A 243,793-nucleotide genomic window follows, 5' to 3' on the forward strand; every position below is an offset into this window, starting at 1 on the left:
TTAACAAAGTTACTGAGTGCCTTCTGTGTGCCAATCACCATGCTATATACTGGAGAGAGAAACAAAGGTATCAGTCATTTCCTGCCCCCAAGAAGCTCTTGATTTCATGGGGGAAGACAATACACTAAAAAGAAAACTATAAATGAAAGGCAAGATAAAGTCCTGTAATCAGGGCAGGAAATAATCTGAAGTTGTGTGAGTTTCAGAGCCGATGTTTTTAGAGATCACGAAATCTGGGAGGTTAGCAGGATGGGGAACAGTGAGGTGAATTTCCCAAGTTTCCTCCTTAAATACTCTCTACATCTCCTGGAATATTGACAGTTTTCAGTTTGGGGGGACATCTTTGCCAATTTTCAGAGTGTGGCATGAAATATCAAAGTTGTTTTACTTTGCATTTCTCTTTTAATTAGTTTAATTAGTTATTTAGAGTATCATTTCATGTGACTTTAGCAGTTAGCAATTCTTTTAAAACCTGTTAATATCCATTTACATTTATAGAGTTTTGGGATTAGACTTTTATCAGTGATATAAAGATTTTCCCCACTAGAAATTTTTTTTCTGTCTTCATTAATCTTTTTTTTCTTTTTCTTTTTCTTTTTTAATTTGGTCATTTCCAAACATTATTCATTGGAAACAAAGATCATTTTCTTTTCTTCCCTCCCCTCCCTCCCACCATCTCTCCCACAGCCAACGCGCAATTCCACTGGGTATCACATGTGTTCTTGATTCAAACCCATTTCCATGTTGTTGGTATTTGCATTTATTAGAGGGTTCATTCAGAGTCTCTCCTCAGTCATATCCCCTCCACCCCTGTATTCAAGCAGTTGCTTTTCATCGGTGTTTTTACTCCCACAGTTTATCCTCTGCTTGTGGATAGTGTTTTTTAGATCCCTGCAGATTGTTCAGGGACATTGCATTGCCACTAATGGAGAAGTCCATTACCTTCGATTGTACCACAATGTATCAGTCTCTGTGTACAATGTTTTCCTGGTTCTGCTCCTTTTGCTCTGCATCACTTCCTGGAGGTTGTTCCAGTCTCCATGGAATTCCTCCACTTTATTATTCCTTTTAGCACAATAGTATTCCATCACCAACATATACCACAATTTGTTCAGCCATTCCCCAATTGAAGGGCATCCCCTCATTTTCCAATTTTTGGCCACCACAAAGAGTGCAGCTATGAATATTCTCGTACAAGTCTTTTTCCTTATTATCTCTTTGGGGTACAAGCCCAGTAGTGCTATGGCTGGATCAAAGGGCAGACAGTCTTTTATCGCCCTTTGGGCATAGTTCCAAATTGCCCTCCAGAATGGTTGGATCCATTCACAACTCCACCAGCAATGAATTAGTGTCCCTACTTTGCCACATCCCCTCCAGCATTCATTACTTTCCATAGCTGTTATATTAGCCAATCTGCTAGGTGTGAGGTGATACCTCAGAGTTGTTTTGATTTGCATCTTTCTGATTATAAGAGATGCAGAACACTTTTTCATGTGCTTATTAATAGTTTTGATTTCTTTGGCTGAGAACTGCCTGTTCATGTCCCTTGCCCATTTATCAATTGGAGAATGGCTTGATTTTTTGTACAATTGATTTAGCTCTTTGTAAATTTGAGTAATTAAACCTTTGTCAGAGGTTTTTATGAAGATTGTTTCCCAATTTGTTGCTACCCTTCTGATTTTAGTTACATTGGTTTTGTTTGTATAAACACTTTTTAATTTGATGTAGTCAAAATTATTTATTTTATATTTTGTGACTCTTTCTAAGTCTTGCTTGGTTTTAAAATCTTTCCCTTCCCAAAGGTCTGACATGTATACTATTCTGTGTTCACCTAATTTACTTATAGTTTCCTTCTTTATGTTCAAGTCATTCACCCATTCTGAATTTATCTTGGTGTAGGGTGTGAGGTGTTGATCCAAACCTAATCTCTCCCACACTGTCTTCCAATTTTCCCAGCAGTTTTTATCAAATAATGGATTTTTGTCCCAAAAGCTGGGGTCTTTGGGTTTGTCATAAACTGTCTTGCTGAGATCATTTATGCCAAGTCTATTCCACTGATCCTCCTTTCTGTCTCTTAGCCAGTACCAAATTGTTTTGATAACCACTGCTTTATAGTAGAGTTTGAGATCTGGAACTGCAAGTCCTCCTTCCTTTGCATTTTTTTTCATGATTTCCCTGGATATCCTTGATCTTTTGTTTTTCCAAATGAACTTAGTTATGTTTTTTTTTTAATTCAGTAAAGAAGTTTTTTGGTAGTTCAATGGGTATGGCACTAAATAAGTAAATTAATTTGGGTAGGATTGTCATTTTTATTATGTTAGCTCGTCCCACCCATGAGCAATCAATATTTTTCCCATTGTTTAGATCTAGTTTTAGCTGTGTGGAAAGTGTTTTGTAGTTGTGTTCATATAGTTCCTGTGTTTGCCTCGGCAGATAGATTCCTAAGTATTTTATATTGTCTAGGGTGATTTTGAATGGTATTTCACTCTCTAATTCTTGCTGCTGAAATGGGTTAGAGATATATAGAAATGCTGATGACTTATGTGGGTTTATTTTGTATCCTGCAACTTTGCTAAAGTTGTTGATTATTTTGAGTAACTTTTTGGTTGATTCTCTAGGATTCCTTAAGTAAACCATCATATCATCTGCAAAGAGTGATAGCTTGGTCTCCTCATTGCCAATTTTAATACCTTCAATTTCTTTTTCTTCTCTAATTGCTACTGCTAGTGTTTCTAGTACAATGTTAAATAATAGAGGTGATAATGGGCATCCTTGTTTTACTCCTGATCTTATTGGAAAGGCTTCTAGTTTATCCCCATTGCAGATGATGTTTGCTGATGGTTTTAGATATATATACTGTTTATTATTTTTAAGAAAGGCCCTTCTATTCCTATACTTTCTAGTGTTTTCAATAGGAATGGGTGTTGTATTTTATCAAAGGCTTTTTCTGCATCTATTGAGATAATCATGTGATTTTTGTCAGTTTGCTTGTTAATATGGTCAATTATGTGGATGGTTTTCCTAATATTGAACCATCCTTGCATTCCTGGTATGAATCCTACCTGGTCATAGTGGATGACCCTTGTGATGACTTGCTGGAGTCTTTTTGCTAGTATCCTATTTAGGATTTTTGCGTCTATATTCATTAGGGAGATTGGTCTATAGTTTTCTTTCTCTGTTTTTGACCTGCCTGGCTTTGGGATCAGTACCATGTTTGTGTCATAGAATGAATTTGGTAGAACTCCTTCTTGGCCTATTCTGTCAAATAGTTTGTATAATATTGGGATTAGTTGTTCTTTGAATGTTTGATAGAATTCATTTGTGAATCCATCTGGACCTGGGGATTTTTTCTTAGGGAGTTCTTTGATGGCTTGTTCAATTTCTTTTTCTGAAATGGAGTTGTTAAGGTAATTTATTTTTTCCTCTTTTAGTCTAGGTAATTTATATTTTTGTAAGTATTCATCCATATCACCTAGATTGCCATATTTGTTGCCATATAATTGGGCATAGTAGTTTTTAATGATTGCCTTAATTTCTTCTTCATTAGACGTGAGGTCTCCTTTTTCATCTTGGATACTGTCAATTTGGTTTATTTCTTTCCTTTTTTTAATTAGACTGACTAGTACTTTGTCTATTTTATTTGTTTTTTCAAAGTACCAGCTTCTAGTCTTATTTATTAAATCAATAGTTCTTTGACTTTCAATTTTATTAATTTCTCCTTTGAGTTTTAGGATCTCTAATTTAGTCTTCTTCTGAGGATTTTTAATTTGTTCACTTTCTAATTTTTTAATTTGCATGCCCAATTCATTGACCTCTGCCCTTCTTAATTTGTTAATATATGAACTCAAGGATATAAATTTCCCCCTGAGTACTGCTTTGGCTGCATCCCATAGGTTTTGAAAGGATGTCTCACCATTGTCATTTTCTTCAATGAAGTTATTAATTGTTTCTATGATTTGTTCTTTAACTGGTTTTGGAGAATCGCATTGTTTAATTTCCAATTAATTTTCGATTTACCTCTCCATGTTCCCTTACTAATTATTATTTTCATTGCATTGTGATCTGAGAAAGTTGCATTTATCATTTCTGCTCTTTTGCACTTGTTTGCAATGTTTTTATGCCCTAATACATGGTCAATTTTTGTAAATGTATCATGTGCTGCAGAAATGAAGGTATATTCCTTTTTGTCCCTATTTATTTTTCTCCACATGTCTACTAACTCTAATTTTTCTAAGATTTTATTCACTTCTCTTACCTCTTTCTTATTTATTCTTTGGTTTGATTTATCTAGTTCGGATAGAGGAAGGTTCAGATCTCCCACTAGTATGGTTTTTCTATCTATTTCGTCCTTGAGTTCCTCTAGTTTCTCCTTTAGAAATTTGGATGCTATGCCATTTGGTGCATACATGTTGAGTACAGATATTTCCTCACTGTCTATGCTGCCTTTTATCAGGATGTAATTACCTTCCCTATCTCTTTTAACTAGATTTATTTTTACTTTGGCTTTGTTGGATATCATGATTGGGATTCCTGCCTTCTTTTTGTCAGTTGATGCCCAATAGATTTGGCTCCACCCTCTTACTTTCACCCTATGTGTATCTACCTTTCTCATATGTGTTTCTTGTAGACAGCATATGGTAGGGTTTTGGACTCTAATCCACTCTGCTATTCGCTTGCGTTTTATGGGTGAGTTCATTCCATTCACATTCAGAGTTATGATTACTAGCTGTGTATTTCCCAGCATTTTGATTTCTATTCCTGGTCCTTCCTTTTCTTCTTTCACTATTTCCTTCTACACCAATGTTTGCTTTTGAACAGTCCCCCTTGTTCCCACCCTTATTTTACTTCCCTTTCTACCCCCCTCCCTATTTATCACCCACCTTATTTTCCCTGTAGTCTTTCTAAAATTAACTCCCCGCTCCCTCCCTCTCTTGTACTGCTTCCCTCCCCACCAGACCATTTGTTACCCTTCTACTCCCCTATAGGGTGCAAATGTATTCTCTGCCCCCAATGGATTGGATTGTTTTTCCCTCTTTGAGTCACTTTCAAAGCACGTAAAAGTTGAGTATTTCCTCTCTCTGACCTTTTTACCCTTCCAGTGTATTGATGTTCTCTCCCCTCCCACCATGAGCTTCTTTATGACATATAAATTTACCCCCATTTGTTTCTTTTCCCATTTTTACAATATTAACCTATTTTTAAGCTCTAGTTATATATATATATATGCATACTCATGCATATGTATTTTTGCATGCATATATCTATATACCTATTTATGTCTTGTCCTTTCATCCTATACAGTTTGTTGCTGTTCCCTCTAAGTATACTTCTTTTTGCTTCCCAGCTAATAACAACAGTTTTTAAGAGTTACCAATGACCTCTTTTCTTATAGGGATACATATCATTTTAACTTATTGAGTCTCTTAAAAAAATTTTTTTTGGGTTTTTCTTTTTTCCCCTCTTTTTAAACTACCTTTTGATGATTCTCTTGAGTTCTGTGCTTGGACATCAAATTTTCTGTTCAGGTCTGGTCTTTTCTTTACGAATTCTTGAAATTCTTCTATTTTGTTGAATGACCATGCTTTCCCCTGTAAGAATATAGTCAGTTTTGCTGGGTAGTTGATTCTTGGTGGTAGACCTAGTTCCCTTGCTTTCCGGAATATCGTATTCCATGCCTTTCTTTTTTTCAGTGTGGATGCAGTCAGATCCTGAGTTATCCTCACTGTGGTTCCTTGGTATCTGAATGACTTCTTCTTGGCATCTTGTAATATCTTTTCTTTGGTCTGATAGTTCTTGAATTTGGCTATAACATTCCTGGGTGTTGCCAGTTGGGAATTAAATACAGGAGGTGATCTGTGGATTCTATCAATCTCCACTTTTCCCTCTTGTTCAAGGATTTCGGGGCAGTTTTCTTTAATAATTTCCTGTAATATAAAGTCCAGCCTTTTTCTTTTGTCACGGTCTTCTGGTAGGCCAATAATTCTTAAATTATCTCTCCTTGAACGATTTTCTAAATCCTCTGTTTTGTGAATGAGATGCTTCATATTTTCTTCAAGTTTTTCTTCTTTTGGTTTTGTTTTATAGTATCTTGCTGCCTTGTGAGGTCGCTCCATTCAAGTTGTTGTATTCTGGTTCTTAAAGCCTGGATTTCATCCTTAGTTTTTTGGTTGTTCTTTTCCTTTTGGTCGGATTTTCTTTGGAGGTCATCTTTCATCTTCTTCACCTCATCTTTCATCTGCTTTGCCTCATCTTTCATCTCCTTTGCCTCATTTTCCAGCTGGTTGATTTTGGCTTTCAAGACACTATTTTCTGTTTCCAGATGACTTATCTTAATTTTTAAGTTCTTTTCCCCATTGTCTTCAGCCTCTCTTAATTGTGTTTTGAATTGCATTTTGAGTTCTTCCAAAGCCTGTATCCAATTCGCTGGGATTTCTGATTTTTCCTTTGCTGGGTCTTCCCCCTCTGTTTCATTCGCTCTTTCCTCATTACCTGTGCAGAAGCTGTCTATTGTAATTTCTTTCTTCTTTTTCTGTTGTTTGCTCGAGTTTATCCCTTCTTTGCTCCCTGTATTTGGCTGTGCTCTTGCTCCTCTCATTTTGTTTTGGTTTTGGGGCTGTCAGTCTCCCCTCTTGGAGCTTTGTCAGATCTCTTGGTACAGTCTCTAGGGGAGGAATGTTAGCTTCCTTGTCCTCTGGAGGCTTTTGATTGGATTGAGTTCAATTGGGTTGAGCTGTATATGGTATGAAGCACTGAGGCTCTGAAGACTCCTGGAAGGCTGGGCTGCCCAAGCTCTCTCCAGTTCTCTCCAGCTGCTTCTCTGCTGGCCGCAAGTGCCTTTGCCCACCTCCCTAAACTCTGAGAAGTTCTGATGGGATTAGTTCAACTGGATTGGTCTGGATGTGCCCGAGGCAAGGGTGAGACTGGAGCCCAATGGAGGGACCCAGCCACTGCCCGTTTCTCCCTGGCTTCCTCCCCGCTGTCCAAGCTGGATGCTCCGAGCCTGGCGCCCCGCTGCTCACAAGGTAGACCCTGCAAACCAGCACCTTTGCTCACTCAGAGGTTTCCCCTGCTGCTGGGGGCTCAGCCCTCTGGGTTGTGGGGGAGGGGTCCTGGGACCTTCGCTCTGTCCTTCCCCTTAGCCCTGAGTATTCTCGGATTCAGGCTTTTTGGGGGGCATACCTTTTGATTTGAGTCCAGAAAGAGGGTTCCCCGCTTCTGTCCTGTTGTTCAGCTTGGATTTCGATGCCCTAGGAGCATTCAGTCTGTATCGGTAAGGAAGGGTCTTCCACGAGTTCTGAACTTTTGCTGCTTGCTAAGCTGCCATCTTGACTCCGCCCTATCTTCATTAATCTTGCTCATGCTTTGAAATTTTATCTAGTTGAAATTGTTTATATTGTCTTTTATGATTGCCTCTCTCTCTTGTTTGGTTAAGATTTCTCCCCCTAGCCATAGTTGTGAAAAGCAGCTCCTTCCATTACCCTCTAATTTTTTTTATGATGTAACCATTTACATTCAGGTCACATATCTGGTTAGAGCTTATTATGGTATGTTTTGTAAGATACTGATTCAAGCTGCTTTCCAGTTTTCCCTATTGAATAAAGAGTTCTTTCATCCATCCATCAATCAACAAACATTTATTAAGTATCTACTATATTTCAAGAACTGTGATCAGCCCTGCGGATATAAAGAAAAAAAGTAGAAACAATTCCTATTCTCAAAGATCTTATGATCTACTTGGGGGTGACATTGTGTGCACGTATTTATGGTTTTTGTTCAGCCATTATGTCTAACTCTCCCTGACCCTATTTGGGGTTTTCTTGGCAAAGCTACTGGAATGGTTTACCATGTCCTTCTTCTTCAGTTCATTTTATAGATGAGGAAACAGATACAAAAAGATTAAGTGATTTGTCCAGGGTCACCCAGCTAGTATCTGAGGTCAGATTTGAACTTGGGTCTCCCTGACTCCAGGCCTAGCACTCCTAGAATATATAGATATATACAAAATAAAGAACACTGTAATTTGAGAGGAAAGGTATTAGCAGCTGGGCTTCATGTAAAAGGTGATGACTGAGCTTAATCTTAAAGGAAACAAAGGATTTTGAAGGATGTTGGTGAGTAGAAAATATATTCCTGGTCTGTGAGACAATTAGCACATGGCACTGAGGTGAGTGATGGAGAACCTGTTTGGTAGGACTTGCAGCACTCATAGGATGACAGTTATGTGTAATAAGTTTAGAAAGGTAGTTTAAGGTCAGGCGAGGAAGGGCTTTAAGTACCAGACAGAATATTTTATATTTGATCCTAGAGGCAATGAAGAACCAAAGATGGCACAGTTAGGTGGCTCATTGGATAGAGATGTATCTGGATGCCTGGAGATGTAAGATTCTGGGTACAAATCTGATCTCATAAACTTCCACGTGACCATGGCAAGTTACTTAACTTCAATTGTCTAGGCCCTTACCACTCCTCTGCCTTGGAACCAATACACTGCATTGATTCTAAGATGGAAGGTAAGGGCTTAAAAAACAAAAAAAGAACCAATGGAGTTAATTAAATGGGGAAATAATATGATCAGATTCATGCTTTAGGAATATTACTTTCATAGCTGTATACAGATTGGATTCGAGTGGGGAGAAACTTGAGGCAAGGACACCAGTTAGAAGTCTATTACAAATCAAAGCTATCAATAATCATGTGAAAAAATATGCTAAATTACTCTGAGATGCTATCTCACACCTATCAGATTGGCTAATATGGCAGAAAAGGAAAGTGATAATTGTTGGTGGGGATGTGGCAAAATTGAGACACTAATACATTGTTGGAGTTGTGAACTGATCCAACCATTCTGGAGGGCAATTTAAGGACTATAAAGCTATTCATGTTCTTTGATTCAGTAATACCACTCAACTACCAGAACTGTATCCCAAAGAGATTTTTTTTAAAGGAGGAAAGGACCTATTTGTACAAAAATATTTATAGCAGCCCTTTTTGTGGTGGCAAAGAATTGGAAATTGAGATGTCCATCACTTGGGGAATGGCTGAACAAGTTGCAGTATATGATGGTGATGGAATACTATTGTGCTGTAAGAAATGATGAGCACGATGATTTCAGAAAGAAATGGAAAAACATGAAGTAACACAGAGTGAAACAAACAGAACCAGGAAAACATTGTACATAGTAATAAACAATTTACGTGGCATGGTCAGCTGTGAAAGACTTAGTTACTCTCAGCAATATAATGATCTTACAAAGGATTTATGACAAAGAATCCTATCCATCTCCAGAAAAAAAAAACTGTTGGAGTCAGAATGCAGATCAAAGCAGATTTTTCACTTTAGTTTATTTGGGTTTTTATTTTAAGGTTTTGGTTTTATATGAATATTCTCTTACAATCATGACCAATATGGAAGTAAGTTTTCCAAGATAATATACACATATGTATTATATATATATATATATATATATATATATATATATATATATAAAATGCAGATCAAATTGCTTTCTATATCCAGGAAGAGGTGGGGGAAGGAGGGAGGGAGACAATTTGGACCACACAACATCAGAAAACTTCCCAATACTTGGAGCAATCAAGGATGATATAAATGTTGATACCTTTCTTTAGTGATTTATATTCGTGGGTTTATCAAACATGGGCTACTTAAAAAACAAACAAACCCAAACTGCCATTCTTGTTTATTTAGTCTGTTCCCTGATAAAATAATTTACAATCAGTCCAGTCTTCAGTATTCTCTCATTTCATTACAGCTCCTCTGGCCTCATTTTCCTGAGTGGTATAGATGATTAGATCTGTTTTAGGCATAATGAAATTGAACTACTTATGGGACATTCAGGAGAAGATGTCTAGCAGGCTCCTAAGCACAGAGTACTAGGGCTTTGGAGAAAGGAAAGGTCCTGATAACATCTTTGAAAATGATATGCCTACAGTTGATAGTCTAACCCTACAGAATCTGATGAGATCACTAAGAAAGAAGGTATAGGAGAAGAGAAGAGAAGGAAAGAAAGAAGGAGAAGGAAGAGTACAGATAGAGAAGGAAAGAGAAGGGAAGGGAGGAAGAAAGGTCAAGGACTGAGCATTAGGAAATAACCACAGTTAGGAGTCAAGAACTGAATAATGATCCCAAAAAGGAGATTGAAGTATGGTCATAGGTAGGAGGAGAATCAAAAGAGAGAAAGCTTTCCAGTTTAAGAATGAAGAGATGGGGGGCAGCTGGGTGGCTCAGTGGATTGAGAGCCAGGCCTAGAGATGGGAGGTCCTAGGTTCAAATTTGGCCTCAGACACTTCCCAGCTGTGTGACCTTGGGCAAGTCACTTGATCCCCATTGCCTAGATTTTACCACTCTTCTTCCTTGGAGCCAATACACAGCATTGACTCCAAGATGGAAGGTAAGGGTTTAAAAAAAAAAGAATGAAGAGATCATTGATAACCAAGAAGAGATGGTTTCACTTGAATTGTGGAATTTCAACCTAGTTGCAAAAATTTGAGAAGTTAGCTAAGAGGTGAAGAACTATAGGCATTGAGTGTAAATAACTTTTTTCTAAGAATTTGGCTATGAAAAGGAGAAGAGATATGGAACCATGGCTCAAAGGACAAGAGTGAGGCAAGGATTTGTTATTGCTGTCATTATTGTTTTGTGGTCTGGGTGATCTGAACATGTTTCCAGATAGCAGAGAAGGAGTCAGTAGATATAAAGGAAACTGAAGATGAGAGAGAGGGAGAAGATGGTCAAAGGGACAAACTCCCAGTAGACATAGAAGGGGAGAGGACTGAAAACTTGGGTCTGGCCTTGGCAAAGAGAAGAGCTACTTCTTTGTTAGAGACTAGAGCAAAGGAGGAAAAAGTAGAGAGGGGTAACATAGAAAGGTTTTGTCCTAAGATCCTTTTCATAATCACTCTGATATCCATGAGTATTCCAATCCTCCCTGGCTACCCCTCTTCTATTTGAGTTGCCTTCCTTTATTCAAATGTAAGTAGGAATTGTTTTTTGTATTTATATCCCAGTGTGGATTATTCATTCATTTATCTATCCATTCATAACATGCTAGAGATGACAGACATACAATAAATAGTAAAAAATTATAGTAACCTTATATCTGACAAAAGCATAGATCCAGGTTTTGGGAATAAGAAATCATTGTATGGTAAAAAAATTGATGGACCAACTGGAAAGTAGTTTGGCAGAAACTAAGTATAGACCAATATCATATATCATTCACTAAGATGAGCTAAAAATGGACATAAAAGAAGATATCCTAAGCAAATTAGAACAGGGAACATGTTGGCCATCAGATTTATGGATAGGAGAGAAATTTACAAGTCAACAAGAGATGGAGAGCACTATGAGATGTAAAATGTATAATTCGGAGTATATTAAATTTAAAAGCTTTTGTACAAATACAACAAACATTGCCAAGATTGAAAGAAAAATAGAAAATTAGAGGAAAGTTTTTATAGATAGCCTTTCAGATAGAGGTCTCACATCTAAAATGTATAGAGGACTTTATCAAATTTATAAGAATAAGAGCCACCCCCCAATTGAAAAATGGGCAAAAGATATAAACAGAAAATTTTCCAAGGAAGAAATTAAAGTCACATATATAGGCATATAAAATGCTTTAAATAATTACTAATTAGAGAAATGCAAATCAAAACAATTCTGAGATATCTCACACCCATCAGACTGGCTAAAATGACAAAAGGGAAAAATGACAAATGTTGGAGGGGATATGGGAAAATGGGGATATAATACACTATTGGTCGAACTGTGAACTGATCCAACCATTTTGGAGAGCAATGTAGAATTATACCTAGAGGGCTATTAAACTATATATAACTTTTCCCAAAGAGATCCAGGAAAAAGGGGGAAAAACCTATATGTTCCAAAATATTTATAGCAGCTCTTTTTGTGGTGGCAAAGAACTGGAAATTGAGGGGATGCCCATAAATAGGGGAACAGTTAAACAAGTTGTCATATATGGTTGAGATGGTATACTACAGTATCATATGAAATGATGAGCAAGCTAATTTTTTTTAAAACTTAGAAAGAACTACATGGGATAATAAGTGGCAAAATGAGTAGAACCAAGATAAGATTATATACAGCTACTGATTTAATACTTGAATAACTTGTGAATATCACCTCTAGAGAATGACTGAAAATATATTAAAAAATCTATATATAATATTTGTCTTCCAGATGATGTTTTCTATGATACAGGGAGGGAATGGAGGGACTGAGACACTTAAAAATAAATTATTTTAATTAAAAATTTTAAATAAAAAACAAAATAAAATATACCACTGAAAAAATAAAATAAAATAAAATAAAATAGCAGAGATGAACGACTTCATAACAAATTTTATTTTCTTAGGAAAGTAGGGGAGCAATTCTTCTCCTAGGAGGGAATGGAAAGGAGATAGTATAAGAAAATTGACAGATAAAATGTTTAAATTGACCTTGTGGGGAATGTGATTCATTCTTTATCATGGATGAATAAAAGGATTGCCTTACAAGAGCAAGGGCCCATTTGAATTTAATTAATAAATTCATAGTGGGGAGCTGGATAACACAGTGGATAGATGCCAGGCTTGGAGTTGGGAGCACAAGGGTTCAAATCTGGTCTCAGAAACTTCCTGGTTGTGTGAACCTGGATAAGTCACTTAGCCCCAGTTGCCTAGCCCTTACCAATCTCCTGCCTTAAAAACAATACTTAATATCAATTTTAAGACAGAAGGTAAAAGTTAAATAAAATAAAATAAATTCATAGTGAAACCAGTCTTTCTCATGTGGAGTTCAGTAGTCCCTGAATAGGAATGGAGAAGAAATACCATGGGCGTAACAAGATATTCTGCTAAATGTTTAACAACTAGCTTTCTAGAGGAAAAATATGTGCATGATATATTTTTATGTTTAATCTGCATTATTAAGATTTTCTCCATCACCTTCTTAAGTCTTGACAATTAAAAAATTGTAAATCAAGTGCCAGTTTGACAATTTTGCTGATTTCTGTGGTGTAAATGTTGAGATTCAAAGTTTAAGGAGAGTCACAACCAGCTGGTTCCAGCATACTACCAAGAGAGTAACATAATGTTAGGATTTGGAAAGGCCTGATCAAAGAGAGAAAAAGGGGACAACAACAATAATAATAGTAACAACCAACATACAGAGCACACTGGACTTTAAGGTTTGCAGAGGGCTTTCCATACATTTAAGCCTTGCAATTTGGATGTAGGTGCTATAGTTATTATTAGGAAACAGTGTGAGAGTAAGTACTTGCCCTTTGTTTCCTAGCTAGTACATGTTAGAGGTAGGTTTTGAGCCCCTATCCTCCTGAATTCTTCCTCTTTACTATATCATGTTGCTGAGAGGAGAGCAGCTCTACTTGAACTCTAAATCCCCATTAGCATGCCCAATAGGCATCTTAAATTCACACACACAACCCATCAGAAAACAAAACAAAAAGTGGTATCTTTCTTCCCCAATTTCTTATTTCTATTAAAGGTACAACCATTAGTCTAATCATTCAAGTTTTATTCATTTTACCCACCTCGACATCTTTTGCATTTGTTTCCTTCTTCCTTCCCACATAGCCACTCATAAAACTCTCATCATGTCTTATATGATCTATTGTAATAGCCCTTTAATTGTTCCCACTTTCATTCTCTCTTCTCCAATTTATCTTCCACACAGCTGATAAAATAATCTTTCTTCCTTATATGCAGCTCTAACCGTGGCACTCCCCTGTTCAAGAATTGTCAGTGGCTCCCTATTCCTTCTAGAAAAAAATAAAAATTCTTTCACTTGGAATTTAAAACTACTCATAGTCTGATCCATACCTTCTTTTCCAGATTTATTTCATATTCTTTCCTTTCTTACCTTATATCTTGGAATCCACACTAAGTACTAGTTCCATGGCAGAAAAGCAGTTAGGGCTAGGCATTTGGGGTGAAGTAACTTGTTCAGGGTCACACAGCTAAGGAGTATCTGAGATCAGATTTGAGCCCAGAATCTCCTTTGTCTAGACTTGGCTCTTTCCACTGAGTCACATTCATTTACAAAGGTTTGAGAACTGACTGGCATCCCAGGACTTGGAGTACCAGCAACAGATATCCTTTGCAACCTTCAGAAAGAGTTATGAGTACAATGATCTTTGAGCCAGAAGGCAGGCTTGAGTGACACTCAGGAGTCCTTAAAGGGACACACAGTTGGTAGGAGTAGACTAGGAGCAGGAATTAAAAGAGCTAAGAAGTAAAAACAACTATGGGAAGATTTCCCAGCCCCAACCTGGACTTAATGAGATGAGACAGAAAGAATCAGGCACTTGGGCAATATGTGTAAAGAAATGCTGAGAAGAGGTCGAGACTGAGCAGAGAATGGAAAGATTTAAGTTGGCCATCAGGTCCTACAAGTATCTGAGGATATTGGACTCGAATTGAAACTGCTGGATATACTCACCTCTTCAAGGGTAATGGTAGCATCCTGTAAAGGTCTTCTCCTTATCCAAAATGCCCCTCACATTGCTTGTCTAATATAAGACACTGCAATGTTCTCCACTTGTTTGTTTGCTTTTTTAACCCTACTTTCTGTCTTAGAATCAATACTGTGCATTGGTTCCAAGGCAGAAGAGTGGTAAGGGCTAGGCAATGGGGGTTAAGTGACTTGCCCAGATAGCTAGGAAGTGTCTGAGTCCAGATTTGAACCCAGGACCTCTCATCTCTGGGGCCTGCCTCTCAATCCATTGAGCCATCTAGCTGCTCTCAATTCCCTCCCCCTAAAAATTTCCATACTTTCATATTTGTTTTGAATAGAGGCTACAGTTTAGTTAGAGACACATAAAAATTTTAATTAGTGGAGAGAGCTAAATTATTGTCTGTTAGGAATTTTCCTAAAGGAGACTCCCAGATATTGTGATTTTATTAAAATTTTTTCATCTGATAACTCTATACAATAAAGGACCATAAACCTGAAGGTCATTTTGTGGCCTCTAAGTTAAAAAGAAAACTCATTGTTGTAACAGGAATGTCATAGATGAAATCTTTAGAAACAAAAGGGATAGGAAATAGTAGTAATCAGAGAAAAGATAATGATTTAAGGAAAAGCTTGGAAAAGCTTTATCTTGGCCCCTATTCAGCAGGGAGGAGGAACCAGAAAGGATAGGGTGCTAACCAGCCAACTCTACTTTCCATAGTGATGTCTAGCCAGTCTTCTACCCTCTACCAATCAAAGTGTGTGCTGTGCCCCAAGTTTGTCTCATTTTCTTCCTTCAGCTTTTGCATAGGCCCATGATGGCGAACCTGACATGTGTGTCAGCACTGACATGTGTAGATATTTTTGATGACACATGGCCTCATATGGTGGCATACAGAGAAGTATGGGGCCGCATGCCAAAAAGGACATTTTTTTCCTCTAACACCACTGGACACACCACTGGAGTTATGCTCGTTTTTTTTGGTGAATTTTGGCACACCAAGCTCAAAAGGTTGCTCATCATTGGCATAGGCTGAGTCCCATGTTTATAAGGCATTTTAAGGGGGATCAATCAGAAGAGTTTTCTGATGAACTTTATGAGGCTATAAGAAAGTTAGCTTTTGCTCAGAACCTCTGATGGTCCATACTTGTCCTTGTAGAAGATGTGGTCATGCCTATTAGCATCTTTAGATGATAACAGGCAACTCTTAATTAAGTCTTGGTGGCTAGGGTGGCCCTACATGGAAGTGATTGGTTTGGGTCCACTTTGTGCCTCCTAGAGGGTGGGTTTCAGTGGCTGGTGTTGCCCTTGAGATGAACAGGTTGGCTCCTGTTCTTGGGAATATGGACTCTGTTAGGATCTAACAGAACTCAGTTCTCTGGGCCTTCTAAATGTAGAGAGAAGGATGGAAGATGGAGAAAGGTTCCTCTAGGAGCTACTCAATGACTGCCTTTGAGCAGAAAGCACACAGAATCTGTATGTTTCCACTCACATCTCGAGAATAGAAATTTCTAAACACCTTTTGCCTTTCTTAAAACATCAGACACCAGAGACACGAGGGTGGATTTCTCCTGGCCAAGAGATGGAAGCAGCCTGGGCAGTATGGTAATATCCTAGAGAAGCAAACAATTATTACAAGTATTGGGTCTCATCGTCCAAGGGAAGATCATGGACAGGATTTTTCTGGGAAGCAGACTCAGTTGTGGTACTGCTGGGACAAAGGGCATCCATAGGTTTATGATTCTTTAGGTGAAATGCCTCTTTTTTTCTCAGATGTTATGTCTCTCTTACTGTAGCCCACCACTGCATTAGCTTTTGGTCATTATGGTGACTCAGTCTAAGTCCTTAAAATCATGAAGAAAATGTTCACACCCACAGCTGCCTGACTCTGTCTCTCCTAGTCTATACTTGTGATGTTGATTTTTGGAGCACAAGTTTACATTTATCCTCAAAGAATTTCATCTTTCTAGATTTAGCTCATTCCCTAGCATCTAGCCTGTCAAAATGCTCAAGCTTGCCTCCATCATTCAGTGCACTAATCAGCCTTCTCAGCTTTATGTCACCTGCAGATTTCATGCTCATGTCATCTAAGTCATTTAGAGTAGTGTGAAACAGGCAGGGTCAGGCACAGAACCCTGGGGCACTTCACCGGAGACTTCCTAGCAAATTGTCATTGAATGATTAACAACTACTCCTTGAGCCGGACTATTCAGCCAGTCCCAAATCCAGCTGAGGGTATTACCGCCTAATCTCTACATAATCATCTTTCATATGGGGATATATAATTATGAGATATTTTATCAAATATGACCAAATTTTCTAAGATCTAGGTAAACTACATCTGTAGCATGTTTGTTCCCCTAATCTGCTGATTTAGTATCTAAAGACCAAAATCAAGCTAATTTGTCTCGAACTGTCCTTGATGAGCCACACTGGATAGTGAAATCATTACCTCTCTTGCTAGGTAGTCACTAATCAAGCTCTATAATGATCTAGAATTTTCTCAGGAACTCTGTCATAGTGGATAGGACCCTGGAATTAGAGTCAGAGAGAGCTGGATTCAAATTCTAACTCAGACACTAATTAACTGTGTGCCCCCTGGCAAGTAACCTAAGTAAAGTAAACCTTTACTTTAACCTAAACCTAAAACCTAAAAAAAAAGTAAACCAAGTAAACCTCTTTGGGCTTCAGTTTCCTCATCTGTAAAATGAAGGGGTTGGAGTTGTTAGCCTCAGAAATCTTCTGGCTCTAAAGTATCCATGACTTTACTACCTCTAGCTCAGCAACTGGGAAACTTTCCATAAGGAAAGTAGAATTGTGGGTTGGGCGGGTGGCAGCTGGGTGGCTCAGTGGATTGAGAGCCAGGCCTAGAGACACGAAGTCCTGGGTTAAAATTTGAGCTCAGAGATTCCTAGCTGGGTGACCCTGGGCAAGTCACTTAACCCCCATTGCCTAACCCATACCATTCTTCTGCCTTAGAACCAATATGTAGTACTGATTCGAAGATGGAAGGTAAGCATTAAAAAAAATGGAAAGCAGAATGGTATGGTAGAAAGAATATCAGAAAGAGACTATGAGACCTGGGTTCTTCTACACTAATCATTGTGATTTTAGCCATCCTCTGGGTACTTTTGTTTTTTCCTCCTATATAAAAGAAAAATAAATTATACTGGAATCCCTCTGGGATTCCATCTAGTTCTGGCATTTATGATTCTAACTTTCTGAGTCTCCTAACTTTAATATTCAAACATTCTAGAGTCCTTTCCAGCTTTGATATTCTAACATTCTTAGTTAGAACTTCCTTTACTACTTGAGACCTCCTCAGGGTGGAATATTCAGCAAGTTCTGTAGCTTTTTTCAACCTGGAGCCTCCCAGTAAGATCTGCCCCTTCTTCCACTGGTGAGTTCCTCCCAAAGGATCAATTTTGTGGAGGAACTTAGGCCAATCTTCATTCCACTCCTGACCCTGCTCTTGTGGTTCTTCCTTTGCCTTGCCTTGCACTCCCTTCTCTTCCTTTCTTTTCCTTTCCCTTACTAATGTTCTAACATCCGGGGTCCAGTGCATCTCTTGCCTTCTATGATTTTGACTGGTAGAGTTTTCTTCTTCTTCTTCCAATTCTAAGGACCAACATTCTGTTTCTGTGGACCATAACCCAGCAATTTCCTTCTTAATCAGCTCACACCAACACTGGACTGATGATGACTCAGCAGAGAAAGGCATAGCTAAAAGAAAATAATATAGCACAGTCTGGGTATTAAAGTTCTTTTCCTTTTTCCCTGACTGAAATTTTTTTCTTCCTACAGAATTTGTTGCCTCTTTTTATGAAACTGCTTAGGAGAGCAGAGACAGGGAACCATGCAGGAAGCAGAGAATATCAATTGGACACGGGTTGAAAGCATCCTAGATGGGTATTGGACCTTATATGGAGGCATCTCTCAGGAAGCCTGTTCTGCATATCAATGTGGCCTCCAGATGTTGTCCCCAAAGCCTGTCTAATCCATCTCCCTGTGGCATCTCCCTGTTCTTGGCTGAGGCATTGACTTTACTAAGAAATGACAGTGCAGTCTGGCTTGTGCCTCAGTTATGCAAAAATGAGATGCCTTCTCCAAGAGCTAAAAAGAAAGCAAAGACAGAAGCAGTGATGGTTGGGGGTTTTGCCCACCAGAAAATTGAACTGATGTGTATTTTACAACGAGAGTACAAAATACAAATAGAACTTATGGAATTCACACTTGGCGGAAGCCATCTATTGACTTCCAATAGATGGAAATCAAAGACTTCCATACTATGACTGGATGATTATAACTTACTCTCCAGTTCCCAGCTTCTGGTCTGAGATACAGTTCTGGGGTACAGTTTCTTCAGCTGAATGGCATTCAAAAACAATTCTCTTCTGAGAAAACACATTCCCTTTTTATTATATATAAGGCCATGCTTGGAGCTGATGGGGGGGGGAACCCTTTATTTTTTCCCCTGAATCATTAAAAAAATTACTACATTGTATGCTTTTGAGTCAGTCCCTTTCGTTCTCTAGGCCTCTGTTTTTATCCCTGTAAAATAAGGAAGCTAGACTGCAAAGTTATGAAGGTCCATTCTTGTGAAGCAGTCAGCGATGATAATATAAAAGAACGAAGGGGGAAGATCAACATGGTTCTGGGTGGTGGTGTGATAGACTACAGGTATTGGATGAAACATCTTTTTTTCAGACATGATCTACATAGCCAGCACGTAACACAGTGCCTGGCACACAGTGGGTACTTAATAAATGTTTGTTAATTGATATATTGATTTATTTTGTCTGATTACACTTATTTTTGTGAGGTAGCCTAGCTTAGTAGATAGGTCACTGTACTTGGAGTTAGGAAGACTTGGGTTCAACCCTCACCTCAAATACTTGCCCATTGACTCTGGTCATCCCTTAACTCAGTTTTCTCTTTTTTCAAATGAGGGAGTTGGACTCAATAGCCTCTAAGGTCGCTTTTAGCTCACTCTATGATTTTATGGATATGGTTTTAAGGGAGAGTTCTACTGGGTGGTGATTATTAGTGGAGAGTCTTTAGGAAGTGAAGATGAGGTTTTTTAAAAGCATCAATTAAACATTCAAAAAAGAAAACCAAAGGGGCAGATAAATCAAAACACATAATAAAAATAAACATTGGTCCCCCTCTCCTTTAAGAAAATGGCATCTATTTGACTTTGCACTGTACAATTTTGTTTCTAGTTTAATTTAAAAAAAAAAACTCTCCTCCTAATTATGTTTTGTTTAGCCTGAGCTCAAAATTAGCTCGTATTCCCTGAGTACATACAAACTGTCAGCAGGTGTTGGTGACAGGGGAGTAACAATTTCATCATCACTATCAGTCAGAGGCTGCAGTGCTAAGGGCTGTTGGACACACAGAATTAAATAGAATTGTATAAAACAGAACAATATGTGGAATATTGTCCTAAGCTGAGCATCTCCCTAATGAAGTAAGGTGTTGATTAGAGCAATCATGGATTAATATGATGGTGATCAGGAGGATGAGGAGATTGAAGACATTGTTATATGAGGACCAGTCAAAATACTGGGTTTGTTTAGCCTAATGAAGATTTGGGGTAAGGGAAAGGAAAACTAGGGTCACTTTTTCAAGGTATTTGGTGGGGCATATCTTCTAAGTGGCTCAGTGAATTGAAAGTCAGACTTAAAGATGGGAGGTCCTGGGTTCAAATCTATCCTCAGACACTTCCTAGCTGTGTCAATTAAGTCATTTAATTCTCATTGCCTAGTCGTTACTGCTTTTCTGCCTTGGAACCAATATAATTCTAAGATGGAATGTAAGGGTTTAAAAAATATCTTGGGGGGATGGCATGTGGAGGAAAGAAATAGACTTAGTTTGCTTAACCCAAAGGGACAGAACTGGGTAGGCAGAAGCTATTAGGGGCAGATTTTTGGCTGAATAAAAGGACAATTTTCCTTAAAATTAAGAGATGTCTAAAAATGGAATGGGCTGCTCTGAGGGAATTAATTATTTTCCATCACTAGATGTCCTTAGCAGAAGCAGGGTGATCTACCTGACATGTTTTAGAGGCAATTTCTGTTCAAGTAGGAGCTAGATGAGAAGAACTCTGAGGTTCTTTCTAACTCTACTATGGCTAGACCTTCCTCTTTGACATCTAGAGTTAGATCCTCTGCTAGCCTTCCTGACATTCCCTGAGTTAGAAGATGACGCTATACCTCATCATGATGTGGGAGGGATACAAGTTTTCCTGTGCTATGCCAGTGGAACCTAAGCTCTGGGAAGTCCTAACAAATTGGGTTGTCTGAGTACAAATGTGGACCCAGCAATAATTCTTGACTTAGGGCGACCTAAAAAGATATATAATTGACCAGAAGATTGGCCTTCAAATGACGGGTTTACATTTTTTATTTTTTAGCAATGGCAACCTATGAAATGGTCCAGTAAGTCACTGAGGGAGCATAGTTCATATCTATGGGAAAAGAACCCACATCAAAATCACTAAATATAAATCTATTAGAACTGGAAGAGATCTAAGAAACCATTTAGCTCAGCTTTCTTCTTCCCTTCTCCAACTCCGTCCCAATTTCAATTTTACAGATGAAAAAACTGAGACCTCAGAGAGTAAACAGGAGGCTAAGAATGAAAACTTTGACTTTTTTAAAAAGAAATATTGTAGAAACTTTGTCCCAAACTTGGCTGCTGTTTGTAAATAGGTCTGGATAAGAACTAGCCCCAAATGAGTTATCAAGTGAGTAAATATATGAAGATAAATGAGACTTCATCACATTTGGTACTTTAGGTAGGATACAGACTCAATTCAACAAGCATTTACTAAGTTTCTGCTCTGTCTAAGATATTACATTAGATGCTAGGAATCGAAGGACATTCATTCAGTAAGCATTTCTTAGGTGCCTACTGTGTGCAAGATGTTATTTTAGATGCCAGAGATACAAGGACAAAATGACATTCACTTAATATGCATCATCAATACCTTCTATATGTGATGCATTGTGCTAGAACTCTGGGAGATAGAAAACAAAAATCATCCACAACCCTAGACAGTTCTTGCCTTTATGGAACTTATATCTACTGGGAGTCGGTTTTATACAGATAAACATAAAATAATATTGAGAATGATGGGAGTAAAGGTGAATCTAGATAGAGAATGCTCTAGAAAAATCTGAGAAGGGAGAGAGAGATAGATGACTTTTGACTAGAGGGACTGCTTGAAGCGAACCAGGAGGAGAAGAGCTTTGTCAAAGGGAAGGCTTTTGCAAGGTAGAAATGAAAAAGGAACACATTTCAGGGATGAGGAATGGCGTGTATGAGTGCATGGAAGGAAGAGATAGCATGTTTGGTCCAGGAAACTGCTGTAATATCCTAACCCACAATACACCAGGGTTTAGCCCAGCATTTAGTTGCTCTCACCCTCGGGATGGTTTTGCAATAGTCCAATAAGTAAGTATTGTAGATATAGTCTGGGTTGTGCCCTCAGATGGTTATGGGAACTAAATTAAATATGTAAAAGAGATTGGAGTCAAAGAAGGGATTAAAAAAGAGAGAGGGAGACTAGAAAAATGAAAGGGCCCTGAGATAGCTTATTAAAATATTAAAATTGATTTTAAATGAGGTTTTCCCTCCCCCCAAAGTCTCTTGCTTAGTTGAATTTGAAAACAGTGTTTACTTTTAGATATTGCAGCTGCCAGACGGGCCTAGCTCTGCTGCCTTTGAAAGTAATATTCCCTGAAATATGGACTGAAATAGGAGAACTGGGCTTTGAGGCAGGAGAAGGGAAGCTGGGGGAATTGGGGGGCTGCTGGTTTTTCACGGCCGTGCTTAAACGTCACCAAAATGGATATGGCTTTGATCTGAAAAGATCAGGGGAGAGGTCGGTATCAAGAACACTCAGCTTGGTGAACATGGCACTTGGGCAGATATTGATGGGTGCTTTGGAAGGACCAGGGATCTGAATTGAAACCAGCAAGGTCAGTAACAGCTACTTCATACTCTTTTTTTTTTTTTAGAAGTTCAGACCTTGTTCCTTTAAAAATGTAGGTACCAAAATTCAGCAGGGGGTGGGGGTAAGGGGCAAGGAGTTAGGTAGCACAGTGGACAGAATGCCAGGCCTGGAGTCTAGAAGACCTGGATTCAAATCTAGCCTCAGACACTTCCTAGCTCTATGATCCTAGGCAAATCACTTAACCCTGTTTGCCTAGCCCTTGCCATTCTTGTGTCTTAGAACTGATACTAAGACAGAAAGTAAGGGTTAAAAAAAATACAGAAAGGAAATCTCATTAGATCACTCTTCTTACCTCCTCTATCTTTTGGGCCACTAGGGCCACTCCTCCTTTTCTCCATTATATACATTTTCGGAGCTGATGCAGTCTAATTTTTTTTTTTATACAGTCCAATTTTAAGTGCCATTCATTCTTGAGGGCATTCATTCAATAAACATTTATTAAGCATCTGGTTTCAAATCCGGGGCAAACTTTGTTCTATCCCTGGATGCTGGTGGCAAACAGGTCTGGATAAGAACTAATCTGAAACAAATTACCAAATAGGCAATATATATGAAGATAAATGAGAATTTATTACATTTGGTAAATTTCTCTAGGCCTTAGTTTCCTCATTTGTAAAGTGAGAATGTTAGATAGCATCTAAGATCCCTTTCAGCTTTAACTTTATGATCCTATGACCTTTTTGTGCATGGCACTGTCCTGGGCACCAAGTTCAATGAATTACCTTTCTTGCCCCGGTCCCACCTTGGGGGGAGGCTTCTCTTTACTAGTTTCTCTATAGAATAACTTGTAAATCAGCTGAATCATTCTCCTCATACTTCCAGCCTCCAGCTTCCAGGGAGAGAAGACTGTGATCTCTCACCCAGAAAGGAGCTTGGAGGAAGGAAAAGTAGGGCTGGAGGATTTGCTGGAACTGATTATGGACAGAGTGGGATGAGGGTCTTATTTATGCCTTCTCTCCTAGCTAAAATGTCAGACAAAAGACAGAAGGCTGCTGTTAGGCAATGTGCTTCTCTTGTTTTCTAGTTGGAGCGAAATGGGCAGACTCCAGGTCTGACTCGGTGTCTAGTGAGTGCTTGTGTGTTGTTGATACACAGCAAATATTATGATTATGGCTGTGCTTGTTAACCATGAGTAACCATGCTACCATTTTCTCTTTTGGGGGAGTAATTGAACAATATATGTCATTCCCAACAGTTTCAGGTAGCATTTCACATGCATTTTTTTTTAAAGAAAAGTGGAGAAAAAGAGATAAAACATTGAATAAAGAGCAGCAGTTTTCTCTTATTTATGGTATTATTTAGAATTTTCCCCCTTCACTTAATTCGTTTCGGTCCATTTGGCCTGCTGATACTTGGTGTTCCATCTCCTGCTCCTTGCTTTTGCACAAGTTGGTCCCCTATATCTCCCTACCACATCTGTATTATATTTCTTCCTCATCTCTTCCTTCTAGAACCCCTAACTTCCTTCAAAACCTTAGATCAGATCATGGGAGGCCCTTCCTTATCCCTTTGGCTATTAGTTCTGCCTTTCCCTCTTTCTTTAAAAAAAATCAAAGCATTAGATTGGGTACCAAGTCCCATGGGAGGTCTTTTCTTGTCCTGTTGGTTATTAGCACTCTCCCTCTTTATTTAAAAAAAATGTACAGATGTCTTTTATTTTACATCTAAAGTAATGTCAAGATTTATTCCTCTTTTCACTCTTGAAAAAATTTTGTATTTACTTGTCTTTGTATAGATTGTATTCTACCAGTGAAATGTAAGCTCACTGAGGTCACAAACCCTTTGTGTGTGTGTGTGTGTGTGTGTGTGTGTGTGTGTGTGTGTGTCTTTGTATTCCTAGCACTTAGCATATCTAGAACAGAGCAAATACTTATTACATTTTAATTAACTTGTATTAAATTAGTTTGAGTATAATGGAGCTGGCTTCATCCAGCCCAATGGTTAAAATTTCAGGGTGAACCTTTATGGTATAGAAATTGCAAATACTATAAATTAAGGCTTGATTTTTGTTTTGGTTTGTTTTGTTGATTGTCTAGGAAAGTCATGGAGAAAATGTTCATAAAAAAGTTTAGACTAAACTTAAAAGTGTGTTGTGTATATATGGGTTTTTTTTTCCTGGAGAGTTGGTTGTTAAATATTTGTCAGCACACTGCTGGCAAGACACAGATTAATCAATCAATCAACAAGCATTTATTAAACATTTGTTACGTGCCAGGCATTGTGCTAGGCACATGGAATATAAAGAAAGCAAAAACACAATAACAGTCCTTGCCAACCCTGGCCACCCTAGACATTAGTCACAAATATCTTAAGTTCTCCTTTCTTGGTCCATCATTAACTGTCTTGAATTAAATCCACATGACAAGGATCACTGGGCTACTTTGAGTGTTTTAATATAAAAAATTATTAAATTTATGTTTCTCCCAGATTGTACTGTATACTGATTTATAAAATGAGCCAAATTTGGCATTATTTTAGACCAATCTAGGAATGGATGCTGATTTTTATAGGACTTTCGATGGCTAGAATTCCCAGGCTCCATTGTGTGGCTGCAGGTGGCAATTTCTCTCTCCCTGCCCCGTCCCCCCAAATTGGCCAAGTTCACTTAAATGGGTGGCTATTGATCATAAATAGTCAGTTTAGAGGATGTGGACTGACTTAGTCCAGCCTCACTATTGAAGATATGACTTAAAAACCTGTGGCCTATGCATAGTAGGTTTGTAATGCCATTTACATGCTCTCAACAATCAACTATTTGTTGCTCACAATGTACTGAGGGGAAGGATGCCAAAATAAAGAAGGCACAATCTCTACTCTCAAAGAATGTGGAGTCTAATAGGGGTGAAAAGACAGGACCCAAATGGTTATGTAGATTTGAGCATGGAAAGCAAGGACAAGTATTTTTTTTTAAACACTTACATTCTGTCTTGGAATCAATACTGTGTATTGGTTCCAAGGCAGAAGAGTGATAAGTGATAAAGGCTGGGCAATGGGGGTTAAGTGACTTGCCCAAGGTCACACAGCTGGGAAGTGTCTGAAGCCATATTGGAACCTAGGACCTCTCATCTCTGGGCCTGGCTCTCAATCCACTGAGCCACTCAACTGCCCCCCCCCCCCAAGTATTTGGTTTTGAAGATAACAGATTAAGAAGGTAGTTCTGGGCTGTGGTCATTAACCCACTGTGAAGACAAATTTAATTTTAGGGGAAAGTTCAGTTGGGAAGACTGTCTCTGTCCTCACAAAGGATTCAATGACTCACTAACAGAAGGGAGAGAACTGCAAAATTAGATGTTGTCTAATTTTGAGACTAGTAATTTTGTCACAACATAAAGTAATTTCAAGAGGGGGAAGGAGAGTCTATCCAGAAATGACTTTTAATGTTTAAAAAGAAGACATTAATAAAAGCTATTTTTAAACAAGAGAGAGAATGGTAACAACTAGGGAGATCAGAGAAGGTCTCACATAGGAGATGGCATCCAAGCTTTTTTCTAAGAGAGCTAAGGGTCCGAGGAGGCAGCAGGGAAGAGGGAATGAATTTCAACTATGGGGGATTCCTATGTACAAAAGATGATACCTAACTTTTGTAGTTCTATCCCTTCCATCTCTTTCTCTCTTGGCTCAGTGCATAGAACACCAGGCCTAGAGTCAGGAAGACTCAGTTTCATGAGTTCGAAAATGGGACCTCAGATACTTTCTAGCTGTGTGATCCTGGGCATCTGTTGGCCTCAGTTTCCTCATCTGTAAAATGAGCTGGAGAAGGAAATGGCAAACAATTCCAATAACTCTGTCAAGAAAACCCTAAATGGAGTCATGAAGAGTTAGATATGACTGAAAATAACTGAACAACAGCATAGAATTCAGAATAAAAACAGAGACAAGTCATAGCTCTGGGATGGGAAGGGATCTTAGAGGCTATCTAGTTCAACCCCCTCATGTTACAACTGAAGAAACTGAGGTCTGGATAATTTAAGAGGTTTGTTCAAGGCTACCTAGGTAGTAAGTATCAGAGCTGATATTTGAACCCATGTTCTTTATCTGTGATCTTTTCACTGTATCCCAGAAGCTCTTCCACCTGTTCTTTTGCCTAAAATTGAGTAGGTCTTTGGGCTCTTGAAACCACTAAACTTCCCCAGGCCTCACCATCACACAGAAGATGCAATTGTTCTGTTTTCTTAGAAATAGACTTCAAGGCAAAACCAATTCCCCCAGCAATACTTGCTCAAAGTCAGTCCTTTCCCCTATGGGGCTTGTCAAGTCAAACCATAACGGTGCACCAGTCCGTGAAATTAACATTTTAAAAATACCCTTAAAGACAAACTCCACGAATCTAAACTAACTTGGCCCTTGGTAATCACTGATGTTTGATGTCATCTCAGGAGAGATGACAGGCATGCAGAAGGCATGCCAAAGATCAAGTCGTAGGTGGCCATGACTCAGCTTTCTCATACTCAGATTCTTACTGATGTTCTGGACTTCTTAGATAGTTTAACAAAATGCAAAGGAAATCAGTTATATTAAAACCAGTTATTAAAATGTCTATTTAAAAAACCAAGTCCAATGGACTCTACATTAAGAATCTCTATGAACTAAAGGATGAGGAGAGATCCAGTGAAAAATTGATTCATAAGTACTTATTGTGCTTAATTATCCTTCTTCACAAGTACACATTTCCCACCTCTGTACTTTTGTTTCGACTATTCCCTAGTCTAGAATGCTCTTCCACTTTTTGTATTGAATATTCCCCTGCCTAAAACCCTTACCTTCTGTCTTAGAATGAATACTGTATATTGGTTCCAAAGTAGAATAGCAGTCAGAGGTAGGCAATGGGGGTTATATGACTTGCCTAGGGTCACACAGGTAGGAAGTGTCTGAGGCCAGATTTGAACCTAGTAACTCCCATCTCTAGGCCTGGCTCTCTATCCACTGAACCACCTACCTGCCCCCTCTGTTGAATTTTTAATGCTTTGACCAATCATACTCCACTTCTCAAACACTTTTCCACCTATGTATAATCCTCTTTATTATTTCAACTCACATAACATTTTAGTCACATCACTCCCTAATGCACTTCCCTCTAATATTTTATTTTTCTGATTACATATAAAATAATTTTTAACATTCATTTTCTAAAATTTTGAATTCCAAATTCCCTCTCCCTCTCCCTCTTCCTCTCTTTGTCTCTCTGTCTGTCTCTCTCCCCCACTTTTCCTCCTCCCCCTTTCCCTTTACTTTCTTCTACTTGAGATAGTAAGCAATTTGATATAGGTTATATGTTTATAGTCACACAAAATAGATTTCCATATTAGTCATATTATGAAAGAAGACACACATTTGTCCTGGATCATTGTATAGCTGAGACTGGCTAAGTCATTCACAGATGATCATTTTCCAGTATTTCCATTGCTATTACAATGTTTTCTTGGTTCTCCCCACTTCATTTTGCATCGTAAGTCTTCCTGGTCATTTCTTCTAGCACAGAGTCTTAAGCACTTTAATTTGATATGTATTATATAGTTATCTCTGCCTTCTTTCCTTCCTGCGCTGTGAGCTCCATGATGGCAGGGACTGTGTCTTATCTACATTTTGTGTCTCCCTCCCACCCCAACCCTGCCCTAGCCTAGCATGGTATAGTCACTGATGTTTAAAGTCATCTTGTGCTTAATAAATAATCATTATAATGTTGGTATTTGTGGTCTTGTTCTCCTGATTGGTACAGAGGAGGAATAAATATAACACATTTATATACAATATAATTATTATATTCTCTTTCTATAATAGAATAGAAAAATATCTAATAGAGTATGTATAGAATATAGAAATATGTAATAGAATAAATATTAAAAAGTTATGGTGTCATGAAACTCGAGTCGGAAGTAACCCTTCATATTACTCAAGCTGGTCTCTATTTTGCAGGTGATCCCTGCCCTTCAGACGTCTATAATTGAAGTAAGAAGACAAGACTAATCTACTCAAAATGAAAAACAATGTATACTTAATAGATATGTGATCACATGAGTACAACACATCCAGGAGTAGCAAAAGACTCCAACCCAACAATGTTTTTAATTTTATGTGATAGACATTTATTAATTATAGCATTTGGAAAGTACTTTCAGGTTGGCAAAGTTCTTTCTTTATGAATTGATCATCACAACCTGGGGAGGTACATATTAGTGGTACTTCCATTTAACAGATGAGGAGAGTGAGGCTGAGAGAGGTTAAGTGACTTACTCAGGGCCATACAGCTAAGTGTTTATGGTACGCTTTGAACTCAGACTTAAAAAGTCAGCTAGCCCTCTACCACTGTTTCCCCCTAGTTGCTTTAGTGAATATTTGCTTTGTTAGTTACTTTGTCACTTTTATTCTCAGTGCTTGGTGATACAAAGACAAAAAGGAAAACAGTTTCTTTTCTCAAGGAACTTGCATTTGATTCTATATACCAATATATAAACTAGAGAGTTGATATAAAATATATAACAAGTCAATATAGTAATGGGGAAGGGGTAAAGGAATACTAACAACAGGAGGGATAAGGGAAAGTCACCTTTAAAAAATATTTGTTTAATCCTAAATTTAACAAGCATAAAAACAAACACCCCAAACCCAACTCCAATATTTCCATATAAAAAGTAGAACAGAAAAAGTAGTTTATCTGTGAGATCATGAGTCTCTGTTAGATATAACTTGTTTTTCCAAAAAGATTATGTAATAAATTCAACATATTACTCTCAAAGCAGTTGTACTAGTCTGCATTTCCTGTTAAACTTCCTCTGTTCTTTTGTAAGCATTAAAAACGGTTTCAGGGGAAGCTAGGTAGCTCAGTGGATTGAGAAGTAGGCCTAGAGATAGGAGGTCCTGGGTTCAAATTTAACTTAAGACACTTCCCAGCTGTGTGACCCTGGGCAAGTCATATAACCTCTCTCAGCCTCAGTCTCCTCATCTGTAAAGTGGAAATAACAATAATAACCTTCACTGCCTAGCCTTTACTGCTCTTTTGCCTCAGAACCAAAAATAATATTGGTTCTAAAACGGAAGATAAGGATTTTTAAAAATTGCTTCAATGATCCTTTTTTCTTTCTTTCCCCCTCTCTCCTCCAAAACAAACAAACAAAAAAAACCACTGGTTTTTTTTTATTTTATCAGATAAACACAGTAAAATTCCCAGTCTCATTCTGCATTGTGCAAGTCTGTAATCACCTCTTGGAGGTGGGTAGCAAGCTTCCTTCTCAGGCTGATGGATTCATGGCTGGCCACTGCCCTGAGCAAAGAAAGGCCTCTGGAAAGCTGATAGAATTAGTAAGGGGGGGGAAGGGAGAGAGTGAGCAAGAGGGGGGGGATGGAGGGAGGGAGAGAGGGAAGGAGGAGAGAGGGGGAGGGAAAGAGGGAAGGAAGAGAGGGGGTTATGCTATAGGATTAGAGAAGGAAGTGAGATTGATGAGGACTGGAGTGGTCAAGGAAGACTTCATGAAGGGGATAGGGTTTCTAAGGTAGATTCTGAATAGGTAGGGGGAACAAGTGAGATTTCAGGGGTAAGATGGGAATTAGTGCTGTGGGTTGGGGCAGCTTGATGGTTAAGTGGATAGAGCTAGATCTGGAGGCAGGAAGAACTGAGTTCAAGTTTGAATTCTTATTGGGAAAATCCTTTAAACCTGTTTGCTTCAGTTCCTCATCTATAAAATGAGTTGGAGAAAGAAATGGTGAATCACTCCAGTATCTTTGCCAAGAAAACCCCAAATGGGGTTGCAAAGAGTCAAATATAACTGAAATGACTGAGCAACAACTGTGTGTTGACCCAGGACAGTAAGATGGTCTGACTAGGAGGGAAACTGAATTGTGGGAGCTCCTGATGTCTAATATCAGCCACTCAGATATGACAGTTTGTAAGTTCACACACTTAGAGCTGGAAAAGACTCAGAGGCCAGCCTTACATCTTTTATTTGATCCTCAGTGTGTCCTTAGAGGTTAGTGCTACTATTTCCCCCATTTTAAAGATAGGGAAATAGATGGAAAAATGTTAATGACTTGCCCAATGTCACAAAGCTAGTGTTTAAGACAAGATTTAAACCCATGCCTTCCCTTTCCAAGTCTAGAACTACTTTGTCTACTATGTCATGCTACTTCCCATATAATCTAACCTCTCATTTTGCAGGCAAGGAAACTAAGGCCTAAAGAATTGATTTTCCCAAGATCCCACAAGTAGTAAGTGGCAAAGCTAAGAATTGAACTCCCATTCTTTGATTTCAGATTCAGTATATTTTCCTTTGTAGCATAACTGTCTTTTAATTGTCAAAACTCTTACTTTCTGTCTTAGAGACAGAAGAGCATCAAAGGCTGGGCAAATAGGGTTAAGTGACTTGCCCAGGGTCACACAGTTAGGAAGTATCCGAGAACAGATTTGAACCCAGGACCTTTTGACTCCAGGCCTGGTGCTCTATCCAGTGTCCCACCTAGTTGCCACCAGAATTATCTTACCACAGTGTGAATTTGTACTCTAAAGGTCAGAAGTCAGAAAGCCTTACCTCAGGGACCCAGGAATGAATAGGTCAAACCTTTCCTGGGCCTGGCTAATGGGGAAGCAAGTGGGAAACAGATTGTGAGGGCCTCAAGCTTTAGAAGCAATAGCATGCGGTAGTGAATACATAATAATTATAGTGCTTTAGTGCAGTGTGTCTACTTCTAGAGTATAATAGGGCTTGAAAGGAAATAGGAACGATTATAATCTGAAATCGTAGCAGCCAGTTCTGAATCAAAGAGCATATCCCTACCTGACCTTTTACTATGTCCTAAGATATGGAGAACTGAAGTTCAAGATCAAAGGAGGAAATGAAGAAGAAAGGGTTGGAGACCAAGAACATATATATATATATATATATATATATATATATATATATATATATATATATATATATATATATATATATATATATATATATAAACATACATACATACATATAATGGAGACAGAGGCGCAGAGATGGAGATATGTTCTGAATAAAGTTGTCTGGAGACTGTATCTTAATTTAAAATTATTTGTTAAGTAATAAAATATGGACCAGAGAAAGAGAAAGCACCAGCCACATGTGGCTAGCCATCTCTCCTTTTATTATTATTTTTTATTTTTTGAAAAATTTATTTAGTCAATTTAGAATATTTTTCCATGGTTACAAGAATCATGTTCTTTCCCTCCTCTCCCCCTCCCCCTCCTGTAGCCAATATGTAATTCCACTGGGTTTTACATGTGTCATTGATCAAGACCTAGTTCCATATTATTAATATTTGCACTAGGGTGATTGTTTAGAGTCTACATCCCCAATCCTATTCCCATTGACCCATGTGATCAAGCAGTTGTTTTTCTTCTGTGTGTCTACTCCCATAGTTCTTTCTCTGGCTGTGGATAGCATTCTTATAAGTCCCTCAGAATTGTCCTGGGTCATTGCATTGCTACTAATAGAGAGGTACATTACATTCGATTGTACCACAGTGTATCAGTCTCTGTGTACATTGTTCTCCTGGTTCTGCTCCTTTCACTCTGCATCAATTCCTGGAGGTCATTGCAGTTCACATGGAATTCCTCCAGTTCGTTATTCCTTTGAGCACAATAGTATTCCATCACCATCTCCCCTTTTGAGAACTGGGACCACATGTCTACTCACTCTGGATTCCCAGGAAAAAAAGCACCCACTTCCTGTCTGTATTCCAGTTTATGCTCTGACATCCCTTTCCCAATCCTCTTTGTTTGGAGTACTCTGATCTCACTCTAGACAAGAGGCGAGCCTTTGAGATACAAAAAGTTGGGTTAGGTGGGCAAGAGAAAGGGGTCTTTCGGATGCCAGGAGTCAAGAGACCTTCAGACTGGCCACATAGAGTTCATGTCCACTTTTCTCTGCTACACTATCTTAGGGGGCTTGTTTACAGATAAAAAGAACTTTGTTTCTACCCTTATTCAGCAAAGGGATGGGGAAGAAGTACATTGTAGCTTCAAACTTAAGATAAGACTATTTTTCCCTTTAAAATCCAAAGGTTGTCTTGGGGTGCCAAAAAAGGGTATAGGCTAGTGTTAAATTTTCACTGCCAGAGATAGATTATCCAAAATTAGGGTGCTTAGGCAAAAGTTATATATAACTTTTGCTTAAGTTCTTCCAAAGAAGCCCCAAAAGTATAAGTAAGCAGTTTCCTGGTCTAGCCATTCAAGGATATTTAAGAGAGAATGAAATCAATCCAGTCTAGTTTAATTCTCTCTGATGATGTCCATGCACCATTATAGTCAATTAAAGAGGGGTAGAGAATGAAAAGCATTTAGCCTGGGGCAAAGTATTGGGGGGGTCATCGTGATAATTAAATTTCCCAGCAGGCAAATGTAATTACAAGACTTGTCTCCTCCCTTCCCCTGTTAGGACTAAGGCATAAATGACCATTGAGAACCAGAGTTTGTGCACCAGAGTCATGCAAGCCACTGGCAGATACCACAAGAGAACGTGCTGTCCCAGCTTCAAACTCCGAGAGGTGGTATCCATGTATTGCACCATGGTGGCCATGTTCTTCATCATCCTCTTGATGGCTCTGAAAGGCACAGTTCCCCGAGAAAATCATTTCCCTTACAAGATCCCCCTGGACCCTGAGAGCATCTTGGAATTGTCCTGGAATATCAGCTATACAGAGGAGGTGATTTATTTCCAACTTCTGGTCAAGGAGCTAAAATACGGGGTGATTTTGGGGATGTCTGATCGGGGTGAGTTCTACAATGCTGATCTGGCCGTGCTCTGGAATGATGGCGACAATTCCTATTTTGGGGTAAGTCTTGTCATTCTATGCTTTTCCCCTTTTAGGTGTCTAGTGGCCCCTCTCTTCCTCCTTTTAGTCTCCGCTTCACTGTATATAGTTGTGTTGAAAGCAATAGAATGATTTACTCTCAGCCCTTCTTTTAGCTTCTCAAGTTAGCCTGGTGAGAAAGTTCTTCTCTTTGCTTTGAGGGTAGCTATTTTTACAGACATTGGCTCATCAGCAGAATGGTGATGGAGGAACAAATGAGAACACACACCTAATGATAACTTCCTGTTAATTCAGGGGCAACACATACACATACACATTGGATCTAAAAATGAGCTCAAATGGGTAGTATGGGAATTATGATTCCCAAAATGTAGATGAGGAAACTAAGACTTGAAGAGTCAAAGTGGCTTGTCCAGTGGTGGTCCAACAATTTCATGTGAGGATCAGCTGAAAGGGATGTTTAGCTTGAAAAATAGGGAATGTAGATAGGATAGAAAGATGGCCAAAACTATCTTCAAGAATGTGAATGGCTGCTGTGTACAAGGGATTCGTCTTGTCTGCTTGACCCCAAAGGGAAAGGTCAGATTTTATCTTGGTAGGAAAAAAAGCTGCCTAAATGTTAGAACTCCCCAAAAGCAATATGGGCTGCCTTGAAAGGTAATGGATTTCCCTTTGCTATAGTTCTTCAAATATAGGCTAACTGATCCCTTGCCAGGAATGCTATCATGAGAATCCTTTTGCCAAGTATGACTTGGACAGGAGAGCTCCTGAATTTCCTTTTGTGGCTGAAATTCTTTCAATACATACAACATCAAGCACCCCAAACACAACAAATTCAAACATACATATAGACACACCCAATGAACGATACACCCTAAACCCAACGCAGATCAACAATCTGTAGTCTCCCAGATGAGCACATGTATATCCAATATGTAACATGTCCCAACTCCAACACACCTAAATAAAAAAGGTCATATGTATCTAATCCATATGAATACACCCATACATAATATATCTCTATATCTGTAGAATCCACAATAACTCATAATTACCATAGTAGTTCTAATAGAATACATCTTTAATTAGGGCCAGGGAGACAATGTTCATAGGCAACCACACAAAGAAATACTCTGGGAGCACTGTCTCAGGAAAGACACAAATAATGGGAATTTTCACTACCCTGTAGAACTTGCAGACATATATGTGTATGTATGTATATATATGAGTCCTATATATATATATATATATATATATATATATATATATATATATATATATATAGGACTATAAGAAAGAAAGGACTATTGGACATAAAAGCTCCAGGAAAAGGATGTAGCCAGAGACTAGGGTGCCTGGCCTAGATACAACAGGAGAAAGAAACTAAGAAGACAAAAAGGATGCTAAAGATTTGATTATATCCCATAATCCTTTCTAGGATGATCAGGGGGGTACTTGAGGGTTTATTATTCAGTCTGGAACAAGGGTTAGTCAGGGGATTTCTTGAAGACAGGTAATCAGGGAACAAGGATCAATTTGGGGTTTCATAAAATAAGACTGTCTCTCTGAGTGTCTGTATGTATTTTACATATTAAAAATACAAACATACAGAGACAACCTTATTTTATGAAATATTCACACATATAGTCAGGTTTATGGTGCATTGTTCATTGTGTGTGTCTATATGTATCTTTGAATCCATTTGTGTTTGGGGTGCTTTATGTTGTATGTATTGAAAGAATTTCAGCCACAGGAGGAAATTCAGGGGTTCTTCTGTCCCATATATATTCAGACAGAGATAGACACAGACACACATACTTGGAGTCCAGAAAGACCTGAGTTCAAATCCTGGGCCAGCTACTAGTTGTATGATCCTGGGCAAGCCCTTTACCCTTTCTTAGCCTCAGTTTCCTCATCTGCAAAATGGAGATAATAATAGCACCTACCCACTGGTTTGTTGTAAGAATCAAATGACATAACAAATAAAAACATTTGTAAACCCCGAATAATGTATAAAAGCTAGTTTTTATTATACATGTATACAAAATAAAAAACACATTCCAAACTCGCCACAGGATATATACAGTGAATACTGTGCATTGAGGTATACAATGTGTGTGTCTCAAAGACAACTGGGGCCTAAAGATCATCCCTACTCTTGCCACTTCTGTTATCAACAACGGGCATGGGCAGAGTGAACCAGGTCCAACCCAGATCAGGAAGATTTGAAAGTTGTCCAAATGTGAGTTAAAGAACAGAGACCAATGAAGAAATTCCTCTCCAAGGGAGCCATCCCTTCACCAAGACCTATCAAAGTCCCAGGAAGCTTCCATAGGTCACCTGCCCCATTTAACTATTCTGTGGCTCCATCTAAATATTTCCAGCTACCTACCAGGCTAGTGAATATGCAAACATAGTGGCTTTTCGTGGCTTTAAAACCATCTCTTTCCATGAAAACAGATACCAGGGGAGCTTTAAAACAAACCAAAGACAACTTTCCTTAGGAGTGAGCCGAGGATAACTTTGTCAGTAGCCATTTTTCTAATGACTGTTTGGAAGAGAAGATTTCAAACCTTGGGTCAGAGCAGGACAGGGCAGGGTGGGGCAGCAGTAGAGAAAAGCCAAGTGGCTGGTGCAGGTGGATACTGATGCCACCCTACAACCACCACCATAAAAAAGGAAGAAGAAGAAGAAGCAGGGACCCTGACTGTCTCTCAGTCTGATGTTCTTTCAAATGACTCTGTAGGGATGTGACAAAATATGACAAGATTCTTGTTCCCTTCCTGGCAGCTTTCCCTCTGCTCATCTCTTTCCTCTACTGTTAAAGGAGCCAAATCCACTTAACCTTTCTGCATACTCCAAGATTAATTTGCACAACAATTTCCTATTAAAACAAATGTCAGACCTTTTATTTCCACCTTTAACAATAAATTCAGTAGAAGCATTCTAGATTTTTTTAAGCTAAAATCTCTAAAGGCTTTTGGGGGGGCTTTATTTAAAGTTAATCCTTTTGCAGATCAGCAACATGGCCTCCAGTGAAATTTTGCATACCACAAAAAAAGTTTTGTTTCCCTCTTTAAAAACAAGAAAATATGTTTTGGCTTTTGGATATGTGATTTAAAAGCAAAATTGAAAGGCTGGGCCTGTGTTATTCCTAGATGGGGTTGATTGCCTCCAAAAGTGAAGGGCTCTGGTTTCTGTCATGGGATCTTCATACTCCTCTTTCCCTGCACTCTGAGGCATTTTCCTACTCTGTGAAGGGGGAGGTAATAGCAACTGCCAACACAATGATGGGGGCCTTGGCTCATTATTTATGCTAGAACTAGGGATGCATAGAAAGTGGTCCCTGCTATTACTCTAAATGAATATTAGAAATCATTGGAAAAATAAAATCATGGTTGAGCACAGTAGTATCTTAACTTCAAGAATGAACAAAACAGGAATACTCTTAAAGAAAGCTCCCTGACTTTGGCCCTTATAATTCTGTTCCTATCACCAAGGCCAGATCTCATCAGGAACAGCCTCATATTTGCCTGCCACTTTATAGACAGTATCTATTTCCCTTCTTCTCTCAGACTACATACCCCAAATTCTAGCTTCTAGCTGAACTGCACCACCCTCATTTTCATACTCTTGCCCTCTCTCATCTCTTAGTCTTTGTTCACTTCATCCCCATCCAAGTTGACGTGCCTCCCTTCCTTCAAGGTCTAAACAACCAAGTTGCCATCTCCTTTACGAAGCCTTCCGTTTTGAATGGGGAGATGCCCTTCCAGGCTCAAATTGCTCATAGTCTTTTGCTTGGGTCTTTCTCTCTCTACTTCCCCCCATGCCTCATGCCCATTCCACCTCATCCTAAATAGAATGTGAGCTTCTTGGAAACTGTGTCATATCTAACTTTGCATCTCCTTCATGCTGTCTTGCAAATGGTAGGATCATTAATGTAAAGCTGAAAGGACTCTTAAAGGACACTAGTCAGAGGTTCAAACTGGGAATTTGTTTTGTTTCTGGGTTCAACTAGATAATTACTGGGTCCCCTTCCAACTCTCAAATTCTGTTCATTTCCAATCCTGTTTTAGGATTCTATCCACTTTTTATAATTCAATTCTCTTGTTTTACAGACGAGGAAAGGGAAGCCCAGGGAGATTATGTGTTTTGCTCAAGTTCACACAGGCAGTAAGTGTAAGTGGTAGGCTTTGAACACAGGTCCCCTGACTCTAGAGAAACATATCTGTAAATGCTAGTTTATTGAGAAGAAATGAAACTGACAGCAAAAGTCTCTTTAATGAATGAGTGCCAGACATTATGATAGGATTTAAGGAGATATTTTCAGACAAGGAGAGATTTCAGGTTTCCCTCAGATAATATTATATAGGAAACCCTCTTAATAATCATGGGAATAAGGGGCAGCTAGGTGGCTCAGTGGATTGAGAGTCAGGCCCAGAGACAGAAGGTCCTGGGTTCAAATCTGACCTCAAGACACTTCCTAGCTATGTGACCCTGGGAAAGTCACTTATCCCCATTGCCTAGCCCTTACCACTCCTCTGCCTTGGAACCAATAAACAGTATTGATTCCAAGACAGAAGGTAAGGGTTTAAAAAATAATAATAATCAAAGGAATAGAGACTTAAGACTTTTTGTAATAGGAACTCCCAGAGGAGAAAATGCCTTCTATCTATGCAGGTCAGTTCTGTCTCTATATTATATAATTGTAAGAGAACTATGGAGAAAAAAAAGTGCAGCTTGAATTCCCAGTGCAGTTTGAATCACATGAAAAATGTAATTAGGAAATATTTGCCAAAATAAATAAAAATGTAATAAAATATAGATGATAATAACATGTGGTTTTCTTTTGTTATATTTTATTTTATCAATTACATGTAAAAATAATTTTAACACTTCTTTTAATATTTAGAGTTCCAAATTATTTTCCTCTTTCCTTCCCCATCCTCCTCATTGAGAAAGCAAGTAATTTGATATAGATTATATATGTGCTACCATGCAAAACCATATTAAGCATGTTTTGAAAGAAAACACACACACAAAACCCAAGAAGAAATAAAGTAAAAAATAGTGTTCTTCGATCTGCTTTCATACTCCACCAGTTCTTTTTCTGGAGGTGGATCACTTTTTAAAATCATGTCTTTTGGAATTATCTTGGCTAAGTCATTTGCAGCTGATCATCATGCAATATTACTTACTGTTACTGTGTACAATGTTCACCTGGTTCTGCTCATTTCATTCTGCAACAGTTCATGAAAGTCTTTCTAGGTTTTTCTGAAAGCATCCTGCTCATCATTTCTTAATCCATAATAGTATTCCATCACTATCACATGCCATGACTTGTTTAGCCATTCCCCAATTGATGGGTATTTTCTCAATCTCCAGTTCTTTTCCTCCATGAAAAGAGCTGCTATAAATATTTTTTGGACATATAGGTCTTTTTCCTTTTTTAAAATTTATTTAAACTCTTTAAGATACAGACCTTTTGCTGAGTCAAAGGCTGGTCCAGCTTTATAGCCCTTTGGGCATACTTCCAAATTGCTCTCCAGAATGGTTGCATCAGACAACAATTCCACCAAGAGTGAAATAGTGTCCCAATTTTCTCACATCTCTGACATTTGTCATTTTCCTTTGCTGTCATATTAGTCAATCTGTTAGGTGTGAGGTGGTACTTCAGAGTTGTCTTAATTTGCATTTCTCTAATTAATAGTGATTTAGAGAACTTTTTCATGTGACTATAGATAACTTTGATTTCTTCATCCAAAAACTATCTGTTTATATTTTTTGACTATCAATTGGGAAATGACTCATAGTCTTATAAATTTGAGTCAGTTCTCTATATATTTGAAAAATGAGATCTTTATTAGAGAAACTTACTGTAAATTCCCTCCATACCCCCACTCCCAGTTTTCTGCTTTCCTTCTAATCTTGGTTACATTAGAAATGTTTGTGCAAAACCTTTTAAATTTAATATAATAAAATTTGTTCATTTTATGTACTGTAGTGCCCTTTATTTCTTGTCTGGTCATAAATTCTTCTTTTATCCATATATATGACAAGTAAATTATTTTGTGCTCCCTTAATTTTCTCATGATATCATTCTTTATGTCTAAATCATGTACCCATTCTGACTTAAGTTGGTATGTGATATTGGTCTGTATCTAGTTTCTGCCAAACCACTTTCCAGTTTTTCCAGAAGTTTTTATAAAATAGTGAGTTACTGTCACCTAAACTGGGAATTTTTTGTGAAACAGATTACTATGGTCATTGCCAATTGTCTATTGTGTAGTTAATCTATTCCACTGATCCACCACTCTATCTCTTAGTGAGTACCGGGTTGTTTTGATAATTACCACTTTGTTACAGTTTGAGGTATGGTGAGGCTACCTCACCTTTTCCCACACTTTTCCTCCCATTAATTTCATTGATATTCTTGATCTTTTGTTTTTCCAGATTAATTGTTATTTTTCTAGTCCTATAAAGTGATTTTTTGGAATTGTTTGATTGATATGACCCTGAATATATAAATTAATTTAGGTGAAATTGTTGTTAAGTTGTTCAGATATGACTTTTGTGGGAAAAAAGTATTTTATAAATGTGTTTTATATATTGCCAGGATTTTTCTGGGAAGATAGACTTCTAAGTATTTTATATTGTCTGCAGTTATTATAAATGGAATTTCTCTTTTGATTTCTTGCTTTTGGACTATTTGGTAATATATAAAATGCTAATGATTTGTGTGGTTTTATTTTATATCTTGCAACTTTGCTAAAGTTCTTAACTATTTCAACTAGTTTTTTAGTTTATTCACTAAGACCTCCAAGTACATCATTGTATTATCTTCAAAGAGTGATAATTTCATTTCCTCATTGCCTATTCTAATTTCTTCGATTTCTTTTTCTCCTTTTATTGCTCTAACTAGCATTTCTAGTACAATATTGAATAGTGGTGATAATGGAAATCCTTGTTCTAATCTTCTTAGGAAAGCCTCTAGTTTATCCCTATTACAGATAAAGCTTGCTGGTGGTTTTAGATAAATATTATTTCTCCTTTTAAACAAAGCTCCATTTGTTCCTTTACTTTCTAAGATTTTAATGGGAATAAGTGTTATATTTTATCAACCAAAAGCATTTTCTGCATATATTGAGTTAATTATATGATTTCTATTAGTTTTGTTATTGATATGGTCATAATCTATGATCTTTATGATGTGTTGCTGTAAGTTTCCTCACTAGTATTTAAAGTTTTTTAAAAAATAAATATTCAGTAGGGAAATTAATCTATAATTTTCTTTCTCTGTTTTTGTTCTTTCAGGTTTAGGTATCAGTACCATATTTATGTCATAGAAGAAATTTGACAGGACTTTATCTTTGCCTATTTCCCCAATGGCTTATATAGTATTGAAGTTAATCATTCTTTCAAGATTTCATAGAATTTGTTGGGAATCCATCTGGATATGGGAATTTTTTCTTAGGGAGCTCATTGATAGTTTTTTTTCCATTTCTTTTTCTAAGATGGGGTTATTTAAGTATTTTACTTTCTCACCTGTTAATCTAAGTAATTTGTATTTTTGTAAATATTTATCCATTCCTAGGATTGACAGATTTATTGGCATATAATAGGGTAAAATAATTCTTAACAATTGCATTAATTTCCTCTTCCTTGATGGTAAATACTCTTTATTTTTGATACTAGTAATTTTGTTTTCTTTAAAAAAAATCAAATTTGCCAATGACACTTATTTAATGGATATTTTTATAAAACCAGAGTCCTAGTTTTATTTATTAGTGCAATGGTTTTCTTACTTTCAATTCTATTAATCTCTCTTTGATTTTAAAGACTTCTAATTTGTTGTTTAATTGGGCATTTCAATTTATTTTCTTTTTCTAGTTTTTTTTAAGTTGCATGCCCAATTCATTGATTTGCTCTTTCTTTATTTTATTGAAATGTTTAGAGGTATAGATTTCCTCTTAAGTGCTGCTTTGGTTGCATCACATACATTTTGGTTCATTGTCTCATTGTCGCCTTTTGAACGGAGGTCCTCTGGACTCTAGGCTTGGTGTTCATCCATTGTGCTACCTAGCTGCCCCCCGATCCCCGCCCCCACCCATTCTTGATTATTTCTATGATTTGTTCCTTGCCCCACTCTTTCTATAGGATTAGATTATTTAGTTTCTAATTAATTTTTAATCTATGCTTTCGTGATCCCTTATTGAATGTGATTTTTATTGCCTTATGATCTGAAAAGGATACATTTAATATGTCTGTTTTTTCTGCATTTGATTAGGAGATTTTTATGCCCTAATAGTCAATTTTTGTGTAGGTGTCATATGTCATTCAGAAAAAGGTATGTTCTTTTCTATTCCAATTCAGTTTTCTCCAGAGTTCTATTATATCTAATGTTTCTAAAATTCTATTAATCTCCTTAACTTCTTTCTTATTTATTTTTTGTTTAGATTTATCTAGTTCTGAGAGGGGTAAATTGAGATCCCCAACTAGTATTAAAAAATTAAACCTTTGCCTTCCACCTTAGAATTCATAATGTGTATTGGTTTTAAGGCATAAGATCAATAAGGGCCAGGCAGTGGGGGTTAAGTGGCTTGTCCATGGTCACACTAGTATTGTTTTGCAGTCTATTTCTTCCTATAATTCATTTAACTTTTCTTTTAAAAATTTAGATACTATATCATTTGGTGCATATGAATTTAGTATTGCTATTATTTCATTGTCTATGGTGCCTTTTAACAAGATATTGTTTCCTTGCTTATGTCTTTAATTAGATGTATTTTTGTTTTTGCTTTGTCTGAGAGCATGATTGTCGCCCTTGCCTTTTTTTTTAATTTTAGCAGAAGCATAATAGATTCTTCTCCAACCCCTTACTTTTATTTTATGTGTATCTCTCTGCTTCAAGTATATTTCTTATAAACAACATATTTTAGAGTTCTGGTTTTTCAATTCATTTTATTATTTGCTTCCATTTTATAAGTTCATTCCATTCACATTCACAGTTAAGATTACTGTGTATTTCCCTCCATTCTATTCCCTCCCACCTTCTCCTTTTACTCTGGTCCTCCTCAAAAGTTTTTTACTTCTGTCTACCACTTCCATCAACCCATCTTCCCTTTCCCTTCTATCACTCCCCACTCCTTTTCCTCTCCTTTCCCCCTCCCATTCCCCTGTAGGGTGAGAGATATTTCTATATCCACCTGAGTGTGTATGTTATTCCCTCTGAGTCAATTATTATGAGAATAATGTTCAAGTACTATCCCAAGGGGCATTTCCCCACTCTTTAGGTTTTCCAAACTACTGTTTTCAAAACAAATACTGGGGACGATCTAATAACTGTGGACATTGCTCTCCTGGTCTGTGCTCTGATATGTGAGTGACCACAAATATTTTTCCCTGGAACTATGGCCAGGGTCTCTGTTCCCTGAAGTTACACATTCTAGGATGCTAGTGCATTCTAATTCCTCAACATGGGACAGAAATCTGGGCCTGTGATCCAGATCCTCATATGGGCAATGCAACAGAATCCTATACCCAATGCTAGCAAAGTGCCCCCTGTAATCTCTTTCTGACCCATTGTCCAGCCCCTTGGACTGTCGGTGGGCTGAGAGATCCAGAAGTTTCTGCCACTGTTTCAGTTGCCCCCAGGCCTACCCCAGCTTGCTGGAGCACAGCCTGTGCTGAACTGAACTTCACTGTCGACACAGTGAGAAAGATCTTTTCTGTTGACCGGATTCTAGTTTGTCTTGGGCTCAAAAATTGCTTTGCCCCATCCTTTTGCTGATTCTGCTGCTCCAGAATTCATTTTGAGGCATTATTTCTAAATGTTTTGGAAGGGAATTTGGGAGAGCTCAGGCTAGCCACTGTCTCATTTACTCTACCATCTTGAGTTCACCCAACATGTGGTTTTCTAAATCACTCTGCAGCCCCCGGGGATCCTTATGTTCTGTTTAGTGGTTTCCATTTCTATTTGAATTTGACACCACTGACCTAGAGTGCCAAGAGGTTCTATGACTTCTCCAGAGTCACATAACCAATATATGTCAGAAGCAGAGCTTGAACCTTGGTCTTCCTGCCTCCAAGGTCAGCTCTTTATCTACTATTTCAAATTGTTCTTCAGTAATAATAATGACAATAACATATATATATAAATGCATTTATATATCATATATTAATAACAATAACCTCTTGAGGTAGGTATCACAACCCCATTTTATGGATGAGAAAACTGTTGCTCAGAACTGTTAAATGACTTATCTACAGCCCCAGAAATATTCAGTATCAGGGTGGAGAACAATTTTGCTGGCTTCAGATCTAGCCTTCCATTCACTCTTAACACGTTCCTCTGCTGAGGATGCAGGAGTGCAAAAGACAGTGAACCTCAAGACATGGAGGGTCTAGCCCTGTCTCTGTAGCAAACTCCCTCTGTGGGACCTTAGACGGATATGTCACTTCTCTCTGGTCTCAGTTTCTTTGCCCATAAAACAGAGGAGCTGAATCTGATGACATCTAAGGCCCTGGAAATATTAAAATTGTCTGGCTCTATACTTGTGAAACCTACTAGTGAAACAATCACGACAGCTCTGGAAAGTTTTCACTTTTACAAATATTGTCTCATTTGATCCTTACAACAGCCCTTGGAGGTAGTTGCTATTTTCATGCCCATTTTTTGGTTTAGGAAACTGAGATAGAACAGAGGTCAAATGACTTGCCCAGAGACACTCAGCTGGCAAGTATCTGATGCTGGATTTGAACTCAGGAATTCCTACATCTAGACCCATCATTCTATTTACTGAGCCACTTAGCTGCCTCTTATTTTCAAGAGGGTCTCTGTTTTTCTGACTGTGTTTCTCTTGGCAGGATGCATGGAGTGATGCAAAAGGGAAGATCCATTTGGATTCCCATCAGGATTACCAGCTTTTGCAAGCTCAGAATACTTCTGCAGGACTCTCTCTTCTTTTGAAGAGACCTTTCAGTACCTGTGACCCTAGAGATTATCGCATTGAGGTGAGCTATGGTCTTTCTCTGCAGAGGAAAGATATGGTTCGGGATGAAAATCTGAATTCAGTCTATATTTCTGCCTTTGCCTCAGTGTGATGAATGGGCTTATCTGCCTATTCAAAGAACTGCTGCTATTGGAGTTTTCATGATTCTTCTTAGGCAGGTAAGAAGTTGATGGCAAATTTGAGGAAACCTCCTCGGAAACCCCTGGTGGGAAGATGGCAGCTCAGAGGCAGGGGAAGGGTTGAGAGGTGGCCCACAAGGAGGATCATCAATTCAATAGTGTTAGAGGGCATTATTCTTGGATAAAATAACTCATATATTGACTCAGGACCTGGCAAAGAAGCACCTTAGCAGGGGATCTTTGAAACTGAGTCTGTGTAACGAATGATGCTTCCAGAGCAAGATGCTAGCCCCTTTGTTTGCTCTTCAAGTCCTTCCCTGAGCTGTCAAAGCCCTACTTTTTAGCTATATATCTTTCTCCTGCCCTCCAGATATTCTGTTCTCCAATCACACTGTTCTATGTTCTGTCCCCATGAATACTACCCTCAGCTTTCTTGCCAATGTTCCACATACCTGGAATGCTTTCCCTCTCCCCTTTTAATGGTTAAACACCCTTCCTTTAAAGTTCAATTCCAAGGTTACCTCCTTCACAAAGTCTTTCTTACTCGCTGGGTTGATAACAGCCTTCTCCTGGACCTCGCCTAGTACATGCACTCCTTTCCCTCAGTTATCTGGTAATACTGGCTATTACAATCATCTGAGTTTCTGTCTTAGCTCTGTACCTAGACTATACATTTCATGAGGTCAGGGATCTTGTTTTCTTGAAATTTCATACTTAAAGTATGTGGACTGGGGGGCGGGATTTATATCCCTGAGTGTTTATATCAATAAAATAGAGAAAAAACAGATAAATGAATTGGGTACTTAAAAAAAACAAATAGAAAAAAGAACAAATAAAAAATCCTCATTTAAAGGTTAAATTGGAAATCCTAAAAATCAAAAGAAAAATGAATAAAAGTGAAAGAACCATAGGACTAATAAATAAGGCTAGGAGTTGACTCTAAGAAAAAACAAATAAAATAGATAATTGGTTAATTTTATTTTAAAAAGGAAAGAAGAGAATCAAGTTAGTAGTATCAAAAATGAAAACAGTGAATTCACCTCCAATGAAGAAGAAATTAAAGCAATCATTAGGTACTATTTTGACCAATTATATGACAATAAATTTAACAATATAGGTGAAATGAATATTTACAAAAATGTAAGTTGCCTATATTAACAAAAGAGGAAATAGAAAACCTAAATAATCCCATGTCAGAAAAAGAAACTGAACAAGTCATCAATGAACTCCCTAAGAAAAAATCCTCGGGGCCAGATGGATTCACAAGTGGATTTTATCAAACACTTAAAGAATAACTAATCCCAAAACTATATGACCTATTTGGCAAAATAAGTGAAGGAGCCCTACCAAATTCTTTTTATGACACAAATATAGTGCTGATACCTAAGCCAGGAAGACCAAAAAGAGAGAAAAAAAATTATAGGTGAATTTCCTTAATGAACATTGTTGCAAAAATCTTAAATAAAATATTAGCAAAGAAACTACAGCAATCTATGACAAGGATTATTTACAACAATTAGGTGGGATTTATACCAAGAATGAAGGGCTGGTTTAATAGTAAGAAAACTATCAGCATAATTGACCATGTCAATAACAAAACTAACAGAAATTACATGATTATCATAATAGACACAAAAAAAGCCTTTGGCAAAATAAATTTCATACTTAATCCAATGCCCATTCCAGTGCTCTGCACATAGTGCAGACTTAACAAATGTTCATTGAAAGAATATGTGCAATTACCAGTCCTCCCCTCTGTCTCCTTCTGTTCCCCCCCCCCAATCTTTAATATGAGGTAAGAAAATGCCCTATTTTGTTTTCATTGGCTATTAGGATGATGGATTTGAAGCTGGAAGGGACTTTAGAGGTTTTCTAATACAGCCTTCTCAATTTGCAAATGTGGAAATTGAGGCCTTGAGAGGTTGTAACTTAACCAAAGATACCAGTAACAGAAGCAGGATTGGAACCCAAGTCCTTTGGCTCCAAATCCAGTGTTATTTCCACTATCTCATATTTTAATTCAATATTATGCTCCATCTCTGATACTCAGAGTGGGAAATGATCTTTTTTCTTCTCCTTTCATTTCCTTTAAAATACTAGCTACCTCTTTAAGCTCTGTTCTATTCTATTCTATCCCATCCCATCCTATCCAATTCTACTTTATTCTATCCTAATCTATCCTGCTCCAACCTATTCCATCCCATTGCATCCCATCCCATCCCATCTCATCCTATTTTATCCTAACCTATCATATACTTTTCTATATTATTATTACTTTCTATACCATAGGCAGAAACATGGTGGCTAGAGAGGATAAAGACTTGGAATCAGGAATTCATTTCAATAGGCACTTATTAAGTACCTACAGTATGCCTAGGCAAAAGACATAAAGATTAAAAAACAACCAAGTTCCTGTCCTTAAGGAGCTTAAGAATTCTACTAGGGAGAACAACAGATAATTAAATGCAAAATATATAAGGTGTAAAAACAAATTAATGATAGGGGAGAGGAAGAGCGAGGTTCAAATTCTGCCTCTGACACATATTGGTTATATGTCAACCATGTGAACTCAAACATCTCTCTATGTCAGCCTCTAAATCACTAATAGGCTCTGCTCTATATTGCTGGAAGGAACTTTCCACAGTGATCCATCAATTGAAATTTATTAAACACCAACTGTATGCCAGGCACAATATGAGATGCTGGGGATATAAGAGGAATAAAATAATCCTTCCTTGAAATGAACTTATCTTCTCTTGATAATTAAATCACTAATACTTGGATATTTACATATACTCTATATTACTTTCTAATCCTTGTATGTGTACTGCCATCTGCCTCTGGGTAGATTGAAAGAGCCATGGTGACAAAGATTGCATTTGTTTTTTCTTTTTTTTTTTAAACCCTTACCTTCCATCTTAGAAATAATACTGTGTATTAGCTTCAAAGCAGAAGAGTGGTAATGGCTAGGCAGTGGGGGTTAAGTGACTTGCTCAGGGTCACACAGCTAGGAAGGGTCTGAACCTGGATCTAAATCAGGACTTTTCATCTCCAGGTCTGGCTCTATATACACTGAACCACCTAATTGCCCTTTTTATTAGTTGTTCTCATAAATGGAGTAAAAAAAAAGAATCTGTAAATAATAGGCATTGAATAAGTGATTGTTGAATAAATGAATGAGTGCCTATGGATTCTATGACAGGGACAAAGAAGGAAATAAGACATGGTCTCTGATTTCAAGACCCTTCCATTTAGAGAGTCTGGGTTCAAATGGCACCTCTGATGCTCATAGGAGATAAGAAACATACCCCCAATGACAAGGCTATAAAGTAATATATGAAGAAGTGGGAATATATAGGAGAAGTGTGAGAAAAATATCATGGAAGCTCAGAGAAAGGAGATATCAGTTCCAGTTAGTGAGGGATCATGGAGAGGAGGATGGAAACTTCATGGAAAAAGCTATATGAACCAGCACTTGAAGGATATATAGGATCTGAATAGGTGGAGACTGACTGAGTGGGTAGAGTAGGCACTTTCATTATAGGAAATAATGTGAGCCAAGCCCCTTGCTCATCCTTTCAGTCACATCTGACTGTGACCCCGTTTGGGTTTTGGGGGTCTTTTTTTGGCAAAGATACTAGAGTAGTTTGTCACTTCCTTCTCCAGCTCATTTTACTGATGATGAAACTGATAAGTGTGTGAGGTCAGATTTAAACTCAGGAAGGTAAGTCTTATTGCTGTCACTCGATCCACTATACCGTCTAGCTGCCTCCAGCTAAACTATGTGGTAGACAAAAGGTAGAATGAGTTCAGGGAACTGTGATTAGTTCATTTTTCTTAGAGACTAAGGTAGATGAAAGGAATAATGGGAGATCTAGTAGGCATAAACACAGAATTAATTGAAATATATTGATATATTTTTAAGTATTGCCTTAAATACAATAGCTCTGCTTTTAATACACTCAGCAAGCAAGATGATAAAAATTGATCTTCAATTTTCACTCTGGCTAAGTGCCAGTGTCTGTCTGTCTCTTCCTACCTCTCTGCAATTGTCTCTATGTTTCTCTTTTTTCCCTCCCACCTTAGCAGCTCAGATAATTGCTCAAAGGCTATAAAAGCAAGAAATTAAAGACTTAAAATATCAAGATACCAGATTTGGGGGCAATTAGGTGGCACAGTAGATATCCAGACTTGGAGTCATGAGGATCTTGGTTCAAATTTGGTTTCAGATATGTCCTAGCTGTGTGACTCTGGTGTATTAGAGTTATTACTAAGAAAGAAAGTAAGGATTAAAAAAAAAGACACAAGATTTCATACAATCATCAATCTCGAGCCAAAAAGGACCTTGGAATTTGCTGAGTCCAACCTTCTTCATCTTATAGATGATGAAACTGAGGGCTAAGGAGGTCTAATGACTTGCCCAAAGTCATACAAGTAATGAGCCATCAGAGATATAATTTGAACCCAGACCCTCTCGATCTAGGACCAGTTCTCTAACAAATGTACTTTCAATTTCAATGAAATATTTTTTGCATTTTTACAATATGCTATAATACCCAGACACATGAGAAAATGAAAAGACTCAGTCACTGCCCTTAGGGAGATTGCCAGTCAGTAACTCACTCTGGGATCTATTCCTTTCCCTTCTTGCTTTGTTGTTTCCCATAATATAAAAAGAGAAGGATCTTATTAAGTGATCTGTAAGGTCTCATCTATTTCATTCAGTGAGATAATATAGTTGGGGAGATTAGATTTACTCACATAAAGCAATTGGAGGCCAGCTGGAAGACAGATCAAACCATATATTTGACATTGACAGCGTTAGAGGAAAGTTGCGTCAAGACTACTGTCACCCCAAGCCTTGCTCATGACAGACCATTCAGATTGGCGTCTACTTCTTTAGAAAGCCAGGAACCATGAAAGTTCCAAGTTGGTCATTCTTGGGGTTGTGAGATGGTTATGGTTGGAGAAAGCAGTAAACATGACCTAGTCACACAGGTTTGACAGGATATCCAATGAAGATCATATGAGTCAGTCAATAAACATTTATTAAATAAACATATATTAAGTGTTTACTATGTTCCAGACACTGTATTAAGTGATGGAAATATAAATACAAAAAAGAGAGTGCTTACCCTCAAGGAACTTACAATATAATAGGGAAAGACAATACATAAAAGGCAGCTAAAAAAGGAGGGGAATGGGTGAGGGAGAGGAAGGGGGAAAGAGCATGATGGAGACTTCTGAAGGAGTGCAGTGGGTTGAGAAATGAAGGATGCCTTGATTAAAAGAGGGTTCTGTCAGGAGCTCTCCATTCTCCTCAAATCAGAGGAAAGGACTCCAAGGACAGGGTACTGAGGAGGTGTGAGCTCCAGAGTTGAAGTGGTGAGTGTATCTGTATCACTGTTCCATGGCAGGATGGCACCATACACTTGGTCTATGGGTTTCTGGATGAGCCGTGCCTCTCCCTGGAGGCCATCAACACATCTGCCATTCAGAAAGGATTTCAACGAGTACAACTTTTGAAGCCTAACATCTCCATCCCTGAAATGCCTTCTGATCTGATCAAAATGGAAATAAGGGCTCCAAATGTCACAATTCCCAATGAAGAAACAACATACTGGTGCTACATGAAAAAACTCCCAGATGACTTTAGTCAACATCATATTATCAAGGTAAGGAAGGAAAGAGGAATGATGCCCTCAGCAAGTGTCTATTGGTTTCTAAGTTAGGTATCTCCGGTCCTTGGTCTAGATTTGCACTCCCACTCCATGGTCTACGCAAAGGGGACAGCCAACTTGGCTTGTCTCCCTAAACTCAGATTTCTGGTTTATTAATCACAAAGAATAACTTTCTCTTGTTTTACTATTTCTCTTGTTATGTATTGAAAGAACGTAGATGTAGGCGGTCAAAGCCCATCTACAAGGGAACAATGGTTCCTTTTCTTAACAAAGAGAAGCTTAGAGCACATTGGACTTTGAATGATATAGTCAGTCAGTAAACATTTATGCAATGCCAACTATGACCCTGGCACTGTGTTGAATGTTGGGGATCCAAGAAAGGCAAAAAGCAGTTCCTGCTCTCAAGGAATTCACAATCCAATGGAGGAGATAATGTGAAAATAACTATTTACAAACAAGTCATAAACAGGATAAATTAGAGATTTAGTATTATATATAATGTTTTATGTAATAACATACTATAATAATTTATATATTACATATATTATAATAGATAATTATATGCAATCCATGTTAAATATAATGCTATATAATATGGAACAATAATATATAATATATAATTATTAGAGATTTAGAGATAGGCAAGAAGGCACTAAAATCAAAGGGGGTCAGGAAAAGTTTCTCATAGAAGATGGGATTTTAGTATGGCATATGTTAACCTGGAGATGGGTAATAAACTAAGATGTTTCTGGCTAAAACTTTCAGGGCAATCAGCCCAAGGTCCTGAACCCACAGGGCTAAAAGATGCCCTGATCAGGTTGGACGATATAGTTCTGCTTGTAGCCATACCTATAATGATCCCTTGGAAAGAAGAAAATGATTCCCTGCCCACTCCTTCACCCTCATGCAAGAGGGTCAGAGCTCACCTTGGCTGTGGAAGGCTCTTGAACATCCAATGTATGCTCTAGGGTAGTGATGGCGAACCCTTTAGAGATGGAGTGCTGGACCCCATCCCCATCCCACCCCCCAGACCACGTGTCATTCCCCTCCCTGCCATGACTGCTGGGTGTGCCTTGCTGTTACCCCACACAGGGGAGGGAGAAAGCCCTTTCAGTTTGGTACTCTCATAGTGCTCCTCAGAGTGACTTTTCCTGGGCTAGGTGAAGGAAGAAGCAGCCATGCCAGAGGTGACATATCTAAGAGTCCTTTATTCTTCAGGAAAGATAAAACTAGTCTCAAAGAAAGGGGTTCAGGTCAAGGTGGAGGGGTTACTCTGTGTAGTGAGGTCACTGTCACTCATTGTGTCTGTCCTCTGAGTGATCTCTGCAGTATGAGCCCATCATTACCAAGGGCAATGAAGCCCTAGTCCATCACATGGAGGTCTTCCAGTGCGCTGTGGAGTTTGAGCCATACCCGGAGTTCAGCGGGCCCTGTGATGCAAAGATGAAATCTGATCGGCTGAATTACTGCAGACACGTGCTGGCTGCCTGGGCCTTAGGAGCCAAGGTGTGTAAAGAAATTGATTATAATAATGAGTCATTCTTTTTTGATCCTAAGGTTTTCTTCCTCAATTTTCTCATCAATAATCATCATAACAATAACAACAACAAAATGATGATAACTTACATTTATATAACACTTTAAGATTTGTGAAACTGCATATATATCACCTGATTTGATCTTTACAGTGTTGTTGTGAAGAAGATATTACAAAGATTTTTTTATTGTTATTCCTATGAATAAATGGATGAAAGTCTTCAGTGAGTATTTGCCATATGCAATATACCATGTTAAATACTTAAGCATAAAATGTTTTTTCTTTTTAATTTTCTTCTTAATACTTTATTTTTCCATAATTACATGTAAAAACAATTTTTAACATTCATTTTTAAAAATTTGAGTTTTAAATTCTCTCCCTCCTTCTCTTCCCCCGTTCCCTGAGAAGTAAGCAATCTGATAAAGATTTTACATGTGCAATCATGATAGTCATTAAATTTTTTTTATTCCTTCACTCATTTTATAGATGAAGAATTAGAGACACCTATAGTACCCTAGGATAGAACTAAAACCTAGGAAGTAATTTAGGTCAGCCCTCTCATTTAATTGATAGAAAAATCCCAGAGAGCTTTAGTGGTTTTCCTAAGGTGACCCAAGTAGCAGAAGACAATGGTATAACTTGAACCCAAATCTATGAACTCCAAATCCAATGACTTACTCATAGTCAATCCACTACTAAGAAGTGGAGGCAGAATTTCAATTTGAGTCTTTAAAATTTTCAAGTAAGCAAGAGGGTAGGTCCAACAAAGTAGAGGGAGGGCAAGTGGTAATGGGCAGTATCAATCAAAATGCATTTCTTAGATGCCTACACTATTTTGGGTATTTTGCTAGGAGCTGGGAATGCAAATACAAAGAATGAAACAATCTCTACTCTCAAGGAGATTACATTCTAGGGGAAGAAGAGAAGAAAGATCTTGGAAAGTTCTCTTCTCCTCAAATATCGGTTTCACTGATTTGTCTGTGAGCCTCTAATGTCACCATTCCTTTGGGTCATGGAACTCTTGGTCTTCAAGGGTCCCTTAAAAATGCAGTTTTTCTTTCTCCTTTAAAAAAATTAATGTTACTGTTTCAAGGGTTTTAGTCTTGCCTCCTCAACATGGGGTCAGGTATTCTGTTTTCTATGTGTTTGTGTCCCACTTTAAACCCTAGTACAGTGAAAGCTAAGCATGTGGTTGGTACTGGCTGGCAGAATTAATGGGAGAAACAGATAGGCTATGGGCCTATGCCTTCCTCTTCATTTCCCCCATAGTGCAGTGGATCACAGTGCCTGGTAGGCCAGCCATACATGTGAGCCTATATGGGGAAAGTAATGGCTAAGGCTGCCCTGCAGAGGGGTTTAGGAGGATAGAAACTTAGGGAGGGAATATTCATTATGGTCCTCAAATTCCTGTGTCTAAGTTTCAGTCTATGCAAGGAATGGGCAACAGAGCTGTCACTCAATGTGGGTAGAAATCACCCCATTTTCAGATGACTCCCTCAACTCTGACCTCCTCCTGTGCCTGTGGGTTCCATAGACTTCCGAAACTAAATTGAATGGGACGGCTCCTGAACCAGATTTGAGGGACTCTTTGCAGTGACGTATGACTCTGTTTTGCTCATCATTTGGTGCTATATTCATCCTCCCTCTGTCCTCTCCATCTTACAGGCATTTTACTACCCAAAAGAAGCTGGTCTTCCTTTTGGAGGCCCAGGATCTTCCAAATATCTCCGCCTGGAGGTTCATTATCACAACCCTCTCAAGATAAAAGGTCAGTATTTGGGACTATGCCATTTACAGAACCAGTGCCTTTCCAGGATCCAGTGTTCTTATTTTTTAATGGAATTCTTTAACCTCCTTTTTTCAGTTATGTGGAATCAGTAAATTTTCTCCCTCATTTTCTCTCCACGATGGGGAAAATCAGAGCAGCTTAGGAACTGGCATTTCAACTCAATCTCAGGACTTACTTGCGCCCTCAAAAGTTTAATCCACACTAAAAAACAAAGTCAGCCTCCAGTGCTCCCCCACCTTTACTTTATGGTGTCAGCCAGAACTCTAAGCTATCTTTAGGCTGTTATTTGTAAAGAAGTTCAAAAATGCCCAGAAAGGCACCAAACATCTGTGATACAAGAGGATTGCAATATAAACTGTCAACACTAGAAGACTAGTTTTGAAGTGGGATGCTAGTCCTAACAGTACAGTGGACTTCAGCAGCACCAACTGTGTTTTCCTATAAACGCCCACCTGCTATATCTCAATTATCCCCATATATAGATGATGGAGAAATGTGGTGCACTCAGAGATGATGTAATACTAGGGCCAGACAATGGGCACAGCCAACAGCAGAATGTGTGCAATCCCTGCTGAGTCTCTTGCTCTAACCATCAGAAACAAAACCTTCAAATCTGGCATCCATGCTTTTGGAAAAAAGTTAACAAGTTTTCCCTAATCTCCAAATGCTTCTGTATGCGATCTCTTCTCCTCATCCATAGACTCAAAGGATGTTGGAGTGGGAAGGGACATTTAGTCCAATGCTCTTGTTTTCCAGGTGTTTGGAAATTCAGCTCCAATCTATCTTGAGTACAGATCATGTTACTCCCTTGCTCAAAGACCTTCAATGACTTCCCATTGCTGACAGGATAAAATTCAAACTGTCAAACTGACATTAAGGCCCTCTACAATCTGACTCTTATTATTTTTCCAGCCTAATATGCCACTTTGAATTACTAAGTTATCTTTTGTTATTTCCCTGTTTGGACTCCCAGCCAAACCCAGCTATTGATTGTTCCTCATACATACTGCATGCTTCCTACCTCCACGTTTTTGCTGGTCATATCCCTTCTGCTTAGAATTCTTTCCCTCTTCCTCTGCATCTGATTACTCATTTTTTCAAGGACCAGCTTAAATGACCACTTCTCCCTGAAGCCTCCACTGATCTGCCCTGCCTCCCTCTATAACTGAGTGAGATTTCTCTCTCTATCATACTTTGTGTCTTTCTTATGGCATTCAGCACAATTGGCCTTGTATTATAGTTATTTTTGTATGCCTATCATCCCTCTACTGGACTCTAAGCTCTTTAAGGACAGTGGCTGATTTATTTATCTCTGTATCCCTCCCCAATCTTTGTGTTCCAACTGAATTCAATAAATGCTTATTAAATACCCATTATGTGCTAGGCACTGAGCTTAGTTCTGGGAAAACAAGATTAAAAAACAATCCTCGGTTTCAAGGAGGAAGATATGATACAAATGTATATGAAAAGGATAAAAGGGGGAAGCTAGGTGGCTCAGGTGGTAGAGAGCCAAGCCTAGAGATGGGAGGTTCTGGGTTCAAATCTGACCTCAGACAGTTCCTAGCTGTGTGTCCCTGGACAGGTCACTTAACTCTAATTTCCTGACCCTTTCTGCTCTTTTGCCTTGGAACCAATACACAGTATTAATTCTAAGATGGAAGGAAAGATTTTTGGTTTTTTTTTAAGGAGAAGGCAAGGAAGAATGTGACAGGACAAAGAAGAGATTCATAAAGGTACCTGTACTAAAGAAATCTCCCTAAGGACCTAGCTGAAACCACCAACCTTGGTAGATGATGCAACCTTTAAGTTCTCTTCTAGAGCTATCTATATTATAATAGTGAAGACTGGGTGACTAAAAAGCCTTCAAGGTCTAAAGCAATCAAATTGCTAAAGGTGACAATTTTATGCAGTTAAGCAGTGGATGAAATAACAAAATCAGGAAGGGAACTTAGACTAGTGGACATCAAGTCTGCAATGTTCATAAAATGTTGGAGGTAGAAGAGTCCCTAGAACAATGCATGAAAGGGTTAAAAAGGATCATAGGACATAGAATATCAGCTTTAGAAAGTTCTAGGTATCATTCAGCTCAGCACATTCATTTTTTAAACCCTTATCTTCTGTCTTGTTACCAATTTTAAGCCAGAAGAGAAGTAAGGGCTAGGCAATTAGGGTTAAGTGATTTGCCCAGGGTCACACAGCTAGGAAGTATCTGAGGTCTGATCTGAACTCAGGTAGCCCCGAGTCTAGGCTTGGTACTCTATCCACTGTATTACCTAGTTGCCCTTCAGCCCATTCATTTTACAGAGAAGAAAACTAAAACCAAGAGAGACAAACTATTTGTCTAATATAACACAGGAATTAAATAGCAGAGCTGTGATTCAAAGAATGGTTCTTTTTGTGCTGATTTAGTGTTAACTTCCTGTTCATTCTGGACCTGTCAATGTTTGTGTTGTCTTCTTCAGGTTATAAGCACCTTGGCTGTGGAACTTGTTTTGTTGGGAGGTGGGACATGGGTAATTATGGGGGTCTGAAGTCTTTCTTTCTCTCCTATTCCATCCATTCTCTATGGCACACAATTCTAAGTAACAGAGAACTTGGGAAGATAAATATGAATAAGAAATGGTCCCTGTCCTCCATGAGCCCCAAAAGGAAGAGAGGACAAGAGTATTCATTACTGATACAAGGTTAATTACATGAATATAATGGCCCCCAACATCTTTTTCTATCTATCTTTTCTTGACATTAATCATAATCTTACATCCCACAAGTAGACTAGGAGCCAACTTGGCCAATAAAGTGATACTGTGCATCTTGTTCAATTAAATTAAAAAAGAAAGATGCTTTTTGAAAAATTCCCAGTTTCTTAGGTTTACAAGAAAGCCTGCTTCTTCATGATATCTGAGTGTATTTATGGATTCATTGCCACATATAGGGAAGATCATGTCATTTCGCAAATCTCAAAATGTGCTACATTGCTATAAATATCAAGATCTAACAATTATTTCATTATTTAATCCCCTTCTGAATTTTAACCAATTATATCTTTTTTTATTATTATCCATCTGATGCAATCAGCATGGAGATACTGGAGATGGTTGAATTTAGACTCTTTTTTTTTAAGGGGTTTGAGTGAGTGAAGGGAAGGGAGGAAAGTGTGAGTTTATTTCTCTCTCTAAGATGCAGCTAGAGAAGTGATGGCGAACCTTTTAGAGACCACATGCTGTGCCCCACCTGCCTCCCCTCTTACCCCACACAGGGGAGGGAGAAGGCACTCCCATTGGGTTGCTGTGTGGAAGAGTGGGTGAAGTGAGGGATATCCCCAGTAAGTGTAGAGAGGGGGAGGGGAGTGGCCCAAGCACTCTGCTCCTCTCCAGCTCTGCTGCCTGTGAGATGTCCACTTTACCCTCTATGTGCTCCCATTGGGCTTCTGGGCATAGGGGTGGAGGATGTGAGAAAATATCATCAGGCATGGTGGAGAGGGGGGAGGGGAACATCTCCACCCGAGTCCCTTTGCCTTTCTAGTAATGAACTCTGGGGGTGTGAGGGAGGGAGATGCATGGGCCTACAGAGAGTCCTCTGTGTGCCATCTTTGGCAACTGTGCCATAGGTTCACCATCACTGACCTAGAGTTTGTCCTAGAAATAGCATGGGAGTGTGGTTTGGTGGAGAGCACAAAATGAGGACATTCCCCCTCCAACATAGCTAACCCTTTCCCATTTTAGCAAACCAGTAAGGATAAGTTAAACAGATTAGCTAGCTGTCACTTTGGTCCGTAAGGGGGATAAAATACAATTTCAGCCAATTATTCAACCTTGGACTTCAATTTGTTCCTCCTAAAATAAGTACATTGGATGATTGGATCTCTATGGTCCTTTTAAGCTTTAAAATGCTCTGCTTTTACTTTAGTTATGGGCAGATGGACTAGGGACAGCATTAGCATCAGCAGCTGTATATTTGCCTTCACTACCATCATCTACCACCTTTCCAATCCTCAGGTTTCTTTCTAGTTCATGTAGATTACATTTTTTAAAATTATTGATATCTCTTGGCTTTCCATTGCCTTTGCTTCTGAATATACCCCTCCTTCCTTGGGTATTCATCCTTGTAACAGAGAATGAAAGAGAAAGAGAATAAATAAAGCAGTTTTAGCAAAGCTAAGCAATACATCAATTCAGTTTAATGGTATATGGAATGTTCTATGCCCAGAATCCTCTTCTTCTGCAAAGAAGGAAAGTTGGTAGCTTAGTCAGTTCATTACATACTCAAATGGATCTGTGATTCCATTGATATTTATAGACATGGATGAATCTTAAATAGGCCCAGGGGATGTAACAATTGTGACTTCTTGACTTTTGTCTCATATCTCTGCCTGGGTACTGGAATATACTTAGAGGGCAAGGAAGATAGCGTCTCTCCTGGGTACTTAGTACTATAGTGCAATGCAGTGGGAAGAACTCTGGGCTTGGAATCAAAAGAGACCCGAGTTAGAAACCCAACTTTGATATTAATTGTGTGATTTGGGACCAGTCAGTCAGCCTCTTTAAGCCTCATATTCCACATTTGTGAAATGGAGATGATAATATTCATCATCCTTATTTTATAGGGTTGTTTCAAGGTTCAAATGAGATAATATTTAAAGAACTCTGGAAATCTTAAAGTACTATAAAATACTATACACATGCTAGTTAATGATATCCCGTGGGGGCCCAGCTCAAGTCTCACAATCCTCTTATGGATTTGTCTCAAGGAAGACCCAAAATTATCATACAAAACCCAACTTTTAGTTAAAAAAAGATGAACTTTCTCTGCATTTTTTATTTTGTTGACCTTGTTCCAGACCTAGAAATATTGTGCAGTTTATAAATTTTGGTTTTGGAGAGTCCAGGCTCCATGTTGAGCCAGTGCCCCCTTTCCCCAGAGAGAAAGGGGGGGGGAATAAACATTTATTAAACACTTACTGTATTGAAGTATTGTGCTAAGCACTTTAAAATATTATCTCATTAGATATCCAGGTACATTGTGCTTTCAGACTGTACCTAGCAGCAGACTTGGAACTAGGGCAAGAGGCAGGAAAAGCACTTTTAATTGAGTAGGGGGTTGGGTCTGGGAGGCAGAGAAACAGAAACCTTGGACACTGGTGAGTGAGAGACTGAGGAATTGGGGGAGGAAGCAACTTAACCCAGTGGAACATCTGACTATCTATTAGTTTTCTAATTTTGCTAATGATTTTGCTTGTGGATTGCCAGAACTGTGATCAATATCCTTGGAGGAATCTTCCCGAATTGATGAGATCACAGGTCCATTAGAGAATTTGGCTTTTCTTAAGTAGGTGTTAGGGAAGTTACCTAAGACCCATCCAGGGATCCTAGGAATGACAGGGAAAGTCTGATGTCCTCCTCTACTCACTCGTCTCTTTCCTTTACTCCTGCTGGCCTGGTCTCTGGACATCTCTTTCCCCCTCTATATATTGATGACCAGTGAAGTTTTGCCCTAGACAGGAGTAGAGATCCAGGACCCTCCAGCAGAGCTTGGCAGTGGGAGCTTATTGAAATGTCCCTGAACCCCCAAGGTGGATATATGCTCCTTCATGGTCTTAAACTGACCATGTGAATGGGGGAGGGAGCAATTTGTTACTGGACTACAAGTGGTAGAGGTAGGGAAGGGATGTGAATCCTCAAAGCCCTTTGTGACCCTAATGGGATGGGATGGGATGGGAGAGTGGAGTTATACTGATATGGGTGAATTTTTCAGATAGAGAACATCGGAGCCAAGGTAAGAAGAGGCACTGAGCAAAGGTCCAGTTAAATAGGACTAAACTGAGATCTTGTGAACTGTGCCTAGGATAGAGCAACTAGGGTTATTCCCCAAGATGTTGAGTTGAGAGAGCACCAAATTTAGAAGGCTTAGGCCAAATGGCAATTCCCTACTGAGCACTGAGTGGGAGTAGCTAGGAGTTCATACCTTGTGACAGAATGAAGAGAGACTAGAGCTCCAACATTATCTCCAAACCTGGACATAAAATCCTTTTCCACACCCTGAGCCAATGTGCCCAGGAATGGGGACTGCTTTGGCAAATGTAGTCCACCTGCCTTCCACTCAGAGCTGAGGGAGTCAGAAGCATATATGTCCTCTTTTTTTAGGCCTACCCCCATATCAATACCTGGACCATGGAGTTGAGAAAAGCATATGGCTCTGAAATCTTTAAATTTCTATTCAGGAGACATTGGTTCCTGAGAAGAAAGGGCATATAGCTGGCCATGAGGGTACATCATTGCTGTAGACCCTTAGCCCAACTCAGGAGGGTCCCAGTCCTCTCCTTTGTGGCCAGGACTCCCTAAAGAAAAGAAAGAAACAAGAGTCTAGGGCTCACTATTAGATAATATAACTATATTTCCACAGATCCCATTGGGAGATCATATCTTAAAACCACTTGAGTGATCATTTGAAGTCGTTTATAACCTAACTCTAAGCTACCTTTCCCACTATATTTCTGAACCCTCTTCTCCAACCAGGCTGAATTTTTCACCATCCCTTTTCAATTCCTGCCTTTGTTCTCTCTATTCCTCATTTCTTAGCATCCCCCATAAAACCTGGAATGCTTTTCTCCACCCCCACAAACATTACAGTCCTACCCATTTATTATAGCTCAAGCCTTATATCCTCTATAAAGCCTTTCCTGACTGCTGAGATCTCCATGCACCAACTATTTTGTACCACTTGCTTAGCCCTTGGCCTTAACTCTCTTAGGACCTTTCCACTCAAAAATCTTCATGATCCAAATGTCTTCAGATCCTTGAAAATAAGCCTGAAGCTCACAGCCATTTACTTCTGTTTTTTACAGCTGGGGAATATAAGTGGATTTAGAAGTAATAAAATGTGCATGGAAAAGAAAAACTCAATCAACAAGCAAATAAAAAAATGGAAATGCTTCCTTGCCATGAAGAGCTAAAGAACTTATTTTTTTAATGTCTTCCCCTTCTCTGTATGATTTTCCTTATGCTGAAATGTAAAAAGAAAAAAAAAAGATGTGGTTCCCTCCCCATTTTAGATCGGATTGACAACTCGGGTCTCCGCTTGCATTACACGGACAAACTGAGGCCATTTGATGCTGGGATCATGGAGCTGGGCTTAGTATACACACCTGTGATGGCCATCCCACCCAAAGAGACTGACTTCATCTTGACTGGCTATTGCACTGATAAATGTACTCAACTGGTGAGTATTTTTGGTTCTCACAGAACCAGTTCAGACAAGATATGATGAAAAATGTTTAGCTTGAGTTTGAATCTTGTAAAGTTTCATCACTGATGATGGCAACATTTAATCAGCTCAACTAAATGGAAGACAGAATATACACCAGTTCATCTAGAACATAAAGTTTTGATAAGGTAGGATGGAGTCAAATTGTGAAGGGATATACATGCAAAATAGAGTTTTCATTTTATTTGGTAGGTAATACGGGAACTACTGAAGTATCTTAAGTAGGGGAGTTATATGGTCTAAGTTATGCTTTAATAATACCAGTTTGGTTTCTCTGTGGTGCCTGGATGGTAAAGGGCAGAGAATATAGTTGGAAGGTTATTTCAATAGCCCCAGCAAAAGATGATGGGCCCTAGAGTAGGGGATGGTTGTGATATGAGCGGAGAAAAGGAGAAGATGGCTATGAGAGATGATAAAGAAGTAAAATAGACAAAGTTTGGCAAAGGATTGAAATGGGGCAGAAGGTAGATCCAGATAGGGATGTCTAGAAGATAATTGGAGTATGTGGGCATAAAGCTCAGGAGAGAAATGAGAACTAGATATGCAAGTTTGAGAATAATTTTCATGGAAGCTAAGATCCCACAGAGAGATATAGAATGAGAAGAAAAGAGAATCCAGGATGGGGTCCTAGGTTATATCTATACATACATAGAGGGAGAGAGAGAAGGAGAGAAGTACTAGGAAAACCCAGGGTGGACAGAGTATCCAGAAGGAGAAAGTGATGAACTGTGTTGATTAAGGGGCAAGGAAACAAATTAACAAATGGTAGAAGGCAGGAGGTTTAGGATAGAGATTCTCAAGTTTTTTGGTTTACATACTACAAACTTTTCCCTTATTTATTATGAAAGGAAATAAATTTTAGAGTTTTATATAATTATTTATCAAATATTCCTTAAACCCCCTGTTAAATTTAATTGTGGTTGGACTTGAATATTATAATTGGTAGTCATCAGGGATTTAATTTCTAAATCCCAAAATGAATTACTAAATTAAATGGAATTTAGTATGGTTTATTTACAATAGAGAGACGATATTAAGGAATGAGAGAGAGAGAGAGAGAGAGAGAAAGAGAGAGAGAGAGAGAGAGAGAGAGAGAGAGAGAGAGAGAGAGAGAGAGAGAGAGAGAGAGAGAGAGAGAGAAAACTCCAGCTTCCTCTGAGCCAGGTAGAAATTCTAAGGCCCTAATCAGGGAAAAGAGTTTCAAGATGATGGGCCTTTCTCAGAGGTTTTCACCTCCAGAAAGGCAGGGTCACTAAGTCAGCCTTTCACTCACCAACAGTAACTGTTTATAAGGAAAGCAGTCTGAGGTCTCTTCATTATTTCCTTCCTTCCTTCCTTCCTTTCTTCCTTTCTTTCTTAGTTCCTTCCTTCCTTCCTTCCTTCCTTCCTTCCTTCCTTCCTTCCTTCCTTTCTTTCTTAGTTCCTTCCTTCCTTCCTTCCTTCCTTCCTTCCTTCCTTCCTTCCTTCCTTCCTTTCTTTCTTTCTTAGTTCCTTCCTTCCTTCCTTCCTTCCTTCCTTCCTTCCTTCCTTCCTTCCTTCCTTCCTTCCTTCCTTCCTTCCTTCCTTCCTTCCTTCCTTCCTTCTTTCCTTCCCTCCTTCCCTCCTTCCCTCCTTCCCTCCTTCCCTCCTTCCCTCTTCCCCTCCTTCCCTCTTCCCCTCCTTCCCTCCCTCCCTCCCTCCCTCCTTCCTTCCTTCCTTCCTTCCTTCCTTCCTTCCTTCCTTCCTTCCTTAGTGACTTGCTTCCTAAGTGACTTACCCAGGATCACACTCAGAAAGATTCTTCCTGACTCTAGGCCTAGTACTCTTCTATCCACTGTACCACTTAACTTCCCAGATCTATGCATTTCTGATTAAATTACAGTTGCCTGTGGAAACTGGGCTTTTTAGAAGAACAGGCTAATGAATGCAGTTTTGATCCCCTCAGAAGAGTAAAGACCCCAAAATATTATTACCTAAGTTTTCCAATCAAATAACAGTTTGCAAATTCTGATCCTCTTTATGGCTCCCTGACCTCTCCTTTTGCAAAAAACAAACAAACAAACAAAACAAACAAACAAATAAAAAAAACCAACAACCAGAAAGCCACTCTAGGAACAAACTAGTATTTGTCTTGCTTTTAAAGACCTTAGCAGAGAAAATTCTACAACTACTGACACTATTGAAAAGTCCTTCCTTGAATCCAAACCGTGCAAAGGTTTCTCACCAAAAAATGAGATCAATTTCCTTTTCAAACTTGACCATGATCCACTGTGAGTGCAAGCAAATGGTTTTTCACAAAGTAACAGTATTTATAAAGAACAATACTATAACAGGTAATGCACATTCAAAAAGTATCAAAATCCACAAAGTTATATAGCCCATTTAATGACAATAGCAAAAAAACCCTCTATCATTAGAATTCACATTAGTCTGCTGTGTGACATTTAAAACTAATGGGTACTTATCTCAAGTTTTTCAGGTATAGCAATGTTTCAACCTTGGCTTAGATTTTTTTAAATCTATTACTGCCATCATTACAAAAATGTGGCAGAAGAGTCTAGAAAAAAACAAACCTCTATACTGTTTATGTTGGGTCTAAAAATATCACCAAGAATATAAATCATTCTGTGGAAGGGTAGACTGAGTCAAAGAGTTACAAATGAGATATACTCCCTCTTGGGAGCCATCCAGGGGTACCATGCATTGGGATCAACTTCCCAGCTCCTTTAGTATTAGACTGTTATGTCCCATCCATTCACATTTTTACAAATGTGGGATGTGGGGATTATAATTGTACTTCACTTCAGCTACTAAAATGGACCCTTTACCTCTTGTTACAAATAATTCAGAGGCAGGCAAAATGATTAGAGTTGTTGAAAAAAATCTAAAATTCATCCTTAAAATCAATTTGAGATATTAAGCTCATTAAATTCTCTAATGGTTGTTAACCAGATTGACGGAGTCCATCATCACCTATGTGATAATTTAACAAAGCCAAAATGGAAGAAAAGGCTGCTTATGGGCTTTTACAATATTTTACAATATTTTTTTCAGTAGTTATAGGGGTAAAGTAACAGATTATATCTAATAGTTAAAACACAGTAGATTTAACTGATTCAGTGTAACAGAATAGTATTGAATACATTAATATATGAACTTAAAACAACAAAATTAAATCTTAAAGCAGACAATCAGCAAAATACAATAAAATACAAAGACTTTCATAAAATAATGTAGTCTGAAAAGGATTAAAATTTTTTACCTCCAGTCTCCTTAAAGTTCCTTTCTCTATCCATCCAGATTCCTTTTGTCAGATTTTTTTTTTGGCTTTACCCTAGTGAGGGAGAATTCCTCACTGAACATGGTAAGGAGGAATCCCAAATTGGATGAATCTTAGAGACTAGGAAGGCCCAAATGGAAAAGGATTGTTAGGAGATGAGTTTTCTCCCCTGAATCTTTGGCAAGATAAGTGAAAGAATTAGTGCACTCATAAAAAAACATCCTAAAGCTGGAAGCTATTTGAAATAGGTAATGCATTGCATTGTTCTTCATAGAATGAGCCATGCTTGTAATTTACTTTCTGTTGGAAGAGTAACTTCCTTCTTCCCTTCCCCCCTGAGATAAAATACTAGTTTCCCCAGCCATGTGGAGAGGGTGTTAGGAGGATAATTGTTGCCTAAGGAAAATACACCCCAGCTTTTACCAGCTTCTCTGAGAGTGGGTCCAAGGATTCCTAGCTTCTCAGCAGCAGCTACCAGCAGCCAAGCAGGAACACAATAGTAGTTGGGATTGGGGCCAGAGATCAGGAGGAGAATTCATGAGTAGGAGCAAGCAGTATCAGGAAGAGAAGCAGGCCACTGGGATTTAGCAGCAGGAGCAAGTGGAATCAGGAGCAGCAATGCCAGGGGCAGCAGTGAAGAACTGAGGAACATGGGCTCAAGCAGATGGACAAGAAAAGTGGCTTATCTCTTCTCTGGCAAGTGTCCCGGGCTAAGTTCCTCAAACTAGTAGAAGCCAGTAGGGAGGGAAACCAGCAAAAAACAAGGAAAGGAAAAAAACCCAACAAACAAACTGGCAGAAGCAGGGCAGCAGCTCAGGTAGAGAGTTCCCAGTTCTCTGGGAGTTTGAGAGGCTGGTGGAGTAGAGGTGGGGTGGCGAATAGCCTTGGCAAGAGAAATGTGGCTTAAAAAAATGAATCTAGACTATCTTTTTTAAAAATTGAGAATTTTTCTCATCCCTTCTGGTTGCTAGAAACTATAAAAATTAAAATTAAACGTCAGTAATAAAAAAAATTATATATTTTTGGAGATTTATTAATGATCATTAGAAATCAAGGAATAAAGAGGATACAAAATAAAGACCACATGCCCATGGCTGATCAACTAGTTCAAATGCCTTAACACCACCAAACTCAGGACAGGAAGTAAAGAGGCGGAATCTTCCATGTCCCCACCTAATATCTCCTGTCTACAGGAAGTACATAATGACAGGAAGTCAGTGGGCTGCCGGGAAATGTAGTTCTTTTTTAGGGTAACAGATTTTCAATTATACACCTGAATGTGGTCGCTTAGAGGTTCTAATCTCCATCTTGTAGATAGGCAAGTAAATGGAAAGTTTTCATTATACATGAAAGAGGAGTATTTTATAACAGAGGTGTCAAACATGTAGCCTTTGGGCAGCGTTGGTACTTGCAACCCTCCTGAGTGTGGCTGAATCAGATTAAAGTGAAATTGGGAAATATCTAACAAAGTAAATAAAAAATACAATAGAATGTAGATAGTGTTAATATCTGGTTTTCTCATTCAATGTGGTTCCCAGGAACCCAGGGGCCACAATTTCATTTAGTTTGGGCCTCAATTTCCTTTACAGATCTTCTTTAGAATAGGGTTTCTGTTTGAATTTGACACTACTTATATAAAATACTCTGGTCAAAATCTCCTTCAGTTAGCTAATCAGACCCCACTGACTGAGACCACCAGTATGATATTATTGAAAAGTCCTAGAATCACAGCATATTAGAACTAGAAGGAATCTTAGAGCATAGAACACAGTATCAAAGTCAGAAGGAATTTTAGAACTCAGTAGAGTTTGTCAGTTGTGGAAAGGACCTTAGATATAGAACACAGAATGTAAGGTACTTGAGAAACCACCGATTCCTAAATCCTCATTTTATTTTTATTTATTTTAATTTTAATTGAAATTTTAATTTAATTAATTAATTTAGAATATTTTTCCATTGTTACATGATTCATGTTCTTTCCCTCACCTCTTCCCCTCACCCCCTGTAGCCAATGCACAATTCCACTGGGTTTTACTTGTGTCATTGATCAAGACCTATTATTATTGATAATTGTACTGGGGTGATCATTTAGAGTCTACATCCCCAGTCATTTCCCCATCAACCCATGTGATCAAGCAGTTGTTTTTCTTCTGCATTTCAACTCCCACAGTTTTTTCTCTGGATGTGGATGGTGTTCTTTTTCACAAGTCCCTCAGAATTGTCCTGGATCACTGCATTAATGCTAGAAGAGAAGTAAATCCTCATTTTAAAGATGGGAAAATGAGGCACAATCAGCTGAAGGTCACAGAGCAGACTGGTATCAGAGGCAGGACTAGAACCAAGATTTCCTAGTTCTTTGTCTAAGTCTTTCCTTTAAAAGAGTAAGCTTCAGTTATCTGGAACATTCACTTGTGGGGCACAGAGCACCTCCCAATGATGCTGGACAAATAGGATATGATCATACACCCTGAGAATAAGTCTCTTGCTGATCTCTGTAGAGTACCCTATTATTATAAGAGGCGCCTGTGTGAGCTGAGTAAGAAAGGGCCTCCTTAGAGGACCTGCCAGCAGCACCACTGAGGGAAGGGGAAAAAAAAAACACAACTGTATCATCCCATCTGGGACAGAAATAGAAAACAAATTGTATTTCCTGGATGTTCTGGAAAATGCTGCACCCATTGGGGAGCCAATTCCCTTTGCTACTCATCTGCCTGATCTACTGCCTTGAAATGCCTTTCACCATCCGCCTGTATGAAACTGCTGCCACCATTCTCATGCCAAACTCTTAAAATAAATGTGAGCTGCCTTTTAGCAGCATAGTAACAATGAGGATCGAATTTATTCTTATTTCCCATTCAAGCAAGGAATTATTATTAAAAATGATAATTATGTAGCATGTGTGTTCTCCAAGGTCCCCACAAAGTCTGGCCACTTCCATTTAAAAGCCCACTAAGTGGGGCAACTGGGTAGCCTAGAGATGGGAGGTCCTAGGTTCACATCTGGACTCAGACACTTCCTAGTTGTGTGCCCCTGGGCAAGTCACTTAACTCCCAACCCTTATTACTCTTCTGCCTTAGAATCAGCATTGATTCTAAGGCAGAAGGTAAGGGTTTAAAAAAAAAAAGCCCACTAAGTGCTACAAAAAATAATATTAACAAGGTTTTCTTGTTATAAATGTTCTTGATGAAACAAAGGAGAAGAATGTTCACTATTTTGAGGCCAAGAACAACAGCACTCTACTTAACTATATGTCAGGGTTCCAAGAACCCTTTAGAACCTAGTTCTGAACCAACAACAACTTAGGGCACTTTGAGGTTTAAAAATTGTGATCTCCACATAGTTCGATGGGGATATGATTGGGGATGTAGACTATAAATGATCACTCTAGTGCAAATATTGATAATATGGAAATATGTCTTGATCAATGACACATATAAAACTCAATTGAATTGCTTGTTGGCTATGGGAGCAGGGAGGGGAGGGAAAGAACATGAATCATGTAACCATGGGAAAAATTCAAAATTAATAAAGTAAGTATACTTATAAATAAATAAAATTGTGATCTCCCCAGCTGAACCCTTTTCTCTTCCTATCATGATGTTCTAGGCTCTGCCACATTCTGGAATCCACATCTTTGCCTCCCAGCTCCACACTCACCTCACAGGGAGGAAAGTGATCACGGTCATAGTCCGAGAAGGAAATGTGACAGAGATTGTGAATAGGGATGACCACTACAGCCCTCATTTCCAGGTAGGAATGGTTGGCCCAAACCCTGGCCTACTCAGGATTGGCAAAGTCATAAAACAAGGTGAAGTACTGGTTGGTTGCTTTCTCAGTCTTCTAACAAGGCATCCATGATCAATATTCTGTCATTTTGGGTTTCCCCTCTCCTTGATGGAATACTCCCTTATGCCCACCCCTGATACTTGGGGTTTTCTGTTGCTCATTATCCTCTTTTCCTACCATTGAGATCCCACTATTCTATGGTCTGTCCTGAATACTCAAGATTACTTGACAAATTCATTCAGCAAACATTTAAGTGCTTGTCATATAAAAAATCCCTCTGTCAAGTGCTGGTGATCCTTGCCCTCAAGGATCTTTCATCCTACAAGGTGTTCAAATAGGAGAGGCCTAGAGGCAACATGCATGTTAGAATAAAAGGCTTCTAGAAGCGACATCCCAGTTCTTATTGCCTAAACCCAAGAAGTGGTGGGAATTTCAGCTTGTGTTGGGCTGGTGAGGTAGGGGACGGGAGGGGGAGATATTTTTTGTAAAAGGATATGAGGTGGAGACAAGCACCTGCTGACACACACTTCTTAGTTTGGGCTCCAGCTTCCTCTATAAACTCTCTTCCTTAGAATAAAGACTATATTTTTTCTCTTTCCTTCCTGATGTAGGAATATTGCCAGGTCTCTGACTCAATCAGTCAGTATCAATCAGTCAGTCAGTCAATCAATCCACAAGTATTAATATTAAGCACCTACAGTATACCAGGCTTTATGCTAAACACTGGGTATGCAAAGAAAAGCAAAAGCCAATCACTGATGTCCAGGACCTCACAGCCTAATGGGGAGACACCATAAAAAACAACTGTGCACAAACAAGATAAAGATAGGATCAATGGAGGGAAGGCATGAGCAGAAGGTCTCTTTTAGAGGAATTAAAAAAGAAATAAAACTAATAAGGAAAAGAAGACATTGATTCATCTTGTCCATGTCCATCTCATCCCTCCCTCTAGCCCCCAAATGGCCCTAAAATGGAATTTGAGAGCCTTTGTAATTTAAGGTATAGGGTTTTCTTTCTTTCTTACTTTAACATTGATTTTTTAAACTTTGACTTCTAAATGTTCTCCCTCCCCAATCTAATCAGAAAGAAAATATATCAATTATACATGTGAAGTCATGCAAAACATATTTTCATATTTACCATGTTGCCAAAAATAAAGATAAGAAAAATAAAGTGGCTGGAAAAAAACTATGCTTCAATCTGTACTCAGAATTCACTAGTTTTCTCTCTGGAAGTAGATAGCATTTTTCATCATGAGTCCTTTGGACTTATCTTAGATCATTGTATTGGTTAGAGTAGCTAAGTCTTTCACATTTGATCATTATTATAATATTGCTGTTACTCTGCACAATGTACTGTTTCTGCTCACTTTACTTTGTATCAGTTCATATAAGTCTTCCTAGGTTTTTCAAAAACGATTCCTCACATTATTTCTTAAGCATAACAGTATTCCATCACAATCGTATACCTCAACTTGTTCAGTCATTCCCCATTTCATGGGTATCCCCTCAATTTCCAATTCTTTATGCCACCATAAAAGGCTGCTATAAATATTTTTGTATATAAAGATCTTTTTCCTTTTTCTTTGATGTTTTTGGTATATGGCCTAGTAGTGGCATTGCTGGGTCAAAGGGCATACACAATTTAATCTTTTGGGTATAGTTCCAAATTGTCTCCAGAATGGCGGCCCAGGACTTTTTAGAATAGCTTCTTTCAAAATTGCCCCCTTCCTTTTCTTCTAGGAGATACGAATGTTAAAGAAAATTGTTACTGTTCTCCCGGTGAGTATCACATAAGAGAACTAGCAAATAACAGCACGGCCCAGCTAAATCAAGTAAGATCTTGCTTTTCCTCACAGTACAATTTTTGTCTCATTTCCATACCTTAATCATGCAAGTAGGTATGAGTGACAGATCTTTGAATGGAAGGAGAAGGGGGTGGGGTGGGGAAGTGACAGAGGGCAGCCAGAGTTGGCAGTCTCATCAAATTTCTTTCTCAGAGATTGAAAAGGGGAAAATCAAAATACATAACCAACTCTAAGGAATACTGCAGTTTGACCTCAATGCCATCTTCAGGATTATCTGATAGTTACCTTCAAATGGGACACTCTGGCTTTACTCTGTAAAGATCTTTCACTTGCAACCTCATCTGTGAAGTGATAGGATATGCAATCACACAGTATCGTGGATTTTTATAGCTGTCAAGAGACTTTAGAACAAAGAATGTCACACAGGAGAATTTTTGAGACGGAAGAGACTTTAGCAAACAAAATGTTCAACCAACAAAGATAGAATGTTAGATCAGTCAAGATTTTAGAATTCAAGAATGTCAGACTATCAAACATGGAATGTTAGGGTTGGAAAAAGACCTTGAAACATTGCAGATTAAAACATCATTTTATCCTTTATAGAATGAGGGAGTTGGACTAGATGGTGTCTCGGGTCCCCTCCAGCTCTAAGATTCTCCAGTCCCCGACTGGGGAAATAATTTGTCTGAAGTTATACAATGAGGCAGTGGCAGAATTGGGAGTGTAACCCAGGTCCCCTGACTCAGCCCAGCGCTCTATTCACCACACCATTTGTTGGTGGGTGCCCATTATTTTTAGATTACTGAGGGAGTTCTGTTCATCACATTCTCTCCATATGCATCAGCCTCGGACACACATGTTAATAAGTGTGACTGTTTGGTTACACAGGGCGATGTGCTCGTTACTTCTTGTACATACAACACAGAATCCAGAGAGCTGGCAACTGTGGTGAGTCAACATGGATTTCTCTCCATTCTCCCCTTTTCTGTCTCTGTTTTCTTCTCTGTCTGTCTGTCCCCAAGTTTGGAAACCACCGTGTTCAATAAAGTACGTGATGACATAAAGTCTTGACTAATTCTCTGATTGTTTCATATGTCTCAGTCTAGTCTCCCCAACTAGACTCTGAGTCGCTTGAGGGAAGAATTCTGTTTTCTTCCCATCACGTATCCCTTTCAGAATGTCTGGCAAGAGGCAGGGAATACGTGTTGCTCTGAAAACTTCATGTCCTAAAGGCTAGTCTGAGCCATAGAACCACTGACCATTAGGGATGCAAGTGACCTTAATGGCCATTTCACCCAATATTACCTTCCTGTAAATAAGATTTCTCATTTGTAAAGTTGGATAAAAATACCTAATCTGTACCTTATGGAACTGTTTCGAAGACCAAATGAAATAACATTTGTGAAATTGCTTTGAAAATCTAAGATTACCAGGCACACAAATGGGCTTATAATTATTAGTCTATTTTTTTAACCTTTCAGGGTGGACTTAGCATCACAAAAGAAATGTGTGTGAATTATATACACTACTACCCGCTGACACAGTTGGAATTATGTAAGAGTTATATGGACCCTGGCTATTTACAAATATATTTTCGCTTTGTTAACAGGTAACTCTTCTTCCTCCATCCCCACCCCCTATCCCAAGGAGAATGCTCATAACATATTAGAATGCATTCTACGTTGTCTGAATTCACAATACTGTGATAGCTAGCAAATCTTCATTGACTCCAGCGGTAGAAATGGAAATATTCCAACACATACATACACACAGTCTGCCCATTTTACAGATGCAGAAAAATGAAAAAGGCAGGACAGGTGACTAGGTGAAAGAGCAGAGTGAGTTGTCAAAAACAAACAAAAATGCTTGATCAAGCTGGCAATTGGTGGTCATGGTGGTTGAGATGGGGGTACACATATCTCCCCTCTTTGATGTCATCTGTTAACACTAGATAAGTGATACTATCTCAGGGAGGGGGGAGAGGAAGGGAGGGAAGGTCAGAAGAAGGGGGAGAATTTGGAGCTCAAACTTAAAAAAAAGAATGTTAAAAATTGTTTTTACAAGTTATATGGGGAAAAAGAAAATATTATATACATAATTCTGTTCAAGTTTGGAGAGGTTTAAAGTGACAATCAGGGGAAGTACTTTCACACACATAATTTCCCTTTGTCCTCACAATACCTTTGTGAGGGAATCAGAACAGGATATTCCCACCTCCATCTCTCCTTATTTCAAATCATACAACTAGTAAGTAGCATCACTGGGACTCAAAACCAGCTCCACTGACTCCTATCTTCCTGCTAAACCATTGTCTCTGGAGATAATAAAAAATTATGCCCTATTTTGTGGGAGCTACTTCCTGAGAAAGGATTCCGTGTTGTTGTTATTCAGTCACTTCCAAGATTTTGAGATACCATTTGGGGTTTTCTTGGCAAAGATATTACAGTGGTTTGCCATTTCCTTGTCCAGATCATTTTACAGATGAGGAGACTGAGGCAAACATGGTTAAGTGACTTGTCCAGAGTCACACACCTAGTCAGTGTCTGTGGCTAGATTTGAACTCAGATCTTCCTGACTCCAGAGCCAGCACTTTTATCTACTTTGTTACCTAGCTGCCCTAGGATTCAGTGTAGATGACAGCTATTTCTAAGTCATCTCTGATTTTGAGGAAAGACACATGAGAAAGTCCTACTCCCCATTCTCAATGACTATTCTACAGGGCAAGATTAGGTGGCTATTTCCTTGTTTCCCTGTAGTGAGGAGGAATCCAAATGTTGTAATGTATTCTTCAGTGATTTCTCCCTCCCCAGGTTTAACAATGAGGAAATCTATACCTGTCACAATACTTCTGTCGAAGAGCAGTTTGCTTTAGTCCCTTGGAATTCCTTGAGCCGGACTATGCTCAAGGCCCTGTATAACTTTGCCCCAATCTCCATGCATTGCAACAAGTCTTCAGCAGTCCGCTTTCCAGTAAGTATGAAGGAGGATGGGATGGGGTCCAAATGGAGCAACTTCACAAGAGCCCCTTCCTGAACTTGATCTCCAATCCAAGAGCAAGAAAAGGCATTGCTCTGTCCAATCATCTGGGAAATGATTCTCAAGAGAAACAGACAAAGTAGGTTAAAAGGCATATGAGCTCTCCATTCCCCACCCCAACCCTAGGGAATGGCAGGTGTGGGAGCCGGGTTCTGATCTGAGGAGGCTGGGTCAGGGATCATGCACAGTTTGAAGAGGACGGTATGTTAGGAATAATAGCCATGGCGAGACTCCGAAAGATAGGTAGGGAGAAGGAATACCTGCGTCCTAAAATCCTGGCACTAACTGATAGACAAGTCCTCTGGTAAGCCTCCCTCCTTTCCATTCCCACAAAGCTAAGGCCTCCCCAAGGACTTGCCTTAGGTACTTGGTATAGGTCTCTGAGGCTATGTTCAATACTCACTAGCCAATGTGTACTCTACAAATAGTCCAATATTCCTTTATGAGTGTTGTTGTTGAGCACTTTCTGTCCAGTGTTATAAGAAGCACATTAGGGGAAACTAGGTGGCACAGTGAATAGACTGCCAGGTCTGGTGTTGGGAAGACCTGGGCTCAAATCTGGTCTCAGACATTCCCTGGGTATGTGACCTTGGATAAGTCATTTACCTCACCAAGCCCTTGCCCTTCTGGCTTAGAGTTGTTACTAAGACAGAAAGTGAGGGTTTAATTTTTTTAAGTATTTAGTCTTAAAATTTTAGTCTGAGGCAGGATAGTAGAGTAGAGAGAGACATGGAGTCAAGGAGACCTGGGTTGAAGTCTTGCCTCTGACACATTCTGGCAGGGAAACACTTGCCAAGTCATCTAACTTCCTAGTGTCCCTGGGCAATTCTCTAGAATTTTTAAGTTATAGAGCTGGTGCCAATCTTCACTGGTAGAGGGAATTGCTTCATTGGGAATTCCTTTTGCCAATAAAAATACAAGTCTAGTTAAAAAACAAACAAACTTGTTCTAGATTCATACGCTAATAGAAAGTGGAAAAGGTACTAGAGCTGATCTAGTCTAGCTCTTCTGTTTGACAAATGAGGAGAGAGGCCAAGAGAAGAACCTCCTATACACAATTCTCTTTGCCTAGGATGTCCCCCATCCCTGGAATGTACTCTCTCTTCACTTCTAGGAACCCATAACTTCCTTAAAGAATTGGCTTGACTGTCACCTCCTATGCAAGGTTCATCCTGGTCTCCTCGGATTGCTAGTGCCCCTCACCCAGAAATTACTTTGTATTTTGCTGTTCCTTGTCTGTGTTTGTGTTGTTCCCGCAGTAGAATGGGGATTGTCTTGTCATTATCTTGTAACCCCAGGATACTAGAGAACAGTGCCTGGAACGCAGGAAATGCTTACCAAATGCTTGTTGAATTGGACAAATAATTTGCCCAAGGTCATACAAGAAGGTCATGGCCCAAGTGCTATCTAGAACCTTCTTTTGGGAAGATTTAAGTCTAACCCAGTAGACCAAACATAACCTAGTTTTTCCAACTCTTGGTTGATAGCACCTGTGTCATCTCCAGGGATTCTGAGGATCTCATGATTCTGAGCCATTGTTCTCCATTTACATTTTATCAAGATAAAAGGAGCAGGTTGCTAAGTGAGTAGAGATCCAGGCCCAGAGACAAGCGGTCCTAGGTTCAAATCTGGCCTGCTGTGTGACCCAGGGCAAGTCACTTAACTCCCATTGCCCAGTCCTTACCACTCTTCTGCCTTGGAGCCAATACATAGTATCAATTCTAAAACAGAAGGTAAGGGTTAAAAAAAAAGATAAAAGTGGGGATTAGAGGCACAGAGGTTACTGTCTGATGGCTGACAATGAAGGAGCAAGAAATTCTGATCCCATATTTCTTGGTAAAACGAAGCCACACAATTTCAAGGACTGTGTGTAGACTAGCTCACTCCTCTTTAAGGGGGGGTACATCCTTTAGCTATTGTTTCCAGTTCATATTGACAAGTATTTATTGGGTGCCTACTCTACTTTGAACCTGTCCAATGATGATCACTGAGGAATACTCCACAAGAGGGTAAGATGTGGGTCCTGTGATAACCCAGATAAAACAATAAGAAAGTTGTCATTTAGATGAATCTAATTAAACCCAAAAGGGTGTACTACAGAGGAATGGAAGGGAAGCTTAGCATCATCCCTAAAATAGGAGATGCTACAATCTCTCTTGTTCATATTTTCCCGTTTCTCACAACCCACAACTCAAAACCATCCCTAGTTCCTAAGAAACTCATGTGGTATGAGCTGAGCTCCTCCAAAACTAAAAATAAGAATGGGGAGTGAGGTGGGGAGGGAGAAGGAAGAAGGAAAAACTCTTCTGAAAGTGTATGCCTCAGTTTGCCCCCCCCCTCCTCTGGAGACCAAATGAGATTTAGAGACATTTAATGCGTTCACCAGCCAAATCCCAATCTAGCCTGTCAAGAAAACAGAGTTTAGTTCTTATTAGTCACATAGATTTTTATAGCCTGGTGATTCTAAAGCCTGCTACTTTCCCTGAAGCATTCTGTGAGCTCAGCTCTTTAATGCTAAATCCAAAGTTTCCAGCTTGGAGGGATTGCTTTTGTGCTGGCCAGCCTCAGGTGACCTGTGCTGATGTCACATGTTGTGGAGGATGAGGAACTTAATGTCAGGGTGGGGGAGGCTGCTAAAAAAGGGACATGTTTACAATGGGTGAGCTTATTCAAAATATTGCTGGCTGATCTGGTGTGCTGTAGTGAAAAGCATCCTGGGAGATGGGGAGTCCAGGCTTGGACCCGAAGGGGCTTTGTAAGCTTGCATCTCCCTCTCTGGACTTTGTCTTGCCATGAAAGAGAAGATGGGAATTTGGTTTAATTTGACACCTATTTTACACATTCTTAAGATGGAAGGAGGTTGATGCCAGCTAGAGACAAAGACCATGAGGTTGCTTGAAGAGAGCCCTTGGAGATTTGCAGAAATTAAAAAATGGAAGGAGAAAATGCCAGAGTTGGAAGAGACCTTAGAACACAGAAAGGCACAAAAAGAAGGGGTCATAAAGTGCAGAATGTGAGAGGTGGAAGGGACCTTTGAGATCATCTAACCCACATCTATCCATTTTGCAGAGGAGGAAACTGAGACCAATAAAGACAAAGTGAATTAGTTTTCTCTATATACTTCTTTTTTTATCCCTTACTTTTTGCCTTAGTATCTAAATATCTGCCTTACATTAAATATTGGTTCCAAGGCAAAAAAAGAGTAGTAAGGCCAAGGCAGTTGGGGTTAAGTCACTTGCCCAGGGTCACACAGCTAGAAAGTTTCTGAGGTCAGATTTGAACTCAGGACCTCCCAACTGCAGTAATGGCTCTATCCATTGTACCACCTATCTGCTTCCACAATATATTCTTTCTCAAATCTAATCCCAAGATTCATGGGGGAATTTTTCAAGAGCATCTCAGAAAATCCACTGACCTAAATGAACCAAAGAGAGAATATGCTACCAACTTCCTTCTCTGGGTCTCATTTTTTTTCTCTTTCTCTCCAGGGTGAATGGGAAAGGCAGCTTTTACCAACAATCAAGACTAGACTGGAAGAGGTTACTCCACAATGCCAGGACACGCCAAGACTGTCACCTTCTGCCTCTACACTGGTCAACATTGATGGGAAAATAGGCTAAAGGAGAACCCTAACTCCTTTGGTCTGGTCCAACCCTTTCCTGAACTTTTTATCTCTGAGCCAGAGAAAATGCAGATCCTGCCCTCTTTGGTTACCCTTGCCCACCCTTGCTTTATGGCCTAATGCTGATCTTATGACTAGTTTCCTCCCCTAGCTCAGGATGGAACTGAGAACTTTCCAGAGATATATTCCATACAGTAAGATGCTCCCTGAGGTGTGGGAAACAGCTGCTTTCTGCATGTAAAATTCTCCATTGGCCGATGTAACCATGGGCCAAAATGGAAATACTTCCAAATGATGCTGAATGTATATGGAGCATCTACAAGCCAGTGCTCCATGGCTCTCTGATTTCTAGAGTTTTCGTCAGGACAAGAGACAGATTACTCCCAAGTCCTTTAGATTTTGTTCTGATCCCCAAATATGCGAGACCCTTGGTCCCAGGTGCCTCTGATGTTTATACATCAGAGTGCCCCAGAGGGTAAGGCCTAGTGCTAACTTATCCCCTAAGAAAGCAATCTTCCCTCCTCCTTCCACTGGCTGTGATCTGTGTTGGTGTGTCTTAATGTCAAGAGATGGATACAAGCATTACTTAAACATTTTCTCTGAATGGCTGATTTATGGTAGTAGGTGTTTTCATTCCCAACAAAAGCAGGACAAAGCATTTAACCACTTAGAGATTTCCCATGCAAAATTACTCTGATGCAAAGATAATTACACATTTTCACCCAGTTCAGAAAGAAACCCTAACACCACCACCCACCAGAAGCTCAAATGGAAAGACCCAATATCAAAACTAAAAGCAAACTGTTAGAGGGAAATGATGAATGTTGGCTTCCTTCCCTCCTTCCATATTCTAGAATCAGCTTCCAAACAGTGGGGGAAAGTGAGGGAAAAATAAAGGTTTTGGTTAGAAGGAGGTTATTTGTGCCCGAGGTGGTAATAGGAACAGGAAGACCTTTCCCCTTTCCCTGATGGGAGGTGAACTGACCTTCTGCTGATAAAGCTCCTATTATAAATTCAGAAGAAAAAAAACCACTGAGCAAATCCCATAGGAGCATATTCCAGGTTTTCATGAACACCGGGTTTCTTTGTCTCCTTTCATCCCTACATATACTGATAGGGATAGGAACTAAACCAGTGATTCCAATGGTATAAGGAATATTAAATGGGAAACTCATTCTACCAATGCAGGTCAAAACCTAAGGAGCTGCATAGAGAATTGAGATATTGAATGGTTTGCCTGGAGTCACATAGCCAATAGGCATCCGAGACAGGATTTGAACTCAGATCTTGCTCTCTATCCATGCTCCCTCGTGGATGTAATAAAAAAATGATCCCTGAATTCCATTTGGAAAAGGAACCAGTGGTTAGGCAACAGTCCCCCAGATCCCAGGAAACAAAGATGCCAGACCTGAGTCCAGGTAACTCTGAGGACCCAAAAGGTAAAACAAGTCCATTTGTCCTGAGGTATGGTCCTGTGAACAGTTCCTCACAGCAGCAGGAAGGGTCTCAGAGCCTCGGAATATCTCCCTCCCTTCAACACAACAGCCTCCTCCCCCAAATGTGGATTAGTGTTACTCTTGAGCAGATAATGTGCTCTGTCAGAGGACTGACATTGTTTTGTTTGTTGTTTGTTGTTTACACATCCTTGCTAAAGGAAAAGTGGTCTATCTGGTGATGCCAGAGGATTACCACTTAGCTGGCAGGGCTGAGGTTGCGGGTTTGGGAGGATGGGGCTGGGGAGGAGGTTTTTGGCTTGGGGTAGGGGCTCCTTAAGGGACTGGCCCTGGCACCTTTGTGCAGGATCCCTTTGAAACCAGTGTATAGCGATTTCAGCGGGAGAGAACATCCAGCTCAGTCAGGCCAGGGCTAAAGAACGCCCTGTCACTGCACAGGGAGTGAGTTGGTGATGGATAGAGCCTCGACAAAGCCTCACGAGCCTGCCAAACATCTCTGCCTCAGTGCCACACTTCATTACAGACCGGGTGGGAGACAATCTGCATTGCCGCTTTATAAATCAGGGCTCCACACAGCTCGTAGATCACAGGGAATCATTGCTGGAAAATGCCAAACCCCAGCACAGAGACAGAAGGCAGGCTTTGCTCTTAGATCATCTTTACAGCAGTGGGATGACATACAGAGCTGGACCATGCAAGGCAAGTTCGGGCACTCAGTCCTTAGGCAAAAGCCAGCCACTGACCAGGCTGAAAGCTCAGCTCATTCCCTTGAAAGAGACGGTATAGTCAGGCTTTCTTAAGTGCCCTTACCCATTTACTCTAGGTTTCTTCAGTTCCTGTCACCACCACCCCCCCATTACAAAAAAAGAAAAGAGCCAATGGGCTCTTTTTTGAGTCTCAAACAGGATTCTGTTTAGCCAGGTAGGAAAATCGGTGCCTTGAGAATACTCTCTAGAAGGACTCAAACACGAGAGCAAATGAAGATTTACTGAACCTCCATTTCTCAAGGAGGCTGCGGATGGAGGGAGTCCTGGCTTCAAGCAAGCTTAGACTAAATGATCTTTGAGATCTCTTTCCACCTGGAGTTTCTGTGAAAATTCACCATAGAGAACCCAGCTCACCCGTTGCTGATTGCCTCGGGATCAATCCTTTGTCTTAGAGAGCCCCTCTATGTACCCTTGTCTGATCATCTCCAAAATACATTCTTGACCTCTGACTTCTAACTGTTCTCCTCAGAAGTCAGGCCCCTGCTGGGCCAGCTTCCACACCAATATCACAGTTAGGTCTTTCATACTCTTTACTTCAGACTGTCTTTCCTATGTCTTCCCCATTTATGCCTATTTAAGACCCCCAAGAAATCATTCCATAGGTCCCCTTAAGGCATGACCAATATGGACCTGGCCAAAGGCTAGATAGTGCTAGCCATAGTCCAAGTGTTCCTGACTAAACTCATGGGGGGAGCTAAGAATGGAAGTATGAAATATCATTGTTCCCCAGCTTCAGGAGTTTTGAGGTCTAAGCCCTGTCATGTCTGAGAACCCTATCCTGATTTGCTGAATTCACAGTAAGTCATTCTTGCCTCACTTACAATCACCCGAGGTACCCTGTACATCAGGTCTGCTTCTTCCTTATGTCACAACTAGAGAAAGCTTTAGAATCTTCTATTAGAGCATCATTTGACTTTTGGAGGAGCGTGGGTATTCAAGGAAGTCTAGCACCTCTGGTGTGAGGGCTTGCTGAGCACTTTCCAGGGATATTTCACTACTTTGGGCACCCACCTTTCACCCAGCTCTCATTCATGGCTCCAAGAAGTTGTTGCATTCCCAGTGGCCACACACTAGTAAACCATCTTGGCAAATGGGCTAAACCAGGTTGAGGGTAACTGATAGCCACGAACCTGTCAGTGGTTAGGAGGCTGTCTACCCTAAACATGTGAAGGCTTCCCTTGGTGGAAAGGGTGGATGAAAACAATTTGTTTTAATGGCCATAAAGGTGGTTGAAGTAGGTGCCATGGGGTGTGTTTAGAGCTTCATCAGATATCAAAGAGGACAATGCCATCCACTGCATCCTGTGCCATTGCCAGTTATCCTTCCTTTTGACTTGCTACTGAACTTCAATAACTCTGGAAGGCAGAATGAGACTGTAGATTTTGTGCAGCTCTGCCCGACTTAAACCCAATTCATGCTCAAGTCAAGATATTATCCCATGATGTCATTGGTCCTTTTCGAAAACAAAGCACAAACAACATTTGCCTTTTATCTTTTTATAATTGCATTTGTTTTAGGTGGAAATCCCATGCTAAGCCATAGATGTACTGTCTTTGACACATCGCTTTTTACAATTTTTTATTTTTATTGTCATGCAAAGCACACTTCCATATTGGTCACAGTTAATAAGAGCAAACTCCTATATAACCCAAACCCCAAAATAAAACCATAAAATGCACTGATGTAAAAGATGACTCCAACAGTTCTGTCTCTGGAGGTGGCTAGCATTTCCCATCATAAGTCAGGTTTGTCCCAGATCACTGCATTGCTGAGAGTAGTCAAGACGTCAAAGACAAGCATCTTCCAGTATTGCTGTTACTGTATACAATTATTCTCCCAGTTTTGCTTATTTCCTGAAGATCTTTCCAGCTTTTTCTGAAGTCATCTCACTTATTTCTTATAGCACAATAGAATTCCATCACCAACATGTACCACATTTTGTTCAGCCATTCCCTAATTCCCCATAATTTCCAATTCTTTGCTACCACAAAAAGAGCTGCTATAAACATTTTTGTAGAAGTAGGTCCTTTTCCCTTTTTTATTATCTCTTTGGGACACAGACCCAGTAGTGGTATTACTGGATCACAGGGTACACACGTTTTATAGCCCTTTGGGCATAGTTCCACATTGCCTTCCAGTTCATAACTCCACCAACAATGCATTAGTGCCCCAATTCTGCCACATTCCCTCCAAAATTTACCACTTTTCCTTACTGCCATATTGGCTAATCTAATAGGTTTGGGGTGGTACCTCAGTGTTGTTTTAATTTGCATTTCTGTAGGAGGGCAAAGCAAGGCTTGACACATTTCTCTATTCAAGAGGGATTTAGAACATTTTTTCATATGATTATTGATGCCTTTGATTTCTTCATCTGAAAATTGCTTGTTCATAACCTTTGACATTTGACACATCACTTTTCACATGCTCTATGGCCACATTGGGGTCAATGTCTGTTAAATGGGCTGTCTTTGCCCATGGCTTCCAAGTCATAAATATACCAGCAACTCATCCATTCCTCTTGCTATAGTGTGGTTGAGAGATCCAGGGGTCTGGAGGAGCTCAATTCTAATACTAAAACCATCACTAATTCCCTCAGTGACCCCAGGCAAATTGTCCCAACTCTCTGGGCCCCAGCTTCCTTATCTGCTCAATAACAATACTGCTTAGCTGTGCAGTGGGGGCAGACACCATAGTTCCTGCTAAACATTTCCCTTCTGCTTGTCCCATTTCCCAGGAAGCATTAAGGGCTGATGCTGCAAATGGTTTTGAGTTTGGATGAGTTCTGCATGAAGAAGACAGTAGACAGTCACTTCTCAGCATTTTGAGCTATAAGCTGCTGTCAATTCCTCTTTGAAAGCAAGAATGCCATTATCTTAGCAGGCACGCAGTTAATCTTTGGCTCTGGACTGAAACTGTATAGACAGGACAGCAGCGTGCACGTCAATCAGTCTTCCCATTTATAACAGCAGAGAAGAAGGTTCATTGCTAAATAGAGGGTGGATCTGAGATGTAAATGATGAAAAGGGCAGATTCTCATCGAGTCATAGATTTAAGAGGTAGAAGAGGTCTCAGCGATTGAGTCTAATACCCTTATTTAACAGATGAGGTAACTGGGGCCATTAGAGGTTAAGTGACTTGCTCAGGGTCACACAGCTAACAAGTGCCTGAGACCAGATTCAAAGTCAAGACTTCCTGACTCAAGACTGGTGCTCTAACCACTGGGCAATGCTACCTCTCCAGAAATGAGGAACAAGACTGTAAGGGGTGAGAAGGAAGGGGGGAAACTGAGACAGAGGGCAGAGAAATTTCCTTTTTTGTGCCTTCTATAAATACTTTGAGCAGAGCTGTTCCTGTTTCCCCTAAACCTTGGGGTTTAACTTTTTGTTGCTCCATTAGGATGGGGACAATCGGTTTAGAACCAGATTTGCCTGTGGTCAGTTGTACAGATGTTAAGTGTCTGAGGCAGAGTTCAAGATCAGGTCCCCAAATCCAAAGGCATGATTCCAATCTATGATTCCCAAAGAAGAATCGTAGGATTTAGTTGGAGTTGGCCAACATCCAGTCCAGTGCCCTCTTTTTACAGTTGAGAATATTGACACCCAGAGAAAGTAACTTGTTCACATTCTCACAGGTAGTAGATTAAAAACAGGCAAGGCAGGGTGGGGATTTGAACCCAGATCCTCTTACTCCAGATTTAATGCTGTTGCCACCACACTAATACTGCTCAAAGGGGAATTACATAGACATGGCGACTGCACCCCAAAGGTGTCTGTGGACTGTAACCTAGGAAGGTCTTTAAGAATGGGGCAAACACCCTCATTACAAGTTTAGTTGCATCATAGCCCTGTGTAAAGGTCTTTTCTGGTCAGAGATTCAGTCATTAGTCACTTAAATAATTCCATTTCTGTAGCTCTGACTTTGGTTCTCATTACAATCTTTCCTTCCCTGAATTGATGCTGATATTCTTTAGAACTGAATATATCAATCAATAAGTACAGAAAAGTAATCATTAGAATCCTGGCCAGCCCAAAGATCCCAAGAGACCAACTACATCTTGCCTATCCAGTCCACAAACTAATAAATGGCATCTATGTTAAAAAAGAAAAGCAATCAATAAATCCTTACTATGTACCAGGCACTGTGCTAAGCACTGGAAATACAAAAAGCAACAAGACAGCCCTTGCCCTCAAGGAGCTTACAATCTAATAAGGAAGGCAATATTCACATAAACATACCCAGATAAGATATATACAGAAGAAATGGAAAATAATTAACACATGGAAGACACTAGAATTAAGAGGGGTTGGAGAAGGCTTCCTGTAGAAGGTAGACTTTTAATTGGGACCTAAAGGAAGCCATGGAGCTCAGAAGTTGGAATAGAGGAAAGAGATTGTTCCAGGCATGAGAGGCAACCAGAGAAAAACCCTGAAGTCAAATGATAGAATATCTTGTCTGTGGAGCAGAGGCCACTTTGATCTGTGGATCAAAGGATATGATTTTTTTAAACCTTACCTTCCATCTTAGAATCCATACTCTGTATTGTTTCTAAGGCAGAAGAGTGGTAATGGATAGGAAATGGGGTTAAGTGACTTGCCCAGGGTCACACAACTGGGAAATGTCTGAGGTCAGATTTGAACCCAGGACCTCCTGTCTCTAGGCCTGGCTCTCAATCCATTGAATCACCCAGCTGCCCCCAAAAGGCTATAATTTGAGAAGTAAGGTATAAGACTGGGAAGGTAGGAGGGGACTCGTTTATGAAGGGTTTTGAATGCCAAACAGAGCATTTTGTATTTGATTCTAAAGGCAAAAGTAAAACCACTGGATTTTATCGAGGAGGAGAATGGCATGATTGGACCTGCACTTTAAGAAAATCACTTTAATGGTTGGAGGATGATTGGAGTGGGGAGAGATGTGAGGCAGGCAGACCCAACAGCAGGCACTAAAGGCAGCCCCTATGGCATTAATCCAGGCATGAGGTGATGAGGACTCAAACCAGTGGTAGCAATATCAGAGGAGAGGAAGGGGGCATATTTGAGAGGTCTACAAAGGCCTTGGCAACAGATTGGATATGGGGGACAGTGGTGAGGCATAGTGAGGAACCCGGGATGATTCCTAGTTTTTGAACCTAGGTTGCAAGAATACACTTTATGATTACAAAGTGAAGGTATTTTAATTTTTTCTCTTTAATTTTCCTCTCTCTTTGCCTTTATCCTTTGAAACAAAAGGAACCAGTTCCTTTCAGAGGAGATGTAGAGTTATTTAGGTCTGAGCAGTTGCTAGGAAATCTATTCCAGGCAATCACCACTGGAGGAAAAGAGCCCCCAACTTTATTCCAGAAAGAACTGTTTTCAAAATGTGTGGAGAGAGGCAATTACCATCATAAACGCTGGGCACCAGGAATCTAAACTGCTAGCGAGGCTGGGGGGAGTGCTCCGGCATCTTCAGAGAAGGATGGGATGAGGGAGCCAAAGGATTATACGACTGCAGGAGAAAGAGCATTTTAAAACCTTAATTTGGGGGAACATTTAAGAATAAAGCTGAAAGGGGGACAAAGAAGATTTGGTCAGAAATCGCTGAGCCCCAGTGGCAGCAGAGGAGCGTGACAGGAGCTCCTCCTGGGAGGACAATTAGGCCAGACACAGAAATTAGCAGGGCCTGAAGGGAATCAGACCGAATCCAAAGAAATTAGGCAGTGAGCCAAGTGAGATTTGCAGTGGCCGATGAAGAAAAGCTAAGCCAGAGCTGATGCTATCTCTTTCTCATCTGTCGTATAACACCTGTCATCTGGACCTCCCCTGGGAGCAGGTGGCAGACACAGGATCTGGGGAGCCTGGGATCGTGGTGAAGAAAGGATTTTAGAAATAGCCTTCATTTTGCCTAGGAGGAAGTGAAATATCTTGCCCCAGATCATGGGATTCGAGCTTGTGCTAGGGGGCAGTTTATTATACTTCAAGGATCATACATCTTGGAGTCACAAGACCTGAGTTCAAATCCTGTATACTACCTGTGTGACCTTCTTTGAAATGAGGAGATTTGATTAGATGGCCTCTGAGCTCCCTTCTGATCTTAAATCTATAATCACAGGAAACCAGTTCTTCTGATGCCCAAGCTCATGTTCTACCTACTATTCCACACAGGAATTTTGAGCTGGAAGAGACCTTAAAATTTATCCAACCCTCTGATCTTATACATAAGGAACTGAAGGCTCCCAGGAGTGATTTGTGACTTGTCTAAAGTCACACAGCCAATAAATAGCAAAACTAGGAGTCAAATACAGGTCTCTTGTCTTTTTCACTTTCTTATACTGCTGTCTGTGACCATCTCCTCCAAACCCTTAACCAATGATTCATTCTGCCATAGCCTGAACATTTAAAAAAAGTTCTGTCAGTCTGAGTGAATATAGTATCTTCAAGAACTCTCTGTTAAAATATCTCTCAGGAGGCAGCCATGTTGCTCAGTGGATAGAGCACCAGGCTTGGAGATGAGAGGTTCTGGGTTCAAATCAAATCTCAGATTCTTCCTAGGTATGTGACCCTGGGCAAGTCACTTAACCCCTACTGTCTAACCCTTACCTCTCATCTGCCTTAGAATCAAACAGTATTGATTCTAAGGCAGAAGATAAGGATAGATAGATAGATAGATAGATAGATAGATAGATAGATAGATAGATGAACAAGACAGATAGATGGATAGGATAGGATAGGGCACCAGTCCTGGAGTTGCGAGGATCTGGGCTCAAATATGCCCTCAGATACTTCCTGACTGTGTGACCTTGGGCAAGTCATATACAATAGGAATACACCATGGAATTTTAGGGTGGACAGGAACCTTAAAAATCACCTTGCTTTCCACATTGAAAGTGGAAAAACAAAAGTGGCTTGCCTCAAGTCAGTGGGAAGGTGGGGGGCTAGACACGGAATAAGATGCCTTTTATATATACCTTGGAGCACAGAAGTCTCACTTTCTGGGTGTTCCACTCTCCAGGTGCTTTCCATTTGCCAAGTGCTTCCTCTGTTCTTTCGGGTTACTTCAAAGCGACCCAGCATCATGGGAGAGAAGTGGAATCTCAGTGACTGAGAGAGGGCAGGAATGGATGCACAATCTTTATGTCTACTGCCTGGTCTCTCTGTTAATTATCTAGCAGCCTGGCTCCTCATTTTGGCTGGACTCTTGCTCATATATCAAGGGAAGGCCACATCGATGAGATTTGTTTAATTAGGTCCGTGGCAGCTGTGATATTACAAATTCCTCTGCTTCGATATGGCAGGCAACTGCAGGCAACTTTATTTATAACAGGCAGGAAGTGCTGAGAGCTGACGTGGGGATTTGTTGGGGGCTGCAGTGGCTGAGAAAGGGAGCAGCTTTGGGATTAGGTGGGTGGTGTCTTTCAGAAGAGGGGCAGCCCCTCCTCCCATCACATTTGGCTCCAACCAGGCTCGCTTCTAGAAGGCTTTGTGTTGGCATCACTGAAGGAGGCGGCACAGCTGTGGTCTCTTGTGCCCAATGGACTGGAGTAGATTAGCAGGCACCTGTTGCATTGGCTTGGCTTGAATTCCCAGGTGTCCTGTGGGAATCTGTGGAAGGGCTAAAAAGGGATGTCTTGGTCCAGCATTTAGGAACGCTCCAGGGGTATCCTCCCATTGGACCCTTGACAGGACAAAAGAGAATGAACTCGAGGAAACTGTTATCTGACTAAAATTGAAACAAATTGACCTGCCTGCCTATCAGATCCCTAGAGGCAGTTAGGTAGTATAGGCGACATAGCTCTTGGCCTGGAGTCAGGAAAACCTGAGTTCGAATATAACTTCAAACACTTAATAGCTGTATGATTTTGCTCAAGTCATTTAGCCTTGGTTTCCTCAATTTTAAAATAGACAATAATAATAACACGTATCTCCCAGGGTTATTAGGAGGACTAAATGAGGTAGTATTTGTAAAGCTCTTAGCCTAAGTTATTTAATAAATGTGCATTTCCTTACTTCTTGTTTTCACTGAAGAGTAAATCCAATAAAATTGCCAAAAATTTTGAAAAAATGGAGCTGGTAAGCACTCTTTGAGTTATCAGAGGGGCTCAGGGAGATTTATTTTTTCTAGAAATAAAAATGAATGGAGTGACCCTGGGCAACTTTATCCCTATTGCCTAGCCTTTAGTGCTTCTCTGCTTTAGAACCAATACCCAGTATTGATTCTAAGATGGAAGGTAAATTTTTTTGTGTGTTTTTTAAAACAAATGCAACTATACCTATTGATGTAAGGAACTTTTAAAAAATACTTTCCTTCTATCTTAGAAACAATACTGTGTATTGGTGCCAAAGCAGAAGAGTGGTAAGGGCTAGGCAGTGAGGATTAAGTGACTTGCCCAGGGTCACACAGTTAGGAAGTGTTTGTGGTCAGATTTGGACCTAAGACCTCCTATCTCTGGACCTGGCTATCTATTGAGCCACCTAGCTGCTCTCAGTAACTTTTTTTTTATTTAGAAAATTAAATTAAATTAATTAATTTAAAATATTTTTAAATGGTTACATGATTCATATTCTTTCTCTCCTTCCACCCCCTTCAATAGCCAACGCACAAGTCTACTGGGTTTTACATGTGTCATTGATCAAGACCTATTTCCATATTAGAGATATTTGTACCAGGGTGATCGTTTAGAGTCTACATCCCCAATCATGTCCCCATCAACCCATGTGACCAAGCGGTTGTTTTTCTTCTGTGTTTCTACTCCCACAGTTCTTCCTCTGAATGTGGATAGTGTTCTTTCTCATAAACCCCTCAGAATTGTCCTGGATCATTGCATTGCTGCTAGTAGAGAAGTCCATTACATTCAATTGTGCCATAGTGTATCAGTCTCTGTGTATAATGTTCTCTCCCAGGAACTTCTGCTGAGGATACTTTATCTGCCTATGCTGATCTATGCCTTCTCAGCAATTTATAGTCTTGGAGAATTACCTTGCAAACTGAGAAATTGGTGACATCCTGCTCAGTCACTATGTACCAGAGGTTGGACTTGAATTTAGGACTTCCTGCCTCTAGTTCTTTAGTCACCACATTATATTCCTTACTAGGTGATATTTGAGAGCCAAACCTAGAGACAGGAGGTCCTGGCTTCAAAGCTGACCTTGGACACTTCCTAACTTCCTAACCCTGGGCAAGTCACTTAATCCCCATTGCCTAGCCCTTACTGCTCTTCTGCCTTAGAACCAATACTTAGTATCAGTTCTAAGACAGAAAGTAAGGAGAGGTGTGTGGAGAGACAGACAGACAGAGAGACAGAGACAGAGAGATAGACAGAGAGAGGAAAGAGAGAGACATAAACAGACAGAGAAAGACAGAGAGAAATAGAGAGACAGAAAGAGACACAGAGACAGAGACAGACAGTGACAGAGAGACAAAAAGACAGAAAGAGAGAGAGAGAGAGAGAGATTGAGAGAGAGAGAGATTGAGAGAGAGAGAGAGAGAGAGAGAGAGAGAGAGAGAGAGAGAGAGAGAGAGAGAGAGTAGGGTTACTGCCATACCACAACAAAGCAGCTCAGAAGGACTCTGTCTTTTTAGGCTGAGTTCATGAAAACAGCAGAATGGCCCAGATGAAGGGGGTAATAGTGTCCTGATCCTTAAGAAAACACAGAAATTGAGCCATCCAGTCCAACCCACATAAGAAAAGAATCCTCTACAACAAAACTGATAAATGTTTCAGGTCTGATTACAGACCTCCATGGTGGTGGGGATCCACTTCTTAAGGAAGTTGCTTCCACTTTTGGACAACTCTAATTGTTAGAATTTCCTTCTGACATAAGGCCTAAAATGATGGCTTCCCAATTTCTTCTCCTTACTCTAGTTTCTCTACTCTCATGCTGAAAGAACCTGTCTAATATCTCCTCCACTTGACAGCCCTTCAAAGACTTGAAGACATCCATCATTTCCTATCCTGAGTCTTCTCCTTTAGACTAAAAACACTTCTTTGGACCTGTCTTTCTATGACATGGGCTTAAGGCCCTTCCTCATCCTGGTTGCTCTCCTTTGGACACCCTCCAGCTTATCCCTCTCCCTTTTATATTGGGACACCTAGGACTGAACACAACATTTGACAGGGGCAGAATGTAGTGGAATGATCACCTCTATTCCTGGAATTCTCAATTCTATCCTCATTTATCCCAAGGCTGCCATATCATATTGCTGACTCATATGGAACTTGTAGGCTTTAACAAGCCCCAAATCTTTTTGTTTATTCAAAACTGCTCCTCTTGACTGTGTCACCTTCATCTTAGCCTCATGATGTTGACTTTTATACACAAGATAAGACTTTACAAGTTTTTTCCTTTTGACTTTAATCTTAACTAGATTTAGCCCAGTGCTCTAGCCTATCAAATTCCTTAGTTATGATCTCCCTGTTTCTTTCATGTAAACTTAAATTTCACTTTTAAAAATCCCTTACCTTTTCTTAGAATTGATGCTGTGTATTGGTTCCAAGGAAGAAGAGTGGTAAAGGCCAGGCAATTGGGGCTAAATGACTTGCCCAGAGTCACGCAGCTGGGAAGTGTCTGAGGTCAAATTTGAGTCCTGGACCTCCTGTCTCTAAGCCTGACCCTATTCATCGAGTCACCCAGCTGCCCCTAAATCTCACTTTCTAAAAAGAGACTTTTTCCAGTCTCCACTGGACCCCACTTCTCATGTCCTGACTTTCGACTTACCTTCTATCTACTCTGTATACGATATTTCAGAATATGCATAGTTGTTCACATGTTGTTCGAATATGAGATGCTCTCATGAGAATACGGCAGGGATCTTTGTTTTTTCTGTATTCCCAGTCCTTAGCACAGGGTATAACTTACATTTAGTACTTAACAAATGATGTATTGATCAGCTCTCACTCCTAGCTTTGCGCCATCTGCAAATGTGATGATTGTGCTATCTATCCAAATCACCAAGGAAAATGTTAAACAGCAGGAGGAAACGACTACTTCATTGTAATGTTGACATGGAACCATTAACAATCATTCTTTGAATCTAGCCATACAACCAGATCTGTTTTCACTTATTTTTTAAACCTTTATCTTCTGTTTTAGAATCTATACTAAGTTTCCATTCCAAGGCAGAAGAGTACTAAGGGTCAAGCAATTGGGGTTGAGATACTTGTCCAGGGTCACACAGCTTGGACATGGCTGAGGCTAAATTTGAACCCAGGTCCTCTAGATTCTAAGTCTGGTACTATAGTCTGTTTTTACTTTTAACTGACATTTCTCCATATCCATACAAGAATAGTGTGAATATAATGGAATTACTGTGCTATAAGAAAGAGTGAATATGATGAAAACAGTGAAGCATGGGAAGACTTACATGAACTTATATGAAGTAAGCAGAGTCAAGAAAATGATATGCACAATGGCCACAATATAAATGGAAAGAACAATTTCCATAAAACGGGTAAAATTGAGCATTGCAAAATTACAAAGAACAAGCATGACCCCCAAAAAGAGATGGAAGAGAGCAGCTAAGTGACTCAGTAGATAGAGAGCCAAGCCTGGAGATGGGAGGTCCTGGTTTCACATCTGGCCTCAGACACTTCCTAGCTGTGTGACCCTGGGCAAGTCACTTAACCCTATTTGCTTAGCCCTTGCCCTTCTATCTTAGAGTTGTTGCTAAGAGAAAGGAGGGGTTTTTTTTTCAAAAGAAGAGATAAGATATTACCTCTTCTCACACCTTTACACAAGTGGGAGATCCATGGGTATAGAACATTGTATATGTTTTCAACTTTTTGGATATATCGTTTAGTTTTGCTATTTATTTTTTCTCTTCCTCTTTTCTTTTAAAATATTCTTTGTTAAATGATATGGCTTCCTGGGAGGGGTACAGGAAACTGGGAAAAATTTAGGTGATATAAAAGCAAAAGATATTGATGAAAATTTATTTTAGAAAAGAAAAGTAAGATAAGTATAAAATGCTTTGCTAAAATTTGGGTAAACTTTATTCATAGCATTTCTGTCATCTACTATTTTAAAAATAATCTTTTTAAAATTTAATTTTAACAATCCAAAATTTAATATAAATTTAACTTAATAATCCAAAAACTGAAATGAGCTTAGCCTAACATGACCCGTTCTTCATGAAACCATGCTGGCTCTTTGTAATCATCTTATTTAGAGGTTCATGAACCATCTCCTTAATGATTCATTTCAGAGTTTTTCCAGGATTTGAAGTAGAACTCACTGGCCTCTAGTTTACTAACTTTGTTCACTTTTCCTTTCTGAAAAGTGCGATAGCATTTGTCCTCCAATCTCATATCTCTCCTATTTTCCATTTTTCATGCATCATTGACAGATATTCAATGGTCAAGTCTCCCAATCCTTTCCCCATCTCTGAGGACCTTATCCTGAGGACCCTGAAGTCAGGTGACTTGAATTCATCCATCTCATTTTCTACCTCCATTTTTCATTTTTTGCTTTGTCATCTTTGATACGAGTCCTTCTCTGCAGAAAAGATAGAAGCAACATTTCAATTTAACATCTTCGCTTTCCTCTGGTCAGATAGTGTAGTCATCTCATCTACCCCATGCAAAAGTTCTATCCCTTCTTTGATCCTCATTTTTCTCCTCCCCCAAGTAAAAAACAAATAAAAAATGTCCCATTCTTTTTGTTGTTTTAACAGTCAAGGACAACATTATCCTCCCAGTCCCTAAGGCTCAAAACCTAGGTATCACCCTCAACTCATTATTTCTCACCTTCCCCACACTCCCCTGCCATATCCTATCTGGGACCAATGTCTGTCAATTCCACCTTTGCAACATTTCTTGAATATACCTCCTTTTCTTCTTTTTAATGCTACCACCCTCATACAGACCTCATGCCTGGAATTTTACAATAGTCTGCTAGTGGGTCAGCCTGCTTCAAGGCTCCCTCCTTTCTAATCCATTCTCCATTCAGCCACCAAAGTTTTTCCTAAAGTTCAGGTCTGACCATGTCATACCCAGATCCCAAGTCATTTACTATTCAATAAACTCCATTGGCTCCCTATTGCCTCCAGGATAAAATACAAAATCCTTTTATAATCTAATTCCCCCTTCTTTACCCATGCTTCACTTTCAATATTCTTGTACTTTTTTTCTTTTAAAATTCTTATCTCCTCTCTTAGAATTAATACTGTGCATTAGTTCCAAGGCAGAAGAGTGGTAAGGGCTAGGCCAGGGGTCCCCAAACTGTGCCCCCAGAGGCCATTTATCTGGCCTCCACCACACCTCCAGAAGGGGCACCTCTTTCATTGGTGGTCAGTGAGAGGAGCACTGTATGTGGTGACTCCACAAAGTGTGGCATCACTCACGTACAGTACTACTTCTGGTGACATAATCCTTTGTGTGGCACCTTGTTCTGAGAGTAACTGAAGGAGAACGAGGCGCTGCACAAAGGATAATGTGGCTGAACAGTGGAAGACGTCAGCATGGTGAGTGGTGATCTGGGGGAGGGGATTCCGCACTGTGTATACTGCTGCCCGGTATAGTGGTGGCAGTGATGGGCCTGTGCAAGGTGTGACAGGCCCATCCCAGCCAGCTCTGCAGCCTCTGCTATCCCAGACAGCCGTATACAGATTTGTTCATAGTTTCTTTTTTGGTTTTTGTTTTTTATTTTTTATTGTCCAGCCCTCCAACACTCTGAGGGACAGTGAACTGGCTCCCTGTGTAAAAAGTTTGGGGACCCCTGGGCTAAGCAATGGGGATTAGGTGACTTGCTCAGGGTCACACAGTTAGGAAGTGTCTGAGGTCAGATTTGAACCCAAGACCTCCCGTCTCTGGGCCTAGATTTCAATCCACTGAGCCACCTGCCTTGTATTTTTTAATCTAGTGACCCAGACCTCCTTGCTATTCTATGAACAAGATCCATTATCTCTCAACTCCAGCCATCTTCTGGGGCTGTCTCCCTTGCCTGGAATTCTTTCCTTCCTCATCTCTACTTTCTGACTTCCTTGGATTCCTTCAAGTCCCAACTAAAATCCTGTCTTCTACAGGAAACTTTTCCCAGCTCCTCTTAATTCTAATACCTTCCTTCTCCTGAATATTTCCCATTAATCCTGCATATAGCTTATTTGTACATATTTATTTGCTTGTTGTGTCCCCCATTAGATTATGAGCTCCTTTAGGGCAGGGACTATCTTATGTCTCTTTTAATTTCCCCTGTGTTTATAGCACAGAACCTGGCATATAGTAGACACTTAATAAATGTTTACTGACTCAAACTGCTGTTCCATTGCCCTACATGAATCAGAAAAAGAAAGAGTCAAATTTCCCATCATTGTTCATATGTATTTTGAGAAAACCAGCTCCTCATATATTCAAGGATGATGACACAGTTCCGTGTGTCTCTGGCACTGAAGTGTCTCCCCCAGAGAGAAGATAATCACCTAACTAGAGACAGGTTTATTCCTAGTATTATGTAAATTATCCCAACCATATCCCTATATCCTAGCAAGAAATGACTGACTGAAATGAATTAAATGAAAAGGTTAAGAAATGAAATGCATAGATATTATTGTCACATTTTGACAAATATTTATTGAACGTGTGTTGTTATCTGCATTCTGCTGTCTACCTCCTAAGAGTGACTGATACAAACACATAATTTGAACCTTCCCTCAAGGGTCTTCAGATCAACCTTGGAGACAAGACGTAGGCATAAAATGAATTTTGTTGAAATGATAGAGAATATAAAATAAGAAGGAAAATTCCATTAATCAGAAATCTTCTAGAAGGCTGCCAAAGAACAACGGGTCCCATGGTAAATGAAAATCTTTTGGAGAAGCACAGACTTATAACTGAGAGAGCTGTTTTCAGAGACTGTTCAATTGTAAAACAGAATCATACTTAGAAGAGCTTTCAATGAACTGGGCCTTTGGCATAAGGACTAAGGTCTTGCTTTAATCTCCCCTGAGTTTTCCCTGGGAGCAGGTCAGTAGTCTGAGCACTGACTGTGTTTCAATTTTAGATTAATTGATTCTTTTCAGTTCAATTGTTTAAAGTATTTACTAAATGTCTTCCATGGGACCCTCACCATCATAGGTCCCTCTGAAGGATATAAAGAATAGTCCCACCCCTAAAAAAAGGTTAGAGTGGTTGATGGAACAAACTTTTCAAATGGGGGCCAATTGGAAAGTGTCATTTGAGGATATTTTGATTTTTTTTAAATTTTTTGCTATGTTTTTGAGGAATTTTGTTATCTGAGGAATTAGTATTTCCCACTATTCTAATTTTGATCTGAAAGTTTCCTCTATGATATGGCCAGAAAGCAGCTGCTTCAATAGCCTGGGCTTCATTCTGAGAAGAGCAAGGGGACCCAGGGACGATGCCAGGGCTCAGATAAGGCGAGGCATGGAATGTGTAGAAGTCAGCTGTTGGGGGAGCTTGGTCCTTGACTGATTAGGAATGATTGCTGGTTTGTTCCCATCCTCCTTTCATCAGTTCCTGGTACTTCCGCTTCCCAGGCAGCCAACACCAGAGACTTGTGGAGTTAGTATATTCCCTTCACTCTCTTGTTGTCTGGATCGAATGGAGACTTCACATGAGCTTGGGCAGGGTAGGTCACTCCCATCCTCTCAAGGGCATAGTCGCCACTCTTCACAAACTCCAGGGATGCCTGCCAAGTAGAAAAGGAAGAAGGCAATAAGACATATATCTTCCTCTGCCTCTAAATCTATGATCTGATGAGTTTTTAAGTAGCAGGTTGCCCTAACAATAAGAAGAATTTGCAACTTCATGGTGTTTTAACATTTAAGAAAGAATTTTCTTCATAACAACTCTATGAGTTAGGATAACAAAAGTATGATTGGCTAAATGCAATGGACTTCTCTACTAGCAGCAATGCAATGATCCAGGACAACTTTGAGGGACTCATGAGAAAGAACACTATTCACATACAGAGAAAGAACTGTGGGAGTAGAAAAACAGCTCCTGATCACATGGGTCAATAGGGATATGATTGGGGGTGAAGACTAAACCATTACCCTAGAGCAATTATCAATACTATGGAAATAGGCCTTGATCAATGACACAAGTAAAACCCAGTGGAACTGCGTGTGTAGACTATGGGGTGGGGGGGCGGGGGGGTGGGGGGAGGAAGGGAGGAGGGTAAGGAAAGAACATGAATCCTGTAACCATGGCAAAATGTTCTAAATTAATTAATTAAATAAAAATTTTCAATTAAAAAAAGTATGATTGACTCTATTTTACAGGTGAAAAAACAGATAGATACTCAGAGAAGGTTAAGGGCATTACCCAGAGTCCCACACCTGGAAGGACCCTTAAACCTCATCTAGTCCAACTCCCTCCTAGTTTGATGGCTGAGGAAACTGAAGACCATTTTGAATCATAGGATTTAGAGTCAGAAGGGACCTTAGAGACCAGTTAGTCAAACCACCTCATTTTACAGATGGGGAAGCAGAGTCCTAGAGAGTTGAAGTGATTTGCTCATAGTGACAAGAGGTTCAACCCTAACTCTCCTGTCTCTACATCTAATGATCACTTCCCCTCAGGTCTTCTGAAGCCAGGAGTATGTAAGTTCAGTAATCTCTCCATCACTTTATCATGTTGCTCCTGGGGAAAGGTTGAGTTTTATATTGCTAAAGCCAACTCCCTTGGATTTTGGCCTTCACATCTTTGGGACCTAGAGGTATCAAGACCAGACAAAAGTCAAACAACCTATTTCTCTTCTCTCCCTTCTTGCTCCCCAATAAATCCGGGCCCTTGAGAAAACAGCAGGAAGAAGTTTTTAGAAGGATGGTTTCAGCTGAACATAGGCAGGCTCTTGAGTTTCTCTGAGAGCAGCTGTGGTCACAGACAAGCTGAGAACCCAAAGTCAAATTGAGTTCATGTCCTGGAGGGGCGGAACAAACACAGCCAAAGCTAACTCAAATCACTTCCCAGACACCCTGGCCTTTTGCTCTCTCCTCACCGGCTATAAGCTCTACCTGGCTCTGCTATGGGAGAATTGGAGAGTCCAACCTGTTCCAGAAAGAGTCAGTTCTCATAGAGAAGTAAATGAGTGTCATGTCCAGCCCAGTATGGCTGATGAGATGTGACAGCTGGGCTGGCTGCATTTGCTGTATCAGCGAGCCGAACTGTTTGGACCTATTAGAAATGTGTGTTCTCTCTGTACAGCAATTAAACCCAGGGCTAGAACCACTGGAAGAGTGTTCTTAACTCTGCAACGTAAAGAAACAACTCTAATTTCTGGCAGTCCTAGTCTTAGCTGAGAAAAACAGATCTTCCCGGAATACAAACTTGCTAAATGAGTGGGACCAGTATACCATGAATTCATGGACGATTGTATGAGGGGTAGAGCTATCTACATATAATCACTAGATATGCAGTCACATACCAGCAAACTACAATTAGCTTCTGGGTAATACCAGATGTGTCAGGCAGATAGGTGGCAGAGTGGACAGGGCTTGGAATCAGGAAGAGCCATCTTCTTCGCCTGTTCAAATCTGACCTTAGACAATTACTAGTTATGTGACCTAAGGCAAGTCACTTTCACCTTGTTTGCCTTAGTTCCTCATCTATAAAATGAGCTGGAGAAAGAAATGGCAACCATTCCAGTATCTTTGCCAAGAAAACCCCAAAAGGGGTCATAAAATGTTGGACAGAATTGAACAACATAATACCAAAATGTGGAGAGCTTTGTCTTAGAAAAAGGACTGTCCTTTTAACAGGATTCAGCATCTTATTGAGCATCTCCTAATCTCTTGTCTTGGAGATGTTTATCACCCAATAATGACTCTACTTTGGTTTCTGGCCCAAATGAATTCATTATCGACTTACAAAATAAATGTTTTATTAATGAACTTTGTTTTTACATTGCAGGAATTTCTAGGAAGAAAAACCTCCTCTCCTTCCTCCAAATTAAACCCTCCCTCATGACAAGAGAATAGCAATAAAGCAAAAAGCATCTCCTATGGTATGCAATCTTGTTGTTCAGTCCTTTCAGTCACGCCCAGATGAAGAACTGCACTGTTCTCTGATTGCTGGCTCAAAATGAGTCAGGAAAAAAAGAAAACTCAAATGAGTCACAAAGACTCATTTTCTTGAGTTCAAATCTGAGCTCAGACACTTAATAGCTGTGTAACTCTGGGCAAACCCTGTTTGCTGTCCTTATATTAATTCAGATGAATTTCTTGGTGTTTTTAGTTTTGTAAAAGCACATGGGGGAAGGGAAGAAGGTGACATGGTGAACCACAGTACCAAAGAATGATCAAACTAGAAGGGATCCTCCTCAAAAATCTGCCCTTAGTCCTTTTTCTTCCTTGAAATTATCTGAATAGTAGAAGCCCTCCTATGTGGGGACTTGTGCTGGGCCTTGTACTAACTATGATTTTTATCAATGATGTGGGCAAGGTCAAGGATGGCATGCTCATCAAAGAAACATATAACATATGACATAATAGCTGGAGAAATAACTAGAACGTTGAATGATGGAGGAAAGATTGAAAAAAAGTCTTCAATGAGAATAATGGGCAGGACCAAATGAGATGAAATTACACAGAAGTAAAGAGAGTCATTCATTTGGGTTCCAAAAAGCAACTTCACTATTACTTGATGAAGAAGGTATGTCCAGATAGCAGTTTGTCTAAAACAGATCTGAGGATTTGGAGGAATAATAATAATAATAATAAACAACTAGCACTTATATGATGCTTTAAAGTTTGCAAGGCGATTTACATATGTTAATTAATTCAATTTTCACAACTCTTTTGCTCTTATTACCATCACCATATCTCAAGCTAGTTGATGATCTTTCCTCTTAAACACGCTCCTTCCATTTCACTCTGAGTATGGCACTGCCATCTGCAAGGTCTCCCAAATTCATTATCTGACATCTAGATTCTCTTCTCTTCTCTTGTACAGAATTGACCACCACATTCTGTTATTATGTCTCTGTAACATCTGGTGGTCTCTACTCCCTCTTCCTTTCTTCTCCCCCATAGCTACCAACCAAATATGGGCCTTCCTTGCCATTTGGACCATCACATCACCCTTTTAATAGGCCTTTAAACCTTTTGGTTCTTCTACTTCAAACCACTCTTCGCATACTGCTAGGATCTATCATCTCACTTCTCATACATTATGTCTGGTCATGCACTCCTCCACTCAAAACCCTTAAACATCTCCTGAGTGCCTACCACGCAGTCCAAATTCCTTAGCTTGCCACTCAATGCTTTCCACAATCTAGAGCCACCCCACTTTTGGGATCTTATTTAATATTACTACCCTGTACATATCACAACAAAACTGGACTACAAGTCTTACTTTGCATATATATACCACCTGATCTCCTACCTCCATACTTTTACTCAGGCTAGGAAGGAAGGAAAGAAGGAAGGAAGGAAGGAAGGAAGGAAGGAAGAAAGAAAGAAAGAAAGAAAGAAAGAAAGAAAGAAAGAAAGAAAGAAAGAAAGAAAGAAAGAAAGAAAGAAAGAAAGAAAGAAAGAAAGAAAGAAAGAAAGGAAGGAAGAAAGAAAGAAAGAAAGAAAGAAAGAAAGAAAGAAAGGAAGGAAGGAAGGAAGGAAGGAAGGAAGGAAGGAAGAAAGAAAGAAAGAAAGGAAGGAAGGAAGGAAGGAAGGAACTAAGAAAGAAAGAAAAAAGAAAAAAAGAAAGAAAGAAAGAAAGAAAGAAAGAAAGAAAGGAATGAAGGCAGGAAGGAAGGAAGGAACTAAGAAAGAAAGAAAGAAAGAAAGAAAGAAAGAAAGAAAGAAAGAAAGAAAGAAAGAAAGAAAGAAAGAAGGAAGGAAAGAAAGAAAGAAAGAAAGAAAGAAAGAAAGAAAGAAAGAAAGAAAGAAAGAAAGAAAGAAAGAAAGAAAGAAAGAAAGAAAAAAAGGAAGAAAGAAAGGAAGGAAGGAAGGAAGGAAGGAAGGAAGGAAGGAAGGAAGGAAGGAAGGAAGGAAGGAAGGAAGGAAGGAAATAAAAGAAAAATTTGGTAGGTTGAAACAAATGTGGACATAGAATACTAAAACTGAAAGGGATTTCAGAGATCTCCAGTTGGAGATTTGTTCCAAGCCCTTTGTTTTGTAGGTAAGGTAACTGAGGTGAGAGATGGGAAATTTCCTGCTGAAGGTCACACTGTATGTCAGTGACAGGGCTGGATCCAGGTCTAATGCCTTTTCTATCACACCATGACTCTGCTGGGGTTATCCATACTGATTAAATGTAGGGTCCTGCTCTATCTCCATACTCCACCCCCCAACCCAAATTTTCAAATTGGGAATTACATACTACTCAGAACTCACAGATTTCCTAGTTCTGGAACCCTTCTCAAGTTGTTGAAATAAATTTTCCCAAACATGGCTTTCCTCCAAGATTGACTTTATCCATGGGTAAAGTAGGCATTTAGCTGTGTGGAAAGAATTATGGCGGGGGGGGGGGGGGGGCGACAAAAAGTCATCAAGCCTGACTTCGGAGTCAAAAAAAAATTGTACCTGAAATTTCACCCTTACTGATTTATTCTGAGAGGTCAAGTGGTATAGAGGAGAGATACATGGTTTTAAAAGTCAGGAGGACCTGGGGTCAAGTCAATGTGACTCTGGACAACTCCCAGCTTCTCTGTGTCTCCAAGCAAGGCTCTAAGAATTTTTAAGTTGCAGGCCAATTGCCTACCTGTATTGGTAAAGGGAATTTGCCTCTTGGGAAGTTCCCCCTCTCATGAAATGACAGGTCTAGGCAAGAAGAAAAATATTCCTTTGGGGTAATATGGAAATGCTGATGATAACAACAAATTATATTGACAAAGCACATTAAGGTTTAAGAAGCATTTCTCCCACAACAACCTTGTGAAGTAAGCAGGGATCATCCCAATTTTACAGATGAGAAAACTGAGTCTCTGAGGGGTAAATTCCTTTGTCCAAAGTCTTGTAGCTAGTAAGTGTTGAAACTGAGATGTAAATCATTTCTTAATGCTCTTTTTTCCCTGTACCATTTTGCTGTTTTCTCTCCTTGGGGCCCTCTTTTATAAGATAATTCCCTCTAGAAGGGAAAATACATTATGAGTTCATTAAAACCTCAGTGAGAATCTGATTATTATTTTTTTCCAGAGCACCTGAGAGCATCGGGGGCCTAGAGGTGGAAACAGAAGTGGGGAGAGGTGAATTAGAGAAGAGAGAAGCGAGGCATTAGGAAACAAACTCCCTTTTAACTTCACGCAGTGTCAGGGGGCAAATTCTGTCCCTCTCCTCAAGTCCTGGGGACTTGAGTTGGGAACTTCCCTCTGGTTTCTGTCTGAAAAATCTGAATTACTGTCCACCTCTCCACCCCCCACTCTCTCCACATGCCCTTTCTCTCATTTGTTTCCCTTATTCAGACTGCAATTAGCATATAAATCAGGCTGGAAGTTATCACACCCAACTGAGAGATTAATGTCTCCCATTAATGTCTGCTTAATGAACACTGCCTTTCGGCAGGAAACATTCTGCACGTCCATGGATAAGGAAGCCTGTGCAAAGGGAGGGGAGATTATAAGAGGGCCACCCACTCCATTGCCTCTCTTCACTCTCAATTTGCACAGTTTTCAATTGGGCCTTAACCAGCCCTGGGTGGAAGGCCAATGACAGAGGGAAAATCTCTCACATACTTTTCCTGAAGGACTTCAGGGCTGGCAACCTTTCAGACTTATCTATATTTCAGCTAGAAAGCACGACCAGACAGGAATGTATTTGTTTCAGGGTGAGTCGGACTGTCCTTGTAACCTTTGTTCCTGCTGTCTCATTCCTTTCCAAGGTTCTCTCCCTTCCCAACCTTCAAGGCCTGGTTCAAGTCCCTTCAGGACTTCCCTGATTATTCCAGCCCTCACTGATGTCCCCCTCTTCTGAGCTCCAATGGCACTTCAGCTCGATGAAAGACCATTTAACTCTTAATTATATATTGTAAGAGATGGCAGCATTTAGAATTGGGCAAGACCTTAGATGAACTATTAAATATGCTTAAGTATGATATAACCTTAAGCAAGTACCAGTCTCTTTGGGTTGCAGAGAGGCCTCATCTGTAAAATGTGAATGAGAAATTAGATCGATGGTGTCAAATTTAAGTAGAAACAGCTGCCTATAGGCTGCATATTAACTTAGGAAACTACAAATTAATCTGTTGTATTTGGGGGCAGCTAGGTGGTATGGTAGATAGAATGCCAGGTCTGGAGCTAGGAAGACTCCTCTTCCTGAGTTCAAATCTGGTCTCAGATACTTTCTAGCTGTGTATCCCAGAGCAAGCCACCCAATCCTGTTGGCCTCAGTTTCCTCATCTATAAAATGAGCTAGAGAAGGAAATGGCAAACTACTCTAGTATCTTTGTTAAGAAAACCCCAAATAGGGTCACAAAGAGTTGGATATGATTGAACTATAACAATAAATGTTGTATCTTATTTTTATTTATTTTGTGAAATACTTTCTAATTATATTTTTATCTGGCATCACTATCTTGACACCTCTGGACAAGATAACATCTGAGAATCCTTAGATCCCTTAATCTATGGCAAAAGATAAGGAATTATTTTACAGATGAGGAAACTAAAGCCCAAAAGGCTAATAACTTGCCCAGCATCACATCTGTAGCTAGTCATAGAGCTAAGATTTAAACCATTAAAACCCAATGTTCTTCCCACCAAATCATGTCCCAGGTCCTGGGGAAGTTAATTAATTTGTCTTTGAAACTTCTGTCTTAGGGATTAATTATTCTCATCTGGATGACTCAATGAGTGAAACCTCACTCACTTGGGCAGTCACGCTATCATCTCCTGGGCTCCAAATTTCAGACTATATGCTTCACCTTCATACAATATACAGCCATCCTCACAGGTCATCTTGTCATCTACCTGCCTATACCCTGTAACCTTTTTCTAGAAAGGCCATGTCAGTTGGCCATCCTGCCCATAAACCCACTTCCTTTATTACTACTGTCAACTCCCTAGGACTCTTCTCTTGAACTCACTCCATGAATGCAATTTGTTGGCAAATCTTGTCATTTCTACCTTCACAAACATTATTCATATACATCCTCTTATTTCCAGATCCATGACCATCACTCTGGTATAGGCTCTCTTCATTGAATATCTTAGATAATCCATTCCCTAACTTTTGGTCTCAGGCCCCCTTTAGACTCTTAAAAAGTATTAAGAATTCTAAAAAGCTTTTGTTTATGAGAAATTAAAACTGATGAAATTCTAAAATATTTATTAATTCATTAAACTAAATATAATAACTCTCAAACTTAGTATAAATAACATTTTGATGAAAATAACTATATTTTCTAAAAACAAAAAAGTGATGTGCCATTGTTTTATATATTTTCACAAATCTCTTTCATTCTTAGCTTAACATAAGAACGCTGGCCTCTTATATCTGCTTCTGCATTTAATCTATTGAATATGTTTTAGTTGAAGTTTATGAAGAAAATCTGCCCTCAAATAAATATTGGAAATTGGAAAATTGGAAAAAAAAAGTTGGAAAAGGAAGGAGTATTTTAATAGGTAAATGATGTCTTAGTATTATTATAAAAACAGTTTTAGCCTTGTGGAGCCTGAAAAAGTCTTTAGGACCCCCAGAACCACATTTTGAAAACCACAGCCTGGACTATGGCAATAGCTTTCTCAGTAGTGTCCCCTGCCTCTATTCTTTCTTCACTTCATTCCAGTTTCCACTAAGGAGCCATACTGAAGCACAGATCTGGCCATGTCACTACCCCTTCCTCACCCCTACTCAATCAACTCCAGTGGCTCTCTATTACTCCCCCAATCAACTTTAATAAGCTCAATTTAGGATTTAAAGCCCTTTTCCAATATTGCTCTTTTTATATTTCTAGTCTTCTATTTTACTCTCTTCTAAGTATACTCCTATACTCCAGCAATAACAGGCTCTGCACCCCTCCAAAGTTTATGCCTTTTCTCTGGCTATCTGTGCCTAGAATACTCTCCCTCCTTCCCTCTGCCTACTATTTCCTCTGGTTTACTTCCAGACTCAGCTCAAAACCCCCCTTCTGCATGAGGCTTTTTTGAGTCCTCTCTACTCTATAGCTGATACTTTTCCTCTGAAATTACCTCACATTGACTCTTGTGAGAGTTAAAATTAATATACAATAACTCATGTATTATATTTATAAGATTTATTAAAACAAAAAAACCCGAGAGTTAAAAGGGAGTTAACTTAACTCCAGCCCTGGTCTCGATAAAGAAGAGGAATGAGGGAGGAGTTACAGAAAACTTATACAAAAATGACCAAGCAACATGGTGGAGGAATTCTGGGAAATACTAAAGGACTTCTGGGAGATGACATCCAAGGTAGAAAATTTCCACTTATACATTCTGTATATATCAGGTAGCTAAATAGTTTTTTTGTTTGTTTGTTTGTTTTTATGTTGTCTCACTGTTAGAATGTGAGCTCCTTGAAGGCAGGGAGAATTTTTGCTTTTCATTGTACCTCCAGCATTTAGCATGGTGCCTGGCACATGTTATTTGGTTGTTTTTCTGTTGCATCTGACTCTTCATAACCCCTTCTGGGTTTTCTTGGCAGAGATACTGGAGTGGTTTGCTATTTCCTTCTCCAGCTCATTTGACAGATGAGGGAACTAAGGCCAACAGGGTTAAGTGACTTGCCCAGGGTTACATAGCTAATAAATATCTGAGGCCAGATTTGAACTCAGGGAGAGGAGTCTTCCTGATTCCAGAAGCAGCACTCTATCCATTTGCACTACCTAGCTGCCTGTACCTAGCATGGGGGTAAGTGGGGCTTTCCCCAGGTTGCTGATATCTAGTAGGACACATTTAGATTATACATTTTAGGGCTGGGAGGGACTTTAGCAGGGCAGCTAGTTCAACCTTCACATTTGAAAGGACCTTCCCTTTCTCTTATTACTAGAGCTATAACTTGTAAGGAGATAAATAAGGCTTTTCCCAGGGTGCTGACTTCAAGCAGGGCACATTTCTTGTCTGGTAAGGCTTGCTTTCTTCCTGCAATTACTACCTACTCTATAATTTCCTTTGTGATGAATAAGGAAGTGTATCCCCTTAGCTGCTGCCCTCTAGCTCCTCTAGCATGGTTCTCCTACCCCAAGGCTCATTTTACTTCCCCAAACTCAAAGGGATAAGACCCAGGACTCTCACTGGGACTGAGTATTGCCTCCTGGTGCACCTGCATCTGTCCTCTGCACTGCCTTCCCTTCTCCCTCTCTCAATCAGACTCAGAGTTGAACTATCCTCTGGGCTGTTTAATCCCAACTTAGTTTGATCTACCCATATTCTCTTCCCCACAACACTCAGCCTAGAACTGAGAAGACAGTATACATTTAAAGAATACTTTGTTGATTAACTAATTGATTCTCATTAGGTTTCTTCCTTTGGTCTTCTTACTTCTACCCCACCAGCCAGGGCAGAGATGGCTTAAGATTATATATCAAACTCTAGGTTTAAGGAAAGACTTGTATAGGGATATGAAGTACCTTAATTGGATATTCTGTCCCCAGAGTCTAATACAGTGCTTAGCACAGGTCAATTGACTGATAATGATCCCTTCAAGAATTTAGAACTTCTCAGACCTTCACACCTATACCTTCATTTGACCATTACCTAGTGTTTATTAAATACCTGTTCTGTGATGACTGTCCATTACAAGACTAAAAGCCCTTTTAAGGCCTGCTTGAGCTCCTTGTATCTTACACACATTGGTCCCTTATTGAATGATTGTTCCTTCATTGAGAGAGACAGTGGAAGGGAAGGGGTGGTGAAAAGAATTCTAGACTTGGAACCACAAGAGATCTGGGTTAATAACGAATCCTGGCCATTGATTAATCTGATCATAATCATTTTGCTTAGCTTCTTTTGAACTTAGTTTCTTTATCTGTAAAATGGGCATAATAATAATTAAATAACTTATCCCAGGAGGTTGTTGTAAGAAATAAATGAAACTAAGTGAATCAAGTGCTAGGTAAATCTTATGGCATAACATATATTATTGTTGTTGGCAAGGTATCTGAGGATAATAAAGAGAGGGCTGGCCTCAGAGTCAGAAGAATGAGCAAATATATATATATATACATACATACACACATACATATATATATATGTATGTATATATATATATATATATATATAAGCACTCCAAGTTGCCCCCAAGGAAATCTCTAAGATTGTAGATTACAAACGAAATGCCAATCTACACTAGTGAAGGAAATTTCCTCAATGGAGTTCTCACAGGGTGTTTCTCTGAGGGAAGTTAAAATGTAGACCCAAACAAAATAAGTTGCAAATTTTCATTATTATTATTATTATTATTATTATTATTAAGCAATAGCATAGTGGATTGAAAAGGAATTTCAGAACTAGAAAAACATGAGTTCAAGTCTTGCCCCTGACACTCTGCCAATGTAAATTTATCTAAGACACTTCACTTAACCTCTCAGTGCATTAGGTAAATCTCTAAAATTCTATATTATAGAATAAGGGTCAACCTACATTTGTAGAGGTAGATTCCTTACTTGGGAGTTCCCTGTAAAATGAAAACTTAGGTCTAGTTTCCATTCTTGTCTTATTGAGTTAAGACACTTTGAAGCACTTGTCAGGGAATTAATTTACCTTTTCAGAATTTAGAAGGACATTTACTAACCAACAGCTTCCCATCTTGTCTTAGTTGCATTGACTTTGTTTGTGTGGAAGGGCTTGGGGGCATAATTTGGAAGGGCCATTTTTCTCTCCCAAAAAGTTTGAGCTAAAAAAAGGGAAAAGAACCCCTTTTGTACAAAAATATTTATTGCAGCTTTTTTTTGTGGGAGCAAAGAATTGGAAACTGGGGGCGTTATTGATCAATTGGGGAATAGATGAACAAAGTTGTGATGGAATATCATTGTACCAAAAAAATTTGAGCTGAAAGCTTGTCCTTCAATATATTTTCCTACAGAAAACCCAGGTATTGAAGATCATTCCATTGGCCTCAGAGCCTTTTCAAAGCACTGTAATCGGTGTTCAAGGTATTTGTTATTAATGAGGAGGATAATGATAGTGTTTCTCACCCTGAAAATCATTTTCAAAGGATAGGACAGACCTACTTTTCTCCCTTTTTATTTCTCTAACTATATAGATTTAGACATCCCTTTAAGTGCAAGTTTCCTTGAGAATGTGACACCAAATGTGGCCCTTAGTCATACCTGACCTTTAGGATGATTAATTTGGCAACTCTGTGGAAGAAGAATTGAAGAAGGAAGACTGCAAACCTGGAGACTAAGGAGGAAGATGTTGCAACAGAGATAATGAGGGTCTGAACTAGAATGGTGACTGTTTATATGGAGAGAAGGGAGCAGGTGGTAGAGATGTATGGTGGTAAATATGACAAGACTCAGAAACTGATTTCCTTGGGTGGGTGGGGAAGAGGAATGAGTCAAGTATAACTCAAGTTTGAACCTGAGTGATTAGGAGAATTGTGGTGCCTTTGACAAAAAGAGACAGGTTTGGAGAAGGGGCAGGTTCAAGGAGGAGGGTATTGAGTTTTGTTTTGAACATGCCAACTTGGTGATTTTTACAGTATGTATAGGAAGAGATGTTTAACAGGTGGTAGACGATATAGGCCTGGAATACAAGAGAATTTAAGGTTGGACATATACAGATTGGAGAGATGTTTGCATAGCAATAATATTTAAACCCATGGGAGCAGATGAAATCACTGAGGAAGAGACCATAGGACTGAAAAGGAATCAGGATAGAATCCTGGAGGATACGTTAAGTGGGCATGAGATGGATGAAGATCCATGGAAAGGGACTCACAAGAAACAGTCACACAGGGAGAAGGAGAACCAAAATATATTCCCTTCATGGATGCCAAGGAAGGAAAGCAGTGATCAACTATATTAAAAGGTACAGATAGATCAAAGAGGCTGAGAACTGAGAAACAGTCATTATATTTAGAAGTTAAGAGATCCTTGTTAACCTTGGAAGGGGAAGTTTCAGTAAACAATGGGGTCCAAAGCTAGAGGTTAAGTGAGTCGCTGAAGAAATGAACTGTAGGTAATAATTCTACGATTCTAACTGCATACTAACTATAGATGATCCTTTCTAGGAATTTAGCAGTGAAAAGAAGACAAGATGTGGCATGAGTTTGAAGGGACAGCAAGATTAAGTGACTGATTGTCTGAGGATGGAATATGTTTGCAGACAATTAAGAACAACCAGTAGATAAGAAGAGATTAAAAATGAGAGGGAGTGGCAGATGGGACAAACTCTTAGAAAAAAAGAGGAGGATAAAGAAAAGGGAGGTAGAAGGAAGGCCTTGGCCACCTGTTCCTCAGACATAGGAGTAAATGAAGGTCTTTTTTTTTTTAATTTATTTATTTTTTTAACTTTTTTTTTTATTTTAACATTGTTTTATTTGGTCATTTCCAAACATTATTCATTGGAAACAAAGATCATTTTCTTTTCTTCCCTCCCCCCCCCCCCACCTCTCCCATAGCCGATGTGTGATTTCATTGGGTATCACATGTATTCTTGATTCATGAAACTCTTTTTTGAGGATGTAAAAGAGTGCTGAAGAGTGGAGTAAGAGAGTTAAAGGAGTTCATGATGAACAACCTTCATTTTCTTTTTAAAAAACCCTTATCTTCCATCTTAGAATCAATATTGTGTATTGGTTCCAAAGCAGAAGAGTAGTAAGGACTTGGCAATGGAGATCAAGTGACTTGCCCAGAGTCACATAGCTAGGAAGTGTCTGAGGCCAGATTTGATGAACCCAGGACCTCCCATCTCTAAGATTTGAACCTAGGACCTCCCATATCTAAAATTGGATCTCAATCCACTGAGCTATTTAGTTGCCCACACCCCAACCCCATTTTCTTAGTAACATAGGAAGTAAGGCTATTTTCTGATGGTGGGAGAAAGCTTGTGAAGAGAAGAAACTTTTGAGGAATACCCATTAAGAGAAACAGAATAGAGAAGAATGTTTCATATGCAGCAGTGAGGGCTCAGTTCAGATTAGAGAATATAAATTTATAGAAGAACTAGTTGGAACTTAGAAATTTAATGGATGGCAGGAGTAATCTAGAGTGGAGAATTGGCTTGGTGTGAATGGTAGCAGGCCAATAGACAAGAGAATCAAAGGCAAAACTTGAACTGTTTGATTATAGGGTAAAAAAAAACATGAAAGGAGGAATATAAAGTTAGAACAGTGTTAATTGATGAAAAGAACAGAGAAGTATACAAAGATATGATGACTAATGGAAATTGAAATGCTTCTGCACAAACAAAATCAATGCATCTAGGATAAGGAAGGAAGCACCTGAATGGGGAAAACATCATTATATCAAATTTCCCAAATAAAGATTTGGTGGAATCACAAGCCATTTCTCCAAAAGATGAGGGATCAGATGACTTGAACAAACAGCTCTCAAAAGAACTGCAAACTCTTAACAACCATATGGAATAAAGCATAACAGAAATTCAATTCAAAATGACCCTGATCATTTTTTTTGGTCTTAATTTTTTGGTCTTTGGTTTTTGGTCTTAATATTTTGTTCAATTGAAAGAGCATTCATTCATTCAACCAATCAACTAAGCTCTTAGCTAACCAACATTTGTTAAAGGTCTATATGTTCAGACCACAGAGAAGAGAACTCCTCTCTCTCTCTCTCTCTCTCTCTCTCTCTCTCTCTCTCTCTCTCTCTCTCTCTCTCTCTCTCTCTCTCTCTCTCTCTCTCTCTCTCTCTCTCTCTCTTTTCTGGTGTAGTGAGGATTCTTAAAGCATTTAAAGTGATTGAGGGAAAAGACATTTATAGAACAGAGGGTAGGAGCAGTGGATGAGATTTGAAGGAACAGAGTTTGGATCACTGGTTGCCCTGGTCTTATCCTTTGACTATAAAGACTGGGATGGCATTTCAAGATATCGTTCTTTCTGAATTAGGAAAGAAGAGCTGTTATTCTCTGTCTCTGTCCTCAATTCTGACTGACTAATACAAATCCCATGCTTACAAAGTCAGTCTCTTAAAAGGAAAATTAAAAAAAAAAAACCAACTGCCAACTCAGCCCAGAGATAGAGTTTACATGAGTCATTCATGTCACTGCACCAGCTTTCCATCTTGATTTGCCTCTCCTTTTCTCTCCCTTCCTCCTTCCAGAAGAGGCCTCTGCTCAGGGCCTTATCCATCATCACACCCTGTCAGAATTGTCTTTCTCCCTACCCCCTAGCTTTTCCATAGCTAGAGCCCAGGCCCTCTGGGGAGCTGGTGGTATGGAATAGAGTGCCAGAGATTGAATGGGTATGGGAGGACTTCCAGCTCTTTCCTTCTGTGCCTTCCCTGTAGGTCTCATAGCCCTCTCTGGCTTATAATAGAAGAAGACTTAGAGGAAAAACAATTCATCTTTTCATTATCTTCCTGAGACTGAACTGTTCTTGACATCATTCTGCATGTCTCTCAGAAAGAATCTGGATTCTCAGTTTCTTAAGTTGAGCTACCCCTCAAGCACTCACCGGACCTCCCTCTGGGTTCTGGATGTACCCATAGGCAATGGTTTTATTGATGGTGAAACCAAAGTCTGCTCTCCGAATGTGGCCAACTACTTTTTCATTTCTCCAGATGGCTTCCAGACCAAACATGGGCACCTTTCTGTAAAAAAAAAAAACAAAAAAAAATATGAATTACATATTCAACAAAAATATATTGATTACTATTGTCCAATGAGCCAAGGTAGATTACAAATGTCAATAAGACCTGTTCCCTTCCCCCAGGGACTGTGTCATTCTAAAGATCTGACAATCAAGTTGTACCCAACTGTAACCCAGAGCAAAGTATTTGTAAAAGGCTATGAGAATTCAGAAGAGGATGAGAATGTCTGACAGGGGGAATTCAGGAAGGAGAGTTTCAAGGAGTAGTGGTGGCACTTGAACTGACTTTTGAAGAATGGCTGGGATTCCAACAGACAGAGATGAAGGGAAGAAGAAGCTAGAAACATCATCTATCAAAGCACAAACGAGCCTTTATTAAGTGCCCACAATGTGCCAAGCACTGTGCTAGGTGATGGTGACACAAAGAAAAAGGGAACAGTTCCTGCCCTTAGGGAACTTACTTTCTGTTAGGGGAGAGAATGTATACATCAATAAGTGTGTGGAAAACATATCTAAAATTGAATACAAAGCCAATTTGGGGGAAGACAGTGGCCACTGGGATTATCACAAAAGACTCTTCCTGAACGGTATTGTTTTGGCAGAGTTTTGAAGGCAAAAAGAAATTTTAGAGGGAAAAAGGAGATAGAACCACATTCCAGGAATGGCAGGTGGCCAGTACAAAGGTGTGGAGATGGAGTCTCATGTGTGAGGAACAGCAAGAAGTCTAGTTAGACTGCATGTGTATATATATAAAAATAAACTTTTTATAAAAATAAAAATTTCTTCTTATATGTATATATGCACACATAGGTATATCGATTCACACACAAATGCAGGCAGCTGGGTTGTGCAGTGGATAGAGATCTGGACCTGAAGTCTTCCTGAGTTCAATCTAGTCTCGGATAATTGCTAGCCATGTGACCCTAGGCAAGTCACTTAACCCTATCTGCCTTAGTTTCTTTATCTGCAAAATGAGCTGGAGGAGGAAATGGCAAACCACACCAGTATCTGTGCCAAGAAAACCCCAAAATAGAATCACAAAGAGTCAGACATGACCAAAAAATTATTTGATAATAAAACATACATATGCATACGTGTACGTAAAAATATGTGTGTGTATAAAGCTAAGAAGTGTCTGAGGCCAGATTTGAGCCTAGGTCCTCCTGACTCTAGGCCTGGTACTCATAGGTGTTCCATTTAATCTTAAAGACAATAGGAGGGGGCAGCTGGGTAGCTCAGTGAATGGATTGAGAGCCAGGCCCAGAGATGGGAGGTCCTGGGTTCAAATTTGACCTCAGAAGCTTCCTAACTGTGTGACCCTGGGCAAGTCACTTAACCCCCATTGCTTAGCCCTTACCACTCCTCTGCCTTAGAACCAATACACAGTATTGATCCCAAGATGGAAGGTAATGGGTTAAAATAAAAGGCCAATAGGAAATCATCAGAATTTATCCAGCAAGGGTGTGATATGGTCTGATTTGCACATTAGGAAAATTACTGACTTAGATGTGCTCAAAATTTTAAACTATTCTTAGGGAACATCAATTCTGATTAAAGGTTTGGTTAAATGAAGGGGAACAGATTAAAATAAGGTTAGAAAGCAAGTAAAGGAGTAGTTTGTGGGAAGTCATTTGACAATAGGGAGCCATTGAAAGTTTTTGAGCAGTGAAGTGACATAATGAGAGGATTAATCTTACAGAACAGACAGGATAAATTGGAGGGAGGGAAATGATAGAAGTAGGAAGAATAGTTAGGAGATCTATAGAGGAAAGCTTGACCATTCTGGGATGTGAAGGTATAGGTGGAAAGCAAGTTCCAAAACCGAAATTATGTTCATGCCCTCCCACCTCAGCACCCAAACCTCAGAGAAGATAGCAATGAAATAAGGCAGTGATTCTAGAAAAAACAAAAGCTCAGTAACTATGAGACAGAAAGCCTAGATTCTAGCCTGTTATTTCCAGGGTTCCCTCATTCAGGAGCCCAGACATTTTCCAAGTTCCTTTCTCTGTCTTCATAGTACTGGTGAGAGCTATCCTTTGGATACAGTGAATCTGTATCCCACCCAAGGACCCTGTCTGGTTCTAGCCCTTGCTGTGCCTCTAAGTTACCCTATAACCTTGAGGGCCTCATAGTATTGGGGTCTCAGTTTTCCATCTGAAGACTAGAGATAATAGGCCCTAACTTCCCTAACTCAAATAGCGAATAGACATTGAAAGGTATTAAAGCTAAATAAAAATTGAAAGCATTCTTTTCTTTTTGGTAACCCTGTACTGAAAGTCAAGGGAAAACAATGCCCCAATGGGAGCTTGTCTTATCTTTTTAAGATCAAGGGCCTTGGGAAAAAAAATACCCCTGGGCACAAAGCTGCTGTCCTTTCTGGTTTCCAAGTGGATTTCTGGGTGTAGAGGGTGAAGATCACCTGTCCCTCTCCTTATCAGCCTTGTACTTGTCTGAGATCTTGTTCTTGTTAAGGAGGAGGGGGTGGAGGAGGAGAGGGAAGAGAAAGAGGAAGAGGAAAGGGAGGAGGGGGCAGCTGGGTGGTTTGGTAGATTGAGAGCCAGGCTGAGAGTCTCAGGTTCAAATTTGACTTCAAATACTTCCTAGATGTGTGACCCTGGGCAAGTCACTTAATCCCCATTGTTTAGTCTTTCAGCAATTCTGCCTTGAAATCAATGTACAGTATTGAGTCTATGACGGAAGAAAAGGATTTAAAAAGAAAAAAAGGAGGAGGAGGAAGAGAAGATGGAGGAGGAGGAGGAGGTCAGGCTGAAGGACATACAAACAAGAAGGAACCTAGAGAAATTGTGGGGAAAGATAACAAATCACAGATTCTCCCTCTCTCTCCCTTCCCCCCCCTCCCTCTTTTCCTCTCCCTCTCCTTCTCTCCCCCCCTCTCTCTCCCTCTCGCTCTTCCTTTCTGTCTGTTTCTCACCCCCTCTCCCTCCCACCCTCTCTCCCTCTCTCTGTCTGTCTCTCTCCTCATCAAATTTGACACATCTTTTGAAAGGCTTCATAAAATACTGCCAGGAATCTGACCACATATGACACAGCTCTCTGGCTGTTAGTGATCCTAGGCCCACATCAGTGAAGCCCTGTAATTGCAGTAATGATGTTTTGCCTTTCTGCTTTTATTAGTATGCAAAGCCTTAGGAGAATAATCAACAGGGGCATTTGTACTATTTGTACAAGTACGAATGCTGCTAACAGCCCTCTCTTTCATGTCGATTTCTAGGTCCTATCCTCAACAGTGGCCCCAATATCCCTACTAAGGCACAGCTTGGACCATTTCTTCCTCTGCTCATAAACCTTCATTGGCTTCCACATTAACTATGGGATAAAATACCAACTCTTTAACCTTTGGTAGTTCTTGGCATTTAGAACCTCCCCCAATTTAGCTCCAAACCATGTCCAGCCTTATTTCCTATTGCCTTATAGTGTCAGAGGACCTAAGTAAGATTCATACCGGACCTCAGAAATCATCTAGGCTCACCAGTTTCTGACCAATGATACCTTCTACCACACTCTTGAGACAGGTGGGCATCTGGCCCTTGCCTGCAGACTTCCAAAGGGGCAGAAATGACTATGTCATCTAAGGTAGGTTGTAACACCTTTTGATGGTTCAGATTGTTAGGAGATTTCTCCTTAAATCTGGCTGAGATTTGCATTTCCCAGAAAAAATGCTGCTCTTAGTTTTGTCCTCTGGGACCAAACACCAATAATAGCAAGCACTGAGTCCTTTAGGGTTTATAAAGCACTTTGTGTATATCATCTTTGCATTTGATCTTCCCAACTACCCCATGAAATAAATGCTATTATTAGACCCATTAAGGATGTCCAACCAAATAGAGGCTGAGAGACTTTAGGTGATTCACGCAGCTAATAAGTATCTCAAGCAAAAACTGAACTTGGGCCTTCCTGACTCCAAATCACTCTGGCATCTAGCTACCTTAACAAATCTCCATTCTTTCATCCCTTCCAATGGTTACAGGCAGCTGTTATATCTCTTCTAAATATTCTCTACCTTCAGAATAACAGCTACAGTCCTTTCAAAGGATCCCCATGTGGCACATTCTTTTTTTTTTTTAAATCTTATCATCCATTTTAGGATTGATACAAAGTATTGGATCCAAGGAGAAGAGCGGTTAGGGCTATATGATTAGAATTAAATGACTTGTCCAGGGTCACCCAGCTTAAGTGTCTGAAGCCAGATTTGAACCCAAGGACCTCTTATATCCAGGCCTGGCACTCTATCTACTGAGCCACCTAGCTGCCCTTCTCTCATCTTATTTGTAGGGACTGCTGTCTCATCATAGATAGCTCTCCCAGAGACAGACAGAAAGAGGGCTGTGTGAATTAAGAAACATCTGAAGCCAAAGAGAAACACTTTTCCCCTCTTCTTGTTCTTAGCCTTAGCCTTCCCTTGGAGAAGAGTAGCAGTTATATAAGGAGTAAGTGGAACATCTTAGTTTTCCAAATCAAGATTGCCTGGAAGTATTAGTCTAGTTTTGAAAACATTGATTAAAATGATGCCAATCTGTTGCCACCCACAAAGGTGGAAAGAAAAACAAACAGAACCAAAATACATTTTATTCTCTTGGCAAAAATTATTATTTGCCCAGGGTAGGTTGTCACTATAATTCAAATCAATTCAATACAACACATAGTTATAAAGCATCTTGGGTATGTGAGATCCAGAGTTTTGGTAAGACATGACCTTACATGTCCTCCCAGAGTCTAATAAAAGGGTAGAATATATTTACTCTGCCAAAAGCTATAATATAAAATAATACACAATAAATATATTAAAAACTGGAAAACAAAGTACTATGTGAGGTTCAAGAGGTAGAAGGTCTTAATCCACTGGGAGTATTCACAGAAGGCTTCAGGAAGGAGTGGCATTTGAATTGAGTTTTAGAGTATGAGTAGAAATTCAAAGGATATAGAATGATGGGACAGTTCATTCAGACATAAAAAATAAGCTTGAGTAAAGGCGTGGAGGTGGGATAGTACAGGGAACTTTGTGAATAGTGCTGTTTAGCTTGAATAGGGTCAATATAGTGGAATAGACCCAAAAGAGTATGGAATACAAAATGGAATGTAGGAAATAAGGGGGTTCCAAACTGAAGAGGGTCTAAAATACTAGTATTATTGCATTAAAAATGTTTTATTCGGGACTTCCGGTTAAGATGGCGGCTTAGAGAAAGCTAAAGTTCAGATCTCCGGAAAACCCTTTCCGACCGATCTCAAACTATAAGCTCCTAAGGCGCCGAAATTCGAAACGATCAACAGCACAGACCCTGGGAACCCTCCTCCTGGACCTGGACCCGGATCAAAAGGTACAGCTCCCCTCAAAAGCCAGAACCCGAGATCACTCGGACCTCAGGGGTAGGAGCGCAGAGTCCAAGGCTCCCGGAAGCCGCAGCCCGGCCGGCTCAGAGAGCAGGGTCCTCGGAACAACAACCCTCAGGGCCTTCTACCGGAGTCCCGGTGAAAGTTACTGCCTGGGGCTTCCGCTGCAGAGAGCTGGTCGAAACAACAGCAACCCTCAGGGCGGGCAAGACAGCCTCATGGGCTGGATCCTGCTATCCAAGTCTCAGTGAAAGTCCTTGCCCTCGGAGCTTGGGGAAGCTGCAGCCCATCCCCCCCCCCGCAGGCCAACGAAACAGCCTCACGGCCAGCGATTCTGAAGGCAACTTCCGGAAAGCGAGCCGGGGGAGAGTGTGGCCTCATGGTCCGACCCTTCCATTCCAGTTCCAGTGAGGCATATTCAGTTTAACCCAGGGAAAGCTCATAGAACCAACATCTGCCCAGGACTAAAGCCTCTGATCACCAGACAGAGATAAGAAAAGCTAATCCTCCACATTCAGAGATGACAAACTCCACAGAAGCACAGAAGCCCCAAAATACCAAAAAAAATAAGAAGAAAGGGGTGACTTTGGACACATTCTATGGAGCCAAAATACAAAATACAGAGCAGATAGAAGATATACAAGAAAATTCTCCAAAATCTTCCAAAGGAAATAGAAACTCTCCACAAACCCATGAAGAATTTGAATCAGAAAGGACCAAAAAGATGGAAACCCTCTGGGAGGAAAAGTGGGAAATAATGCAAAAGAAATTCATGCATCTACAAAACCAGTTTGACCAAACTGTAAAAGAAAACCAGGTTTTAAAGCAAGAACTAATAAAGCAAAGCCAAAACACCAAGAAATTAGAAGAGAACATAAAATATCTCACCGACAAGGTGATAGATCTGGAAAATAGAGGGAGAAGATAAAATTTAAGAATAATTGGACTCCCAGAAAAGCCAGAAATAAACACCAAACTGGACATGGTGATACAAGATATAATCAAAGAAAATTTCCCAGAGATTCTAGAACAAGGGGGCAATACAGCCACTGACAGAGCTCACAGAACACCTTCTACACTAAACCCCCAAAAGACAACTCCCAGGAATGTAATTGCCAAATTCCAAAGCTATCAAACAAAAGAAAAAATCCTACAGGAAGCCAGAAAAAGACAATTTAGATATAAAGGAATACCAATCAGGGTCACACAAGACCTTGCAAGTTCTACTCTGAATGATCGTAAGGCATGGAACATGATCTTCAGAAAGGCCAGAGAGCTGGGTCTCCAACCAAGAATCAGCTACCCAGCAAAACTGACTATATACTTCCAAGGGAAAGTATGGGCATTCAACAAAATAGAAGACTTCCAACTTTTTGCAAAGAAAAGACCAGAGCTCTATGGAAAGTTTGATACCGAAAATCAAAGAGCAAGGAATACCTGAAAAGGTAAATATTAAGGAAAGGGGAAAAATGTTATCTTCTTCTTTTACTCAAACTCTCTTCTATAAGGACTACATTTATATCAATCTATGTATACTAACATGTGGGGAAAATGTAATGTATAAATAGGGGGTAAAGAAAGACCAAATAGAATAATGGTTCTCACACAAAGATTCACATGGGAAGGGGAGGGGAAGAAAACTCCTATAAGAAGGAGAGGAAGAGAGGGGGGGGAGTTACTTAAACCTCAATCTCAGGGAAATCAACTCTGAGAGGGAAAAACATCCAGATCCATTGGGATCTTGAATTCTATCTTACCCAACAAGGGTAAGGAGAAGGGAAAACCAAGGGGGGGGGAGAGGGAGAACAAAAAGGGAGGGAAAGAGAGGGGGGAGGGGGAGGGAAGAAAAAGGGAGGGACTAAAAAGGGAAACATCAAGGGAGGGGACAAGGGGCACTGATTCAAAGTAAATCACTGGACTAAAAGGTAGAGCCGAAGAAGAAAAGGTTAGAATTAGGGAAGGCAATCAAAATGCCAGGGAGTCCACAAATGACAATCATAACTTTGAACGTGAATGGGATGAACTCACCCATAAAACGTAGACGAATAGCAGAATGGATTAGAATCCAAAACCCTACCATATGTTGTCTTCAAGAAACACACATGAGGCGGGTTGACACCCACAAGGTCAGAATTAAAGGATGGAGTAAGACCTTCTGGGCCTCAACTGATAGAAAGAAGGCAGGAGTGGTAATCATGATATCTGATAAAGCCAATGCAAAAATAGACCTGATCAAAAGGGATAGGGAAGGTAATTATATTTTGTTAAAAGGGACTCTAGACAACGAGGAAATATCATTAATCAATATGTATGCACCAAATAATATAGCACCCAAATTTCTAATGGAGAAACTAGGCGAATTGAAGGAAGAAATAGACAATAAAACCATACTTGTGGGAGACTTAAACCAACCATTATCAAATTTAGATAAATCAAATCAAAAAATAAATAAGAAAGAGGTAAAAGAAGTGAATGAAATCTTAGAAAAATTAGAATTAATAGACATATGGAGAAAAATAAATAGGGATAAAAAGGAATACACCTTCTTCTCAGCACCACATGGCACATTCACAAAAATTGACCATACATTAGGTCACAGAAACATAGCACACAAATGCAGAAAAGCAGAAATAATGAATGCAGCCTTCTCAGATCACAAGGCAATAAAAATAATGATTAGTAATGGTACATGGAAAACCAAATCTAAAACCAATTGGAAATTAAACAATATGATACTCCAAAACCGTTTAGTTAAAGAAGAAATCATAGAAACAATTAATAATTTCATCAAGGAAAATGACAATGGCGAAACATCCTTTCAAACCTTTTGGGATGCAGCCAAAGCGGTAATCAGAGGCAAATTCATATCCCTGAAAGCTTATATTAACAAACAAGGGAGAGCAGAGATCAATCAATTGGAAATGCAATTGAAAAAACTCGAAAGCGATCAAATTAAAAACCCCCAGCAGAAAACCAAATTAGAAATCCTAAAAATTAAGGGAGAAATTAATAAAATCGAAAGTGATAGAACTATTGATTTAATAAATAAGACAAGAAGCTGGTACTTTGAAAAAACAAACAAAATAGACAAAGTACTGGTCAATCTAATTAAAAAAAGGAAGGAAGAAAAGCAAATTCACAGCATTAAAGATGAAAAGGGGGACAGCACCTCCAATGAGGAGGAAATTAAGGCAATCATTAGAAATTACTTTGCCAATTATATGGCAATAAATACACCAATTTAGGAGAAATGGATGAATATATACAAAAATACAAACTGCCTAGACTAACAGAAGAGGAAATAGAATTCTTAAATAATCCCATATCAGAAATTGAAATCCATCAAGCCATCAAAGAACTTCCTAAGAAAAAATCCCCAGGGCCTGATGGATTCACCTGTGAATTCTATCAAACATTCAGAGAACAGTTAATCCCAATACTATACAAACTATTTGACATAATAAGCAAAGAGGGAGTTCTACCAAACTCCTTTTACGACACAAACATGGTACTGATTCCAAAACCAGGCAGGTCAAAAACAGAGAAAGAAAACTATAGGCCAATCTCCCTAATGAATATAGATGCAAAAATCTTAAATAGGATACTAGCAAAAAGACTCCAGCAAGTGATCAGAAGGATCATTCACCATGATCAAGTAGGATTCATACCAGGGATGCAGGGCTGGTTCAACATTAGGAAAACCATCCACATAATTGACCACATCAACAAGCAAACCAACAAGAACCACATGATTATCTCAATAGATGCAGAAAAAGCCTTTGATAAAATACAACACCCATTCCTATTAAAAACACTAGAAAGCATAGGAATAGAAGGGTCATTCCTAAAAATAATAAACAGTATATATCTAAAACCAACAGCTAATATCATCTGCAATGGGGATAAACTAGATGCATTCCCAATAAGATCAGGAGTGAAACAAGGATGCCCATTATCACCTCTACTATTTGACATTGTACTAGAAACACTAGCAGTAGCAATTAGAGAAGATAAAGGAATTGAAGGCATCAAAATAGGCAAGGAGGAGACCAAGTTATCACTCTTTGCGGATGACATGATGGTCTACTTAAAGAATCCTAGAGATTCAACCAAAAAACTAATTGAAATAATCAACAACTTTAGCAAAGTTGCAGGATACAAAATAAACCCACATAAATCATCAGCTTTTCTATATATCTCCAACACAGCTCAGCAGCAAGAACTAGAAAGAGAAATCCCATTCAAAATCACCTTAGACAAAATAAAATACCTAGGAATCTATCTCCCAAGACAAACACAGGAAGTATATGAACACAACTACAAAACACTCGCCACACAACTAAAACTAGACCTGAACAAATGGAAAAACATTAACTGCTCATGGATAGGACGAGCCAATATAATAAAAATGACCATCCTACCCAAACTTATTTATCTATTTAGTGCCATACCCATTGAACTACCAAAATACTTCTTCACTGATTTAGAAAAAACCATAACAAAGTTCATTTGGAAGAACAAAAGATCAAGGATATCCAGGGAAATAATGAAAAAAAACACATACGATGGGGGCCTTGCAGTCCCTGACCTAAAACTATATTACAAAGCAGCAGTCATCAAAACAATTTGGTACTGGCTAAGAAACAGAAAGGAAGATCAGTGGAATAGACTGGGGGAAAGCGACCTCAGCAAGACAGTATACGATAAACCCAAAGATCCCAGCTTTTGGGACAAAAATCCACTATTCAATAAAAACTGCTGGGAAAATTGGAAGACAGTGTGGGAGAGACTAGGAATAGATCAACACCTCACACCCTACACCAAGATAAATTCAAAATGGGTGAGTGAACTAAACATAAAGAAGGAAACCATAAGTAAATTGGGTAAACACAGAATAGTATACATGTCAGACCTTTGGGAGGGGAAAGGCTTTAAAACCAAGCAAGATATAGAAAGAATCACAAAATGTAAAATAAATAATTTTGACTACATCAAACTAAAAAGCTTTTGTACAAACAAAACCAATATAACTAAAATCAGAAGGGAAACAACAAATTGGGAAAAAATCTTCATAGAAACCTCTGACAAAGGTTTAATTACTCATATTTATAATGAGCTAAATCAATTGTACAAAAAATCAAGCCATTCTCCAATTGATAAATGGGCAAGGGAAATGGATAGGCAGTTCTCAGATAAAGAAATCAAAACTATTAACAAGCACATGAAGAAGTGCTCTACATCTCTTATAATCAGAGAGATGCAAATCAAAACAACTCTGAGGTATCACCTCACACCTAGCAGATTGGCTAACATTACAGCAAAGGAAAGTAATGAATGCTGGAGGGGATGTGGCAAAGTAGGGACATTAATGCATTGCTGGTGGAGTTGTGAATTGATCCAACCATTCTGGAGGGCAATTTGGAACTATGCCCAAAGGGCGACAAAAGAATATCTACCCTTTGACCCAGCCATAGCACTGCTGGGTCTGTACCCCAAAGAGATAATGGACACAAAGACTTGTACAAAAATATTCATAGCTGCGCTCTTTGTGGTGGCCCAAAACTGGAAAACGAGGGGATGCCCTTCAATTGGGGAATGGCTGAACAAATTGTGGTATATGTTGGTGATGGAATATTATTGTGCAAAAAGGAATAATAAAGTGGAGGAGTTCCATGGAGACTGGAACAACCTCCAGGAAGTGATACTGAGCGAGAGGAGCAGAACCAGGAGAACATTGTACACAGAGACTAATACACTGTGGTATAATCGAACGTAATGGACTTCTCCATTAGTGGCGGTGTAATGTCCCTGAACAACTTGCAGGGATCCAGGAGAAAAAAACACCATTCATAAGCAAAGGATAAACTATGGGAGTGGAAACACCGAGAAAAAGCAACTGCCTGAATACAGAGGTTGAGGGGACATGACAGAGGATAGACTCTAAATGAACACTCTAATGCAAATACTATCAACAAAGCAATGGGTTCAAATCAAGAAAACATCTAATGCCCAGTGGACTTACGCGTCGGCTATGGGGGGTGGGGGGGAGGAAAAGAAAATGATCTATGTCTTTAACGAATAATGCTTGGAAATGATCAAATAAAATATATTTAAAAAAAATGTTTTATTCCAATTGTGGAGTTGACAAGGAGACTGTATGCAAGGAATGTTTCCCAAATACAAACAGTTGTGAGTAGGAATGGTGGGGAGGGGGCTCAAAAGGACTTACTTGTCAACAGTAAAGCAGACCAGGCGTCTAAGGAGACCAGAAGCCTTCTGTTTCTCTAGGGCTTCTCGTCCCAAAAAGGGAATGTTGGACTTCAGTTTGCAGGTAAAAGCCAGCCCTGCTTCCAGTGGGGTATCATCAGAGCGAAGATCCGCATGCCAGTGTCGGTAGCCTGCAAGGGATGCCTTAGGTTATCACAGTTAAGGGTAGCAAGACTCACCCAGTACATAGAGATCATGAACTGCTTCCTATACAGTATGGTTTCAATCAATCAGTCAACATTTATTAAGTGTCTGTTATGTTCCAGGCACTGTGCTAAGCTCCGGGAATACAAAAAGAGGCAAAAGATAATTCCTGTCTTCAAGGAGTTTGCAATCTAATTGGGAAGACAGAATGCAAACAAATATATAGATATAGGTATAGATATATACACACACAGCAAGCTATATAGCAATCAGTCAATCCAACAAGCATTTATTAAATACCTATTTTGTGCCAGGCACTTTGCTAAGAGCTAAGTACGAAAGTACAAAAATACAAAATACAGTCCCTGCCCTCAAGGAACTTATAATATAATTGGGAAGACAGCATGCAAACAACTATATAAATATAGATATATAGATACACACAGCAAGCTCTATAGCAATCAGTCAATCACTATGCCAAAGACAGCCCCACCCTTAAGGAACTTGCAATCTAATTGGGAGGACAACAAGTAAGCAAATATATTCAAAGCAAGCTATATACAAAATAAATAGGAAATAATTAAAAGAGGGAAGGAACTGAAATTAAGAGACATTAAGGAAGGCTTCCTGTAGAAGGTAGGATTTTAGATGGGACTTAAAGGAAGCCAGGGAGATCAGCAGTCAGAATGGAATAAGGAACCTCTTCCAGGAAAGGAGGATTGACAAAGAAAATGCTCAGTGTCAGAGGGAAGGAGTGTCTTGTTCATGGAGCATCCATAAGGTCAGTGTCACTGGACTGAAGAGTACATGTTGTGGAGTAAGGTATATGAAGACAGGAAAAGTAGGCTGTGACTAGGTTAGAAAGGGTCTTGAAAGCCAATTAGAGCATTTTGTATTTGCTCCTGAAGGGAACAGGAAGCTACTGGAGTTTGTTGAGTAGGAGGGTGATATGATCAGACCTGCACTTTAGGAGAATCACTTCAGTAGCTGAATGGAGGATGGAGTGGACTGGGGAGAGACATGAGGCAGGTAGACCCACCAACAGGCACTAATGGCAGCCACTATGGCACTAATCCAAACATAAGGTAATGAGGGCTTGCACCAGAGTGGTGGCAGTGTCAGAGGAGAGAAGGGAGTGTATTGGAGAGATGTTGCACAGGTGAAATCTGCAGGTCTTGGCAAGAGCTTGGATATGATATGGGGGTGAGAAGTGAGAGACAGTGAGGAATCCAAGATGATTCCTAGCTTGGGAACCTGAGGGACTGGGAAGAAGGTATTGCCCTTGATGTAACAGAAAAGATTAGAGAAGGGGGAGGCTTTATGGGAAAAGATAATGAAATCTGTTTTGGACCATTGAATTTAAGATGTCTTCTGGGCATCCATTTCAAGATGTCCAAAAGACAGGTGGAGATGAGAGTAATGTTAGCCTCCTCTGAATCATAAAATCCATATCCCTGGCCTATAATGGCACTGCTTCTATTTTGTACCTGTTTGGAAATTCATACCATATATATATATATATATATATATATATATATATATACATTACTACTTGGGCTTATAAAACAAGAACTGTGGTTTGGGGGCATAGAGTGGGGTGTGTATGGTGGGGGTGGGGGACTCATTATTTCTAGAAGGCCTCTGTTAGAATCTATCTATATAGCCTAGAAAAGAGAGGTTTCAAGGTTTGGGACTGGAAAAGCCTTCTGTAGCCCGCTGCCACTAAAATATCTTGAGCAAATCAATACCCTTCTCTGTGCCTCAGTTTCTAGTTTGCTTTTTTTCATCTTTAAAATGAGAGGATTAGACTAAGTGGCCTCTAAGACTTCTTCCATCTCTAATATTCTATGTTCTTAGATTCATTTGAACCCTAACATTCTATTTTTTAAACTTCTTTCTAGTCCTGATGTTCTCTGATTCTATTATTCTATCTGAAGGCATTTTAAAAAATCAGCTTAGCTAGTAATTGCCTTGAGAGACACAGAGACTCTGAGATTGGGGGGTGAGGGAAGAAGAGATACAGGTCTGTTAGTTTCACTGAGGAAAGAGGGTAATATGGCCATGATAAATATTGAGCATTTGTATGTGTCAAGGGACAATATAGAGCAAAGATCAAGCTAGGAAATGTGAGACAATATCCAGACCAGCAAGGGAACCAGAAAGCCAAATGGTGAAGTCAGAATTGTTATATATCACAATGGTACCTTGCAAAAGGTCCAGACTTGGGGATGAGGGCCCCTGGGTGTGGCAGAAAGTTCCAGCATTAGAACAAACACCTACCTTTCTCAATGCTCAAGGAATCAATTGCCCGATAGCCTGCATTGATGATGCCATGCTTGGCACCTGCTTTCATCACAGCCTTATACACAGGTACACAGGAAGCCTTGGGGATGTGCAGCTCCCAGCCCATTTCCCCCACAAAAGACAATCTCATGGCTTGAACCTGTGAGAAGAACAAGAGGTCAGTTCTCATCCTTCTCAGTTCTACCTCTTTTTTTTTTAATCCCCTGCTCCCTAAATACATTTCTGTGATAGAATCATGGAATAGCTAGGTGACACAGGTAGAACCCTGGGCCAATAGTCAGGAAGACTCAACTTCCTGAATTCAAATCTGGCCTCAGATACTATCTAGCTGTGTGATCCTGAGCAAGTCACTGAACCTGTTGACCTCAGTTTTCTCATCTGTCAAATGAGCTAGAGAAGGAAATGCTAAACCACTCTAGTATCTTTGCCAAGAAAACTCCAAATGTAGTCACAGATTCAGACATAACTAAAATGACTGAACAACAACAAAAATAAAATCAAAGTGTCAGACTAGAAAGGAATTCCAGATGTCATATAGTCCATTCTTCTAATTTTAAAGCTGAGAAAACTCAACAATAGAAATGACTTGCTCAAGGTCACCCTGGGAGTTAGTGGCAGAAACTAGAACCAGGGGCCAGGCATCCTAATCCCTATTCTAGTGTACTTTCTCCTTCCCTGCCCATACAGATTGCTGAGAACATGGAAGTGAAGCTCAAGACACTTCTCTTTTTGCTTCCCCCTGTGGTATTCAATGTCTTCTGTTCTCAGTATTAAAAGCTGCTCCCAGAAAAGGATCAAAACTTTTCACCTGAAGGTATAAATGAGCAACAAAGAGATTTCTGTTACCTCTCCCAGGAGGATTTGCATTTCAAGCAAGGTCAAAACCTCAAGTCAAAAGGAATGATTCTTTAATGGCAGAAATTCACACATTGGCAAGTGTGGTGTGAGCAGGTAGAAGGGAAGTATATTTGGAGAAAGAACCTTCTCTATGTCCTTGAAGTGAGATGACATATGGGGAGCACTTGGAAAAGCTCACATCCTAGGATCATAAAGTTATGCTAATATGGGTACACCAGTCTACAGAGGGAGTGGATGCCTTAAGTAACTGCCCTTTTCAAGAATGATGCTGGGGGCAGCTGGGTAGCGCAGTGGATTGAGAGTCAGGCCTAGAGATGGGAGGTCCTGGGTTCAAATCTGTCCTCAGACACTTCCCAGCTGTGTGACCCTGGGCAAGTCACTTAACCCCCATTGCTTAGCTCTTACCACTCTTCTGCCTTGAGACCAATACACAGTATTGATTCCAAGATGGAAGGTGAGGGTTTATTAAAAAAAAAAGAATGATGCTGATAAAACTTTGAGGGCCATGCCTAGAGCAGAAGGGAATTTTGATTTTAGCCACAGCTGGCAAAGACTAAATTTACTAAGAAAGACAGCTTCTTGAGAATCTCAATATGAGAAGCTCAAGGTACTTTTGCTATAGTTTTGCTAGGAATGAAGAAGATTGAGGGTAGATAGTACAAACTTGAAAACACAGCTCTTTCCCTCAAGGGACATGCAATCCAGCTGCCATGACTAGCCACACCACGGATAATTCAATAAAATGTCTCTCTATTTCTTCACCATTTCCTAATAAGCCATCATTTTTCGTATTGGCTTGAAGACATTCGAGATGAGATGTGCCCAGTGGGTACAGCCCAGATCCATCCAGAATGGGAAAGATAAGTCTTGAGCTGGTAGAATCTCTCAGTGTATGGGGTGTCCTATAAATCTATAAATGTAGGATAATTCCAGTTTCTGTACAGGGGCATATTCTAGGGGCAGAACAAAATGGAGCTAATATATAGGGCCTTAGGGTGGTGACTTTCTCAACTCGATACATGTTTAGACTGGTGTTACCTAAAAACTGAGCCATCAGCTGGCGCTTCACAGCCCCCAGGAGGATCCACAAGCTAATAGTGTTCAGGCAGCCAAAGGGCAAGAGGGCTTGTGCTTTGCGATCTCTGTTGTTCATAGCTGGAGCGATGAATGAATAGCAAAGAGTAAGATCTCCTAGACTGTCAGGGACGCTAATTCCATTGTAAACCTGAAACTCTAATCGAATGGTACCTGAGGAATTGGAGTCTGAAAGCTTTTGAAACAGCACAAATTTGCTCTGTGCTTGCATTTGCTGAGGTCTTTTGAACCTCCAAATTGAAACAGAAACTGTACTTATGACATTTCTCTGCATCTGCTGTGCAGGCCTTGGGTTGTAGATAAGGATTGCCTTGTCAACTGGGTTCTAATTTTAGATGGCCTATGAGGGAGAGCCAGGCTGCCAAACCCATCTCATTTCCTAGCAGGAAAAATTAAAAATTAAAAAAAAAAAAACCAAACCATGTATTAAATGGCCCAATAGTTCCTAATTCGCATTCAGCTGGACTCTTCCCACAGTGTTAACTAGAGGCATTGTTAAACTCTGGTCTCCATTTGGAAGGGAGAATGAGGCTGTTTGTTATTGGTCCCTGTTATTATACAAAAAGAGAGTAAGACAGTATACGCATTACTCAAAACTCATTTGGAGCCTGGGTGACCAGGACAAGCTGATTGATGTTGATGACCTTGGTGAAATACAGAGGGGAGCATCAACGCCTGGTGGCCATCAGAGGAAAGAGGAGACACTATATGGGATTTTCTCATTCTCCAGGAGCAGGAGAAACTAAAGAAATAACAGATGTGAAAAGTGATTTCCAAAGTGTAAAAGATCCAAGCTAACAAGTGAGGTATTCTTGTAGACGAGGCCAAGGGGCAAGTGACTGAAGTTGAGAATTCTGTCTTCACACCTTCTCTGAAAGGGGATTAAAATACTAATGTAACAATGCCTTCATTTTACAGATGGAGATTCTGAGGCACAGAGGAGGGAAAGCTGAGAGAACAGATTGAATAAGAGACAGATCCAACAAGGTGCTGAGAAGAGACAGTAACATACAGCTGTGCCTTCGTTTTTTTGCAAAGGGAGAAGGCTGAGCACTGGGGAAAATGGACGACCTTGTGCTTTCTAATTCTGTGACATGGAATTGATCCCACTTTGTGGGTCTCTTTCTCCATATGTGTCACCAGAACTCATTCCTTTCCAGACTCACATGCGGTCATGTGGGAAATGATCCGAACGCCCCAGAAGAAAAGCTTCATGAGTCAAATCCTGTTACAACAAACATCACTGTTTGCAACCAAAATGTCTGAGCCTGAGATGATGGCCCATGTATTCCAAGTGATATAAGGTGCAGAAAAATTCCAGATGGCCAAAGAATTCAGACAGTCCTTAGAGATGAATGGATTTGACTTTGGCCTCAATATTGACCCAAGTAATTGTCACCATATAGTCTTTATTAGTTCCTAATGGTTAACAACTAGGAACTGCTAACATCTGGTACTTTTTTAGTGGTCCCTTTCTTACTCTAGAAGGAGGTTGTACCTGAACATAGTATTATTAAACAAGGAGAAAACCTGAGGGGAGAAGGGGGAGAATAAATCAAAATAAAAAACAACCAATGTTGAGAGGCAGCCAGGTGATTCAGTGGATGGAATGTCAAGACTGAATTCAGGAAGAATCACTTTCCTGAGTTCAAATCTGGCCTCAGACACTAAAAAACAAACAAAACTAGCTGGTAACCCTGGGCAAATCATGTAAACCAGTTGGTCTCAGTTTTTTCATCTATAAAAAGAGCCAGAGAAGGAAATGGCAAGCCATTTTATGTTTGTTGGCAAGAAAATCCCAAATGGGTTCATGAAAGGTCTGAAATGATTGAACAACAACAACAACAATGTTCAGAAGATGATACTTTAATTTGGAGTTGCTGGTGGTCACAAGAGTCAGAATGAAAAGGTTGAAACAAGGGCAGTAGAGGCAGGAAGCAACAGGTGATTTGCTCCTACTGACCAGACCCTCATTTGAGTGGTATGTTTAGTCCCATGTGCCCCATTTTATCAGGTTGATTTAACTTAATCATGTATAAAAGGGGCAACTAGGTAGCACAGTGGGTAGAGCACCAGAATTGGAGCCTAGAGGTTCTTGGGTTCAAATATGACCTCAGACATATCATACCTATATGACCCTGGGCAAGTCACTTAACCCCAGTTGCTTACCTTCTACGGTCTTGAAACCAATACTTGTATTGATTCTAAGCTAGAAGATAACAATTAAAAGCAAACAAAAAAAATGTACTATATACCTACTTTGTACATGGCTCTTTTGATACAAAGACAAAAACAGAGCAACTACTGGGGATAAATAATAGCAACGAAGTCTAGGAGAAAGATGTGTCAAATTTGGAGTCAGAGGACATGGTTTCAATGTTGCTTCTTTCACTTAGGTGGTCTTGGGCAAGTCTCTCACCCCTTTGGGGCCTCAGAGTCCTCATTTGTAAAATGAAGTACTTGGACTAAATGACTTCTTAAGTCCTTTACAGAACTAAATCTATAACTCTTTGATACTATGATCCCATATTTCATGAAGGAGAGAGTGGTAACAATTGCAAAGTGATAAAAGTCTTATGTAGAAATTGGTACTGGAGTTGTTGTTTGAGAGAATCTAAGGATTTCACGAGCAGCTGGATATCACAGTGGAATTAAAGCCAGTCCCGGAGTTAAGAAGACTCAATGTCCTGAGTTTAAATCTGGTTTCAGACACTTACCAGCTCTGTGACCCTGGGCAAGTCACTTAACCCCATTTACCTTAATCTCCCTATCTCTAAAATGAGCTGGAGAAAGAAATGGCAAATCACTCCAGTATCTCTTGCCGAGAAAACCCCAAATGGTGTCACAAAGGGTCAGATACAACTGAACAACAACAACAAGGATTCTGGGAGATAGAGGTGAAAAGGGTAAATTCCAGGCACAGGGGACAATACACCTGAGCGGGAGATAGAAAGTCATGCAAAGAAAGCAGCCAACAAATCTGCCTGAGTAGGACAAAGAGTATATGAATGAGACTAATACAGATGACTGTGATGGGACTGTCGGGGCCCCTAACCAGATAGGATGTGTTCAGAATCCAGATGCTAAGGGGACCTGAAACCAGGCCACGATGAGGAACAATTGAAGGGATTAGGAATGTTAAACCTAGAGAAGAGATGACTGAGATGAAAGAACGGTTACTGTCTTCAAATATTTGAAGGCCTATGCAGGAAGAGGAGTAGCCTTTTTTTCTATTTGATTCTAGAGGACCCAACTAGAAACAAAGGGTAGAATTTTAGGGAAGAGAGATATTTTTTAAAGTAAAATAGAAAACAGAAAAATCCAGAAAAAAACCCCTTCCTTACAATCAGAGCTGTTAAAAAATGGAAAGGTTGTCTTATGAGGTACTTGAGTTCTTCATAACAATAATAATACTTCACTTCTTTATAGTGCTTTAAGGTTTATCAAGTGTTTTCTTCACAATAACTCTGAGAGATAGGTAGCACAAATATCACCATCCCCATTTTATAGCTGAAAAAACCAAGGTTCAGAGAGGTGAGGCAACCTGTTCTAAGCAGCATAGCTTAGAAGCAACAGAGCTGAAATTTGAATACTAAAGACGCCATATCTCCCATTGGGAATTTGATGGAGAGAATGACTATATTGGGTAGATTAACATCTAAAGTCCCTTCCAACATTAAGGCTCTTTAATTCGGAGATTACATGACTCATCCCCCCTTCCACAGCAAGCCTCCAATGACTGTAGAGAAAGATGCTTGGCAAAGATTGTGCAAGGCAGATTATTCATGGCACCAAAGTCTTTTGGCACATAATGCTGTTAGGCACACAATGGCTTTTCTCTGAAGCATTGGAAGGATGACAGTATATCTCCTTTGCTTTGAAAAAAGTAACTGTGGCTGGTGCAAAGAGCATTTAGAATGGCCTGGCCGACTCCTTTCCATAAGATTGATCAAAGGTGATCAGCTTAAAAGAAAAAGAAACATCTTCTCTGGGAAATCTTAGAGAAATTTTTAAGTTTAGGATGGTATGTCATCGGGATCAAGTTTCTAGGGTTTGAAAACTTTTATAAAGTGAGTTGGGTATAGCTAGGTGGCTCAGTGGATTGAGAGCCAGGCCTAGAGAGGGGGGATCTTATGTTCAAAACTGGCCTCAGATATTTCCTAGCTGTGGGACCCTGGACAAGTCACTTCACCCCCATTGCCTAGCCCTTGCCACTCTTTTACCATAGAGCCAATACTTAGTATTCATTCTAAGATAGAAGTTAAGAGTTTAAAGAAAAATAAATAAATAATAAAAAATAATTTGGACAAATTTCCTTAATGTTTGCTCTATGCCTATTTCTTCCTAATGCCCAATTGCTAACAGAAACTGGACTAAGGTGAGGTGAACAGAGCTTTGCCCCAGGGTACCAGATTTTACGGGCTCTATTCTTTCAGCAACAACTGATAACTGACATTGACCTCTAATAGGAAGAAACTAGTTGGTACACTTTCTTTTCCAGTAATCAAGCCCCAGGTGATCCCTTCTCTGGCCCAGTCCTGACCTACATCTCTTCTCCATCTGCTCTTGATCTGAGGAATACTTTAGGTTGCTTTCCCTAGGAAGTGAATATGTCACCAGAATATTAATTATGGCTCTGATTTCTATATACAACTTTCAGGAGTTTAGGCCATTGGGCAAAAGACCATGCTATGCCTAGCATGAAACAACAGGGTTTTGGCTCCAGCATGCTGACGTGGGGGAGGTGTACTTCTTCCCTAGGTGGTAGTAGCAAAGAACTCCTTCACAAATGGAGGACAAATTTCCCAAGGCCTTGCTTTACTATATTCTCAAACAGGTGCACTGTCTCCCATGACTTAAAATAGTAGTTGTTAATCACTATGGCACAAGCCTATGGCTATGTGGGTAAATGTTTAACAACTAGCTCTCTAGGAAAAAAAATCATATTTGACACACCCCAAAATATATGCACAACATATTTTAAATTTAATCTGCATTATTTCATTTTTATCTCTCCCTTTCTTAAGTATAGATAAAAAACAAGCAATAAATCAAGCCCTGATCTATAGCATTTCCTAGATTTCAGAGGAGCAGATGCTTACCTTGAATATTTAACAATCAGCTCTCCTGAGGCAGTAGGACCCACAAATAAATCTCAGTTCTGCCATTTATTGCTATCTTTGTGATCTTTTGCAAGTCATTTAATCTTTCTGAGCCTCCTTTTCCCTAGGTCTGTACAAAGCAAGGTTGAGAGAGGAGGACTGGGCTAGGTGCTCACCCTGAAACTTCAAAATCAGCTCTCCCAAGGCAGTAAGTGGGAGCCCATTCCAGCACATCCTTGCATGGACCCCTTTTGCAGTCTAGTGAAGCTTCTGAACCTATCATCAGAATAATATTTTTATTTGAATCCACAAAAGAAATGCTCATTTCATTTAGAAGTCAGTGAAAATAAAGACATAATTCCCCCCTCCTCATTAGAGTTCACAGACTTCCTGAAATCTATCCATAGACTCCTTGGGGATGCATGGACTCCAAGCTAAGAACCCTTGCCCTAAACTGTCACCTGCCATGATCTAGTATCCATCTCCAATGACTGGCTTCTCCCCCCAGTTCCCATGAGTATGCATACAGACTCTGATAAGACTATACCACCACCATCTCTCCCTCCCCCAAATGATTTTTCCCCTTATAAGCAATGCATCTTAGTTAAAAGTTCTTCTTCTGGGATCATCTGATGTTTTGATTCTCCACTTGGGAGCTGAGAAGTAACTATCACGCGTGGGTCCGGAAAGACATAAACCTCACATCAAGAGCAATAAAATGAAGGCGGGTGAGATGTGTGAATGCAATCCAGCAACCAAATGGAGGAGGAATGTCTTTGTGGTTCTCCAGGCATCTAAAGCACCTGCTACTTTGAACTGAAAATGCCGTGGAGTTGTGCATCCTGTTATCAGCAGCCAAATTTAGCAACCAAATTAAATGGTTGGAATGAGACCTTTTGTGATCCAAACCATTCTCTGGGATGCTAAGGTGTCAAGTGTATCCGCCATTGGGAGCTTCCAACACTCTATCCCCAGCCTTGTGAAGATTTAATGAGGGAGTATCTATGAAAGTTCCTTGAAAATGGTAAATGGTAGGACATATGTTAAGTGTTGTTTATGATGCTGCTGATGATAATGCTGTTTCTATTCTGAATTCAACAAAAATTGTCTAATGGAAAGAGTGCTAGACTAGAAGTCAGAAGACCTGCAATTAAATCTCAGCTTGGCCATTTCCTGCTACTGCTGGGATCTTTGGTAAGTCATTTAACCTTTTTTTTTTTTTCTGGACCCTTACCTTCCATCTTAGAATCAATATTGTGTGTTGGTTCCAAGGCAGAAGAGTGGTAAGGGCTAGGCAACGGGGGCCACATGATTTGCCCAAGTTCACACAGCGAAGGAGTGTCTGAGGCCAGATCTGAACCCAGGACCCCCCATCTCCAGGCCTGGCTTTATATCTACTTCACAATCTATCTGCCTCTGAGTCGTTTAACCTTAATGAGCTTATTTTCCCTTACATTTATATCATATGGGGTCAATGGAGAGAGGAGGACTGGGTTGGATGACCCCTAAGGTCTCTTCCAGCTCTAACACTAAAATCCTAGGAAAATTTGAGGGTCTACTACATTCAGTTCATGGTAAGGGAAGATAAAAATATTCAAATCATGTTCTTGCCAGCACTGAATTTACCATCTAGCAGGGGATATCAAATGTGTAAAAATAACTCCAGTATAGTTCAGAATATATTAAACACTATTGGAAAGTTTACTGCCCTGCCCCATATTAATATTTTGAGTCAGTTAAAATTGTAATAATATAATGAAGCTCATTCAATTTTTAATTTAATTTAATTTCTATCCAATGTTGGAGGTCAAAACTGAATTGTTCTGGAAGGAATCTTGGTGACCATTTGTACCAACCAAATTGGGAGAAGGAGAAGGGGAAGGAAGAGGAAGAAGAAAGAAGAAAGAAGAAGAAAGAAGAAAGAATAAAGAAGGAAGAAGAAAGGAAGGAAGGAAGGAAGGAAGGAAGGAAGGAAGGAAGGAAGGAAGGAAGGAAGGAAGGAAGGAAGGAAGGGAGGGAGGGAGGAAGGAAGGAAGGGAGGAAGGAAGGAAGGAAGGAAGGAAGGAAGGAAGGAAGGAAGGAAGGGAGGAAGGAAGGAAGGAAGGAAGGAAGGAAGGAAGGAAGGAAGGAAGGGAGGAAGGAAGGAAGGGAGGAAGGAAGGAAGGAAGGAAGGAAGGAAGGAAGGAAGGAAGGAAGGGAGGAAGGAAGGAAGGAAGGAAGGAAGGAAGGAACAACAACAACAACAACAACAACAACAACAACATGGTGTATCAACTGTAAGTCATACTTCACACTCAAGACTCTTAGCCTGTGAATCAGAGCAAGCCCAGAGATGAATCAGTCAGGGACTAACATAGGGGCACCCATATCACTGAACTTCCTAAACCATAGCATCTCAGCTCATGGCTTTATACACATTTCTACAACACTTTGTTTTTTAGAACAATGTACAGAAAATTTGGGGATCATTCTTTACAAACATAATTGTTTTAAGAAGCTACAGTTCTTGAGAGCTCCAGGGTAAGAATAGCATTGACATACAATCTTTAGGGACTGAGTTAAAAAATAAGAACATTAAAAAAAAGTGAGGGAAGTAAGAGCAGACAAGGAAGACTTGTCTGATTCCATCTCAGTAAATTCCCATGTTTCAAACATCTGAAAACTCTAAAATACTTCAGGCACAATGACCCCTATCCCCCACCCTGCAATGGCTTATTTTCTTTCCATATAAGTTGACAATATAGAAATGTTTATTCTTTGATTTACCAAGATACTGGCAGCCTTTAGACTTTTACTGCCAAAAATGATGTAATTCTCCCTCCATGCTGCAATGGATCTGGGATCACATTTATGGAGACATTGTCTACATTGATGAAGGTCACAGTCCAATCATATCAAATTGACCTGTACAATTCTTATCTGGGTTGCCCCATATGGTCACTATTGAAGAACTATTTAACATGGTTCTTCTCTAAGTTCTCTAAGGCCCTTTTCTATTTTGGGGGGCGACCAGTGCCCCAGTGAGGTTGTTCATCTATTATCACCCAGTCTTGCCATGTGACTGGCTCATTTGCTCTTTCCAATCACACCTTTCTCAATGATATCCCTTAGACTACTTGATGAACATGGTTTATTATTGGAAATAGGCTGTAGCCTATTTGTGCCCCACCATTTCTCTCCCATAGCCTTACCAGCTGTATGTGCCTATATATAGACTTATTGCTGATGAGGGGAAAAGAAGGACCACAGTAATATCCATGCCCTCTAGGCATGCTTGTTGACCCTTCAATTGCCCTTGGGATCATCTACAACTTTGTTCTGAGATTTTGGTGTTCTAATATTGTCAATCACATAGTAGCAAGAGAATCCATGTGCTTTTGTTTTTTAAAGATATGTTTTTGTGTGGAGGAGCACTTGAGATCTCAATATTAAATTGTAATTTCCCGAATGCAATCTAGCCTGCTCTTTTTCTTTTGTTCAGTTCTGTAGTCAATTCATTGTCCATTTTGTTATTTCTTTCCCAGATGTACAAGCTTGTTAAAGATTCAAACTGTACTAAGACTTTAAGGATGACTTGTATGTAACTGGCATTCTAACCTAATGGAGTAGCAATCTAAATTCATCATACTGTCTGGCACATAGTTGGCATTTAATAAGTGCTTATGGACTGATTACTTGGTTGATCACAGATGGATCACAGGTGTTTTTCTATGTGTGAGTCATTAGATTGATTGATCCTTTTTGGGGTATGATCAATCTTATTGAAGAGACCTTGCCATGTTTTGGGGCTTGATACAATCAACATGGTAGCCTTCCCCAATGGAGAACCTTTTAAATGACTGTGTGACCATAAAGATGGAATCTGTAATGGAGACTCATTTAGGAAAGCCTACTTGTTCCCTTCTCATATTTTTATCTAGGATATCCTTAATACACATGCAGATAATTCTCATAAAAATTATATAAAGATGATTGAAGAGGTCTATGAGTAATTAATGATGTTCTCTTGATCATCTTTTCTTAGGAAATAATCTTGTCTGTGATTTTTTACATTCTTTTGGTTTCTTTCCCACCCTGGGAAATCTTGTAAAATGATCCATCAATCTTTTCAGAACTATTCCAACTTCACCACAGTCACCCTTATCATATACTTGGCATGTCCAGCTGTTTTCTCTGGTTTTGATTCCCTGAGGACCACTTCAGCTGCTTCATTTGGCACTCTGGGGACATAGGTGTTAGGATCCCAAAATGGCAGCTCCCCTAGGACTGATGATAAACACTGATCATTGCAGAAACATTTAAAAATGTGTTCTGTTTTCCACCTCTGAGTGCCCAGGAAGAAGGAAAACATGGAAAACACTATTACATTAAGGCTCTTGCCCTAGCATTTATTCTCCTTTTCCATATCCCTAGTCCTGAGAAAATGGGAATTCAAATCTGGGACAATGTTTGGTTGAGGAGGCTTCTTTAATCCAGAACTATCTGAAGGTCCCTCTCCTCTGCCCTGAACTTCTATAATCACTGAGGGCTTTCCCTAGTGCCCAAAGCTCAGGGATTGGATTTAGAAGACTGTATCCACCACCATCATGTTGGAAAGTACTGCCTGATCTACCAATACATATTATTGATTTCTAATATGGAAGATAAGCATTTTAAAACAACAACAACCATGTTTCTGAGAAAGGGCCTGGTAGATCTCACCACACTGCCAAAAATGTGAAGAATTTAAACCCTGGAACACATGTATTTTACTGTAAATCTATTGATTTATATATTATGCGGGATGGACCACTGCCAAAAAACAAAAATAGAAGTCATTGTCCTTGTCACTTTGGTCTGCCCAGAGGATAAATTCCTCTCACAAGATCCTTGATGAAAGGTCATCCAGTCTCTTATTTAACACCTCTAGTGACAGAGAATTCATTACCTTACGTTTCTTGGAAAGCAGCTTAAAACCAATTGATAAATACACATTGTATGAACTTGTCTGCCCTTCACACTTTCACACAGGAGACTGTGAATGGTGTGTAATTGTTTATGTAATATGTGCAGGATAGGGAAACGTTCCTTTCTCCAAACTAATCAAATCATAACAGTGCTAGGATAACCCCTTTCCTGTGGCTAGGGCTTCATACACCTACGGGAAAAGAAATTAAATTTCCTTTAACCTTAAATTAATTTTCAGAAGAAAAACACTTTATCAGCCAGACTTGTCATGAGTTTTCCTCCTGGTGATGGCAGGCGCTTGCATGCTGCTCTCCAAAGGAGGCCTCTACTGTTTGGAGGAGCTAAGAAAACTGTATTTACTGAAGTAATTGCCAGAGATTCATATCTTGATTCTTCATATTGGAAAAGGGGGTTCTGGGGGAAAAGCAGCCAATACAGGAGGCATGTTGCAAGAGCATTTAATGAGCCAAATGTCCTCCTTTTGGCACAGACACAAATATTTTGCCGGAGAGGACAGCTGGCTGCTCGGCTGCCTCTAGGGGAGGCTAAACTTCACCCCAACCCCTTCCTCTTGGAATTCAAGGATTATGTGAGTCTATGACTAATCCAAATACCTTAGGGAGGAATTTTAAAAATAATACCACATAGTCAGAAAAATCCCCTGACAAGAAGCATACAGAATCTCAGTTGCAAAAGATTGCAGAGGTCAAATGGCTTAATCCATATCTGACCAATAATCCTCTCTGACACCTCCTCCCTTCCAATTAAGTGGCCATATGAAGACTTCCAATGATGGGCATATCGCTACTTCTCAGGGCAATCCATTTCATTTTTGGACAGTTCTGATAGTTAGGAAATTTCTTCTGACATCCAGTTTAAGTTGGTCTCCTGAATTGCTACTACTGCTTATAATTCTGCCCTCTGGGGCCATGTAGAACAAGTCTAATCCCTCTTCCAAATGACAACCATCCAAATACTTGAAGATTACTATTATATCCCTCCTAAATCTTCTCTTCTCCAGGCTAGTCATCTCCAGTTCCTTCAATTCATACCTTATATGGCATGGCCTCCAATATCCTCACCACACTCATTGCCCTCCATCCTCCTCCGGACGTGCTTTAGCTCGCTAAATGTCCCCCCAAAATTTCGTCACTTAGAACTGAACATAAAACCCCTGAGATCTATTAGTGCAGAGGACACTCAACTACCTCACCCAAGACACTACTTGCTATTTGAGGGGGTGACAGACACATACACAAGCAGATTGAGAGACATATGGGTGTCTTGGTTTTCTGAACATACTACCAAGCTTATGTAATGATGGCCTCTTCTCAGGGATATGCTGGAGCCAGCTCATATGGGCTTATGAGAGCCAATTGTTAAATTATCAGTATGAACATTTCTACTTTGGAAACAGACAAATGTACTAAATCAGCACTTGATTTATTGTTTTGTTGATTGTCTAGACCTAACAAAGGGATGGATAAGAGGTTAATAATACAGATTAAACTTCAAAGTGTATTGTGCAGCCATTTAAAAACTAGAAATCCAATTGTTAAAAATGTACCAGCACCTCTTCATCTAATGGAAAAAGGGTCTTTATCATTTTTCAAACTCTCTTTTGAACCATATAATTTTCAGGACATGAGTAAGAGGATATGCATAAGTATATATGAACCTTCACTAAAGCCATGTTTGAACATCTCATGGTGGCATGGAGGTGTCCTTGGCTTCTCCAATGCAAGCAGAGAATAAGCTCTGTTGCAATTCTACCAAGCTGTAAAAGATTTGGGTGTGAGCTTAGAGATGAATTGCATTGCTCTTATCTGAGAACCAGCTGACTGAATTGCAGATGCATGACACAAAGTCAGTCTATAAAACTCAAACATATCTATCTATCTTGCACATCTGGTTGGTAAAAATCCAACTGATCTCCTGCAAATTCTTGGCACAATGCTTCTACTCCTGCACTGAGTCTTGTGTTGAGGGACGTACTGTCAACACATTTTTGAGACAGCACAGAATTTTATCTGTAAGCCACTACTCTTGAATTCTCCAGAGATTCAGGGTGTCTGGGTTGGAGAAGGTCAGCAAAGGATTATAGTATTTTAGAGATAAACAGGACCTTAGAAATCATCCATTCCCATCCCCCTTATTGTATAAATGCAAAGAGAAGTTGAGTAACTCTTCCAAGGTCACATACTAGCAATGTACATAAAACATTTTGTATGCCATGGACTGTGTGTGTGTATGTATATGTATACATCTATCTTTCCATCCATCCATCTCTCTATCTATCCATCCATCTATCCATTTGTCTGTCTGTCTCTATCTACTGTTTCTCTTTCTGTCTGTCTGTCTGTCTGTCTCTATCTCAGCTAATAGTGGTAGTAGCAGTTGTATAGCCAAAGGATACCCTGATCTCCTGAATTACCTTCCCATATCCTCCATTGCCTCCACAGAAGGCTCAGAAGAAAGGTGATAAAGGTGATATCCCTTCCCAAGAATCACTGAATGTGGAGATGGAATTAGTCCCCCCCCCAAAAAAGTCCCCAAAAAAAGTCCCAGAGAAGATTCCTGTGGAAACCATTTGGCCCATTCCCCTGACTTTATTATAATACAGGAAAAAGATGGTATCTTCTGTTGACAATGAATAATCCTGAGAATTCTATTCTAAGCAAAGCATGGAAACAAAGTTTCTGGGGGTAGATGTAGTCATACCATTTAAATTTTTCCATTAATTCAGCAAATATTTATTGAGTGCCTATTATATGCTGGATGCTATGCTTAAAGAAATAGGAAATAAGCTGATCACTTATCCCTAGAATATTAGCACCTAGAGTTTGGAATCATGTTTGTGCCTATCGGACATTTTTGTATCTAATGAGGGCATAGTCCAAGCTTCAACTAGAGTCACAGGGGAACAGAACTAGAAGGACACTAGAACGAACAGTGTCAGAACTTTGGAGAGACCCTAGAATTTGGGGACTGGAAGAACCAAAAGACATTTTTTCCATTCCCTTATTTTACAGATTGGGAAACCAAACCCTTAAGCATTCAACAGAACTGGTAGCATACATTAATCTTTCTAAATTTCGTTTTGATCATACTCTTCCTCTCCTCAAACTCCTTCCCTGACCCCTCACTGCCCAGTGAATAAAATCCAAACTTCTCAGCTTCCATTTGGCTCTATCCCATCTGTCCCAGACTTATCCATCAATGTTTTCCTAGACTATCTATCCTGTTTCAAGCCAAGCCCAAGTTATTTACTATTGCCTGTACATGGATTGTGATTTCTCACTTCACTTCAATTCAATTCAAGATAGCAAACATTTAAGTGTAGATGATGTGTAAGGAATATGTTGGTGTCTGAGGATACAAAGACAAAAGGTCCTTCTCTCAAGGACCTTCCAGTCTACTAGGGCTCTATACAGATATGTATGCCTTTGCTCATGATATCCCTCTTGTTTGGAATAGCACCTCTCAGTATTGAAATCCCAGAATTCTTCAAGGTGTAGGTCAAATACCATCTCTTCCCCAAATACTCAAAAAAAAAAAAAAAGATCAGAGGAATTTTATCTGGAAGGGGTTTCTATCCAAGTTTATTTAGTACTACCTCTTTGTTGCATAAACGAGGAAGCCAAGACCCATTGAGGAGAGGTGACTTGCTCAAAGTCACACAGATAATAAATGTCAATATTTTGTTGTTTTTTTATCTTTATCTTTACTTTAGGTCTTAGAATTGTTACTAAGTATGATTTCAAGACAGAAGAGTGGTAAGTGCTAGGCAATGGAGATTAAGTGACTTACCCAAGGTTATACAGCTAGGAAATTTCTGAGGCCAGATTTGAACTGAGCACCTCCCATCTCTAGACCTGGGCTCTTTATCAGTGCACTGAGCGATCTAGATGCCCCATGAATACCAAATTAAAATGCATATCCTCTGACTCCAAACCTAGGACCCTCCTCACTATTCTATGTTGAATGAAATACACACATGCACACATACACACACACACACACACACACACACACACACACACACACACACCACTATAACCACCACTACCACCACCACCACCACCCCTTTCTAGTGTATGTATATTATAGTATGGTATAAGATGGTGGATTAAAAACTATAAGGAATGATAGAAGTTCTCTAGTCCTACTTCATATCTTCCTCCATTTGTGTCTCCCTGTCCTCTAAACCTTTATAGAATTTAATTTTTACTTCTTTTATGACATTTGTCCCATCCTGCCATATTAGTCTATTCTGAGGCAGCACAGTATAGTGGAGAGAGAAGATTGGCTTTGGTGACAGAGGATTGGGTTCAAATTCTGCCTGATACTTGCAAGTTATGGGGCCTTAGAGTGGTCACTTAACTTTGGGGCTTCTGTTTCCTCATCGGTAAACCAAAGGGGTTGGACTAGATGGCCTCTGAAGTCCCCTCTGATTCTAAATCTTTGATATTATGATTATTATTCTTGCTATTCATTTATTTTCAGTCATGTCTGATTCTTTGTGATCCCATTTGGGGTTTTCTTGAAGAGATACTAGAGTGGTTTGCCATTTTCCTTTCTCGCTGAATTTATAGATGAGGAAATTAAGGGGTTAAGTGATTTAACCAGGGTCACGTATCTAGTAAATGTCTGTCACTGGATTTGAACTCAGGTCTTCCTGACTCCAGGTCTGATGATCTATTCACTATGCCACCTAGCTGCCCCATTACGGATATTACTATGTTATTAGTAGATTTGTTTAATCTACCCTAATTGCAATCTGTAATTTCTTTGAGGGAAGGGGTGACACCCTGTCCTTTGTATAGGCTCCCCAGAACCTATCATGGGGCTTCTTCCAAAATAACTGCTCACTAAATGTCGCTCACCATCACCGCGTATTGAATGAACATACTTTTGAAGTCTTCATGGGCTTAACTTCTCATTTTATCCACCACACTGCTTGCAAAGGCAGCAGAGAGGAAGAAGAAAGAAGAAAACAGGACATCTCTCCACATTTCAGCGCTCCCTGGCCAGTAGCCAATCCAGCTGGGCTTAGGTGGTTGAGCAATGCCCAGATAACAGGGAGGGTCTGCCTAGGGAGAAGATGGGCAGATAGAACTGGAATATGCATCCAGTGGGCTCCCCTCCAGGACGCTGTACTCACCAAGAATGTGAGAGAGTCAGTGACAGCTGGGGGATTGGCCACTTAGCTCTTAATTACATTAAACACACGTCTTCTGAAAGCTTTTTGGCTTTTTAATCAGATGGCAAAGGCATCTGTCTTGCTCACAGGCAGCTCTCAGACTATAACTTTCTCATCAGACAAGTTTAATTATCGACTCTTGCCGGCAGTTGGAGAGAGGTCCCTCACTTTCCTCTCTGCCAGATCTATCAGAGAGTGTCCATGACAGAATGAGGGCTAGGTAAATGTTAATAAGAGGAGGCAGGAGGTGAAGGGAGGAGAGACAGAGGCGAAGGCCAGCCGTCTGGGAGCCCCGGCTTGTGAAACATACACACCCAGCCTATTTTTAAGACATATAGGCTGAGGCTTTAATGCTGAGCATTTCATTTCATAATCTAGGGAACTGAAAAGTGAGTTTGGCTTGCCTGCTATTAGTAAACCTACTCTCTGTCTGTCTCTCTGTCTGTCTGTCTGTCTGTCTGTCTGTCTGTCTGAGTTTTCCAAGAGCATCTTTTCTGCCTCAGATGCATTATTCTCCACCAGGATGCACTCATTCCCTGAGCTTGCTTCAGCAACACACACACCATGACCCACTCCCATTAGTTCAGAACCGCTAGTATATTTCCCTTTCTACTCCTTTTTCAAAAATAGGTTTAATGAAGCCTTTTGTTTTGACATCATGATCATTTCAACACTCATTCCTTGGGTTCAGACTTTCCTTCATGACAAGTCAACAAAATTGTTCATTTATGACAAAGAAAAACAGTTATTTGTCTGATGACAGACATACAATAGTCTGTCCAGGGAGTCTCCCACCTTTCTAGAATCCTCATTGTTTTTCTGCTTTGTTTTGTATTGACCCCATTATTCGGAGTTCTGTTCCCGTGGGCTTTTTTTTTTTTTTAATGTACTTCTAGATCTAGAAGAAACACCTCCAGATGAAAATAAAATTTTAGAATTCGGGTGAAAACTAAATTGGTCTGACATGAGTCAATGAATTCATTATTGTTGCTTCATTTTGGTCATGTCCATCACTCTGTGACCTCATTTTGGGGTTTTCTAGGCAAAGATACTAGAGCGAGTTGTCATGTCCTTTTCCAGCGCATTTTACAGATGAGAAAACTGAGGCCAACAGGGTTTAAGTGACTTGCCCAGGGTCACGCAGTAAATACCTGAAGCTGGATTTGAACTCATGATGAGTCTTCCTGATTCCAAGCCACTGCTCTATTCACTGTCCCACCTAGCTGCCCAATGGAAGCATTCAGGTATTTTATTAACAATACCATCTTCTGTTTGTATGTTTCTTACAATATAAGACCCTTTCTTAGTTAGGGATCTCTCTCTTAAGATGCAGGCAGAGTATAAGTTATTCTTTTCCATTTGACCAACAGGAAAATGAGGTCAAAGACTCACCCAAGGTCACTCAGGGATCCACAGTTCTGTTGAGTGCCTCCTACTGTGTATAAGCCACTAAGTCCAGAAGTAAATGAATCCTTGATTCGAGGCATCTTACTAGGAGTGTGTATTGGGGAGAGTTAGAACAAAAAAAGAGAAGAGTAAAATACAAAGTAAGGAATGAAAAGGGACCAGAGCCAGATCAGACAATGGACTCGATCATGGGACAAAGGAAAGAGTGCTGGATTTGATATCTGAGGACTTTGGTTCAAACCTTGATTATGCCACTTATTACTTTTGTGAGGCAGCTGGATGGTGAAGTGGATAGAGTGTCAGGCCAGGAAAACCTGAGTTCAAATCTAGTCTCAGACACTTCGTAGCTGTGTGACCCCGGGCAAGTCACTTCACCCTGTTTGCCTCGGTTTCCTCACCTATAAAATGAGCTGGAGAAGGAAATGACAAACTACTCTAGGATCTTTGCCAAGAAAACTTCCAATGCAATCATTAAAAAACAACTGAACAACAACACTTTTGTGACCTCAAGTAAGTCATATGTCCTCTTTGGAGTATTAGCTTCTTCATCTGAAAATAAGAAGCTGTCTTAGATGGTCTCTGAGGTTCCCCCTAGCTCTCAATATATTGAGTTTTATATTCACTAACAATTTAGGAGAATCAAAAAATGGCATTCACGGAGGGCATCTGAGTGGCTCAGTGGATTGAGAGTCAGGCCTAGAGACAGGAGGTCCTGGGTTCAAATCTGGCCTCAGACACTTCCTAGCTGTATGACCCTGGGCAAGTCACTTGATCCCATTGCCTAGCCTTTACTGCTCTTCTGCCTTGGAACCAATACATAGTATTGATTCTAAGACAGAAGGTAAGGGTTTTTAAAAAGAGAAGGGGGAATTTATAGAAGGAGGCAGGAGGCAATCATTTCTTAACAAGTAGCACTGTTCAGAAGTGGAAAAGGCTGCCTAAGGGAGGTGTTGGATTTCCAATAATTCAAAATCTTCAGTCAAAGGCTAGATTATCAGGGACATTGTAGATAGGGATTCCTGATGAGGGACAGAATGACCTTGAAGATTGCTTTCAATGGGTCCAAAGATCTGAAAGGCAGAAAGCAAGGAGTGAACCCATTCCAGGCACGGTGGGATGCTCTATGTGAGTACAAAGAGGTGAGAAATGGCCAGTTAATTTGAGGAACATCTAATTGTCCAGTTTGGCTAGAATATAGAAAGCAAAAATGGGAGTAAGGTGAAATAAAGTCAGAAAAGTAGACTTCCATGAAGTGAGGCAGTATGAAGCAAGCAGGGCCAAGAACATGTAAATAAATGGAAAAACAGTCACAAAACAATTACCAATGAATGTTGAAGAAGTGTAAAGAACAACACGATCCCAAAGAAGCAATAGCAGAAGAAGTGGGAGGTCCACAGGTGTGGGACACTGCAGAATCTTCCAGACTTTTTTTCATGGGCCGATCAATTATACTGATTAAAAAAATTTTTTTTCTCCTTTTCTTTTCTTTAAAAAAAATTATTTTTGAGGAGCAGCAAGATGACTCATTGGATTGAAAGCCAGACTTAGAGATTGGAGGTCCTGGGTTCAAATCTGCCCTTAGACACTTTCAAGCTGTGTGACCTTGGGCAAGGCACTTGACCCCCCATTGCCTAGCCCTCACATTCTTCAGCTTTGGAATCAACATATCATATTAATTCCAAGATGGAAGGTAAGGGAAAGAAGAAAGAAAGAAAGAAAGAAAGAAAGAAAGAAAGAAAGAAAGAAAGAAAGAAAGAAAGAAAGAAAGAAAGAAAGAAAGAAAGAAAGAAAGAAAGAAAGAAAGAAAGAAAGAAAGAAAGAAAGAAAGAAAGAAAGAAAGAAAGAAAGAAAGAAAGAAAGAAGGAAGGAAGGAAGGAAGGAAGGAAGGAAGGAAGGAAGGAAGGAAGGAAGGAAGGAAGGAAGGAAGGAAGGAAGGAAGGAAGGAAGGAAGGAAGGAAGGAAGGAAGGAAGGAAGGAAGGAAGAAAGAAAGAAAGAAAGAAAGAAAGAAAGAAAGAAAGAAAGAAAGAAAGAAAGAAAGAAAGAAAGAAAGAGGAATTATTTTCTCTTTTGTTTGTCTCCCAAACACCTGCTCATTTATCATCCATTAGGTTGATATTAGCCGTAAGTTCCTATCACCCCCTTTGGATTGTAAGCTCTCAGAGGGGAGGAATGGAATCATTTTTGTACTCATGTCTACTGTGCTGAGCATAGTACCTTGTACATGATGACCCACTTTGTTGAATTTGGCCCCTTAACTCTTAACAATAGAACCCGGGCTTTGGCTAGTGCCTCTTCTGTTTCTGTTGTCAAATACAATGGATGGTTTAGAACATCCCCTGTAAAGGCTCCCTGCTTCCCTTCTTCCAAGAGGATAGATTTCCCTAAGACAGGAGCAGACTTCGGGGAAAATGGGGAGGGAAGAACAATGATGATAGGAGCTGGACCTGTGATTTTTTTAAACCCTTTCTTTCTGTTTTAGTGGTGATTCTAAGGCAGAAGAGTGTCAAGGACTAGGCAATCAGGGTTAAGTGTCTGCTTAGGTCAAGTGAGGAAGTGTCTGAGGTCAAATTTGACCCCAAGTCCTCCCAGCTCCAAGCCTGGGGGTCTATCCACTGTGCTACCTAGCTGCCCCAGGATCTGGGTTTTTTTTTGTACATGGAATTCCCAGATGATAAAACTTCCTCTACAGATGTAGGTCAGTGCCTTCTTTTTAATTTATAGTCTTAGAGGAGTTCCCTAGAGCACTAAGAAGTCAAGTGACTTATCCAGGGTTTCAAAACCTGTATGGGTCGTTGGCAGCTCTTGAACCCAGTTTTGAGAACTGACTGGCATGTTGAGATGTGTAATTCTAAAGACTAAGGTGCAATTTCTAGTGTGCTGGTCCCTTCTTATTACATTTTAATAATAGTAATTTGCAAAATACCTTATATGTGTTATCTCAGTTGATCCTCACAACAACCTGATGAGTTAGGTATGATTATTAACCCCATTGCACAGATGAAGAAACTAAGACTTTGAAAGTTTAAATGACTCGGGGACAGCTAGGTAACACAGCAGGTAGTGCCAGGCCTGGAGTCAGGAGGACCTGGGTTCAAACCTGGCCTCACATCCTTCCTAGCTGTGTGACAACCCTGAGAAAGTCATTTAACCCCAAGCCCTTGCGGCTCTCCTGTCTTTGAATTAACACTAAGGAAGAAGGTAACGGTTAAAAAAACCCCCAACAAACTAGCATCTGAGGCAGGATACAAACTCGAGTCTCCCCAATTCCTAGGTGAGCGCTCTACCTACTGCACCAGTATATTACTTTTTATTTTACTAAAAAGAAAATTGAGGCAGCTCCCTGAGATGGCGTGACTTGCCCAGGGTCCCACTATCAGTATGTATCAAAGACAGTCCTAGAACCTAGAGATTCTTGGCTTTGAGGAGAGTCTATCTGCCGTGTCTCAGAGTAGATGAATAATGATAATAATGAGATTAAATGTATATTGTGCTCAAAGAATTGCAAAGTACTTTATTACATGATTTCAAGGAATAGTGGTAAATCCATTGGTGGAAAATGGGTTCTTGTTCAACTTGCATTTGTATACTATTTCAAGGCTTTGCAAACGTTAGCCACTAACCCTGCGTAGCCTTGCTCGAGTTTCTGCCTCCATAAAATGAGGGAATTGGCCGAGGTCCTTTCTTTTCCAGCTCTCGTGTTCTGAGTCTCTGTTTGACTTTTGGGGCTCCTGTCTCTAGGACTCCTCATGAGAAAGGCAAATAGGCACTGGCGGGGAGTCCCTCAAAGCCTCAGTGGGTTAGGTCTCAGGCAGCTCCACAAATGCACAAACTGAGCCTTCAAAGCACAGTGTGTTCCCCTCCTGGACCTCGCCAGCTTCCCCACAATCTGCTGCCACACAGACGGGTCTGTGATTGTCAAGCTCGCTCGCTGATCAAACACGCCACCTGGTTTTTCCCAACCCAGACAAGTCCATATTCAAGAGAACATGACAGTCTGTATTTGACACTTAATCGCTCTCATACCAGAAAGGCTGCCAGTGTCAAGTTGGTGAGTTACCGTCAGTGGCCTGGTTTTAATCTGCCTAGTTCCGCTATAGAATCAAGGGGGAGAGAACAGCCTTTCTTCCCTTCCCCTCCTAAAGCAACTCTTTCTGTATTTATTTTATTTATTATTTAATTTATAAATATTGGTTTTTGACCTTCTTCCTTGAGTGCAGTTGGGGTAATCCAATTTTAGACTTGAGGAACCTGAGCTTCAGAGAAGCCTAAAGATGGTAGAAGGGGGCAGCTGGGTGGCTCAGTGGATTGAGAGCCAGGCCTAGAGACCGGAGGTCCTAAGTTCAAATCTGGCCTCAGACACTTCCCAGCTGTGTGACCCTGGGCAAGTCACTTAACCCCCATTGCCTAGCCCTCACCACTCTTCTGCCTTGGAGCCAATACACATTGATTCTAAGAAGGAAGATAAATGTTTAAAAAAAATACTATGGATTCAGGGCAACTAAATGGCTCAGCCTATAGAGAGCCAGGAAGTCCTAGGTTCAAGTCTGGCCTCAGACACTTCCCAGCTGTGTGACCCTGGGCAAGTCACTTGACCCCCATTGCCTAGCCCTTACCACTCTTCTGCCTTGGAGCCAATACATAGTATTGACTCCAAAATGGAAGGTAAGGGTTTAATAAAAAATAAAAATAAAAAATAAAAATAAAGATTGTAGAATCATAGATTTAGAAGTGGCTAGACCATCAGATCCCATGTGGTCAGTTTCCCCTAGAAGTGGTGAGCTGATGCAGAAGATGGGTTGGGAAGTTTTGAGTTCAAATGGGACCTCACACACTTAGTAGCTATGAGACCCTGGGCAAGTCACTATAATGGCTATCTGCCTCTTTCCTCAACTGTGAAATGGGGATAATAACAGCACCTGCCTCTCAGAGTTACTATGAAGATCAAAAGAGATGATATTTGAAGAGCTCAGCTTAGCACAGTGCCTAGCACTTAGTAGATACTTAATAAATGCTTATTTCCTCCCTTCCTTTCATTTTACAGATGAGGAAACTGAGGCCCATTGTGGTTAAATAAGTCCAGATTACACAGAAAATTAGTGCTAGAACCGGGATCAAAATTCTAGTCTCCTAACTCCCAGGCCCAGGGTTCTTTCCACTGCTAAAAGTCCTTTGGCCAAGTGAAGACTTCACCACTTTTGAAGTCTTGGTTTGGGGGTACCAGGTTTCTTTCAAAGGCGCCCTGCTTCTAGGCCATGATAAGCCCCCGACACAACTTCATTAGGTGACTGTCAACATGCTCCTGACCAAAAAGGCAAAGCTTGTCCTCGGAGGAGAAATCTTTTTGGGAGGAGAGCAAACTGCACGTGTGCTCACAGAGGACCCTGCTGCGTTCAGACAGGCAGCTTGCTAACGAGACAGATTCATCTTGGTCCTACTCCCAAGGTCCCACTCAGCCCTGAGAACTGGCCCGGGTCCCCAGCTCCCACTGCGGCCTCCCTGCAGGTGAAGGGGCTGGGCCACAGACCCAGGCCACGCACACAGTTCTGTCTGCCAAGCCCAGGGAGTCAGCCAGCAGGCGTTGATGGTGTGGGCTGAAATGAGGGGGCAGAAAGAGTTCTTGGTAGGGTGGGGAGGCAGCTGTATCAGGGGCGTCTGAGAGCAACACGAGCAGCTGCCATCTAGGAGAGGAGAGTAAAAGGACTTTGGGGGGGGTTCTGTTTTTGTCAGGGAGGGAGGTGGGCTGACGAGTAGTTAAGGAGGACCCTTGACCCGCTTCCCACTTGGTTCTGTCTGTCTGTCTGTCTGCCCTGGACTTTGTCTGTCTTTCTGTCTGTCTCGGTGTCTCTGCCGGTTTCTCTGTGTCTGCCTGTCCTCCATCTCTCCCCCAAGGTTGGAGGAAAACAGAGGCAACACCATCCCAGACAGAGCCCAGTCTATCTCTTAGCTGGGCCAGAGAGTCGACTTGCCCCCAATAGGAGGCTGGAATGTGGCTTTGGTCCAGGGAAGGGGTTGTGGTTTGAGGGTGACCCCCCCAGGGAAGGCTGAGCTTATCTGCTCCCGGAGGTGCCCTTGAATGCACCCAGGAGGCAGGAAATAACTAAGACTCAGACAACAACACCCTTAGCCCCCAAACCCTGCCTCCAGGGAACAAAGGGGAGAGTGGAATTCTGAAAGAATTCTTGGACTCCAAGGAAAAGAAAGCAGCTATTCTCTCTCTGCTTCCCTCCACATTGTTTATTTATTACACTGATACAGACCCCCTTCCTCCAAAAACCTCAGGGCCCCATCTTCAGGCCAAGTCTTCCCACACTGGGCTCTGGGCGCCAAACCAATGTTCCCAATCTGTAACACACCTGTGAACACACCAGGGAGCACCAGGAGGCTGCTTCAACCTGCATTCTGCCGCCCACCCCTTCGCGTGCCCTACCTCCAAATGCACATTTCTTATTTTCAGCTATAAATGCAGATTGGAACCAGAACTAACAATTTTTGTCTCTCTGAGCAAGACAGAAAACATTCCTGCAAATTGAACTTGTAATTAGGAAGAGACCCTGGGATGAGGGGTGATGGTGGAACAGGTCTAAGCTGGACCAGGGAGGTTGACGTATGAGTGTGTATCTGTGTGTGTTCAAGAGTAAGAACCAAGGGGGCAGCTGGGGAGCTCAGTGGCTGGAGAGCCTAGAGATGGGAGTTTCTGGGTTCAAATCTGACCTCAGACATTTCCCAGCTGTGTGACCCTGGGCAAGTCACTTGACTCCCATGGCCCAGCCCTTACTCTTCTGTCTTGGAATCAACCAATATACAGTATTGATTCTAAGAGGGAAGGAAAGGGTTTAAAAATTAATAAAAAATTTAAATTTTAAAATTTAAAAAAAGAGTGAGAGCCATTGCCTAGCTCTTACCACTCTTCTGCCTTAGAACCAATACGCAGTATAGATTCTAAGACAGAAGATAAAGAGTTTTGGGGGGAAAAAGAGTGCCAGCCAGTGTTCGGACTGGGGGGTAGGAGAGGGTGGAGTTCACCCTTTGGTAGTTTCAGATTTTAATTATCCTTGCTACCTAAATGCTTAAGTGGTTTCTAGGCCACCAAAGAACTCTAAATACATTATTAATATACTTTAAATTTTGGCTCACTGGATCATAGCTCTAGTCACCCTACTGGAATTACTGTTCTGACATGTACATTCTCTAATGAAGTCCTCTGATGCCGCGTTACGGTGTGACTGGAGAAAATGAGTCCTAGAGGACTGGGCCAGCAGAGTGTGGGGTCTGAAAGTTGCTACTGAGCCGGAAAGACTTTGAGTAGGGATACCTAGGACTGCTATCTGAGGGCCAAGCTAGCTAAGTTGGAGAGAGAGGTTTGTGACCAGAAGAATAGCAGAAAAAAGGAGGATCAAACTTTCAACCATGGGAGAAGGGTTAGTTGGGTTGGGCAGTGGACAGAGCACTTGGGCTTGCAATCAGGAAGACTTATTTTCATGAGTTCAAATAGGACCTCAGACACTGACCAGCTCTGTGACCCTGGGCAAGTCATTTAACCCTGTTTGCTTCCATTTCCTCATCTATAAAATGAGCTGGAGAAGGAAATGGTGAACCACTCCAGTACCTTTGCCAAGAAAACCTCAGTGGAGTCAAGAAGAGTGGGACACCCTGAAATGCTTGAACAACAATAATCTAATAAGGGAGAGATGGGTTGTGGTCTACCCCAATGGGGAGATGACCCATTCTGGTGAAATATTAAATTCATAAGAACTGAAGCATATGCATGGAACGGGATTAATCAGCAGACTTCCCTGTTTGACTTCCGCCTCACCTCCACTCCCAATTTGTCCTGGCTAGAGGATACTTCATCAAGGGAGGGATGGATCTGAGCTCCTGGTCCCCTTCTTGAGACATAGGCTTGGTGCTTTGAGATGACCAAGCATTTTCTGGATTCCCATGACAATGGCAAAGAGAGGGGGCTACATCAAAGAGGACTGACCACTGAGCCAGTATGGGCTGCCCACTTATAAGTTGGTTCTTGTGGGTTAGGTGGCTCACTGGGATATAGCCCTAGTTACCCCAGTTACTGTTCTGACAGGACATTATCTCATGTTGCATAATAGGCTTGGGGACAGGGTCTAGATTCTAATTCTGGGTTTGTCCCTAATAGGTTGGGTGACTTAAGAAAGACCACTTCACGTCTCTATTTCTGTTTTCTCATTTAGCAAAAGGGGATTGTAATACTTGTCCTCCCTAATTCACAGGTGTGCTAGATGGCTAGTTAGAGTGGTTCAGTGGTTGAGAGTCAGACCTAGAGATGGGAGGTTCTGGGTTCACAACCCCCACTGCCTAGCCCTTACTACGCTTCTGCCATGGAACCAATACACAGAGTTGATTCTAAGACAGAAGGTAAAGGTTTAAAAAATTGAAAAATAAAGTGAGTTTTTAATCCCAGAAACTTGGGTTTTTGGGTTCATCAAACACTAGATTACTATGATCATTTTCTTCTGTGTATTATGAACTTAATCTATTCTACTGGTCCACCACTCTATTTTTAGTCAGTATCATATTGTTTTGAAGGCATTGTTTTATAGTATAGTTGGGATCTGGCACTGCTAGGTCATTTTCCTTCACATTTTTTCTCATTGATTCCCTTAATATTCTTGATCATTAGTTCTTCCAAATTAATTTTATTTTTTTTCCAGCTCTATGAAATAATTTTTAGGTAGTTTGGTCAGTAGACTTTAAAATGAGTAACTGCCCTAGAGGGCTCTCTCTATTCTGTTCTATTAAGCACACAGAGATTTTTTTCTGGTTAGTTTTCTTTTTGGAATTTCTGTTGGAGTGGGAGGTAGAGATGACTCCCCCCCCCCATCTATGTCTGTATGTAGAGACATTAAGAAAAGTGTTTTTTAAGCTTTTCAAAGTCTTTTCTTATCTATGACCTTACGTAAGCCATCTAGCACATCTGTGAAGTATTACAATCCCCTTTTGGTAATGAGACAACAGAAACAAAGACACAAAGTGGTCTTTCTTAAGGCACACAGCCTATTAGGGATAATCCTAGAACTAGAATCTAGACCCTGTCCTTAGGTCCATTATGCAACATAAACATTTTTTTACTGGGTGTTTTGGTCATTGAAGGAAAATAACCAAAACCTGATTTGGTTCTTGCCTACACAAGATAGCTCCTTCCTCCACCCCTTCTCCCAGAGGTGAATTTGGTCTGTGAATCTTTTCCTGAGCAATGAGAGAACCAGTAGGAATATGACCTACATACAGTGGCATGGTTCCCTAGGGGATGGTTTGCTTGGCCATCACTGTTCAAAGACAGTGTTTTGAGTGCTCTTGCCTTGGGATAATCACACCATTTCATACCAGTCCAGCCCTTTTCTTTCTCTAAGTCTCAAAGAGCCCTTGAGCTTCTTAGATGATATCACTATTATCACACCCTACTTTAAAATCCCAAGGTTCTGGTCTGGGCCCTTTTCTCTATATAGACATCGCTTCCACATCATGACTTTCCCCACACTGGTTTTGAAATATCAAGGTCATCGCAAGAAATGAAATGGGAATTTGGGGGGAGTTTTGCAAAAGCCATAGATGACATGCAAAGGCCAGCAGACAACATAGAAAAAGTTTAGACACTCAGAAATGCATAAAACATCTGTATAATATTATTTAAAATCAATATATTTTATCTTTTAATACCATAAAAATACCCAATTTTTTAAAGTATAAATGCCCAAAAAATGAAAGAAAAAGAAAAAATTCAGACCTTCTCTGGTATAAAAAGAGGGCCCAAAATTTTTATGCAGATTTTCCAGATGACAGGGGCACTGCACCCCTGACCCTCATGATGTGGAAGAGATGCCTGTATGCTCCTTCACCCATCAGCTCCCCTGGGTTCAGTTACCATCTCTGTGCAGAAGATTCCTAGGTCTAGATAGCAGTCCTTTGCTCTGCTGAGCTACAGTCTCACATCACTGACTTTTGGATACCTCAAACTAAATGCCTCAATAGATGCAAAACAGAACTCATTTTCTTTCCCTCCCAACCCTCCTTTTTGGGGGGCTTCCTTAGTACTGTCTAAAGGGCACCATCATCTTCCCAGTCACTCAGGCTCACAGTCTCAGTGGTCATCTTCAACTCTTCACTCTCATTCATTCTAATTATCAAATCCATTGCCAAAATTTGTCATTTTTACCTTCTCAATATATCTCATACTGTAATATAATGCTCTAGTGTCATATGAAATAATGAAAAGGAAAATTTCAGAAAAATATATGAACTGATGCAGAGTAAAATAAGTAGAACATTATTCAAAATAACCACAATATTGTATAATGATCAACTGTGAAAGACTTGGCTATTCTCAGCAATACAAAGGTTCAAGATAACTCCAAAGGATGCATGATAAAAAAAAATACCATCCACTGCCAGAGAAAGAACTGATGGAGTCTGGAAACAGATCAAAGCATACCATTTTCCACTTTACTTTCTTCATGAGCTTTTTCTTATATGTGCGATGACAAATATGGACATATGTATTGTGTGATAACAAATGTAAACCTATGTCAGATTGCTTGCTACATTGGGGCAGGGTAAAGGAAGAAAGAGAATTTGGATAACAAAATATCAGAAAATAAATGTTAAAAATTGTTTCTACACGTAATTGGGAAAATAAAATAAAATAAATAATAATAATAAGATTATATAATAAGATTACTGGGGGGAGGGGCGAATATATCTCATGAAAGTCTTCTTTCCACCAATATAGCAACCTCCCTCATAGAGGACTCACCTCTGCCTACACCATCACAAGAGCTTTTGAATGGGTTTCCTTACTTCCAGTTTCTCAGCCTTCCAAAGCAGCCTCTACTCAGTTGCAAGAGATTGTTTTAAAGCATAGATCCATCCATGTTACTCTCCTCAATAAGTTCCAGTGGCTCCCTAATCTCCAAAATCAAATAGAAAATCCTTCCTTTGGAATTTAAGGCCCTTCATCACCTTGCTGCTTCCTACCTTTCTGGTCTTGTCCTTCCCTCCCTTTCATACATTGTATTTAGCCACACTGGCTTACTTGTCGTTCCTCAAATATGAGGCTGTATCTCCCATTTCTGTTCCTTTGCATGGACTATGCCCCATACCTAGAGCACTTTCTGTCTCCATCTCTACCTCTTGCCATCCCTGGCTTCCTTCACAACTCAACTCAAGCCTCACTTTCTGCAGGAGGCCTTTCCTGGCCCAACCAGTTGTTGGTGCCTCTTCCTCTCTGGGACTGTCTTCCGTCTATCTACTCTGTATATGTCTTGCATGTACTTAGTTACTTATGTGTTGTCTCCTCCAGTGGAATGTGAGCTCTTGGAGGACAGGGGACATATTTGTCTTTCTTTGTATCTCTAGCACTTAGCACAGTGCCTGGAACAGTTCTTCACTTGCTTTCAGTCGTGTCTGACTCTTCAGGACCCCATATGAGATTTTCTTGGCAGAGATACTGGAATGGTTTGCCATTTCCTTCTCCAACTTATTTTACAGATGAGGAAACGGAGGTAAACAGGTTTAAGAGACTTGATCAAGGTCACACAACCTATAATAAGTGTCCAAGGCCAGATTTGAACTCAGGAAAAGGAGTCATTCCAACTCCAGGTCCAGCATTCTATCCACAGTGCCACCTCCAGGCACCTGTGCCTCACATAGAGTAAGTGCTTAATAAATGCTTGTTATCTTGTTTTGTATAAATATGTAGTCTCACTTATAAAGGATGCAGGTGGTAGAGGAGAAAGCTTTGAGGATGGGCTCAAGTCCCTGTTCTTCTACTTAACTATAATCCTGGGCAATTTACTTAACCTCTTGGAGCCTCAGTCTTCTCATCTTTAAAATGGGATTGGTAATACTTGCACTATCAATCCAACAGGGTTATTGTGACGGATTGTGAGTTAAGATTGTGCTGTAGACTGTAAGATACATGAGATAGCTGCTCTGTCTTTTCCATTTCTGTCTTTCCCTTAGTGCTTAGGATAATGCCCCACATACAACAAATACATAATATATAATAATAGCATAAGGAATAGGGGATAAAGGAAGGAAGTGCTCTGAATTTGGACTTAAGAGAAACCTGGGATAGAATCTGGATTGTGAAACTAGCTTTGTGGTCATAAGCCAATTAATTCAGTTTATCTGAACCTCAGTTTCCTAATCTCTTAAATGGGTATAATTCAATAATAATACTTATGGGACCTACCTTACAGTTGCATAGCAAGGAACAAATGAAATCATTCATGCCCAAAACTTTGCAAACCTTATAACACTATATGTAGCAACTATTATTTCTATTCAAAAATTATTATTTTTAAGAGAGGGAAAAAGAAGACTTTTAGTAGGATTATCATTATGATCCTGTAAGGTAGGCTTGTTTAGAATTACAAGCCCCACTTTTTTTTCAGCTACCTGTAGAAATGATTTTTGACAATTGTTTTTTGACATTTTAGAATTCAAGTTTTCTCCCTTCCTAACTTCCTCTCCTGAAGACAATGAGGTCTGATATAGTTTATAGACATACTTTCATGGGATACATATTTCTGTATTGCTCATATCATGGTAGAAGCCAAATATCACACATACAATAAAAATCTGATAAAGAATGAAATGAAAGACTGCATGCTCTGATCTGCAATTAGACTCCAACAGTTCCTTCTTTGGCTGTGGAGAACATTTTTCATCATAAGTCCTTTGTGGTTGTTTTGGAGATTTGCTTTGCTATCCTTCACAGTTGATCATCATACAGTATTTCTGTTATTGCATACCTCTTTCTCCTGCTTAGGCTCACTTCACTTTGCATCAATTCATATGTTTTCCCAGGTTTTTCTGAACCCCTCCTGCTCATTATTCTTTATGGTACAATAGTATTTTATTACAGTCATAGACCACAATTTGTCCATCCATTCCCCAAGTGATGGACATTCCCTGAGTTTGCAATTCTTTGCCACCACAAAAAGAGTTGCTAAAAATATTTTGGCTCAGGTAGATCCTTTTCTCTTATCTCTGATTTCTTTGGGACACAGATCCAGTAATGGTGTTGCTGGGTAACTTTGTGACCCTTTGAGCCTGGTTCCATCTTACTCTTCAGAATGGTCTCATCAGTTCACAATTCTACCAACAGTGTATTATTAGGGTCCCACTTTTCCCACATCCCAACCAGCATGTATCAGTGTAAGAGTGGAAGCATTGTGCTGAATTTGCAGTTGGATTTTTACCAACTCTAATCAATAGCTATTTGGAGCATTTTTTCATATGAGTGTAAATAGTTTTAATGTCTTTCTCTGAGAACTGCCTGTTCATATTCCTTGACTATTTTTCAAATGGGCAATGTTTTGTATTCTTATAAATTTGACTGAATTCTCTGTATATTTGAGAGATGAGTCTTTTGTCAGAGATACTTGGCCCCTCTTTGTGGATGAGGACACTGAAGCTAAGAGAGTGAATGAAACTTGTTTAAGATCATGCAGATGTTCAGGGACAGCTAGGTAGCACAGTGGATAGAGTAGCAGGCCTGGAGTTGGGAGGATCTGGGTCCAAATCTGGCTTCAGATACTTACTAACTGTGTAGCCCTGGGCAAGTCACTCGATCCCCTTTGCCTAGCCCTTGCCCTTCTATCTTAGAGTTATTACTAAGAGAGAAAGTAAGGGTTTAAAAAAAAAAAACAGTGCCTCAATCAGCCTAGCTCTCCTGATTCTAAGCTTGGTATATAAAGACTCATTCTAGGGATGTGGACAATGTAGATCCTCAGGAGTCCTGTCCTGACATAGTGTGTGTGTGTGTGGGGGGGGGGGAGCTCTTCTAGGACTCAAACAGAGATTTTCTTGAGGAGAGAGGTCAGTGGAGAAGTCTCCAAAAATGAGCTCTTTACTCAAAGAGCAGAAACCAGCTTGAGAGATATAAGGGGGAAAAGGGGTTTATTACATAAAAAAGGTTGGACTGGATTATATTTAAAATAGGGTCACCAGGAATTTAATTTATTCCAAAGAGATTTATTTACAATTTATTTACACAATATAGAAAGAGTGAAGTAAGAAAATCAGAGAGAGGATAGAGTAAGATATCTAACCTAAGCACTAAGTAATTTACTCCCGGCTCCTGGCTCAACCCAGGCAGGGAGAGTTAATTTAGCTGGAGAGGCCTTGGCAAAACCGAGACCTGGGGAAAACTCAAGAGATAGGTCTCTCCTGAGGCTAGTTTCTTCAGAAAAATATCCAGGAAAGGAGTCAGCCTTTTCACTCACCATGGGTTGGTCCAAAAGGAAGATATTTAAGAACAGCCTCACCAGGAACAGGGTCTCAGGTCCAGCCAGCAGATTCTTCTCCAGTCTTAACTCAAACTCAGAACGCCAAGTAAAAACTGCACCCAGGAAGTTGTACCTCCCTTTTAAAGACACTTTCTTTTGCATCACTTCCTGTGCCTTCTCCTAATTTTACATCTACCAATCACAGTTGAAGCTTTGCTTTAGGACTGCCCAGGGGCAGGCAGTTTAATTCTGATTCATCATTCACTATTGCACTCATGGGTCACAGACCTCCCCCCTCAAGTGTGAATGGGGTGTTTACACTTTTGGTGATTAAATCTAAAAATAGGCAGGGGTTACAATTTAATCTTCACAATCAGGGGAGAGTTAATTAATTTCATTTTCATAATCAGGGGAGAGTTAAATTTAATCTTCAAAGAGAAAACCATCACCCGGCTGCCCGGAGGCCTGAATTTATAGCCCTTTTTAAAAAAGAAGTCAATTGGAATACAACATGATATGGGTTTCTGGTCTGAGGCTCCATATATCTTTAAACATTTCCTACTCTTTACTGTTTTCTGCTTTCAAAAAAGTTTTTGCAGACACTAATCTATTTGATTCTCATGGCCTGTCTGTGAGGTAGTCAGACAGTCAATCCACTGAGGAAGGATATGATATTGATGGAAGAGCTGAGCAAAGATTGAGTACTTAAATTAAGGTCACACCCAGAGAGGCATCATGAGATCATTAAGTGGTAGCTGTGTCAGGCCTTGGGCTAAGTACTAGAGGTACAAAGACAGAAAACACCAGACACACAAGACCACAGTCCCAAGCTCACATTCTAATGTGCAAACAACTGCATATAGCTAGGTGGTAGCACCAGACATCCAGTCAGGAAGACTTGATTTCAAATCCAGCCTCAGATACTTACTAGCTGAGTGACCCTGGGCAAGTCACTTAACCTTGCTTGCCTCAGTTTCCTAATTTGGAAAATGATATGAAGAAGGAAATGGCAAACCACTCCAGTATCTTTGCCAAGAAAATGCCAAATGGGGACATGAAGAGTCAGACACAGCTGAACAACAAGAACAGTATATATACAAGATATAGACAGTATAAATGGGAGGTACTCTCAAAAGGGAAGGCACTAGCAGCATAGGAGACCAGGAAAGGCCTTTTTTTGATGGAGGTGGGATTTCAGCTGAGTCTTGAAGGAAGCCAGGAGGCCAAGGTGAGGGACGATATTATATCCATGTGAGGGTTGAGCAAAGGAGGCCTAAAGAGATGGAGTCTCCATGCTCAAGCTCACACCCTGAGAAAGTATCATGGGGTCATAGATGTAAAACTGGACCCCAGAGGCCATCTAATACAGCCTCCTGATTTTATAAATGAGGAAATCAAAGCCTAGAGAGGTGTAATGGTTTTCCAAAGGACAGACATTAGCTACCAGCTAATGATGGAGAAAGGATTTGAACTGAGGTCCTCAGATTCCAAGATGACACAGTGGAGATTTAGGCCTAGACACAAGATGTTCTGGGTTCAAATGTGGCCTCAAATACTTCCTAGCTATGTGACCCTTGGGCAAGTTATTTCACCTCAATTGCCTAGCCCTTACTGCTCTTCTGTCTTAGAATTGATACTAAGATCAAAAGTAATGTTTATTTATTTAATTAATTAATTTAGAATATTTTTCTGTGGTTACATGATTCATGTTCCTTCCCTTCCTTCACCCCCCCCCTCCAGCCGACACACAATTCCACTGTGTTTTACTTGTGTCACTGATCAAGACCTATTTCCATACTATTGATATTTGCACTAGGGTGCTCATTTAGAGTCTACATCCCCAGGCATATCCCCATCAAACCATGTGATCAAGCAGTTGTTTTTCTTCTATGAAAAGTAATGTTTTTAAAAAATCAGTGCTCTTTCCACTATACCACAACCCTGGTCTCCGGACTCAACTGCAGTGTTCTTTCCACTCTACTGTGGGCCTTCAGCTGAACCTTAGACTCTCTTTCTTTGGGGGTAAGGAGATTTCTGACATTTCCTTTCCCTGCCTCCTCCAACCTTTCTCCATCAACAAGGGCTCCCAAGTCACGAGAAAGGTGGCTTAGAGAAAAGGCCATTCTCAGACAAAACTGCAAGATTTCAATTATTAACGATTGTTTTCTGAAATTCTGTGATCCAGATTCTCTCCCTGAGACAGCAATAGGTTATACTAGTCTAGGTAATGCCAGTGCATCATGCAATACATATTTCCCTATTCCTCATGCTGTGATAGAAAACACAAATTGAACATACAAGGAAAAACTCATGAAAGAAATAAAGAGAAAATGGTCTGTTTGGATGTGCAAAAAAAAATGGCAAGGTTTTTCCTGTTGTTTCCATTTCAGTACCATCATGTCACGTCCTAGAGGCATAGTTTGCTTCTGCCATGACAACTGGCAATGTAGCCCTCTGTTGCCTATTGAAACTCATCCATCCCATCCCATCATGCTCTTGGCACCTTCTACAGAAACAATCGGAGAAACGAATATGCGCCCATCAGACAACGAAAGAAGGATTTCTTGAATGTCTGCTACATACATGGGCTGTGCGCGAGGTCAGCTGTATAGCAAAAGAAGAGGAACGGAGCACTTTTGGTACATACCAGGTGGCCAGCAGCTTTCACCAGTTTGTGAGTGGAAAAGGGGAAGGCCTCGTTACTCAAGTCTGTCTCAAGCACCTCCTGAAGAACTGCCCGGCTGTAAGGAACAAAAACTCCAATCTTAGTGTGTGTAGTAATAGTGACAGAAGAATCAAGAAATGTTAAGATTGGAAGGGACACTGGGATACAGGATGTTAGAACCAGAAGAGACTTTAGCTCATAAATCAGTAATAAATATTTATGAGCTAATATAAAAGTATGAGTGCTAGATAGACCCTTAGGAAAGACCATCAGATATGGAAAGGACCTTAGAGTATAGAACATTAGGCCTAGAAGCAACACTGGAGATCAGCTAATTGAACTTTCTTGTTTCACAGATGAGAAAGTAAGGCCAAAGATCACGCTAGCAAATTAAGGGGAGAACTAGGACTAGAAGTCGAGTTTAACTTTCTTAGCATCAAAAATGAAAAGTGTGAATTACCACCAATGAAGACAAAATCAAGGCAATTATTTGAAGTTATTTTGCTTGATTTTGTGCCAACAATTTAAGTGAAATGGAAGAATATTTACAAAAATATAAATTACCTAGACTAATAAAGGAAGAAATAGAATCTCTAAATAAACCTATTTTAGAAAAAGAAATTGAACAGGCCATAAGTGAACTTCTTAAGAAAAAATCATTAAAACCAGATGGATTCACAAATGAATTTTACCAAACATTTTTAGATCATCTAATTCCGATATTAAATAAATTAGAACAATTGGTAAAGAAGGAATCCTGCCAAATTCCTTTTACAAAACAAATGTGATACTGTTACCTAAACAAGGAAGAACAAAAACAGAGAAATAAAATAATAGGCCAGTTCATTAATGAATACTGCTGCAAAAAGTCTAATTAAAGGGAGAAGCTAGGTGGCTCAGTATATTGAGAGCCAGACCTAGAGACAGGAGGAGGTCCCAGGTTCAAATGTAACCTCAGACACTTCCTAGCTATGAGACCCTGGGCAAGTCACTTAATCTCTATTGCCTAGCCCTTACTACTCTTCAGCCTTAGAACCAATATGCAGTATTAATTCTAAGATGGAGGGTAAGGGTTTAAAAAAATTCTAATTAAATTTTGGCTAGGATGCTACAACAATATATCACAAAGATACTTTTATACTTTTATATATACTTTTATATATTGCTTTTATACAATAACTAAGATATGGAGAGCTAAGTACGTGTTAAATGCTTGTTTTCTAACTTTTTTTAAAAAAGGAATTCACTGTGTTTAGGACTGTCACTATTGTAGCCACTTTTTAAAATTTGGAGTTAATTTCCAGTGTGATTATAGTTACAGATGAATGGATTTGAGTTTTGAAAGCCACACCTTTTTAAAATTTGTTTAAATAAAAAAATTAGGGTAATTTTAAACTTGAGTGGTTTATATGATTTTGCATTACAGTAAAAAAATGTTTCACTAAATCTACTTGAAGTTTTTTTTTTAATTTAATACTGTGACCCTTCAGAGAATTTCACATACTAATAGGTTAAAGCACCACATTAATCCTTTTTTCCTCATGAAATTTTTTTTCATTGACAACTGTTTTCTGATTTTTTTTACTAAATAAGTTATTTGTTTATTAAGCTAAATGCATAGCTACTCCCATTTCAATTATCTATTCAATTTATCCATCTGTAAGCATTTCGTGAATGTTTACTATATTTAAGTCTGTGTTAAACAATAAAGTTACAAAGACCAAAGTCCCCATCTTTCAAGAACTTATATTGGAAGGGGCTAGGGGATGGCAGGAGGATACCTGTTCAAAGATAAATAAATACAGTATACATACAGGTAGTGCTCCCTTGTGTTAGCTCCCCAGAGGGCAGCTACTGCTCTCAAATTCAAGGATACAGTGTAGAGTTCTAAGTTCCTAAAACTAAAGCCCACAACCCCCCACCAAGGAACTTTCCCTTAACAGTTAAAGACCAAACAGGATTATGCCAGGGTGGTTTAATATAAGGAAAACTATTAGTGTAATTGATTACATCAACAAAAAAGTAACAAAAATTTTATGATTATATCAATAGATGCCAAAAAAGCTTTTGACAAAATGACACTCATTCCTATGAAAAAAAACTTTGAAAACAGATATAATTGGATTTTTCCTTAGAATAATAATAAGTATATACTTAAAACCATTAGCAAATATTATCTGTAATGGGGATAAGTTGGAAGCCTTCCCTTTAAGATCAGGAGAGAAACAAGGATGCCCTTTATCACCAACATTATTTAATATCATATTAGAAATGCTAAAACTAGCAATAAGAGAAGAAAAAAATTTAAGGAATCAAAAAGCTATCTCTTTTCACAGATAATATGATGATATATAGAAAGGCCAAGAGTTTCAACTAAAAATCAGTTGGAATTATCAATAATTTTAGCAAAGTAGCAGGGCATTAAATAAACCCTCATAAATCATCAGCATTTCTATATACTACCAACAATGTTCTGTAAGAAGTGATAGTAAGGGATAACCCATTTAAAATAACCATAGATAAGAATAAAATATCTGAGAGTGTTTCTGCTCCCATATAACCCAGAAACCATATGCACATAATAATAAAACACTTTTTATACAAATAAAGTCAGATTTAAATAATCAGAGAAATAATAATTGTTCATGGTGGACAGAGCCAATATAATTAAAATGAAAATCCTAAGTACCTTGATCTACTTATTCAATGCCATTCCAATTAAATTTCTGAAAAATTATTTAGTTGAGCTAGAAAAAAATAACAAAGTTAATTTGGAAAAACAAAAAGTCAAGAATATCAAAGGAATTAATAAAAAAGTAAAGGAAAGAAGTCTAACAGTATTGGATTTTGAACTATATTATAAAGCCATAATTTATCAAAACTATCTGATACTGACTAAGAAATAGAAAAATAGATTGGTGGAAAAGAAAAGGCATACAACAAATAGTTGAAAACAATTATAGTAACCTTGTGTTTGACAAAAGTAAAGATATAATTTGGGGGATAAGAATTCACTATTTGGTAAAAATGATTGGGAAAACTGGAAAGCAGATTGGCAGGAACTAGATATAACCAGTATCTTAAACCATCTACCCACATAAGATCAAAATGGATATGTGACCTAGGTTTTCCTTATTTCTAACCCAATTCTTCATCCACTAAGTAGAAGTCTTACTTTTAAATTTCATGTTTATTCTTGAGTTTCTAGAATTTATTTATTCTAGTTCTTTTTCCAAAGACTTGTTCACTGTTCACCTGATTATATATTATTCTAACAAAGGACTTCATAATATGCCTTAGGAGATATACCCATGCCTTAGAATTTTCAAATCCCTATATTACCCCACAGAAAACAAATTTTGAGATGGAAGGAACTCTAGATGCTATCTAGTTCAACTTCCCTTATTTTTTAAAGGAGAAAACTAAGACCCAGAGAGTTTAAATGGTTTGCCAGGTCAGATAGGCAATAAGTGGGAGAGATGGAAGTTAAGGACTTAAATTCTCAAATATCCTCATCAAATCCTCAAGAAGCCTTAGGGCCTATGAGTGAGCTGGACTTTTTTATTGTCACTCAGTATTTCTTCTACAACTTCATATGAGTTTTACTAAGAGAATGAAATTACTATTATTCTTAGATTTTTATTCAATTTTTTCCTCTTTTTCTAAACCTTTATTTTCTCTCTTAGAATCATTACTTTAAGAATTAATCAAGTATCAGTTCTAAGGCAGAAGAAGAACAGTAAGGGCTGAGCAATCAGGATTAACTGACTTGCCCAGGATCACATGGCTAGAAAGTGTCTGAGGCCAGAGTTGAACCACGTACCTCCTATTTCTAGGCCTGAATCTCTATCCACTAAGCCACCTACCTGTTCCTATGTTTGATTTTCTAGGCTTCCCTTCTATCTTCCAATTTAGCCACAGAAATGATCAAAAGTAAAGATAAGGAGATTGTCTTCAGAGCAGCGAGAGTCATTGACTGCAAAACCCCAACTATCTAGACCCTTCTTTTGGTGAGCAGAAATTAATTTGTTTATTTGTGTATGGATTTATTTATGCTCTGCTCAGATTTTCTGAGAAAGAGGTAGATCATATAAAAACAAGCTGATCATCAGGTATCTGGTCCAAAAAGTATCTCCTAAAGATTATTTAAGTCAGCCTCCTACAATTTTGTCCAATCTCTATCTCCAGTATTACACGATTAAAATCTACAGAATGGGGACAGGTAGATGCTCAATGACTTGAGATCCAGGCCTAGAGATGAGAAGTCCTGGGTTCAAATCTAGTCTCAGTTACTTCTTAACTGACACTGAGCAGGTCACTTAATCCCCACTGTTTAGCCCTTACCACTCTTCTGCCTTGGAACCAGTACCCAGTATTGATTTTGAGGCAGAATGTAAGGGTTTTGTTTTATTTTCAAAATCTGTAGAACGATAACTCTTAAGTTTTGCATTAGCAAAGGCAGAACCAAATATATTCCCCAGACTGGACTTCCTCAGAGTAGACAACGGTACTTCAAAGATGAATTGAAATCAATTTTTAGTTCACTTCCAGTTGGTTAGGAAATGAGATGAAACGGAATCCTGGAGCAGTTTGGTTAATCGATTCTTGGATTTCACTTGGAATAAGTATCATGGTCAAAACTAAACCATAAATGATAGGAACTTACTGGAGTTTTATAAGGAGATGTAGAGCATGGCCACTGGAGAGATGGCCCGCTGGATGACACCCCCTACTCAGACACTCTTTATTTGACCAAAATGATGACTAAGATGGTGATGGTGATGATAATGATAACATCTGACTGGCTCCAAACGCTGGCCATGCTTTGACCTGACCATATAATGTTCTATAGTGCCCACCTCACTCACCTCTGTTGTTGCTGCCAGAACTCTTACCTTAGGGCTGGACTGTCCTGATTGAGGACACTCAGCTGTATCTAGACCTCCAGTCATTTTCCTGTCATGCTACCATATATACTGTCCTCCGCCCAACTCTTTTCACCTCCTGCTCTGATTACTATGCAGTAATCCATCATTCTGGAAAGTGTGAATTAAAAAAATTGACTCACTTTTTGTCTCCATTCACCAACCCGATGACTTCTCTGATAAAACATGTCTCCTAGACACCGTTCTACTCTATATATCGTCTTCCTCAATTAGTATATAAGTTCTTTCTGGATAAGGACTTCCTTTCTCTCTTTTCTATTTTTGTCCCCATTCTATAGCATAGTGCTAGACATACTTTAAGGGCTTAATAAATGTTTTGTCATTTGTTCATCAGAATATTCATTCAGTAACAATGATGATAACTGACATTTTATATAATACTTTAAAGTTTGTAAAAACTCTTTCATATACAGGGTATCAGGCAAAAAAAAAGTTGCATTAAAACTTTTGGGACACCCCCACATTATCTCATTCAAACTTCAGAATTACTCTGTCTCCATTTTACATATACAGAAACTGAGGCTTCTAGAAGTTAAATGACTTGCTCATAACTTTATAGCTAGTTCCACAGGTAGGATTCAAACAGTGGTCTTCCCAAGAGGCAGAACAGAGAGTAATGAGTAAAATGTGTGAACAAACAGTGTTGAGTCTGATGTCAGGACAAAGCTGCCACCAATTAGAGCTTCCCCAGAGGGGCATGGGCTGCCTTGGGAGCTAGAGAGTCCTTCCTCGTCAGTGGTTTTCAAGCAGGGGCTTGAATGACCATTTCTTGGGGAGTGTTGAGGTATAGTCAATATGGCTTTCAGATATAGATTGGATGAGTTGGCAGCTGGGTGACTTCTGTCTCTAAGAAGCAGCCCTGTTGGAATCAGGATAGATGATTCTGTCAAAATGGCAAAGTGGAAAGAATCCTGGATATGGAGTTTGAGGGTCTGAGTGCCAGTCCTAGTTCTTCCATTTTATTCTCTATATGACCAAGGTCAAGTTACTAAAACTAGCTGAAACTAATTTTCCTCAACTGTAAAAGAAAAAGGTTGGGCTAGATGACTTTCAAAGTTCCCTTCTAATTCTATAACTGCATCAGGACTCCCTGAGTTCAAATCCAGTCTCAGATATTCCTAGCTATGTGACTCAGAGCAAAACACTTTAACCTTCTCTTTGCCTAAGTTTCTTCAACTATAAAATGGGAATAATAATAGCATTTGCCTTCCAGGGATATTTTGAAGATCTATTGAGAAATTTCACGCAATGAAATGGCACATAGTAGGTGCTTAATGAATGTTTGTTCCCTTCCGTTCCCCCCTATGATTCCTGACCAAAGTCCAGTACCCTAGCTACCATGCCATATTTCCTCTCTGTAGGTTCCAATAAACCTAGACCACCCCCTAAGAAACACCTCATGACCCTCTAATTAAATGTGTACCAGAACTCAGAAGAAGGGTAGAAAGTGACTTCTAGAATAACTGAACCTTCCAAATAGCATGGCTTTGTAGTGGAAGGTTGATGCTGCCCACGCTAGCTTATTAAATCCATCCCTAGAGGAGAGTTCTGTGCCAGGGGGGTGGGGGGGGTGGTGGTGGCTGGAATGTTTGCCACTAAGAATATCCAGCAACACTAACTGATAAAGGGTAGTTCTCCCTAGTGCTGAGAGAACTGGCTGCCCTCTCCAGTCTGATGCTGCTTAGATCCTTGAGAACTGTAACTATTCCCTTATGTAACAATTCACTCAGGGCCAAGCTTTCCTATAGACATGGTGCATGGATGGGCACACACACATGCCACATGTATGCAAGCACGTACATGTGAAAAGAGTAGCTCTTCACTCTGGAGTTCCTAGAGCCCAAAGCACTCTGGCCTTTGATGTGGAAGGAGAGTCTAATATAACTAACAGATCTCCCTACTGATCCTTCTCTAGCAAAAAAAAAAATGAGGGAGTTGCAGAGGGGTTGGGAAGGAGATGGGCAAAGACTATGAAGTAAAAAGAAAGGGTGGCCCCTTCTTTCCCTTCTTCCTGTGAATCACCCTCCTTTGCCATGATCAAGGGTCGGGAAGGGGCTGTCTAGTGTCAAGCATTTAAAAGGAGATCTACTTTAGTCCTGGACAGTTTTCAGAGGAAGATTAGTAATTAACAATTCCCAGGGGCCAATTTGGGAGTGGATGCCAGCAGCCATATCCTAACGATGAAACAGCTTCTTATGAAACAGTCTCACCAGGGAAATACAGAAGCAAGGCCTGTTTGATCTGGAAAAGACCAGGAGGACCATCTAGGAAACCTCTTATTTTACAGGAGAAATGGAATTTCAGAAAAGGGGAACCAATTTGCCCAGTGGAGTCATCAAATAATAGCTAAGTCAGAAGTAAAGACCCAGCTCAGTGAATTCCTAATGAAGAGCTATCTAATGTATCAAGGAGATTGGAAAAGCATCCTTGTGCCAGTGACAGGAGGGAGAGAATCCAATTTAAGTTTGGATTCACTTGAAACTTACATATTTACTAAATATTTCCTCTGTGTGCAGCACTGTGCTAGTTACCACTGAGGACTGTAAGTATCTGTAAAAAATGTAAGATGGGGGCAGATAGGTGGCTTAGTAGATAGTCAGATGTGAGGTCCTGGGTTCAAATTTGACCTCAGACACTTCTGAGCTATGTGGCCCTGGGCAAGTCACATAATCCCCATTGCCTAGCCCTTACTGCTCTACTCCCTTTGAACCAATACTCAGTGTTGATTCTGACAGAAAGAAGGTAAGAGTTTAATATATGTTTTACACATGTACATACACATATATAACATATATGACAGTTCCTTGTTCTCAGGAAGTTTGCAATCTTACAGAAATGTTCCTTATATATCTAAGTGTGTTTGATGATGTAATTGCCCCAAAGCCCTATTGGAGTTGAGAAAAGAGAGGCATCAATAGAGTACCTCAATCTTAAATTAATCCCTAAGGAGATTTCCATCATCAGGATGGAAGTTTTTCATGGGAAGGAAGGTGTTGATCAGAGGTGGTAGCTGGGAGAGAAAAATCTGGCATGAAAGTTGAGAAGATAGAAAAGGAAAATGTTTGAAGCTGAAGGTCACTCAGTAGCCCGGTATTTATTGAGTACCTACTGTTTACATGCTTTATTCCAGTGACTGAGATAGAGTCAAAGAGTCACCTACTACTTATGTGACTCTGAGTAGTCATTTCACCCATTTTGCCTCAGTTTCCTCACATATAAAAATGAAAAGGTTGACCTGGATAATCTCTAAAGTCTTTTGCATATTATTCTTTGAATCCTTTGGAAATTTCTACTTCAGTTGGTTTGATATGAAGGCAAAATTCTGAAGAGTATTTTTTAAACTAAAATTGAGTAGATTCATGGCAGAAGAAGTTAAGAAATCATGATTGAATAAGATGAACTTTTCTTCTTCTTTCTACCTTATCAGGTATGCTTGGTGAATAGGAATCTGCCTCCTGCCTGGAGCTGGTTATAAATGAAGTCCAGCATATCCCACGCAGAAGGCACTGACTGCAACTTAGTTAGTCTAATGCTTCCTACATGCTCACCTTGCTTTCCCCTTCCTACCCCAATTCAAAGAAGAGCAACAGAACCCTGCAGCTCCCTCCCCCTGCCACCCTGACTCTCTACTCTTACCTCCCTGGTGCTAAAAATAACACTCTTAGGATGAGCTGACACTCCCTGTCAAAAAGCTCCATTTGAATGCTGCCTCAAGTCCCAGGAAACTGGCAGATTCTTCCCTGTAGGGCTGAGCAAATTACAGATGCTCTTTCTGCTCTGAATCCCAGAGCCATTGAATCATAGAATGTGAGATTGGGAAGGAATATCAGAGGTCATTGAGTCCAATCCCCTTTCCTTCTAAAATACCCCTCTGCAGGGCTAGAGAGTGACAGGAGGTTCTGGGTTCAAATCTGACCTCAGACACTTTCTAGTTATATGATCCTGGGCAAGTCACTTACCCCTAATTACCTAGTCCACACCACTCTTTTGCCTTGGAAACAAAATACAATATTGATTCTAAGACTGAAGGTAAGGGTTTAAAATAAAATACAATAAAACAAAATACCCCTCTAATTCTGATTCCAAAGATCTCTGAAGGCACAGAATTCACTCATCTACTGAAGCAGTCCATAGCATTCCTAGAAAGCTCTCGTTACCAGGAGGGTATTCTTTATAATTTGCTTCTGGTTTCCTCCATGTAGCTCCAGGTCATATCAAAACTATTCCATAGCACCTTCACAGAATTGGGGTACGTCATCCACCAACAAATGGAGAGGACACTTTCTATAAACTGCTTTTATCCCAAACTTCAAAAGCTAGGAATTGTGCCCCAGAGACAGAATAAGTACAGTTGATTCCATAGGATGAGAAGACTGAAGAATTATAATACTTTGTACCCATCTTCCACATGATTTCATTGCAACTGCCTTAGTCAACACAAACAAACTCAATTATGGGAGTCCCAGTATTGTAGGGTCTCTTGTGGCTTCAGTGACTCTCTCCTAACCCTCCCACCCCACCTCCACTTCCCAACTCTGGGAAGAAGTAACAGACATTGGTTTTTCCCAGACCTGAAAGGAAGAGAGAGGAAGGAAGAATTAGGTGGTCAGAAAATATACCAGTACATCTGTGCTCAGAGCCATTGGCTATGGGAAACTAAGCAGTGGGTCTCAAAAAAGGGAGAATGAAAAAAATGAGCTCTGGTCAGCTCTTTCCTCTAAGAGGTTACTGAGAGCAAGGACCCAGGCTGCCTAACTCCAATAAACCCTACATGGGAAGAAGCTATGGTCATGAGCAGCCCAGCCCCAGGGGGTCTGTACATCAGTGGGAAGGAGGAAGGGAACCAAAGAATGAATGTCAGGGATGGAGAATACAAGAAAAAGAAACTGAAACATTAAAGATGTCAGGAGAAAAGGCTTAAAGCAAAGTTCAGTCTACAAGTAAATACATCTACAGAAAGAATCCTAAAAAAAGAAGGAAGGATGAGCCTTGAAACCTTGAAAAGGAAACAAAACACCTTAAATTAATATTATAATATGAAGGAAAAAGAGGCAGAATCCTGTAAATTTCCCAGAGGTCATAAAACGACAGCAAGAAACTCTAAAATAGTTCAAAAGAAAAATAAAATTCATGGAATAAGGAAATAAGAATGAATTTGGGTCAGCAACTAGAGTTTTCCATGAAGATTTCAAAAAACAATTAGCAGAATAGGAAAACAATTCACGATGGTGAATATTTCCAAACAATGATAAGCTGTGAGAAAAACAGCAGATATGGAACTCAAAAACACTAAAGTAGAAGAAAATTTGACAAAAGTAAAATGCAACACTTTTAAAAGCTCATGAATTCTAAGCAAATCAAAGCAACTGAAAATCAAAGCAGAATGCAAAAATATAACTTAAGGGAAATGGAGAAAATAATACCCCCAAATCCCCCAAACAGCCCGTCTTTCCAGAAACAAAATATTCATTGAGAAAAATCCATCAATCTCCAACAGAAGCTTTCCCCATTTCATCTCAAAAATTCAAGAGGGCACTGCACCCTGCCATATCCAACTACCTAGACCCCAATGGAGATAGGGAAGTCTGTATCACCTCAATGGAATAGTATTTGGTGGAAAAATTTGTTCTCAACTTGGCCTCAAATTGGAGGCAGGAGAACAAATTTCTTTTCATAAGCTATTTCTCAGCCTCTTCCCACCCAATGATCTCCCTATCCTTGGAACTCTTAAAGAATTTACTGTCTGCAATTCATTTGACAATTACCTGTATATACCCCTCCAGGAGCCATTTTAGTCTTCTTTTATTCCATTATTTAACTATTCTTTCTATTAAACCTTTTTGTGTGTCTTGCTCCTTCTCTCCCATTCTCATCCCCTGAAGAGACAACATTGGATCTGGAAACACAAGACTTAGGTTCAAATGTCATCTCTGTCGCTTAATACTTGTGCAGTCTTGACAAAACATTTGACAATTTTGGGCCTCAGTTTTCTTTTCTGTAAACCAAGGAGTTTAAGGCTAAGTGGTATCTTACACTCCTTATAACATCAAATTAATGATCCTAGGAACTTATGAGTCAGATTATAAACTCTCTGAGGACTCAGACATTTTATATTTCTGTCTACCCTTACAACTCATTGCATTTTTTTGGGGCATGTGGTTTCATCAGCATTTAAGATGCCTGCTGAACAAATTCCCCAAATTATTGCAGATACAAAATTTCCTGGAGGTAGTAAGTTGGTAAGTGACTTGCCCAGGGTCACATGGACAGGATGTGAGACTTGAAGAATACCATTCTTACTCCAAGACTTACTATTCACTGTGCTTTGCCTATTGAAGAATTAAAAATCTCTTTTTGCTGGAATAGTAAACATTTTCTTGGAGTTTAGAACTGAAAAATTAACAAGAAGAAGGAACATGGATCTCTCTAAGCCAATGTGACTAAAATGACAGGACAATCATCTTTCTCTCATCTATCTCCCCAAATTGTCCCAGTTTACTTGTTCAGATTCTGAACACTTAGCAGCAACATTCACCCTTCCTCTGGGTGAAGAGTCAGTATGGTAAAATTCGTGGCACAGATACATTAGTTATAAATGCCCAGGACGGAGGAGGAAAATGGGGGGAAGGGGGGGGAGAGGGGAGGAACAGATTTTGTGATGAACTAGAATGTTTTTCTCTGAAGGTAGAATTGAAAAGCACTAAAACTGATATACACATGGATCCCAAATGTGTAACAAAGAATGGAGATGAAAGGTGAATGAACAGCCATGGGCTCAGACTAAGTGAGTTCTGTCTCGGCACTGTGGGGAAGTGGACTTAAATATTTGATGCTTTTAGAAGCAGCAGCAAAAAATAGTAGATAGGGAAGACTGCTGGGGGAAGAAGGGTCTAGAGAGCATCAAGGTACTTTCTACCCCTCTTCAACCTTTCTGGCATAATTGGAAAAACTCCTGCTAACTGAGGGAAACCTTTGGTCTTTTTTTCTCTTAACTCTGTTGTTCATCTTCCTGCCAACTCAAGTCAGTTTCCATCAATCTTTCCTGAGCATGTTTCCTTTCTGTCATGATATGTTTCAATAAAAATTCCTTTGCTCCTGCCTCTTTCTCTCTTTGCTTCCTGCCCAGTATCAGGTTAGCCTCCTCAATGATTCCTATAAAGACCCCATTAGCTTTAATATATAGAGGAACAGATTTCTGAAAAGCATGAGATACGTGATCATTTCTAATTGGCAGAAGTAGAAGTCCCAAACATGACCTGCGTTTCAGGGCTAGATCTTACCTTTGTGGTCCCTGGATACTAATCATTCCCATTTCCTCTGAGCAGTCAATGAGTTGGCAATTGAACTTCTTGTCCTGAAGCACTGTGGTGATGTGGGACCAGTTATACTGGGCTGTTGCTCCCCCCACAGCCAGATAATAACCATCCCCTGGAAAAGAGAGTAGTTTGAGCTTCTTAAGAAAAAAAGAGAGACCACAATGATAAAAACAGAAGCAGGAAAGTCATCCTTGGACTCGTTGACTCTTCACTTTCCTTTGATGTTCTATGGTCCTTAGCCAGTCTTCCACATCCAATTATTTACTGAGTCCTATCAATTCTACCAAAAAAACTATTTTCATGTCTTTCTCCTCTTTATTACATGGCCACCATTCTAATTCAGTCCATCTTTGCTTAATGCAGGAGCCTCTTTTGGCCTTTCCTCTAGTTTTCCCTAATCCACCCTTCACCTAAGTACTAAAATAATCTTCCTAAAGCATAATTTTGACCACTATCCTTCTCAAAAATGCTTAATGGCTCCATAATACCTCTAAAATTAAATATGAACTCCTCAGCCTAATAATTAAGGCCTTCCACAATCTGACTCCAATTTACCTTTCTAGGCTTATTTTACCCTTCACACATTCTTCAATCCAGCCAAATTAGAATAATAGCTATTCCCCAAATTCAATACCTCACCCATCCTACCACCAAAAAATATATTTTCAATTAATAATATGGAAATAGGTCTTGATCAATGACACATGTAAAACTCAGTGGAATTGCTCATTGGCTGGGGCGGGAGGGTGGAAAGAGGGGAGGGAAAGAACATGAATCATGTAACCATGGAAAAATATTCTAAATTAATTAATTAAATAAAAAATTTCAAATGAAAAATATATTTGCACAGATTTAAAATGCTCTCCCTCCTCCCCTATGCTTCTCTGTTTCCTTAACTTACTTCAAGACTACTCAGCTCACCCTAGTTATTAGCTGCTGCTTCTTTCTAAAATTACCTTGCTTTGATTTATTTTCAAGTATATTGAAACTTCCTGAGTTATCATTCCTTGAGGGCAAGGATGAGTTCATCATTGTGTTTATATCTCTAAATCAGAATCAACATTGTACAATGAATAGAAAGTTGGCCTCAGAGACAGAATGACTTGAGTTGAATCCCTCTGGCTAGTTGTGTGGCCCTGAGCAAGTCACTTAAACTCTAAAGTGCTCTAATCCAATGGTATCAGACATAAATAGAAATAGATCCCTGCCAATTGGCATATTGGCCTAGAAAACCACAGATTAACATTATCTATGTTCCACTGAATTTTTATTTATTTTATGATTATTAAATAATTGCACTAATTATTATTGTGCTAATTTTAAAATGAATTTACTTTGTAATTTCCCAATTACATTTTAATCTAATTTCTGTTCTTCAAATCTACTGGAGTTCAAGTGTTTCCGCCTCCTAAGATTTAGTAGGTTGCAGAGAAGGTTCTGATTTGCATTGTTGCTGAGATTTCCTATATTGAATAAATCAATGAAATTGGTGAAATGACAGCTCCAGTTCCAAATGACCCCATGAAGTCACAGTTCTGTTATTCCTATTTCCAGAGCTCCTTCTAGCTCTAAGGCTATGAGTCTGTCATGAGGCCTCTAGGGGACTGCCTGGAATCTTAGACCATCAGATTTAGCAGGAACTTTATGGATGAATCCATTTCAACTCCCTTGTTTTACATGTCACCCAATCAGTTAGGGGCAGAGAGGTGGCCAGGCTCAGATTGATTGATTCAGTGGACTTTTCACCCTATCCCACTTCCCTGCCTAAAAAAGTGAAGACTGACAATATCTTTTATGCCCATCTCATGGCAAAGAAGGAATTCACATTGCATTTCCTATCTTTTTCTAGAACCTGCTTCAGGTCTCACTGTTTATTTAGATGTGGGTATCTATTAGCAGAGGTCAGTCAGCTTTACCTTCTGCACTGAATGTGCTTGTCCAGGATACATGGTGACGGCTCCCTAGAGATGCCAAGGAAACAAGGGGATAGCCTCAGGCTTAGACCATGTTCTCTTTAGTGAAGAAACAACTTCATCAAAACCAGTGCCCTCTCCTTCCTTGCACCTAACTGCAAAGAATCCTCTCTGCCTTCTCAGGGAAGCACCACAAAGATGTGGAAGTGAGTGGCACCTCCGGGCACAGGCAGATCAGACCTTGACCACATTTGTATCCAAGGATGCTGGCAGGGGAGAGCATTTGCTAACCTGTCCCCTTAACCTCAGGCCATCATAGCATCACAGCATCACAGAATGTCTGAATTAGAAGAGACTTTTGACCACAAAATATCAGAGCTGAAGGGTCCATTAGAACATAGAGAAGGGATGGGGGGAGGTGGGAAAGGAAAGGGAACAAGCATTTATTCAGCATCCATTCTGTACTAAATGCACTGTGCTAAATGCTTTACTAATATCTCATTTGATCCTTCACAAAATTCTTTGTGAGGTAGGTGCTATTATTAGTTCTATTTTACAGGTAAGAAAACTGAGTCACACAGCAAGTAAGGGTCTGAGGCAGGATTTGAACTAGATCCAGCACACTACCTACTGTGCCATTAAGTTGACTGAACATAGAATATAGGATGGCAGAACATATTAATGTTGAAGCTGGGGCTTGAAACATTTAGAACTTCATGAATGCACGGAATGTACTCAATGTATTACAGAGATCTCAAAGCTGCAAGGTGCTTTTCATTAGTCATCTCATCCAATCTGTGCAAGAGCCTGCTCTATGGCCTCCCTAACAAGTGGCTATTCTCCAGCCTTGACCTGGACATTCCCAGGGATTCTCAGAGTTCATCTGATTGGTATTGCTAATCAGCACCAAGGTCCGGCCATTTCCTTGGCCTTTTTAACCAGCCTCTCATTCCTGCTTTGTTGACTGTACAAGAGACTGATCGTATCATCAAGGGAATCGGGATTCCCGGGGCTTATTCTAAGATTTATTTCTTGGCTTGCTAGAGTAATTTTATTTCTTTCAATGCTTTTCATTTTTTCTTCCCCTCTCTGGTTTCCTCTGTAAAGGGGAAAAAATAGAAATATTTAGCTTTGGGAAGCAGCATGACATTGTAGATAATAGAAGACTTAAAATCAGGAGGACAGGTTTAGAGGCTACCCCTGACACCTACTAGCTATGTGGCCATGGGTAAGTCATATAACCTTTATTGGCCTCAGTTTCTATATCCATAAGATGGGGGCAATAACATCTGCCAAAGCAGGTAACATAATGCAAAATGCTTTGCAAACCTGAAATGCTATCCTGTATAAATATTAATTATTTTTTTTAAAAAAGAGAACTATTCAGCCTTGCGTAGGAATATTTAGCTGGTTAAAGGAGCTCCCAGGGGCAACTTGGTCCTATTGCTTCATCAGACACCATGAAGACCCAAAGAAGGCATTGGGTGGCTGATTAATCCTGCCTTAACGCTCCTTCCCCCGCCTTCTTCACAGCTCCTAAACTGCATTTGAACAATATGTCATCATGATAATAGGTGCAGCCACCTACTGTAATTGAAAAATAGATGTGCTTTTACTATACTATATTCCATCACTGAGCCAAGAAAGCGTCCCCGAGAGCTGCTCACTCGCCCCTATGCTGTCTTTTTAATTAGCACAGAGGGCGGATTCTGAGCTGGCGAAGAAAAAGACCTGAGAGCAAGGGAATGGAAGCCCAGCACAGGAACACAGAGAGCCAGGCAGCCTTTTCTGGGACCATCAGGCACCCTGTCCACCCTCCTTTCCACTTATATTTACACAAGAATCCTCACATCCAACAGCAAGAAAAGATGACACTCCTGCTGCTACCCAGATGAAGAACGTTCTCAACTTTGCTCATAGAACCAGGTCAATTTAGTAGGGTGCAAATGTGAATAACAACCCGAGATCACTCATGAACATACTATAGTGGATGACCTTGGGGTCTTGGCTGTCTGACTGAGCTCAAAGTTATCCACTTCAAACCTGGGCCAGGACAAGGCATCCTGACTTTTGTCTCATCACTAGCCTTCAATGATGCTGGAAGAAAGAATGCGGCTGAAGACATTGTCCAACTCTGCCTCATTCAAGTCCAATTCATAAGTAGGTCAAGAAGCACCCGTTACATCATTGGTCTACTTTAAAAATGAAGGATGACTGAAATACGTGACAGGGAATGCTCTCCACCTCCAAAGGAAGAACTGTTGGAGCCATCTTTCACATGAGTGTATTTATAGTTTAATTTGGGATTTTGGTTATGTATGAGTTTGTTCTCACAGCAGTGACCAATATGGAAGTATGTTTTATATGACAATAAAAATTAAATTAAATTAAAAATGAAGGATGGGTGGCTCAGTGTATTGAGAACCAAATCTAGAGACAGGAAGTCATAGGTTCAAACCTGGCCTCAGATACTTACTTCCTGGCTGTGTGACCCTGAGCAAGTCACCTCACCCCTATTACCAGGCCCTAATCACTCTTCTGCCTTGGAATCAAAATGCAATATTGACTCTAAGATAGAAGGTAAGGGTTTTAAAAAGGAAAAAAGAGAAAGAAATGGCAAAGCACTCCAATATCTTTGCCAAGAAAACCCCATTTGAGGTTGCAGAGAATCAGACATGACTGAAAAATGGCAGAACAACCAAAACATCCATCAACATACAACATACCAATTCAAGGTCCTTTCTCCATGAACCACATGACCCTGATGATATCTTTCCCTTTCTGGAATTTCTGAAGGATATACCATTTATACATGATTGCTTAATTACATACTACCTGTTAAGGTTACTTGTCTTCTCTTCTGTGTATCTGCATGTGCATGTGGTTTAGGCTGTTTGAGGACAGGCACAATGTCTTTTCTTCCCCATAGTGTCTAAGCACAGGACCTTTCATGAAACAGATACTCGGTGAATGTTACCTGACTGAAGGATGTGATGAAATTGTTTAAAACTGTGAAAGAAAGGGAAGCTGGATAGCTCAGTGGATAGGGACAGGAGGTCCTGGGTTCACATCTGGCCTCAGACACTTCCTAACTGTGTGACCTTGGGCAAGTCACTTAACCCCCATTGCCTAGCCCTCACCACTCTTCTACCTTGGAACCAATACATAGTATTGATTCTAAGATGGAAAATCAGGGTTTAAAAACAAACCAATCTTCAAAAGGAAGAAAACCAATTTTCACTAAGCTCTAAAACTTAGAACTACGAATCCTTAAAGGGCATAGCTTTAGGATAAACTAAAGGCCATCCTACTTTGCAAAGGAAAGGTTAATCATAAGGAAGTCATCATACCCAAGAGGGGATATAGGCTAAAAAATATAACTAGTCTCACAAGAGACTTTGGGAAACTCCCACAGGAGAGATCCACTCACAATGGGTTACTATGGTATTGCTGGACTACTTGGAATTCAAAATTCACTTCAATTCAATTTCTATCAAATGAAATATAGACAAATAGTCAAACTCCCTTATTTTAGAGATGAGGAGACTGAAAACCAAAGTTAAGTTGTCCAGGGTCATACAGGGAACAAATAAGGGAGAAGCTGGGATTTGAATACAGGTATCTGACTCCAATGCTTATGTCTACTATAATATTTTGAATCTTTAACCTTTGGGTTTGACATCAGGAATGAAAACCCTGAACTCTACCCATCATCCCTCAAATTCCCCTATCACAGACAAAATCATGGTCTGGAGGGGATTTGGGGCTTGCCTAAAACAATCCTCTTGCTGCTCTAAACCAAGGACAGAAAAGGCCTGGGAACCTTAGAGAGACAGGCATTCTAATAAAAATGGAAAGAACTCAGATAGTTTCCATTACTAGGCTTAGAACCCCAAAAGCCTGTGACAAAAAGTCTCCAAACACATCAAATTATTTGTATAGCATTTTTTGTGATAGCAAAGAATTAGAAACCAAGTAGATGCTTGATGATTGAGTAATGACTAAGCAATTGTAGAACAATTGAGGCAGATGATTGGTGCAGCAGAGCCTGAAGTCAGAAAGACTGGAGTCCCAATATGGCTTTAGACATGTGCCAGCTATGTAATTGTGAAAAAGTCACAACTTTTGTCTGCCTCAGTTTCTTTAACTGTAAAGTGGGGATGATAATAGGAACTACCTCATGAGGATATTGTGAAAATCAAATGGAGCAATATTTGTAAAGTGCTTAGTATTGTGAACTTTAAATTACTCCACCCTACTTAGATCTTACTTCATAGTGAAGTTAGAACTTTAAGTTAAGTCTATTTTTAGATCTTAATACAAAAAGATGTTCAGTAACTATAAAGGGAAACTTAATCACAAAAAGGTCAAGTAACTAACAAAAGGTGAACTTAACAAAGAAGTGTTAATTAACTCTAAAGATATAATCTAATCAAAGAAGATGAGAACTAAAGAATGGGCATTTAGAGGAGGGGACACAAGAGTAAAAAGTCTATATATTTGGCTCACTTGCTCTCTCTGGGACCTTTTGGCTCTTTCCCTGGAGAGGTGGCTCTGGCTGGCAGCATGCTAAGCATTCTGACATCTTGGCATGGTGGCAGCTATTGTATGGTTTGGTGGTGAGTTTTCCCTTGATACTATACTGGGAGAAGCTGAGTAGCTAGTCCAGGTTCAGGCATCTTAACTGAGCCCTCTTGGAGTTTAGGCTGATTCCTTTCTCCTTTACCTTCTAATACTATCCTCTTAGAGAAGCCTCTAATCTTCCCCCTGGCATAGGCCAAGAAGGAAAAATTCTATACCTTTTCCCTCTCCCTTCTCCTTAAATTTTTTCCTCTATATTAATTAAAATAACCATAAATTTCCAGCTGACTTGGCTATTTTATTTGGGGTATCCCTTGGTGACCAAAATTAATTTAGTTAGGTCACAACCCTAAAATTATCCTTACAGTATGGTACCTGACACTTAGTAGGTGCTTAATAAAAGTATTGGTTCTTTTCCCCTTCCATTCCACTAAGTGTAATGGAACATTGCTGTGCTATGTGTAACAAATGATGGATGAGATGAGTGGAGAGAACTGTAGAGAGATCCACATGAACTGATGCAGAGTGAAATAAGCAGAGCCCAAAAGCTAATATATGACAACAAGTTCATGGAAAGAATAACTACTAAAAAAATTGAAAGTGAATGATGCAAAATTATGAAGAATAGCTTGAAAGGGAAGATACGGGAGGATACTCCCACCTCACCTGTTAGCAGAGTGGGGAGGTCCACAAGAGTTATATTGATGAGTTTTTATTGATTTATTCTCTTTATTTAGTCATTAAATTATTATTTGTTATAGGGGAGGACTCTCTGGGAACAGGAAAGGAAAAGATCCTGGAAAAGATTTGGGTGATGTAAAAACCCAGAAGACATGCATAAAAATTTCATATTAAAGAAAAGAACTCATGTCTTCATAGTATTTTTAGTTGACGAAGTATTTTCTTCCCAAAAGCCCATAAAGTAGATAGTCTAAGTTTGTTCTCTCTGCTTTTACAGAGGAAGAAACTGAGACTCACAAAGGCCATGTGATTTGCCCAAGTCATAGCAAGTGAGTGGTAGAACTGGGACTCAAAACCAGGTCTCTGGACTCTCTGCTCAGTGTTGCTTCTACTACTACCAGTTAATGAGACTCCCTGTCCTGGAAACCATAAAGACAGAAGAATGTCAGATGATTTCAAATATTAATTTAATATCTTAAAAATCCCTCCAGAAACACAGAAAGTGAAACATTGTGGAATAATGCAATGTAATAGACTTTGCTACTACAGTACAATCCCAAGGGACTTATGAGAAAGAATGTTATCCACACCTAGAGAAAGAATCATGGGAGTAGAAACACAGAAGAAAAACAAACTACTTATCATTTGTTTATATGAATATATGATTGGGGGTTTGGTTTTAAAAGACTGCTCTATTGAAAAAATGAATAATATGGAAATAAGTATAAGGGATAACATTTGTATAACCCAGTGGAAGGGCTTACTGGCTCTGGTAGGGGGGAGAGAAGAAAGGAGGGAAAGGAAACAAAATATGTAAACATGGAAAAATATTTTTCAAATAAAAAATAATTTTTAAAAATCCCATCAGCAGAAAGAACCTCAAAGCTCTTCTAGCCTAGCCAGAATTTAAAAGGGCACATCTCTTAACTAATGGTTATCCAACTTCTCTCTGAAAACCTCCAACAATGAAGAAACCTCCCAAGTTGGCCCATTATGCCTTGAGGTAGCTCCAGTTGTGGAGAAATTTCTCTTTATATTGAGTCAAAATCTGTCTCTTTGTAACATCTACCCAAAGGGGCAGGTTCTGTTCTTTGTGACCAATCAGACCAATCAGTCTAATTCCTTTTTCAACAAAAAAGCATTTATCAAGTATCTGCTATCGTCAAGACTCTTTTCCACACTGGAAAGCCTTTCAAATACTCAAAGATTGTGTTGGGGACTTTACTAAGTCTTCTCTTCCCTAGGTTCAACATTCCCAGTAATTTAAACAAATTCTGGAAGAGCATAGTTCCTGGTTTTCTCCCCACTATAGTTGCCCTTCTCTAGATATGACCCAAGTTGACAATAGCCTTCCTAAAATATTATGTCCAGGACCACATGCAACCCTGCAGGTATGGTCTGACCAGTGTAGAAGGTGGTGGGACCATCTCTTCTTCCAGTCTGAAAGTCCTTCCCAGCTTCTTGACTTCCTAGAAAGGAAATGGCCTTGAAACCAATACTTAGTATTGATTCTAAAATAGTAGGTAAAGGTTTTCATTTTATTTTGTTTAAACTCTCACTTTCTGTCTTAGAATCAATACTGTGTACTGTTCCAGGGCAAAAGAGTGGTAAAGAATAGGCAGTGGGGGTAAAGTGACTTGCCCTCCAAATGGAGGGTGACAGGATAAGGGCACATCCCTGTCACACAACTGGGAAGTGTGTGAGACCATATTTAACCTAAAGATCTCCCATCTCGAGACCTGGCTCTCAATCCTCTGAGCCACCTAGCTTATGCCCCCATTGGAAGATAAGGGTTTTAAAAAAAGTTTTTTTTTTTTTTTTAATAAATAGATTGAGTGCAAATCTTAGAGCAAGAAACCCTGAGCTCTGAGGTACAATCTAAAAACTTGGCGTCGTTCCTGTAATCAATGAGACGTCTATTCCAATGGGAGAAGAAGGCCCCATGACAAGAGTAAAACAGCAGTACGTTGCTAATCACCTACAAGCTCATGCTAGCAGGTCGGAAAACAGAAAGATGTGCAAACTTCCTCATCACAAAACAGTTTAATTTTATTCTTAGGTGCCACACTTCAGTGCAAAACACTCTGAGAATCAATTAGCACATTTCCCTATCACCTAGTCTAGTAATTTTGCTCTTTCCTCTTCCTTGGTACCAAATAGAAATTGGGGAAACCACATTCCTTTTCTAGGCCTCAGTTTCCTTACCTGTAAAGTGAAAGGAGATAGCCTGGATGACCTCTAATTTCCTTCTAGCTGTTGTATTCCACAAGTTTATGAACTTAACATCATTGCTAACTCCCTGTGCAGAAGGAGATATGCCTATGAGTTTCCTCAAACCCAAGCCCTAGAGGCCTCATTGTTGTATTTCAGTGCTGAATAAGTAACTCTCATTGTTTGCCTTTATCCTGCCACCCTCCAAACTCTGATAGTCAGCCTGCACTGTGGCAGACAGTCTTCTGGGAGTCAGGAGACCTGGATGGATTCTGACCTTAATTTTCCACTAAATCAGTGGGTAACCCTGGGCAAGGGACCACCCCTCTACCCACTCTTTTTCCCCACCTGTAAAATAGAGGCTTTGGATTAGATATCTGTTGAAATCTTTGTCCTCCCTGGAATTCTGTTCTAAGAGATCTTATTGCTTTTACCTGTTCTAAGGATCCTGAACCATTTTTTTAACATAGACACCTTTGGCAATATGGTGAAGTCTATGGCTCTCTATTTAGAATATATAGACATATATATATTTAAATTTATAATTGAAGAAAATGCTAATTTTCAATTAGAAACGTATGAAAATAAAATTTCTTTTTTTTTCCCCCACCAAAGTAAATGGAAAACCCTGAAATCTGTGCACAGGTCCCAGGGGTAGAATCCCTATTCTAATGAATACCTTTTCCAGCTCTGACATTCTAAATTTCAAGGTCACTTTTTGCTCTGATATTTTATGTTCTAACACTATCATCGGAGGTCTCTTCCAGTTCTAACAGTCTGGGTTTCAAGGTCACGCTTTCGCTCTGACATTTTAGGTTACAAAGCCACTTTTTACTTGGATAGTCTAAGTTCTAACAATCTATTATCTGAGTTCTCTCTCAGCTCTCACATTCTGGGTTTCTAGGTCAGTTTTTGCTCTGTCACTCTGTGTTCTAAGGTTCTTTGTCCCAGGGTTCCTTCCAGTCCTGAAATGTTATGTTTCAGAGTCACTTTTTGCTCTGATATTCTATGTCCTAAGATCTCTAGTTCGGACATGTTCTATTCCCAGGTAACTTTTTGCTTTGGCATTATACATTCTGACATTCTGTTCCAAGGTCACTTCATGCTCTGACATCTTTATTCTAAGGTCACTTCCAGATCTAAGAGGTTTTGATTCTATTCAATATGACTTTGCAAGTGACCTTTAGTCTCTGGATCGGGTGTATACTGTCTTCACAGATAGCAAACTGCTCCCAGAAAAAGAATTTGTCTTACTCTTTTTTTTTCTTTTTCTCACAGTTTTTAATCCTAGTTTTCCAGTGCTGTTCAGTTTTTATTTTTGCAAGAAATATTATTTTTTTAATTATAACAGGACCAATACTCAATTCTAAGGCAAAAGAACAGTAAGGGCTAGGCAATGGTGGTTAAGTGACTTGCCCAGGGTCACACAGCTAGGAGGTGCCTGAGTCCAGATTTGAACCCTGGACCTCCTGTCTCTGGGGCCTGGCTCTCAATCCACTGACCCACCTGGCTCATCCACCTCCCTCCCCTTCATTATATCTAGAAATTATTTTTGACAACTGTTTTCCGACACTTTATAATTCATATTCTCTTTCTCCCTTCATCCTCCTCCCTGACCAGGCAGTCAATAATTTTTTTTTTAATTTCAAACATTGTTCCTTGGTTACAAAAATCATTTTCTATTCCTCCTTCCCCTCCCACCACCCCTCCCATAGCCAACGTGCAGTTTCACTGGGTATCGCATGTGCCCTTTCCATGTTGTTGGTATTTGCACTAGGATGTTCATTGTCTATCTCTTTTTGAGCAGGATTCAGTCCCGATACCTAAATGGAGGCGAGGGCTGGAGAGGGGAGAGGTAGAACACTCAGTCTGGTGTCTTCGTTAAAAATCTAGGGGAAATCTATTGGCATGGAACAGAATAAAGGCTAGAATCTTGCAGATTTCAGACCTGCAGGAGATCTGGATGCCTACACAGAGGAGTACAACTGTCACCATCTTCTGGAAGCTGTGAGCTGTCATATGGTTATCCCGGTCTAAGTGAGGGAGACACAATTAGTGCAACTTTCTTTTTATAAATGCACCCTTCCCATTAAAAAGGCAACAATCCTGACCATTTAGACTGTTTTCCAGTAGAGTGGGGGATGGAATTAACTCTGAATCATACCTTCACCCCCTTGCATGGTCAAGTACTTATATAACAGTGGCTAGGATGAGGGCTGCTGTTTGTGGCCAGGGAGAGCAGAGCAAGTGAAATTTGTAGACTGACTTGGTGGAGGGGCATGGATGGAGTGGGGCTGGCAAAGGACTGCTGGGGAGGGGAGTGTAAAATGAATAGAGTCTACAGAATCATAGATTAAGAGCATAGGGACCATGTAAAGTGAGACCCTAAGACCCAGGGGAAAAAGACCTAATTTGCCCAAGGTTACACAATTAACGTGGCCGCCTGGGATGAAACATTAACATGGTATTCTGCCAACTGAACCAACCAACCGCTGGTTCTCAACAGGTTTCTTTTATAAAAACTAGCCCACAGTCAGGGCCTCCTGTAAGCCACAGGCACATTCATAGATATAATCACTGAGTACTCACTGCCCCCACTGGGGAATCTGGTCAAACCCTACTTTTACCCCACAATGAGGCCTTCAATTATGCCACACCTGGTCACCCACCCACAGGTTAAACTATATAATTACAGAGGGAAGAATTAGGCAAAGCCAGCTCTGTGGGGGACTTCAGTTTTTAGACCTCATTGTCCCCAATTTAAAGACTCAGGTTCGTGAAATTAAACATTCAGGGCTGCTTTGTTGTTTCCTTTGAGGAGAGGCCACTGGCCCAGTGTAATTTAGGTATATCTTACCTTCAAATGAAGGGGTGAGTGGAAAGGTCTCGGAATCCAGAGCTAGGCGACTTACTGTCAGGTCACTCTCAGTGCCTCCCCGGTGATTCAGCATGCACGTATACACTGTGGAGCCTAGGAAAAAGAGGAAATAACCTTTTGAAGGGATAATAAAGAATATCTGAGAGGGGATTAATAATGGACCAAGTTATGGATCATGTTCATGAGCGAGAGTTGAAGAGTGTGGAGAATAAAAGCACTAAGAGAGACAAAGAAGACATCCCCAAAGGCAGGATGCGATAGAGATAAGGGCACATGGCTCCATCTTGTCATTTTCCTGTGATGGGTAGACAGTAAAAAAAATCTTAGTTCTTTTATCTAGTTTGACCAATAAAAGGACTGCTTACCCAATTAATCCTTCCATGGGAAGCTGGGACTCTTTTCCTCTCCCAAGTGTCTTATTCAATTTCCATTTTTTGAAAGTGTGGATTCACTTAGGGGCTAGGACCTTCCTTCCTCTTCTTTATTGCTGTATCAAGCCAGCTTCACATTACATAGATTAGATTGTTGGGTGACTTTTCCATCTATACTGAACCTAGAATTAGGTTTACTCTGCAGCTTGAGGGATTTAGGGCAGACATTTTTAGTGAGTAATTTTCCAACACTGAGAAGATGCTGAATATAGGGGGGATTACCCAGGGGCACTATGGAGTCTCTTCCTTGGGGGTCCTTAAATATAGGACAGATTCCTAGTTCGATGAGATGATGTAGATGACTTAGAGATGCATCTAATAGCAGAGCTAAGAAGCACTAGCGCTGCCACTTGGTACTTGTGTGACTTTGGATGGCTTACGTGGCTTCTCTATCCTTTAGTTTCCTCGTCTTTAAAATGAGGGAGTGGGACTTGATGACCTATGATTTGATAACCTTATATTATCCAAATCCATCACTGAAGAGATAAGAAAATTGAGGGGGAGGGGTGGAGTGAATGTGGTGATAGTGGGGTGAAGTGAGGACAGGGTGGGGCTGACTTTCTCAATAGCGTAATGTGTGGGAGACAGAGCCAAGACTAGAACTTTTATCTCCTCCTGACCACCAAGCAAAGTTTACCTTCTTTGTACTCTATCGAACCTGAAAATGTGATCCACATTTGAACACAATAAACAAGGTAATATTCCTTAAAGAAATTGAGGCATTCCCTTCAATGCCTTCTCTCCTTACTTCCCTATAACCCCTTACTAAGACCAGATAAGCTGAACATAAATCACCTAAGTTCTGTATTCATATGTCCAACCTCTCTAGGACAGGACCTATAAGGCATGGTGATTGCCTAAGCAGCCCTTGCAGATCTTGGGAGAAGAATAGAGCTTCTTGAAGAATTTCTGAGGCTGCTGGAGTCCCCTTTGCAAAAATTTAGCTCAAAGTCCCAGAAATGAAACATTTGGTATTACCAAGACCTGGCAACAGGTGTGGTGAGGGAATCTAAAAACCAAAATTCATTTCTTACAAGTACAATAGGGACACCAGATTCCATCAATTACCTTGGTTTCCATGAAAGAAAGAAAAAAAGAATTACAGGGGCAGCATAAATGGTCCAATTATCTGAGATTCCTCCCTCCCCTACCTGGGGGTTTATGGACATCAGCTGAGAAGAGCCAATCTGCAGCCTTCCTGGCTTCAGGACCAACCAGATAGAATTTCCCAAAGTAAGACATGTCAAACACAGCCACCGCATTTCTACAGGATAAACATTCCTTCTGTATCTAAAAAGAACACAGGGGGAGGAGATGAAGTTTAATTGTTCTTCTTTAACAGAGACACTTGCAAGGGAAAAATAAAAAGTTCCTTGAGAAGACGGGAAACAAAGGAGAATTAATAATAACTCACATTTCTGTAGCATTCAAAGGTTTACAAAAGCCCTTTCCTGACAATAGCACTGTCAAGCATGGAGTGAAAGTATTCTTACGCCCATTTTACAGAAGGAAACAGATAGAGGTTGAAGACTTTGTGATCAGAGCTTCAACCAAGCTTATGCTAGGTGTCACTACTGTCTATCTCTTTTTAAAAATTTTTATTTATTTAGTCAATTTAGAACATTATTGCTTCCTTACAGGAATCATATTCTTTCCCTCCCCTTCCCCTACCCCTTCCCATAGCTGACTGCAATTACATTGGGTTTTACATGTGTCCTTGATCAAAACCTATTTTCATGTTGTTGATGTTTGCACTAGGATGATCTTTTTGAGTCTACATCCCCAATCACATCCCCATCGACCTATGTGATCAAGCAGTTGTTTTTCTCCTGTATTTCTACTCCCACAGTTTTTCCTCTGTATGTGGATAGTCTTCGTTCTCAGAAATCCCTCTGAGTTGTTCAGGATCACTGCATTGTCACTAGTGGAGAAGTCTATTACATTCGATTATACCACAGTGTGTTAGTCTCTGTATACAATGTTCTCCTGGTTCTGCTCCTTTCACTCTGCATCAGTTCCTGGAGGTCATTCCAGTTCACATGGAATTCCTCCACTTTATCATTCCTTTGAGCACAATAGTATTCCATCACCAACATATACCACAATTTGTTCAGCCATTCCCCAATTGAAGGGCATCCCCTCATTTTCCAATTTTTTGCTACCACAAAGAGCGCAGCTATGAATATTCTTGTACAAGTCTTTTTCCTCATTATCTCTTTGGGGTACAAACCCAACAGTGCTATAGCTGGATCAAAGGGCAGGCAGTCTTTTAGTGCCCTTTGGGCATAGTTCCAAATTGCCCTCCAGAATGGCTGGATCAATTCACAACTCCACCAGCAATAAATCAATGTCCCAATTTTGCCACATCCCCTCCAACATTCATTACTTTCCTCTGCTGTCATGTTAGCCAATCTAGTACGTGAGAGGTGATACCTCAGAGTTGTTTTGATTTGCATCTCGATAATTATAAGAGATTTAGAACTTTTTTTGTGTGCTTATTGTTTTTATTTCTTTATCTAAAAATTGCCTATTCATGTCCCTTGCCCATTTATCAATTGGGTTTTTTTATCAATTGATTTTTTGTACAATTGATTTAGCTCTTTATAAATCTGAGTAATTAGACCTTTGTCAGAGGTTTTTATTATGAAGATTTTTCCCCAAATTGTTGCTTCCCTTCTTATTTTGGTTGCATTGATTTTGTTTGTACAAAAACTTTTTAATGTAATGTAATCAAAATATTTATTTTACATTTTGTGATTTTTTCTAACTCTTGTTTGGTCTTAAAATCTTTCCTTTCCCAAAGATCTGACATGTATACTATTCTGTGTTCACCTAATTTACTTATAGTTTCCTTCTTAATATTCAAGTCATTCACCCATTCTGAGTTTATCTTGGTATAGGATGTGAGATGTTGATCCAAACCCAATCTCTCGCATACTTCTTCCAATTTTCCCAGAAGTTTTTATCAAATAGTGGATTTTTGTCCCAAAAGCTGGGATCTTTGGGCTTATCATAGACTCTTACCCCAAGTCTATTCCTCTTTTCTGTCTCTTAGCCAGTACCATATTTTTTTGATGACCATTGCTTTATAATATAGTTTGAGATCTGAGACTGCAAAGCCACCTTCCTTCCCATTTTTTTTTCATTATTTCCCTGGATATCCTTGATCTTTTGTTCTTCCAAATAAACTTTGTTATGGTTTTTTCTAATTCAGTAAAAAAGTTTTTTGGTAGTTCAATGGGTATGGCACTAAATAAGTAAATTAGTTTGGGAAGGATTGTTATTTTTATTATGTTAGCTTGTCCTACTCATGAGCAATTGATGTTTTTCCAATTGTTTACATCTAGTTTTAATTGTGTGAAGAATGTTTTATAGTTGTGTTTGTATAATTCCTGTGTTTGTCTTGGCAGATAGATTCCTAAAGATTTTATATTGTTTAGGGTGATTTTAAATGGAATTTCCCTTTCTAATTCTTGCTGCTGAGATGTGTTGGAAATATATAGAAATGATGATGACTTATGTGGGTTTATTTTGTATCCTGCAACATTGCTAAAGTTGTTGATTATTTCTACTAGCTTTTTAGTTAATTCTCTAGGATTCTTTAAGTAGATCATCATATCTGCAAAGAGTGATATTTCTTTTTCTTCTCTAATTGCTACTGCTAGTGTTTCTAGTACAACATTAAATAATAGAGGTGATAATGGGCATCCTTGTTTCACTCCTGATCTTATTGGGAAGGCTTCTAGTTTATCTCCATTGCAGATAATATTTGCTGATGGTTTTAGATATATACTGTTTATTATTTTTAGGAACGACTCTTCTATTCCTATGCTTTCTAGTGTTTTCAATAGGAATGAGTGTTATATTTTGTCAAAGGGTTTTTCTGCATCTATTGCTATAATCATGTGATTTTTGTTGCTTTGCTTGGTGATATGGTCAATTATGTGGATAGTTTTCCCAATATTGAACCATCCTTGCATTCCTGGTATAAATCCCACCTGGTCATAATGAATAACCCTTGTGATCACTTGCTGGAGTCTTTTTGCTAGTACTCTATTTAAGATTTTTGCATCTATGTTCATTAAGGAGATTGGTCTATAGTTTTCTTTCTCTGTTTTTGACCTGCCTAGCTTTGGAATCAGTACTATATTTGTGTCGTAAAAGGAATTTGTAGAACTCCTTCTTTGCTTATTCTGTCAAATAGTTTATATAATATTGGGATTAGTTGTTCTTTGAATGTTTGATAGAATTCATTTGTGAATCCATCTGGTCCTGGGGATTTTTTCTTAGGGAGTTCTTTGATGACTTGTTCAATTTCTTTTTCTGATATGGGGTTATTTAGGTATTCTATTTCTTCTTCTACTAATCTAGGCAATTTATATTTTTGTAAATATTCATCCATATCACCTAGATTGCCATATTTATTGCCATATAATTAGGCATAATAGCTCTTAATGATTGTTTTAATTTCCTCTTCAGTAGAGGTGAGATCTCCCTTTTCATCTTTGATACTGTTAACTTGATTTTCTTCTTTCCTTTTTTAAAAATTAAATTGACCAGTACTTTGTCTGTTTTATTTGTTTTTTCAAAGTACCAGCTTTTAGTATTATTTATTAAATCCCATCTATCTCTTCTCAACAAACCATGCTTTCATTTAGACAGCCTTCCTTTCAATGGATCCCTGTCTCCTCTTGATATTCATAACCTGGCCTCACTGGCCTCTCTAAATGTATGTCTCACTGCTCCCGAACAGGCACCATCCTCTGACTCTTGTCAGATCAGTCTTCTCACTATACCACAGACATAACAAGCTTCTTCTCCACTTCTTGCCTTTTTGTCAAAGTGTTCTCCCTGTTTTCCTATCCAATCTCTCCCACCCTTCAGAGCCCTCCTCTAGAATGCTTTCCTTAACAAAACCTATCTCTACAAGATACTTCCCTTTGTGATCCAGTGCAACACACTATTCTTTGTTTCTTCTGTGTGATTCTGATTTCTCCCACCAATTGAAAACACCCCTCTAAGGGGGCAATTAGGTGACTTGGTGCATAGAGAGCCGGGCCAGGGGCTGGAAGATCCTTGTTTCAAATCTCACCTTAGATACTTCCTAACTGTGTGATGCCTAGGCAAGTACTTACCCCAGTTGCCTAGCCCTTGCCATTTTTTGCCTTCCAACCAATACACAGTATTGATTCTGAGAGGAAAGTTAGAGATTTAAAAAAAAAAAAGAAAGAAAAGAATAGAGGGAAATGATATGACCAAATTAGTTCTAGGTTTGTCCAAAAACATAATCTGTCACCTGCTAAATCAGTGTTCTGCCCTCTACCCTGAATTTGGGCAAAGATGCCCATAAGAACATAATGGAGTTGAATCTGATTCCATTTCCATTTCAGGAAAATGTATGTCTTTTTAAAGTATTTTTTTCATGGTTACATGATTCATGTTCTTTCCCTCCCCTTTTTCCTCCCCCTCCCAGAGCATACAAGCAATTCCATTGGGTTATACATGTATTATCATTCAATGCCTATTTCCATATTATTCATTTTTGTAGTAGATCAATTTTTTAAAACCAACCCCCCAAATCCTTTACCCATATAAACAAGTGATAAATCATGTGTTTTTCTTCAGCATTTCTACTCCCACAGTTCTTTTTCTAGATGTGGATAGTGTTCTTTCTCATAAGTCCTTCAGGATTGTCCTGAATCATTGCATTGCTTTTAATAGCAAAGTAATTTGATCATCCCACAATCTTTCAGTTACTGAGTACGATGTTTTCCTGGTTCTGCTCATTTCACTTCACATCAATTCATAGAGGTCTTCCCAATTTTTATAGAAATCAAGCAGTTCATCATTCCTTATAGCACAATAGTATTCCATCACCATCAGATACCACAATTTGTTCAGCCATTCCCCAATCAATAGACATCCCCTCATTTTCCAATTTTTTTGCCACCACAAAAGGGCAGCTATAAATATTTTTGTACAAACAGAACCATCTCCAATTATTTTTTATCTCTCTGGGGTACAAACTCAGTAGTTGAATAGTTTGATCAAAGGGCATGCAATCTTTTAAAGCCCTTTGGGCAAAATTCTAAATTACCTTCCAGAATGGTTGGATCAATGCACAACTCCACCAGGAATGCATTAGTGTCCCAATTTTGCCACATTCCCTCCAACATTTCTTATTTTCCTTTACTGTCATATTGGCCAGTCTGCTAGGTATAAAGAGGTACTTCAGAGTTGTTTTGATTTGCATTTCATTAATAAGGAGGGATTTAGAACACTTTTTCATGTGATTATTGATAGTTTTGATTTCTTCATCTGAAAACTGCCTATTCATATCCCTTGACCACTTATCAATTGGGGAATGGCTTGATTTCTTGTACATTTGACTTAGTTCCTTATAAATTTGAGAAATTAGACCTTTGTCAGAGAATTTTGTTATAAAATTTTTTCCCAGTTTGTTGCTTCTATTCTAATTTGGTTGCATTGGTTTTGTTTGTACAACCCCTTTTAAATTTAATATAATAAAAATTATTCATTTTACATCCTATAATGCTCTCTATCTTTTGCTTGGTCTTAAATTCTTCCCTTTCCCATGGATCTGACAGGTTCACCTAATTTACTTATAATTTCATTCTTAGTTAAGTCATTTACCCACTTTGAGTTAATCTTGGTATAGATTGTAAGATGTTGATCTAAACCTAATTTATCCCATATTATTTTCCAATTTTCCCAGCAGTTTTTGTCAAATAGTGGGTTCTTGTCCCCAAAGTTGGGACTTTGGGTTTAAGAAAAAAGTGTGTCTTATATTCTCCCCAAGTGTTCAAATGGACTCCTGTTGATACTGAGAACCATTTCCTTTTGCTAAGGAGGATAATTTGCTAGAGAAAAATAAAATGGTGTATTTCTCCTTAAAAAGGAGAGAGGAACTTTGCTACTAATAACAATGCAATGATCCAGGACAATCCCAAGGGACTTATGAGAAAGAATGCTATCCATATCTAGAGAAAGATATGTTGGAGAAGAAATGCAGTAGAAAAACAGGATTTATTACTTGTTTACATGGTTATATGATTTAGGATTTGGGTGTTAAAAGATTATTCTATTACAAAAATCAATAATATGGAAATAGGCATTGAGTGATAATACATATATAACCCAGTAGAATTGCTTGTAAGTTCCAGGAAGAGGGAAGAAAGAGGGGAGCAAGAGAACACAAATAATAGAACCATGGAAAAATATTTTTAAAATAAAATGAAATAAAAATTATACTTAAAAAGGGGAGAAAGGATCAAACAAGGGCATGAAGGGTAAAAGGAATGGGAAAATATACACATGAATGAGGCTGCTAACAGGAATTAAGCCCCTAAGTATCTCTGGCCCCCAACCTATAAGGCGCTCAAATATTTCCTTACTAAAGATTGAGAAAACTCATCTTTTGCCTGAACAATCTCTGAATCTTCCTTTTTTTACTTACAACATCATGATGAGGGGGGAAATCAAAGGTGTACTCATTGCCAAGCAGTCTGTTGTACTTATAGTCTTCATGGGGCTGGTGCTCATATGCCCCATAATAGTCATAAGGGAGGATCTGGGAAAAGAAGAGAGATGAAGTTTCTAGACAAACAGAGGAATGGACCCTGGTAAATGAGATAACAAGAATGAGTCTGTCTGGTTTTTCTTGCTTACCCATCCACCTGCACAATCTTTGGACTTTCTGTATTTTCTCTTTTTGGCCTCTGTTCAAGTTTTGATGTCTCTATCTCACTCCAGCTATCTACTGACAAAGCTCTTTGTCCTTTGTTGATGCTTTCCTAATTCCCCTGCTCATTTTACTAGTTGTGCTTGAGCCAAGCTAATTCTCACACTAATGAAGCTGCCAAACCCCTCAGTAATCTCACCTCCAATTTCAGCCATAGTTCCACAGGTGCAAGCTGAAGAAGTTGTAAGCCACTAAAGGCTCTACTGTGTATACAAAGCATGCCCCCCCAAACTCTAGAGACTGCAAAAACAGCTCTGCTGAAGGAAGTGGGGCTCTCCATGGGCTTCCTTCTCTTCACTTGAAAAGGCAGACTTTGATTACTCAACTAGCAACATACAATTATACATGAAATAGAAATGATGAAATTTGGGGTGATGATCAGCAAGTGGAAGAGTTAGGATGGAGATCACTGGCCTTTTGGGTACCCGTAATGTCCTACCACACAAGCAGTGGCCTTTCAAGGGGGAATTTGTTGGTAGAGCCCCTTTCATTGCTCAACTAAGCAGGATATTCTAGAAGAGTAAAGAGTATGGAAATGGGAGCCATACTTATACTCTATCCCCCTGACTGGCTTAGACCTCTCAGGGTTTATGTTTCCTTCCTGTAAAATGTAATTGAAGTAGATGATTTCTGATGCCTTGCTCTTACTCTAAAAATTCTATTTATCTTTAAATTCTAACTCATTCAAAGATTTATGATAGTGATACTCAGAGTCTAAGTAGCTAGATTTTCATGATAGTTCAATCCCTCTGTAAAGGCATGGCATGTTATAGTACATAGATCGCTAGATTTGGAGTCTGAAGACCTGGGTTCAAATCTAGTTACTTGATTTTTGGCAATCCATTGCATTTCTCTATCCTCATGTATATAAAATGAAGGAATTGATCTAGGCAGGAATTTTTAGCCTGACATTGATGAACTTGCTTTAAAAAAAAAATAGATAGAGGGAGTAGCTAGGTAGTTCAGTGGATTGAGAGCCAGATATAGAGACAGGAGGTCCTGGATTCAAATCTAACTTCAGACACTTCCCAGCTATGTGACCCTGGGCAAGTCACTTAACTCCCATTGCCTAGCCCTTACCACTCTTTTGCCTTTGTTCAATTCACAGTATTAATTTTAAGATGGAAGATAAGTGTTTAAAGGGGGGGGGCACATTAAAAGACAGTTATCTGGTCTAGTTCCTCTGTTTTAAAGATAAGGAATTCAAGTGACTTGCTCAAGGTCATAGGTGGGAAATGGTACAGTTGGGCTTTGACTCTCATGAAGGTGATATAGCGGATAGGTGAGGAAACTATTGGGGGAAGGAGAAAGAAAGGGTCATATCTATATTGAGGCAATGCTGATCTCTACATTCAGCAGGTTATGCTGTATCTCCATTTGGTCTGAAATAATTGTCAAACTCAGTAGTTGTACTTACAGGAGCAGGTCCCTGTGGGTTAAACCATCCAGGTCTCTCCCAGCCATGTCTTTCCTGGAATACACACCCCTGCTGGAGGAGCTCCTAGACAGAAAGATGAAAAGGAAGATGATTGTAGGGAGATCTTTCACATCTGTGGGCCATTTATTAGTTAATCAGCTATGGATTTACAAAATGTCAGAATTTGGAGAGAACCTGGATGCCATTTAGTTCAACTTCTTTGTTTTCTAGTTAGAGAAAACTGAGGCAGACAGAAAAAAATGAGGCAGACAAGGGTCACACAATAAATTAGGGACAGAGCTAAGATTAGAACCTAAGATTCTTGACTTCCAGTTTAATGCTTTTTCTGACTAGGGCAGCTAAAGACAAACTTGTGCCTGTACTACTTTACTCTGAAGATCCTCCAGAATAGGAGGTAGGAGATAGGGCATCTTTTTCGATTGGGAAACATGTCAGATAAGTGGATTTTAAATGGATCTTATTTCATCACTACTTTAGGACAATCCTCTGGAATGAATTGATGGTGCTGGGTTTTCTTAGGGAACTCTGTATCTGCCACACTGACAATCTGAATCTGAGGAGCATGTGTGTTCAGTGTAGTTTTCAAGAGGAAAATTTCAAGTTTCCATAAGGAATAAACTATATCATGTACACCATCAAAGCCTCTTCCTGGACTTCTAGAGATTTATGTTCAGAAATTGATCCATATGCTCACAATCACAGAAAATTAGGACTGAAAAGGGTTTTAGAATAAAGAATACCAGGGCCTTGGAATATAGTGTCAGAGATGGAAGAGACTATAAAACAAAGAACATCAGAACTAGAAGGGGCCTTAGAACACAGGATGTTAGAGCTTGGAGAGGTTTTAGAATATGGAATGCCAGGGCTGAGAGGCACCTTAGTCCACAGAATGTCAGAGCTGGGAGGGAGCTCAAAACACAAAATGTCAGAGCTGGGAGAGGATTTTACTCCATTCCTCCTATGATCTATTCCATTTCTTTTGAATAAGGTATTTCCTTACAGAGTCATATTCCAGGCACAAATTTCATTCTCTCAAATTTCAGGGATACTTACGCAACCAAATTCATCTCCTTGCCTAAGGACCTCTTAGTTTACCTGTTTGTTTTTTACTGTGATTGGGGGTATTTGTGTATGTGTGTATGTGTGTGTGCGTGTGTTTATCTGTGTATATTTATAAATATATCTATATAAAGAGAGACAGAGATAGAAACCAAGAGTCAGAAAGAGAAACAGAGGGAGAGAGAGAGAGAGAGAGAGAGAGAGAGAGAGAAGAGAGAGAGAGAACAAAGCCTGGATTCTATTATTACCTTTCTTCTTGGAAATAGTCCCTGTGAATTTCATTCCTCTTTGATACTCCTCATCTTCATCTGCTTGTCACATCCACTACTCTCTGTAGCGTCTGACGAGGTAGATAGATGCTGGCAGTTTTTTCCCTCCCCCTCCAGCTCTAAATGTTATGAAATCCTTGCTGCTGTGAATTAATAATTCTCCAAGGTGGGAGGGAGAATCCAGCCCTTCCCATGTCACATTTAAGTAAAATAGTGGCATTTATTGTGGAACATGTTTGAAACAATTCATTTCTATTTATAGCCTAGAGAACAAGTTTTATTCCTCTAAATCTTGAAAGCAAGCTGTCACTATCCTAATGAAGCTGCGTTTGTTAGGCATCCCAAAAGGCAACGGTCCCTAGTGACTTTGGGTCAGAGAGGTACAGACTGGTGCTACTCAAGTAGAACTGTGCTCCTGGTATAAGGAGAAGCTAAGACCCAGTGAGTAACAAGAAATGAGCTTCTCCATGCAGATTGACCGGCCCCCTAACCCCAGCCAAAACCTTGTTGTCAAAGGGGAGAATGCATGCAATTCCTTCTGTTCTCTTCTTGGGGATCTTCGCCTGGGGATACAATCACTCATTTGTTCATGAAGATGATGAAGAAAAATAGTCCAAACTTGGGCGTGAAGGCTTAAATGCATGTTTAGGGAATGATAGTGGAGTTTGAATGCAGCAAAGAGTTATGTCAAGGAGATTATAAGAGATAAGGCTAGCAAAGCAGGGCAATACCAATTGTGGAAAACTTCAACAATTGGGAAAGGAATTTAAATTTTATCCAGTAGGCAATAGGGAGTCAGTGAGGATTTTTGAGAGAGGAGTGACTCGACCAAATCTGCAAATGTGTTACAGATTTATGATGATGACAAAGTTGATTAATTTGTATACCCCAAATCAACATGAATGGTGATAGGGCATCTCCCAAGAGCTAGGGGATATAAAGATCAGAGATTTAGCACTAGAAAGGACCTCAGAGGCACCTAATCCTTCCTCCTCCCCCCATAATTTTGCAGATGAGAAACTGAGATCAAAAGGAAAGGTGAGTAGTAGAGCTAGAATTTGAACTCTGACTCTAAATATAAAACTCTGTTTTTTCTATTTCCTACTCAGAAGATTCTGAGCAGAGTCATGAAATCATAGTCACAGCCTGTTAGGGCTAAAAGGGGATTTAATTCAACTTTCTTATTGTGTAGATGAGTAAAAAGGCCCTTCTGGAGCCCATGGAGGGAAAGGGATTTGCCTACATTTATACACCCAATTAGAGACAAAGATTGAATTAGAACCCTGGTCTGCTTACCCCCAAGTTCCTAATTTCATGCTATACTATATGTTTTATATATGTTTGTATGATGGCATACGTATAACCTATATCAAATTGCGTATCCTCTTAGAGAGTGAGGAGAGGGAGAGGAGGGAGAAAATTTGGAGTTCAAAATAGGAGAAAAATGCTAAAACTTGTTTTTTATTGGGGAAAACATTACTGAAGAGTTTAAAAAAAAGAAAAATGGTTCATTACTGAAAGCTAAGAGAGCCTATGGAAGAGAAAAAGGGGAAGGGGAAAATGATCTGTACCTTCAACCAATGAATTACCACCTCCTGGGGCTGGGCTGGTTCCCCTTACCATCCAATTGTGTGTCAGTTTTGAGCAGGGGTAGATAGAGTAGAATATCAAAGTGTATTTCTATTTAATGTTAAATTGAGTTCTGGGAATAGAGTCCACATTAATGAGTCTTTACAATTTGTAAAGAAGGGAATGTGCAGAATTAGGAGCAGTTACCACAGGAAAGAATGTTAGAACAACATTATGCAATGTAAAGAGTTCTCTATTTGCAGTCAGAGGACCTGGATTCAAATCTTGACTATGCCACTAAACTGAGTGACTTTAAGTATATCACTTTACTTCTCTGGGCTCACTTTCCTCATCTACAAAATTTAGGGAGAGGGGATTTTCACTGGATGATTTGTAAGGTATCTTCCTTATACCTCATACCCCATACCTCATGGAGTGGGTCTCTCCTCATATTTCGGCCAGCCAGGGGCTCATCATGGGGGAAGACGACAGAATAGTTCTTGGCATATGATTCATGACTCCTCTCCCGGATCCAATGATGGTTGTCAGTGAGGGAGTGGTGAAAGCGCCTGAGTCACAAGGAGAAAAGATGTTGATTATCAGCCACCAAGTATAGGATGAATGGTGAATGGCCCTGCAAGGACCAGCTGAAATCAGGAGCTTTTTCTGAGAGGAAATAATATCCTAATCCTTGAGAGAAGGGAGGGAGGAACAAGAACTTGCGTTTATATACTATTTTAGAGTATCCAAAGTGCTTTCTTCATAACCCTGTGAAGCTTGTTTTTTTGGATAAAGAAGCTCAGAATCAGATTATATCCAAGATCTCCCTGCTAATAAATGAGAGAACTGAATCCAGGTCTTCTGATTATGTACTGTTCTCTTTCCACCATACCATATTGCCTCTCTAGCAAAAAGGGGTGATGGTGGGGGTAATAGCAGGAAAAGACAATGTCTGGCTAACTTTCCTATCATTTATCACTTTGCAGAGGCTAGATTTGAAAGATAAGATATAAAACAATCTCACTGCACCCCTTTGCAGAGATGAAAAGTCCATAAATGTTGTATAAGGTACATAGTTTCATACTTTTTTGATGTATTGATCAGCTGTATTAATCATTTTTAATTCATCTTTTTCCTTTGCTTTTGTCTTGAAAATATGCTATTTTTAATATAGGAAACTGTGGTGATCTAAAAAAAATTAATTAAAAACTTATTTAAAATTTTTTAAGAAGCTGAAGAAACTGGGCTGGGGTAGAGGGAATGTGCACTGGCCTTAAAAGTCAGTATTTATAGAGTATATACTAGCTATATGACCATCAGTAAGACATTTACTTTAGATGAACTTGTGATCTGCATTGGTGGGAAGAAGGTTCCACAATTAAATGACAAAAATAAAAATAAGCCAAACCCTCCCAAAACAACATTACAAAAAGAAAGATAGCATGGTAATGGGCATAAATTAAAAAAAAAACATATTTAGAAAATGTAATTCATAGGATAGATAGATGGCTCAGTATATGGAGAGCTAGACCAGGAGATGGGAGATCCTGGGTTCAAATCTGGTTTCAGATACTATCTAGCTGTGTGACCCTGGGCAAGTCACTTAACCCCAATGGTCTACCCTTTACTGTTCTTCTGTCTTGGAACCATTACTTAATTCTGATTCTAAGCCAAAAAGTAAGGGCTTAAAATTTTTTTTTGAAAGCCACACTCCCAGATCTTTTAATTCCTCTCTGAATTCCCCCCTATCATCTTTTTTTTTTAAACCCTTACCTTCCATCTTGGAGTCAATAGTGTATATTGGCTCCAAGGCAGAAAAGTGGTCAGGGCTAGGCAATGGGGGTTAAGTGACTTGCCCAGGGTCACACAGCTGGGAAGTGTCTGAGGCCAGATTTGAATCTAGGACCTCTTGTCTCTAAGCCTGGCTCTCAATCCACTGAGCCACCCCACTGCCCACCCCAAATCATCTTTGATGTTGTTATTTGACCTGGGTCTTCCTCCTCCACCAGTCCCCACCATGTTAGTTCCTAATGTATCTCTCAACAGACATCAAAAGTTTCCCAGACTCCACATCTCCTCCCTGTCTTCTCCCTCCTGGCATTGGAAACATTGACAGAATCTGGGTGGTGGTTTTGCTGTAGAATGGCTAATTGGAACAGACACATGTTAATGAAAGGATCTCTCAGAAAACCTTTTGCAGGAAAAATGGTTCATTCAATCCCGAAGGACTCATAATGAAAAATGCTAACCACCTCCAGAGAAAGAACTGATGGAATATGAATGCAGACTCAAGCATACCATTTTCCACATTATTTTCTTCAAGAGTTTGCTTTATACATATCTCCTTCCACAACATGTGGGAGATGGAAATGTGTTTTGTATGATAGCATATGTATACCTATATCAAATTGCTTACTGCCTTAGGGAGGGAGAAGAGGAGGGAGGGAAGGAGAGAGTTTGGAGCTCGAAATGGTAGAAAATAAATGCTAACACTTGCTTTTAATTGGGAAAAATAAAACATTACTGAGGAGTTTTTTAAAGGAAGAAAGAAAAATGGTTCATTACTGGAGCTAAGAGAGCCTACAGAAGGATAAAGAGGGGGGGGGGGAGAATAAGAAAATGATCTGTGCTTTCAACCAATGAATTTACAGCCTCCTGGGACTGGACTGGTTCCCCTTATCATCCAAATGTTTGTCAGCTGAGCAGGGGTAGATGAAGTGGAACCTAAGGGTGTATTTTTCTTTAATGAAAATTGGGTTCTGGGAGTAGAGTCAACACTGAGTATTTGCAATTGGTAAAGAAGGGAGATGTGCAGACCTTTCTTTACCTCTCTCCTTAGTGTTCTCTAGAAGCAGGAGCAGCTACCATGGGATAGAAAGTGCAGCCTGGTGCAATGTAAAGAGCTATTTGGAGTCAGAGGACCCAGGTTCAAATCTTGGCTATGCCATGAATCTATCTGGGTGACTTTAAGCACGTCACTTAACTTCTCTGAGTTCAGTTGCCTCATCTGTAAAATTAGTGGGGAGAGAGAGAGTTGCAATGGAGGATCTAGAAGGTATTTTCCTTTATCTAAATCTAAGATTCCACAAAAGTTTCAAGCATGGACTTAGAAAACTGAGGGTTAGGACTTAGATTGTTAGCTCTCCAAGTAGCCTTAGAACATAAAATGTTAGATTATAGAATGTAGAATGTCTGAGCTAGAAGAAAGGTTGAGAGATATCTTCTCTTGTTGTTCAGTTTTCAGTTATGTCTGACTTCATACCCCCATTGTGGGATTTCTTGGCAAAGACACTAGAGCATTCCAGCTCATTTTACAAATGAGAAAACTGAGGCAAAGAGGGTTAAGTGACTTGCCATGGGTCATACATGTCTCAGATTGCATTTGAACTCAGGTCTTCCTGAATCCCTGGCCCAGTACTCTATCCAGTATACCACCCACCTACCCTACCTTCTCTAACCCTCCCATTTTATAAATGGAAACTAAAATCCAGAGAGGGCAAATACTTTGTTGAAAGTTGGATAGCAATTCAGAACCCAGGTCTCATGATTCCTGCTCTATAGTTTTTCCCACTATTTAAGCCTAATGTTGGCTTCTGCTGAGAATCACTGAGTTACTTGAGGGTCACCTGTGGGCTCAATCCTGCACTAGATGTTAGAGGGAAAATATATACAAGTACAAGCTAAAGGAACTTCAAATCAAGGGGAACAGCAAGAAGAAAACTGAGAAAGGATCCTAGAACAGGTTATTTCTATGTCAGCCATCACTGAAAAGATAATTCTTGACCATATGTCAATTTTGTTTGGGGTTTCCTGGACATTAGAATTTGTAATGTAAGTCATGGAGTCTTCAAAGGGATCCTAGAAGTCATTTGGCCAAACCTATGTTTGAATAGAATTGAGTCTTTTCTTCGATATCCCTCAAGGCATATGGTGTGTTCAGGGAAGACTAGTGCCTCTGGTGTGAGGACTTGCTGAATGCTTTTCAGGGCTGTTCGTCTACCTTTGATGTCCACTTGTCACCCAGTTCTTGCCTGCAGCTCCTAGAAGCTGTAGTATGTGGTGCAGCCACACCCCAGTCAAACTGGATAACCCATTGGTGAGTTAAGGGTATACCCCAGGCATATGAAGATGTCCTCTGGCAGAAGGGACAAATGAGAACAATTTGTTCCAATGGCCATGAAGGTAGTAGAAGTGGGCTCTGAGGAGCACTTAGAGCTTGATTAGACATCCCAAGTCATCACTAGACATCCTGACTTTTGTCTTGCCATTGGACTTCAATGGCTCTAGAAGAGATAGTGAGGCCAATGACTGTGCAACTCTCACCTGTTTAAATCCAATGTATGCTCCAGTCACAGGACATCACTTGATGTCATTTTGGTCATCTTCAAATATGAAGGACAATAATCAACCAACAATATTCCTCACAAGTGGTCATCCAGTTTTTACTTAGAGATTTCCATTGAGAGAACATATGGTAGAAAGGATATAGCACAGGACTTGATGTTTGGAAGATCTGGGTCTGAATCCTGACTCAGATGTTTTACTAACTGTGTGGCTCTGGGCACTTACCTGTTGGGCCTCCATTTCCTTATTTGAAAATGAGGGTGGGGTTAGACATTATGACTTCTGTTATCCAATCCAGCTCTAAATTTAAGATCCTTTCATGGGAAACCCACTACCTCCTATAAGAGTCCATTATATTTTGGATTTTCTGAGGCAGCTTTCTTTTCTACTGGGCCAAAATCTGCCTCTCTGTAACTTCCCCCCATTGTTCCAAGTTCTGCCCTCTGGAGCTAAGGAGAATAAGTATTCCTTTTTCTGTATCTCACTATATATTTTTTCTATAACCTTTCAAACAGTTGAAGATAGTTATTATGAGGTTTTCTCTAAGGTTTGCAGTGCCATGATCCTATGCTACCCTTTGTTTTCATCTTTGGATTAAATAAACCCAATTCTTTCAAATAATCATTTATGGGGCAAGGAAGTTTCTGTGCCCTTTACCATCATAATGAACAGAATATGAATGACTTTGGGGAATGCACCAGGAATCACCAAGGATCCATCCTCATTTGACTGAAATGGTTCCCTACAGAGTCATGGCTGATGACCTCTTGAGGTTCCTTCCAAGTTCCATAATTCTTAAAGTGACCATGGGTATAAAATGAGTTCTGTCTAAAGTGTTTCATGCTGCGTCTCTGCATGGAGAGCAGTTTTTAAAAATTCTTCTTCTTCCAGAGCATCAATTCAAAGTCTCAGGGAAAGGTTTCAAAATTCAAACTTCTCATCCCTGCCCGCAGGGCTTGGGTTAGCATTGCCTGGGTAACCGATGGTTTCCATGGCTCTCGGGCTCATAGATGCTGTTTTTTTGCAATTGCATGCCGGCATCATTGCTATCCAGAGATTTGAGGGGCTTCAGCTGTGACTGACTCTAATTGGTGACTAATCCCATGTTATTACACAGGAAGCTAACAGGGCCCTGGGTAGTGCCATCATCCTTCTTGTGGCCAGCTAAGTGTTACCATAAGGCTGTTCTGTCCCCTCCTGTGGCCCTCCAGTCTTTACTGGGAGTGAGAACAGTTCCTGAGAGCTCATTTAGAACAGGACTGGTACCTGCCAAGCTGTTAATACCATCTAACAGCTTGCCGGTCTGGTTTTCTCAATAGACCAATCTGCCTGGAGCCAGATGTGCGCATAGTTGCTAAGGCTAAAATCAAATCACTTGGCACAAGCCATGTGAGGGAAAAGATCTCAGTAGCCCTTCTAGGGGCTCTGCTGGGATGCTCTCCAATAGGACATCTCTGTCCCAAGCAGAGTCATCTATTCACTGTCCTCTGAACTTGATGTATGAACTGAGTCAGATTCCCTAGGTTCAAATTCCAGCTGTGCTATTTGCTTAGGACTTGTGGGACCTTAACTTCACAGGACCCTGTCAAGTGAACCTCTTTTCTTTAAAAAAAAAATAAAATAAAAAACAACCCTTCCTTATTTCTGACTTAGTAACAACTCTAAGGTTGTTAAGGAAATAGGGATAAGTGATTTGTCCAAGGTCACTTAACCCTCATTGCCTTACTGCTCTTCTGCCTTGGAAACAATACTTAGTATTGATTCTAAGACAGAAGGTAAGGATTCTTTTTTTAAATGCATGCTCAAAGTTCTTTTTCCTTATAGAGAAATGTGATTTTTAAAAAATGTTTAGGGGGCAGCTGGGTGACTCAGTGGATTGAGAGCCAGGCCTAGAGATGGGAGGTCCTGGGTTCAAATGTGGCCTCAGACACTTCCCAGCTGTGTGACCCTGGGCAAGTCACTTGACCCCCATTGCCTAACCCTTACTGCTCTTCTGCCTTGGAGCCAATACACAATATTGACTCCAAGATGGAAGGTAAGGGTTTAAAAAGAATTTTCAGAGATATTGTTCCCAAACTGAAAAATCTGTCCCATCCTTTGGGACAATGTCTGGAACCGTTATTTCACATGCATGTCCTTACAACCTGGATTGTAAACCTGTTAAGGGTGGGGATTGTCATATATTTGATTCCTCCAGAGCCCCAACCACAATTGCCTTCTGAGCTTAATAAATGGCTACTGAATAATTTATTCAGTTGTCTTCTGGTAGCTGAAGGATTCACCTCTACAAAAAGAATTAGACTTGTCTTGCTTGGTCCTATAAAGGAGAAGTATAAGGCAAATCTTTCTCATTAGAACTGTGCCAAAATATAATGGACAATCTTGGGAAGGCAGGAATTTTCTCTCACTTGGAGATCCCTAAATTAAGGCTGGATAGCTAACACTTATATAGTAGCATAATTACATTCATAATAATAATAGTTAACATTTAGAAAGCGTTTTTAGGTTTACAAAATCTATACATATATTATGTCATTTGATCCTTGCAATAATCCTGGGAGGTAAGGGCTATGATTGTAATCCTCATTTTTACAAATAAGGAAACTGAGGGTTGAGAGTTTAACTTGCCCAAGGTTATACAGCTAGTAAGTGTCTGAAGTAAGATTCAAACCCAGGTTTTCTGACCTCAAGATAGCATTCTATCCATTGTGCCATAAAGCCTACTATCTTGCTGTTTGTCCTTTTTCGAAGAGGACCAATGACATTTCCCAGGGCGATGTCTTGACTTGTGAATGATTAGATTGAAGTGAGGCAGAGTTGCACAAAGTCATCAACCTCACTCTCTCTTCCAGAGTCATCCAAGACCAGTGGCAAGACAAAAGCCAGGTGATGGCCCCGGATGCAGTGGATGATCTTGGCATCTCTCATGTCTGACCCTGCTCATAGCACCCTAGAGCACCTGTTTCAGCCGCCTTCATGGCCATTTGAACAAATTGTTCTCATCTGCCCATTATTGCCCCAGAAATCTTTGCACGCTTGGGATAAACACCCTCTAACTCGCCAACATTTGTGAGACCTGACAGTTACCCCTAACCTGCCTCAGCCCATTTACTGAGATGGTTTTCCCAGGCTGTGGCCCCTGTGCATGCTACAGTTTCTTGTAGCCACAGTTGAGAGTAGTGTGACAAGTGGACACCTAAGGTGAGTAAGCAGCTCTGAAAAGGGCTCAGCAAGCCCTCCCATCAGAGATGCTCATCCTCCCTGCTTGCCCCCCGACTACAATAGATGTCAGGTGTGTGTTCCCGCTCAAGTATCTTTTGGTCTAGATGACCTCTAAAGTCATCTCTTAACCCTAATGATCTATAGGTCTCTTTTTCTACCTTAGTCACTTATTAAAAGGATTTGGACCAGCAGTAGCCAGCAGTAGGAAGTGTGATGTATATTTTTGAGGGGGGAATCAAGGTGCTTTCTTGATGCTTACTCTCAGGGTCCCTAAATTCAAAGGATCAAGAGCTCCTGCTGTGTTCTCAATCATGTTCTCTGGGCTAGGAGGTAAGGAATCCTAGAATTTCAGAAATCTAGGAAGCAGAATAGAATAACCCTGACAAGTGGCTCTCCAGCCTCTCCTAGAAGACCCCCAGGGTCAGGAAACTCACTACTTCATACTGTAGCCTATCCTACTTTGGGATAGTTTTACTTTAGGGAAGATTTTTCCATACATAGATGAAAATGCCTATCTACAACTTCCACATATTGCTCCTAGCTTTGCCCTCCAAGAAAACCTCTTCCAAACAGCATCCTCCCAACTATTTATAAATAGCCCCTAAGTCTTCTCTTCCCAATGCTAAACACCCCCAATTTTTTTTCAACTAATCTTCATGTTGAAAGGTCTCTCCATCTTCTTATCATCCTAGTCATTCTCTACTGGGCATGCTCTGCCTTGTCAACAACTGTCCTAAAATGCACACCAGAAACTCTATGAGAAGGAAGGAGAAGACATTGTTCCTGCCCTCAGGGAACTTACAGAATAACTTGGGGAGTACAACAGTCACTTTTGTGGACTAGCTAAAACAACAGAATGTGCAAAAAGAGGGAGAATTCTGCACATACTTGGCATGCTCTGTATTTACTTATTGAGTACCTAATTCTCCCACAGACTGAGACAGAAATAAAAAGCAAAGAATTCTAAATTGGCTAGCCAGGTTTTCATCCCTGAAAGACAGAGCCCCTGGAAGGAATGTGTCTATTCAGCACAGGGAGCGGAGGAAAGGAACTCTAGCCACCTCCCTTATCAGCCTCCTCTAAATGAAAGCCACAACCCTCAAGATCACCATAAGCTAGAACAGTCTGAATCCTAGTGGACCAAAGGGGATGGGAAGTGGGGGATGACAAAGAGGAAGGAAGGTAGGCTGGAATATTGCTTTTTCATTTAAAAAAAAAAACAAGGTGGGTGATGTAGCCTGGAGTAGTTAGTTGATAGAGATCTGGCCATAAGCTCAGGTCTCAAACTCTGCTTCTAACACCTAATGACTGGGGAATCCTGAACAATTCACTTTCCCTTTTAGAATTCTAGGCATCTCTAAGAATATAAACTGCAGGGCTCATTGAATAGAGACCAGGCCTAGAGTCAGGAGGTCCTGGATTCAAATCTGCCCTCAGACACTTCCTAGCCTTGCTATCCTGGGCAAGTCACTTAACACCAATTTCATAGCCCCGCTCACTCTTCTATCTTGGAACCGATTACTTAGTACTGATTTCAAGGCAGAAGGAAAGGGTTTAAAAGAGAAATTAAATGACTTGTCCACAGTCAGATATGGGTAGTTAAGTAGCAAAACTGAAATTTGATCCCAGTTCCTCTGAACCCATATATATATATAGCCCCCTTTCCATAATCCCACACTGCATTGTAGATCATCAATTTTATAGTAGAATTGATTTTAATACTGAATCTCTTTTTAACTCCCTATGTGACCTTAGGCAACTTAACCTCTCTGATCCTCGATTTCTTCATCTATAAAATTAAAGGGTTGGATTGGGTATTGGGCTATGATAGAAATGGCAGAGACTTCTGGAGTCCTAATATCTGGGTACAGTGTGACCTTAACTTCCCTGGGTCTCAGTTTCCTCATATGTAAAATGAGAGAGCTAGACTCTGTAGATCTCTGTGGTCTTTTCCAGCTCAAATTCTGCCCTTTTCAAAAAGACATCTAATGCCACTCTCTATAGCAGAAAATTCTGCTCTAGAATGGGCTACCAGCTTGGGAAACTCCCTTGCCCCTCTCTACATAGATCTAGGCAAGAAACTAGCCACTGGGTGTCCATGACCTCTGCCCAGATTATAGAATTTTGGATAGGCTCACCATCTGTGGGAGCTACGGTTCCGAAGAGGGTGAGATCTGGATTTTGAGAGAGGCACTATTTGCTAAGAAAAGCCAGGCTGTGAATAGAGCTTCATTTTCCTTTAAAAAGAAATTTTTAAGACAATAAGCATCAGGAGATAAAAGATATAATTAGTTGATGAAAGCTCCCAAGCACAGACAGCTGGTATTAATGTTTGCAGGGCTCCTGAGCATAGGATGAAAGGTGCTACAGATTTCTTTCTAAGTATGAGTGGCTTGGGCTTGGGGGGATGAGAGTGGAGGCTCTCAGTGGATTGTGAGAAAGGAGACAGAAGCAGGAGCTCTGAGAAACAGGCAGTTGGACCAGCGTCCAGGGCTGCTGTCCCGGTGCTTTGGGGGCCATTAGGGTCACAGGACTGTATGAAGGGCCCTCTGAGGCTGGAGTCCTAATCCTATTGAGATTCAATAATCGTAGTCCAGGACACCCAGTTTCGAGCAGTAGCAGCTGCTTCCCCCGCAGCTACAAGACAGGTTTAAATATTTTATTCTCCTAAAACGTTGGCATGTAAATATTTCAGTGTGGGAAAGAAAGGGAGCTGTTTGAGGATAGAGGAGAACTCCTGATGTGGGGGTGTTCTTAAAGAGGCTGGGTGGAGCTGCTGGGCCCAATATTGGTCCTGGCTCCAAGGATGTGTGTTTTGGAGGGGGTGTGGGGTGGGAGTTTAGGGTGACCCAGCCAGACCGTGTCTAGTCGGAGCTTTCCCACTGTCTGACCTGGGGCAGATCCCCCCACGCCCCTCTCTGGGCCTCTGCACTGATTTCCCCATCTGGTAAATGACATTTTTATACTCAGCAATCTCTAAGGTCGTCTTCCCAGCTCTAGCATTCTGTGTTTCACCTACCTCAGTGGTTTGTTGGGAGAAAAGGGCTTTATAAAACCTTAGAACTGGTACTTTGTCCTAAGCTTCGGCGTTCTATGTTCTGGGCTCCGAGGGCCATTCCAGCTCGGCTGTTCTGTTGTAAAGTCTCTTTGGAATCTAACATTCCAAGTCCTATGTGCCAAAGAAGAGCCCATACTCCATGTTCTGTGGTCTAAGAGCCCTTCGGAGGCCAACATTCTGTACCCTAGCTTCCAAGGAAGCTCGGTGGCTCAAGAGTTAGAGGAGTGGACCTGGGTTCAAGAAAACCTGAATTCAAATTCAGCATCTCTCATTTGTTAGTTGAGTGGCCTGGGGCACATCTGTCTCCCAGAGTTGTGAGGATGAGAGAGAATATTTAAAGAGCTGTATAAATACTAGTTATTGTTATTATTAGGAGTTCTCTCGTTCTGGTTCCAGGGGCCATTCCAGCTCCCTTTAATTTGTACTTTGTGTTCCCCTGACATTCTGTGACCTGCCACCGCAGGCAAGGATGACCCTGCGTCATCTTTAACTGCACAGATCTGTTCCTGGTGTTCCAAGAAGACTGGCTTCTCCTTCATAGGTCAGGACGCCACCGTCCTCAGACAGCCCCCTGCTGGCAGATTGCAGCTTGTGCTGTGAGTTCCTCTTACTCTGTGATAGAAGGTTGAGGGTAGGAGCACAAAGGCACCCTGTTTGCCAGACTTTTTTCTGTCTCCATCAGTTGGGGGGGGGCGGGGGCAGGGGGCAATGAGGGGCAAACTCCTCTTCCTAAAGGACATGTACATAATCAGATCACCATCCCAGCCGTTCTAGGGGAGGGATGGAAGGTGGGGACAGGCTACTTAAGAGATGCTGCTTCAATTGGACCAGTCATCCCTGCTATCAATTTAGGGGATTAGGCAGAGCCTTGATTGAACATCATGGGCCAATCTAATTACCCTGGCCTGGCTGTCACTTCAATCCCTTTTGTCTAAGGGATGCTGTTTGCAATAATGAAGGCAATGAGATAAACCAAATACGTAAACTAATTAAGACTATTAAGTGTAATTGATTTGGCTTTTCCCAGAGAGGTAAGACAGCCAGCTAGTGTATCACCCCATGAGAAGTTCAGCACCCATGCCCCCAGGACCCAGACACCTGGGTCCTGACTGGTTTCCAATGTACCCACCAGCCCTGTTAGCACCCTGACCTAGGTAAGTGGGGAATACAAATCTCTTCCATCAGGACCCAATTATAATCCATTTTCCAAAGAAAAAACTTCTTTCCCTCTTTAGCTGGAAGTAAAAAGAGAAAAGGAGTATGGGTTTGCATCAATTTATTTTTTCCCATACAGTCCTTTACCACTGTACCTGGGAGGTCTTGGGGGAAATCACCTCACCTCCTAGGACCTCAGTTTCTTCATTTTTTTAAATAATTGGACTAAATAAACTTCTAAGGTCTTTTCCACCTTTGAGCATAGAACCATGGAATCATAGCCACACCTCTCATTTTACAGATGAGAAAACTGAAGACCAGGAAAATCCATGACTTATCCAGAGTCACACTTTATTATCCATCCTATGATTCTCTAGCCAGTTCCCCTTCCATCTTTACTCCACTCTCTGCCCCCCAATGTGATATTAGGAGAAGCCATTTTCCCCTCTGCAGTAGATCCAATAGCCCTCATCTTACCTGTTTGCTCTTCTCTACTCATACTATACTACCTTAGTGATTCAGACTTTTGTCATATCTGACCTGGGTTGTTATAATAGTCTCCAAATTATTTTCCTAGCCTCTAGACTCTTCATTCTCTGGTTTTTTCTTTTCTTTCTTTTAATTTTTTAAAAGTCCTTACTTTCTGTTTTCATAACAACTCTAAGACTAAAGGCTAAAGGCTAGGTAAACTGAGTTAAGTGACTTGCCCAGGATCATACAACTAGGAAATGACTAAGGCTAAATTTGAACCCAGGTCATCCCAACTCTAGGCCTGGTGCTCGATCCACTGTGCTACTTAACTACCTCTTCTAATCCATCTTTTCAAACAACTGCCCAACTAATCTTTCTAATGCATAGGTTTGACCCTAGCATTTATCTTCTCAAAACTTTCCCATGTCTCCCATTGCCTCTGAGAGGAAATATTAACTCCCTGGCCCAGCATTTAAGATCCTCTGCAGTCTTACTCCTGCCTACTTTTCCAGCCTACCTCTTTTGCTCTTGGCTACCTTTCCCTTCCCCTTCACATGCTCTCAGTTCTAGTTAAATTGGGCTGGCTCTTCCCTGATCTTGTCCTGCCTTCTCCTACTTCTTTGTATTTGTATGAACTGTTCTTCATAAAAAAGTTTTCACATAAAACCAATACACAGTATTGATTCTAAGACCAAAGGTAAGGGTTTTTTTAAGCATGTTTTGTTTACAATTATGATTCACCTTGTCTTGTTTTCCGATGATTGCATTTTGTTAATGCTCAAAATGTAGTGTCTAGAGGGCAGCCAGGTGGCTCAGTGGCTACAGAGTCAGGCACAGAGATAGGAGGTCATGAGTTCAAATCTAGCCTCAGACACTTCCTAGCTGTGTGACTCTGGACAAGTCACTTAACCTAGCCCTTACCACTCGTATGTCTTCCAAAATACAGTACTGATTTCAAGATTGAAGGTTTTTTTAAAAAGGAGTGTCTAGAACTTATTTTCCTTATCCATAAAAGAATGCTCTCCACTGTATCAATAAATGTTAAATAACAATTGTCATTATCATTGTCATCATCATCAACATTATCATTATCATCACCATCATCATGGTGATCATGGGTTCCAACTGACCAGTAGCTAGATAGTAAGTGTTTATTAAAGTGAATTGGCTAAATTCTAGCAGAACACAACTCAAGCTCCCTATTGAATGGTGTATAGAACAGAAAGAAGTAATGGCAGAAAGGAGGGAAGGAAGACACTTGCCTGATATCATAGCCATACATGTCTTTCTCTGGGCGACCATGGATGATCCAGTGAGCAAGCTCCTTTCCACAGCCACCTCCTAGCATCATTCCTGAACAAAAGGGAAGCAGTGTGCTCATATTGTCTTTCTCATCTTGCCCAGCACCATTTGCCACATCCCATCTAGTTCATCTCTGGGCTACCTTCTTGGGCTGCCCCTGCTCTTATCTCCAAGATAGTCTATAGTGTTAGATTCCTAGGTTAGTAAAGCTTCCCAAACTTAAACCACATGTTCTCTGGGGAACTTTTCTTAATGAGAAAGCCTACTTTGCCCAGAGATATCACTTCCTGCAGAAAAGGGGATGTGGTGGGGGGGCAGCTAGGTAGCACAATGGATAGAGCATCAGGCCTCAAATTAGGATGACCTGAATTAAACTGGCCAAAGACTCTTCCTAGCTGTGTAACCCTGGGCAAGTCATTTAACCCTGAATGCCTAGCCTTTGCTCCTCTTCTGTTTTAGAACTTAAATTAAAACAGACTTGGTAAGGGTTTAAAAAAAGAAAAGGAAATGGGTCAAGGAAAATTAGGGAGAGAAAAAATATCTGTCCATCTGCATTCCCAGGGTCATAGGTTTAAAGTGTAAAGAATTTCAAGACTTTATCCAATTCCCTCATTTTACATATGAGGAAATAGAGGCATGGAAAGATTAAGAGACAAGCCTCTAGCTGCCTCAGAAGGCTTCCTATCTTGGTAGCACCTACCATAGCCTATGAGCTTCCTGAAAGAATGAGACATCAAAAGAGGACTTTGGTGTTGGAAACAATTGAAGACAAGAGGAGAAATGAATGGACACATATGTCATGGAAACAATGAACATGAATTTGGATAGACTTCAAGGGATAATGGAGGACAGAAGGATCAGCATGCTATGATCCACGCAGTCACAAAGAATTAGACATAATTGAATAATAAAAAGTTTAGAAAATAGGGATATAAAATGGGGGCAATAATACCTGCTTCCCAAAAGTGTTTGAGAGGAGAACATTGCAATTATTTATGCATTATTATAACAAGGATCTAAAGCCTTACCTGCACTGTTGAAGCCACAGCCAAGAAAGAACCCCCGAAGCTCAGGTGCCTCCCCCATTAGGGGTTTATGGTCAGCTGTAAAGGATTCTGTAAGAGAGGAAAGGACTGAGTCTCCTTCAAGATGAATCAATCTGCATGTAGGTCAGAAGAGACCAACCACCCCAGGAGCACTATAATCAAACAAAACTAAAATCCCTGAATTCCCAATCCTAATCTGCTCTCTACCTTGAGGGTGTTGAAGTCATTTTCCCAGGGTTGGAGGTGGGGGGAACTTTAGTTCTATAAAATAAGGTAATTGGATTAGGTGATCCTATTCCACATTGATGTTCATGGGATCATTGAGTCACCCTTAGAAGGAAGGCCTTCTAGTCCAGCCTCTACCTGGAGAAGAATCCCTTTCACTAACACAATTGTTGAATCATCAACCAATCTACGCTGGGTTGGGAAATTCCATTCAGGGGAATCAATGCCCCTCCAAGGCAACCCATTTCATTTCTTTGGACAGCTCATTCTTATAAGAATATAAGAAGCTTGTCCTTATGTCAAACCTAAATTTTCTTATTTAAAAGCCTCCTTCTACTGGAAATTTATTGAATAGAGAGCCAGACCTAGAGATGGGAGGTCCTAGGTTCAAATCTGGCCTTAGCCACTTCCTAGCTGTGTGACCGTGGGCAAGTCACTTAACCCCCATTGCCTAGCCTTTACTGATTTCCTGCCTTGGAACCAATACACAGTATTGATTCTAAGACAGAAAATAAAGATTTTTAAAAAACAAAACAACTTCTCTTCATTGATTCTGATTCTGCCCTGTTTGGTCAAGCTTGATAAGAACAAGTGCTAGCATTTTAAGTTTTGCAAAGGAGAAGTATTATTTCATCTGATTCTCACAACAGACCTGTAAGATAGTGCTGTTGTTATCTGCATTTTATAGATGAGGAAATTGAGGTTAAGTGACTTGTGCAAGGTCACACAGATCATAACATGTACTGTATCCTTCCATCCAGCAACACTGGCCTCATGGAAGATGTTCCATGAACAAGACACTTTCTCTAAGCTCTAGACATTTTCTCTGGCTGCCTCCCATGCCTGAAATGCTCTCTTTCTGACCTCTCTGTCTTACCTTAAGTCTTTCCTAAAATCCCACCTTCTACAGAAAACTTTCTCTAACCCCTTTAATTCCAGTGCTTTTTTCTCTTTTGATTATTTGCTATTTATCCTTTATACAGTCTTGCATTGTATAAATTTGTTTGTATATTGTCTCTTCTATTAGATAGTAAGCTCCTTGAGAGCAGAGACTGTCTTTTGCCTCTTTTTGTGTACCCTCCCTCAGAGCTTAGTACAGTGCCTGGCACATAGTAGACACTTAAAAATGTTTATTGAATGAATAAATGAAAGGCAGGATTTAAACTCAAGTCTTCTTGACTTCAGATTCAGCCCCTCTCTTTGCTTGATCACTTTGCTACCAAACAAATCCACCTTCTACATATTAACCCTTAGAATACTTTTAAAACTATCTCATCTCCTCCCCTGCTCCAACTTGTTTCTTCTGGCCCATTCGTCTCAGCTGATCCTCAAGTGGAACCACCTTGAGTTCCTTCACCATCCAGATTTCCTCCCTTTGAGTGCTCACCAGCTGATTCATTTCTTTCTACAAGGTGCTTTCCAGAACTGAAAAATGGTGCAGAATGCAGTAGGATAATCACGTTCTCATTCCTGGAAGCCATACCTCTCTTAATTCAGCCTCAGATTGCATTAGCATTTTTTGGCCACCATATTATGCCATTGACTCATAATTAGCTTACTTTTCAGACAGCCTGACCCTTCAAATTCCATATTCTATATTTCACTGTTTTTGTTCTTTGTTCTCTTCCAGCTCTAAGTTCTAAAGGGGAATGTATCATGGCATATAATCGTGCTAGGTCTGTGTCCTATGATCCTAGAATCACAAAGACCAGGATGTTTGTGCTTCCAAAAAACTTGGGCTCCTCTGAAGGAACCGTGCTTCCCTCTTATCTCCTGTGTGCCAACATTTGCTCCATAGTGTTTGTCTTTTCTGGCACACAGAGGCAATTATTTCTAAAAGAGGCCATCAACCACAACTGAAAAAATCAGAAAGAAAATCTTTCCTCACAATTTGGAACTGTGCCCAAAGGGCAATAAAAGACTGCCTGCCCTTTGACTCAGCTATAGCACTGCTAGATTTGTACTCCAAAGAGATAATAAGGAAAAAGACTTGTACAAGAATATTCATAGCTGCGCCCTTTGTGGTGGCCAAAAATTGGAAAATGAGGGGATGCCCTTCAATTGGAGAAAGGCTGAACAAATTGTGGTATATGTTGGTGATAGAATACTATTATGCTCAAAGAAACAATGAACTGGAAGAATTCCATGTGAACTGGAATGACCTCCAGGAATTGATGCAGAGTGAGAGGAGCAGAACCAGGTGAACATTATACACAGAGACTGATACACTGTGGCACCATTGAATGTAATGGACTTCTCTACTAGCAGCAATGCAATGATCCAGGACAATTCTGAAGGACATATGAGAAAAAACCATATCCACATCCAGAGAAAGAATTGTGGGAGCAGAAATGCAGAAGAAAAATATATGATCGATCACACGGTTCGATGGGGATATGATTAGGGGTATTGGCAATAAAAGATCACTCTATTGGAAATATGAATAACATAAAAATATGTTTTGAACAATGATACATGTATAACCCAGTGGAACTGCTTGTCAGCTTTGGGAAGGAGGAAGGAGAGAGCGGGGAAGGGGGGATTATGAATCATGTAACCATGGAAAATTGCTTATTATATTCTAAATAAAAATTTAAAAAGAAAAAAATCTTTCCTCCCTCCATGCTGCCCCCACCCTCATAAAACAGGGCTCTAAGATGCAAGGTGAGACTCCCTTCTAATTAATTTTTTTTTAAGTTTATGGGTTATTCATTCCACCTAAAGTATTATTTTAAACACTTCTTTTTTTTCACTTCCAATCCCACACAAGCCTGGGGAGGTTTCAGGGCTAAATCAGTCATTTTTTTCCCTACATACCACAATTTCAAGCTGGTATTTCATGTGTATGTTTCTTTTAATATGTCTACTGGGAAAGTGTGTCCTGAATTTCAGATAAATACTTCTTTATTAGCCTAATGGATTAAAGCTGAAAAACAGCCTAGAGATTTGGTGTCTATTTATTCTCCTGTCTTGTAGCCACGGCTGCCAGTCTAGATTCTCCAGTTGCTGGCAAAGGAAGGGACATGGGGGAGGGGGGATGGACCACTCCAGTTTGAAGAAAGAGACCTTAGGGTATAGTTCAGACCTTGGCTCTATGAGCTAGAGCAACCTCCAGTAAGTTTCTCTATGGGCCTTAGTTTACTCTTCTGTAAAATGGGGATAAAAACACCTTCCCTACTCACTTCTCAAAATTATTAGCATTATCAAATGAAATCATAGAAGTAGAAAAGAAAAATGAAAGCAAAGGAAGAGAGCCTAACACATCTATCAGAGCTTTTTTTAGTTTACCAAATGATGCATATAAAAGATACAGAAGTTTTCTGAAAAGGAAAAGCAAGGGCCTTGGACAGGTAGTTTGATGATGTGGTAGAAAGTATACAAGATGGATTTAGAAAACCCTGGGTTAAAATCTAATCTCAGACAACTTTATTAGTTGGGCAAATTATTTCACCACTGCCTGCCTCAGTTTCCCTATGTGAAAAAATAGGGATAATAAATAGCCCTTACTTCCCAAGATTGTCATGAGGATGCAATGAGATAATGTTTGTTAGCAATACATGTAAGCTCTGTGTCAAGCTATTGCTTTTATTATAATGCAGCATGGCACAGATTTAAGATTTAAAGTCACAGAGGATCGGTGTTCAAATTACAACTTCTGTTACCATCTATGTAAATTCAGTTAAGTCATTTGTCTCCTTGAGCCTCAGTTTCCTCCTGGGTAAATTGGAGAAGTCTAGATCTCTGAAACCCCTTTGTTTTAAGTCCTATGCTCCTACTACTCTAAGGAGCAGCAGACCCAGCTTCCCTCTGTTTGAAAAGCTTCTCTCTTAATTAACACAGACCTGAGTCACTTACTTTGGAGAAATCACTTAGCCTCAGTTTCTTCCCTTGTAAAATGGGAAGAGTTTCCCTGCTCTGACCCACCTCAGTGACGTGATCCACGTGAATGCTGGGGGCAGATGGGGGAGGGGAAATAGGGGAGAGAAAAAGGTGCTATAAATAAATTCAAGGTGGGAATATTTTAGGAGCTGAGCTCATTCTGTTTACATCCCACGTCTGTTTCCAGTTCCTTCAGTTTTCCCCAGAGGCCAAAGAAAGAAGGTGAATCAGGGCGCAGGAACACTTGGAGGGGAAAAAAAAACCCCACCTCTATTCAGAGCTGTTCTTGGTGCTCTCTTGGGTCTCTGTTGCTACTTAGACATGGATGCAGACCCCAGAGAGAAACAGCTTCTGTCCCTGCCTGGAGAAGAATAACCCTAACTTTCTCATATTTGTAACCAACTTTGTTTTGTTGTTTTTTTTTTAAGTTATTTTAGGTCTATTATCTCATTTCACTCTCATAATAACTTTGGGACTTGGGCAAAGGAGGGATGATTATTATTCACTTTACAGATGAGGAAACTGAGACATAGAGTGGCCACATGATTCAACCAAGGGTACCCAGGTGGGAAAAACCTTGACTTCAAGGCTAATCCCACTTAGGGAGACAGTTCTACTTACCAGGGCCACAGACAGTAGATTTGATCCCTGTTTTCTCCAATACTGGGACTCGGTTTATGGCACCTTCAATGTGCTGGGTAAACACATCCCAGTCCAGATCAAAGAGTCCAAAGGCAAACTTATCAGATACCTGCAGAAACAAGATGAATCTTGGAACAGGGACTAAAAAAGGGAGGGTTGAAGTTAAAGGAGAAGTCACCATCACAACTAACTAGAGAAAGTGGGGCTGAAGCCAGCGGCTACAGGAAGATCCCAGCCCAGGTGCTGTTCTTTGAGCCTCCTCTGTCTCATGCTTTAGGTTGGGTTACTTCAGAATTTAAAGATAATGTGGTATACTACAATGAGCAGAAAGCTAGCCTGGTTTCAAGTCCCTCTTCTGAGACCTACAGGCTGTGTGACCTCACATAAGTCACTGAACTTTGCTGATCTAGGTAACGCTCTGAATATCAATTGCAGAGAAGGTGGCGAACTGCATCAGCAGAGGGACTTTCCTCACCAGGAATCCAAGGAATTCACAGATCTATTCCCAGTTTCACTAATTAGGTTTAGGTAATGGGTTTGACCATCTCATGAAGTTTTTCTATTCCCCATACAGAGATAGCAGTCCTTCACTGGCCACCTCACAAGAGTGTGCCTTTTCTTACGAAGTCAAGAGTGTGTGTGTATAGCTCAGTACAACCTGCTTCCCCTACTGGAGAGCTAGTTTCAAGTTCACAGCTTGCAAGTGTTAGGGCAGGAGTTTAAAACTGATAGTAAATTCTCAGTAATTCCTAATCTCGCTGAAAAGGGGCTCAGGATCTGGTGTCTCCTGCCTCAAATAGTTTCTATTTTTTGCTCCCTATGCCATTCTGACCAGGGTACCACTCACCTTGTCCCAGAAAATTGGGTTGGACTCATAACCTCCCACAGAGAGGGCATCTCCTTGGAGGCGGAGATAGACAGAGGCATCATGATCCCGGACATTGGGCATGTTCTACAAATAAATAAATGTTTTTTAATGGGAAGAGGCTTATTGGCCTAGAAGGAAAGAAGGAAAAGGGAAAAGGAAGTAATATACACGAGATGCATGCATGCAAATCCTATCGTTTCCCTCTCTCTGTATGTCTCTTTGTCTCTGTCTTTCTCTGTCTCTCTGTCTGTCTCTCTCTGTCTCTGTCTGTCTGTCTCTCTCTCTCTCTTTCCCTCCTTCTCTGTCTCCCTCTCCCTGCCCCTCTATTTCAATCTTCCTTTGTTGTGGTTCAGTCAACTCTTCATGTCCCAATTTAGGGTTTCTCAGCAAACATACTACAGTGGTTTGTCATTTCCTTCTCTAGCTCATTTTACAGATGAGAAAACATGGGGTTAAATGATTTGCCCAAGGTCACACAACCAGTAAGCATCTGAGGCCAAAGATGAGTCTTCCTGATTCCAGGCCTAGTGCTTTACCCTCTCCACTACTAGCTGCTCTAATCCATCCCTAGCTTCCCTCTTAGCATGAAGCCTTTATGGATCCCTGATTTGAATTCTGTCTCTTTACACTGGCTCTTCTCTCTTCTTCCCACTTCATATGCATTTGGTGTTGACTTCCTCCTCCTCCTCTCAGAATCTGTTTTTCTTTCTACATGAAGCTTTTTCTCATTTCATAGCTACTGATGACTTCTCTGAAAAACTTGCCTTGCACTTATTTTATATATGTAAGTATAGGATTGATGGATTTACTTGACCAAGTCATCTCATATCCCTTAAAATAAGTGAAATCAAGCAATTTTGGTCAGAGGCTTAAAAAAAAAAAACCCTTACCTTCCATTTTAGAATAAATTCTATGTATTGGTCCTATAAAAATGGAGATTTTGAACCCTAGACTTAATCCCCAGAAGTCCTTGGTATTTCCCAGAATTCCTTATAATCTCACCTGAGTCCCACCTTGGCAAGATCACAATTGGTATTTAACTGGCAGTAACAACTCCCTTGTTCTCTTCTCTTCAATTGCATTGATATAGGAAGTTAGTGGTAAGCTAAGCATGGGGATTCTGAACTGGCTAATCCCTTCTGCTGGCAGCAATGTGTACATTGGGACAGAAGGACAGACAAGGAGCTCATTAAAGAAACTATGCCCTGCCTAATAGGAATTTCATTCATGGGGAAAAACACTTCTAGCTATGAGGAGTGGAAATTACTCCAGGCCCTTTTCTTTCCCTCCAGCGGCCCCTCCTCAAAGGTTTTATGGAATCACCATGTTTTCTCCAATCTCCGAAATGATTCCCTGCTCTGCTTCCTAATTGTGGCATAGACGAGTTTCCTAGGCCCAGTTTTGATTCCTGGCAATGTCATTCCAATTCCATTTTTCTTATTTAGTCTAAGACCAACAATTGAAATTAATTTGGCAAGTACTTATCATTTACTTTGAAGGGAGGGGGGTGCCTTGATGGGTAGGTCAATTAACCTTATCCCAACTTTTATATGTTATTCATACGTACATATATGTGTGTATATATACACACACGTTTTGTTTTCCTAACAGAATAGCAATCCCCTGAGAGCAAGGGACTATTCCCCAGGGACTAGCACAGTTCTTGGGTACATAGTAAGTATATAATAAATATTCATTGGTTCATTGATTCATTCTCTAGTTGTTAATACTCGATTCCTCTTGAAATTACTTTGTATCTACTTAGAATTTACTTATTTGTGTCCTTGGCCCCAGTGAATGTAAGCTCCTCAAAGGCAAGGACTTTTATTTTTACCCTTGTGTACCTTGCACAGTACATTATACATAGTTGGCACTTAATAAATATTTATGGAACTGAACTCATCCAATGAGAACCTGTCTCTGTTACAAGTAGGGCTGCACCTCTGAGCCTCCCTGCCTCTTCCCCTTAATTGCCCCCTAAGTTTGCTATCCAAGATAAAAAAGGCTACTTTCTCCTGGGCATTCCCAGTTTCCTGCTGCCCCAATCAGCCATCAGGTTCCGAGTCAGCTCTAGGCCAGGCATTGTGCCTCTGCCTCTAAATCACTCTGATTATCTCCCCACTCTGGGAGGTCCCTCCTTGTTTTCTCTTCTCTTTTTGCTATTTCTTCTCCATTTCTCCCAAACTTCCTGTTTTTTACATTTTTCAACCCTTATCCCAAAGCATGGAATGTCCTGCCCTCTTCTCTCTTACTCATCAAACCCAACCATTTCTTTTTTTTTTAAACCCTTGCCTTCCATCTTAGAGTCAATACTGTGTATTGGTTCCAAGGCAGAAGAGTACCAACCAATTCTTCAGACAGATCCTGCCTCCTCCATGATCCCTTCCTAGCTTACAACTACCTCTTGTTCCTCAGACTTCTTCTAGCTTCATCTCTTGGGTTTTTTCTTACACCCACTGCCTTGAATCACATACACAGAGCAGGGAAGCCAGCCCAGTTGAAGCAGAAAGGTAGCCTAAGGGAGAGACAGGAAGGCACTTTTGCCAACTAAATCAAACCACCACTGTCATCCTCCGTTGACCACCATCTCCCTTCAGAGAAAGCCCAACACTCTGAATCCAAGAGCCTTGGGAGTAGTAATGCTTATGTCCAGTGCCTTCAGGCATCACCCTGGGAAGCAAGCCCCTGGGAAGGTGCCACCCAATAAATGCTCTTGCGGGTACTATCACCACTTCTATAGAAGACCCAGAAAGAAAAGCTCTTGGCACCAAAGATCCAATGTTATTGTAAAATTAGAAACAAATTATTTTGTCAGTGAAAATGACAATAAAGAAGTGTTAATATCTACTTTGCTGCTACACCCTAAGGACGCTTTCAGCTGAAACCTTCCACATATGTCATCTCCTTCAGAATAAGCTCCTTTGAGAGCAGGGACTGTCTTGTTTCTCCTGTCCTTAGCATGGTGCTTTGTAGATTGTACTCTCATTCATTTATTTTTCTGTGGTCATGACCACATTTCTCAACTACATAGTGAGTTCTTTGAGAACAGGAACAAGGCTTTATATCTATTTTTTAGTGTCAGTACCTGAAACCATAATTTGTTAGAGCTGAAAGGAACTTCATTGATTATATACTCCCACCTCTATGTACAGTAAGCTTCCTGAGGGCAAATGACAATGATTTCTCTTGTCTGTCTAGTCACCTACTAGTGTCTATCATAGTGTTGAGCCTAATAGCACACACTAAAAATAAAATAATAATAAATAATGTTTGGGGGTTTTTTTTAACCTTAACCTTCTGTTCATGTATTGGTTCTGAGGCAGAAGAGTTATAAGGGCTAGGCAATGGGATTTAAGTGACTTGACCAGGGTCACACAACTATGAAGTGCCTGAGGTCAGATTTGAACTCAGGATCTACCATTTCTATGGCTCTCAATTTCCATGGCTCTCAATCCACTGAGCCACCCAGCTACCCCCTAAAACAATACACTCTTTTCCCTACCTCCCCAGAACTTAGACAGACTCATGAGGATGCCAAAGGAATGCTTCTAATTCCAGGGTGCTTTGTTGTCTAGCTTGCTCTGGAGGATAGCATCCCTGGTAAGTCCAGACACTAGTACATTTTAAAAAACTTCCCACTGCCTTTGCCCTCTAAAAAACAAAATGCTTCTCTTAATCAATGTAGTGATTCAGTCTTAACTCATATTTTAGGCAACGTTATCATTGTCTCGACCTACCAGGGATGCTATCTTACTTCTCAGGAGCAAATGAGAAGTTGAAAGGCTAACGGAGCTGATTGGTATATGCATTCCTTGCATCTTTCATGTGTGTTCCCTCAATGGTTTATTTCCAATTAGCCCCATAGAGTTAACTTTAGGAAGTGGGTGGGCTGGATTTCTATTGTTCGAGATCTAGAATTGGCCTTATTTAAGCCTCTACACTGCTCTGCCCACCCAGATGGAGAAGAAGTTAGAGATAAACAAGAGGTGCTTGGCTGGTTGCTAATAGCCTCTCTTACCAGCCTTGTTGCCCCAGGTTCTACTTTCTGGGAGGTCCAGATGGGGAGCAGACAGAATGTATGATTGGCTATGCCTACCACCTGCCAGGGCAGCCTGCCAGTAAACATCCCCAGATGGAGCCTAGAGGGCTTTTCCCATTAGACAGCCTGGCATGGGTATGGTGGGCAACTCCCTCGCCCCCTCTGTGAACAATAGTAAATAAGCACCATATACTCCTATAAAATAGTTTGGTTTCTGTTTGTTTTGGTGAATGGAACCTCAGGAGAGGCTTCGGACATCTTCCATCATTGCAGTCACACTAATAGTAAAGGGTCAAGAGAGGATGGGAATTCAATGGTTAGCTCCCAATAACAATACCTAACACTTATATAGTGCTTTAAGGTTTACAAAATGCTTTACAAATATTATGTCATTTGGTTCTCACAGCAACCCTGAGAGATGAGTGCTATTATTGTCCCTAGTTTTATACATGAGAAAATTAATGTTAAATGACTTGTTCAGAGTCACATAGCTAATAAGTATCTGAGGTAGTATCTGAACTCAAGTCTTTTAACTCTAAGTTCAGTACTCTATTCAATAAACCAATTCTTTCTTTCTCTTTCTTTTTTCTGTTTCTGTTCCTTCCTTCCTTCCTTCCTTTTTTCTGTTTTTCTTTCTTTTTCTCTCTCTTTCTTTCTTAAACTCTTACCTTCTGTCTTAAAATAAATACAGTGTATTGGTTCTAAGGCAGAAGAGAGGTAAGGGCTAGGCAATTGGGGTTGCATGACTTGCTCAGAGTCACACAGCTAGAAAGTGTCTGAGCCTAGATTTGAACCTAGAATCTCTGGTCTCTGGGACTACTCTCAATTCACTGAGTCCCCTAGCTGCCCCGACCTAGCTGTTTCTTAATCTTTTCCCTAGATCCAAACTAAGTCCTGCGGCTGTGGCTTTAGGAGAAATATATCAGGGAGTTTCAGTCCAGGGATCTCAATTTCAGCCCCAAACAGCCTAAATCCCCATGTTTTTAAACATGTTGTCTCTGCCATTAGAATGTAAACACCTGGAGGGCCAGGGGTGTTTTTTTTTTCTTTTTCTTTCTATCTCCAGCACTTATTGCAGTATCCAGTAGATAGTAAGTGGGTAATAAATGCTTATTGACTGACCGAATGTTCCTAGGTTATCCCCCTATAGCTTCAAAAACTGTTATTCACCACAGATGATTTGTTGAATAAAAATTGGAATTTGTGAAATAATGCAAGACATTTTAAAGAAAGGAGAAGAGAAGAGAAAAGACCTAGGATTGAATCAATCCTTCCTCTTGCATTTGCTGGGACAAGAGACAGAATCACAAAATTTGTTGCAAGGGATCTTAGAGTTCATTTAGTGTCACCAGCACCACAAGAATTCCTTCTGGTAATGTCTTGGAGAAGGGGTCAGAGGTCATCCAGCCTCTCCACTTGAAGACTTGAAGATAAGAAGCCAGACAGGGACATATATTTTGCTCTGGCTATAATGAAGCTTTTTCTCTCAGTTTCTAGAAACTTCCACCAATAGCTAAATAAAATGATGGAGTTGACTTAGATGGCCTTCAATCAGTCAAGAAACATGTATTAAGCAGCCACTAAGTCTACTATTAAGTGTCTGCTAAGTATTAAGGACAAAAAAAAAAGAGACAAGATATTGAACCTGTCCCAAAGGAACTTAAAATCTAATGGGAAAGATAAAAAGTTACAAATAAGGACTAACAAACTGTACTCGGGATTAATAGGTTCCTTCTATCTCTAATCATCCTAGATCTGCCCCTCTGTGGACTAATCTGAACAAATCTAATTTCTCTCATGACAGCAATCCAAATATTTGATAATATGCCTCCTCCCTTCTTAATTTTCCTGTTCTTCAGGCTAAATGTCCCCAATTCTTTCAAATGAGTTTTGCCTGGCACATAGTAGACACTTAAAAATGCTTATTTCCTGAAGAAGAAAAACATGAGATCTATCGCTTATTTATACAGGTATGTGATTTGGAGTTTTGGTTTTAAAAGATTATTATAAAAATGAATAATACAGAAATAGGCATCGAGTGATAATACATGTATAATCCAGCAGAATTGCTTGTCAGTTCTGGAAGGGGGAAGGGAAGAAGGGAGGGAGAGAAAATGAATCATGTAACCATGGAAAAAATACTTTAAAAAATAAATAAAATGCTTATTTCCTTCCTTCTCCCTCCCTCTCTTCCTCCCTTTCCTTCCTTCCTCTCTCTTTTCCTCCCTCCCTCCTTTCCTTTATCCCTCTCTTCCTTCTTTCTCCCTTACATTTCTTCCTTCTTTCCTTCCTCTCTTCCCTACTTCCTTTTATTCCTTCCTCTCTTCCCTCCTTCCTTCCTCCCTTTATTCCTTCCTTCCTTCATATGACCTAGTCTCCAACCTTGTCATCTTCCTCAAGACATGCTCCAACTTGTAAATATCTTTCCTAAAACATAGTGCCCAGAACTGGACGTAGTGCTTCACACATAGTCTGATTCACTCAGAGAACAGCAGGCCTTTCTCCCTCAAATGAGAATGTCTAGTCCTCTTAACCCCTGCGCTCTCTTTGAAGACAAAAACTGGCCTAGCTTCCATTACTTGTTTAATCTCTTCTACACAATCTTTCCCTCCACTACCTTTGGCCAAGGAAAGATTGAACAGGTCCTACAATAATGCTTATTCACAGGTCAAAGAAGCCCTGTGCCACACTCAGAATCAAGCCCAACAATGCAGTGATGAGAGTGAGAAGAGAAACTGAAAACCCCCTTAAAACATTTGGAATTCCAGTGGCCCCCTTGTTCCACTCCAGGACCCCCCGGCAAAAATTCACATCTCCTCAGAGTTGGAAGGGACCTCAAAGACCTCTCCTCTAACCCTTACCTGCAATATGAATATCCTCAACAGCATCCCTAACAAATGGTCATCTCATCACTATGAGAAGAGCAGAAACACCAACAAAAAACTTACCGCTTAACAAGATAGCCCAATTTATTTCTGAACAGGGCAGTGCTGAGGCCTAACTGACATCAATTCTAGATGTCAGGGGTAATATTCACTCACACGCTTCCTAAAGCTAACTGTATGAGGCTTATGAAAAATACATTGTAGATGGAAAACATAAAAAGGCACAAGGAAGGGGCAGTGAGGTGGCTCAGTAGATAGACAACCAGACCTAAAGATGGGAGGTCCTGGGTTCAAATCTTGTCTCAGACTCTTCCTAGCTGTGTGATCTTGAGCTAGTCACTTAACCCCAAATACCCAGCCCTTATTGCTCTTCTGCCTTGGAACTGATACTTCATATTGCTTCTAAGCCAGAAGGTATGGGTTTAAAAAAAAAAAAGATGCCATGAAAACTGATATTTAGTCAATGATTGCCTCCCTCTAATGTCTTTCCATCAGTCCTAGTTGTCTCTTCCTTGTGATGTGTCTTAAAGGTCTGCCTTGGAGCAATTAGGTGGCACAGCGGATAGAGCACTAGGTTGGGAGGTCCTGGGTTCAAATTTGACCTCAAACATTTCCTAGTTGTGTGACCCTAGGCAAGTCACTCAAATCCAATTGCCTAGCCTTTGCCCTTCTGTCTTAGAGTTGTTACTAAGACAGAGGGTAAGGGTTTAAAAAAAAAAAAAGTTCTGTCCTGGTGCATCCTTGCCTACAGAAGTGTTTCAGGCCAATGCTGGCCAAACGTAGCCTAAGAGCGACCTCTGGTGGCCAAATGAGAGAAGAGCCCATGCTCCCCAGTATGGTCCCTGTAATTGAGAGTTCAGAACTGAGCCTGATTAGTAAACACTGCATGGTAACGAGTTCTCCCTAATACTCCAGGGTCTCCTCTTCTCCATACCCACCAAGCATAGCTACCCAGAACCTGCCCCACTGTGAGATCTCTTTTCAGCTCTGACAGATCTGTTTGCATCCTCACTGGAATGTAGACACAGTGATGTCCCTAAAGGGATTTCTGAAACCTAGTCAATTTGCTGCTACTAGAATGGGTTTCCCTTTCAATTATTCACGTCCACTGTAAATGAATGAAAACGAAAGCATCTCCAGTCCTCCTAGCTGTGGGTATTCTCCCCCCTGCCCAAATACTCTTGGAATACCCTGATCTCTTCTTGTCTTCTTCACTTCCTCAGCCTTTTATAGTCACCTCCTCCCCATCAGGAGGAGGTAAACCCCTTAGGGACAGGGATAGTTTCATTTTTCTCTTAGAATTACCAGCACTGAGCACAGTGCTGTGTGCATAGTAGGTACTTAATAAATATCTGTTGGCTTCTCTCTTTTGCAGACAATCTGGGGAAGGGCAGCAAATCTTGAAACTCGGATTGACTTCCCATAGTGTCCTAGTCCATACTAGTCTAGCTTTCTTTAGCACCACAATAAGCTAGATATCAGGATTTCCTCTAAGAATGAAAACTGTCCTTTGCCCATTTTTAAAAGAAGAAATAATGCATTTTCCAAAGGCAAATAGAAAAAGACATTTCAAAATATTTGCTTTTTGTCTTTATCTCTGCCTCTGGCTTACACCTATATGGTGCTTCGAGATTTGCAAAGCATTTTGCATGTATTAGCTGATTTGATCCTCAAAACCCTAGGAAGTATTTACTATTATTATCTTCATTTTACAGATTAAGAAACAGAGGTGGTAAGAGGTTAAGTTACTTCTATTCATTACTCAACTAGTAAGTTTCTGACAAAGAGTTTAAGTTTTCATGTTCAGGACTCCAAATCCAGTACTCTCTCCACTGTGTGAAGCTCTAGTGTTTCCCTACTCACCTGGATCCCTTCAATGCGTTCAGTGACAACGTAGGCATGATGCATGGCCACAAGCGGCACCTTCACTCCAGCCATTTTCCCCAGGGTGCTTGCCCACACACCTGGGAGTAAAATACAGACCCATTAGAGACCAGTGACAACATGGCTTTAGGCACAGATCAGGAGATCAAAGAACCATAGAATAAGATCTGGAGGGAACAATAGATATCATCTTGTTGTTACAATGGCAAGAGTGCCAAACATGGAGTTCCTATTCATCCATTTATTATCTGCATGACCTTAAGCAATCTTGCTTCAGTTTCCTGAACTATCAAATAAGAGGTCCCTGAAGGTGTCTCCATCTTAAAGTCTATGATACTATCATCCCTCATTTTATAGATCAGGAAATTGAGGTCCAAGAAGTAACTCAAAAGACTTGTATGAACTGATGCAGAGTAAAGCAAACAGAACCAAGAGAATGATACACACAATGGCCCTGATAATATAATTGAAAATAATCCTAAAGAACCAAGGAGAGCTGGTTACTGGCAGCCAAGATGGCAGAGTAAGGAATGTTCCAAGCTCACCCAAACCCGCCTCCAAAACAACCTAAAAGACCTACAGATCAACACACTGAGTAATTTTTAAGTGCCAGAGTCTAATTGATAAAGTATACCTCCCTCCTCTCCATAGAAAAGTGGTAGACTACAGAAATGAATGAGGGATATGCTACTAGATGTGATAAATGCATCTCTGTTTCATTTAACTGGATTTCCTTGCTATAAGATAAGGGTAGGGTGGTATGAAAAATTATAGCAATATTGTTAGTTGTTGTTTTTTTTTAATCTTTCCCTTTTGTCTTCAAATCAATACTGTGTAGTGGTTCCAAGGCAGAAGAGCGGTAAGGGCTAGGCAATGGGATTCAAGTGACTTGCCCAGGGTCACATAGCTAGGAAGTATCAGAGGTCAGATTTGAACTCAGGACCTTCCATCTCTGGACCTGGCTCTCAATCCACTGAGCCACCCAGCAGCCCCCAGCAATGTTTTTTTAAAACATCAATAAATTTTACAGAGTGAAATTCAAGTGATCTTCCCAAGGTCTCATAGGCAATAAACTGCAGATTGGCTCCTATCTTCAAATCAGTTACAGGTATTCCTTCCATATCATGATTTTCCCCATCACAGTTTCAATATATTGCAGGTCAGTGTAAGAAACTAAATGGGAGATTTGGGGGAGTTTTGTGGAAGCTCAGAAATTCATAAAATATGCTTATAGTATTATATAATATTTGCAAATTTTATCTTTTAATACCATAAATATGCACAATTTTTGTCATTGCTGTAAATACCCCATAAAAGAAAGAAAAAAAATCAAACTTCTTACCTGGTACAAAAGGAGGGCCAAAAAATTTTACAAGGATTTTCTAGGCCATGGGGGTATTGGACCCCTAAGACCCCCATGATGTGAAAAGGATACCTGTTCTCTTTCATTTGTACCAGATTGAGATATTTAGGTTAAATGGTAAAAAGAAAAGACCTGGGGATTGCCTAATCCCAGTGGGAATATACTTCTCAGGGCCAAGCATTATGGGATAGGGAATAATTGCCTCAGGGGGTTCTCTTCTCTTGCTGCCTCCTCACCCTACTCCAGGGAGACACCCCACCAAAGGGCTAGTACATAGATGTGTGGATATCTGGGCCTTCCCACCTGCACAGTTGACCACACAGGAAGTCTGGATGGAGCCATAGTCGGTGTCAACTGCTGCCACCCGCCGTACACCAAAGTCATCTGTTCGTACCTGAATGCCAGTCACAGGGCAATTCTCAACGACCTAATGTTCAAAAAATATAGTTAATTGTAACAAGTCAAATCCCCATTCCTGGATTGAGCATACTTGGATTAAATGACAGATTGCAAGTATATCTTTCTTTAGTTAATCTCTGTTTTGCATAAAAGCAAATTTTGTAAATCTAATCCTTACTTCTGTGTCATCAGGGAAATAGCAAAAATTTAACCTTTCATAAAGAGAAGAATCCACCCTTTGACTTATCTATTATGTAGACATTTAAATGTTCATTTGCAGAGTTTGCTTAAAGAGAAGTTCATTTATCTAGGGGGGACATGACTCTATGATAGGATAGGCAGAAGAATGCTAGATCTGAAACTCAGCTTCCAACAACAACAATAATAATAGCAAAAATAATTACCATTTATATACCATTTTTTAAAAAGCCCTTCTCTTACCTTCTATCTTAGAATCAATACTATGTGCTGGTTCCAAGGCAGAAGAGCAGTAACAGCTAGGCAATGGGGGTTTAGTGGCTTGCCCAGGATCACAAAGATAGAAAGTATCAGAAGCCACATTTGAACCCAGGACCTCTTATCCATAGGCCTGGCTCTCAATCCACTAAGCTACCTAACTGACCCCCCCCAAACATTTATATAGCATTTTAAGGTTTATTAGGCACTTTACATGCATGATCTTATTGGATCTTTATATAACAGTGACATAGGTGTTATTATCATCCCATTCTAGAGATAAGAAAATTGAGGTTTAGAGAGGATAAGTGACTTGCCTAGGAGCCACATAGCTAGTAAGTATCTAAAGCAAGATTTGAACTCGGGTCTTGCTAACTGAAGTCAACATTCTATCCACAGTGATACCTAGCTGCCTCAGAAGCCAACAAGGTCTTCTTTTCAATGTTGCCAATCCCTCTATTTGGGCCAGATGGAAAGCACAATTATTCATTTTCTTCGGAAGGAAAATGAGGCACAGAAAAATTAAATGATTTGTCTAATGTCATAAAGCAAGGCATAGGTGCAACCTAGTTCTCCTGCCTCATAGACTAGTGCTTTTCCCTGAGTGGGGAAGAGTCCCTAGACCCCTGAGGAAGGGGAACATCCAGTGTCCTGAGTTCCTTCCATACCTGGGCTCCCCGGGCAGTGGCTGCTCTGATGAGGGTTGTACAAGTGCCTGCAGGGTCCATAGTGCCATCCTGAGGCACATAAAGAGTGCCGTAGAGGTCCTCCACATTCATCAATGGGTATAGCTCCTTGGTCTCTGCTGGTGTCAAGACATGAGACTCTATCCCATAGGCTTTGCCAAGCTAGGGGTAAGATAAAGAGAGAAGGGTTCTTCTGAGGCCCTCCAAATCAGACTTCTTCTCAGTCCCTCTGATGAATTCCAATCTAACCATGCAGATCTTCTCACCACCTAAGAATGTGGTGAGATCCACTCCCTCCACTCCCCAGCTCTTCCCTTTGTTCCTGTTCCTTATGAAGCCTGGAATGCCCTCTCACCTTCCCTATATACCTCCATGTCTGGCCTAAATCCCATCCCCTTCAGAAAACTTTCCCCAGTTGCTCCCACCCACCCACCTCAGTCTTCTGCTTCTTAGAATGCTTTATAGTATGTACCTAAAACTTTATTGTATTTGGTCTGAGAGTGGTGGTGTGTGTTTTGGGGAAGAGGAGAGGAAGGGAAGGAGGAGAGGAAGAAGGAGAAGAGGAGGGGGAGCAGTTGGAGGAAGAGAAATAAGTGGAGGAGTGGGAAGTGTAAGAAGGAAAAAGGAGGAGGAGGAGGAGGAGGAGGAGGAGGAGGAGGAGGAGGGGAAGTAACTAGAGGAGATAGGGTAGGAGAAGGGAGAGGAGAGGGAGGAGGAGTGGAAGGAGGAAGGGGGAGGAAGGAGAAGAGCATGTGCAGTTGGATTGGAGAGTAGTTGGAGGAAGGGGAGTAGGAGGAAAAGGAGGAGAGGAGATGAGAGGAGAAGGAGGAGGGAGAGATTTGAGAAAAGTGAAAGACAATGAGTCTGCATCCCAAGCTTAGCCCCAGCCCTAACCATACCTACCGACATAAGTCGTTTGTACTCATCCAGTCGCTGGCGGTTAGAGGCAATGAAGAGGCCCCCATTCTGAATCCATCCAGTGTGCAGTCCCGTCTCCTTCTCCAGGTCATGGCTCACCACCTGGCGTGTGTGGGCTAAGAGTTCCACCTCCACATCACTGGGTCGAAGCTGCCACAGCAGACCTGAATAGTACAAGATAGAGTCAGTCTAGGCTAGTGATGATGAACCTAAAGCATAGGTGCCAAAGATGGCACATAGAGCACTCTCTATGGGTGCTCAGCCACCCTCCCTTCCCAGCCCCACCACCCCCAGAGTTTGTTACTAGGTAGGAAGAGGTACTCAGGCAGAGTTGCTCCCCTCCCCCTCTCCATCATGCCTGATGACATTTTTTCACATCCCCACCCCTCTGCCCAGCAGCCCAATGGGAACACTTTCTCCCTCCCCTGTGTGGGGTAAAGGGGGGCACAGAACATGGTATCTGGGGGAGGTAGGCAGGCACTTGATTTGGGTGGTGGGGTGGGGATGACACCTGACACTCCATCTCTAAAAGGTTCACCATCACTGGTCTAGCTAAGACTCAGGTCCTAATTAGCTCCCAGTCACAATTTGAATTAGTGAGGGATAAGTCCTTTCATGAGTCTATAGGTCATATTTTCCCACTCAGTTATGCCCAAGATCTTCCCTGAAGCTCCAATTATGTTAACCTGTTTTTTTCTCCAATACTAGAATTGTAGGGGAAGGGTTTAAATGCCTTGAAGAGGCAAGAGAGACCCAAGTTAGCTCTATACAACAATTCCTGTCACCTCAGTCCTTCCTATCTAGAAAATGGGTGATTTCAAACAACGATTGCATAGTAAATACAATTTAAATGCTTGCTGAAAGGGGAAAAATGTCTTCTCTGAGTATAACTACAAAGCACTTGGAGTTCTTCAGAGGAAGGCTTTGGTACTACTTGGCTTCTCAAGGGAAGGGGATTGTGACTAGTCTGTCAAGAAATCAGGAATTGGTTTGTGACTCAAGAATGTGTGACCTTTGAAAAATCACTTACCATTTCTAGGCCTTAGTTTCTTCATCTTTAAAATGAAACATTTCACAAAGAAGGCTAAGAAAACTGAGGAAATGGGTCCTTGTGGACCCTCAGTCATAACATCAACTAGTAAGGGATAAAGTTTTATGGTAGATCATAAGGCACATCCTCCATGTGGTTTTGCATAAAATAGTCCATAAAGCATTATGAGCAACAGATGAAGGGAAAGAGTTCAAAGAGGAGAGAAGCTAGAAGGAAACAAACTATTGCCTGCCTCAGAAACTTCCTAGATATATGACCCTGGACAAGTCACTTAATTCCTATTGCCTAGCCCCTTGTTGGTGAAGCTATGGAACACAGAGCTGGCACCTGGGGAACTGTTCCATTTCCCCTCTTCCCAGTGTCTGAGGACATTTTTTTGAATGTTCCACTCCTCTGTCCAGCTGCCCAAAGTGAGCTCTTTCTCCCTCAATTCTCTCCAGGGGCCCACAGACAGCTTGAATTTGCCCTTTGGGCATTCATACTGGGAAAAGGTTCACCAACCCAGGCCTAGCCTCTACCACCATTCTGCCTTGAAACCAATACATTGTATTGATTCTAAGATGGAAAGTAAGAGTTTTAAAAAAGAGAGAGAATTGATGAGAAGACAAAAGGGAGGGATACAAGAGGGCAGCTGGGTAGCTCAGTAGATTGAGAACCAGGCCTAAAGTTCAAATCTGACCTCAGACACTTCCCAGCTGTGTGACCCTGGGCAAGTCACTTAACCCCCCCCCCCCATTGCCAATAAAGTATTGATTCCAAGATGGAAGGTAAGGGTTTAAAACAAAGAAGGAAGGAAGGAAGGAAAGGCGAGAGGTAGAGGGAGAGAAAGAAAGAAAGAAAGAAAGAAAGAAAGAAAGAAAGAAAGAAAGAAAGAAAGAAAGAAAGAAAGAAAGAAAGAAAGAAAGAAAGAAAGAAAGAAAGAAAGAAAGAAAGAAAGAAAGAAAGAAAGAAAGAAAGAAAGAAAGAAAGAAAGAAAGAAAGGAAGGAAGGAAGGAAGGAAGGAAGGAAGGAAGGAAGGAAGGAAGGAAGGAAGGAAGGAAGGAAGGAAGGAAGGAAGGAAGGAAGGAAGGAAGGAAGGAAGGAAGGAAGGAAGGAAGAAAGTTGATTAGCTCTTCCAGAAAAAGGCTGAACAATGAAAATCTTAAGAAAGACTGGATATAATTCTAGTTCCTTAGTAAAGACACCAACTGATATTTTAAAAGATTGAAGGAAAAATGTGTAAATGTTTTAAAAGACCACAATTCATTAAACAAATAATAAAACCTGAAAGAAAATTATTCTCCAAATCCCAGTGGAAAAAAATTCTGAGAATTCCTCAGAGATCATGGAACAAGAGCAAGAAACTCCAGAATAGTTCAAAAGAGAAATAAAACTTTTAAAAGAAAGCATGAGGGAAGAAATTAGGACAGCAATTTGAACACTCAAAACAGAATTAATGATGACAGCAGAGTGAATATCTTAGAGACAGAGGAGGAAAATCTCTCCAAAGAAGCAAATGCTTTGAAAAAAAGACCATTAGAGGTGTTTTTCTTTCTTTCTTGTTTTAACCAGACCTATGATTCCAGCAGCATAGGAACATCTAGGTTTCACTAGGTGAAACAGTATAGCTCTCTTTCTGCAACTTATTGTCTTCCACAAGTAATTGAGGCACTGAGAAGTTAAATGATTTATGTGCAGTCTCACAGCTAGTTATGTTTATAGATAAGACCTGAACTCAGCCCCCCCTGACTTTGAAGACAGCTTTCTATTCACTACACCACACTCCTTAGTGGAAGAGTTAGAAAATTTGGCAGAAGAAAAACAAAAGATAGTAATTTTGAAAGAACACATAAATTATGTGCTAGCCAAAGTGCCTGACCTTGAAGACAAGATTTGTAGAGATGGAGCTCAAATTGTGACCCCAAATATCCAATCCTGCAAAGGAGAACCTAATCATCAAGGCATGAAGATGGATCTTCAACCAGGTAGAGCTATCTGAGGCAATTTTGCCCCAACTCCACTCCCCAATCAAAAACATTTGGGTTGCAAACATTCCAAACAAGATAAACAGAGGGAAAGCAGATAAGTCCTATAATTAAGAAAACACTAAACAATTTAACTAATTCTCTAATGTTGATAGGCTGTTGTTTAATAAAAAAAAGAAATTAGATTTAGGGTAAAAAAGAAAAGCAAAAGAGGAATTCTCAGGGAACATAAAAAGATAGAAGGTACTAAAGATTAAAGGGGGTCTTAAAGAATCAGGAGAGGAGGAGTTGGTAGTTCAGTGGATAGAGTCAGGCCCACAGATGGGAAGTCCTAGGTTCAAATATGACTTCTGACTCTTCCTAGCTGTGTGACCCTGGACAAGTCACTTAACCCTCATTGCCTAGTCCTTACTGCTCTTCTGCCTTAGAAATGATACTTGGGATTGATTCTCAGAAGGTCCTTTTTTTTTTTTAATCAGCAGAAGGCAGTAGCAAGAGCTACTTGTGGAATAAGTCTCATACTTACATATAAATGAATTAGTATCTTTTGTCTGAAGGATAACAGAGGCCCACCTGCCTCAGGATTACCTCTAGTACCAGAGCACAAACTAAAGAAAAGACCTTTCCTATTTCCTGCCCCTCAGGGCCTTCTCTAGGACAAGCAAAGCATCCTCTTCCTTATCCTCTCCGGACCTCTCCTCTCCCACTCCTGCTTGATGTAAGGTAGGACTCTTGATGATAGAATACCAATATCACCACCAGCCAGGATGCTGAACCTCAAGGGAAGATTTTAACTCTCAGCTGACTCTCAGCTCTTTCTACTGACCTCTCTATTGCCACTAATGTTCTGCTAGATTCATTGCTCAATAGTTAACACTCCTACTCCTTTACATTCTTTCCATCCTAGTGATTCTGAACCTCTGACTGCTGATATCCCATTCCCTATCAATTTAATGCTGTCATAATTATCCTCCTCCATTCTTCCCCCTCTTTATCCCTCTCGCACAATATTCTACTCTACATCTGCTTGCCTTTTCCATTGTGCCTGCTGAAATACTTGCTCCATAAGTAACAAATTTTCTCACATTTTCACTGGTTGTCTTCTGTGCTCTCCCTCATTTGCACTTCCTGACTTCCTTCAAGTCTCAGCTAAAATCTCACCCTCTATAAGAAGCCTCTCCTGATCTTTCTTTCTTGCTTGCTTGCTTGTTTTCCCCTTACCTTCCATCTTAGAAGGATTCCTGTATGTTAATCCCATGGCAGAGGAGCAGTAAAGGCTAGGCAATGGAGGTTGTGATTTCCCCAGGATCACATAGCTAGGAACTATCTAAGGCTAGATTTAAACCCAGCACCTCCCATCTTTAAGTTTGGTTCTCAATTCGCTGAGCCACCTAACTGTCCCTGGTCTTTCTTAATGCAAATATTTTCCCTCTGAAATTACTTCTAATTAATCCTGTATATTTCCTGTTTGTACATATTAATCAGCATGCTTTCTCTCCCGCCAGAATGTAAGCTCCCTGAAGGCAGGCACTACTTTTGCCTTTCTTAGAATCTCTTAGCATCGTTTCTGGAATGTAGTAAACACTTAATAGGTGATTATTAGTTGATTGATATTAAACCTCTTCCTTTCTCATTCTTCCCATCTTCTGGCCCTCAGTGACATACAGCTTCCTCCTGATGACTGACATTGCTTCCCTTGTCTCTGGTACCAGTCATACTTTCTCTTATACCCTCTGACTCATTGGCCAGAGTGGAGGATTTGGAATACTCTTCGCTCTCTCTCTCCCTCCCCTTTTTACCATTTTATCTTCAATCTTTTCCTACCTACCGACTCCTTCTGTTGCTTACAAATATTCCGGTCTCCTCATTCTTAAAAAGAAAAAAAAAAGTCTCACTTAGTCCCATCATTTCTATTAACTATCATCCTGTGATTTTTCCTCCTCTTCTTGGCCAAGTTCCTTGAGAACTGTGTCTACATTGGTGCCTCTGTTTCCTCTCTTCCCCTACCTTACCATTCAACTGAACATGCCCTCTCCAATGTTAGCTAAGATCTCTTTACTGCCAAAGTTCACCGTATTTTCTCAGATCTCATCTTTCTTGATCTCTACAGCATATGATAATTGTTGATGATTTTTTCCTCCTGGATACTCAATTCTCCCCACTTTTTTTTTTTGACACTAACCTCTCATGGTTTTGGTTCTTTCTACCCATGTAAATAAGGACAACTAGGTGGCACAGTAGATAAGTCACTGGACCTGGAGTCAGGAAAACCTGAGTTCAAATTCAGCCTTAGAAGCTTTCTAGTTGTGTGACCCCTGTTGACCTCAGTTTCTTTATTTTGTAATATTTAAAAACTGAAGAGAAGATAGGAGATAAGGAAGGTTTTGTAACAGGGAATGGAGGAATTGAAGGGACAGAGGGAATATGGCTGCTGGTGAGGTAAAAGGGAGAGAGATGCTCCCTGCTGTGAGGCTATCTTTGAAAATTGGGGTTCCCAAGAAATGGGCCACCTATGATAGCCTGAGGGGATGGTCTTCTCCATTGATTGATGTTGAAGATACCCAGAGCAGGTAAGCATGGACCCCCTGAGGGACAAGCCTCCCCCCATTCCAGTATCTTTGCCAAGATAAGCCCCAAATGGGGATGCGAAGAATTGGGCATGACTAAACAATAACGACAAAGTCCAATATAAATGCACATTAACTGGGCATGCTCTAAGATTCTTTTCTTGACTCTCTTCTCTTTTCTGCTCCCTTGTTTGGTGATCTCTTCCATTCCCATGGAGTCACTTTTCACTTAGTCACTCTGTAGAGGATTCCCAGAGCTTCTCATCCAGTCTTAACTTGTTTCATTACCTTTTCTGACATTACCTTTTTGTTATCTCAGACTGGACTTTCCCATGGGCACCTCAAATTCAGTATCCCAAACAGAACTCATTATCTTCCCCCTCATGCCTATTTAATTTGCTTTTCTAGTCTCCTCTTCCTATTTACTTTCCCATTACAAGCATCCTCTCAACTACCATGGTTCAAAATCTCAGTGTGCTTCTTGACTCCTGGCTCTCACTCATCACACATGTCTAATCTGTTGCCAGACCTTGTCAGTTCTGCCTCTATAACAACCCTTATATATATATTCTTCCCACCTAAGTCTGAGTTTCCTTATCTGTCAAGTAACTCATCAATTCTATACCTAGGACCTTCTCAAAATTCCTTAAGAAGGAAAAAAAAACTTACATGTCCAAAGATATTTATAGGGTCAGGTAGGCGGCTTAGTGGATAGAGAGGCCCAAATATGGGAGGTCCTAGGTTCACATCTGGCCTCAGACACTTCCTAGTTATATGACCCTAGGCAAGTCACTTAACCCCCATTGCCTCACACTTACCATTCATCTGCTTTGAAACCAATACACAGTATTGATTCTAAGATGGAGGGTATTTTTAAAAATATATTATTCTTTTAATATATTTAAATTTATTTGTATATATATTTATATATTATATATATTTATAATTTATATACAATAAATTATATCAATTTAATTGATATAATATCAATAAACTAAAAACAATCTATATATCCAGGAAGCAGAGAGTGGCTGACTAAATTATGGTATATTAATGGAATGGAATATTTATTGTGCCATGAAAATGATGGGCAGATAGGTGGCAGAGTGGAGAGAGTCCCTGGACTAGAGTCAGGAAGACTCATCTTCCTGAGTTCAAATCCAACCAAAGACACTTACTGGCTGTGTGACTTAACTGTCACTTAACTCTGTCATCTGTAAAATGAGTTACAGTAGGAAGTGGCAAACCACTTCAGTATCTTTGCCAAGAAAACCCCAAATAGGGTCACAAAGAGCCAGGAATGACTTGAAATGACTGAGCAATAACAAATGAAAATGATGAAATGAGGTATATAAGAAAATATGGAAAGTATAAAGGACTCAGAGATTCCTCCCAATTTTCTATGCACTTATGCCCAGAAAAGTCAAATATTTTTAAAAACAAAGTCCTGACACCCATCCATACATAGTTCCTACGTCTCCTCCAGGCTAAAAATCCTCAGTTCCTGGATCCTTGCAAAATATGGATCCAGGCCTCTTGTCTACTCTCTAGCTTGTGAATGCTGTTCCTAAAATATCAAGATGGAATACAATGTGGTCCAGGTCACACTATTTCAGAGGTATTCTAAGCAGCACATTCTAAGTTGCTCCCATTGCCTCTTCCTTGAACAATGGCTTCACTAAGACCTAAATAATACTTACCTGCAGTGTGCCATGTGGTTCCTGAAGTGAGCTTATCTCTCTCCAACAGCACAATGTTGGTTAGGCCCAGCTTGGCCAGATGGTACAGAGTCTGACAACCTAGGCTGCCCCCACCCACAACCACCACATCAGCTGACTTGGGCAGGGGTCGGGTAGGCCCTGAGCCCACAGAGTCCTTGTTCTCCTTCAGAGTCCGCTGATATGGCACACTCTTTTCAGTTGTGGGGCCTTTGGGAGTACTCAGGTTCCGGAGCTGAGGTCGCCATGGGAGAGAATGGAAAGTTGCTGTCCTCAGTCCTTGCCTCAGAGAAGCCATGGGAAACCCCAAACCTTTGGAGAACAGAAATCCCCTTCAAGCTTGGCAGATGCTGGAACTGTAAGAAGACAGAGAAACTGGAACACACCATGCAGGCAGGGGCAAGGGTGGGTTAAATATGACTGCATTTGAATTCTGAGCCTCCCAAACTAAGGACAATGAAATAAAATCTTAATGAGAACTACTGTTTTTTGTTTTTGCTATTTCTCATAATCAAGTCATCCACAAAGGCTTGCCATATATTAGACATATGATATATAATGGGAATATAAAGGAGCCAGGAGGGGAATATAAAGGAAGAAAATTAATGGGGGGGGGACAACATGGAAACAATTATATACAAACACGAGAAATACCAGATCTCCCTAGGGTGCCCTCTTTCCTTCTCTTTACCAGTTTCAGTCTTACCTAAGTTCCTTCCCTTCTTGGAGCCTTCCCAACCAGTGGAGTGCTGTCACAACTGACTTAGGAAAAGAAAAACACACCCATACCTTCACTGCACATGTTTAAGTTCATCTTCATTATCAACATTTACTCCATCACTTTCTTAAACCAAGACAATCAACAAAGCAGTCAATTAAGCCCTGATTTGTAGTGTTTGCTGATTTCCAAGGTATAAATACTAACAGTGAACATTTAACAATCAGTGGAACTGGTACAAGTTGGCTTCAGGACACCCTGATCCAAACCCACAGGGATCATTCCCTCATAGGATCTCAGTCATTTTACAATCTTGTCCTATTCTTTGTGACTCCATTTGGAGTTTTCTTGGCAAAAATACTGGAATGGTTTGCCATTTCCTTCTTCAGCTAATTTTACAAATGAGAAAACTGGGGCCAACAAAACAAAGTGACTTACCTAGGATCACAGGGCTAGTTAGTGTCTGAAGATGTATTTGAACTCAGAAGATGAGTTTTCCAAACCTCAGGCCTGGCACTCTATCTATTATACCACCTAGTTGAAGTGGTTAAAGAGAGAGGATTAGTCTTAGGATAGTTCTCCAGGTCCCTTCAGAAAGCTAAGTTAACTATTACTCTCTTAAATGGAAGAGGAGAAAGTTAACTCCAAATTATTTTTATCATTTTGTGACATTTTCTTTGTTCAAGATTCCTATAAAGGTTACTTCAGGGACAGCTAAGTCACACAATGGTTAGAGTACTAGAGCTGGAGTCAGGAGGTCCTGGGTTCAAATATGGCCTCAGAGGTTTCCTAGTTGTGTGACCCTGGACAAGTCACAACTCCCATTGCCTAGCCCTTACTACTCTTCTGACTTAGAACCAATGGAAGGTAAGGGTTTTTTCAAAAGAAAGTATTGATACTCGGACAGAAGGTAAGGGTTTAAAAAAAACATTACCTCAAATTATATGGTAGGAGGAGAGGTTAGAGAACAGGTCAGATGTGGGGGTTTGTTTAGACTGTCAGTTTAGACTCCTCTAATTAAATTATATGTTTCAATTTAGACTAATGTTAGACCAATATAAATGGTTCTGGCAGACTTGTGCCTAAAATATAAAGAATAGCATTAATTTTTTTCTTCTTTGACAAGTCTAAACTTCTCATTTTACAAAGGAAACAGAAGCCAAGAGAGGGGAAGTCACTTGAGAGGCAGCATGACTTAGTATATAGAGTATTAGACTTAGACACAGGAAGATCTGGGTTCAAATCCTTCTGTGACCATGGGCAAGACACTTGATTTCTCAAAGTTTCCTGTTCTATAAAATGAGAGGACTGGACTATGTGATCTATAAGGTCCCATTCCCTTTATGGTTCTTCATATATGATCCTATGATCCTATAAGTAAGTTCTAGAAAGTGGTAGAATTGAGATTTGAACTCTGGGCCATTTAATTCTTTTCCTTGCCAAGTCATTCTTCAGTCATATCTGGCTCTTCGTGTCCCCATTTGGGGTTTTTGTGGCAAAGATACTGAAACGGTTTGCTCTTTCCTTTTCCAGCTCATTTTACAGACAAGGAAACTTAGTTAAATGACTTGCCCAGAATAATTTTACTTCTGGGTCAACAAAGCCAGGTGGCAAAAGAGCTTGGAACTAGGATAAAAAGATGGTGGGGGGTGGGGTGGGGGAGGCAGCTGGGTAGCTCAGTGGATTGAGAGCCAGGCCTAGAGACGGGAGGTCCTAGGTTCAAATCTGGCCTCAGACACTTCCCAGCCGTGTGACCCTGGGCAAGTCACTTGACCCCCATTGCCTAGCCCTTACCACTCTTCTGCCTTGGAGCCAATACGGTAAGGGTTTAAAAAAAAAAGATGGCAGGGGCAGAGGCATTTTGGGAGTCAGGAGATAAGGGTTTGGGGGTGGAAGAATTATATAGTGTTACCCTTCCTGAACTCACTAACTCACTCACTCTCTCTCTCTCTCTCTCTCTCTCTTCGTTTTCTTCCTCCTAGGAAAAGAAGGGGGGAAAGACACAGAGTATCACTGTCAGGGAAAGTGGTTTGCAGGTACAGGAGATACATTTAGTGTAAGGACAGCATATTTTATTATTTCCTTGTGTCTCTTCCATTCCTTTCCCCAGTTTTATTAAGGGCATTTCCTCAGAAAAAAAAATATGGTTATTAAAGGATGTTATTTAAAGTATGTTAGGGCACCTAACTCTCCCATAATGTACCTTAGTGATTTATTGGGAAAGAGAGAAGGAAAGGTGGGAGAGTGAGTAGGAAAGATCATTCAAATTCATTCTAGGTTCATAAAAATGCAAATCAGAAAACCGAAGTGTTTGTCTGTAAGATATTGTCAGACTCCCACAGGTTTAGTTCTTTGGGGCTTTTAAAGACCAAGCTGACCCTTTGTATTTGGCTGGTGATTTTTAGAAAGGGGAAGGGGTTGGGGGGGAATATGGGCAGCCAGTCAAATGTTACATCTTTCCTTGGAAACTCTTGCAGCACTTTCATTCTATAACCCTCCCAGGGCACAGAACCTTGATACTCTGTGACAGTATGGTTAGAGACTGTAGCTTTACTTTGCAACAGAGTAGATCAGTTTCCTTAAAAGATTATAGACTCCCTGAGAAAAGGGACAGACCTCTCTCTCTCTCCAAACTAATAAAAAGTAATTGGAATATAGATAGAAGGATTGGAATATAAATAAAAGGAAACCCAAGATAAGTAGAAAGATTAAGAAATTTGGGACTTTGGAGTGATGAGGACCCAAGTTCAAATCCTAACCAAAACTTCATGAACTTCATGTTTTTGTTTCCTCCCTTGGAAAATGAGGGAGGAGGGGGTTGAACTAGATAGTCTCTAAAAGCTTTTGTTCCTCTAAATCCTGTGATCCCTGACTAGATTCTAGGTTTTTAAAGACCAAGTTGACCCTTTACATTTGGCTTATGATTTCTAAAAAGGGGAGGAGATTAGAGGGATATGGGCTGCCAGTCAAATGTTACTTAGTTCCCCTGGAAACTCTTAAGCAAAGTTTAACTTTGTTGATTAAAAATTGGACCCTTTAAGTCCCCCAAAGGGAAAAAGCAGTTGGGTAGGGAGAGAGGAGGCTGGAATAAAGAATTTAGTTCACTAGCAGATACCCTTCCCCATTTCAAACACCTGAGTTTTTAGTATTATAATGGTCATGATGGGGACAACAAAAATAATCCTTGTTTAACAGAGCTTCCACTCACAGTGGAGAGTTGGGCCACCAACCCACTACTATTGGTCTTGAACCTAGCTTCCTGTAGCACAGTTCTTGACAACCATGGTAGTCAAGAATTCTAAGGTGGCAGGGGCAACTGGGTAGCTCAGTGGATTGAGAGACAGGCCTAGAGATGGGAGGTCCTGGGTTCAAATTTGGCCTCAGACACTCCCTAGCTATGTGACCCTGGGCAAGTCATTTAACCTCCATTGCCTAACCCTTGCCACTCTTCTGCCTTGGAACCAATACACAGTATTGATTCCAAGATGGAAGGTAAGTGTTAAAAAAAAAAAAGAATTCTAAGATGGCTCACAGCATCATAATAGAGTGGGAAGATTACTAGTTCTTGTATTTGAAGACTTAGGCTTTTATTCCATCTCTGATACTTGGTCCCTGGGTGACCTTGGGGAAATCACTTGACCTCCCTGGCCTCAGTTTCTCATCTGTAAAAATGGGCAGGGGGAGGGGGAAGTTGGACCGGCTGGTCTCTGAGGTCTTTTCCAGCTTAGATCTATAATGCTTCCCAGGTGTCTCTTTATCTTATTGAGGGGCCCAAAGTCTGAGAAGCCTTCAGCCCAAAAAGGAATTACTCCAAGGGTGGAATTTCAAGCAGCATGATTTTGATACAAGGAGCTCTTAAGAACACAGGGGACTGTGGCAATACCTTTGCCCATAGCGGCTTGTATGGGAACCTGCCACATGCTCCTCTGGCACTCCAAGGTCCAGCTTGGGCTGTCCCAGGTCCCAGGGCCATTCCAACCACCTGCCCTTGGATGAAAGAGCTTTGGATCCCAAAGCTCTCAGCACTGCTTGGTAGTGAGGGGTAGAGGTGGGGGAGGAGCAGGAAGAGGGGTAGTGTCAGGAGATGCCCCGTGCTCTGAACTTGCTCTGAGACAGCTGGCTTCATCATTAACCCAGCTTTTCCCCTCTTGCACACACATACATGGCCTCTGAAGCTTGGACCCCCCTGAGTCAGCACCTATAGAGTTCCACGGTTTGGTTTGTTTGTTTTTTCCTGCCCTGGGTCCCAAATCTTAACCCCCTAACAAAGCCAAAGGAAGGGAACTTGGGGGAGAGGGAAGACACAGAGCCTTCAAATCCTTCCTCAGACCAGGATTCGGGCTCCTGGTATGTTAGCCCTGCATCTCCCCACCCCCTCCCCAAGCAGTGTCCTTCACCTCTGGCCCACCCCAGGCCCCAAAGACACAGGGGAGGGGGAGGGGAGTGCTGTAGCCTGAGCACTTTCTTTCCTCCTCCACGTGGTTGGTTCTCCGCCTCCTTAGCCCAGATCACTGCTCCCCTTGTGCTCTCCTGCTTCCGAGGGAGCAGTCAGTGTTTCCCAGAGTTTCTCAGAGCTGGCCACCCACCTGAGGACACGGTTCCCAACCCCAAGGAGGAGCAGAACTACCTGTCAGAGAGCAGACTCCCCCTTACTCCATGCTTCCTTCCTCAGCTGCGTAGTTGCTGCTGCTGCTGCTGCAGCTGCTCCCGTGGCGGCCTCTCCCCCGTGGCCTGGCTCTGCTCCCAAGCTGGGTTTGCCTGCCAGAGAGCAACAAAAGGCTGCCTTGCTGGCCAGCTACAGGCTTTCTCAGAGTGTAGGTGAAGGCCTGCGGCCTAGCTTGCTTACTCTCATAGGAAGCCAAGGAAGGATAGGTTCTCCCTTCCAGCAGCATTTTACCAGAACTCAGAGTAGTATAAGGATGCTATTAACTGCCTCAAACATCTCATTCTGAAGGGGATAGTGTAGGGAAGACACTGGGGAGGGGGGTCAGCAGCACCCAGGTGGCTCTGGGAAGAGGTTCTTTTTTTTTTTAAACCCTTACCTTCCGTCTTGGAGTCAATACTGTGTATTGGCTCCAAGGCAGAAGAATAGTAAGGGATAGGCAATGAGGGTCAAGTGACTTGCCAGGGTCACACAGCTGGGAAGTGTCTGAGGCCAGATTTGAACCTAGGACCTCCCATCTCTCTCTCTAGGACTGTCTCTCAATCTACTGAGCTACCCAGCTGCTCCTCTTGGAAGAGGTTCTAATAGCCACCACCTCTCTTCGTTCAAAATCCTCTCATTTCTTCAAGGGGTGCTTAGGTTCATTCTCAGAGCTGGAAGTTCTGTGGAGGTTAGAAGACTTAACTAGGGACAGGAATTCTCAAGAGGATACATCATGAAAGGTCATCCAGACTCTGCTTAAATACTTTCACTGACAAGTAGCTTACTACCCAAAGAGATAGTGTTCTCCCATGTTTTCAGTTCATAATATGCCTATAAATGTATGGGGAGATAAGATTTTCACTTGTCTATCCACTTGCCCATGGACACCCCCTATTGCATACAACCTTAGGCCCTGAAGTCTCCTCAGTCCTTTATAATCCAAGTCCCTGAGTTCCCATGAACCCACTTTCCCAAAGGTACTTTGCACTGAGAAGACTGGTCATGAAGGAAAGGAGAGAGACCTTTAAAGAACAAAGAATCTGTTTTGTGTGATAATAATATGTACAATCCAGACTGAATTGTTTGTCAACTCCAAGGCAGAGGGAAGAGGAGAGGGAGACAAAATGAATCATATAACTTTGGAAAACTTATGTGGAAATTTGTTATTAAAATAAAATAAAGATTGAAAAAAAAGAGCAAGGAGTCTCCTTAGAACTTGAGACCATACTGTCAGGGGAGGGTAGCGATAGAGCCTAGACCATGTTGGCAAAGATGTGGCATGTGTGCCCCACTGACTTGGAGAAGGCTGTTCTGTTCCCCCTCTCCACCCACCACACAGAGGATATTTTTTGTATGCCCCACCCCTCTATCTAAACACCCAATGTGAGCACTCCCTCCCCCCACTCTCTAGGATGGGGGGGTGGGGATCACAGCTCACAGGTGGCTTTGAAGGTGTGGTTTGGACACACAATCTCTAAAAGGTTCATCAATGCTGGCCTAGAAGGAGGGAAATGGACTAGATTAAAGTGTTGAATTCAAGGCCAAGGGGCAACAAGAGCCAGCAAAACTCCAGAGTGAAGCCGGAAACAGATTAAAATGTAATTAGGGAAATGTTTAACAAAATAAGTTGAAATACAAGATAAAGTAGATCACTTTAATTTGGGGTTTTCTAAGGTAATATGTGGCGTCAGGAATCTGTTTTCTATTTGAATCTGAAACTATTGAATTGTGAGTGTTCAGTCCTGTCCCACTCTTCATGACCCCATTTGGGGTTTTTATTATCAGAGACACTGGAGTGGTTTGCCATTTCCTTCTCCAACTCATTTTATTGATAAGGAAATTAAGGCAAACAGGGTTAAGTGACTTGCCCAGAGTGACACAGCTAGTAAGTGTCTGAGGCTAGATTTGAATTTAGGAAGAGGAGTCTTCCTGATTCCAAGCCCAGTACCTTCTCCACTGCACCAACTGTATTTAGTTTAGTTATTTCCAGTGCAAGGTTGGCCTTGAGCAAAATTGCGCAGCCTGCTTACTGGGTCACCTCTGCTTCATTTAGGGTTCCCATACTATTTTGCTCACCTTCCTACTATCCCTGTCCTGACCTGCTCTCAGAAAAGGTTCTGCTATCATCTGTCCTAAGGATACTTGCCACTAAAACCTGAGTTCTATGTACAATGGAAGGTCTTACCTCCAGGGAAAATGATTTCTGACATCCAGCAGATAGGAGAGAGAAACTTCCAGAGTATTCCTGAAGTCTTGGCATGTAGACAGTCACTGATTCTCTCTGTGCCTAAAGCTGACCTTAGTTCCAGTGTAGACTTTGTTCAGTTCTCACCCCACCTGGATTAATGCTGGTCTCTCTGCCTCCAGTCTCTGCTCCCTTTGAGCCATCCTGTCCCCTACTGCTCAGGAAACTTTCAAACACACCACTGTGACCTTCCCATTGCTCTACTCAAGTAGTCTGGCATTTGAGGTCCTTCACAATGTGATCCCAGCTTTCCTTTCCTGCTCCCTTCATGTGCCTTCCTGTTGTAGGTAATGTCCATTCCCTAGTCTTGTCCCTCCTTATTCAGTCTCATGGCTCTGTACTTGTGTTCACCCTCATGCCTAAATGGACTCTCACTCTGTCT

General features: G+C 40.2%; 2 protein-coding genes across 4 annotated transcripts; one reads left to right on the forward strand and one right to left on the reverse strand.

Annotated features, from left to right (window-relative positions):
* Nucleotides 1–32,919: 32,919 nt before the first annotated feature.
* DBH (dopamine beta-hydroxylase) lies at nt 32,920–76,798 on the forward strand. Its single transcript, XM_007475249.2, has 12 exons — nt 32,920–33,302; nt 44,148–44,294; nt 49,830–50,087; nt 51,423–51,599; nt 53,296–53,398; nt 60,468–60,634; nt 67,545–67,688; nt 69,467–69,505; nt 70,420–70,479; nt 71,013–71,140; nt 72,342–72,501; nt 76,056–76,798. Exons 1-12 carry the CDS (start codon nt 32,955–32,957, stop codon nt 76,185–76,187), a joined length of 1,863 nt encoding a protein of 620 aa, XP_007475311.2. The 5' UTR covers nt 32,920–32,954; the 3' UTR covers nt 76,188–76,798.
* Nucleotides 76,799–92,918: 16,120 nt separating this feature from the next.
* Nucleotides 92,919–243,494, reverse strand: SARDH (sarcosine dehydrogenase). 3 transcript variants are annotated; one of them, XM_056812662.1, is made up of 23 exons: nt 243,352–243,493; nt 241,149–241,279; nt 236,960–237,055; nt 235,786–236,159; nt 228,489–228,667; nt 227,568–227,747; nt 226,348–226,471; nt 224,661–224,761; nt 215,853–215,957; nt 214,985–215,114; nt 210,242–210,328; nt 209,174–209,264; nt 196,089–196,230; nt 192,744–192,827; nt 191,042–191,155; nt 184,716–184,854; nt 183,113–183,226; nt 170,834–170,981; nt 158,590–158,683; nt 123,039–123,201; nt 120,577–120,745; nt 108,864–108,999; nt 92,919–94,024 (listed from the first exon to the last, which is right to left on the reverse strand). In XM_056812662.1, the coding sequence occupies exons 4-23, from the start codon at nt 236,099–236,101 to the stop codon at nt 93,899–93,901; spliced, it is 2,742 nt and encodes a 913-aa protein (XP_056668640.1). In that variant the 5' UTR covers nt 236,102–236,159; nt 236,960–237,055; nt 241,149–241,279; nt 243,352–243,493; the 3' UTR covers nt 92,919–93,898. The 3 variants fall into 3 exon arrangements, with proteins under 3 accessions (XP_056668640.1, XP_001371908.2, XP_007475312.2); XM_001371871.3 differs by lacking the exon at nt 241,149–241,279 and having other exon boundaries at nt 243,352–243,494; XM_007475250.3 differs by lacking the exon at nt 236,960–237,055.
* Nucleotides 243,495–243,793: the final 299 nt, after the last annotated feature.

Source organism: Monodelphis domestica, chromosome 1, assembly GCF_027887165.1.
Source record: "Monodelphis domestica isolate mMonDom1 chromosome 1, mMonDom1.pri, whole genome shotgun sequence".
Classification (NCBI taxonomy): Eukaryota; Metazoa; Chordata; class Mammalia; order Didelphimorphia; family Didelphidae; genus Monodelphis; species Monodelphis domestica.

What these genes read in the sequence shown, in the direction of transcription:
- DBH (XM_007475249.2), top strand. Translation starts at nt 32,955, where the DNA reads ATGCAAGCCACTGGCAGATACCACAAGAGAACGTGCTGTCCCAGCTTC. An exon ending in CTGATAAATGTACTCAACTG is followed by an intron (nt 60,635 to 67,544) that starts GTGAGTATTTTT and finishes ATGATGTTCTAG; the next exon opens with GCTCTGCCACATTCTGGAAT. An exon ending in ACTACAGCCCTCATTTCCAG is followed by an intron (nt 67,689 to 69,466) that starts GTAGGAATGGTT and finishes CTTTTCTTCTAG; the next exon opens with GAGATACGAATGTTAAAGAA.
- SARDH (XM_001371871.3), bottom strand. Translation starts at nt 236,101, where the DNA reads ATGGCTTCTCTGAGGCAAGGACTGAGGACAGCAACTTTCCATTCTCTC. An exon ending in GGAGAGACCCACTCCATGAG is followed by an intron (nt 192,828 to 196,088) that starts GTATGGGGTATG and finishes CTTTCTGTCTAG; the next exon opens with GAGCTCCTCCAGCAGGGGTG. An exon ending in TCCCCCCTCATCATGATGTT is followed by an intron (nt 184,855 to 191,041) that starts GTAAGTAAAAAA and finishes TGTTCTTTTTAG; the next exon opens with ATACAGAAGGAATGTTTATC.